Source organism: Trachypithecus francoisi, unplaced genomic scaffold (genome assembly GCF_009764315.1).
Source record: "Trachypithecus francoisi isolate TF-2019V2 unplaced genomic scaffold, Tfra_2.0 Lachesis_group3, whole genome shotgun sequence".
Classification (NCBI taxonomy): Eukaryota; Metazoa; Chordata; class Mammalia; order Primates; family Cercopithecidae; genus Trachypithecus; species Trachypithecus francoisi.
The window spans coordinates 3,741,979-3,958,717 of NW_022681468.1; the positions used below are offsets into that span (position 1 = coordinate 3,741,979).

The 216,739-nt window shown below is 48.6% G+C and overlaps 2 protein-coding genes and 2 non-coding genes across 11 annotated transcripts; 1 reads left to right on the forward strand and 3 right to left on the reverse strand.

Moving 5' to 3' along the window:
* Positions 1-1,374: 1,374 nt before the first annotated feature.
* Positions 1,375-10,401, reverse strand: AMN (amnion associated transmembrane protein). Its single transcript, XM_033191196.1, has 12 exons — positions 10,213-10,401; positions 9,113-9,231; positions 8,963-9,007; positions 3,853-3,940; positions 3,262-3,479; positions 2,969-3,106; positions 2,691-2,799; positions 2,491-2,573; positions 2,142-2,304; positions 1,901-2,063; positions 1,736-1,823; positions 1,375-1,658 (listed from the first exon to the last, which is right to left on the reverse strand). The coding sequence occupies exons 1-12, from the start codon at positions 10,349-10,351 to the stop codon at positions 1,554-1,556; spliced, it is 1,458 nt and encodes a 485-aa protein (XP_033047087.1). The 5' UTR covers positions 10,352-10,401; the 3' UTR covers positions 1,375-1,553.
* Positions 10,402-21,265: 10,864 nt separating this feature from the next.
* Positions 21,266-160,120, reverse strand: TRAF3 (TNF receptor associated factor 3). 8 transcript variants are annotated; one of them, XM_033191198.1, is made up of 14 exons: positions 159,834-160,117; positions 105,781-105,919; positions 88,500-88,621; positions 65,393-65,484; positions 62,991-63,255; positions 61,478-61,529; positions 57,868-57,972; positions 56,469-56,636; positions 46,703-46,783; positions 43,040-43,114; positions 41,263-41,355; positions 34,971-35,111; positions 29,267-29,441; positions 21,266-27,500 (listed from the first exon to the last, which is right to left on the reverse strand). In XM_033191198.1, exons 3-14 carry the CDS (start codon positions 88,508-88,510, stop codon positions 26,929-26,931), a joined length of 1,830 nt encoding a protein of 609 aa, XP_033047089.1. In that variant the 5' UTR covers positions 88,511-88,621; positions 105,781-105,919; positions 159,834-160,117; the 3' UTR covers positions 21,266-26,928. The 8 variants fall into 8 exon arrangements, with proteins under 8 accessions (XP_033047089.1, XP_033047092.1, XP_033047093.1 ...); XM_033191201.1 differs by lacking the exon at positions 43,040-43,114 and having other exon boundaries at positions 159,834-160,118; XM_033191202.1 differs by lacking the exon at positions 65,393-65,484 and having other exon boundaries at positions 159,834-160,115.
* On the reverse strand, positions 68,119-68,224 carry LOC117071637. Its single transcript, XR_004432405.1, has one exon. It is a non-coding gene; the product is annotated as a U6 spliceosomal RNA (small nuclear RNA).
* Positions 148,493-148,593, forward strand: LOC117071927. Its single transcript, XR_004432649.1, has one exon. It is a non-coding gene; the product is annotated as a small nucleolar RNA U13 (small nucleolar RNA).
* Positions 160,121-216,739: the final 56,619 nt, after the last annotated feature.

The following is a 216,739-nucleotide window of genomic DNA, read 5'->3' on the forward strand; positions in this document are numbered from 1 at the left end:
CTAGTTGTCCTTGGTAGGATAAGGGCAGTGCCGGCCCCTGCAGAAGAGTGCGGACTGGGGAGGAGACTGCAAGCCAGGGCAGGCAGCCCAGCACTCAGCGGGGGCACTTGGGACCTTGCAGCTCTGTGCCAGGCAGCATGGCCTGGGCTGCTGCTGCAGCAAGCAGCTCCCCTGGAAGCCCAGAGCATCTCTCTTTCCATAGTCCACACCAGGGGTAGGTCCCTGCCAGCACAGTCGCATCTATGAGTGGGGTGAGCAGCGGGCGGCAGGTGATGTCCGGTCAGCTCAGGCTTGCTCTCCAGTTTGCACCTGACACTAAAGAAAATTGTGGGCCGGGCGCGGTGGCTCAAGCCTGTAATCCCAGCACTTTGGGAGGCCGAGACGGGCGGATCACGAGGTCAGGAGATCAAGACCATCCTGGCTAACACGGTGAAACCCCGTCTCTACTAAAAATACAAAAACTAACCGGGCGAGGTGGCGGGCGCCTGTAGTCCCAGCTACTCGGGAGGCTGAGGCAGGAGAATGGCGTAAACCCGGGAGGCGGAGCTTGCAGTGAGCTGAGATCCGGCCACTGCACTCCAGTCCGGGCGACAGAGCGAGACTCCGCCTCAAAAAAAAAAAAAAAAAATAGAAAATTGTGGCTGAAAAGTGCCTGTGGGAGTGTCGGACACTTTTTTAAATGCAAGATGGTAGCTGTTGGAGCACACGCGTGAACTGTGGTGGTCACTCAGCGGGACACCACACAGCACCCAGAGTGACACTTTCCAACCACAACACAGACTCACCTGGCAGCATGGCGCCCTGATCTGGGTTACAGCACGTGTCCTGGTGGCTAAGCTGGGCCCTTGGGCAGAAGATTCCGAATGGGGACCAGCCCTGACTGGGGATGCCGGTGACATCTCCAGCCCCAGATACTGGTTTCACAGAAGTGGTCACTGCCACAGTTGCAGCTGCACACATAGGGTCAGGCCCTTGTCTGTCAGTGCAGTGGTACACGTTTGCACATGGGTGACCCCATATGATCTGCCTTCGCAGTGTGACGCATCCAGCAACTTGGTGCCAGGAGGGGTGCCCACCCCTTTTCCGTCCGCCCCACCAGGCATAGCCTTTGGCTCCTTCCACCCCTTGCCTCTCTCCCACCCCTCCCTCCAGCTCCTCACCTTCCCTCCACTGGAAGGCGGGGGAAGACCCCCTCCTAGTCCTGGGTTCACCTTCACAGACCCCAGCCTCTGGCCACCCAGGTGGTGACCAGCGCTGCCTCCAGTAGTAGCCAGCTAGACCCTTCCCATGTCCACCGGGTGCGACTGGGGCGCAAGACTGGGTTCCCAGTCCTCATGGGCGGGGCCAGGGGCGGCATGTCCAGGCTGAAGCAGGTGCAGGAAACACCTTTATTGAGTAAGGCCACCCTGTCCTTGGCTTCCGGAGGAGGGGGTAAAGAAGGGGAGGTTTGGGGGCTGGACGAGGGGGTGGCTAGCCCTCAGATCGACTGGGATCGGGGAGGTTCTGGGGCCAGAGGGGGTGGGGAGCCCGAAGTTTGACTGTCAGGCGGCCGTTCAGGCCTCGGCCTCAGCCCCGGCGAACAGCGGGTTGACGAAGTAACTGTGGCTCGTGCTGTCTGCGGCCGCCTTCGGAACCAGGCTGAGCGGCCGCGGCAGGGGCTGCGGGGTGACAGGGTCAGACGGCGTTCAGGGTCCTGGCCCCAAGGAGGCCCCAGTCCACCCTCCAGCCCGCTCACCAGCTCCTCGGAGGCCTTCACATCGAACACCGGGTTGTGGAATCCGAGGGGCGCCCCGGCCGGGGCCGCCGCCTGGCGCCTCCTCCACCTGAGTGCGTATTAGGGACGTAGCGTGAGCCCCTCGGGGCAACCCCCAGCCCCACCCAGCCACCCCGCCCCGGGTACCTCAGCCTCCCCGCGCGGCGCAGCAGCGGCGGCGCCAACAGCAGGACCAGCAGCGCCAGCAGCAGCGCAGCCGCCACGCCTCCCGCCAGCCCAGCCGCGGAACTGTCCCAGACATGTGCGCCCGACTCCCGCATGGTCGCCTCCAGGACGCCGAGGGCCTCGCCTGCGACGGAGGGGTCGGCTCAGTCTTCCCCGCGGCGGGGCGAGGAGCGGCAGGGAGCGACCGGGCGGGCGCGGTTACCGTGCTCGGCGGCGTCCGCCAGGAGGGCCCGGGCCAGCCGCCCGGCGCCGCCCGTCTCGGGCCCGGTCTCCACCAGCACCACCTGGATCTCCGTATTGGCCTCGCGGAGCAGGGGCGAGCGTGGCACCTTGGACACGGCCACCTGCAGCCCGTGGTACTGAGGCTGGGGAGGGGGACGGGGTTGGTTTGACTCAGCCCCCCGCCCTCCCCGAGCCTATGGGGACACTAAGGGCAGAGGCAGATAGTGGGCAGGTGGGCGGCCGCAGGGGCCCTGCTGAAGGGGCGTCCTAGGCGGAGGCGGTAGGGCTGGGATCGGGAATCCCCTCAGCTGCCCGCGCAGCCCCATTACCAGGCCCAGGAAGCTGTCCAGTATCCTCGCCCGGTACCGCTCCAGGTCAAATGCGGGACCGTGGGTCAGCAACACAACAGCTCCTGCGGCGGGAGGGCAGGGGTCAGCGCCGTGGGTCTGGACCCGGCAGGAAACTGAGGCAGGGGTGAACGAGGTCCTCCAGGCCTTCCCAGCAAGCAGGGCCCAGCGGGGGCGCTCACCACAGAGGTCACAGCACTGCCCCTGGGGTCGGAGGGCACCATGGCAGGCGGCCTGGGGGCAGCGGCCGCCCAGGGACTGGAGCAGATCCGCGCAGATCCACGGCTGCGCCTGGTGCGAGGGGCAGTGGTCAGCGCGGAGGGCCAGAGCGGACCGCAGCGAGAAGGGCGATGCGTCGGAGAGGCAAGCCGGCGAGAGACCGTGGGAGCGCGGCTGCCCTGTCCCGGGCACAGTCCCGACCCTCGCGCGGCACCCAAGACTCCACTGCGGCCTTGCTCACCTCCGCGTTGCCGCAGACACAGCCCGACGGGTCCGCGCAGTCCTCGGGGCCCACGCTCAGAGCGCCCGGCCCGTGGAAGCGTAGGCGGCCCGCGCGGGACGCCAGGAAAGCAGCCAGGTCCTCGTCGCGCGTGAACGTCTGCGGGCAGCCGGGTCCCCACCGGAGCCAGCCCCAGGAAGAGACATCACCTGAGTGCTCAGACCCAACGTGTGCAGACCAGCAGGGGCGGGGGCAGGCCGGGGCGGGCCGAGGCGGGGAGAGGGGACCCGAGCCTCCCTCCCCGCAGTGCTCACCCGGCCCAGAGCCGAGATGCTGCGGACACGCACGGGGCTAGCGCCAGGGCGGAGCCCTACGCGGAAGGAGGCACTGGGCGGAAAGAAGACGTCGTCGTGACGGCAGGGCACGCGCTCGACGTCCACGGAGAAGAGACCAGGTGCCTCGTCCCCGGAGCGCCACAGGTGCGGGTCATGCCAGGAGAAGCGGTCAGAGTCGCGGAAGATCGCAGGGTCGCCTGAGCGGGGGCGCATCCCTGAGCTCCACGGAACAAGCTTCGCACCACACCACGCCACGCTTCTGAGCACAACCTCCCAAGCCCCGCTTCCGGACACTTCCGCTATTCCCTAAACCCCGCCCCGGGAGAGACGCCCTCCCTCCAGTCCTCGCCCCCTCGACACGCCTTCCCTCCGGGCCAGCCCCCGGACGCGCCTTCCCCCAGTCCCCGCCCCTAGACACGCCCTCCCTCCAGTCGCCGCCCCCGGACGCACCACTCTCCAGCCCCGCCCCGGACACGCCTTCCCTCCAGTCCCCGCCCTGGGTACGCCCTCTCCCAGTTTCCGCCCCTGAACACGCCCTTCCAGAGCCCCGCCCCTGCCCGACAGCCTCACCCGCGCCACAGTCCGGGTGCGAGCCCACGTCTGAGACGCCGAATCCGGCTCCTGAAGCCAGGACGAGTTCCCCATCCAGCGGCAGGAGCTGCAAGAGAAACTGGCTAAGGCGGTGCCACGCGGGGGTCCAGGCCTGCTCCGCGCCCACCCCGCCCCCAGGCCCCTGGACGAGAAGCGAGCTCCTGTCCACAGAAGTGGCCCAGGCGAGCTCAGGCCCGGGGTCCTCGGCCTGGCTGAGGCTGGCAGAGGAGGAGGATCTGGCCTGGGAAAGATGGGGCCGCGTGTGCAAGTCCCCGAGGCGGGCACAGCCCAGTGTCCTGTACCTGAGCTGGAGGTCTCACAGGCCAGGGGCAGAGCCCCAGCCCGGGAGCGAGACGGAGCCGTGGGGAGTCTAGGGCAGAGGTGACTCTGGCCAGGGCCTGTCGCCTCCGCCATGGCCCCCTGAGAACGTGCACAGGCCCAGGGCTCCCAGTTCAAACGTTGCCCGGCCCCTGGGGAGTCTGGTGTGTGAGGCAGGGAGGGAGGGAGAGGAGGGAGGGAGAGGCTGCATCTGGGGGCCAGGGGTGCAGGAGGAGGCAGGGAGTGTAGCGGGGCAGTAGAGTTGCCCCTGCTTTTTCTTAGGCCTGGTGTGGGCCATGCAGCTCCCTCACCACAGAAGTGGGGCCACAGCCCAGGCTTCGGGTGTCAGCAGAAATATGGGGGTCTGACCGGCCGCCCCTCCCTCCCCATCTCCTCCAAGTGCCAGGACCTCGGCTTCCTGCCTTCTTGCTTCTGCGCTTCTCTTTCAGGGGCTGAGGGTGAGCGCTGGGCCAGGGCAACCCTTGGTGCCAGGTTATGAGGGGCTCAGCACAGCAGGGCATGCCCATCCAGGGCAGGGCCCACTCTTTGGCCCTGCACCTGAGCAAGAGGCCAACACCCCCAGCGGCGTGAGGTCACACTTCAGTTCCGTGCACACCTGAGTGTGCGGCACTGCCAGCAGGGCAAGTCCACCCACAGATGCAGAGGCGGAGCCATAGGCACAGGAATGTGTCACAGCACAAAGCGCCTCAGGAACAGGGAGGGGTTCCCAGGAGGAAGCATACCAAGAACACCTTTTCTTAAAGAACGAAGAGGAAAAATATAAACGTAAAAATGCTAATAGTTGAACAGACAAGCACAGTAGGTAAGGCCAGGAGTTTGAGATCAGCCTGGTGAGGAACATAGTTGCGACTCCGTCTCTACAAAAAATTTAAAAATAAAAAGAGGATATAATTTTTAAATATAGGGCAACATTCATAATAGAAACCAAACTTGGCCGGGCGCGGTGGCTCAAGCCTGTAATCCCAGCACTTTGGGAGGCCGAGACGGGCGGATCACGAGGTCAGGAGATCGAGACCATCCTGGCTAACACGGTGAAACCCCGTCTCTACTAAAAAATACAAAAAACTAGCCGGGCGAGGTGGCGGGCGCCTGTAGTCCCAGCTACTGGGGAGGCTGAGGCAGGAGAATGGCGTAAACCGGGAGGCGGAGCTTGCAGTGAGCTGAGATCCGTCACTGCACTCCAGCCCAGGCGACAGAGCGAGACTCTGTCTCAAAAAAAAAAAAAAAAAAAAAAGAAACCAAACTTAAGGCCAGGAGCTGTGGCTCATGTCTGTAATCCCAACACTTTGGAAGGCCAAAGAGGGCATATCACTTGAGCCCAGGAGTTCAAGACCAGCCTGGCCAACATAGTGAGACCCCCATCTCTACAAAAACTACAAAAATTAGCCGGGCGTGATGGCACAAGCCTGTAGTACCAGCTACTCGGGAGGCTGAGGTGAGAGGATTGTTTGAGCCCAGGGAGGTCAAGGCTGCAGTGAGCCGTGATCGCGCCATTGCACTCCAGCACTCCAGCCTGGGCAACAGAGTGAGACCCTGTCTCAAAAAACCAAACTTGGCCGAGCGCAGTGGCTCACGCCTGTAATCCCAGCACTTTGGGAGGCCGAGGTGGGCAGATCACGAGGTCAGGAGATAGAGACCATCCTGGTTAACTCGGTGAAACCCCGTCTCTACTAAAAATACAAAAAAATCAGCCGGGCGTGGTGGTGGGCGCCTGTAGTCCCAGCTACTCAGGAGGCTGAGGCAGGAGAATGAGGTGAACCCGGGAGGCGGAGCTTGCAGTGAGCGGAGATCGCGCCACTGCACTCCAGCCTGGGTGACAGAGCAAGACTCCGTCTCAAAAAAAAAAAAAAAGCCAAACTTAACAAAGTATTGATGAATTAACCAGTACAATAGAAAACCTCTACAGGGAACACTTTAAGGTGCTAACGAGGACATGGATGACCTGAAATATTTGGAGACGTCATCTGTGTTCTTGAATGGATGGCTTGACAGCATAAGGCTGTTATTTATCCCAATCAAAATTCCTGTAGTCTCAGCTACTTGGGAGGCTGAGGCAGGAGAATCGCTTGAACCCGGGAGGCAGAGGTTGCAGTGAGCAGAGATCACGCTACTGCACTCCAGCCTGGGTGACAGAGCAAGACTCCATCTAAAAAAAAAAAAAAAAAAAAAAAAACAGGGTGTTTTTTGTTTTTTGTTTTTTGTTTTGGTGGTGGTAGTGGTGGTAGTTGGTACCTGGCAAACCTATTCTACAATTTATCTGCAACAATGAGATCCACAAAGAACCTTGGAGCAGGAGTGAAGGGGATGGATATTAAGCCATCCCGCAGAGCCACAGTGTGGATAGTGTAGGGTCGGCAAAGCGGCCTGTGGACTTGAAGACTGTGGCTCAGAGAGACCCACAATGCCCAGGCACACGCTGGATTCCAGCAATGCTGGAAGAAAAGGGCAAGGTGGAGGACGTTGGAAGCTGGGCTCACTCTAAGGAGAGAAACAGAGCAGGACCCCTCGCTGGTGCACATGCCCCATAGGTACGCAGTCGATTACCACTGTGACTGAGGAGCAGATGGGATTCTCAAACGAAACACAAAAAACACAGTTCTAAGGTAAGGGGTTTTGCATTAGGTCGATTAAAATGAGGGTTTCTGTTCAGCACAGGACACTGCAGGCAAGTCCACAGTGAGCAGACTTGCAAAGCCTCCAGCCAAGGCAGGGGGATGGGTGGAAGACAGGAGACTCCCCCAACAAGAAAGCAGGCAAAGGGTAGAAATGGGAGGAAGGGCAAGGAAAAGGAAAATCGCAGGGAGGGATGCTCCCAACCAGAGAATTACAAAGTAAAGCACTCATGTGCACGGCCTGTGACTCGGGCACCATCTAGGCAGATGGACAACACTGGGAGTCAGGGGTGTGGAGGGGATGGGGGTGCTCAGGCGGCTCTGGGTGAATTTGGCCTTTGCAGGCTGGGACCCCAGGGCCACTGTCCCCTGCCCCTGCACTGTTCCCACCAGCCAATGGATGATCAATGAATGAATTATTGAATAGATGAATGAATGAATGGAGTGTTGCCTCCTTTCAAAGCCCAAGTGCTTCCAATGAGATCGTGAAAGTAAGGAGGCCGGCAGGGGAGGGGAGTAGGGGGAAATCCATGCCCTGGAACCCCCACCCCGGCCTGACTCCTCTGCCCACAGATCCCTCATCAGCTCCCAGTGCCCCCCTCAACCAGGCTGCCTGGTTGCCAAGGTTATGCGTGGGCTTTGGGGGCGGGGCCATAAGGGGCAACTGCCTCCCCTCCCTGCCCTCCTCCCATTTCCCGGGCAGGAACGTCATCATCTTGCTGTGGGTGCCCTGCCCAGTGCCTGGCGGCTTTTGGGTTAAGGTAGCTTTGGAAAACCTGAAGGAATGAATCAAGCAGCCCTGGGGTGGAAATGAGGCCCGGGATCCCTGAGGCTGCATGGGGCAGGAGTGGGCCAGGCCGAGGCCATTGAGCCATCCCCCCCACCTGCACACGCAGGGGCCCCCAGGCCTGGACCCCACGTCTGGAGCCGACACCCCGACCCAGCTCACCAGTGACCCTCACCCAGGAGTGACTGAGCTGGCAGAGGTGCAGGTGACAGGATGAGGACACAGCCCAGGAGTGACTGTGAAGGGGCTGGAAGGAAGCTTTTGCCCAGAGACTTGGCCTGTGGGCCCCACAGTCACCCTGGAAGCTGGTGGGCTGCCGCTGCAATGGGACAGTGGCCACTGAGGATACTCAGCCGAGTGGGGGGGCTGTGTGCCAGTGAAGCTGTATTTACTGTTGCTGAGGTGTGAATGTCATATACTTTTCAAGTGCCACAAAAGATTGTTCTTTTTTCCCCACTGATTACAAAGTGTAAAAACCATTCCTTGCTCCAGCCGTAGGGGCTGCATTTGGCCTGTAACTCGCTGAACTCCACCTTAAACAAGGAAATTGGCTTATTTCTCTGGGGGCCTTACCAGAGCCTTTAATACGTGATAAATTTCCAGGCAAGTGCAGGCTGCAGCGTTTCCCAAACTTACCTGCTCATGGAACCTGCTTTCCTCCCAGTTGCCATCATTTTCTTGGAGTGTTGTGTGAAGCAGTTTGAGAAAAAGGTCCCAACCTTTTTGGCACCAGGGACCAGTTTTGTGGAAGACAGTTCTTCCATGAACTGATGGGGGTGGGGAAGGTTTCAGGATTAAGCTGTCTCATCTCAGATGTCAGGCACTTAAGGAGTGCACACCCACCCAGGTCCCTCGCTGGCACAGTGACATAGGGGTCCCTAGGAGAATCTGATCTGAAGGGTGGTAGAGTGAAGGCAGGAGTGGGCTCACTTCTTGCTGGGTGGCTGCTTCCTAACAGGCCAGGGACCCGGATGGTGGGTAGAGGTGGGGTGTTGGGGACCCTAGTGTTCTAAAGGTGGAGCTTTAGGCACCAGGACAGGGCAAGACTTTGGGGGAATGGCGTGGAGCGGGCACTTCCTGGGAAGACCACCCACTGCTGGGTACCAGAAGGGCTGTGGGGACTGGGCGCCTCCCACCCCTCCAAGGACACAGCCTGGCTGAGACCATGAGACCACGCTCCCCTAGGTTCTCCCCCACCCCCTGCCTACTAGATTATTCTCCAGAGGCCAAAGTCCGAATCCCGCAGCGCCTCCGTGCTGGTGGGGGCCACCTTCGAGACACAGCAGTCCCTGAAGGAGCTTGGGAGACTCTGGGAACCCCCAGCCCAGTGGCAGCAGCAGCCCGGCCTTACCATGTCTGAGACGGCATGACCTTCTCGCACCAGGACTGACACCATCTGCAGGAAGAAGCTGCGTCAGCCCAGCCGGGAGCAGCCCCCACCTGGGCCACGCGGTCCCGGGGGTCCAGGCCCATCACCGACCCCGTCGGGGCTCCCAGGCACCTTGTCCGCCGGGAACTCGACGGCGCCGCCGGCGCACGGGGTGCGATTCTGGCTCCAGTTGGCTGCGACCTCGAAGTCCGTGTTGGGGACCCAGAGTTTGGAGGCTGCATGGGTCAGTGCTGGGGAGGAGGCGACTGAGTACCCGCCGTTCCCGCCAGGATGCTCCCTCCTCAGGGAAGGCCACCCATCCATAGAGGGGCAGAAGGTCCGCGCGGGTCACCCGGGACGCATAGGAACCCCATTCCCGGCGCCCAGACCCAGGCCCTGGGCCCTCCAGGCCAGACTGTGGGCGCCCTGCCCGGGCGCTCTCCGACGGACTTATACTGTATCTGCAGAGCCCGCTCAAACGTGCCCTACAGGACGCCTGCCTAGATCGCCTCCCGGCAGTGCCCCCAGCTTGCCTGGCGCTGGAACAGAGGAGAGGGTTGTTAAGGACAGTGACAACCGGGGCATGGAGGAGGACGGGGCAGCGCAGACCTCTTCCTGGGCCTTGGAATCAGGAAGGCTTCCCGGAGAAGTCCTACCTGGGCCGGGAAGGGCTGCGACAGGGCGCACCCCGTATGAGAAGAGGGAACGGGCTGGGGGCGGCGGGACCCGCTCAGGCCCGCCCCGAACGGGGTGGGTGGGGTAGTCGTGAGGGAGCCGCGACGGGTTTAGGGAAGGGGCGCCAGGGACACGCGCCGGCCTGGTGTGAGGGCGGGGGAGGGCTCAGTGCCCCCTTGCGGACCGGGAAACTGAGGCAGTCTGCCAAGCCCCGCAGGCGCACACTCGCTGCCCTCGGCAGGTTCTGGGGACCGCGCCCACTTCGCAGACAGAAAAACCGCGAAGGCAGGAGCCACCGGAGGCCGGGGCTGGCGGAGGCTCCCGAACCCCCGCCTCTCCTTTCCGGCGCCGCCAGACGCACTGGCCGCGCACTCCTGGGCCGCGCACTCGCCCGACCAGGGAGGCCAGCTCGAGTTTCACGCCCCCCCGCCAAAGCCCTGGCTGCCCACTCCTCGGAAGATCTTCACCCTCCAGATCTAGAGCGACCTCGGCCCTGGGTCCTGACAGACCCGCTGCCGTCCTGGGCCCTGGCCCGCACCATTGTGGCCCCGGCTCACCGCAGAGCTGCAGCCACAGCAGGACCCGGCCCAGGGCGCCCATCTCGCCTCTGCTCCTTGCGCCCGACCAGGAGACTTTGCCCCATTGGACCCACGTGACCAGGCAGGTCGGGTGGGGACACCGGGGTCCGTTACACATTTACCTCCAGACCCGCCCAGGGCCGACTCTTCAGGCCCCTGGGAGGCACCTTCTCAGCCTCTCCTTACCCGCCCCTCCAGGGCCTGAACACCTCAGGTTCTCAGGAAGAAGGGCTTGGCGGGACTAACCGACCCCGTAAAATGGGTGTCTTGCCGGGAGGGGGAATAAAAGACCTCTGAATTCACCCCTTTCTCTGTCCTGTGTGCCGCCAGGGCTGAGCCTAGTCCGCTCACCATTGTGACTGGTGTCCACTTCTCCACGCAGTGCCCCCCTCCCATGGGTTGCAGATGGTGGTTGGATGATAGAAGGAAGATACTGGATGGAACATGGTATGTGGATGGTATACGAGGGTGGATTGTGGATGGTGGTGGAGAGTAGTGGATGGTGAGTAGGGGACAGTTCATGGACAGCAGCATTGATGGTGCACGGTGTAGGGCATATGGATGCGTGGCAGGTGAATGGTGAATGGTTGACAAGGGGTGGATGATGAGTGATAGAGGGTGGATGGGTGATGAATGGATGGATGAGGATGGTGAGTGACAAATGAATGAATGGCCAGGTGCGGTGGCTCATGCCTGTAATCCCAGCACTTTGGGAGGCTGAGGGGGCGGATCACGAGGTCAGGAGATGGAGACTATCCTGGCTAACACGGTGAAACCCCATCTCTACTAAAAAAAAAAAAATACAAAAATTTAGCCGGGCGTGGTAGCAGATGCCTATAGTCCCAGCTACTCGGGAGGCTGAGGCAGGAGAATGGTGTGAATCCAGGAAGAGGAGCTTGCAGTGAGCTGAGATTGCGCCACTGCACTCCAGCCTGGGCCACAGAGTGAAACTCCATCTCAAACAAACAAACAAAAAAAAAAAAAGAAAAGAAAAGAAAAGAAAAATTAATGGATGGTAATCAGGGAATGGTGGATGGAGAATGGCATAAGTGGATACATGGCCAGCAGGTAGGTCATAAAGAGTGGGTGTTGGCCGGGTGTGGTGGCTCATGCCTGTAACCCCAACACTTTGGGAGGCCAAGGCGAGCAGATCACCTGAGGTCGGGAGTTCGAGACCAGCCTGACCAACATGGAGAAACCCCATCTCTACTAAAAATACAAAATTAGCTGGGTGTGGTGGCACACGTCTGTAATCCCCACTACTCCGAAGGCTAAGGCAGAAAAATCGCTTGAACCCAGAAGGTGGAGGTTGTGGTGAGCAGAGATCACGCCATTGCACTCAAGCCTGGGCAACAAGAGTGAAACCCCATCTCCAAAAAAAAAAGTGGGTATTAAATTGTGGATGTTTGGTGAGTGATGAATGCTGAATGGATGGATGGTGGATGGTGAATAGGTAGATGGTAGATGGATAGATGGTGGATGATGGTTGCATAAATGGTGAATTGTGGATGGAGATGGATGGATGGATGGTGGATAGTGAATAGATAGTGGATAGTGGATAATGGGTGGATAGCGGATGGTGGACGGGATAGTAAATGGAGGGGTAATGGATGGTAGATAAATAGATAATGGATAAATGGTGGGTGATGGATGGTAGGTGGATGGTGGTTGGTGGGTGGTGGATAGTGAACAAGTTAATGGAGATGGTGAATATTGAGTGGATGGATGGGTGGCAGATGGTAGATAGTGGATGATAGATGGTGGATGGTGGATGGTGGGTGGTGGATGGTGGGTGGATGGAAGGATGCATGGTGAATGAATGAATGGTGGATGGTGAATAGGTGGATGGCGATGGTGGATGTGAATGGTGATGGATGGGTGGTGGATGAATGGATGGATGAATGGCTAATGGTGGATGGCAGATTGTGGGTAAGTGGATGGTGGATGGATGGATGGTGGATGGTGGATAGTGGATGAGAGATGATAGATGAATGGTGGATGGTGGATGAGTGGATGGCGAATGGGTGAATGGACACATGGATGGGAGGGTGGATGGATGGTGGATGGTGGGTGACTGAATGATGGGTGGATGGTGGATGAATGGATGGTGGATGGTGGATGTGCGAATGGATGGGTGGATGGATGAATGAACGATGGATGAGTGAATTGTGGATGATGGATGAATGGATGGTGGATATGTGGATGGGTAGATGGATGGATGAATAGATGGATGGTGGAGAAAAGATGGTGGATGAGTGAATGGTGAATGTGTGGATGGCTGGTGGATGAATGGATGGATGGTAGGTGGTAGATGGGTGGATGGTGAATGTGTGGATGGATAGATGGTGAATGGATGGATAGTGGGAGTGGGTGGTGGATGGATGAATGGTAGATGGATGGTGGACGTATGCATGAATAGATGGTGGGTAAATGAATGGTGAATGAGTGGGTGGTAGATGGATGGGTGGTGAATGAGTGGATGATGGATAGGTGAATCGATGGATGGAGGATGGGTGAATGATGGATGGATAAGTGGGTAGATTGGTGGATAGAAGGATGTTGGATGATGGATGGTAGATAGATGGAAGGTAATGGTGGATGGTGAATGACGGATGGATGGGTGGTGCGTTATGAATGGTGGATGATGGGTGGTGGATTGACAGAGGATAGTATTTTGATAGTATTGACAGAGGACAGAAGGACAGTTGATCAATAGACAGATGATGGATGGTAGATGAAAGTAGATAGTTGGCCGGGCGCAGTGGCTCACTCCTGTAACCCCAGCAGTTTAGGAGGCTGAGGATGGAGGATTATTTGAAGTCAGGAGTTCAAGACCAGCATGGACAACATGGTGAAACCTTGTCTCTACTAAAAATACAAAAATTAGCCGAATGTGATGGTGCACACTTGTAATCCCAACTACTCAGGAGGCTGGGGCCGAATTGCTTCAACCCGGGAGGTGGAGGTTGCAGTGAGCCGAGATTGTGCCACTGCACTCCAGCCTGGGCGACAGAGTGAGACTCTGTCAAAAAAAAAAAAAGATGGTTGATTGTGAATGGTGAGTGGGTAAGTGTATGGATGGTAGCTCACAGACGGTGAATGTTATTGGTGGATAGATGGATAGAAGAGTGATTGTGGAAGAATGGTTGATGGATGGTAGTTGAATAAAGGAGAATGGGGGAAAGGGCAGATGGTGGCAAAATGAATCATGATTGCATAGTGGATGGTTGACGGGTGAAACAGAAATTGTAGCTGTTGAATGGATGTGTACGTATGGATAGTTTGCTGCAATGGATGGTGGGTGAGAGAAAGTTGTGGATTTTGGATGGTGAAAGGTTGTAGATGGGTGTTGGACAAGACCAAATGGAGGGATGGATTGACGGTGGATGAATAATGGGGAATGAATTTTAGATGTCGTGTGAATGGATAGTAGGTAGAGAGACAGTAGGTAGGTGGATGAGAGTACGGGAGTTACTGGATATAAATAAATGGGTGGGTGGACAGAGCATGGTGGATGAATTGTGAATGAATGTGGGCTAGGTGACGGATACATGATTGATAGGGGGTTGGGGGAATGGGTCTGCAGTGGATGCTTGGATCTGCATCATACACGTTGGAATGGCTGGGTGGTGAGTGAATGGAGGATGGATTTGCGGGTGATGGGAGGCAGAGAGGTAGAAAGGTGAACAGCAAATAGATTGTCCATGATGTTCGGATGATTTGATGATGGGGAGATGAGTTTTCGGGAGGGTGGCGAATTGGTCATTAGGGGATTACTGGTGGAGAGATGGATGGTGTGCCTTGTGGACTGGGGAGACACTGGTTGTGGCTGATGGAAGGGGAGAATGGTGGATGGTTACACTGGGTTCCAATGGCAGGATGGTTGATGAGTGACTAGGGGAGGGTGCAGGAAGGGTGGATGGTGGAGGTGGGTGTGTAGGCAGAGGACTGAGGGTGAAAGGGAAACTACTCAGTCTTGGAGACTTCTAGGACCTTCCACCCTCCAGGCCATCCTGCTGTTTCCTGCACCCCCACCCTTCACCTGCAGACCCTGCCATGAGCACCCCTTTGCTTGGCCTGGTATCTGCGTCTTTCATGAGTGATAGGCTCCCTCCGGGGAGGAAGGAGCTGCCACTGGGGGAGCTCTGCTTCTTTTTGTGTCCCACGTGGGCGCCTTGCCTCAACATCTCTAATACCACCACCGTTGCCCCTTACCCTGGAGGGATCGCCTTGAGCAGAGGTCCCTGTGCTCAGTGGCTCTGTGGTGCTGGCCCAGCCTAGGACGAGGAGGGTAGGTTCTCGCGGTCCTGGAGTTTGGCTGGCCCCTTGCTGGCCTCACAGGTCCTCAATCAGGAACAAACAGGATCTTTGGGGTCACATCTGTTTTGCCCCTGTCTTGCTTCTCAGTGGGAAGGAGGCAGTTTGATTGGTTGGGCTGTGTTGGGCTTCACCTCTGAGTGTCTGGCTCTGCCCCCCATCCCCACCTCCACCATAAATGCAGAGAGCCAGGTGAGGCTCAGCCAACTCCACCCCTGGGGCTCAGGGCCACAGTCAAGCCTGAAAGGGCCCAGAGGCTGGGGCTACTTCTCCTCATGGTGGGACCTCAGGGGAGTGCAGAGGGCTGGATGGCCAGGACTTGGAGCAGTAATGGAGCATCTTTGACCAATGCTGCCCCACCTGGGCAGGCCATTCCTAGATTGTGCTGTGTGGAGAGGGTAGTGAGGCCACTTGGCTTCCTAGTCAGGGGAGGCTTCCTGAAGGAGGTGGCATTAAAATGAGACAGAAAGGATGAGATCACAGCTGCAGCCACAGTGAGGAGTTTGAATTGAAGGTGGCAGACCAGAGCGGGCTGGGGCTGGCTGGGTGGGGTACTGGGATCCATCTCTCTTGCCCTGAGTAGCAGCTGGAGGTGGGTCCAGCAGTCAGAGGGTGGCCCAGCGAGTTCACACGAGACAGCAGATAGGCACCAGGGCACTGGGCAGACAAGCGGTACCAGAACAACTCACATGCAAAGATGTGAGTTGAGGAATGCCTGAGACCACACTGCAGGTGCCATGTGTGCACAGAAAGCCCTTGAGCATATGCACAGGTGCCCCTGGTACTCAGGCACACAGGGAGGCACACGCTTGCAAATGGCTCAGAACCTCAGCAGGGAGTCGGAGAAATGCAAAGCCCCAGAGTTTTCTCCAATGAACAGAACCTCTCACGGCCCAACTGCTTCAGCTAAGGCTGCATCTAGAGGCTGTCTCAGTCACTTGGTCCCTGTGTCTGTCTCCGTTATGGCTGGCGGCCCTCCTGAGTGGGTTTCCCTGTGTGCACACCTGGCAAGGAAGGTGTCTTGGGAGAGTGAGACTCACCACCTCCTTGACCAGGCCATGGCAGTAGGGTCCCAGTGAGGTCTGATTGGTTCCTGTCTCCAACTCTGCACCAATTACTGTAGCCCGAGGTTGCTGTGCTCTGATTGGCCACTCTGGCTCACAGCCTCCCCTGAGGTGTGGGGGCAGCAAGAGTGACAACCCTGCCTCCTGCACATGGCAGGGCCAGGGAAAAGGTGGGTGGGTCTGGGACATCAGCAAGCCAGGGGAAGAGCCCACCAAGGCCTTGAGACACGAACATGAGGGAGGCTTTGAGGGAGCCAAGAAGACCCACTGCGGTGGCTGGTGCCTGAGGTCCCGGCGCCCCAGAGGCTGAGGCAGGAGGACTGCTTGAGCCCAGGAAGTTGAAGCTGCAGTGAACTGCGATTACCCCAGCCTGGGCAACAGAACAAGACCTCACGTATTTTTTTTTTTTTTTTTTTTTAAAGGAAGGCGGCTGGGCATAGTGGCTCACACCTGTAATCCCAGCACTTTGGGAGGCCAAGGCAGGCAGATCACCTGAGGTCAGGAGTTTGAGATCAGCCTGGCCAACATGGTGAAACCCTGTCTCTACTAAAAATACAAAAATTAGCTGGGCTTGGTGATGGGCGCCTGTAATCCCAGCTACTCGGGAGGCTGAGGCAGGAGATTTGCTGGAACCCAGGAGGCAGAGGTTGCAGTGAGCCGAGCTTGTGCCACAGCACTCCAGCCTGGGTGACAGAGCGAGATCTGTCTCACAAAAAAGGAAGGCAAGAGGCAGGAGAGAAGGGGAGAGAGAGCAGGTGAGGCCAGGGGGCTTGCTGAGAGCAGCTGGTGCTGGGATGGGTTGGATATAACTCAGAGGGAAGCCCAGGAGGGTGTGGACCGGGGGTCTCCACCTCGCTTGGATGGGGCTGGGCCTGCTGCCTGTCTGCTGGGGAGCAGGACAGGCGGGGCCCCCCTGGTGGCCTCTAGCAGTGGTCACCTGGCAAGGAAGGTGTCTTGGGAGAGTGAGACTCACCACCTCCTTGACTCCTGGGCCCCGTCCAGGACTCCAATGCTGTATGAGGCTGCACAATTCACTTCACCTCCATTCCATTCGTCACCTGCAGAGCAAGGGTGGCAGTGCCCATCTCACAGGGCACAGGGGCCCAGTGCCCCTTCAGGCTGTAGCCCTGGCCTGTGGGGGGGTAGGGGAGCAGGAGCACCAGGAGACGAGAGCTCAACCCCGGAGGCACCGTGGGTCACTTCTCCATCCACGGACAGTGGGAGGAGGAGGACATCAGGGTGTTGGGGAGCTGAGGGTCTCAGGAGTACCAGCTGGGAAGCTGCCCGAGTGACTTGCTTCAACCCCACCCCAGGTGAGGAGGGCTCTGCAAGACCCAGACCAGGGTCCAGCCACTGTGCTGCCTCCACCTCCACTCCTCCTTCTGCACGGAGGGTTCATCTGCCCCTGCGCTGTATGGAGGGGAAGGTTGTCAGGTGTTCGCCGGCCTCTGGGTCAAGAGGAGCCCCCGCTGGCAGTCAAGGTCACTGACTTGGTACTCAAAAACCCTTACTGTCCCTCCTTGGGCAGAGTCCCCGCAAGGTTGGCCGGACCAGGGCATGAGTGGCTGTGACCCCAGCTGGGTGTGTGGAGCCCGAGCGTGGCTGGTGGAGAGCAGTTACCCAGCACGAGGTGACCAGCGAGAGCTGTGCCAAGCAGGCCGCCTGCGATGGAGCTGGGCCCACGGGTGCTGAGGAATGGCTGGGACCACACTGCAGGTGCCGTGTGTGCACAGAAGGCCCTTGACCGTATGCACAGGTGCCCCCGGCCCTCAAGCACACATGGGGACACATGCTTGCAAATGGCTCAGAACCTCAGCAGGGAGTCGGAGAACTGTGGAGCCCCAAGTGCCACAGGGGCCAGGGAGGTGGCGGGGAGCCAAGTGCCGGCGCCGGCAGTCCTCCGAGCTGAAAGGCCGCAGGCTAGGGTGCAGGGCCCAGCCAGGGAGGGCACAGCCACCCTCCCCAAGGTCCAAGGTCCTTCGCAGAGGTGCTTCCTGTGGGCGATGGCCTGTCCATGTGGAGTGCTCACATGTGGCCTCTCGGGTGGACACCAGCATCATCTCCCTTTGACATGACGCAGAGGCGCTGGGTATGCGCTTGTGTGAGCTGCGCCCCTGGCTCCTAGACCCCGCCCAGCAGGTGCCAGCCCTCTTTCTGCCCTGTCCCCAGATCTGGGCCCCTTTGGCTCCCCAGGGTCTGGGCAGGGGGTTCTGAGCTCTGCCCTGCGAGGCTGACCCTGGAGCCTGGGGGTCCCTGGGGACTGAGCCCACTGAAAGCTGTGGTCTGAGTGGAGGAAGTAGGTTGGGACAGCCCCACAGGCGTCTTTCCCCTCCACCTTTTAACTTCTAATCAAGTAACTCCGCACAGGACCAAGTCCCCCGAGCAGCACTGAGGCACTGAAAGGATCCAGATGCCAGGCCTGGTCTCCAGCCTCCAAGTGATCTGTGGCTGCAGGGTCAAGGCAGAGGCTTTAATGATGACCTTGAAAATTAAAAAAATTAAAAAAATTAAAAGCATAGGCAGGCTGGGCGTGGTGGCTCACACCTGTAATCTCAGCACTTTGGGAGGCCAAGGCAGGCATATCATGAGGTCAGGAGATGGAGACCATCCTGGCTAACACGGTGAAACCCCGTCTCTACTGAAAATACAAAAAGTTAGCAGGGCGTGGTGGCGGGCGCCTGTAGTCCCAGCGGCTCGGAGGCTGAGGCAGGAGAATGGCATGCGCCCAGGAGGCGGAGCTTGCAGTGAGCCGAGATAGCGCCACTGCACTCCAGCCTGGGTGACAGAGCGAGACTTTGTCAAATAAATAAATAAATAAATAAATAAATAAATAAAAGCATAGGCAGCGCGGACACCTCTCCTGCACAGCCCTTTGGTTCTTCTGGTCTTTTAACAAGAAATTGCTGATTTTAGGGTTAGATTATACAACTGCTCATTTTCAGAAAACTGAAAACCCCCTGGACTTCAATTCAGAATCAAATTTCTAGGCTTCCACCCATGTGGCTCCACTGGTGTCCTGCAGGGCTTGTGGCCCGGTCCGAGTGCCGCTGTCTCCCAAAGGACTGCAGGGCAGTGTGGGGAAGGTGTGCTGCCTGATCCAGCCCAGCGGCCGAGCCCCGGCCTCCTCCCCAGGCCTTGCTTTCCTTATCAAAACTCCAGATCACCAGCCTCCCACCAAGCACTGTCCACCTTCAGTCCAGACTCTGCCCTGGTTCGGTTGCCTGGTTGGCTCCCGGGTGTGGGGGCTGCTGCAGGGCAGAGCCAGGGCCACCGGGGAGCTGTGGCTGAGGGGTCTGAGTGCCTGCCTCCCTGCTCCACACCGCTCCCATTCCAACATCACTCATCTGGGCCAGAACAGAGCAGCCCCCTGAGCTGAGGGGAGGCAGGCGAGGGCCACAACCCCCTCCTTCCCTAGGCCTAGAGGGTGACACCCCTGGTTCCCAACTCCCTGCAAGATCTGGGCTGCCCCTAGCAGGACGGAGCCACATGATGGCCTGGTGTGCACCCGAGGGCTGGACTCAGTCCCTCCATCCCCCTTGAGGTCTGGACGTCAGGCTGGAGGTACGGAATCCCTGCCCAAGGAGCAGCTCAGAAGCTCCCACTCCTCCCCCCGGTCGTTTCCTGCTGCATGACCCGAGGCCGGCTCTGCAGATGTCCCCGCTAGCGCCCTCAGCCCAGGCCAGTCCAGCAGGTCTTGGGGTTTGCCGTCCATCTACTCTCCTGTAGGACTCCCAGAGGGTGCAAGAATCCAGGCCGGGTGCAGTGGCGCACGCCTGTAATCCCAGCACTTTGGGAGGCCGAGGCGGGGGGACCACCTGAGCTCAGGAGGTCAGGACCAGCCTGGGCAACGTGGCGAAACCCCGTCTCTACTAACATACAAAAGTCGCCCGGCGTGCTGGCGGCGCCTGCGGTCCCACATACTCAGGACACTGAGGTGGGAGGATCACTTGAGCCTGAGAGGTTGAGGCTGCAGTGAGCCGAGATCACACCACTGCACTCTAGCCTGGGTGACAGAGAGAGACCCTGTCTCAAAAAAAAAAAAGGGAGGTCAAGGCAGGCGGTCACCAGAGGTCGCAAGTTTGAGATCAGCCTGACCAACAGGTAGAAACCCCGTCTCTACTAAAAATACAAAAACTTAGCCGGGCGTGGTGGCAGTCGCCTGTAATCCCAGCTATTCGGGAGGCTGAGGCAGGAGAATTGCTTGAAGCCAGGAGGCAGAGGTTGTGGTGAGTCGAGATTGCGCCATTGCACCCCAGCCTGGGCGAGAAGAGCGAAACTCTGTCTCAAAAACAGAAAAAAAAAAAAAAAAAAGGATCCAGTTTCTGTAATCCTCAAGCCAGCCCCCTCCAGCTGACACTCCCCGTTCGTCGGCACGTGGTGCTGGCTGTCCTAGCCGTCCTATCCCTGGCCCAGCTCACACTTGCGGTCAGCGGTGACACCTGCACACTGCCTGGTCTCCATAGGTGTCCTGGTGTCAAGGCTGCAGTAGGACCCTGGGCTTGAGGGCACAGGGAAGATGGATGGAGCGCAGGCCCCCATTGGGTGTGAAGATTTGGGACCCCCAGATGGAAGGACTGGTAAGGCTGTCCTGGGGCAGCTCCCGGGAGCCAAGGTACCACAGGTTCCCCATCGTGTGTGGGGTGGAGGCTGCCGGTCCCAGGATTCCAGCGCCCCACTACTGCCACCAGCCAGGGCACAGCAGGGGTGGTGTGGGCCTGCAGAGAGGGCAGGGCTGGTGCTGGGCGGGCAAGGGACCCTCAGGAGAGGCCCTGAGACCTTGAGGGAGGACCCTGGGGAGCTGCTCCTAGGACTACTCCTTCCTGCTCAGTGGGCCACATGTGGGGGGCCGATGGCATCTGTTCTGGATGTGGCCCCAAGCAGTGCCCTTAAGGATGGGGAGGGACTGAGCAGGGTGCTGTGGTGGCTGCAGCGGACCCTGGGAGAAGCAGGACAGTGGGGGAGGGCTGAGTGGGTCTCCCCATCTGATAATTTTGGGGGAACTCGAGGGAGACGCAGGACTTCCTGCTACCAGGCCTGACCCAAACAACTTCCTGGAGAAATGGAAGGCAGGCCACAGTGGCAGTGGCGCCCAGGAGCCCTTAACTCTGCCACGAGCAGCTGCTGAAGGACACTGGCCAGACCCGGCACATCAGCACTGGTGTCACTCCTTATTAACCATCTTGTTTCACAGTGGAAGGAGGTGCTGTTCTTCCAATGTACAGAGGAGGAAACTGAGGCTCGAAGGCTTCAAAGTCCCACGAAGTGGTGGAGCTGAGGCTGACCCCAGGCCTGTGGGTCCAGCATGCCCTTTCCACCATGCCAGATGGCGGGCACGTGTCCGGGTAGGAGGTCAGAGCTCCGCCTTATATGCTCTGGACCAAGCCACAGACTTGTGAGCCTGGCCCCCAGGATTCCCTTCAGGTCAGAGGCTGCAGGTAAAACTGTAAGCAAAGTGGGCCCCTTGCTGAGAATTACAAAGAATTTCAAGATGGTGACAGAGGGCAGCGACCCAAGCATAGGCCTCTGGCCACACAGGTCTTGGCCGGGTGGCCATCCCGCGCCCAGCCACTGAGAGGACAGCCGCGGGGTCCGGCAGGAGGGAGGGCCACTCACGTGGGGCCCAGCCTGCAAGAGACGGTGTGATCAGAAACTGAGACTCCATAATCAGATTTATTTTCCTCTAATAAGACAGTTTAGCATCTCCGAGTTTTGCATTCTACAGTCTTACAAACTTTAGTTATTAGCATCAGAAACACAAAAACATTGCAAGACCTCAAAACACAAATAAATACCAAATAAAACCACACATAATATACAATAAACAAAAATATAAAACAGTAATGCTATCAGAAAGTCAGGCATGTTGCCAACTCACAGTAACAACATGATTATTGCTGGGCAATCACTGACGGTCTTTTTGTTTTTTTCTTAGAAGAGCGGAAAACAGGACCCGAATCACTGGTCACAGAATCACTTGGACTGTCAAGATGTGTCCTCACAGCAAGCGGCTACTACAGACGCAATTTTTAAAACAGGCAGATTAAAAAGATAGGGTCAAACGAGAGACTGGCCTTCTTTGGTCTTTGTTTTTGGATAACAAAACTGAACACAGAGGCACCGGCAGAGAAGGGGTTGCAAATCTGCAGATGCTGTGCAGCGTCTACACTGCCCTCCACACTTCACACACCTTCTCCTACAGGCATTTCTTAGAGAAATCACCGGACATCATGTCAGCTTGTGTGTTTTCCAATTAAGTCACTGAATTTGCTGTTGGAGGGGGTATCTTACTTGTCTGAGGGGACTAAGTTGTCAAAACCAATCATCACTTAATTACAGGAGTGGTGCAGCGATCCTGGACTTCTAGCATCTTTTCACGGGTGAGAGTTCACAAGACAGACTAGACACAGTGCAGCAGGAGAAATGAAACGCAGGCTCTGCTTGGCCACCAGGGCCTCCTCACCCGCACACCTGCCAGCCCTGAGGCGGCCAAGGCTTCATACGTCTGCCCTGCAACCGCACGTGGGGCACACCTGGGTCAGGTAGAGAACGCCCTTGCAGTGAGCTGCGGGCCTCGCCTCACGCCGCCTGCTGGCCCGGCTCCCTGATGCCACCGTGCCTGTGACCATCAACACCAGCCTGGACGAGGCAGCAATAATGACCAGGGAGCCTGCCCACACTGACCTCACCTGGCCTGGGCCCCGGCGGGCACATTCTACTTTGGAGAAAACAGAGCTACTGAGATTTGCAAACGGAAAACAGAACAATGGTCATGGGCTGAGAAGTAGATTTGGGTGACAGACCCTCATTCATCTCACAGACACAAAAGCAAAGGAGCTCCCAGCACTCTCCCTAGCTCTCCTGCAGTCTACTAAGTAAAGATCTGTGCTACATTTTTAAAACAGTATTTTACAGTTCTGCTGGGGCCCTTTTGACACACAAATTACCCCCAGTACAGGCAGGAGTCTGGGAGGGCTGGGAATTGAGCAAGGGGCCCACAAGGGGAGTCTGCGCCTGCCCAACCATGCCATGGCCCACGGAGACAGTGGCACTGCCACCCTGCTGGGGCTGTGCACAGGGTAACAGTCCTCGTGCCAATCCTCCCTGTGCAGGGCAGAAAGGAGGTGTCAGCCCAGCTGTTGGGATCAGTGTACTCCCCGGCCCTCCCTTGGGTTGACAAGGAATGACCCCGCTAGGGACAGAATGGTTAAGGACCCATCCAGACCACCCTTCCTTTGTCTGACATCACCTCTGGCTGAAGGATGTGGGTCCACCATGGTGACTACCACCGGACACCATCAAGCAAAAGGGGTGCTGGAATGTGACGTTGGCATGGCCGACATCCATGGGACATGTGGCCCCTGGCCCAGGGTGACTGAGGACCCTGGAGCAGGCTGAGGTGGTCTGGGAGGCAGCTGGTTGTCCCAGGGACTGTGCCTGGAACTGCATCCTCACCGAGCTGGGCCACACGGGGTTGTGGGGAAGCCTCCTGCCACAGCCAGTGCAGTGAGAGCCCTGGCAGGCGGTGGGCCTGTGGGGCCCGGGCCAAGGAAGTGACCCAAGGAGCAGGAGCCCCAGTCTGCCACACCACGGCTCCCAGTCTGCCACACCACGGCTCCCAGTCCGCCACACCACGGCTCCCCGGCACCACAGGCCAAGAAGGGCATGGAGGATGGGACAGGAAAGGAGGGAGAGGCAGAAGAAGCTGCCTGAGCAAAGGGCTCCCTGTCCAACTGACTGTGGTGGCATCGAAGGGGCACAGGTGCCGTGCCGCCCCTCGGCAGAGGCTGCTCTGGGGAGGAAGGGGTAACAGAATGGGGCTGCAACCTGGGTCTCGAGGGCCCCCTCTGCCCACCTGCACAGGGAACACACATCTGCAAGTCCACGCCTTCGCCCAGGGCTCTGGTGAGGCTTGTGCTCAGGGGACAGCACCACTTTCATGCTTGACGGCTCCTAGAATTGGCACAAGTACTGACCTGGCCGCCTGTGTGCCACCAGAGCACCGCGAGTTGAAAAGCCCAGCACATGTCAGGGCCTACTCAGGCTCCCTCCAGCCCAGCTGGAGCTGGCACGTCTAGTCCCAAAGCCAGGGCCCCATGGGCCCCACTTCCACACCCTCACTGCGCCACCCAACCCTGTGGGAAAGGCCCTACTCCCAGCCTGGCCCCCATATCATCAAAGACACACCCCAACTTCTAGTTCTGCAGGCTCTGCTGGACAAGCCCTAGAACCAGAGGGTCAGGCTTCCAGGCCTGGCTGCGGCTTGCACGTGGCTCAGCGCAGTCACAAGAGCCAGTGCCCTTCATGTGAGCCGGGCCCAGGCCAGCCGCCCAGCGTGCCCGGCAGCAGGGAGCAGTCCTGGAGAAACTGCTCGAGGCGAGGGAAGAGGGGACGGTGTTTTGTTACGAAGGTGACAGGGAAGGAGACCGGCTTAATTCATGCACAAAGGACTCAGATGGTTTCTGTAGAGTACTGAACAGTTCTGTCCTGCTGGGAGTTTGGTCACTTTTGGTAAATAAGCAGCACCCCCAAGCACACAGTGTGCGCCCCCGTTTCATGCTTGCTGCCAGGGCCCTGTGACACGGGGAGGGCCGACCACTGCCTGAGGGGCCACTGGGCCTCAGCTGCAGGGAGACCATGGCCTCAGGCTGGCTCAGGTGGCGAGCGCCAAGTGAGGGTACCCGGGGGTTGAGGGTGGAGCAGCACAAGGCTTGCCCACTGCTGGGAGAGGGGATGCCGTCCCAGGCTGCTGCCCCCCGTGCTGAGTACATGAGAGGAAGACACACTCAGAACAGAGACCCCAATACAACCAAACACAAGGACAAAGCGTGTGACATGGGCCATCCCATCCTCAAGGACCCCTGTCACTCAGGTGATGTCTGTGGGACCCTTGGGTGGGGTCCCATGGCGTCCCCCCAGGAGCATCTGCCTGGGAAGGGCTACTGGAGACGTCCCAGCGACACGCACTGCGGCTTCCGGGTGCCACACCAGGACTTCAACCCAGAGGGGAGGAAACAGTTCTTACCAGACCAAGATGTTGCATCACCTTAATCTAATATTGTACATTTTGTGAAGGGGAAGTTGCAGGGATGTCCCTGTTGTTAACCCCTGACCTCAGGAAAACTACCTGAGGGCAGGTAGGGGACAGGCCTGAGGTGGGGGACACCTTGAAGGAACAGTGGTTTTCCGCAGCTTCTGCAGGAAGTCCTTGCTTTATGAGCTCCCTCATGGGGCAGAACCAAGGATGCTCATTCCCCCAAAGCAATCCCAGGAAAGCGGGGAAAGGAAAGGCAGATAAGAACAACGGAGCGCTTCGCCCGCGAAGGGCGCGGCAGGCCCCTCATGGGAGCTCGGGGCACAGGGGTGCGACGGAGGGCACTTCCAGCAGGCACTGGGGCGAAGGCACACCCAGGACAGATGGCAGCACCAGAGACAGGTGGGCCACCGGGCACCCACCAAGCTGTCCCCGCGTGGCCACGGGGAGAGCCGAGGCAGGCAGTCTGACGTGCACGGCCCAGCTGGCCAATTGTGGGCGCGGCTTGTGGGCAAGTGGCACAGGTGTGGCGGTTCGCACACATTGGTTTTGCCTAAGAAGCACCCGTCGCGTGTAGCACCCATCAGTGGTAAGAGCACCAGGAAGCGTGGTGCATAGCAAAAGGGGTGCAGGGGCCGGGCTCCAGGCTTCTAATCACAGTTGGACACTGAGAGACAGTAAACAGTGAGTTGAGAAAATGCCGTCCGGGCAGGCGCAGGCTGGGACGACGGGCCCTGTGGCCACCCTTCCCGCCAGGGTGGTGGTCAGGAGTGCCCGTCGGTCAGCCTGGGCAGGCCCCCGAGCAGCGGTCTCTGGAATGCTCAGAGGGTTCTGCTTCGGGCTGTGGGGGTGCCCACGGCCCCGGTGGGGACACGGAGAGGCTTGGCTTCTGTTCCACACCTGCCTCCCTCAGGATGGGACCAGGCCATACTTGGACCAGGCGGCTCACTCGTGGGGCCTAGAGATTTGGAATCTGTGGTAATTAAGCAGCAGAGGCTCCAGAAGCCGACCGTGGAGCCTGGCTTCCCCTCAGCAGGTGTGGAGGTGTCTGAGGGCCCTTGTAGAGACAAAGATCTAGTGGTGGAGAGAAAAGTCTGGTTAAACTAGCACTTTCTAGAATTATGCTCAACGCAAACCCAGGGTGGAGAAGCAGCATGTCACATCTAAGGCACATGTACCGTATGCCACCAGCTCTATGCGCAATGTTGCTTTCAGAGACCGTTGACGGCATGCAGCAAGATGACGGGATGGAGAAACACACCTGCGGGCCTCCCTCAGCAGTCACCCGCCCACCCCTGACATGGAGACCGAAGGCCGGTGCTGTCAGCAACAGAGAGCTCGTCCGAACACAAGGGGCAGAATCCAAACACCTACAGGATTTTGTTTAGAACTCCAAAGTTCAACGGATGCCCTATTTTAGGGTGAAAACAATTATAAATCTGAAAATGATGCACAGCATCCATGAGCGAGGCTCCGTTCAGAATTGTGAAGTCGTGTCATTAACTACGACAGATATTGAAGGTTTACATTTCTAACGAGAAATAACAACAGGTTGAATATTCTCTTTCCTATCACAAGTGATAACCAGTGTTTGATATTTTATATTTTCTTCCAAGAAATATCAGTCTATCAGCGTTTTAAAATAAAATGTTTGCAGTAACAATTATTTGTAGAACTTTAAATTAAAAATGATTCTGAATTTAGAGACTTTCAAAAAAAGACCTAGGTATACTTCAGGGTCTTCTGACAAACAAATTATTAAAACAGAGACCAGATGAGGCCTTAAAAATAGACAATATACTGTATTTGAAACAAAATTGCACTCTTGAATTTTAGAAAGAAGGTATCAGAATTGCATTACTATTTCATAAATTCTCCTTTTACTTAACATGCTGACATGTCCAGCCATCCCCACATGTATGTGTGTGTGTGTTTTTTGGTGTTCAAGTTTAAGGAAGAAAAATCATGTTTCTTTTGTTTAGCATATATGTTTTCCACCTTAATTAACTAGATCTTTAAAAATGAAAATGAAAACCTTCTCTGACAGCAATATTTATCTCGTTGAAGGATAAATAATTCTTCAGAGTGAAGTGTGGCTAGTCTATTATAAAACGTGTCACGTGTGCTCACGCGTGGCTCCTCCCGCCGGCACGCGTCCGCCTTCTGCCGCTTCCTCCGTCCCCACAAGGTCCTTTTCTGAGTGCGAGGACCTCGGTGAAGACAGACCGGTTCAAATCCCCCAGAGGAGTTGCCTTCTGCTAAATCCACCTCCCCAGCTACTCATCAGGGATCGGGCAGATCCGAAGTATCCACTATGACTTTAATAAAAATTGTATCATCTTTAATATATGTCCCATTTTCTAGAACAGTCTGGGCCACAAAGACTGGGCAGCCAGAGGCGATATTCATCTCTCCAGTGGGCTTCTTGAAGCTGCTGCTGTTGGGGTCGGGCTTGAACGCATCTCCCAAATGCCGCCGAGAGGACCCCTGATCCATCAGCATGAGTGTCACTTTCTGCTTAAATGGCCAAGGAAGCAGGGCATCATATTCTCCACGCATGATGACAAAAAACAGCGACAGGTGCGTCCCTTTTCCCATCCCGTCCCCGTTCAGGTAGACCCTGGCACACATCTTATAGCCAAAGTAGCCAGTGTAGAAAGGCTGGCTGTAAAGGGACAGGGTCTTCCCCATGACAGCCTCCTGCTTCCGCCGCTTGTAGTCACGAATCTTCCAGATGAGCACGCCGTTGTAGCTGGCGGTCTCCAGGACCTGGAAGCGGAGGTCCATGTCGGCCAGGCGGATGTCGTGCACACTCAGCATCTGGTCATGCCGGCTCAGCTGGGACTCCAGCAGGCCTGCCACAGGTGAGGAGGGATTTGGTGAATGAGACAGGTGAACGTCAGAAAGGTTAGGAAAGCAAAGCTGCACCAGCACTTTTTATTTTATTTCATTTTTTTGAGACGGAGTCTCACTCTGTTGCCCAGGCTGGAGTGCGGTGGCGTAATCTCGGCTGACTGCAACCTCTGCCTCCCAGGTTCAAGCGATTCTCCTGCCTCAGACTCCTGAGCAGCTGGGATTACAGGCGCCTGCCACGTTTGGCTAATTTTTGTATTTTTAGTAGGGACAGGGTTTCACCATGTTGGCCAGGCTGGTCTCGAACTCCTGACCTCAGGTGATCCACCTGAGGTCTCCCAAAAGTGCTGGGATTACAGGCATGAGCCACTGCATCTGGCCCTTTTTTTTTCTTTTTGAGACGGAGTCTCTGTCGCCCAGGCTGGAGTGCAGTGGCCGGATCTCAGCTCACTGCAAGCTCCACCTCGTGGGTTCACGCCATTCTCCTGCCTCAGCCTCCAGAGTAGCTGGGACTACAGGTGCCCGCCACCACGCCCGGCTAATTTTTTGTATTTTTAGTAGAGACAGGGTTTCACCGTGTTAGCCAGGATGGTCTCGATCTCCTGACCTCGTAATCTGCCCGCCTCGGCCACCCAAAGTGCTGGGATTACAGGCGTAAGCCACCGTGCCCGGCCTCATTTTTTAATTTTTAAAGAGGCAAGGTCTCGCTCTGTTGCTCAGGATGGCATCAAACTCCTGAGCTTAAGTAATCCTCCCGCCTCAGCCTCCCAAAGCACTGGGACTATAGGCCACACCACCATGCCCAGTCACACCAGCATCTGAAACAATATAAAAATGACTGTGGTTTCTGGGGGTAACATCAGCAAAACTGTGTAGACAGATGTCCTGAGGCCACTGCCTCCCAGGGAAGAGCCCAGGTCCCTGCCCCAGTTCTACCACTGCTCTCATGCCCACAGCCCTGTCTGGACACATTACTAGGCACAGCCTGCTGAAAGGGGATGTCCTGGGCAGGTGACCTGCCTGTGTGTCACAGGACACCTCACTGCAGGGTCCAAGACAGAGTGCTCCGACTCCACTGTGGCTTCCTGGGAAGCCTGCTGGTGGGAGCCCCTGGGAGCAGGAGACAGCTGTGCTCTCCCCACCCCTCCCACCGGACTCAGCGCCTGCAGGCGGCCTCTGCTCTCTCGGAGGCGAAGCTGTTCCCTTCTCCTCCAACCTCATCCTCTGCCTGCTTCATCCGGCCCCCCACATGCCATGGTAATCTGTGTTCCTTTCTGCCATTAATCCTCTTCATGTAAATATTCCCAATACTCTTTCAGTCCCCAAAGCCATAGGCCCACATCTGCTTGTGGAATCAGAAACATGCTGGCAGAGCTCAGTGGGACTGCTGCCCCCTGGCCCTTAGGAGTCAGGTCTGGGGCGCCCCAACCAGCAGGGCCTGGCCATGTGCACCTGGGCCTGTCCTGCAGGTCATATTGTGGCCAGTCTCTCCCAGGAAGGCTTTGTAGCTTCCCGTGGCTGCAGCTGCCCCTACTCTCTACACCACACAGGGCCTCACACGGAGGGGACAAGCCTGTGTGGGAAACATTTGTCTTTGCTGGGGGACTTTCAGCAGGAAAGTCATCACACCTCTGCGTGTTACCCATAATTGGAAAGAACTGTTCTAAGGCACATGTACCTAACATAGCCCTCATCCCACGGACCCTGCCCCAGCAGTCCCCTGGGGCCCAGATGCACACTGCTGGCCCGGCCCTGGCCCCTGCCTCACCTGTGTTCCGAGCCACTTGCCCCGCGCTCTTGTCCACGCTCTCCAGCTCGGTCACGCGGTTCTGGAGGGACTCCACGCTGCTCTTCATGCTGTCTGCTTCCTCCCAGTTCTGCCGGAAGGGCCGGATCTCCTTGTCGAGCTCCTTCAGTTTCTCTGCTTGGCTGTCTATCACTCGCTTCCAAACCAAAGGTGTTAAAAACCAAAATATAGTTAGGACTTGGACAATGCTGCACTGCCTCCCATCAAATACAGACGGGCTAGGAGCAGAACAGTCACAGAGGCCTGCCACCCGCGGCTCTGACGCCAGGAGCGGGCTCTGCATCGGCCCTCCTGGGAGCTCCCTGGGAACAAGTGCTTGTGCCGGCAGGGAGCCCTCGAGGTGACGTGAAGCCAGATGGAAGAAAATAATAGGAGACTCCACTGCGCCAGCTTGCTTTGTCGACAGAGCCACCAGGAAAGCGAAGTGACGGCTGGCAGGTGTTCAGAAGACCAGGGAGAGGCCTCCGCTGTCTCTGGGGCAGGCGGCAGCTCATGCTTCTGCTGCCCACAGTCTCTGCCCAGGCTTCCCTGTTTCACAGCAGCAATGGTGCCACCTGCCCGCCCGTTTCTCACACGCCCACACCCTGGCGGCAGTCAACCCACACCAGCAATCTTGTCAGTCACCTAGATCCAACCTCACCCTCACACTCCCACGTGTTCCTCCCAGCTCCTCTCCCAGGCCACAGCACCTGTGCGGGGCCACAAGGCTCCCATGGACATCTCTTCTGCAGCCCTCGTATACCTCGGGAGCCATAGGTATGGAGGGTCCCCGCTTCCCAGAGAAACCTCAGCCCTGTAAGTGCAGGTCCCACAGGGCAGGTGGCCCTGCATGGCTGCCACGGGGTCTCAGGTTTAGGATGCCAGAATTGTGCCTGTGTGCCCTCATCTTCCCTTGGAACATCTAAAGACCGCCTACCCTGCTGCTGGGTCTGGGGCAGAAGCACAGCCCTGTCTCTGCGGCTGCCGGGGGTGCCCCAGAACGACCCCAGGGTCCCAGGAGAAGACTCCCACTCCTCAGACTCCTCCCACCTGGATGGTGGCAGGAGAGGGCCCCAAGGCATGTCCTCAGGCCCTGGGTGAAACCCAGTGGGCTGATGCTGCAGACACAGGGCTCTTCCCCCACTGGCTCCATAGCCAGGCTGCCAGGCCCCAGCGAGGGAGGCAGGAACGCAGAAACCCTGCCCCGAACACATGAGGCTGCCAGCAACCAGGCCTGATTTTATGCTACTTCATTTAACTAATTCAGAAAGCCCTTCCCCAAAACACCCAGGCCGCTCGTATTTGTCACTGCTTGGAGGCGTGGGAGCCGTACTCCGCCCTGGTGGCCCAGTCTGTGTTAAGGGGCTGGAATGCCCACCTGTGAGATGAAGCCAGGGACTTAAAGGGTTTTCACTTCAAAAAAGGATGTGCATTTTCAAGCAGCTTTTGAGGGCTGGAGAGTTTAGTGCTCAGTGCAGCTGTGGAATGACTGAGCCACCTCACAAGCTGCGGCCACACCAGATACTCACGGGGCGGGTCCCAGGGCCCCCTGAATTCACTTCTCCTTTTGGAAGTCTATTTTTAAACATCTAAGTTTCAGCACCTTTGCTGGCTGTTATTAACCACGAAGACACAAACATGACAGGTTCGGGTGGCTTTTTGGGTATAAAAGCAGTGTTATTCTTCCTGTTCTTTCCAAGAAACATGATGTTAGTTAACCTCTAAAAAGTAAGGATAATTTCTCTAACGAACACCTCTTTCCACTGTCATTGTCCCTTTAAACTGACACTGTCACTGCCCCTTTATTTTACACAATCGTACATGCTCAGAAGGATATTTAATTAGCTCACCAAGTCTATTTGCTAGGGGACAATACCATTGACGACACTGAACATCCAAATCACACGGCTCCTCTAGTGAGCACCAGGAGCCTCTGGCATCTCCACCTTCTGATACCGTGCACTGAGCTGGCAGGCGCTCGCGAGTTGCAGGGGAAAGTTAATGAAAACCTGATCAACAGAAGTCTGAGAGATGCCCTTTGTAACTTAGCAAATCCTGAAACGAAGCATGAGTCCCAGGCAGGGTGGCCCAGGACAAGCTGTGCCTCACGCTAAGCCTCAGGCCCCTGAGGTTAAGAGGGGGATGGCGCCCAGCCACCCCTCCCCCATGATGGTGCTACACATCAAGGTGCCTGACCTCGAGCACAGAACGGGAGTCTCCAGCAAGGACTCCCCCGCACAGCAGGGGCCCCCGAGTCAGGAACACCCAACATGCATGCACCGCATGCATAGACCAGCACGACTAAAGAAAAGGCGTCTCCATGAGCAGCAAGGGAACTCGGGCTATTTTTAAAACAGGCCCTTCATCTGTATCAATGGCACCATTTCAAAGCAGAACGCAGAGTCACATAAAATGTTCTCTCAAACACAGCAAACGTGATTTCATCCTTGAAGACAGTCTACACTCAGCCACTGCAGTTTCTATAAAAATAAATCTCAAGTGCAGGTGTGGAATTGTACAGAAAAAAGACTCCGACACAGAGCTGAAGAGACAGACAGCACTCCATATCAACAATCCAAATCAGAAGGTTTGTCTTCAGGGAGCATCAGCCCATGAGCCTCACACACTTGCACGCCAGGGCTGCAACCGCGTCACCTGCTGTGAGGCCCCACTCTCAGGCTGCCGGGACCCTGGCACACAAGCCCGGCACTGTGAGAAGCCCGGTGGGGCCTGCAGCCTGAGTGAGGGCTGCATGGATGGATGTCCCTCCCTTCTGTCCCAGCGCCTGCTGCTCCGCATGTGTCCTGTGGACCCCCGACTACAAGAACCACCAGTTCATCTAGTCCACTGACACCAGAAACCTGGGTCATGCTCGCACCTATGCTATCTTCTTTTCTTTTCTTTTCTTTTTTTTTTTTTGAGACAGAGTCTTATTCTGTCGCCCAGGCCAGAATGCAATGGTACGATTTTTGCTCACTGCAACCTCTGCCTCCCGGGTTCACGCGATTCTCTTGCCTCAGCCTCCTGAGTAGCTGGAATTACAGATGCCTGCCACTGCACCCGGCTAATTTTTCTATTTTTAGTAGAGACGAGGTTTTGCCATCTTGGCCAGACTGGTCTCGAACTCCTGACCTCGTGATCTACCCACATCAGCCTCCCAAAGTGCTGGGAATATGAGCATGAGCCACAGTGCCCAGCCTAGGCTGTCTTCTTAATAAAGAAAAACAGGATATTTAAGAAGTAAAATATTAAGAACTCATTGTTCCCTGGGCATGCAAAATCAAAGACACTCTCGAATTCCACTCCTTGACCCCCTACCTGCACCCCCACTGCCACAGCCAGGACATCGGGCCCTCTGTACTTTGACTTCTGCCATCACCAGGACTTTAGGGTCTACTGGAGAATCAGACAAGGAAGAAAGAAGAAGACCCCAAGTGATGTGTGCCCTCATCACCTAGGTAGTCCACAAACATCGCTGGAGGAGTGCCTGGAGCTGGCCAGGAAGAGAAGCAGGAGAAAAAGACATCTGTGCAGCAGCAGGGAGCCTCTCAAGAAACAACAAGGCGGTCCACTTTAGCGCAGGGAGTGGGGCGAAGCTGGGAAGGTGACGGGTGGCCAGTCACAGAGGTTTTCTGAGCCACAGTAAGATTTTACAATAAACTCTTCCTGGGGCAACCGGAAGGGCACTGAGGATGAACAGTGGGGAACACGGCTGGGCCAGGCTGCCGCTCAAGAGGGTGGGCGGGGCCTGCAGCAGCAGAGGGATGGCCTGGCCCGGTGCAGCTCCCACACGGCCAGCACCTCTGGGCATCAGAAGGCTTTCAATCAGCATTCCCTGAGGATGGACAGTGCAGAATCCTCCTGGCTAAAGACCACCAACCCCACAGTCGTCCCAAAGGTAACACTGAATTTCCCCTTTCAAAAAAACACACAGTTGGAAGGACCTTCTGTTTAGACCACACCTGCTCAAAGGTCACACGGAGAAGAGTTTTCACACGTTTCAGGCGGGGCCATGTCCCTGCACTCAGGGGACTCAGACAGGGCAGCCTGCTCTGAGTCCCTTCTCTAAACACAACCTGCTGTCCGCCACGCCCAGCCTCCTGTGGGGAAGAGGCGGGCGCGTCATCGTCTCCTACTCGTCACAAGTCAAGGGACACTGACCGCTGCCGTCACCACTCCATCCTAACTCCTCCGGCCTTGGCGACTTGGTTTCCCCTTTCTTTCTGACTTATGCTTCATTGGTTCATCCAATCACAAAAGTTTTCAAGTAGAAATCACGTACTGTAGAGTGATTAAACTCGACTAAAAAGTAAAGTAAATGAGAACGCCTGACTGGAAGGGGAGAAACTGAAGAGGAACACAGAGGAAAGCTGAGGTTTGGGATGGGGCGTCGATACAGCACTGCGTATATTCTAACTTTTTGTTGTAAATGAATCCAGTACTTGTGCATTCTTCCTTCTGTTGTGGCTATTTTAAGAGGTGATTTCCCTGGCCTTTCCAGTGCCTCTCTGAGCCCCAGGTCAACCACAGCAATGATCTCGTGAATAGCCAGAGCTGCTTGCCAGGGAGTGCAGGTGCAGGCGGGCCACAGGGTGTGGCCAGGGCCCTGCAGCAGTGGCCTGACCAGTCGCCTTGGCCAATCTGATGACCGGCACATCGCTGGGCCCTTGGCAAAATGCTGGGGGCTTCCAGCGGGAGGCTTGGTGTTTTAAGAAACATTGTACTTTATGTGGCTTGATTTAATGCTAATGACTTGTGCCTTTTTAAATACAATATAATGTTTCATTGTGTTTTCTCCTTTTCTCTCTGGGTAACTACAAAGTGTAATAAAAAAGAAATTAATTTAATAAATCCCTATGCAATTCAAGTCACTATGACTCATCTCCAATGTCAAAAATTGGAGAAAAGGCATTCTCAAAGATGCCATGACTCTGTGCTATTAGAAGTATTTTCTCTTCCAGATAATCTAGGGCCACACTGTAAGTACAGGCCCTTGAGTGACATGAGTGATTCTTCCACAGTGTGTGACACACACACGAGAATTACTATCACAAACGCACACGAGTAAGTGAATGTGCAGAGAGCATCTACAATGTTCATCTATTAACAAGCACCTCACAGACAACTGTGACAACAGAAGACAGGAGGAGCAACATTTCATCAGTCCCCTTCATATCATCGCTTCTATTCAGGGCGGCAAAGGTTCACTGGTTTGTTCTTCTGGAGGTGCCTGTGGATCTCCACAGTGAAACCCGGCGGGTGAGCGCGTGTCACTAGAAGCTCACAACAGAGTAGCTGGGCTGCACAGCACCTCACTGCAGGAAGTGAGACTTTGCACACAGCCACTACTCATCAACAATATGAAATCTTAAACAATAAAAACAACTAATTTAAAAAATACGGGCTTCGCATCTTATTTCTCCAACAGTAGATCAAAGACATGGAAGAGCAGTGGAGGCTTGCTCTCCAGAGAAAAGGCAGTAAGAAAACGCTGACCTGCAGCTTCCCAGGCCAGGCCTGTGCTAGCCCAGCTGCCTTTTCTAAGCCTTCGCTTAGGCCAGAGAAATCAGTTGCCTTTCTGCTTGCAAAGGTCAAGGACTCAGCTCAAGCAGTTTGCTAAGCCCTGAAGGGGAACACAGGCAAGCTCCTCTACCCTTTGATCTGGCCATAGTCCTAAGATTCTTACCTGTAAATGAAGGATTTTGGATTCATTATTTCGAAGCATTTCCTTTTGTCTCTCAATTTCAATTTCAAAGCTACATATCTGATTGTGCAAACTTTGTATGCTCTTGTTTTTTTCTACACTTTCATTCTGCAACAAGGAAACCTAAAAAAGAAATTATTTAATTAATGTAACCAAAAGTGGTTTTCATATTAATTAACAACGATATAAATTAAATTTTCACAAGATAGGCCTTCTGTTAGCTTACTGACAGTTTCAGAAGAAAAGAATCCCTTCACACAGAAAGTGGTAGTCCTGGTACTTTTCTCTCTTTCTTTTTTTCCCTCTAGAGACAGGGTCTTGCTCTGTCCCCAGGCTGGAGTGCAGTGGTGCAATCATAGCTCACTGCAGCCTTGACCTCCTGGGCTCAAGTGATCCTCCCACTTCAGCCTCTTGAGTAGCTAGGCCTACAGGTACATGCCACCACCATGTCTGGTTAGGCTTTAAAAACAATTTTTTTTTTAGAGCTGGGGTCTTGCTATGTTGCCCAGGCTGGTCTCAAACTCCTGGCCTAAAGTGATCCTCCTACCTCAGCCTCTCAAAGGGTTGGGATTAGAGGTGTAAGTCACCACACCCAGCCAGTCCTAATTTAATAGGGAATCCTATAAACAGTGTTTCTCAGAATCTCTTCCAGTAATTAGGGTGAGGCAAAGTGCAGCAGCTGACTGAATTTCAGAATAAATGAGATGCTTTTTCAAGTTTTTGCTAAAAACTAGTATATCTCTTACCTGAGTATTTTTCAACTGTTGACCAGGAAACATAGTAAGAAACAGATGGTTATGTACCACCCCATTTATACCAACCTGTGTGGGTATCCCTGAAAACAGACGTCATAAAGCCGTATTTGCCCTAATAATTTACAATGCACCCTGATATTTTTTCTTTTATTCCATTTCATTTAAGAAAATACTAGTCCCTGAAGAACATTATGCTAAGTGAAATAAGCCAAGCACAGAGAGGCAAAACAGTATGTACTCTCATTTAGACGTGGGATCTAAAAAAGTCAGGCTCACAGAAGCAGGGAATGGTGGTTACTGGGGCTGGTGGAGGTGGGTGGTGGGGTGGGCTTGCGGAGTTGCTGGGCAGAGGGCACACAGCCTCAGGTAGACAGAAGGATGGATATTTTTGAGCCCACTGAACAGCATGGTGACTAATTCATACTAACACATGTTTCAAGACTGCTGGGGGAGCAGATTTTAAATGAAGTGACGTGATGGATATGTTAATTAGCTCGATTTAATTATTCTGCAATGTGTATATATATATATACCAAAACATTACACTGTACCCCATAAATATAAACAATGCTGGTCACAACCTACTAAATTATTTCACATCCACCCAGTGGCCACACCCTGCAGTTTCAACAGCTGTGCCAACATAATGACAGCGTGATGAAAATACAAAAAATTACATGGGTGCTGCACCCTTGGGGCCAGTCTGCTCCCCCTCAACACGGGCAGGCAGAACTGACACCTGAGGATACCCTTCCACAGAAGCACAGAAGAGCCTCTGCAACCCACGTCAGCCGAAGGGAAGGCCTGCTGAGTGAGCATTTCCAACCCCACCTCTGACCTTTCCAAAATCTTTCTGAAAGATAATTAGCTCCCAAAGACAAATTAACATCTGGTCTCAAAGATGAAAGTTCAAGGGTAACTCCTACGAGGCTTTCTTCCTCACAAGATTTTTACAAAGGGCATCTTGACCCCCCATCTACCAACGGGTGTCTCTGTCTATCCATTGGGGTGGTGGTCTCCACCCCAGAAGACCCTAAGCTCTGTGCCAGATCTGATGTGTGCCTCTCCAACGATGTAACTCTAAAACCACCAATGCCTGGGGACCAATGGTCACAAAGGTGACAGCCTGAGGGCATCTCGGCACAAAACCAGCTGTGATAAAGAGTTGACTCCTGATGCTGTCCATCTAAAGGATAACCAGCCTAAAGATGGGTGTCCTTTTCATATTCGGCACAGTTGGCCAAGTCAAGAGACATCTTTTGAAGCAATCACTATCTTATTTTAAAACAAGTATGTCTTTACTAAGGAATACAAAACTTGCAATGTCTCATGGGCAAAATGTAACTTCACTTTCCTAGGATTTTATTCCGCAAAACTCGGCTTTCCTTCCTTCCTTGCCTCATGCATCCACGAACTCCTACAAGTGGTCAACCTGCACGAATGTGGAGCAGGCCATGTGCAGCACCGCGTGGTGGCTGTGTCCCTCTGAAAGTAACCATTCATTTCCATCTGTCAAACACGGGACAGAATTCTCAGACTCTTTATTCTCATATCCCTGCAAAAAGATGACATGTATGCCAACTCTTTCCACAAAAATCTCAGTAATGTCTCCAAAACATTGTCAATAGGCCAGTTGTGATTGCTCACACGTGTAGTCTCAGCACTTTGGAAGGCTGAGGCAGACGGACCACCTGAGCCCAAGGAATTGAAGACCAGCCTGGACAACAACATGGCAAAACCCCATCTCTAAAAAAAAAAAAAAAACAAAAATTAGCCAGGTGTGGTGCAAACGCCTACAGTCCCAGCTACTGGGGAGGGTGCAACCACTTGAGCCCGGGAGGTCAAGGCTGCAGTGAGCCATAACTGCGCCACTGCTCTCCAACAAATCTAGCAGTTGAGTATGAGCAGAAGCAACTTACAGCAATGAACACATGTCATGTCACACTAAACTCAACTTCTTTCACTTTAGGACTTCCCTTATTTAAACTATTTATTTATTTATTCAATCAAAGAATCCAACTCCCAGGTCCTGCAGATCATTGCTTCCACTCGTCTAGCAGGGAGATGCCGTAGGCACAGGAAAGTCCACCTGGCAGGTGTGTTTCCAAGGAGGAGGTCCAAGGTTCTTTGCACTGAGAACATCCTTTACTCCAGCCCACTTTGGTGGGGGTGCTTTACATTTCCCCTCCATTTAAGCTTTCTTAAAATATAAAATGGGTGTTTTCAAGTCCAGATTTTGCAGTTTTTCTTTAGTTTGACTATGAATGTGAGGAATGGTCTGTTTTTTTTTTTTTTTTGGAGACAAGTCTCACTCTGTTGCCCAGGCTGGAGTGCAGTGGCGTGATCTTGGCTCACTGCAACCTCTGCCTCCCGGGTTCACGCCATTCTCCTGCCTCAGCCTCCCAAGTAGCTGGGACTACAGGCGCACACTGCCACGCCCGGCTAATTTTTTGTATTTTAGTAGAGACGGGGTTTCACAGTGTTGCCCAGGCTGGTCTTGAACTCCTGAGCTCAGGCAATCTGCCTGCCTCAGCCTCCCAAAGTGCTACGATTACAGGCGTGAGCCACCGTACCTGGCTGAGGATCGGTCTTTTTGAACCAGCTCAAACATTCTATTTTCTATGACAGATGAACAAAATAACCTAAGAAATTCCAACTGAATAATTCTATAATAAGAAATAAATTCCCACTGTAAGTAAACATAAAATCTCTGCTCTTTGTCCAGCCTTTGCTTTTGGACCTAGTGAACGGCACCATGCACCTTCTCATGAGCACAATGAGAATGTGCAGAGCCGAGGCTTGGCTGGTCTGACAACAGAGCGGGGTTTTGCTCTGATGGGCAGAGTCCAGGAGATATCAGTCCTTTGGCAACGTCCAAGAGGGCAGTGCACAGCTGTGCATCCTGCACTCTCGGGGCTTCCACCGTGACTTGGCTGGAGATAGTTTAAACACATGAGGCATTCACAGAGTGAGAAATGGCTGCGCTGTGTGTGGGAGGGCTGCTCTGGTATGTCCTGGGGTTTCCAATGATGCAAACCATTCACTTTCAGTGGGGAAAAGAGCACAGAATGGAAAGGAAGGAGTCGAATCCTCACAGGGACTCGGCCTTGAAAGGCTGCCAGATGACAGCATAGTCCACAACTATCTTGCTGGATAACCACGTGCTGCAGACCTGTTCAACTACTGTGTATCTAACTCAGTGGTAACATTCTTTTTTTTTTTTTTTTTTTGAGACAGTCTCATTCTGTCGCCCAGGCTGGAGTGCAGTGGCGCAATCTTGGCTCACTGCAAACTCCACTTCTCGGGTTCAAGCAACTCTCCTGCCTCAGCCTCCCAAGTAGCTGGGACTACAGGCACCCGCCACCATGCCCGGCTAATTTCTGAATTTTTTTTGTTGTTAGAGATGGAGTTTCTCCATGTTGGTCAAGCTGGTCTTGAACTCCCAACCTCAGGTGATCCGCCTGCCTCGGCCTCCCAGAGTGCTGAGATTACAGGCATGAACCACCATGCCCAGCCACAAAGCCTATCCTTTTCTTTTTTTTTTGAGACGGAGTCTTGCTCTGTCGCCCAGGCTGGAGTGCAGTGGCCGGATCTCAGCTCACTGCAAGCTCCGCCTCCTGGGTTCATGCCATTCTCCTGCCTCAGCCTCCCGAGTAGCTGGGACTACAGGCGCCCGCCACCTCGCCCGGCTAGTTTTTTGTATTTTTTAGTAGAGACGGGGTTTCACCGTGTTAGCCAGGATGGTCTGGATCTCCTGACCTCGTGATCCACCCACCTTGGCCTCCCCAAGTGCTGGGATTACAGGGGTGAGCCACCACGCCTGGCCCACAAAGCCTATCCTTAAATTGAAACGAAGAACCTTCTAAATGAGAAACATAGCATCTATGAGAGGTAAGAAGCCTTGTGATCTATGCCTACAATTTTAAAAAGACAGAAACAAAATGCCAGCTTCAAAAAGAGGAAAAAAGATTCCTAGGTAAACCACCATTGAACTCAGAGCAAATGCTCTATGCTCACAGGAAGATCTCCAGGATTCTGCAAATATGAGTTCTGCATTGCTGCCTATCAGCATTGTTCTTCTCCATGTGTGTGCACAGGACGCCAATCCTTCCACTGCTTCTCAACCTCAGCTCAAGCATTTAGATGAAAAACTCTCTTAAGGCAGATTAAAGGGAAATCTTTCGATTTAAAATTTTAGACTCCTTGCAGTATATTTACATTTTAAATTGCTGGGATTTAACACTGGAAACAAGACATTGAAATCTTTACGAAACTCAAATGTCAACTCCACTGGCTGTTGTAATTCACCTTAGTGTCCTCCTACTACAAGTTCTCAATAGATGTTTGTTGAATATTGAATTAAGTTTATATTTTTGTAATTAAGCCACAATGGTAGATCCTACAACAACTTCTTCTCTATCAATCCTTAGAGGTTTTCATCTTCTCATGATAAGAAGAAGGCCCTGCTGAGCTGAACATCACAGAACAAACTCTACTGAGAACCAGCATTATTGCAGGAAGGTGCCTGCTCCTGCACCTACAGGCCTGCAATGAAGGTCTCTCAAGAACAGCACAGGGGCTGAGCGCGGTGGCTCACACCTGTAATCCCAGCACTTTGGGAGGCTGAGGTGGGCAGATCACCTGAGGTCGGGAGTTTGAGACCAGCCTGACCGACATGGCAAACTCCGTCTCTACAAAAATACAAAAATTAGCTGGGTATGGTGGTGTGCACCTGTAATACCAGCTACTCGGGAGGCTGAGGCAGGAGAATTGCTTGAACCCGGGAGGCAGAGGTTGCAGTGAACCAAGATCACGCCATTGCACTCCAGCCTGGGCTACAAGAGCAAAACTCCGTCTCAAAAAAAAAAAAGAAAGAAAAAGAAAAACAGCATGGGAGAGTGAGTCTTTTCGGGAAGTGGTCCCATCTATGTGGAGAGCGCACCAAGTTTTGCAAGGTGTCAAATGACAAAATCAATTGTAATCATATCAAATATTTTCTCCTGTTTGTCTCTTGTAAAAGACACAGAAGTGTAACACATTTAGAGGGGTAACCACCCAGGTCAGGGCTGGCAAACTTATTCCATAAAGAGCCAAGTAGTCAATATCTCAAGCTGTACAGTCCCCACAATCTCTTAACTCTGCTGCTTTCGAGCAAAAGAAGCCACAGACAACACAGAGCGAGTAAGGATGGCTGTCTTCCAATAAAATTTTGCTTACAAAAAAAACCAGCAGGGTGGGGACCGGGCATCTGATCATCTCTGTGCTGGATGGATGCTAAAATCATCACAACGTGACTGACTTTAAAAAAGCACTTCACACTTGTTTGGCAATTAAAAAACAAAGAACAAAAATAAAACACCGTCATTTATAAGCTCAAGAACACACAGAGTTTTTTTTGACAATCTCTTGATATGGTTTCTTTTATCCAAAACCCATTAATAACTATAAAAAGGTTCTGTCTTTAAATAATCTGAAGAGATGATATAAATCCCACAGCAGCAGGAAAGTGTGCAGCCCACCTTCTTTTCGAGCGAGTTGCTCCACTCCTTCAGCAGGTTGACGTGCTGCACGGCGGAGCTGGCCTCGTGGGCCTTGATCTGCTGGTTTGTCCCCTGCGAGAGCAAAGATGTGAGGCATTCAGCGAACCTCGCTGCATTTCAAAGGGCAGAAAGGCTAACATACAACCCTAAAAGCAGCACTAAACACAGAGAGGGGAGACCTATTTGCATCAAGTGAACAGGGAATCTCTGCGCCTAAGGAGGGCTGTGCTTAGGGCCACCTGGCTACTGCGTGCAGGTGAGGAGGCCAGCACCCTGCAATGCCACAGTGAGCATCTCAGGGTTATCTCCTCATCCCTCCAGCTCATCTCAAGTGGCTTCTTATCAAGGGTTGACACTTGCAATATCAAGAAATTAAATTTTAAACTCATTCTTGATCCATTATAAACTATTTTTCTCATTAAAATATAGTATAAGTGGAAAATGTTTAGATACCCATAGTTGTGGTGAGATACTGCCACAACTTTACTAGACAACAGTCTAGTAAACATGTAAGCAAAGTAGGATTCAAAAGAATTCACTAAAGTATTAATTTATTAGTTCAAATACACTGTATCCAAAGATGTATTGCTCTTCACCATTCTAGTATTCTTAGAAAAGTTACATACAAAACAAATACAATCTACAGAGTACATAAGATGTAGACCATTTTCGAGTCAGGAATAAGCACATGTAATTGTACTTCATATATTTAAGGAAATAATTTGTCTGAAATATAATTTGTTTTGCTATTAGAAAATTAAGAAGCCACAGAAAGCATTTTAATGATCTCCAAAACATATACTCTGTACATAGAATATTCATATATATATGTTGATATAAGTGTTGCAATATATAAACATATATATACACATACACAGAGAGAATGAATGATACTACGTACGACAGAACAGGGGAGGCTCAGTCTTGTTAGAGACTAAAGCAAAGGAAGGCACAGTCATTCTTACTCTTTGGCTGTTCTCTTCCTCAGAAAATACTAAGATGCCAATCTCTCTGTACTGACTTCATAATAATGTATTGGTGCTACATAAAATATAAAATACTTTAATTGTAACATATACTGCCTCTTGATAGTTTTAAGATACATGTATTTAAATGAAAACTTGGTTCCATTCACTAGCAACCTCAGATGTGTTAAAAAATAAACAACAACAAAACACCAGATGCAGATTTCTCACACTACATGTGTGGCAGCAACAGAGACGCCCTCCCCACACTGTTCTCTGGGAGGTATGCTCTCTATGAGCTGTGCTCCATTTTGCGTCTGTCCCCAGCTGGGGTCAGAGTCAGCACAGACATGTATATCAAATGCATTTATGGATACACACGTGTGTGATCATTATGGCTGTGTACTGACACACACGCTGTTGAAACTATGCTCAGTTTGATATTCGCTTAGATTCAGGTAACAGCTAAAATTTCCGTAACAATCTATCTGAAAACCCCACCAAACGTCAAGCCTATCTGTTGCATCACTAGCTGGTTTTGGATGCAGTACTTCTCGTAATGTATTAACTTCCACCTCAGCACAGTGTCTCCCTGAGGTCTCAAAACACCACCAACTGGAAAGCGAGCATCCCGCCTGCTGCACGTGGCTTTCGTCACCCATGCAACAGGGTGTTTCAGTTTCATGACGAAGAATAAGGAGTCCAGAGCTTGCATGTTAAAATGTTAATATAATAACTTTCTCTCATGGCAGAATGTCAGTGACTGGGAAGGACAAATGTCGGATACTGACCTGAAAAACGCAGCCATAGCGCTTAAAACTACAGGTGCTGGGGGCATTGACACACTCTGACAAGTGTGCACTCAACTGCAACGGGAAAGAGACGTGAGTTGTGGCACAAACGTTTGCATGAAAATGTTCAAACATATTAGGGCACAGATAGCATCTGGGCTGAACTATTAAGAATGGTGTTTATCGCTACAGGTGTGTATATATCATCTCTGCCTAGACTTCTATGCAGTAAATATACGGTCTAGTCACGTGTATACACATATACGCCAATATACAAGAATACATTTACTATAACATTTCTTAAACTTGCAGTTTCTTTAGAACAAATTGTTCAAAATGTGACATGCCATCTGTAGTGCCAGAATTTAAAAAAGAAAGAAAAAACATAAACTGAAATGCACATTTAAAGACCATAAACAAAAATTGCATGAAAACACAAAAAAATAGAAAGCATTCAGAATGCAACTGGGTCACACACCTAATATATGGTACACAAAAATAAATATATTTTCAAAGCAAGCTTACACAATGTACCATTACTCATAATACTTGAGATAAGTGCAGATGAGTTTTTCCTTCAACTGAGAAGACTTTTTCCCTCTGTAAGGGCCAGAAACTCAGGTAGCTTTTCAAAGACCTCTAAGATCAGTCTAGCAATATAATCCGAATACTGTCACCTCTAATTGATGGCAGGAAATTTAGGTGGGGATGGGAGCAGATAACTCATTTTGCAAGAAAAAAGTCCCTTGCTCAGCTCAAATGCTGGTGAGTTATCAAATAAAAAGCACTTATGATGCCCTAACAAGAGAAAAGGGAATGGAAAAGATTACATTTTAAGGAGTTAGGCTAATACAAATGAGGTATAGTTTGGTCTGTTTTTTTTATCATGCCTCAAGACTGAGCAGAAGTTTTGTCTTTTATTGAAGAAATTCCCATCAGGAAACTCTAGGGATAGACCTTCTTCACAGAAAACAGACTCTTCTTGGGAGGATGGGTGTGTGGGTGCAGCAGCTGGGAAGGTGTCTGTGTGCCAGCACGCACGTGTTCCCAAGGCTCACAAAACACGTCCTCCTGGAGGACGCAGCTAAGTTCTACAACTTCTCAGTCTACCAGGACAAAGGTGGTCCTTCCCTCTAGGTGGATATTTACAACAGAGGGGAAAATGGATCCCTGCTGCGAAAGCTAAGGAGGAGGGGCAGGGACTGAGGGGCCCATGCGGCCACTGCTAGGGTTAACCTTCAAGGAAGGTCTCAGAGCCAGGGCAGAGTCAAGGCGGTAGGAACCTGGCAGCCTGACGCCCTTGCAGCTCCTCGGAACCCAGATCGGCTGTCCCTGCAGGAAGCTCCCACAAGACGCATGACAGGTGACTGGCAGGGAAACGCAGTGTGAAGACTGCGCAGAACAAGGTTAATTTAAAAACTTAGAATGTATTCTTCCAGTGTCATTACTGCAATAAGAAACCTGCATGTCAACACTATTACATGTTAAACCAGGGACACACTGGGCTTGATGTATGTTATTTTCAGTGTACTAGAGTAAATTCGGTGTTGGACCTTTTTCTAAATTGGTTTTATTATCAGTATTCTGAGTCAGGAGCTCTGGAATAGGGGCAGGAATAATCTATAGCTCAATAGCATCTTTCATCAGAAACCCAACAGAGATGCAGGTTTAACAATGTTTTAAAAAAATAAATTATTGGCCAGGCGTGGTGGCTCACGCCTGTAATCCCAGCACTTTGGGAGGCCGAGGCGGGTGGATCACGAGGTCAGGAGATCGAGACCATCCTGGCGAACACGGTGAAACCCTGTCTCTACTGAAAATACAAAAAAATTAGCTGGGCGTGGTGGCAGGTGCCTGTAGTCCCAGCTTCTAGGGAGGCTGAGGCAGGAGAATGGCATTAACCTGAGAGGTGGTGGAGCTTGCAGTGAGCAGAGATCATGCCACTGCACTCCAGCCTGGGCAACAGAGCGAGACTCCGTCTCAAAAAAAAAATAAAAATAAAAATAAAAATAAATATAAAAATAAAAATAAAATAAATAAATACATTATTGGCTGGGCGCAGTGGCTCATGCCTGTAATCCCAGCACTTTAGGAGGCTGAGGTGGGCAGATCACGAGGTCAGGAGATCGAGACTATCCTGGCTAACTTGGTGAAACCCCATCTCTACAAAAAATACAAAAAATTAGCCAGGCGTGGCGGCGGACGCCTGTAGTCCCAGCTACTCGGGAGGCTGTGGCAGGAGAATGGCGTAAACCTGGGAGGCGGAGCTTGCAGTGAGCTGAGATCGCACCACTGCACTCCAGCCTGGGTGACAGAGCGAGACTCCGTCTCAAAAAAATTAAAAAATTATTTCAACAGCACGGACTCTTTAAACATTAACAGAGGATTGTCCAGTTGTGGCAATAATTTACATGTATTTTTCCCTAGTTCCTCCCAGGGGCACATTCAGGGCCCAGAGGCCACCGTCATCAGGCGAGACTGTGCCCTGACCCTCAGCTTCAAGGTCCCAGGAGGGCACACTTTGGGGGAGAGTGGCTCTCTGGGCCCTCCTCCACCCCGAGTCCCTGGCCCTAGCCCCACATGGGCCCTCTTGCTCAGTCAGGGGCATGCGAGGCTGGTTCTCCCTCCTGCTACCCTGTATCTATTAATAAAATTTCAGTCTGTTGAAAAATGCTGAGGTGAGCAGGTGAGCCGGCTCCTTAGACCAGGGTACCACACATCCAAGGAGCCCAGGGTAGCCCCAGATGACTCCCAGAATACTAACTAAAGGAGCTCCAGGTAAGGACAGATGCAGAAACATTAAGAATCCTTGAAATTTTCCCAACTGGACATATCTTGATCAAGTGAAGTCAACGCAAAATCTACCTATCTCAAAGAAAGAGTGCCAAGGGCAATGTGAGACGTGCAACCCTTGGGGGAGGCCACACAGGGCCCCTCTGGCGGCCCTAACATGTGGGAGCTGTCCTCCACCCAGCATTGTGAGCAAAATGGTTCTGAAGTGTCTCTAATTCATGTTCTTGAGATAATCTAACAGCAATTACTGTTCTATAGAGTTAAAATTGCTTTAAAAACCCCTTGTCACCTTTGCTTGTACTGTATATAAAATATTCTCATTTTCTTAATGCTTCACAATCTTTGCTCTGAATTTACCACACTGTAGTTTTGTTTTGTTTTGTTTTTGAGATGGAGTTTTGCTCTTGTTGCCCAGGCTGGAGTGCAGTAGTGTGATCTTGGCTCACTGCAACCTCTGCCTCCTGGGTTCAAATGATTCTCCTGCTTCAGACTCCTGAATAGCTGGGATTACAGGTGTGCACCACCACACCTGGCTAGTTTTTGTATTTTTAGTAGAGACAAGATTTCAGCATGTTGGCCAGTCTGGTTTTGAACTCCTGATCTCAGGTGACTCACCCACCGAGGCCTCCAAAAGTGCTGGGATTACAGGTGTGAGCCATTGCGCCCGACCATACACCGTAGCTTTTGACTGCTTGCTTCTGACTTCCAAAAAATGGCGTAAGGCTTTTTGCTGTGGTTTTTGTTTTTCTGGCTATACACATGACTCTCATGAACTGGGAAAACGTGAGGCTTTGGCTATGCAGGGAAGGGGACCCAGGTACGCAGCCCTGAGGACTTCACAGACTCCTGGCCGGGCCCGGCCGCCCCTACCTCGCTCCTCAGGAGAGTCTGGACGCTGCATTTGTGAGGGCAGGATACCACCACGCAGGGACAGTCGGTGTCCTCATGTTTCTACAGAGAGAGAAAGTACTGTCAACTTTAAACATACAATCTGTCTTCCTTCAGTCCCGCTGAGATCCCCATGGGGCCCCCAGGAATGGCTCTGCTCACCATCACTGTCCCCTAAGTTACGGCACTCACATTACGTATGGCTGAGTCATTACTGTCACAGAGTTTGAGTGTCTCAGGACATCACAGGTTATCTCCAAAGATCTGGTCAGATCTGACCAGTGAGGGTGGTTTGCCTCAGAACAGTCTGCTGGTGGGGGCCTCGCCACAAGGGCTTCCCCTTAGCAGGTCTCCTCTGTGCCAGAGCTGCTTCTGGTTCACACAGCCCCTAACGTGCAATGCTCAGGGAGGCATGGCCACTCACACAGCACTCACAGCACAGGTGGACAGCGGAGCTGGGGACACTGTTGGTGTCTGCCTCTGCTGGTTGAGAGACAGAGGGTTTCCCTTGGCCTCTCAGTTTGGAGTCTGGAAATAATGCTTCCCAAGTACGTGAGAGCAGCATGACCTACTGAGTATTTCCATTACTCACCTAGAACCTTAATCTAAATTATCTTTAGTCCATGGAAAACTGGGGTAAGTTTTGGGTTAGGCCTTCTCTAATAGCACACACTTCATGTTTGCTGAGGCTGGATGATGGCGACTGTGAAGCCCAATCCCACGGGCACCTGCTGGGTGCCTGTCCACGAGCAGAGCAAGGGCAAGGACTCCCCACAAGCACATCAACTGCAGGGCCCCTGGGGAGAGACTAAGGAGGCAGAGCCAGAGATGGAGCCTGGCTGAACAGTCCCTGCTGAGCAGGAAGACTGTGGCAGCGGTTTCCCAGTGTCCACGGGATGCCTCAATCCTCCCCCCATCCATCTTTTCAGGTCCTCTTTTGGCCTTCAGTTATGTTGCTGTTCCGCTGAAGGAATTGGGGAGGCATTTGCTGAGAGCCAGAGTCTGACTGGCGGGTCTGCGGGCCGAGGAGGGCAGCAGCCCACCCGAGGGAAGTTCGTCCACAAAACGTAGTTGCTCCTCTCCCCCAGGAGCTTGCTTTCCTCGGCAGGTTTCTAAGGCCCAACTCTGCAGGCACCCATGGTGGTTCTGTGGTAGAATAGGGTTGGGGCTCAGGGCAGGGAGGCTGAGGAAGAAGGGGGCAGAGGGCAGCACTGTGGCCAGGGAAGAGGAGGCCAATCAATATCTGTGTTTAACTTCCAACAAGCCCACACCAATCTACACTCCCAGTATCGTGGGGATGCATGTTTCTACACCCTTGCTAATTCTATCGCACAACCTTTGGCAATCTGATAGGTAAAAAAAATGGGGTAAGTGGGACCTGCAATTCTTTAGTAATGTGTGGTTAAGCACATTATATATATATGTGTGTGTGTGTGTGCTTTTTTTTTTTTTTTTTTTCCCAAGACGGAGTCTCACTCTGTTGCCCAAGTTGAAGTGCAGTGGCGTGATCTCGTCTCACAGCAACCTCCGCCTCTTGGGTTCAAGCAATTCTCCTACCTCAGCCTCCGGAGGAGCTGGGACTACAGGCGCATGTCACCATACCCAGCTAATTTTTTGCATTTTTAGTAAAGCAGGGGTTTCACCATGTTGGCCAGTTGGCCAGGCTGGTCTTGAACTCCTGACCTCAAATGATCCACCCACCTTGGCCTCCCAAAGTGCTGGGATTACAGGTGTGAGCCACTGAGCCCAGTCTTAAGCATATTTTTGATATTAATCATTTCTATTTCTTTTCCTGTGAACTGCCTTTTCACAGCTTTTGACCACTACAGTGAGTTGAATAATGTCCTCCAAAATTCATGTCTATCTGGAACCTCAGAATGTGACTTTATTTGAAAATAAGATTTCTGAAGATGTCGTCAGTTAAGACGAAGACACCCTGGCATTGGGCAGATCCTAACTATAAAGAGTGCCACCCTTAGAAGAGGTGAGCACAGGCACTAGGAACACGGCCACGTGAACATGGGGGCAGAGGTTGGAGTGGTGCAGCCATGAGCCAAGGAAGGCCAAGGACTGCTGGTGGCTCCAGAAACTGAGAGGGGCAGGAAAGCCTTCTTCCCTACAGTTATCAGAGACGGCAGGGCCTTGGTTTTGCATTTCCAGATCCAGAACTATGACAGGATAAATTTGTTTTTGCAAGCTACCAACTTGGGATTACTTTGTTACAGCAGCCAAAGGAAAATAACACATTCATTAAAAAAAAAAAAAAACCTGAATCTTCTGCTTTTTTTCATTTGCCTATAAATGAAATCAGTCCTATCTATGAAGTTAAATGTAATTCTGATACACACAAGCATGTACGTGCACACATGTGAGTTGAAAAGCTTAGGCCGGGTGCGGCAGTCCAGCACTTTGGGAGGCCAAGGCAGGCGGATTACCCGGGGGCAGGAGTTTGAAACCAGCCTGGCCAACATGGTGAAATCCCGTTGCTACTGAAAACACAAAAATGAGCCGGGCGTGGTGGCAGGCACCTGTAATCCCAGCTACCTGTGAGGCTGAGGCAGGAGATTTGCTTGAACCGGGGAGGTTACAGTGAGCCGAGATCATGCCACCGCACTCCAGCCTGGGCAACAGAGTGAGACACTGTCTCAAAAAATAAAAATAAAAAAAAAAAGCATAACTACATAGTGAACACCCATGAAGCCAACACCCAGGTCCAAGAGCATGACTGATAACATCCACCTACCTGCATCTACCTCTCCCATCTCTCACCCTCATCCTCCCACAAGGAGTACCCATTATAACCACAACCCTGAATTTTGTATTTCTGCTTCTAAAAAGGTTTCACTATACATATGTGTGCCAAATGAAACACTGTTTCATTTTGATTATTTTTGAATTTTGTTAACACGGACTTCTATCATAGGAGTCTTCAGGACTTGGCTCAGTATTACACTTCTTAGACTAATCTGCCTACTGCAAATAACTGCAGGCCCCTAACTTTCACTACTGCATGACACATCTCCCTGCCGTATAATAACACTGTAGTACAATTTCCACCTGCTGATGGGCGCTCCAGCTGGTTCCAGATTTCTGCTGCTCTGGTCACACCTGGCCACATTTCCTGGTGTGTGTGTTTCTCCTACACATCCAGGAGAAGAACTGCTGGTTAACTGAGTGCCTAAATGTCCAACCTAGTAGGATACTGACAATTGATTTCCACAGTGGTCAAATCTACAGATTTCCACCACGTACACTCTCCCACAGGGTGAGATCTTTATCACCCTGATCTTCACAAGTTAACAGAACTGTTTCAAGAATGATGGTCCAGAATTTCTAGACTAAATCTAGAAGGTTTGTTTCCCAACACTTTAAATTATGCTAACCTATACATTTAAAAAGTAATCATAAAACTTGAAAATAGCTGGCATACTGTATATACCACAGTTTAAATGTAGAAAAGAAATCCTTCTATGAACTGCAATGGTCCAGGGTTTTGACGCATCCTCAGCACATTTTACCAACATTTGATGTGACACATCACAAAACATAGGGAGTGTAGGAGAATTCGAATGACCTGGGCTTCAGGTCTCCCTACATCAGGTCTGTTCTTCCTAGAAATAAACTCAGTGAAGGCCTGAGGGGATGAGATTAAGGGTGTTCAAATTGAAAAAAAACAAAATATGTGGGAATCCAATCACACCACTGAAAAGAGAGGTGGCCTAGGGCAAGTTACAGAACCAGGCCTGGAGCAAAGGCAGCAAACCAGCAACGGCTCTCCCCTTGTGGGGCTGAGAGGCAAGGGCAGACGCACTGGCAGGACCCCAAACACCCGTGCTTGCTGAAATGACTGCAGGCCCTGAGAGAAGCTGACACACACCTTAAAATGCACTTTACTATCAACACTGCTCAAATGGTGTTCGACTTGTTTCATCTCAAGCATACAGTGCAATTTATAAGGAATATTTATTTGCACAACTCAGGCCCCAAACGTGCTCATTATCATTCTGTGCTTTCCATCTATTCTCTTTCTCCCTTGTCTTTAGTTGACAAATTCAAGGCCCAGATAAAATGAAAGACAACCTCCTCACTAAAGCCTTCCTTGACACTCAGGCTCAGCTACTATAACTGGTCCTTCCTTGTTGGCATGTTATTAATATGACAGTCCCAGTACTTCCCATACTAACATGAATGAAACTGTGCATCTGGCTGTCTCTGTCATCAGAATGCAAACTGAAGGAGAGAGTGCAATTTATTCTCCTGTGTGTCCTCAGCAACCAGGGCAGGGTCTGGCGCCGTTTTGTGAATCTATATGCTTGTACTTAAAACTTGACCTGTTACAGCCTCATCCGGTGTTCAGAGTCAGTTACTTATATGATGTTTAACGGACATACGCTACGATTCCTTCTTAAACAAAAATCAGTTGTTAGATTCTATTCTGCAAATAAAGGTAACTGATTTTGGCAAGAAACAAAGTATAACTTTGATAGCTATATATTTATTTTAAGTTCCAGGGTACATGTACAAGATGTGCGGGTTTGTTACACAGGTAAATGTGTGCCATGGTGGTCTGCTGCACAGATCAACCCATCACCTAGGTATTAAGCCCAGCATCCGTTAGCTGTTCTTCCTGATGCTCTCCCTCTCCTAACCCCACAGGCCCCAGCGTGTGTGGATCCCCCGCATGTGTCTATGTGTTCTCATTGTTCAGATCCTTCTTATAAGTGAGAACATGTGGTGTTTGTTTCTCTGTTCCTGTGTTAGTTTGCTAAGGATAACGTCTTCTAGCTCCATCCACGTCCCTGCAAAGTAGATGATCTCCTTCCTTTTTTGTTGTTGTTGTTGAGACGGAGTCTTGCTCTGTCACCCAGGATGAAGTACAGTGGTGCAATCTCAGCTCACTGCAACCTCCACTTCCTGGGTTCAAGTGATTCTTCTGTCTCAGCCTCCTGAGTAGCTGGGATTATAGGCGTGTGTTACCACGCCCAGCTAATTTTTGTATTTTTAGTAGAGATGGGGTTTTACCATGTTGGCCAGGCTGGTCTTGAACTCCTGACCTCAGGTGATCCACCCGCCTCAGCCTCCCAAAAGTGCTGGGATTACAGGTGTGAGTCACTGTGCCTGGTGGAACTCCTTTTTTGTTTTTTGTTTGTTTTTAGACAGAGTATCGCTCTTGTTGCCAAGCTGGAGTGCATAATCTTGGCTCATTGAAACTTTCGCCTCCTGAGTTCAAACGATTCTCCTGCCTCAGCCTCCCAAGTAGCTGGGATTACAGGCGTCTGCCACCACACCCAGCTCTTTCTTTTTTTTGAGACAGAGTCTCGCTCTGTCGCCCAGGCTGGAGTGCAGTGGTGCGCTCTCAGCTCACTGCAACCTCCGCCTCCTGGGTTCACACCATTCTCCTGCCTCAGCCTCCCGAGTAGCTGGGACTACAGGCACCTGCCACCACGTCCGGCTAATTTTTTGTATTTTGTTTAGTAGAGAAGGGGTTTCACTAAACCAGGATATGTGCCATGGTTAGCCAGGATGGTCTCGATCTCCTGACCTGGTGATCCTCCCGCCTCGGCCTCCCAAAGTGTTGGGATGACAGGCGTGAGCCACTGCGCCCAGCCTCGTTTTGTTTTTTTAATAGAGATAGGATTTCTCCATTTTGGTCAGGCTGGTCTCCAACTTCCAACCTCAGGTGATTCACCCACCTCAGCCTCCCAAAGTGCTTTGATTACAGGCGTGAGCCACCATGCCCAGCCGATCTCCTTCTTTTCATGGATACATAGTATTCCATGATATATATGTACCACATTTTCTTAATCCAGTCTATCACTGATGGGCATTTAGGTTGATTCCATGTCTTTGCTATTGTGAATACTGCTTCAATGAACATACATGTGCATGTATCCTTATAAGAGAATGATTTATATTCCTTTGGGTATAAACCTAGTAATGGGATTGCTGGGTCAAATGGTATTTCTGCCTCTAGATCTTTGAGGAATCGCCACACTGTCTCCTACAATGATTGAACTATTTTACACTCCCACCAACAGTGTAAAAGCGTTCCTTTTTTCTGCAACCTCGCCAGCACCTGTTGTTTTTTGACTTTTTAATAACTGCCATTCTGACTGGCATGAGATAGCAACATATTAACATATGCAAAGCCTGAAGTCTTGTTCATTAGGCATATGTCGCATTCACTGAAATTTAACAACTGGAGGAATTATTATTTTCATTCTAGAGATGGGGTTTCACTTTGTTGCCCAGGCTGGTCTTGAACTCCTGGCCTCAAGCAATCCTCCTGCTTTGGCCTTCCAGAGTCCTGGGATTATAGGCATGAGCCATCATGCACAGCCTGGAGGAATTACTTGACTATGAAAAAACACTATTGCTATTTTCCAAAGGGGAGGGCACAGTTCTTAAAAGTTCTCTTTTTTTGAGATAGGGTCTCACTCTGTCACCCAGGCTGAGTGCAGTGATGCGATTATGGCTCACTACCAGTCTCAACCTCCCTGGCTCAAGTAATCTTCCTACCTCAGCCTCCTGAGTAGCTAGAACTACAGGTATGCTTTAGCACACCCACTAAATTTTTATTTTTTATAGAGGCAGAGTCTTGCTACGTTGCCCATGCTGGTCTCCAATTCCAAAGCTCAAGCGATCCTCCTGCTTCTGTCTCCCAAAGTGCTGGGCACACAGGTGTGAGCTACCACACCCGGCCTCAGGAGTTCTTAAAAACTGGAAATGTCTGAAGTACCACACAAGAAAAAAAGTTCACAATGGAAGAAAGACACAGACACAGGAAAGTTACAGAAAGCAAGGAAAATTCAGTGATTATAAAGTATTTAGTTGGTGCAAAAGTAATTGCCGTTCTTGTCATTACTTTTAATGACGAAAACTGCAATTACTCTTGCACCAACCTAAGAGGACTACATCTCATTTCATAGAGAAAAGCATAGGAAACTCTCCCTAAATTTTGGTCATTAGAGCTCCACGGCTGGGTGCAATGGCTCACGCCTATAATCCCCACACTTTGGGAGGCCGAGATGGGCAGACGGCTTAAGACCAGGAGCTTGAGACCAGCCTGGGCAATGTGGCAAGACCCTGTCTCTACAAAAAATAAAAAAAATAGCCAGGCATGGTAGCACGCACCTGTAGTTCTTGAGATGGGAGGATCACTTGAACCTGGGAGGCAGAGGCTGCAGTGAGCTGAGATTGTGTCACCGCATTCCAGGCCTGGATGACAGAGTGAGACTCTGTCTCAAACAAAACAAAACAAACTATTCCACAATATCCACCAGGAACTGGATGATGGCCCACGCCCTGGCTGAGCTGCTCTGGTGCCCCTCTTCAGTCATTTCGTGGCCAAGCCCACCCCAGCCTCTTGGCAGCCTCTGAGGGAGTCCCAGGCCCCCATGGGCTCCATTCTCGTCTCCACTCACTCCAGCCCCATGACCCTGTGAACCACCAAACTCACCCACACCCGCAGCCTGCACGGCTCCACTCCCCATTCTCTCCCAAGCCCGCCACCCTCTACTCACTGGGCACCCCTCAGCGGGACACCCAGGTTCTCCACACGCACTGGGCATCACCTTTACCTCACACGCCACCTGCTAGCCAATCCTACCACCCCACCCTCAGGCGCACCCCGGTACAACCTTCCCCAACCCCAGCAACACCAGGCCTTGCCCGGGCCCTCTCACCCCCCAACTCTGGGCTGCCCAGTGGCTTTCCTCCCCGTCTGGCTGCCCCACTGTCCTCACACCCGGCCTGTGTTCCACACAGCTCCTCAACCCCACAGCCCTGCCAGTTGCCGCTTAGGGTCCACACGCTCCCTCACTGTCCCTTGACTGCCTCAGAGAAGCCAGTGCTGATCACCTCTTTTCCCCTGATGCCACCTGATTTTGATTCATGGAACTGATCACTACCTGATGTTACATATTTGTTAGTATTTTTTCCCACTAGAGGAGCCTCACCACTGAGTCCCCAGCTCCTGGAATACAGCCCGGCACACAGTAGGTACCCAATAGGTGTTTGTTCAACAAATGGATTGTTTTTGAAGTGTCCTCCACCCCCAACATCTCTGCTTTCCTCTTTAATTCACCCACTCACCCACACAGACACACACCCCCGTTCACACCCCCACACACTCACCAATATTCACACTCACCCACATTCACACACTCACCCACATTCACACACTCACCCACATTCACACACTCTCACCCCCACGGAAACACACAATGCAAAACTGTGCCAAAATAACTGAAGTACGAGAAGCTCCCTCCAAGATAAACAGCTGCATTTCAATGCTGTAGGACAAATTAGCCTGTTATAAGTGATGGTTATGTCACAGAGCTGTAAAATCAGGCAATCCATCAACATTTTGAGGCAATTCCCTAGGACAAGTTAAAAATTTTACCTTTTTTGAATATTCATTTTTTAACACACTAAATGATAGTCAATCAAGGCAATGGAAAATGTTAACTACATAAATCAAAATAGGCAAAACAAAGCTTAATTCTGAAATAAAGTCAGATAAAAAGTGCTATTTATTCCTATCTTTTCTCTTTATTCCTATTAGAATGGTCATTAAGAAGCTGTACAGTGGAAGAAGTATATACGAATTGAGCAGACGGCCTGTGGAACAGATTATCTATGAGTTGAGGGAAGGCCTGTGGAGCGGATTATCTATGAGCTGAGCGGAAGGCCTGTGGAATGGATTATATATGAACTGAGTGGAAGGCCTGTGGAACGGATTATCTATGAGTTGAGGGAAGGCCTGTGGAATAGACTGTCTATGAGTTGAGGGAAGGCCTGTGAAACAGATTGTCTATGAGCTGAACGGAAGACCTGTGGAACGGATTATCTATGAGCTGAGCGGAAGGCCTGTGGAACGGATTATCTATGAGCTGAGCGGAAGGCCTGTGGAATGGATTATCTATGAGCTGAGCGGAAGGCCTGTGGAACGGATTATCTATGAGCTGAGCGGAAGGCCTGTGGAACGGATTATCTATGAGCTGAGCGGAAGGCCTGTGGAACGGATTATCTATGAGCTGAGCGGAAGGCCTGTGGAATGGATTATCTATGAGCTGAGCAGAAGGCCTGTGGAATGGATTATCTATGAGTTGAGGGAAGGCCTGTGGAACGGAATATCTATGAGTTGAAGAAAGGCCTGTGGAATGGATTATCTATGAGCTGAGAAGACCTGTGGAACGGATTATCTATGAGCTGAGTGGAAGGCCTGTGGAATGGATTATCTAAGAGCTGAGCGGAAGGCCTGTGGAACGGATTATCTAAGAGCTGAGCAGAAGGCCTGTGGAACGGATTATCTATGAGCTGAGCGGAAGGCCTGTGGAATGGATTATCTATGAACTGAGCAGAAGGCCTGTGGAATGGATTATCTATGAGTTGAGGGAAGGCCTGTGGAACGGAATATCTATGAGTTGAAGAAAGGCCTGTGGAATGGATTATCTATGAGCTGAGAAGGCCTGTGGAACAGATTATCTATGAGCTGAGTGGAAGGCCTGTGGAATGGATTATCTAAGAGCTGAGCGGAAGGCCTGTGGAACGGATTATCTATGAGCCGAGTGGAAGGCCTGTGGAACGGCTTATCTAGGAACTGAGCGGTAGGCCTGTGGAATGGATTATCGATGAGTTGAGCGGAAGGCCTGTGGAGCAGATTATATATGAGCTGAGTGGAAGGCCTGTGGAACGTATCACATAGGAACTGAGCAAAAGGCCTGTGGAATGGGAGGACCCGCACCTGCAGCGCGATCATCGGAACCTGACTCTTGCAGTGGCTGCACGTGGCTTCACGGTATTTACACGCCTTTTCCACATGGTCTCGCAGGTCTTTCCTCAAGACCTTTTCTTTGCAGTCAGCACGTACACATGGAAGTTCTTCAAAATGGCAATCATTTTTTAAATGCACCTGTAAGACAGACCATTCAATGTTCTTAATTTGGAAAAAATCCTAAATCTGAAATACCAAATTCTAATCTCTATGCAATGAAACCATAAAGAAATGTTCTAATCTCCTGTTAGACCAGTTTTTCACAGCAAAGAGTAACAAATATGCCAGCCGGGAGCGGTGGCTCAAGCCTGTAATCCCAGCACTTTGGGAGGCCGAGACGGGCGGATCACGAGGTCAGGAAATCGAGACCATCCTGGCTAACACAGTGAAACCCCGTCTCTACTAAAAAATACAAAAAACTAGCCGGGCGAGGTGGCGGGCGCCTGTAGTCCCAGCTACTTGGGAGGCTGAGGCAGGAGAATGGTGTGAACCTGGGAGGCGGAGCTTGCAGTGAGCTGAGATCGCGCCACTGCACTCCAGCCTGGGCGACAGAGCGAGACTCCGTCTCAAAAAAAAAAAAAAAAAAAGGCCGGGCATGGTGGCTCACGCCTGTAATCCCAGCACTTTGGGAGGCCAAGACGGGCGGATCACGAGGTCAGGAGATCGAGACCATCCTGGCTAACACGGTGAAACCCCGTCTCTACTAAAAACATACAAAAAAACTAGCCGGGCACGGTGGCAGGCGCCTGTAGTCCCAGCTACTCGGGAGGCTGAGGCAGGAGAATGGCGTGAACCTGGGAGGCGGAGCTTGCAGTGAGCGGAGATGGCGCCACTGCACTCCAGCCTGGGCGACAGAGCGAGACTCCATCTCAAAAAAAAAAAAAAAACAAATATGCCAAGAGACGCTGAATTTCATATTCTACTTCATGATTACTCAAACTATATTGCTGTTGAAGAATTAGGTCAACTCTGCTTCCAGGAAAAATGAGTATCTGCTAAGAACTTTGTTTTATTCCAGTTCAAATAATTTTCTAAGCTAAAATATGGTACTAATTAAAAAAATAAGGAGTTATGTAGAATTTCATGGTGAAAAAAGGTTTTAATGGGCTTTCCAAAATTAAAATCCAATTCAGATTTTCTCTATTCTAAGTAGGGTGGGAGTGTTTAAAAACCAGTTGACAATTCTGCCAATGATGTCATAAAAATAACAACTTAAGTGGTTCTGACTGCTTTCCTATTTGGCTGTGTTTTGAAAAACTAATGTCAACATGGTCTTAAAGTGCCACATCCTACTGACCACTTAATCAGCTGGACGTAAGGGACTCGAATTCCTTCATGTAAAAGCTTCCAGTGTCCCTTTGCTACTCACCAGCAGATGTCCCAGCGTTAACTGCTCTGCACAACCTCTGCTTTCATTCCGACAATAGATCTGAAGAGCCAGAATTTCTCTCTTGCAGCAATTATCCTTAAACACCTGAAAATGAAAGGTCATTATTTTGGAGGATTAATATTTCTTAATCTCCACATGCTGCTACTCTGGACAAGGCAAAACCACTTAAAAAAAAAAAAAAAAAAAAAACAAGAGAGCAACTCTTAAGTGAACTTCAGAAAGCATTAAGGACCATCTTGATTTCTAGAAGTAGACTGAAGAAGCTGCCCCCACTAAGAGATACAATTTAAATAACATTAACTGTTACCTTTTATTAGTTAAGCCAAAAGAAAATGAATTAGACTTAATAATTAAAGATCACTCTGCAGCATCTAAACATCTTCTATTAACTTTGACATAAGCTCAGGATGAGGGCAGAGGAGGACCAGGGTCACATTCAGACTCTGGGGGCTTCCAGGAGCCAGCACTGAGCAGGTGGCCATTACGGTGTGGCTGCCACTAGAGGACAAGAGCAGAACCGGACACAACTGAATCCACTGTATAGATGGCTTGCTGGAGAAACAGAGAGACCACATAAGAGATCATATCTGGGGAATGATTTGTAAAACTGTTCGTTCTTTCTAAAGGTCATGCTGTTAAAACTCATTTTTCACCAAAAAACCAGCATTAGCTTGTGGTTGAAAAACACTCTCTTAAAACATATATTGCAGTCTGAAGTTAGTCTAATAATGAAAACATTTCCCTTTGAAAATGAAAACGATGCTGGTCATGGTGGCTCAAGCCTGGAATCCCAGCACTCTGGGAAACTGAGGCAGGAGGATCACTTGAGCCCAGGAGTTTGAGACCAGCCTGGGCAACACAATGAGACCCTATCTCTACAAAAATTTTTTAAAAATTATCTGGGTAGGGCAGCATGTGCCTGTAGTCTCAGCTACTCAGGAGGCTGAGGCAGGAGGACTGCTTTAGCCTGTGAGGTCGAGGATGCAGTGAGCCGTGATTGCATCACTGCACTCCAGAATGGGGGACAGTGTGAGACCCCCATCTCTTTAACAAAAATAAAAAAGAAGAAAAGAAAGAATCTTTCAACTTTTAATTTTATTTTTCCCTTAGAAAACACAAGTATTCTTATTCTTTTTTTTTTTTTTTAAGAGACAGGGTTGACTGGGCACAGTGGCTCACCCCTGTAATGCCAGTACTTTGGGAGGCCGAGGCGGGTGGATCATCTGAGGTCAGGAGTTCGAGACCAGCCTGGCCAACATGGTGAAACCCCATGTTGGGATCTCAGCAGTGAGATGAGATCATGCCACTGTACTCCAGCCTGGGCAACAGACTGAGACTCCATCTCAAAAAGAGACAGGGTTTCACTCTGTCACTCAGGCTGGAGTGCACTGGGGCAATCATGGCTCACTACATCCTTAAACTCCCAGGCTCAAGCGATCCTCTCACCTCAGCCTCCTGAGCGGCTTGAACTACAGGTGCATGCCACCAAGCCCAGGTAACTTCTCAATTTTCATTTTTGTAAAGATGGGGTCTCCATATGCTGCCCAGTCTGGTCTCAAACTCCTGAGTCCAAATGATCCACCTGCCTCAGCTCCCAAAGTCCTGGGATCACAGGCATAAGGCACCATGCTCAGCTCTCTCTCACTCTAACAACACAATCTACAACGTCTTAGTCTAAAGGTATTTCTAAGAAACTCCTGTCTGTTGATCTATGAAAGTAGAATAACAGGAGCTTAATATGCCTTTTTGGACTGCTAAGAGAAACAGAATCAATAGCTGTTAAGAGTTAAAACTAAACTAATTTGGACCCAAAGCTTATCTTTCATAAACATGACTTAAAAAAAAAAAGAAGGTCATGACTTAAGATACTAAAGTCAACAGAACTTTGAAATGGAAAGGATCTGAGACTATTTACTCCAAATGTCTGTTTACAGATGAAGACCAGGGGCCCACCCACCCCCGAATGACCTGCTGACGGGTGGGGGTCTGGGTCACCCAGGGCCCAGACAGCTCCATTCTTTCCATGAGGGTCTACAACTTGAGTGCATCTCATTCATGATTCTTTGATAAAACTAGCCATTTTTCTTCAGCTACTAATGTCATTTAAAAATAGGGATAATGATTCTGCATAACAAAACAGAAATACTAAAAAAAATCTCAGCCATCGTTGCGAGCTTCTCTCTCACTCACACGATAGGCACATGTTAAGCAGGCAGCCGGGTACCATGCTAGGACAAGGCACAGAGCGGAGGGGAGGGCTGTTTTCCCTCCCAGGAACTAACCAAGTCTTCAGCAGTAGCAGGTAAATGCGGAGAAAGAAACGGTACAGGGGGCCAGGTGGCCAATTCCATCTCTCCCCTTCCAGAGTGGCTATATTGCATGCCCTTGTGCCTGGCAGCCCAGGGACGCTGACTGCCAGCAATCCTCAAATCACTGCACTCACCTGGGCTGCTCTGACCCACAAACTCAATCTGCAAGGTGCTTTAGACAGGAAAACCCCAGAGCAAGAATTTTATTGTACAACTTAGTGACCTGCATTTAAAAAATGGTTAGGTTCATTACTCAAAGTAGGGAAACACATATTTTTATTGATATTTTAAGCACTTTAAAAATGAATTGCTGGGTGTGGTGGTTCACGCCTGTAATCCCAGCACTTTGGGAGGCTGAAGCAGGTGTATCACCTGAGGTCAGGAGTTCGAGATTGGCCTAACCAACATGGTGAAACCCTGTGTCTACTAAAAATACAAAAATTAGCTGGGCGTGGTGGCTTGTGTCTGTAATCCCAGCTACTCGGGAGGCTGTGGCATGAGAACTGCTTGAACCCGGGAGGCGGAGAGTGCAATGAGCCAAGATCGTGCCATTGCACTCCAGCCTGTGCGACAACAGCGAAACTCGTGTCTCAAACAACAAAAAAGAATGAATTGTTTCAAACTCCAAGTGTGCCTGGCAGGGTATAGCAGCACATGGATGACTGTCGGTCTCCATGAGAAGGACCAGGCCCCAGGAGAGAAGCTGGTAGCAGGTTGGGCAGCCCCATCCTCTGAATGTGCAGAGACGCCCACGGCTCTAGCTGAGGACAGCCACAGGGGGCGAGAAGGGGCTAATCTCATTCATATCTAATGACTTCAAGATATCATAGGGGGATGGGGGTCAGGGAGCACAAACTCAAATACCCTCAGCCTAGCAAGTCTGAAGGTAAAACCTAGTGTAAGAGTTGAGTAAAAGCTGTCTGGGATAAAGACCCACAATGACGAAAGTGACCCAACCACAGACAGCCCTGCCACGGACAGGCATCTCAGCACATTGCTCACACCACCTCTCTGCAGTCTTGGCAGGAGATGTGATTATTATTACAGGTGAGGGGGTGAAGTAGCTCTCGGAGCTCACACAGTAAGGAAGTGGCCAAGTGGATCTGAACCCACTGCCTCCCCAGGTAATCACATGGCACAGTGCCCCGCCTGGGAGCCTGCCGCATCAGCTGCCCAAACTGAGAGAATGTGTTGTGCCAGAGTGCCGAATGCAAACTATGTGAAAAGTACTATCCAGCTGAAAACATGTGACAAAATGATTAAAAAAAAAAACAGAATACCTTATCTTTAACGATGCTCTCTTGACACGCTGTACATTTTGGACTTGAAGAGCTGCAGGGAAACACATGTGACTGCATTAGAGTGGAAGTCCCTTTCTTGAGGGGACTCAGGAGATTCCGGGAGCATTCGCTTTATGCTCAGGTCTGCGCAGTGGCTCACAGCAACGTCCTGCATCAGGACGCCCTGGTGATTCACTTTACAAAGGAAGCCATGGGAGAAAAGGGCTACGTTTTTTTAAATGCTGATTTTTCAAAAGGAAGTTACCAAGTAGAACAGTTGAGTTCAGCCCCACTTGGAAAGCCTCTTCCACTTAATGTAAAAGTGAAATTTTATTTCAGAAACCAAAGCTAGCTGTCTGCAGAGCAGCCCTTCGGTGTGAGTACCATTTACCTGGAGAGCCTTGCTCCTGCGTTGTAAAAGCAGCCAGCCCTTCTCCACAGGCGATTTTGCTTCACTGTCTATTGGAAGGCCAATGGCACTTGCACAGGGTGACCAGCCTCCCTCCCCTGTGGCCCACCATATATGGGGGCTCCAGCCCCTCCTCCACCGGGAAGCTTCTCCCGGGCCCAGAGGTGTAGTCCAGGCTCTTGTGTTAGGAGACACAGTGTTCTGTGTCTCCTGTGCTGCCACTAAGTTCAAGTGTCATTTTGCCCCCAAGTGGGCAAAGATGAGTTGACTGGGATAAGTGGGTAAGACCACAGAGGGAAGCATGGAGAAGGGAGAGGATGAAGGCAAGTGACAGGGCAGGGGGCTGGCTGCTGTGCCCAGGCTGGGGCTCGGGGGCAGCCCAGGCTTGAGTGCTGTGGGAGGAGGAGCTGGCAACCTTCCCAGTCTGACGTGCCCTGACAGCACTGGCCAAGACCAGGGCATCCTGCAGCAACCCCACCACCCGGCACAATGCCAGAAAACATAAACACGAGGCCTGCAGGGTGAATCAAGGTACTCTCCTGGTCGATGGTATCCTGCAGTAAAGCTCCAGCCTGCCTTCATGATCCGCCAGTGGCACCAGCACCGGCCCTCAGCAGCAAAGGGCTGCCAAGAGCTCGGTGCAGGTAACCCATGTGCCTGCTGAGTAAGCATGCGGCCTAGGTTTCTGCTCGCCTAGGGACCTGCCCAGTCCTTTAAGCTGACCCCACCCTCCCTCCTCTCTGTAGCACCCTTGCACACCAGTACATGTGCCCTTAAATGACCGGCTTGTCATTTCCTGGTGTGTCTCCTCCATGGAACTGTGAGCTTCCTCAATAAAATACAGCAACACATATGAGAGGCACCAAGGCTCTACAGACAGAGTGGGAAGACACGGGCGGGGCAGGTCAGAGACAGGCAGAGGCCTCAGTCAATTCAGATGTAGGATCCCCCTGCACCTCCCTAAAGGATTCACGAGCTGGGCCCGGAGGCTTTTATGACTTCTTTAGGGCTTTAAACCTCTAGAGGTTTATCTTTAGAGAAATGAATGAAGGAGAGGGTGAAGCCGAGGGCTGAGAAGGGGCAGGGTGACGGATGAGGGGCTACCTCAGCAGGGCGGCCATGCAGCTCTCGCAGAAGCGGTGCCCACATTCGGTCTGCTTCGGGCTGCACAGCACCAGGCGGCACTTCTCACACTTGTACTTGTCCTCCACGGTCTTCACAAACTTTTCCTTGTAACCTCCTTGTTCAGGGGCAAAAATCGGCGTCCCAGCACTGCGGTCAGTGTGCAGCTTTAGCGGCGGGTTAGTCTGCAGCGGGCCAGGGGAGTCCATCTTTTTACTTGACTCCATTTTAGGAAAGAGGAGGAGTTCTGTTGGGAAAAAACAGTAAAGAGAGCGCCATCATATCCTCTCATGCAAGGAAACAAACGCAGCTTTGGGAAAGCAGAAGTGCCTGAGACCTGCTGTCTTTCAGTTTTAGGTAACGCAAGAATCCTTCCCAACTTTAATATGTGTTGGGAACAAAATATGATCAAATATGCTTCCTTCCTATTTTACCCAAACACATAGTAACTATTGATATTATTATTCAAAAAACTTCCTAAAAAGTATACTTAATAAATTGGGCTAGGTGTGGTGGTGCACACCTGTGGTCCCAGCTCCTTGGGAGGCTAAGGTGGGAAGACTGCTGAGCCTAGGAGTTCAAGGTTGCACCAAGCTATGATGGCACCACTGCACTCCAGCCTGAGCAACAGAGCGAGGCCCTGTCTCCAAAAAAAATTTTTTTTTTTTTTTTTTTTTTTTTCTTGAGACGGAGTCTCGCTCTATCGCCCAGGCTGGAGTGCAGTGGCCGGATCTCAGCTCACTGCAAGCTCCGCCTCCCGGGTTTACGCCATTCTCCTGCCTTAGCCTCCCGAGTAGCTGGGACTACAGGTGACCGCCACCTCGCCCGGCTAGTTTTTTGTATTTTTTAGTAGAGATGGGGTTTCACGGTGTTAGCCAGGATGGTCTCGATCTCCTAACCTCGTGATCCGCCTGTCTCGGCCTCCCAAAGTGCTGGGATTACAGGCTTGAGCCACCACGCCCGGCCCAAAAAAAATTTTTTGTTCTTTTTTTTTGAGATGGAGTCTCACTCTGTCACCCAGGCTGGAGTGGCAGTGGCGCAATCTCGGCTCACTGCAAGCTCCACCTCCTGGGTTCACGCCATTCTCCTGCCTCAGCCTCCCAAGTAGCTGGGACTGCAGGCGCCCGCCACCACACCCAGCTAATTTTTTGTATTTTTAGTAGAGATGGGATTTCACCATGTTAGCCAGGATAGTCTCGATCTCCTGACCTCGTGATCCACCCGCCTCGGCCGCCCAAAGTACTGGGATTACAGGCGTGAGCCACCGTGCCCAGCCAAAAATTTTTTAAAGTTCATAATAACAGAGTATTTTTGAGGTTTAAAAAAATACACATAGTCGAGCACGGTGGCTCAAGCCTGTAATCCCAGCACTTTGGGAGGCCGAGATGGGTGGATCACGAGATCAGGAGATCGAGACCATCCTGGCTAACACGGTGAAACCCCGTCTCTACTAAAAAATTCAAAAAACTAGCCGGGCAAGGTGGCGGCGCCTGTAGTTCCAGCTACTCGGGAGGCTGAGGCAGAAGAATGGCGGGAACCCGGGAGGTGGAGCTTGCAGTGAGCTGAGATCCGGCCACTGCACTCCAGCCCGGGCAACAGAGCGAGACTCCGTCTCAAAAAAAAAAAAAAATACACATACTATTTTGCTGTGTTGTAACTTTGAATTCAATGCATCATTCTGAGATTTTAGCTGAAACAACAGCTGTTCTAGTCAGTTTTCCTTCCTCATTGACTTCTGCTAGATGAGTCTCGATGCCATGACTCAGACTGGCCTGGTCAACCTGCTTCTGGAGCCCAGTTGTTCCTTCCCGGGTAAACCTGTGGCAGTGTGCCCGCAGTACCCAAAGTGCTCAGTTTTGACATCCACCCTCTTCTTATTCATCTAGCACCACCCTGACCCAACACGCTGTGCACGGAGCTGTGGGGTGGGCCCAATGTGGACCCACAGAGCTCGCCACACCCTGTCACACCAGTGAGGAGCGTGTGAGGGAGGTGCTGCTCCCTGTGTGCACGAGGGGGCTCAGGTTCAGGTAGGTGCCAATGTGCCCAAAGGGCTGGGCTGGCAGAGGGGACACCACAAAGGGCAGGTCTGTCTGTGCGGGCTCTCTTCCACACCTGCTGACAAGGTACTCTTTAAGACTGGCTGCCTCCCACCTGCAAGTTCCCATCAACAGTAAACAGCTCCTCAAAATGAGCCACAAAGGTCCCAGCCTGCACAGCTCTGCCACATGAGACCTCAAGATCAAGTAAATGAAAATAACCAGGAATGTAAAGGAGTTGAATCGCGTTCCTGAAGAAATGTGAGCTTTAATAAAAATTACACTGTGCACTCATAAACATACTCATAATTTGATCAATCATCCTAAATATTTGCTAACACTTACCTAAAGCACAAATTAAATGTTTCCAGATGGTGGTATAAAATCTGGCTTCTCTGGTCTTTGCTTTCTGGATACTATGCAATAGCCATGCACTTCTATAATGAAAAAAAAACCCTGGGAATGCCAGCCAGTGTTTAGGTCAGTGTGTGCACCATGAACTTTCTTGGAAAAGTTTTTGCCCAGTGCCTTATGATCTTTACGAGGCTTCTGCAGGGCAGTTCCAGTACGGATTCTCTTCCTGTCTTTAAGGCTCAGCCTGCACCACTCCCCTCCTGTCAACAGCACCTGGCCAGCCCTGCACCCCCATGTATCGTGGTAAGGAAGCGAGTGGCTGTGAAGGGAGGTGAGGGACCCACTGAGAACCAGACTCAGGAGCCTCAGGGAACACTGCTGCCTAGACCAGCCACCTCACATCAGAAGCCTCTGCACCACTGGATTTTTCTTGTGTAGTTTCCCACCTCCACGCCTCCTCCATCCTTTCTCACGATATGGTAATGCCTCAGGTGAAAAGGGGAAGTTCCTTTCAAAACTCACCAGCTCCCTCAAAAACACACTGCGTTCCTGTACCCAATTCATCTATTTTTGCTACTTAGAAAAATAAGAGCCAAATTCCTTCCACTCCTGAGGTCCTGGGCATCCTGGGGAGGTAGTTGCTGGTAGTCCTGGGTGGGCGGAGCCCCTCCTTCCAAGCTCCGTTCTTGCTGTCTGCATGAAGCGGACAGGCACATGAGCTGACAGACTCCAACCTGACTTCACAGCTAGGAGCAAATAGGAATGAATGCCGGCAGCAGAGAACTTGAGAGACTGATGAACTGGTTAGTAACCCAAGTGTGTTAGCTTCATAGAACATTACTGTGGCACAGTGTGGGAAATTACTTATTTGTGAAAACAAAGTTTTCAAAACATTAATGTTAAAGTATATGTATTATAGATGTCATTTGCTTACAAACTTGCCGGTTCATCATGATGCTCACTAATCTTTCCAAGCTAAGCAGCAAGGGCACCTGGTGCTAGCCTTGCCTGCCAGGTAAAAGGGTTGACCAGCCTCGACCTGCAGCCCCCGGCCCCTGCCACTGTGCTCTCCACACTGGCCCATCGTGCCTCAGAGGCTCTAGGTTCCCCTAGGCCCGCCCAGCCAGGCCATGGCGGAGCCTACCCAGAGACATGCAGGCCAGCCCCCGACCTTCTCCAGGAGGCTACCTTCCCACCCTCTCTCTCAACTCCCCCATACTGCTCTGCGCTTTTCCCCGGGCCTCCTGCCACTAAGACTGCATGTAACTAAGTTTACCCAGGATGCATCCCCTAGATCAGAGAATCAGGAATTGGCAAACTACAGTCTGCGATTCAAATCTAGCCAGCAGCCTATTTTTGTAAGGTCTTTGAACTAAGAATGCTTTTCAGATTTTTTAAGTGTTATAAAAACAAAGACTAAGAGTGTATGTGGTCCACAACGCCTAGGATATTTACTCTCTTGCCCCTAACAGAAAGAGTTTGCCAGTCCTCGCTCTGGACTCTGCATCTAGAGAGCAGAGAGGAGTTGCTGGTGTAGGTTGTATGAAAGGCCAATTTTGTAAATGAGTGCCAAACTGCTCCCCAAAGCAGAGGTTAACAACAAATACTTCCACCAGCAGCATGAGAATTTCTATGAAACCACACTCTCACCAACACTTACAGTTATCAGTCATCTTAATTTCTACCAATCAAGGACAATGGTCTTTTTGCGCCTTATCCTGATTAGAAAGGTTTGGCATCTTAATATGCCGAGAGGCCACTTGTTTTCTCTCCTATGAAATGCCAAATTGTATCTCCTTGTCATTGTTTTCTGTGTGTGTGTGTGTGTGTGTGTGTGTTTTCAAGAGACGGAGTCTCGTTCTGTTGCCCAGGCTGGAGTACAGTGGTGCCATCATGGCTCACTGCAGCCTCGAACCTCTGGGCTCAAGCAATCCTCCCCCCTCAGCCTCCAGAGTAGCTAGGATTATAGGCACATGCCACCATGCCCAGCTAATTCTTTAATTTTTTTCAGGAGCTGGGGGTCTTGCCTGCTCTCAAGCTCCTGGCCTCAAGTGATCCTTCTACCTCAGCCTCCCAAAGCGCTGGGATTACAGGCATGAACCACTGTGCCTGGTGGTGTCATTTTTTTAATTGGGTTATTGTCTCTTGTAATATTGATTTGGAGAGATTCCCCATCTATTTAATATGTTAACAGCTAATCCTTTGTTAGTTTTATGTATTACAGATGTCTTTTCCCAATTTATGGCTTGACTTTTTTTTTCTTTTTTAATTATTATAAGTTCTGGGATACGTGTGCAGAACGTGCAGGTTTGTTACATAGGTATACATGTGCCATAGTGGTTTGCTGCACCCATCAACCCATCATCTGCATTAGGTATTTCTACTAATGCCATCCCCACCTTCCGACAGGCCCCAGTGTGTGATGTTCCCCTCCCTGTGTCCATGTGTTCTCATTGTTCAACTTCAACTTATAAGTGAGAACATGTGGTGTTTGGTTTTCTGTTCCTCTGTTGGTTTGCTAAGAATGATGGTTTCCAGCTTCATCCATGTCCCTGCAAAGGTCATGAACTCATTCTTTTTTATGGCTGCATAGCATTCCATGGTGTACATGTGCTACATTTTCTTTATCCAGTCTATCATTGATGGGCATTTGGGTTGGTTCCAAGTCTTTGCTATTGTAAATAGTGCTGCAATAAACATACTTGTGTATGTGTTTTAAAAATATGGAACTGCTTCACGAATTTGCGTGTCATCCTTGCGCAGGGGCCATGCTCATCTTCTCTGTATTGTTCCAATTTTAGTATATGTGCTGCCAAAGTGAGCTTGACTTTAACTTTATGGTGTCTTTTAATGAAGAGAAATCTTAATTTTATTAGGCCGGACGCAGTAACTCATGCCTGTAATCCCAGCACTTTGGGAGGCTGAGGCGGGTGGATCACTTGAGGTCAGGAGTTCGAGACTAGCCTGGCCAACATGGTGAAATCCTGTCTCTACTAAAATACAAAAATCAGTTGGGCATGGTGGCACATGCCTGTAGTCCCAGCTACTCGGGAAGCTGAGGCAGGAGAACTGCTTAAACCTGGAAGGCGGAGGTTTCAGTGACCCGAGATTGTGCCACTGTACTCCAGCCTGGGCGACAGAGTGAGACTCCATCTCAAAAAAAAAAAAAAAATTTCAGATTAACTTGTGAGTGATGCTGATGAAAAAGGGACAATCCAATATATAAAAACAGAAGCAATGTCAAAAGGAGGTGTTCTCAAATCAGACTAGTAAATGAGCCACTATGTCAAATTGACAGACATTGCTCAAGGAAAACATGCTTTCTCAACAAAAGCTGAAGAAATAAATGACACAAACCCTGAGCAGAGTCCAGCTGGCAGCCCTGTGACCTTCTATATCAATGAGGTGGCCACAGGACCGAACTGGTTCCTGGGAAAGCAGGGGACAGACACCTCAGCAGGCACCAGAACCAGTGGATGGACAAGTCTCAGGTTTACTGATGACCCTTGACTCTCCCAGTGATCAAGAGCCACCAAGAGCAGTCACTTCTGATCTGAAGTGTGAGAATCCCCTGATCACCTCCTGAAGCAACTAGGACAATGGAGACGATGTCTTAGATACAAACACCTACCTATACTGTCCTGAGCAGAGGAGAGTTTTGGATTTAGGAAAACCAATACTGGAGACACATTTCTCACAATCAACTCAGAGGCAGACAGTAACAACCACCCCTACTGCTGGGCACTAACCTGGCGTATCTCCCTCAGCCCAACGCGGTAATGCAGGAGAAGCCACCGAGGCGAATCTGCCCCAGGTTCCCCACCACTGACATAACAGAGAGGGGGCAAGAACCTCAAGGCTGCCAAGGAAACATTTCTGTCTCTAGGATCAAGTTCTCAACAGCAGGGAGGGCAGTTTTTACTAACATGCCCTTAACCCAACAAATACGGACAACAATAATTTATTGCATCCCTTATGCAATTTATCCTTGTAAGCCATCTTAAATCTCTTGTGTAATCGAGTAAGGTGTACACAAATTTGGCAACCTCGAAACTGATCATAATTTAAAAATTTAGATTATGTCCTAAAATATTAAATTTAAATTATGACTAGTAAGTCATGTCCACAAAAATGGCTGAGTAAGGAACTCAAAGTCTATCCTTCAATATACGCATTTTAAAAACGGGCAAAAACTGCCAGAATCTACTATTTTAAAACTTTGGAAACTAACTAAAAACTTGCAGCAATCAGAAGAACGCTTAATCAAGAAAAACCAGCTGAATCTCAGCAAGAACAGTGAGTTCCACAGCATTTTAACCTTCTCTGGTCCCATCCTGGCTGCAGCAGTGGCCTAGAAGACAACAGGCTGCCACTCTGGTGCATGCACCGGTCCAAGAGGGAGCATTGGAATGGGCCTCATCTGCAAAGAACCGCAGTTGTTTGTTTTGACCTGTCTATTGACTCCCTGGAAGATTGGCTCAAAGGGTTTGACTTAACCTCCCAGTGCTGAGGCATCTACTAGGGAAACAGAGGAAAAGGTTCCTGGAAATATTTACAGACAATTATTTGCTGCTGCTTGAACCACTGGATAACAGTTGAGGCAAACAATAGATTTAACCAAAAACTTGTGAAGAAAAGCTGAGGAGTAAGATGTTTTGGAAAATAAGGGTTTGAAAAGCTCTGACACATTCTTGGAAATCTAGAAGGTTCCACAAATGCCCAGGGCTGTGTACATGTTCAGGAAAGACCTGAAAAGGCCCTAGGCTTCCACTCTGACTGACCTTCAGGTTCTGTGCAAGCCGGCAGTGAATGCTAAGGGGTCACCGTCAAATGCCTGGCTGAGTGTTGAAGCTGTGCTCCAACATACACACAGACCTCATTTCAAAAGACTGGGAGATATTTTTTGTTCTAGGTGCTTAAATCTCTGTCTAATCATAAGCTGACCACTATATTAATGGAACAGAGAACTCAGTGGCCACACATGATAAAGAATATATACTGTACAAAATTAGCTCAGAAAAGTAACTATACAAACAACGACTGTAACAAGCAGCCAACAAACCCTGGGGGAGAAGGAAGAATCTCATTCCCAAAGTTATCACAGTATAAATTCAAAACTTCCAGTTTTCAACAAAATATTACAAAGCATGCAAAGAAACAGGAAAGTTTGGTTTACATGCAGAAAAAAGGTAAGTAACAGAAATTGTTCAAGAGGAAGCCTAGACATCAGACTTATGGATGAAGGCTTTAAATATGCTATTTTAAATATGTTCAAAGAACTAAAGAAAACCATGTTCAAAAATCTAAAAGATCCATCAGAACAATGTCTCGCTGAATACAGAATATTGATAAAGAAAAAAATATTTTTAAAAAAGAACCAAACAGAAATTCTGCAGTTGAAAAGCACAAGAACTGAAATGAAAAATTCACCACAGGGGCCCAACAGCATAAATAAAGAGAAAGCAGTAAGAATCTGAGAGCTGAAAGACAGGACAACTGAGATTATACAGTGGTGTCAGGAACAGAAGAAAAAATAATGAAGAAAATAAACAGCCTCAGAGACTTGTGGGACATCATCAATTGCACCAACATACACATTATAGCGCCTCAGAAAGACAGAGAGAAAAAGAAACAAAAAAAAAAGTTTGAAGAAATCATGGTAGAAAAGTCCTGTAATTAATGAGAAACATTAATCTGCATAATGCATAACCAGGAAGCTCGACAAACTCCAAATAGGATAAATTCAATTCAAAGAGCCACACCCAGACACACTGTAGTCAAACTGTAGAAAGCAGCAAGAGAGAAGTGACTCTTCAAGTACAAGGATTTCTCGGTAAGATTAACAACTGATTTCTCATCATCTAAAGCCATGGAGGCCAAAAGGTGACAAATTAAAGGGCTCAGAGAAAAAAATCTGTCAACCAAGAATTCTTTTTTTTTTTGTTTTTTTTTTTTTTTGGAGAAGGGATCTTACTCTGTCACCCAGGCTGGAGCGCAGTGGTGCAATCATAGCTCACTGCAGCCTCCAACTCCTGGGCTCAAGCAATCCACCTGCCTCAGTCTCTCTGGGAGCTGGGACTACAGGCCAGTGCCATCATGTCTGGCTATTTTTCAACCAAGAATTCTATATCCAGTAAAACTATCTTTCAAAAATGAATGAGATCCCAAAAAAATATATTCGAAAACTCCAAGTGAGATTCATCCCAGGAATGCAAGGTTGGTTCCACACACAAAAACCAATCTGTGTAATAATACTAATAGGACAAGGGGGAAAAAACCCACACAATTAGTTTGATTAATGTAGAAAAAGTATTTCACAAAATCCAACAACCTTTCATGATAAAAACACTCAGAATACTAGGAACAGAAAGGAAGTTACTAAGCATGATAAAGGGTATCTGTGAAAAACCCACATACACTGGTGAAAAACTGAAAGCTTTCCTCCTAAGAACAGGGTAAAACAAAGATACCTATTTTCATCACTATGAATCAATACTGTCCTGGAAGTTCCAGCCAGAGCAATTAGGCAGAAAAAAGAAATAAAAACCATCCAAATTGGGAAAGAAAGAGTAAATCTATTCACAGACAACATTATCCATCAGAGTTGCAGGGTACAAGATCAACACACAAACATCATCTGTGTTTCTATACACCAGCAATAAATAAGCAAAAAAAAAAAGGAATTAAGAATGCAATTATATTTACATTATATTTACAATAGCATCCAAAATAATAAACTACTCAGAAATAAATTTAACCAAGGAGGCAAAAGAATTTTTCAATAAAAACTACAAACACTGATGAAATAAATTAAGATAAAAATAAACGGCAAGACATCCCATGTAAATGGATTAGAAAACCTAATATTTTGGTAAATACTAACTATGGTATTACCAATAATTTATAATGTTTACACCATTATTTTATGGTATTAAAATAATGGTAAAACATTATTCTAGGTGTGTTTCTGTGAGGATATTATAGATGGGATTAACATTTAAACTGGTAGACTGAGTAAAGCAGACTGCCATCCCCAATACGAGTGGCTCTCATCTAATTAGTTCAAGGCTTGAGTAAAACAAAAAGGCTGACCCTCTCCCTGCAGCAAGGCAGGTTCTTCCTGCCTATCTTCGAGCTGAGACATCAGCTTTTTTCCTGCCTTTGGACTCAAACTGAAACGATGGCTCTTCCTGGGTCTTTGGCCTGCAAGCTTTCAGACAGGAACGACACCACTAGCTTCACCAGTTCTCAGGCCTTCAGTCTTGGGCTAGGGCTAGAAGTAAACCATTTGCTCTCTTGGGTCTCTAGCTTGCCAACTCCTCCTGCAGATCTTGGGATATGCCTACCTCCGTAATTGTGTGAGTTAATTCCTTTTAATAAATCTCTAAGACGAAGACACACACACACACACACGCACAATTGGCTCTGTTTTTCTGGGGTACCCTAAGATACTACTCAAAGTGATTCACAGATTCAATGCAACCCCTATCAAATTTCCAACGGCCCTTTTTTGCAGAAATAAAAAAACTGAGGCCAGGAACCGTAGCTTACGCTTATAATCCTAGCAGTTTGGGATGCCGAGGCAGGAGGATCACTTGAGGCCAGGAGTTCAAGACCAGCATGGGCAATATAGTGAGACACTATTTCTACAACAGAAAAAATAAAAATAAAAATCTGATCCTCAAATTCATAAGGAACTGCAAGAGACCTCAAATAGCCAAAACAATATTGAAGAAGAAGACCAATGTTTTAAGACTCATCCTTCCCTCTTTTAAAACTTACTGCAAAGCTTTAGTAATCAAAACTATATGGCACTGGCAGAAGAACAGACATATAGACCAACGGAATAAAATCGAAAGTACAAAAGTAAACACACACACACACACACACACACACACACACACACACATATATATATATATATATATATATATATATATATAACCAAGTGACTTTTTTTTTTGAGACAGTCTGGTTCTGTTGCCCAGGCTGGAGTGCAGTGGTGCAATTTCAGCTCATCGCAACCTCTGCCTCCCAGGTTCAAGCGATTCTCATGTCTCAGCATCCCGAGTAGCTGGGATTACAGGTGTGTGCCACCACACCTGGCTATTTTTTTATTTTTTTAGTAGAGATGGGGTTTTGCCATGTAGGCCAGGCTGGTCTTGAACTCCTAACCTCAAGTGATCTGCCTAACTTGACCTCCCTAAGTGTTGAAATTACAGGCATGAGCTACTGCACCTGGCCTCAAGTGACTTTTGACAGGGGTGCCAAATGAGACCATTCAGTAGGAAAAGAATAGTTTAATAAATGGTTCTAGGGCAGCTGGAGTAACACTTGCAAAACAAACTTGGACCTCTACCTCACTCCACATACATAAACTAACTCAAAATGGATCAACAACCAAAATATAATAGCTAAAACTATAAAACTCTTAGAAGAAAACACAGGAGGTAAATCTTTAATGACCTTGAATTTGGCAATGGATTATTAGATACAACAACAAAAGTATAAGCAACAAAATAAAAAACTAGGTAAACTGAACTTCACCAAAATGAAAAACTTTCGTGCACCAAAGGAGGTAATCAATAAAGTGAAAAGACAATTAACAGAATGGGAGGAAACACTTGCAAATCACATATCTAATAAGGGTCTAGCATCCAGAATACACATAAAGCACTCTTACAACTCAACCACGAAAGACAACCCACTTTTAAAATGAGCAAAGGATCTGTATAAACGTTTCTACAAGGAAGATACAGAAATATCCAACAAGCACATACAAAGACGTTCAATATCAGTATCATTAAGAAAATACAAATTGGTTGCTCTGCCTATGGAGTAGCCACTCTTTTACTTCTTTACTTCTATAATAAACTTGCTTTCACTTTATAGACTCACCCTGAATTCTTTCTTGCATGAGATTCAATAAACCTCTCTTGGGGTCTGGATTGGGACCCCTTTCCGGTAATATGTTCCTGGCAAGCCCCAAAGGGATGATACTGAGGAGACTCCCAACCCAAAGGAAATAGACTGCAGCACTGATTGGCCAACTTTGGGTAAGCGGGATGCATTTACCTGGGTAAAGGATGGGACTGGGTTAGGCCCCACTTAGGGGAGTTAGAGTCTCTCCTAAGAGAGGGATAAAGGCGCCTCTTAATAAAAGGCAACTACACTTGACTGAACTTGGGTTTGAGGCCCAACTTAGGAAGGTTAGTCCTTAATAAAATGTAGGGGGTTGGAGGCCCCTCTCAGTGGAGTCCCTCTCGACTAAGAACCGGTTTGGCACTATGGGATGTTAACTGCTATTCTCTTTGGATTAATCTGCCTTGTACTCTTTGCTGACAGCTGTGGGTGACAGAATTAGACATGTCCAAGATTATGGGACACGGGGAGCTTTTTCCTCCCCAAAAGGGGAAACTAGAGCTGACGGGAATGCTGGGAAAGATCCCTACGCTCCCAACGAGCAGCTACCTGAACTTCTGAGTGTCAGCTGCAATGGGTGGGTCTTTCTCTGGTCCCCCTGAGCTTCTCGCATTCCCCACTCTGCTGCAGGTAATGCTTTTCTCCCTTTCTTTCCTTTCCCTTTCCTATCTTTTCTGTTATTCAGGGCCACCATCTTGCCCAAAGACCACATGTTGAGGAATGTCCTTGACAGCTTAATCTTGTAATCACGTGGCAGTACTTCCTCTGTCTCTGCCTGCCAGGGAACAGGGATTTTGGGGTAGTAGTTAGCTCTACAAATTATCTTGAGCAGTTAAAAGCCTTTGCAAGCTCAAAATTTACTGCTCTGGGCTCCTGGGAAGACCAATGGAAACTGCCCAATGCTGTAGCTCAGCAGTTAAGGCTTTGTTTTTTCACAATGGTGGCCTGAGTTCAGGTTCAATTTTTAGCCTAGAAAACGAACACCTTCTGGTTGGTATTTGGGTGACCTTTGCCATTTGTTGATTCTCCTCCCCTTCACGAACTGTCTTAAATTTTCCTTTCTCTGAGCACCTGGGCGGTTACGTTTGGCAAAGTTCAAAAGCCAGGAATATTGGCGGTTTGGAGTGGCTAAAGCTGGGTAATAAGAGATTTAAAAGGACTTTATTTAAAGAGTGCTATGGTTAAAAGCCACTTAATTAAAAGTGGATATTCAAGCTCTAACAGCCTGGGACTTTCTTAGGAGAAACAGAGAAAGCACCACACACCCTGTTTTGGGAAAACCTCTCTTTTCCTCATGGAACCCCAAGGATTATTAAACGTGGATAGATTGTCCCAAAAGCTAAGGCTCCGTTCTGCTTTGCACGGCGTTATCTGTTTTTACTTTAGGGGTATCAGAAATTACTTCACATTATCAGACAGCTTCGATGTGTAATAACTAGGTAGGAAATACATTTAATACTTTTGGGGAGAGCTAAATGGCATGGTGGGGATACACGGATCTTTGTGTGTCTGGATCAAAAGCATGCTCTTGACCACCTGGAAGGTATGGAGATGTCCTCACCCTTCCCCACTGAGAGATAAGACTCCCGTGGGGGATGGGCTGATCACAGAAAGGGCTGATGGGCTCTTGGCAACGAAATACGTGGTAAAATCATTGCACTGTCTTGTTCCGTAGCATTTCTCTATTGGGGATCCAGGATCCAATATAAAAATGGGATCCTCAAGTTTTGGGGCTCTGTCTTGCCTTCCAATTGTGCTTGCTTATTAGGCCGTAGAAACTGCATGCTTTCCTCACCCTGTTCCTCCAGGGCTCCACCATAAAGCCACCAATTCAATTAAGAAACTGGCAAGTGAAAAACCTTACAACTACTACATTTTCTTCTGTCTGTGTATTTATATGTGTTGTGTGTGTGATATAAAAGGCTTTGATTAACTGGCTTAAAAATAAGTGCTTAAATATTTTGTCAGAAAAGTAAAAAGTGTAATGCCTTTTAATTAATGTGACTTAAGCTGTGGGAAGTAAAGAAAATTTTTAAGATTATTGGTAAAATAAAGACATTTGGTCTAAATCAGGTAGGTCAAATTTTAGGTTTGCTAAATGCTTTAAGTTTATAAACTGCCTCTTTGACTTTTGAAAATTGTTCAACTTACCTAGACCCACAGATTCTAGGTAAGGCCTGGGGACATGTAGGGTTAGCCATGCCTCCTAGCTATGCTAGAAAGATTCAGATCTTATCTGCACTTCTGCCTGGTGTCTTAGGCTCCGTACCTAGTACAGAATTAAAACTGCATACCAAGTTTTTCACCAAAAATAAACACTGTTAAGAGTTAATAGTATAACATGTACTTGAGACTACTGGAAAAACAGTTTTACATGCAAGGTGTGTAGGGAAAGTGAAATGTGTTTTGGTAAAAGATAAGAAGACATGTGAATGTGGATTCTTTTTTTTTTTTTTTTGGCCTAGATTACAGGGTTAAGGGATTGTTTTAAGTTAGGATAAAGCTGAAGGTTTGCAAAAGTTGTGGAAAGTTTGTGAAAAATTAATCTTGTAAAAGAAATTCTGTGTGTGAACATACTGGCTAAAGTTAAAGTGCAATGATTTAGTTCTATAAATTGAACACTGGAATAAAAGCACAACAGGGTTTTCTTAGAGCACTGATCCACTCTTTGACAAAAATTTGTAAAGGATTGTAAAAGGTATATAAGAATCTCACCTTCTGGTCCAACATTAAAATTGGGTAGATTTGTCTATAATGTTTTATTAACAATTGGGTTTAACATTAATATTACACTAATGCAATGGTGAAATTTGGCTTATTTGGTATAAAAATCATACAGGAAGCATTGTCAAATATGAAATGGTGTTTGGCTTTCTTTGACCTGTATTTATATAAATATGTTATTGGTATGTGTTCCAAAGTAATGGAAAACTCCTAGAAATCCAATATGACTTAGTGTATGTTATTAATGATTGTAATTATTATGTAAAATCGTATGCCACAAAAGTAATCAAAATTCCTAGTCAATTGTGCCTTTAATAGTGGTTGCCTTACGACTTTTTGTCATCCACAGACAACTGCTGTGTTGATCCTCTTCAAAAGGTAGTTTATAGTCAGCTATAGGACTTCAGCAGGTGCCCTTGGATGCAGGTTTCTAGTAACTTTGGAGATTGTGACATTAGAATAGAGGTTCTTAGGCTGGGTGCCGTGGCTCATGCCTGTAATCCCAGCACTTTGGGAGGCCCAGGTGGGTGGATCACCTGAGGTTGGGAGTTTGAGACCAGCGTGACCAACGTGGTGAAACCCCATCTCTGCTAAAAAATACAAAAATTAGCCAGGCATGGTGGCACGCACCTGTAATCCCAGCTACTCAGGAGGCTGAGGCAGGAGAATTGCTCAAACTTGGGAGGTGGAGGTTGTAGTGAGCCAAGATCACGCCATTGCATGCTAGCCTGGGCGACACAGCAAGACTCTGTCTCAAAAAAAAAAAAAAAAAAAGAATAGAGGTTCTTTCAGGACTCTCATGGAGAGCTGAAACGATTATGAATATCAAGTGGAACTGCATGGACTGAACAAAAGACTGAAGTAATTTTTGACTTTTTGCTTAAAACGTTGCTGATCATTTTTGTTTTTCAGAGCCAAGAAAACTTTTGAGCTACTTACAGCTTTTGACAACTGAGTAAAATATATTCCTGTGAACAAAACTTGGAGCATATTTGTTTTTCTCTACCTGCTTTCTCCAGAATTTGGAAACTATTTGTGAGTATTAACTTATGGCAATATAGTTATTTGAACAAGTGCAATAAGAATCTGTTTTCTTTTGCAACAGGACACAATTAGAGAAACTGGTTATTTTACCAAGGCTTTGATGGGAATGGTGTGCTTTCTTTTAAGGACTCAAACTTGACTTTATAGAGCCAATAAAAGCCCCTTGGGAAAACTGGCCTCATACCTTGTCTACACAGTTCCTGTGCAGGGTTCCTGACCTGTGAAATAAAGAATGTCACTTTCTGACAGGCCCAGGAGCCCCATGTCATCTTGGGACCTCAAGAGGAGAGGCATTTCCCAACTCACAGGTTATTTGAGGGTACAAACCCATGGCTGGGCTTGACTTTAAAAAAAGTCTTATCTGAGGTTCCTTTTATGGAACGAAGTTCCATCAAAGTCAAATTTTAAAACCCTATGTGAAAAATAATTGTTCTTACTGCACTTTATACAAATAATCAGGCCAAGTATAATAAAACAAATCAGTCATACCACGATTTGTCTTCAGTAAAAATGGGAGACCGGAGAGAGAAAATAAATTATGTTTCAGGAACTATAGTACACCTGTTACTAGATTCTAGCCTCATCAGTTGTTTTTAAGTTTTTTTCTGCAACTTAGGCTAACCCTGCTTACTCCTGTGAACCAACCAGTGATCTCTGGCCGCTGCTCCCAAGAAACAAGAGAGGTGGGTAATGTAAAAATCTGGATCAATATTCTAATTCTGGGCACATACTGGAATCAGCTGGCGACCCATATCAGCTCGGTTTCAACTGCCCAGTTCATGGAAAGCCTTCTTATTTAGTTTACTCAGGATAATTTTAGTTATTCTACTTTACTGTTGTGGAATATATTGCTGTTGTACTCTTTGTGTAGGAATGCAGGATAAGTTTACTGAATGTTTTCTTAAACTGAACACTCATTAATCTTCCAGATACCACCTTTTGTTGGAACTCAGAGTTATGAATGGCCCTCACCATATTGATGCTTTCTGACTGAGCTCTTCTCTACCCTGAATACAAGAGACCCTCATAGTTAGGCAGGAATATCTTTGCCACTATTCAGCCTGAAGAAGTTACAGAAGATGGATCTTTGTCCCTCTACAACTCTTAGGATTAAGGGTTCCCCTGTAAAAGGGAGGGGGAAACATGTCAGAGGCGTCTGAACCAGAGAAACTCCATCTTGAATAGGGGGTGAGTAAAATAAGGCTGAGACCTACTGGGCTACATACACAGGAGGTTAGGCATTCTAAGTCACAGGATGAGACAGGAGGTCGGCACAAGATACAGGTTATAAAGACCCTGATGATAAAACAGGCTGCAGTAAAGAAGCTGACCAAAACCAAGATGGCGATGAAAGTGACCTCTCGTTGTCCTTACTGTTCATTATACCCTAATTATAATGCATCAGCATGCTCAAAGACACTTCCACCAGCACCATGACAGTTTCCAGATACCATGGCAACATCAGGAAGTTGCCCTGTATGGTCTACAAAGGCAAGAAACCCTCAGTTCCAGATATTGCCCACCCCTTTCCCATAAAACTCATGGATAATCCACCCCTTGTCTAGCATACAATCAAGAAGTAACAGTTAAGTATAAGCAGCTGAGCGGCATGGGCTCTGCCTATGGAATAGCCATTCTTTATTCCTTTGCTTTCTTAATAAACTTGCTTTCACTTAAAAAAAAAAAGAAAGAAAGAAAGAAAGAAAATACAAATCAAAACCACAATGAGTTCCCACTTCACACCCACTAGGATGGCTGTAATTTTTTTTTTTTTTTTTTGAGACAGGGTTTTATTCTGTCGCCCAGGCTGGATGGAGTGCAGTGGTGTGAACATGGCTCGCTGCAGCCTTGAACTCCTGGGCTCAGGCAATCCTCCCGACTCAGCCTCCAGAATACTTGGGAATACACGTGTGCACAACCATGCCCAGCTAATTATTTTATTTTCTGTAGAGACAGGGTGTCACTATATTGCCCAGGTTGGTCTCAAACTCCTGGACTCAAGTGATCCTCCCACCTTGGGCTCCCAAAGTGTTGGAATTACAGGCATGAACCAACATACCTGGCCCTTTTTTTTTTTTTTTTTTTAGATAAAGTCTCATTCTGTAGCCCAAGTTGGAGTGCGGTGGCATGATCTCGGCTCACTGCAACTTCTGCCTCTCGGGCTCAAGTGATTTTCGTGCCTCAGCCTCCCCAATAGCTGGAAGTACAGGCTCGTGCCACCATGCCGGCTAATTTTTTGTATTTTAGTAGAGACGGGGTTTCACCATGTTGCCCAGGGTGGTCTCAAACTCCTGAGCTCAGGTGATCTGCCTGCCTTGGTCTCCCAAAGTGCTGGGATTACAGGTGTAAGCCACTGAGCCTGGCCTATAATTTTTTAGAAAAGGAAAATAACAAGTGTTAGTGAGGATGTGGAAAAACTGAAACCCTCATACACTGCTGGTGGAAACATAAAATGGTTCAGCCACTAAGGAAAAGAGGATGGCAGTTTCTCAAAAAGTTAAAACATTACCATATGACCCAGCAATTCCACTCGTAGGTATATGCTCAAAAGAACTGAAAAAAGGTACTCAAAGAAACACATGTATACGTATGTTCACAGCAGTACCATTCACAATAACCAAAAAGGTAGAAACCACCAAAATGTTCATCAATACATGAATAAACAAAATGTAATCTATCCAGACAGTGAATATCATTCAGCCTTAAAAAGAAATGAAGTTCTGATTCATGCTACAACATGGATGAACCCTGAAAACATGCTAAGTGAATAAGTCAGACGCAAAGGGCACAGACTACATGATTTCATTTACATGAAGCATACAGAATAGGGAAATCCACAAAGACAGAAAGCAGATTGGTAGTTACCAGTGGCTGAAAGTTACCAGGTAACTACCCTGGTAGTTACCAGGGGACTCACTGTTTGTGGGTATGGGGTTTCCTTTTGGGAATGAAAAAAAATATGTTGGAACCAGATAGAGATCACGGTGCACAACACTGTGAATGTACAAAACGCCACTCAATCATTCACTTTTTAATGACTAATGTTATGTGTATCTCACCACAATTTAAAACACTGTTTAAAAACAAAAACAAAAACGAAACAGCCAGGTGCGGCGGCTCACAGCTATAATCCCAGCATTTAGGAAGGCTGAGGTGGGTAGATCACTTGAGGCCAGTAGTTCAAGACATGCCTGGGCAACAGAATAAAAAACCCATCTCTATAAAAAAATACAAAAATTAGCTGGGTGTGGTGGTGCACACCTGTAGTCCCAGCTATTTGGGGGGCTGAGGTGGGAATCACTTGAGCCCAGGAGGTTGAGGCTGCAGTGAGCCAAGTTTGCACTACTGCACTGCAGCCTGGGTGACATAAAAGTAAGACTCTCTGAAAACCAAAACTAAAACCTACTATAACCACTTAGCCACTTGGACGGCTAAAATTTTAAAAACAGAAAATCACAAGTGTTGACAAGGATATGGAGAAATGGGAATCTTCACATATTGTTGACAGGAATGTAAAATGGTGCAGCCCGTGTGGAAACAATCTGGCAGTTCCTCCAAAAGTTACACACAGAATTACCGTATGACCCAACAATTCCATTTCTATGTATATACAAGAGAACCAGTATGTTCACACAAAAACTTGTTCACAAACGTTCACAGCAGCAGTATTCATAACAGTGAAAAAAAAAGCAGAAACAGCCTAAATGGTCAGCTGGTAAATGGATAAACAAAATGTGGTCTATCCATACAATGAACTCTTACTCAGGCATAAAAAAAAATGAGGTACTACATATGCTACAACATGGATGGAACCTGAAAACATTACGTAAGTTATAGTAGTCAGAAACAAAAGGCCACATATTGTATGATTTCTATTACATGAAATGTCCAGAATAGGCAAATTCATAGATACAGAAAGCAGATTAGTGGTTGCCAGACGCTGGGGCAAGGGAAGAATGGAGAGTGCCTGCTTAGTGGTATGGGGTTTCTTTTTGGGGTGATGAAATATTCTGAAATTAGATAATAGTGATGGTTGCATAACATTCATTTTTTGCCACCATGCCTGGCTAATTTTTTTGCATTTTTAGTAGAGACAGGGTTTCACCATGTTGGGAAGGCTGGTCTCGAACTCTTGACCTCAGGTGATCCACCCAACTCGGCCTCCTAAAGTGCTGGGATTATAGGCGTGAGCCACCACGCCTAGCCATGACATTCTGAATATACACAAAACCACTGGATTGTATACTTTAAGTGGTTTAAATGGTGAATTTTATGTTTTGTAAATTTTATCTCAATTAGAAAGTGTTTAAAATTTTTTTTGTGGGGTAAAAAACGGTGGTGGGGGGAACATCCAGATTCCTGAATCCCGCACAGCCTGGTAGCCACTCCTTACCACCACCACCACCAAAAAAAAAATGGCTAGCAGGCAGGACACCGTAGCTCACACCTGTAATCCCAACACTTTGGAGGTCAAGGCAAGAGGACTGCTTGAAGCACCAGGAGTTTGAGATCAGCCTTGGCAACATAGCAAGACTCAGTCTCTAAAAAAAAGAAAGGCCAGGTGCAATGGCTCACGCTTGTAATCCCAGCACTTTGGGAGGTGAGGCAGGAGGATCGTCTGAGGTCAGGAGTTCAAGACCAGCCTGGCCACCATGGCAAAACCCTGTCTCTACTAAAAATACAAAGATTAGCCGGATATGGTGGTGTGCACCTGTAGTCCCAGCTACTCAGGAGGCTGAGGCAGGAGAATATGAGAATCGTTCGAACCCGGGAGGTGGAGGTTGCAGTAAGCCGAGATTGCGCCGCTACACTCCAGCCTGGGCGACAGTGTGAGACTCTGTCTCAAAAAAATAATAATAAAAATAAAAAATAAAATAAAAATTAGCCAGGCATGGTGACACATGCCTGTGAGTCCTAGCTACTCAAGAGGCTGAGGCGGGAGAACTGCTTCAGCCCAGGAGTTCAAGGTTACAGTGAGCTGCGATCATGCCACTGCACTCCAGCCTGGGTGACAGGGCAAGATTCTGTCTCTAAAAAAAAAAAAAAAAAATTGCTTTCAAATTTTTTTAAACAGCTAGCATATTGAATCTTTTTTTTTTTTTTTTTTTTTTTTTTTTTGTGAGACGGAGTCTGGCTCTGTCGCCCAGGCTGGAGTGCGGTGGCCAGATCTCAGCTCACTGCAAGCTCCATCTCCCAGGTTCACGCCATTCTCCTGCCTCAGCCTCCCAAGTAGCTGGGACTACAGGCGCCTGCCTCGTCGCCCGGCTAGTTTTTTGTATTCTTTAGTAGAGACGGGGTTTCACCGTGTTAGCCAGGATGGTCTCGATCTCCTGACCTCGTGATCCGCCCGTCTCGGCCTCCCAAAGTGCTGGGATTACAGGCTTGAGCCCCCGCGCCTGGCCAGCATATTGAATCTTATATGACACAATTCTGTTTATCCACATGTAGGTCCAAAGAATTTCATAAAAGCCTAAGTATCTTAATAGGAAAATTAAACAAGTATCTTAACAGGAAAATTAAAAGTAAAGAGGAGTAAAGATATTAGAAGTCAATGAAAAACTAAGTTTTAAATTACATGCAGAGAATTAAAGAGAAATAAGCAGCCAAGAGGACAACTGCAACCTCCCACACAGATCGCACTGACTGATGGTGAGGACAGAAAGCAGGCAGCACTGGAGTTGGTCATGTCTTGTTCGCAGGCCGGAACAACACCTACAGGTACAGCTCCGAAAGCAACATCCAAGTTCAAAGGCCCCAAACTAAATATCACTGTAAAAGAAAGCTCCTAAAACTAAAAGGCTAATTTTTTCTAAATTATCTGTGGTGGTTGCCAGGCATGGCGGCATGTGCCTGTAGTGCCTGCTCAGAAGGCTGAGGCGGGAGGATCACTTGAACCCAGGAGGTTGAGTCTAGCCTGAGCAACAGAGAGACCTTGTCTCTAAAAAAATAAAAATAAAAATAAAATATCTGTAAGGGTAATTTATTTTCTTTTTTTTTTCTTTTGAGGTAATTTCTTTTTTTTATTTTCTTCCTTTTCTTGCTGTCACCTAGGCTGGAGTGCAGTGGTATGAACACGGCTCACTGCAGCCTTGAACTTCCAGGCTGAAGTGATTCTCCTGCCTCAGCCTCCCAACTAGCTGGGACTACAGGCATGCACCACCACACCCGGCTAACTTTTCTATTTTTTGTAGAGAAAGGGTCTCGCCATGTTACCCAGGTAGGTCTCACCAGTGTGGCCCAGGCTGGTCTCGAATTCCTGGGCTCAAGCAATCCTCCTGCCTCAGTCTGTTCAAGTTCTAGGATTATGGGCATGAACCACCTGCGAGGCCTGTGATGGTAATTTCTTTTTTTTTTTTTTTTTTTTTTTTGAGACGGAGTCTGGCTCTGCCGCCCAGGCTGGAGTGCAGTGGCCAGCTCTCAGCTCACTGCAAGCTCCGCCTCCCAGGTTCACGCCATTCTCCTGTCTCAGCCTCCCGAGTAGCTGGGACTACAGGCGCCCGCCTCGTCACCCGGCTAGTTTTTTTTGTATTTTTTAGTAGAGACGGGGTTTCACCGTATTAGCCAGGATGGTCTCGATCTCCTGACCTCGTGATCCGCCCGTCTCGGCCTCCCAAAGTGCTGGGATGTGATGGTAATTTCTAATCTGTGACCATATCTGGTCCGTTCACACTGAGCTGTGGACAGGCAGGAATCCCCTGTGTGTTCCACACACAGGCCTATCACCAGAAGTGGCAAGAAATAAGTGAGACTGCGTATTTGGAAGGATTGCGAAAACCTTTGATTACAGAGTTCTTGATTTAAACATAAATACCTTTACTTCACTTGCTTATATATGGGCACAAAAATAGTTAAATTCTATTTTTATCCTAAAATTTAGATATGACAATTATAAGTTAATGGCAATTCTACAATATTTATAATAATTATGTGCTGATAAAGAAAAATTATGTAAATTCAGTTAAATGCATTAAAGATAATATTTGAGGCAACTTTTAGTAACTTGCCAATTAACGTTTGGCATCCAGATTTGGGGGAGCAACTTGCAGGTTCCAATGCTCAGATGCTGGACACACGCGCCTCTGGTTAGCACAGCGGTCATACACATGCTGGGAATCCGAGGCCACTGCCTATTTAATAGCCCACTCCCTAACTTCACTGAGCATCAGGTTTGAGAAGATGTTTGCTTCCACACAGAGAGAAATGTACTGCTGAATGGCAACAACAGATCCACTAAGCAAAGACAGTGCTAAGAAAATTACAATGAAGGGAATTGTGTGATTAAAAAGTGGCACCTATGCCAGTGCACTTTGAGGAGCTAAGGGCAAGATCAGAAACTACCAGGAGTGCAGAATCTGGCACTCTGAGCTCTGTAACTTTCTTTTTTTTTAGACAGTCTCACTCTTATCGCCCAGGCTGAAGTGCAGTGGTGCGACCTTGGTTCAATGCAACCTACGCTTCCCGGGTTCAAGCGATTCTCCTGCCTCAGCCTCCTGAGTAGCTGGGATTACAGGCGCGTGCCACCACACCCAGCTATTTGTATTTTTAGTAAAGACAGGGGTTTCACCATGTTGGCCAGGCTGGTATCGAACTCCTGACCTCAAGTGATTCGCCCATCTCGGCCTCCCAAAGTGCTAGAATTACAGGTGTGAGCCACCACACTCGGCCTGAAACTTTTATTTTGCAGTCTTCTTTAAGCAGAATTTTTACTCTATTACTTTACTTACTGTTTGCTACAGTTTTAGACAAAAATATACTGCATTTTGAGGTCTTGTTATTAACTAAATGAAAGGCATCTCTGATTATTTAAGAAAATTCTTTCATAAAAGTTTAGTTTCTAGTCAGCTACTCAGGAAGGCCCTCACTCACAGCTGAGGCATATCGATACCTAGTACAGCAAAGAGGTGGACTGGATTCCTTTCACTTTCTTCTAGGCCTCCATTACTCTAATGATTTGTTTTATGTTCCCTAGTTCCATGATTTTAGTTGAGCTACACTGTAATTAGAATTTAAAAACTGGAAACAAAAGGACATCTGCTGACAAAAGGGTGCTCCAAGAGCTGGAAAGCCCGGGGAAAACCACAAAAGGGAAGCATCAGATACACAAAGCAAAAGGCTCTTGCCACAAGAAAGCACTAAACATGACACACATGGAGAAAAGCAGTTCAACATCAAGCCCAGCAGGGCAATTAAAGATATCGTCCAAGTGATGCCAATAAAGGGAGAAGGGCAAAGATCATGAACAGACAGGTGTGCCCTGCTGATAAGAAAGCTTTCTGAAAATCCACATTCATGCGAACATGTTAGCATACTGACTCTGTTCCTGATACCTGATGCCAAATGCTCCACCGTGGGAGAGGGCCCACAGTCAGCACCCTGGGCAAGTTAACAGGAGGCTGGATTCTCACCAGACAGACAGGCAGATCACAGGCACACATGAAAAGCCCCCTTAGGGCAGGAAGGGAGAGACACACAGACCAAGTGACTCAGGCAGACTCCTAGGAAAGAACCTGATTAAACCACAGTATAAGACATGGTCTTAAAGCCTTCGAGAAAACAACAGTCATTTGGGGCCCAGCACTGTCAGTATCCCTTGGTTCAGAAGAGTTAGGAGTTTTAAAAGGTATTCATTCAACGCTTACTATATGCAAAGACACTGTGCCTCTTTTGGCCCAGGACCAGAGTCCTGCCATCTGGACAGGAAGCAGGGAGAGGAGCCAAGGGCTCAGTCCACTCGACACGCGACCAAGTGCAGGCAGCACTTCTCCAGATGGAGGCTTCCCCTAGGCCACAACTGCCACAGGGGGCTGGAGCCCTGGGGCTGTATAAGGGGTAGAAGTTGCAAGTGTGATAAGGTTCATCTTCCTGGAGTGTCAACTGTATTTGAAGAAGTGAAAAGCATAAAACATGGCCATACTGAGAAGCAGATTATGTTTCAATCAATTGTTAGAATAAAACATGAGATTTCAAAAAACACTGGATCTGCCAGGCGCTGTGGCTCAAGCTTGCAGCATACTCTGGGAGGCGGAGGTGGGAGGATTGCTTGAGGCCAGGAGTTCAAAACCAGCCTGGGCAACACAGCAAGACCCCGTGTCTTTTAAATAAAAAAGACAAAAAGAAAAAAAGAATCAACAACACTGGATCTCACATCTGTGCAGATGTGTGCCTCCTGGTGAGGGCACCACGCAACTCTGAAGTACCTGTGCTGAAAGGCTGAGCCAGAAAGTGATCAAGCCTCTATATCCACCCAGAGGCAGAAGAACATGTCCAGTGGAAACAGCAAAGGCTAGAATGGGGGAATTTCTGACTACTGAACAATCAGCCTGGATTTTCCAACAAATAAAATGCAAGGAAAAAAGGGATGGGGAAAAGTATTCTATTAATTAAGAGACTTAACAGACATATCAGCTAACTGCAATTATTTGGACTCTGCTTCAAACAAACTAAAAATACCACAGACTACTGGAGAAAATTGAATGGTACTATGATGACATCATGATTATAAATGAAATTTAAACAGCAATTTTCTTGACACTTTTCAACTTATCAAAATAGTTATGTATTAAATCTCACTTTGGATGCAAACTTTCCAACTTATACTTATTTTTAACATTCTAACATATGAAAGATTTATTATTATTATTATTTAAAGGACAGGGTCTTGGTCTATGGCCAGCCTGGATGGCAGTGGCATGATCCTAGCTCGCTGCAGCCTGGAACTCCTAGGCTCAAGTGATCTGCCTGCCTCAGCCTCCCATGTAGCTGGGACTACAGGCACACACCACCACACCCAGTTATTTATTTTATTTTTTTAGACAGGGTGTCACTGTGTTGCCCAGACTGGTATCAAACTCTTGGGCTCAAGAGATTCTCCCACCTCAGCCACTCAATCACAAGTTAGAGACTGAAACACAGAGTATTTTATTTTATTTCAAACTCCTAGAGAAAGATGGTTAAGGAGCAAATAGTTCTTGAATCAAAAAACGCAATACTCCATGAGGCAGGTCACACCCCGAGGCTGCCTGTGCCTTCCTTGCAGTGGGGCATCTTCTAGGGAAGGGTAGGGCTGAGAGATTTCAGAAAGCAGGCCTTGGACAAAGAAGTGCAGGCCACTATTCTTGGATTTCTAACTTATTCACTCATTCCTGGACCATGAGGTACAATGTCTATTATTTTCAGTTTAATACTGGTTTGAAAAAAAATGAAAAATAAAAATAAGGTCAGACACAAACCAAAACAAAGTGCCATGTATGTAGAAAGTCATATACATCTGCTGAAGAATGAAACTGCTAAGCCAAAAATGAATATGTTCAGGATGTTTTACAATTTAATCACTTGATTTTTATGCAAGATGAAAAAGTAACAGCTGAAGAAAGAAATCTACACAAATTAAAACTTTTTAGTGGCATACCTGTGTGTCATATGCTTTAAGGAGATATATGGAAGCTTGATCAGGAAGAGGACTTCAATAAAAAAAGGAGCAAAGCAACACCAGCCTTATCCTTCTTTAATTACTGTAGCGGAGTCCCTTACCTAGAAAATAATAATAGTTGGTCAATTCTCATCTGGAAAAATTTACAACTTTTAAAAATGAAATTTCAAGGCCAGGCACAGTGGCTCATGTTGTAATCCCAGCACTTTGGGAGGTGGAGGAGGGTAGATCGCCCGAGGTCAGGAGTTTGAGACCAGACCGGCCAATATGGTAAAACCCCATCTCTACCAAAACACAAAAATTAGCCGGGCGTGGTGGCACACACCTATAATCCCAGCTACTTGGGAGGCTGAGGCAGGAGAATAGTCTGAACCTGGGAGGCAGAGGTTGCAGTGAGCCAAGATCATGCATGCCACTGCACCCCAACCTAGGCGACAGAGTGAGACTCCATCTCAAATAAATAAAAATAAAATTTCAAAAGGTAAATTTCTGTAATACGAAGAAATTTAAGAATAAAACATGATTAACTACTGTATATGCATGTGCTTTGGGGATTTTCCACATTTTTTGAATGGAATGTGCATTATAAAATCTGATTTTTTTAAATTGCTTTTACCATGAGGTATTACTTACTTATAGAAAAGTACAGGAAACACATGTATACCGTTTCATGAAGCTATTACATAAATACCAGTCCAACTACCACCAAGGAATGGAGCATTGCTAGAACTCCAGAAAGGCTGGGTGCCTCTATCTGAGCCCAAACCCCTTCCACTACATACGTAAGTAAGTACTAACTTAACAAAATGACTTCGTTTGATTTGTTGAGGCAGGATCTTGCTCTGCCACCCAGGTTGGAGTGCAGTTGTGCAATCACAACTCACAGCAGCCTTGACCTCCCGGACTCAAGCAATTCTCCCATCTTAGCCTCCCAAGTAGCTGGGACCACAGGAGGATGCCATCATGCCCGGATAATTTTTTTTTTTTTTTAGAGGCTGGATCTCCCTATGTTGCCTAGACTGGTCTGGAATTCCTGGGCGCAAGTGATCCTCCCACCTCAGCCTCCCAAAGTGCTGGAATTACAGGCATGAGCTACTGTGCCCTAACTTTTATGATTTATCATTTCCTAACTTTTCTTTCTTTCTTTCGTTTTTTTTTTTTTTTTGAGACAGAGTCTTGCTCAGTCGCCCAGGCTGGGAGTGCAGTGGCGCGATCTCGGCTCACTGCAAGCTCCGCCTCCCAGGTTCCCGCCATTCTCCTGCCTCAGCCTCCCAAGTAGCTGGGACTACAGGCGACCGCCGCCACGCCCGGCTAGTTTTTTGCATTTTTTTAGTAGAGACGGGGTTTCACCGTGTTAGCCAGGATGGTCTCCATCTCCTGACCTCGTGATCCGCCCACCTCGGCCTCCCAAAGTGCTGGGATTACAGGCGTGAGCCACCGCGCACGGCCTAACTTTTCTTTAGAGATTTATCATCTAGGTGTGCAACCCTACCAAACATAATTTACATAAATACCAGAAGCAGATGAAAAAAACAAAATCATACCACATATATTCTTGTCTTGCTTTTTTCTTTGCCTTTTTTGTTGTTGCTGTGTCTGTAGTTTATTTTCATTGCTGTGTAATATTCTACTCAGTAAATATGCCATAATTTAGTTATCCATTCTCATCCCCTAGGGTGGTCTCTACTTTGGAGCAAATACAAACACTACTAAGATTTTTCTGGTACAGCTATCTCAAGCACTTTAGGCATGCATTTCTCTGGTGTACGTACCTAGAAGTATGATTGCTAGCTTATACACTAAGGCCAAACTATTTCCCAAGGCAGCTGTAATGTGCACTGCCATCAGAAGGGTATGAGAGAGTTTCTGTTGCTTAACTTTTTCAACAACAATTACCAGACTTTTTAATTCCTGCTAACTGAACAGCGGTATAATAGTATTCTAAGATCTTTTTTTTTTTTTTTTTTTTTGAGACAGGGTCTACCTCTGTCACCCAGGCTAGAGTGCACGATTATGGCTCACTACAGCCTTGAAACTCTTGGGCTCAAGAGATCCTCCCACCTCAGCCTCCCAAGTAGCTGGGATTACAAGCATGTGCCACCACACCCAGCAAATTCAAAATATTTTGTGGCCAGGCGCGGTGGCTCACACCTGTAATCCCAGCACTTTGGGAAGCCAAGGTGGGTGGATCACCAGGTCAGGAGATCGAGACCATCCTGGCTAACACGGTGAATCCCTGTCTCTACTAAAAATACAAAAAAATTAGCCGGGCTCAGTTTCACTGGAGCTTTGTCAATTTTATCATTTTTTTTTTTCCTTTTAGAACACAAGGTCTCACTCCGTCACCCAGGCTGGAGTACAGTGGTGTGATCATAGCTCACTGTAGTCTCAAATTCCCGAGCTCAAGCGACCTGCCCTCTCCTCCTACCCAAAGTGCTGGGATTACAGGTGGGAGACACCATGCCTGGCCCATGATGGAAACTGACTATTTAAGCCTGAGTGCAGTGGCATGCCTGTAATCCCAGCACTTTGGGAGGCTGAGGTGGGTGGATTGCTTGAAATAGGAGTTTGAGACCAGCCTGGGGAACATAGTGAGACTCTGTTCCTACAAAAAATAAAAAATTAGCCGGGCATGGTGGCACGTGCTTGTAGTCCTAGCTACTCAGGAGGCTGAGGCAGGAGGACTGCTTGAGCCCAGGAGACAGAGGCTGCAGTGAGCCGAGATCACACCCACTGCACTCCAGCCTGGGCACTAGAGTGAGACCCTGTCTCCAAAATATATATAAATAAAAATTTTCTCATCAAATATTATTTTCTTTCTATCCGAATTTCCTTTAATATTCCTTTAGTGCCATTCTGCTGGCGATAAATTCTGATGTCTATTGGCCTAAAAATGTATTTTTGTTTTTGGGGTTTTTTTTGAGATGGAGTCTCACTCTGTCGCCTAGGCTGGAGTGCAGTGGCATGATCTCAGCTCACTGCAACCTCTGCCTCCCGGGTTCAAGTGATTCTCCTGCCTCAGCCTCCGAAGTAGCTGGGACTACAGGCACCTGCCACCACACCCAGCTAATTTTTGTATTTTTAGTAGAGACGAGGTTTCACCATGTTGGCCAAGCTGGTCTCAAACTCCCGACCTCAAGTGATTCGCCCACCTCGGCCTCCCAAAGTGCTGGGATTACAGGTGTGAGCCACCATGCCTGGCCTAGAAATTTCTTTACTTTTGAAATAAATAAAAATTTATCCTTCATTTCTGAAAGACATTTTTGCTGGATACAGAACTGTAAGCTAACAGGTTTTTTTCTTTCAGTACTTTGAAAATGTCGCTCTGTTGTCTTCCAGTTCACACAAGATGTGACCAGGAATCACTGTTATTAGTAACTTTGTTCCTTTGTAATGTGTCTTTTCTTCTGGCTGCTTTGAAAGCTTTTGATCTTGATCACTGGTTTTTTTGCAATCTGATTATGAGGTACCTTGGATTTCCTTGTATCTGCTCTGTTTGGAGTTTTTGAGCTTCAGAGTTTGCAGTTTTCATCAAATTTGGAAGATTTCCAGCCATTATTTCTGCAAATATTTTTTCCATTCCCTCCTCTTCTCCTTCTGGAACTAAGTTACACATATCTTAAATCAGCTGACTTTGTCCCACAGGCTGCTGATGCTCTGTGATCTCGTGTAGTCTTGATACTCTGTGCTGTGCTTTGGAAAGCTTCTACTGCTACGTCTTCAGGCTCACGAACTCTTTTCTTCTGTACTAATAACCTGTTGTGATCCCTCCACTGCATTATATATGTGTATATATATCATTTTACTATATGTAAATTTATTTTATTATCTATTTTATTACATAAATATTTTTATTCATTTATTTATTTAGAGACGGAGTCTCGCTCTGTCGCCAGGCTGGAGTGCAGTGGTGTGATCTTGGCTCACTGTAACCTCCACCTTCTGGGTTCAAGTGATCCTCCTGCCTCAGTCTCCTGAGTAACTGGGATTACAGGTGCCCGCTATCATGCCCAGCTAATTTTTGTATTTTCAGTAGAGATGAGGTTTCGCTATGTCAGCCAGGCTACTCTTCAACTCCAGACCTCAAATGATCTGCCCACCTCAGCCTCCCAAAGAATTAGGATTATAGGCATCAGTTACTGTGCCCGGCATTTTATATATTTTATATATTATATTTTCATCTCTGGAAGTTTTATTTCAGTCTTTTCTGAATCTTTCATTTCACTCATTATGCTTATGTTTTTCTCTACATTCTTGAGTGTGCAATATATTTATAAGTTATTTTAATGTCTGTCATCCCTTGTCATTCTGGGGTCTGTTTCTCTTGATTTTCTTCCTGGTTAATATCACATTTCCTTGCTTCTCTGCATACCTGGTAATTATTTATTAGATGCTAGACACAATTTCTTTTTATATTTTTGGGTGCTAGTTTTATTACATCCTTTTTAAATACAGTCAGGCTTTGTTCTGAGAATATAATCAAGTTATCTGTAATCAGTCAGGGCAAGTCAGGAGGAGCAGCCTATTGGTCTATGGATAATTCAGCCCCACTGCTGAGGAATCATCCTGACTCCACAGATGAAAAAGCTGCTCTGAACCCACTCTAACAAAGATGAAAAGGCAACCCTTCAAAGGATCTACCTGATACCCTACCACCTAGGTAGTGGGAACACAAACTATTTCCAGTCCTGTGCAACTGATGTCCAAGAAGTGCTTGGCCTTCCCCTTTTTGGCAGTTCTGCTCCCAGCCTTGAGGTGCTTCCTCTCAGGCACGTGCAGACCAGGACGCAGCCAACGCCTCCAGGCGGTACTTCTGCAGATCTCTGGCGCTCTCTCTCTAACCTGCTCCCTCCTCTCCTATGTTTTCTTCCACAAATTCTCACTGTCTTGTCCTCCCCAATTTCTGCTGTTTCATCACTTTAGTGAAGCCAGTGGGTTCTGTCTGACTTCTTTCTTCCTGCCCTGAAACATGGAAACTGCCTCACGAGACAAACTAAGGCTATTTGTGTCAGTAAAGTTTTACTGGAATACGTCCACATCCATTCACTTACATACTTCGGATGAAAGCAGGCACAGAGCATAGCAGAGCAGTTGTGACATTAACAGCATCTGGCCCACAAAACCTAAAATGGCTACTATACAGCCCTTTATAGAAAAAAAGTACAGTCTCGTGCTATGGGGTATGAGCTGGAATACACTGAGTCTCGTGCTGTGGGGTATGAGCTGGAATACACTGAGTCTCGTGCTATGGGGTATGAGCTGGAATATACTGAGTCTCGTGCTGTGGGGTATGAGCTGGAATACACTGAGTCTCGTGCTGTGGGGTATGAGCTGGAATACACTGAGTCTCGTGCTGTGGGGTATGAGCTGGAATACACTGAGTCTCGTGCTGTGGGGTATGAGCTGGAATATACTGAGTCTCGTGCTGTGGGGTATGAGCTAGAATACTCCAGGGCTTGTTTCATTTGTTCCCCTTATTTCAAGGAACACAGTCCTAACCAGACTTCTGTCAAATGCATGAAAACTATTACTTCATATATTTTGTTTGGTTTTCAAGTTGTTTAAGACAGAAGTCAATTTGGGACTAGGGTGAGGCAAGTGTGATACTTACTTGCCTTAGGCACAAATTTTAATTGAGTGCCAAAAAAACTCAGTAATAGAGATAAAATCAAAATTAATGAAAAAATCCAGGAGGTACAAAATACCACAATTTTATATACAATATCAATAATGGTGTGATAAAATCAAAATTAATGAAAAAATCCAGGAGGTACAAAATACCACAATTTTATATACAATATCAATAATGGTGTGATAAAATCAAAATTAATGAAAAAATCCAGGAGGTACAAAATACCACAATTTTATATACAATATCAATAATGGTGTCATGCCAAGCCATATTGGAGCTTGAGACAAAAAGAAAAATCATTAATACTGATCCTGTCTTTAAAATTTAGGTTTTGGGCCAGGCGGGGTGGCTGACTCCAAAAATCTCAGCACTTTGGGACGCTAAGACGGGAGGACTGCTTGAGCCCAGAGTTTGAGATCAATCTGGGCAACATAGTGAGACACCACTCTACAAAAAAATTCTACAAAAAACTAAAAAATTATCCAGACGTGGTGGCATGTGCCTGTAGTCTCAGCTACTTAGGAGGCTGAGGTGGGAGGATCACTTGAGCCCTCCTAGCTGTACTACCATAGTTGTAGTGAGCTATGATTGCTCCATTGCACTCCAGCCTGGGCAACAGAGCAAGACCCTGTCTTAAAAAATAAAAAATAATTTTGTTTTTCATCACGGATTTTTTTGTATCAAATTTGATTTTTTTAAAGTACTGCATTAAACTATTAATAATCTTGATTACTGAGATTTTGGGTGTCCCTTTAAATTCTGCATGGAGGCAAATGCCTCACTTGCCTTACCGTAGTCCTGGGGGGGCGTAAATCACCTCTAATTCCATCATGGTGGAAATGGAAGTCCCCAGGAATAACTCGCTTACTAAGTAGGATTAGACTAACACCTTATCACTATAAGAGTTTATCACAACTGCCAAACTTAATGCTTTCATTCTCAGAGACGCCTTTGAAAAAGAGATGACTTCAATGTGAAACATTATGCTCTAATTACTTCTCACTATTAGGAACTAACAGTAAGGAATGTGCATGTTCCCACATATACTCATCAGAGGCAATCATTAGATGTGTATCAAATGGATATAAATTAGTAAACAAAAGCACTATGTAGACATGAAGATACTATGAGAACATAAAAACTTTCTTCTCATTACTAAATAAATACAGACACACAAAGATGTTGTGACTGCAAAATAACTGAGTAATTATATAGTATCTGGGCGACACACTGACAGTATGAAGTAGACCAAAAACAGCCACCTGCAGCAACTGCTGCCAAGTCAATTTCTTGACTGGTGAAAGTAAGTGCTCAGTCTCCAAACACACAAGTTCAACTAAAAGCAAATAATGGCTGGGCATGGTGGCTCCTGCCTAATTCCAGCACTTTGGGAGGCCAAGATGGGTGGATCACTTGAGATCAGGAGTTTGAGACCAGTCAGGCCCACATGGCGAAACCCTGTCTCTACTAAAAATACAAAAAATTAGCCAGAAGTGGTAGTGTGCGCCTGTAGTCCCAGCTACTCGGGAGGCTGAGGCAAGAGAATCGCTTGAGCTCAGGAGGCGGAGGTTGCAGTGAGCAGAGATCCCACCACTGCACTCCAGCCTGGGCGACAGAGTGAGACTGTTTCAAAAAAAAAAAAAAAAAAAAAAAAAAAAAGGCTAACCAACCAATAAGCTTCTCTCTTGGTTTTGCAAGATTAGCATCCTTTCGAAATTAGCCTGCTCATTTTGTAGGCGTTCCTAACTCCCAATCCTACCTCATCAATATGCCAGGAGTGCACTGGGCAAGCAAAAGGACTCATCCGTATGACAGTGAAAGCTTCAACCATGAGCCAATTTCCACAGATTCTCTACAGTGTTCATTTCATAGAAGGCGCTCGTGCAGGAAAATGTTTTCAAACGTACTGACAAAAAAGGTGTTTTTAAAATAAAAAATGTTATGGTATTAAATTTAGCGGGGGAATGAAGATTATGAAATTTAAAGGGGTAATTATCATGAAGAAATTGTCTAGAACTCAAGGAATTCAATGTTAACGATCAGACGCCATCAAATTCACAACATACCCGCTCCAATACACACTTCCCTTGGCATCTGCTGCTTCTGAGACAGCCTCTGGGTGTGAGTCAACCCTACCCTGCTGGCTCAGCATCCCCTTCCTCACCAGGAGTGGACTTGCAAACTCTGCTCCAGCCGCAACGACTGTCTCCTGGGTTTTTGTTCTTCCACTGTCTGTCAAACACTTCACCTGCAAGACTCCATTCAAGTATCTTGACAACTACTATTTATCACTAGACTTACGGTTTTCCACTAAACTTTAAGCTCCTTTATAGCAGGGATCATGCTAAATTTATCCAGTTGTCTCAATGCCTAGCAGGATAGCAGGCACACCCAGCAGGTACCACTTGTTTGTTGAATTAAACTCCTGCAAGCATCTTTTCTCTAACTCTCCCTTACCAGGGAAACTGACCTTACCTCCTGAAATCCTGGTCCTATAAGGACACCCAGCACAACACTTACAAGCCTGTACTTGCCTTGCTTCCTTCTCTTTCTCCTATCTGACTGTAAGCTTTCTGAAGACAGCAATGTGTCTTGTTCAGGATTGTATCCTCAGCACTTACAATGGTGCTGGTCACACAGTATGTATTTGACACATATTAGTCTTAGTTATTAATTTACCTCCTTTTTTTTTTTTGAGACGGAGTCTTGCTCTGTCACCCAGGCTGGAGTGCAGTGGCCGGATCTCAGCTCACTGCAAGCTCCGCCTTCCGGGTTCACGCCATTCTCCTGCCTCAGCCTCCGGAGTAGCTGGGACTACAGGCGCCCGCCACCTCGCCCGGCTAGTTTTTTGTATTTTTAGTAGAGACGGGGTTTCACCGGGTTAGCCAGGATGGTCTTGATCTCCTGACCTCGTGATCCGCCCGTCTTGGCCTCCCAAAGTGCTGGGATTACAGGCTTGAGCCACTGCGCCCGGCCTAATTTACTTCTTGTAGTTATTAATTTATTCCTCACAACTACAAATTTGCCTGTTACAGAGATGAGGAAACTAGAATATGAAGATTCAGCAGCTTCACAACATGCTACGTTACTAAGCAGCAGAGGGGTCTACCTCGAGTCAGTGTTCTTAACTTCTATGTCTGTTATCACACTGCGACTGCCTCAACAAAGGCAGGCTCACTGACTTGTGCCCTAAGAATCAACAGTCACGCTGTTAAATCAGATTTGCCATTTGCACGCTCAAATTATTTTAGAAAGATCATTCAATGCTCCAACTCTGCTGGCCAGGGTCTGGATTGTTGAGTAACTAGAACAATTACATCGATCAATTTGCCCAAAGTCAGAGCTAACAGGACTAAAACCCAGGTCTCAAAGACCCAGCAATCTGACCACAGTATTTTTGCTGGCTTTGACACCTGTCAATTCAAACCCTGCACCGTTATCTAATTCCTTAGCAAGAGGCAAAATACGCATCTCAAAATTTCCAAAATATCAATAAAGCCCAATAGATGCATCCACCCCATTTTAAAACCAAGTATATTTTTTTATTTTGAATTTCAGCACTGACATAGCCAGAGTTTGTATACTCCTTTAGGACTAATATATGACATTCATAAACTGATGCACCAGGCAGCACCACGGAGCTGAACCAAATAAGGCTAGTTCCTGACTTCAAAGAAGATTTTAAGATCTCGGCTAAGCTAAAATAAACTTTATCACATCATTTAAATTATTGTTTGGAGGCCAGGCACGGTGGCTCACACCTTAATACCAGCACTTTGGGAGGTCAAGGTGGAAGGATCACTTGAGGCCAGGAGTTCAAGAGCAGCCTGGGCAACATAGTGAGACCCCATGTCTATAAAAAATGTGAACATTAGCCAGGTGTGGTGGCATGCACCTGTGGTCCCAGCTACTCGGGAGGCTGAGGCAGGAGGATGTCTGAAGTCCAGGAGGTTGAGGCTGCAGCGAGCTATCATTGTACCACTGCAGTCCAGCCTGGGCAACAGAACAAGACCTTCATTCAAAAAAAAAAAAAAACAAAAAAACCACAAACATTAGTTAATTTCTAGCTGCTCTAATATGAAAATTGAGTAGAATTATTTAGCTTACTTTTGAACAGGATCATCCAAATGCATCTGGCTGAGGAGGAGGAAACAGCAAGGGGAGAATGGAATGACTATGCTGTGCTACTCAGTCAGTTAAAGCTATTCCTGGGGAAAAGAAGCCATTTGTAGCAATATACTTCAGTGAGTTTTTTTTTCATTTTTGCTTATGGAACTGTGACAGGTTTCCCTAACGTCTTACTCACCTGAAATCATGATCATTCATTACCACTGCATACTTACTTTATTCCTAAAACACAAAATGTCAAACATATTTTTACAGCTAGATAAGAGTCATGTTAAAAGTTTAAGATATGTAGTGTAACACTTCTTTGATTTTAATATTCTCCATGCTACATAAACTCTCTAGAATAAATTTACTTCATAATCAAATGTGGCCACCTACCCCACCTTGCTACAAATGCTAGACACACTAGTACAAACTTTTCCTGAGTAGCATCCAATGATCACATATACAAAAGTGTAAAACATTTCCAGATCACCCTGGAATTTTCATCTAAGCGATCTTTCAAATAAACTATATTCTGCAATGTTGGCTTTTGCCTAATACAGTAATGATTCACTGCAGTTTACACTATGAATTTAAATAGAGATCTGTTATGTAACATCAAATCTCTTAGGTTTCTCCAAAAATTAATCAATATCTTGAACATAAAAAAAATTATATTCTCAACAATCATTATACAAATAAAATGGCTACACTAATAAAATTTTCTGCCAGAAAATTATGAAAAAAAAATCTTTAAATATAGGTTAGAGCAGTGGCAGTGCTGCTAAACAACTTCAGAAAAGACTCAGCGAGTCAGGGGCATCCACAAGCCAGGCACAGAGGGAGCAGGTGCACAGGCCCTGGCCAGCCCCAGCCTCCGGTGCTGTGTGCAGGCAGTACACCTTATACATGGCACTGGCTCTGCCCCAGATGGTCAGTCAGTTGGAACCAAAGCGCCCACCAAATGTATATATCATGTAGATATATATTTTAGAGACAGGGTCTTGTTCTGTCACCCATGATGGAGTGCAGTGGCACGATCACAGCTCAGTGTAACCTCAAACTCCTGGCCTCAAGCGATCCTCTGCGCAACATGCTAGTGTTCCAGGCATGAGTCTTCGTGCCCAAATTATTTTTTTTAACTTTTATTTTAGGTTCAGAAGTACATGTGCAGGTTTGTTATACAGGTAAACCCATTACCAGGGTTTGATGTACAGATTATTTTGTAACCCAGGTACGAAGCCTAGAACCCAGTGGTTATTTTTTCTGCTCCTCTCCCTCCTCGCACCCTCCACCCTCAAGTAGGCCCCACTGTCTGCTGTTCCCTTCTTTGTGTCCATGTGTTCTCATCACTTAGCTCCCTCTTATAAGTGAGAACATTCAGTACTTGGTTTTCTGTTCCCGCATTAGTTTGCTGATGATAATGGCCTCCAGCTCCCAATCATGTTCTTGCAAAAGACAGAAGGATCTCATTCTTTCTTACGGTTACATCGTACTCTGTGATATAAATGTACCAAATTTTATTTCTCCAATTTGCCACTGATAGGCATTTCGGTGGATTCCATGTCTTTGCTATTGTGAATAGTGCTGCAATGAACATACATGTGTGCATATCTTTATGGTAGAACAATTTATATTCCTTTGAATAATATAACTGAAAGAGATCAAATGAAAAAACTAAAAGGCAGAAATGAAGTCCACAGGCAAACAGCCCGGGCGGCGCCCTGAGCCTAGTTAAAGATTGACCCCGGACCTAACCGATTAGCTTATCTATAGACTCCAGACATTGTAAGGACAAACGTTGTGAAAGTCTCTGTCCTGCTCTGTTCTGTTCTAATTACCGGTGTCTGCCATATATCTTAGTCCTGGGCCCAGTACAAACACATTCCTCTATTTTGTCCCAACTTCCTGAGCCCAACACAAACACCCCCCCCCACACACACCTCAGAAACACCACCTAGAGAGCCCCTGATAAGGTCACAACTGTTTGTAGTTTTACTAAATGCGCGGGAACAAATAGAAAACTGTTAACTGTATAACTTAAAATATTAACCAATTACCAGTTGTGATGCTGCAACCAAAAGAATTCCTTTGTACCTCTGTAACCTTACATATCCTGTATGCATCGGGCTATAAAAAGCGGGCACATGCATCATTCGAGGCCCTCTTGTATGTTGTAGAACGGAGGGACCAAGTTCGAACTTGCATTAAAGATCCTTGCCGCTTGGCTTTGACTCTGGACTCTGGTGGTCTTCTTCGGGGAATAAACGGTCTGGGCATAACATAACCAGTAATGGGATTGCTGGGTTGAATGGTAGTTCTATTTTTAGCTCTCTGAGGAGTCACCATATTGCTTTCCGCAGTGGTTGAACTAGTTTACACTCCACCAACGTATATTAGCATTCCCTTTTCTCCACAACCTCCCTAGCATCTTATTTTTGACTTTTTAATAATAGTTATTCTGACTGGTATGAGATGCTATCTCACTGTGGTTTTGATTTGTATTTCTCTAATGGTCAGTGATTTGGGCTGTTTTTCATATGCTCGTTGGCTGTATGTGCGTCTTCTTTTGAAAAGCGTCTGTGTGTGTCCTTTGCCCACTTTTTAATGGGTTTTTTTTTTTTCTTGTAGTTCTTAAGTTTCTTAAGTTCCTTATAGATGCTGGATATGAGACCTCTGTTAGATGCATAATTTACAAATATTTTCTCCTATGCTGTAGGATGTATGTTTACTCTGTTGATAGTTTCTTTTGCTGTATAGAAGCTCTTAAGTTTAATGAGATCCCATTTGTCAATTTTTGCTTTTGTTGCAATTGCTTTTGGTGTTTTCTTCATGAAATCTTTGTCAGTTCCTATGTCCAGAATGGTATTGCCTAAGTTGTCTTCCAGGGTTTTTATAGTTTTGGGTTTTACATTTCAGTCTTTCATCCATCTTAAGTTGATTTTTGTACATGGTGTAGGGAAGCGGTCCAGTTTCAATCTTTTGCGTGTGGCTAGCCAGTCGTCCCAGCACCACTGATTGAATAGGGAGTCCTTTCCCCATTGCTTTTGTCAGCTTTGTCGAAGATGAGATGGTTGTAGGTGTGCGGCCTTATTTCTGGGCTCTCTCTTTTGTTCCATTGGTGTCTGCTTTTGTACCAGTACCATGCTATTAGGTTGCTGTAGCCGTGTAGTATAGTCTGAAGTTGCATAACAGAATGCCTCCAGTTTTGTTCTTTTGCTTATGACTGCCTTGGTTATCTGGGCTCTTTTTTGGTTCCATATGAGTTTTAAAGCAGTGTTTTCCTAGTTCTGTGAAGAAGGTGCTCGGTAATCTGCTAGGAATAGCACTGAGTCTGTAAATCGCTTTTGGCAGTATGCACGCCCAAATATTCTTTTTTTCACCCCTGAGACAGAGTCTAGCTTTGTTGCCCAGGCTGGAGTGCAGTGGCGCAATCTTGGCTCAATGCAACCTCCGCCTCCTGGGTTCAAGACATTCTCCTGCCTCAGCCTCCTGAGTAGCTGGGATTACAGGTGCCACTATGCCCAGCTAATTTTTATATTTTTAGTAGAGATGGGGTTTCACAGTGTTGGCCAGGCTAGTCGCGAACTCCTGACCTCATGATCCACCCGCCTCGGCCTCCCAGAGTGCTGGGATTACAAACGTGAGCTACTGCACCCGGCCACATGCCCAAATATTTTTAAATGGCAGCACCCTTTCCACAGTCTGGCATTTATCTTGAGAAAAATGAAACGTGAAAGAATTGCGTATAAATTAAAATATCAAAAGCACTGAGGCAGGTTTTTCTAGTTTTTCCAAACTACCTCATTCTCCTCAGTCATCTCTATACTCGAATGCAAAGGACTCATTTAAATTTGCTACCCCTCACAATATGGGTGTTCACTTGCATGAGAAAGAACTCGAGAGAAGAGCAAAGGAAGGAAGGATCCATTCAGAACATGAGACATCATCTGTTCTTAGTTGTTTCCTACTCCTTAAAGGCAGAAGAAAATAGAAGTATTCAATAATTTGGAAGAGTAGTAACTTAGTGATAGAAAAAAGATTTCTTGAATTTGAAAACATCTGAAAAAGTACTATAAGGAAAGGTTACATCATCCAACCACCGTCAAGGAAAGCGTCTGTGTCCAGTATTCATTCATTCACCCAACATGTACTGAGTGCCACAGAAGGGAGAGGGACAAGAAAGACAGAAACCTCCCCTTCACAGAGCTGACAGTCCACAGGCAAGAAGACACAACACCAGCAATAAGAGGGTATGTGTCTGTGCAGGGTGTACATGTATGTGAGACGAAAAGTACCAAAGGGAAGTGCACAGTGCACATGGAGGTCACACCCATTTATGTGAATATGGGGACCTCCCCCACGCCAGGAGAAGACATTTAATCTAGAATCTGAAAGATAAGTAGAAATTACCTATTTTCTATAATTCTCAGATTTTTTTTTTTTTTTTTTTTTTTTTTTGAGACGGAGTCTCGCTCTGCCGCCCAGGCTGGAGTGCAGTGGCCGGATCTCAGCTCACTGCAAGCTCCGCCTCCTGGGTTTACGCCATTCTCCTGCCTCAGCCTCCCCAGTAGCTGGGACTACAGGCGCCCGCCACCTCGCCCGGCTAGTTTTTTTTGTATTTTTTAGTAGAGACAGGGTTTCACCGTGTTAGGCAGGATGGTCTTGATCTCCTGACCTTGTGATCCACCCGTCTTGGCCTCCCAAAGTGCTTAATTCTCAGATTTTAAAATTAGAAACATAATACAGTAAGAAAAATCAAATGCTTAAGAAGTAGCTTAGTATTAAACATCAATTCAATATCTCATTTTGTAGATTATATAGGAAAAAAGCCCCATTCTAATTCTGGGGTACCAAACTTCTTGCTGTATTCATGCTTAATATATATTACTGCTATGTCTATTAGTGTGTGTGTGTGTGTGTGTGTGTGTGTGTGTGAGAGAGAGAGAGAGAGAGAGTGGGTGTATGCGTAGGTAGTGCTTGATAAATATATGTTTTTTTGGTGGGGGGAAGGAGTTTCACTCTTGTTGCCCAGGCTGAAATGCAATGGCACAATCTTGGCTCACTGCAACCTCCACCTCCCGGGTTCAAGCAATTCTGCTGCCTGGGACTCCCCAGTAGCTGGGATTACAGGGGCTTGCCACCATGCTCGGCTCATATTTGTATTTTCAGTAGAGACGGGGTTTCGCCATGTTGACCAGGCTGGTCTCAAACTCCTAACCTCAGGTGATCCACCAGCCTCGGCTTCCCGAAGTGCTGGGATTATAGGTGGGAGCCACTGTGCCTGGTCAGTGCTTGATAAATATTAACTGAATGGAGTGGGTTGCAGACCAGCAGGGCTTAGAAAATGTATTTGTTAAAAAGATACTTTTCTTCTTGAAAAATGCTGAGAAAGTAGATGTCTTTGCTGAAAGATTTTATGTTTAAAAAAAGAAAATCGAGCCGGGTGTGGTGGCTCACGCTTGTAATCCCAGCACTTTGGGAGGCTGAGACGTGCGGATCACGAGGTCAGGAGATCAAGACCATCCTGGCTAACACGGTGAAACCCTCTCTCTACTAAAAATATATTTAAAAAAAATTAGCCGGGTGCGGTGGCGGGCACCTGTAGTCCCAGCTACACAGGAGGCTGAGGCAGGAGAATGGTGTGAACTCGGGAAGCGGAGCTTGCAGTGAGTGGAGATCCGGCCACCGCACTCCAGCCTGGGCAACAGAGCGAGACTCCGTCTCAAAAAAACAACAAAAAAAGAAAATCGATATAAAGTATTCTCACCACAAAAAAGGATAACTGTGAGTTTATCTTTACACTTGCTAATTTGCTAGACTTAACCATTCCATAATATATATACTTGAAAATATCATGTTTTACATGATAAATATATATACAATTTTGTATGTCAACTAAGAAAAATAAATTTAAGGAAAAAAGGACACTTTTCTTCTCACACTTCTTTTCCAAGTACAAAATTAAATCTCAGTACCAATTGGCTTCCGGGCATTAAATTACACTTCAAAATTATTCTTATTAAAGGTGATACAGGAGATGCTTTTCTTCAACTCATGTATTAGAAGCTTTGTGCTAAGTTACTATTAGGAACAAAACTTTTAGATAAGCAAATCTGAAAGCAAGAAATGAATTTAAGATATGAAGCTGCAAGTTGTAATAAAACAAACTACCCATGATGATGAATGATAAAACTGCCCAGCACTGTTAGATATTCTCAAAATCCCAGGCCAAAAAAAAAAAAAGAAAACAAACCCTCTAAGAACTGAGGGTTTTGAATTAAAGTTCTAAGCCAAGAAAGGCTCTTGCATTCTGGGCAATGGGACCCATGGCTGGGGCTGGGAGACAGAAGGTTACCCCATGTAAGGGCAGCAGGCAGCACTGGGCAGAGAGCAGGGCAGGCTAGAAGCACTCGGGAGAGCTGGACAGTGAGGTCGCAGGACCTGGCCTGACCGAAATCCCAGCACTCCACGCTCTATCAGCAACAGTTTGGAAGAGCCAGAGGCCTCTCTTCACCATGTGGTAAACCAGGAGCCTATCTTATCCTTTTCTTTGAAAAATGTTTTACCTCTGCCTGCTGAGCTTGGGGACACAGTTTCACCACTGTGGTGGAAGTTACTCAGAAAACAGAAGTCATCTTGTTATGTCAATGCCCTGCTCACTATGTGGTCCTCCTGTGTGGGCGAGATGGGTTTCCTCACCATAGGGATGGCAAACAAGTACCCCAAAAAGAACATCCAGGCAAAAACTGCACCCTTTTAAGGACGTAACTCAGAAGTCATATAGCACCATTGTCCATACTGCTGGGTGAGGGAGGCCACACACCCAGTCCAGGCGCACCTCTCTGTCAAAGTCCCATGTGAGAAGAATAGGGAGAATGGGAGAAATCACTGAGAACACTCAGGAGAACACAATGTCACCCTGAGTGAGTTATACAGTAAAATCTCAGTCTTCTTTCAAGATTGGAAAATTAAAAACCAGGGTTCAATGGAATCTGGCTAAAAAAATCAATCTGTATTTCAACCCTTGTAAGCCAAACCTCTTATTACTTGTAATAAGTTGCAACTTGTAAGTTGAGCCTAAATTACGATGTTGTCCTGCCTTAGTAAATACAGTATCATGACCTTGATTTAATAGGTGGTGATTCAGATTCACCCCTGGGTAACTGCTGGGCACTGCAGCTTCTCTGTGAGAACACAGAATACCACTGACTAGCAGAAATGTAGGTGTCAAGCCAGAATTCATCTCAGCATTCCAGTTTGCAGGCTCGGCTATGCACCCATCTCTCATCACAGCACACAGCACTAAGGGCAGAGGTCGTGCCCTTTGCCCCTCCTGTGGGTGACTCCAGCACATTAAGCAGAAATTCTATAAATAGCCAGAGGAAGGGAAGACGAGAATTTTTAAAATTCTAAAATTACAGAGTCTACATTAGATGTCCGTTGTTATTACAGGCCCCTTTCTGACAAAAGGAAAGCAAAAGAACGAACAACAACAACAGTTAACTGAGAGCAAACCTCTTCTGTCAGGACAGCGATCCTTAGAAAAGTAGAGAGCCAGGAGCCAGGAGCCAGGTTTCTGATCCTAGATCTGAGTCTGACCTGCACTGGGACCTTAACCAAGTGGCATCACTTCTTTGGGCCTCATTTTCCTCATCTGTAAAATAAAGGGACTGGATTAGACAAAGCTTCTTAACTGAGGCCTACAGGTGAGCCACAGCAACATGCCCACTGTGTGCCTGAAGGCCAGTCTATCCTCAAGTTCATCATTTAAATTCTATAATCTCAATGTTTATTAACAAATAGAATGAATTCTACAGAGCATGAAAACATTCTCCCAGTGTCTGGCCAGGCCCTCTAGAAGCTGCCGCCTCGGCAGCAACCACCAGGCTCCGACCTTCCGACCTCAGGCCCCTGAAATCACACAGAGACATTTCAGTCCCTGGCAATCATTTAAAACAATGTCAACATTGTTTTAAATGCACAAGGGAAACTAGTTTTCTTCATCTATTTATTTATTTTATTTTATCTTTCTGCAGAGATGAGGTCTCGCTATTTTGCCCAGGCTGGTCTTAGATTCCTGGGCTCAAGCGATCCTCCTGCCTTCGCCTCCCAAAGTGCTGGGATTACAGGCGCGAGCCACCATCCCTGGCCTATGCTACATATATTCCTAACAAACAGCAAACAGACCTTCGGCAATGAAGACAATAGGCCTTCATTTATTATTTTCACAAGCTTGACATTTAAAACATGGGTCTTGGCCGGGCGCGGTGGCTCAAGCCTGTAATCCCAGCACTTTGGGAGGCCGAGACGGGCGGATCACGAGGTCAGGAGATCGAGACCATCCTGGCTAACACGGTGAAACCCCGTCTCTACTAAAAATACAAAATCTAGCCGGGCGAGGTGGCAGGCGCCTGTAGTCCCAGCTACTCGGGAGGCTGAGGCAGGAGAATGGTGTGAACCCGGGAGGCGGAGCTTGCAGTGAGCTGAGATCCGGCCACTGCACTCCAGTCCCGGTGACAGAGCGAGACTCCGCCTCAAAAAAAAAAAAAAAAAAAAAAAACATGGGTCTTTCTAACTTGGGCCTCCCTCCCCAAAACCAATCCCCATGATATCCTGGAAACAGGCAGGGCTGCCTCCCAGGAAGAGTCCTAGCAAATGTTACTGGAAACAAGCCCTTCAGATGGACAGAAAGCTGTGCCAGGGGCCCACCAGCACATGCGGCTGCAACTGTGCTTTTGGAGACATCATGCATTGCCAGCTCTCAGGAGGCACGGATGAGCCAGCCCCATTCTACAGAGCCCACGGACTGAGGTAGTAGGCCATCTCACACACACACACACACACAGGCTAGTTCCTCAGCCTGAAGTTGAAAACTATGTCTCAGCCATAGTCTGTTGCCAGGAACCAAGAGACCAAGGCAGATGTCACCAGAGAAAGAACTGAGCTCAATGGACTACTCTGGTAAGCGAAGAGAAAGGATGTGCTTCATATGGAAAGCTGAATTTATTTACACTAATCACGAATGCAGGCTCTCAGCTGGAAAAGCTCACTTCCAACGCCAGAAGGTTCAGAACCCATTCACGAGCTTCTCAGAATGCAAGCAGTTGCCATGGTAACCCCAACATTATATTTCTTGGCATTGGACATATAAATTACCACCCATAATGCATTTAATACCGTTTGGGGCCACTAATTCATTGCAAAATAAATCTCAGCTCTGACTCTTGGCCTCCCTCTAAGATAAACGAAGAGCAGCAGCTGGAGGTAGCACCCAGCTCACCCCACGGATAAGCACAGAGCTCCACACATCTGAAAATGCTCTTCTAAAGGCAAAATAAGAACTAAGGAGATTAGAATTCATCATCTATAGCCAGTGGTTGAGATTTTTTAAGATGAAAAGTTCCATCCAGATTAATGTAACTGTCATTGCTTAAGTTAAAGAAACAAATATATTCCATCCATATCTACATCTCTGAAATTCAAATATGTTTAGCAAATCGAAGAAAAAGCAGATCTCTTCAAAGAACATCTTCAATAATTCACTTATAGGGCATCTGTCAAGACTAAGATAACTCTTCAAATGTCAAAACTGTCATTAACAAGAAATAAAGTTTTATTTCTTAGGTTCAAAAGAGGTCTATTCAATCATAATTCTTTACCTTGACTAGGGATATTCATAAACATTTAAAATACACATATGCATGATTTGTAAAGTCCCTTACCTTCTTATAATCCACCATCTGAACACAGAGATGAAAATAAAATTATCGTGCACAAACTGCAAAGACATCTTCAGCTTCACGTTCCCAGGAAGCCCACTGCATCAGTAACTTGACAGAGCTGCTGCAGGACATGCCTGTGCCAGCCACAGCATTCACAGAATCGCGTCCGTTCTAATCACTAAACTGCCAGGTCCGGAGGAGTATTACCTTCATTATCTCCTCCTTCCGACTGCAGGCAACAGTCAGCAGTTATGAAGGGGAGCAAAAGGCTTCACCACGGGTTGTTTCCATATTAACAAGGACTTTGGTAACCGCTGCATTGCAGTCTTTCTGAAAGCTACCAACCTCAGAAGCAAAAGCGCTGGAGAGAGACTCTCTGGCACAGGAAGCAGTCTTTCCAATCACAAAGATTTTTAAAGAATCTTTAAACAATGCTGTGAACACCTGAGGCTTTTTCTAGATTTCCTACCTGTTTCCTAGAGGTTGACTGGTTTGTGGTTTTTACTGGAGGATGGCTGTGACAACTGGCTGTGCGGGGTAGGAATGCGGAAATGAGTGCGCTGTGCGCTACGACGCCCCCTCTCGGGGCTCAGGTACGCCCTGCGGGAATCTGCACATCTGCTGCTTAGCACCAGACTCAAAGCCCCCGCTGAGGGGCTCCTGGGAATAAGCCATGATTTCCATTCCAGAAAACGCAAGTACAGCAAGCACTTCCAGGTCCTCTGGGGGCAGCAATCACTGAACACCCAGCTACCTTCACAGTGTGGTAATAACCATTACGTGGTCAGAGCACTTGAAACATTAAACCATTGACCATATAATCAAATTCGGAAAAAGAGGTTTCTGAAACAGTAGCACGCTACTAGTAAACTGACCTTTGGTTTTCATTCATTCATGCAATACATTTAGTGAGCATTGACCATGTGCTGTATATAAAAGGATATGCAAGTGGAGCATCCCTAATCCAAAAATCCAAACTGCTCCAAAATCTGAAACTTTTACCACCACAAGAGGAAAATTCCCCAATGGACCTCACGTGACAGGTCACAGTCAACACTCTGTTTCATGCACAAAACATTTAAAATATTGCATAAAATTACCTTCAGGCTAGGTGTATAAGGTGTATATGAAAAGAACTTTGTGTTTCCACTTAAGTCTCATCCCCAAGATATCTAATTATGCATATTCAAACATTCCAAAATCCAAAAAGATCAGAATCTGAAACACTTCTAGTCCCAAGCATTTCAGATAAGGGATACTCAATCTGACCATGGGGAACCACCGTCAGGGTGGGTGCGGGTGCTCTGGGAGGAAGAATAACGGAAAACACACCATCATGCATGGTGGAGGACGGCTGGAACTGCACAGGAGGCAGAACTAGAGCCCGACTGCAGCTCCAGGTCAAGGTTCTGTAAGAAAGGAAGAGTTAAAAAGAGGTGAAGGATGTGGACTCAGCTGGACTACAGGGAGGGCCAAGGGAGAACACCCTCCAGATGGCTGTACACAATCCTCAGCAGGTGCGGGAGGTCCTCTGCAAGGGCATATGTCTGTGGCCGGAGCCCGTCCCTCCCTCACAGCAGCCTGGAGCAGGTACAGCCACCACCACTGACAGAAGCCTGTGTCTGGGACTTGAGGTGTACATTTGCCCAAGGCACATGGTGACCGCGGGGAGGCGCCAGGGCATGGACACAGCGGGGCAGCTCTGTATTGTGCCACCTCACCACACCGCCACCCATAGGTAACAGCTGTCCTCTGGCAGCCCTGGCACCCGACGGAGGTGACAGTCCAAGCGGCCTCTGTTCAGATGGTTTCCTTCCACCCTATGTCCAGAGACCCACCGGACCCTGAACAGGTGTGAGGTGAAGGAATGAACGAAAGAACAAACAAATTAAAGAATCTACTGGTCACTCCTCAATTCTAGTAACAGGAAATGACATGTCAGACCTCTGCCAGTGTTATGCTGTTCTCTGATGAAAATGGCCCTTCTTTGCCTTGTCTCCAGCTACCTAACTCTATTTCACATCTCAGGCTCTGGAATCTTCTCCTCCAGGACGTCTTCACTGACTCCTTTCCCACCCCTGGCAGCAAGGCCCTTTCCCTGAGCTCCCCCCACCTCCAGCAGCTCCCATGCTGTCCTGAAGTGGTGGCTCTGCAGCTGCCCCCGCACAGAAGTCCTGCAGTGGTGGTCAGGGTTGTAGCTGCGGTGCTCAACATGTTCCTTCTGCTGCCGCATTCCTGGAGGACTTGCCACATGTCAGCCACCTGCTCCACATGCACAACTCACTTGTTCCTCTCTGAGGCGGCTCCACCGAACAGACGAGGACGCTGAGGCACAGTCAGTTCAAGCGCAAAAGCCAGGATTTACACCCAGGAACCAGCATCCTCCAGCCACATCCTAACCTCCCCTTCTGCTTTTGTAGGTACCCAAAACAGAGTTCACTGACACCAACTGGAAAAGATGGTGTTACCGCATGGGGGTGGGAGGCATTCGAGTTACAGAAAAACTTTTAAGGAAATACGGCAGTCTTCCTCCCCCATCCCTCCCTCTTACTGTGAGAGATGAATGAATGAACACATTCGGCCACAGCAGACACGCCTCCGCATAAATCCTGACAGGGAACACCTACGGCCCACGGGAGAGGAGGACAGAAGGCACAAAGAGGCAGCGTGAGGTGGTTTCCTTCTGCCATCACCGTGCTTCAGAGAGACTCACTCGAGCAGTTTAAAAGCCTCAGAGGAACTTTCATCAAGCGCTTGTAACGTATTTAGGTGCCACTCTGGGCACTCCTCGCACAAGTTCCAGAAGAACTCTGCCTTTCAAGTCAGGGATCAAGGCTTGTTCTCTATGGCAGCACCACTCTCACCAGCCTCCAGTGGCAGCAGCACTGCAGGAGGGCTCTTCCCCCACTGATCTGTCCGTCCTGTGACGCTGACCCATGTGGCCGGAAGCCCGTGCGTAGCCTGAGCGGGCTCTCCCTGGGGGATCTCGAGCAGTGGGCAGGTCCCACACCAACACTCTTGTGCCTCCTGGAACAGCCAGCACCTGCAGAGGAGGGCCCCACAGCTGGCCCAGGGCTGAAGGGAGCGTGCACTGATGAGGAGAGATGGGTAGGGGCTCAAGCTGCCTCCAGGGGGTGGCAGAAGGTCCCAGAAGGAGCACACCACAGGACCCTTCCAACGGCTTCCCAATGCGGCCATCTGACCAAGGGCAGCAGGGTTCAGTGCCCAGGTGCCAGGTCCCCGCAGGCCTGTTGAGATGGCTTCCTACTGTCTCCAATTTACAGCTGAGGTGGCAGCGAGGCTTTAACAGGATAAATCACTTTCCAAGTACACCAGTGGGTGCTCCAGCAAAGCTGCTTGGCTCTGAGCGGCCTGACGCTTCGGACTTGGCATGACCTCCTCCTAGCGAAGGCACGGCCCAGTGTTCTCACAGCGTGGGCAGAGCAGAAAGGGCACGCTGCCTCCCTCTGGCACTGACTCCTCCTAACCAACCGCTCACTCCTTCTGGATCCCAGATTCCTTGTCTAAGAAAGGAGTAAGACCTATCCTGCAAACGACATAATGTTGATTTTCAACTGACTGAATGCATTCCCTTACTGCCGGAAGAGAATCATGTCTACTCACAATTCACAATGAGTCTCCTGGTGTGTAAAAGTATAAGCTGTCTCAAAATGTAAGGCATGACTGTTACCAAATAGAGCCACAAGGCACTCAGTAATATTTCCAAGCTTAATTCAGCTTAGATATATGATGAGAGACCTACAGGGCTCTTACCATTAACTAGAATGACCATGGCAAATCCTGCCCCTTTATTAAATAGTAGTAATGAAATCAATAATTTAGCTCAGGCAGACTAGCTAATATCATTAAGGCGCATTTACATGAATTTGATGCAAATTATGGAAACATCCCAATAGGTCTCATTTGGACACTTAAAATGCTAAAGAGCAACCCTACTATCCGAAGGTATTTATCACTTCAAAAACAGGCAACTCAGCCACCAAAATTAACAAGAAAAAATCCAAGTAAGCAGCATTCCGCCTGAAGGGAAAACATAGACAAATCATTCATATTCACTCTAGGTGCCACTGGGGCCACAGAACAAAGGATGTACCCAAGAGGAAGCAGAGAGAAGAAAAATAATATAAAATACACACAAAACTTATTTGGCTTAGATACATACTTATTTACCAAAAATCTAACAGGTACTTATTTGATAAGACCATTTCATGACCACCAGATGTGATCTGGTCTTAGGAAGGAAAGAGACGGCAATTCTGCCTGTTTCTCTAGGCAACAGAGGGTCTCAAGGGCTTTCAACATGACACAAGAAGTCACTAGGTCAGCAACAAAGGTCAAACAAGCCCCAGTTACAAGTAGCAAAGTGTCTGTACAAACATAAATGGGAATCTGAACTGTAGGTAAAAGAAACAACAAAAGTGGATACGAAGGCCTAGGTATATTCCCAGGAGAAATGACATGTCCACACAAAAACCTGTACACGAACCTTCACAGCAGCATTATCACACAACAGTCAAAAAGTAGAAACAACCCCAATGCCTATTAATGGACTCACGAATACATAAAATGTGGACCATCCACACGATGGAATAATATTCGACATTAACAAGGAACAACCAATGCATACATGCACAACATGAATGAAACATGGTGCTGAATGACAGAGGCTGCACACAGAAAACACATACTGTCAACTGCATTTCTGTAGAACGTCCAAAGCAGGCAAAGGCTGCACAACTCTGTGAATATACCAAACACCACGGACATGGACACTTTAAATAGGTAATTGTATGGAATCTGACGATTTCCATAAAGTTATTTTTTAAAAGCTGACACAATCAAGTCAAAGGCCAAACATCCAACAGAGATGCAGCTCACCCACTCAATTAAAAAACAACAAGAAGCCGGGCGCGGTGGCTCAAGCCTGTAATCCCAGCACTTTGGGAGGCTGAGACGGGCGGATCACGAGGTCAGGAGATCGAGACCATCCTGGCTAAAACGATGGAACCCCGTCTCTACTAAAAAATACAAAAAACTAGCCGGGCGAGGTGGCAGGTGCCTGTAATCCCAGCTACTCGGGAGGCTGAGGCAGGAGAATGGTGTGAACCCGGGAGGTGGAGCTTGCAGTGAGCTGAGATCTGGCCACTGCACTCCAGCCTGGGCGACAGAGCGAGACTCTGTCTCAAAAAAAAAAAAAAAAAACAAGAAAACATTATTGCAAGTTTCCACTATGCCAAAAGATGCATTACTTTTGGGGTACTCCTTCCAAAAATGTTAAATAAGCTTCTCACTAGTCAAAACAATTCATAATTCCTATAGGAACTCCCCCTCTCCCAAATCTAAAAGTTCAACAATTTCTCAAGAAAAAAGTTGATCTTAATGTTAATGTAAAATATAAATCACATATTTGTGCAAAGGTAGCACTTTTAATCATGAGGGAGAGGTGCTGCTATGAAACTTATCAACACTCTCCCCCAAGAAAGTATTCATTTACTTCATTCTGTCTACTATGAAATAAATCATACCTGAATCTTTAAGACCTAGAAATATTTCAGAAGGTTTAAGGTCAAAGAAAACACATTAACTCAACATAATGCTCACAAGAACAAAAATAAGCCTATGCATAAAATAAACAACTAAATGATGGTGGAAAGACTACATTCTCTAAACCTAACAAAAGCTCCCAACTCATTCCCACCCACTGCCATCTGTCTACCTCAAACTCTTCAACAACCCAACTCACAGAAAGGACCTACAGTCAATGTGGTAACATAAGCACAATCCTGTAATTGGCTCAAATTGTCATTACAATAACATGTGTTTCTTTTAGTTTTTATTTATTTATTCATTTTTCTGAGATAGAGCTTCACTCTTGTTACCCAGGCTGGAGTGCAATGGTGTGATCTCGGCTCACTGCAACCTCTGCCTCCCAGGTTCAAGCAATTCTCCTGCCTCAGCCTCCTGAGGAGCTAGGATTACAGGCACGCGCCACCACGCCCGGCTAATTTTGTATTTTTATTAAAGACAGGGTTTCTCCATGTTGGTCAGGCTGGTCTCAAACTCCTGACCTCAGGTGATCCGCCCACCTTCGCCTCCCAAAGTGCTGGGATTACAGGCATGAGCCACCGCGCCTGGCCAGCATGTGTTTCTATTTTCCGCAGGAAGAGAATCATGTCGACTCACAATTCACAATGAGTCAACCGGTGTGTAAAATATTTTACATAATGGGAAAATTTATTGTGACCCAAAAGTTCAGTGTGTTCTCATTAACTTACCAGAAATTACAGATGTGAAGATACTTCTGTTAACTTAACCAAAATCAAGAAAAGAAACTACTTTAGATACGCACACATTTTCAGTTTGGTAGATCTGATTCTTTTTATGATACTGCATTTCAAGTTACTCAGATTGGTAAATTCATAGTTAAAATACTAAATAGAAAAAATCTGCATATTGACATAGGTAATTTAAGACTGCTTTTAGCACTGCGTCACTTACTACCTATTTAGCTAAGCTCTGTCAAAACCTGACAGGGACAGCTTCAGTTTTTGTAAATACTCACATGGTGAAATGGTTTTTCCAAAGTTATGATACCATCTAAAGAGCTAATGGAGTCTTCCCATTGTGCTTCACTGTGAATAACATATTTCTGTGGAAAATCTTATGGTGTTGCAGCCATTTAACATTTTCCCAGATTACATTCAGGTCTTTTTTAATCCGAAAGAAAACATTTAAACAATTAAAACACATAAAATGTTTCTATTATGACCTTTTAAAAAGCCCTCAGTATTTTTATTTTATTTTATCTTATTTTGAGATGGAGTCTCGCTCTGTCTCCCAGGCTGGAGTGCAGTAGTGGCACAATCTCAGCTCACTGCAACCTCCGCCTCCCGAGTTCAAGCGATTCTTCTGCCTCAGCCTCCCGAATAGCTAGAATTACAGGCACATGCCACCACACCCGGCTAATTTTTATACTTTTAGTAGAGACAGGGTTTCATCATATTGGCCAGGCTGGTCTCGAACTCCCGACCTCATGATCTGCCTGCCTCAGCCTCCCAAAGTGCTGGGATCACAGGCATGAGCCACCGCGCCCAGCCACAAAACCCTCAGTGTTTTAAAGGCCACACTTGGAAACAGACATGTTTATACATGCAATACAGATGCAAACATTTTTAAACAACATAATCCATTGATACACACACACACTAAGAAATCAAACATTTCCAATTCCATAAACATAATACATCTGAAGCAAAGATAATACCACCAGATATTTTTTACTTGTAAGTTGGTCCCCAGAAAAGGGTAATTATGAAAGACACCAGGGAGCCTCTTTTCAACCTTGTTAAATAAACGTCTTGCAAATATTAACCACAAAACTGTGGGTGAAGCCACTCTGTCCTGTCATGATTACTCGCTCATAAAGGCCCAAAATGTGTCTTGAAGGGAGTTTTTGCAATACAAATCCTAATCTTAACTATATAAACTCTATTCTTAACTATCTTAAAATACATTACAAAAGACGATTCTCAATTTTCTGAAAACTGTAATCTTTTATAAAATCTGAAAGATTGAGACGGTGTTACTAATAGTGTCGTGGCTCATTAAACCTTGACTCATTAAGTCAAGTACCTTGGACAAATCACTTTAAATTAAAAGAACAATCTTTAATATACATTTTCAGGTGAGACTTAATACATTCTACACAACTTACCAAAGGCCACAGAAAAACTTTGGAAATAACGGAACGAACACACAGTGATACTTGCTTCAGGAACAGACTATTTGACCCTACATCCTTTCAAAGTGCTTGAGATATGCATATTTAGTAGGCTTATTTCAGAATTAGCTCTTCATTTTCTAATAAAAAAGGGCAGACTTCCCTGCAGGCTTGGCAATGAAACATTTTCAAAATGCAGGTACCAGGAGGGTGTGGTGGTTCATGCCTGTAATCTCAGCACTTTGGGAGGCTGAGCCAGGAGGATCTGCTTGAACCCAGGAGTTCAAGACCAGCCTAGTCAACATAGTGAGACCCCATCTCTACAAAAAAATTTTTTAAAACTTAGCCAAGTGTGGTAGTGGGTGCCTATAACCCCAGCTACTCAAGAGGCTGAAGTAGCGGGATCACTTGAGCCCAGGAGATTGAGGCTGCAGTGCACTGTGATTGCACCACTGTACTCTGGCCTGGGTGACAGAGCAAGAAGACCCTGTCAAAAAAATATATATATACATATATGTATGTATGTATGTATGTATATGTGCTGGTCCCATTTCAGAAAGCAAATAAATGTTTAAAATGTAAAGGTACCTACCTACATCAAAATGCATCTGAAAAACATTAAAATAAAACTATACTCACTGTATTTAAAAAGTCAAAGAAACGTTATGTTGAATGTAGTTAATCTTTAAAGCTCTAGGCCCAGCTAAGAAGGCAGAGTGTGTGACTGCAGACAGGGGGCCCCGGCGCCCAACTGCAGAAGGTTAGGAAGTGAAGGCAGCGCTCCTGGTCTGCAGCATCATCTGGAGTCGGCCCTTTCCTCCTTGGACCCAGGCAGCCAGACCCGAGGGCAGGATCCAGGTGATCCAGAACCGTCACCTCTACACTCTGACAGGAACACACTTGACCCTGCATCACAATGCAGTGCCCCTTCTGCCAGCCCCCCATGTGGCTCACCTGAAACCGCACCTGTAGAGCACGTTCTCAAAGGAAAGGGAGAGATGACAGGGAGAACACCAGGACCTGCCGGGAGTGCCCTCCCAGCATGGGCTCATCACCCGCATGTGGTGACCACGCACCCCCTACACGGGAGGGCAGGCGTGATGTTTTCCTCCTTTGTATTTCAGCACGCTGCATAATGCGTGACAAGCAGATGCTAAGACAGGTCCATAATCCCTTCTCTGCAATTCGAAAATCCAAAAAGCTCTCTGAAAACTGAAAGCATGTTCATAACTCACTTGGCAGTATGCCTGATCTGATGTGAAGCTATTCATAGTCTCACTGTCCCACTTAGTGTGAATATTCATATACTTTGCTGCAAAACTCTTAATGTGCTTGATTATATGGTGCTGCCTAGGATATTCTATAATATATGGTACTTTCACTATTTCTGTTCTAAAAATCTCAAAAATTCCATATTCCCAAACCCCTCTGGCCCTGAGAGTCACAAAGGTGTGGTCCCATGACTTAGATGACAAGGCAGGCAGGCACTGGACAGAGATGGTAATACCTGAGATGTAAATGGGCAGCAGGAAGAAGCACCTTTAATGGCCAGGAGAGAACAATAATCTGCATTCAAAGTTTAGTTTATACATGTGCTCATTTTACAAACATGCTGAGCGTATGTGCACACACCTCACCCACAGCTGGGGAGACGGTATGAAAGCAAGAATGAAAGCAAGACTGCAGTCCCTGCCCTCACGGAGGGGAAGACCGTGAGGTGACAAACAAGTGCTCCGGCTCACACGGCAAACACAAGCTGTGGCTGGTGGGTGAAGGCAGGAAAGGTGCTGATGCAACACTCAGGAGGGGCCCAAGCAGAGGGTGGCCAGGGAAGCCCCTGAGGAGTAACGGGGAAGCTACCCAAGGAACAGCGACAGCCACAGGCACAGCAAGAGTGGCAAGACAGGGACACACTGCTCTAGGAATCAGAGCACAGTGGCAGGGGAGGGGTCTTGGGGAAAGGGAGAAGGATGCAGGGCTTGGGTGATGGAAGAGTTGGGATTTTTTTAAATTAATTAATTGTTAAATTTACTTTTTTTTTTTTTTTTTAAGAGACAGAGTCTTGCTCCATCACCCAGGCTGGAGTGCAGTGCCATGATCACAGCTCACTGTAACCTCACCTCAGCCTCTTGTAATTTTTAAAAATTTTAATTGACAAAAATAATTGTATATATTTATAAGATACAATGGGATGTTTTGATCTATGTATACATTGTGAAATGATTAACTCAAACTAGTTAATCTATCCATCACCTCACCAAGTTACTTTTCTTGTGATGAAAACATTTAAGATCTACTCTTTAGCAATTTTGAAATATACATGATTATCATCCATGGCCACAGATGAGCCTGGAGGGCATTACGTTAAGTGAAATAGGTGACAAATACCACATGGTCTTATTTATATGTGGAATCTAAGAAAGTAGAAGGTGAAGAAGTGAAGAGTAGAACAGTGGTTATGGAGGCTGGGGGCGGGGGAGCGGGGAAAGGAGAGATACTGGTCAAAGGGTACAAAGTTTCAGTTAGAGAGTGAGGATTTGATTAAGTGTGAAGGGAAGCAAGTGGCTACTTGACCTAGTCAGGCATAAGAACTACTCATCTCAAATCAAGCTCCCTCTAGGCCTCAGCCACCTGATCTGTCTACAAGAAGAAAGGCAAGATCTGATTTCTCCAACGCTTCCGCTCCATGAAGTAACTTTCGTGGGGGAATCAAGCTTCACAGAGCTTTCTATTAAGAAGGCTGAAGAACTTCAATGCGGGTGGGAGGGTGAATCATACTAAAATTGTACAAAAAGAAAAAGCAGGCTATGTGATCGATGGGAAAGAAGCCAAACAGCTTTTCATCTCTACTGATTGTTAAATATTGTGAAAGGTTGGCTAACAGCACTACCCCCAGCTCACGCAAACCACTCTGCCAGAATTAAAGACAAATGGTGTATCTGTAAAGGTGTTCTGAGAACACAGGGGAAAAGGTCACTAAAATGTCCCTGGCGAGTGCTGCTTCAGAAGCCTAGTAGGCCCTGCCTGCCTCCACCACCTCATCTCTGAAAGGGTGGGAATCTTGAGCTCTCCATACTACCTCCAGACACCCCACAGCTCCCCACCCCTCCCCAGCCTTCCCAGTGCAGAATGAGGTGATCGCCAAACAACTATTAAGATGCACGCATGGAGGGGTATTTGGAGCAGCTGCAAAAGCTCTATTATAGATAACAAAATGGGTAAGTGAATCTGAAACACTTTAAGGTTAAATACTCACTTGGGTGAGATTTAACAACATAACAATAGACTACAATAATGAAGTGGCTTCTCAAACTTTTGCACCAAAGTACCCCCAAAGGCACAGGATCTCGAGAGAACCCTGAGGATAAGCACTCTGAAGCAACTCAATGGATATGAAGTATTACATTTTGTATTCGAACTTCACGCAAACTTCACATTTAGCTCCATAACATACCTACAATACCCTGTCCCCCTTGTCACCCTCACTCTCAGCTTTTGGAAAGGAGCAAGCTGGTATTTTCTCCTCCTTCCACTGCTGAAAGGAAGGCCTGCCTGTCTACTCTGCCCTCCCTCCAGATCCCACGAGCAAGGTCCACCCTCTACTCTGGCACTGGCTCCTAGTCCTTCCTCTGTCAACCTCCCTCCTGGACACCCTCCCTTCCAGAGCACAGGTAAGTGCTAATGTGCCCTCAGCACCCCCACTCCCCCATCATTCTACTTCAAAGAAAACTCTTTCAAGAAGCTGTGAACACACACACCCCACACCCCGTGAAAGCTTCCGCCTGTCATAAACGCCTCCTGACACCACTCCTGTCCAAGTCCCCAAAGACCTTCAAGTTGCAAAATCCAGTGGTCAAATCTCACCCATCCTGCTTGATGCCCAAACAGCTTTTCCTAACTCTCAAATATATCTCCAGCACCCCTTCCCCTGTAATTCCCCCAGACCTGTATATCCAATAACCAACTCAACATCTCCACTTGAGCATCAAAAAGGCATCTCAAACCTAACAGGTCCAACACTGGGCCCTTGGTACCCCTTCCTCTCTGATCTGCCTCTGGCAATCCCTGGCTTAGTAAATGGCACCATCCAATTCCTTAGATCATAAAGGACCCCCTTCCTCACATGCCACACATCCAATCCATCAGCAAAGATGGTCAGCTCCGTCTTCAAGATACATTCCAAATCCAACCACTTCTCACCAAAGCTCTACCCACAAGGTCCTCCCTGCTGTTCCTCAGATATGCCAAGCATATTCCCACTTCAAGGCCTTTGTACACCCTGATCCTCCCGCCTAAAACGCCCTTCTCCCAGATCTTAACACAGCTCCCTCCCTCTTGATTATTTCAGTCCCTACTCAAATGCTACCTGCTCAAAAAGGCCTTCCCTGAGACTCTCCTAGGATAGTTCTCTCATCAGATGACTCTAGCCACAGTCTGTCTGGTTTTCCTTCCTAACACAACTATTTAGCATTAACTGACATATGTATTGGTTTGTTGACTATCCCTCTCCCCCAAGTTATCCCTCCCTGGACCTTCAAAAGGGCCCAAATTTGAACTCATTCACCACTGTGTTCCCACACCTTGAAACTACCTGACTCATTGTGAGGGGCTCAATCAATATTTGTTTACAGCCTTATTTTAAAACCTTATTGTTGGTTAAAATGAAAGTATTCAGCCACACATGGTGGCTCACACCAATAATCCCAGCATTTTGGGAGGCTGAGGCGGGAGAATGGCTTGGGCCCAGGAGTTTGAGACCAGTCTGGACAACACAAGGAGACCCTGTCTCTACACAAAATTAAAATATTAGCCAAGTATGGTGTGTGCCTGTGGGCCCAGCTACTCAGAAGTCTGAAGTGGGGGGACTGCTTGAGCCCAGGAGGTTGAGACTGTAGCGAGCCGTGATCTTACTACTGCATCCCAACCTGTACAACAGAGAGAGACTCTGTCTCAAAAAATAAATAAATAAAGTATTCATTAACTCATTCAACAACTAACACAAAAGTCTGCATGCACTAGATTCAGAAGTGCAGCAAATGCTTCCCAGGTCCTCCTTATGAGCTCCGTCCCGACAGCGGGCACAAGAGTGCATGACCACGCATCCACAGTGTCACTCATCACAGCACTGTAGAAAACAGAGAAGACTGGAAACAACCTAAGAGTCCAACAACAGAGAACCGAATCAAGAAACTGACCCAATCATATGATCATTATATAATCAACCATATAACAGAATGTCATGCTATTAAAAAATACCTCTGGTCCAACAGAAATATGAGAATCACAAAAATAATTTTAAATCTCCTAGCAGCCTCACTTAAAGAGTAAAAAGAAGTCAGTAAAATTTACTGTGTATTATTTAATGTAATATTAAACTTTATCATTTCAACATGTAATATTATAAAAAATTATTAACAGGATATTTTGCATTTTTTTTCACCACACTTCATCTTCAAAATCTGGTGTGTGGGGCTAGACTATGGCCTGTATAATCAGTGTATGGTGGCTAAATGCTTGTAATCCTAGCACTTTGGGAGGCTGAAAAGGGTGGACTGCTTGAGCTCAGGAGTTTGAGACCAGCCTGGCCAAAATGGTGAAACCCCATCTCTACAAAAAACACAAAAATTAGCCAAGGGTGGTGGCATGTGCCCGTAGTCCCAGCTACTTGGGGAGCTAAGGTGAGAGGATCGCCTGAGCCCAGGAGGCGAAGGTTGCAGTCAACTGAGATGGCATCACTGCACGCTTGCCTGGGAAACAAAGTGAGACCCTGCCTCTTAAAAAAAAAGAATAGAATTTAGAGTCCAAAAATAAGCCCTTATATTTATGGTCAAGAGGTGTTTTTTTATGGTCAACACATTTTTGATAAGGGCACCAAGACTATGCAATGGAGAAAGGATAGTAACACAGTTTGGCTCTGTGTCCAACCAAATCTCATCTCGAATTGTAATCCCCATGTGTCAAGGGAGGGAAGTGACTGGATTATAGGGGTGGCTTCCCCATGCTGTTCTCATGATAGTGAGTGAATTATGACGAGATCTAATGGTTTTATAAATGGTAGTTTTTCCTGTACTCACACACACTCTTTCTTGCCTGCTGCCATGTAAGACGTGCCTGCCTCCCCATCTGCCTTGATTGTAAGTTTCCTGAGGCCTCCCCAGACATGTAGAACTGTGAATCAATTAAACCTCTTTCCTTTAAAAACTACCCAGTCTGGGATATTTCTTTATAGCCGTATGAGAATAGAGTAATACAAATAGTCCCTTCAACAAATGAACTACAAAATGTAAATATACACATGTAAAAGAATGAAACTGGACCCCTATCTCACACCATAAAAATTAACTCAAGGCCAGGCACAGTGGCTCACGCCTGTAATCCCAGTACTTTGGGAGGCAGAGGCGGGCGGATCATGAGGTCAGGAGATCGAGACCATCTTGGCTAACATGGTGAAACCCCATCTCTACTAAAAATACAAAAAATTAGCCGGGCGTGGTGGCAGGCACCTGTAGTCCCAGCTACTCGGGAGGCTGAGGCAGGAGAATCGTGTGAACCCGGAAGGTGGAGCTTGCAGTGAGCCGAGATCGTGCCACTGTACTCCAGCCTGGGCAACAGCAACACTCCGTGCCAAAAAAAAAAAAAAAATTAACTCAAACTAGATCACACGATAAGCCAGGCACAGTGGTATACACTGTAGTCCTAACTACCCGGCAAGCTAAAGAAGAAAGAACACTTGAGCCCAAGTGTTCAAGGCTGCAGTACACTATGATCATGCCTGTGGATAACCACTGCACTCCAGCCTGGCAATATAGCAAGACCCAGTCTCTTAAAAAAATAAAAATAAAAAACCAATACATACACACATGATCACAGCAGAAAATAACTAAAACTATATAATTCTTAGAAGAAAGATGTAAATCTTCATGACCCTGGATTAGGCAATGGTTTCTTAGAAATGACTTCAAGCCAGGAATAGTAGCTCACATCTGTAATCCCAAAACTTCAGGAGGCTGAAGCAGGAGAACTGCTTGAGCTCAGGAGTTTGAGACCAGCTTGGGCAACAGAGTAAAACTCTGTCTCTACAAAAAATAATTCAAAAAATTAACCAAGCATAATGGTATTGCCTGTAGCCCTAGCGTAGCAGGAGGCTAAGGCAGTAGGATCACTTGAGCTCTAGAGGTCAAGGTTACAGTGAGCCACAATCACGTCACTGCACTACAGCCTGGCCAACAGAAAGAAAGAAAGAAAAGAAAGAAATGAAAGAAAAGAAAGAAAGAAAAAAGAAAAGAAAGAAAAAAAAAAAAGAAAAGAAAGAAGAAGGAAAGAAGGAAAGAAAGGAGGAAGGAAGGAAGGAAGGAAAGAAAAGAAAGAAGAAGAAGAAAGAAAGAAGAAAGAAAGAAGGAAAGAAAAGAAAGAAAGAGAAGAAAAGAAAGAAAGAAAAGAAAGAAAGAAAGAAAGAAAAGAAAAAGAAAAAAGAAAGAAGGAAAGAAAAGAAGAGAAAGAAAGAAAGAAAAAAGAAAAGAAAGAAAGAAAAAGGAAAGAAAAGAAAGAAAGGGAGAGAGGAAGGAAGGAAGGAAGGAGGGAGGGAGGGAGGGAGGGAGGGAGGGAGGAAGGAAGGAAGGAAGGGAGGGAGGGAGGGAGAGAGGGAGGGAGGAAGGAAGGAAGGAAGGAAAGAAGAGAGAGACAGAAAGGTGGGAGGGAGGGAGGGAACAAACGAACGAACAAATGGAAAAGAAAAAAGACAAGACACCAAAAGCACAATAAGCCAAAGAAAAAGTAGATAAACTGGACTTCATTTAAAGTTAAAAACTTTTGTACATCAAAGAACACCATCAAGAAATCGAAAAGAGGCCAGGCGCAGTGGCGTATGCCTATAATCCCAGCACTCTGGGAGGCTGAGGCGGGTGGACCGCTTGAGCTCAGGAGTTTGAGACCAGCCTGGGTAACATGGCAAAACTCCATCTCTACCAAAAAAAAAAAGTACAAAAAATTAGCCAGATGTGGTGGCATGTGCCTATAGTCCCAGCTACCTGGGAGGCTGAGGTGGGACGATCACCTAAGTCCAGGAGGTTGAGGCTGCCTTGAGCTGTGATCACGCCACTGCACTTTAGCCTGGGTAATGAAATGAGACCCTGCCTTGGGCAAAAAAAAAAAAAGAAATCAAGATAATTAAAAGAGCAATCTCTATCAAAATACCAATGACATTCTTCACAGAAATAGAAAAAATATCCTCAAATTTGTATGAAACCGCAAAAGACCCCAAATAGCCAAAGCAATGCTGAGCATAAAGAAGAGAGCTGGAGGTATCACACTACCAAAACTCAAAATATACTACAAAGCTGTAGTAAGCAAAACGACATGGTACTGGTCTATAAAACAACTGGTATGTGTCTATAAAAATAGACACACAGACCAATGGAACAGAATAGAAAACCCAGGAATTAACCTGCATATCTACAGCCAACTGATTTTTGGCAAAGGTGCCAAGAACATTCATTGGATTTCAAGGACAGTCCCTTCAACAAATGGTGCTGTGAAAATTAAATATCCATATGCAGAAGAATGAAAACAGAAACTAGACCCCCACCTGTCATCCTATACAAAAATGAACTAAAAATGACTCAAAGACCTAAATATAAGACCCAAATGATAAAACTACTAGAAAACATATGGGAAATGCTTCATGACATTGGTCTGGGAAAAGATTTTATGAGTAAGAACTGAAAAGCACAGACAACAAAAGCAAACATAAATGGATGGGATTATATCAAGCTGAAAAGCTTCAGCAAAACAAAGGAAACAACAGAATGAAAAGACAACCTACAGAATGGGAGAAAGTATTTGCACACTATTTATCCAACAGGGGCTGATATACAAGGAACTCACACATCTCAATAGCAAAAAAAAAAAAAATCCAATTAAAAAATTGGCAAATTGGCCAGGTGGGTGGCTCACGCCTGTAATCCTGGCACTTTGGGAGGCCAAGACGGGTGCATCAACTGAGATCAGGAGTTCAAGACCAGCCTGGCCAACATGGCAAACTCCTATCTCTATTAAAAATACAAAAATTAGCCGGGCATGGTGGCACGCGCCTGTAGTCCCAGCTACTCGGGAGGCTGAGGCAGGAGAATCACTTGAACCTCAGAGGCGGAGGTTGCAGTGAGCCAAGATCACACCACTGCACTCCAGCCTAGGTGAGAGAGTAAGACTCGATCTCGGGAAAAAAAAAAAAAAAAGCTGGGGCGTGGGGGATTATCTGAACAGACATTTCTAAAAAGAAGACATACAAATGGCCAAATATACAAAAAATGCTCAGTATCACTACCACCAAGGAAATGCAAAACAAAACCACAATGAGGTATCATCTCACCCCAGTTAGAATGGCTATTATCAGAAATACATGTCGGGCACAGTGCTTCATGCCTGTAATCCCAGCACTTTGGGAGGCCAAGGCAGGCAGATTACCTGAGGTCAGGAGTTCGAGACCAGTCTGATCAACATGGAAAAACCCTGTATCTAGTAAAAATACAAAATTAGCCAGGCAAGGTGGCACATGCCTGTAATCCCAGCTACTCGGAAGGCTGAGGCAGGAGAATCGCTTGAACCTGGGAGGCAGAGGTTGTAGTAAGCTGAGACACTGTTTGTACAAACACACACACAACACACACAACTAAAACAAGTTGGTCTCACAGAAGTAAAAAGTAAACACAAGATACTAGAGGTTAGGAAGGGAAGGAGGATGGGAAAAATGGGTAGAGAGCTAGATAGGAACATACTCTTGTGTTCTATAGCACTGTAGCATGACTACAGTTAACAATAATATATAGTTATAGGCCTTTCAGGCCAGGTGCTGTGGCTCACTCCTGTAATACCAGTGTTTTGGAAGGCTGAAGCAGGAAGACCACTTGAGGCCAGGAGTTTGAGACCAGCCTAGCAACACAGCAAGACCCTGTCTGTACAAAAAAAAAAAAAAAAGCCAAGCACGGTGGCACAGGCCTACAGTCCTAGCTACCCAGGAGGCTAAGGTAGGAGGATCACTTGAGCCCAGGAGTTCAAGGTTACAGTGAGTTATGATTGCACCACTGCACTCCAGCCTGGGCGGCAGAGTGAGACACTGTTTGTACAAACACACACACACAACACACACAACTGCTGTAGCAGTATCCTCCTCACAATGTCAGCCCATCTTAGCAACTTCAGATCAAACTGAGAGTCAAATTGAGATACTGTAATGAAGGCCTTCATCACCTTTGCATTAAGAGATCTGACCTCTGCACATACACACAAAAAAAACAGCCCACAGTGCAAACAGCTCCTTGTAGGTGTGGCTTGTGGGAACGGTCAAGAGCCAGGCATGGCGGCAGAGGTCTATTGTCCTAGTTACTCAGAAGGCTGAGGCGGAGACTGCTTGAGCCCAGGAGTTCATGGCTGCAGTGTACTATAATCCAGGGCAGTATGACAGCACCTGTGAACAGCCACTGCACTCCAGCCTGAGGCAACATAGCAAGACTCTGTCTCTCTTAAGAAAACAACAAAAAAAAAGGTGCCCATTGTTTGCTCAGAAACGCGCTAATACAGACAGCAGCAACAAGGCTCATTAGGAGAATCAAAGCAGTAAAAATCATGGGGATGCAGCAATTCCACATCCCCTTAAGATCAGGCTGTCCTCCACTCCACAGTGAGATACAAAGTGTATAATGCATGGGCCTGGAGTCCTACGAGATGATCTAAGTGCATACATACTGTAAAAAGATGCAAAGACTATACACCAAGATGCTAATGGTGTGGGGATAATGAGGAAAATTCTTTTATTGTTATCTTTATGTGTTTTCTCTGGGTATACATACAAAGTTAAGATACCTTTACTCAGCTTTCTCCTAGAAGAATTCCTTCTGGATATAAGTGACTGTAAAGGTTCTACCCTCAGAGATGTCTTATTTCTGGGAATCCAGAATGTCTAATGGACTCGGGGTACCTTTTCTACATTTCATCTCCCAAAGAATACATTCACACCCAGGTAGGCTGATGCTGACACAGCAGACAACACTGACTTTCTCCGTGCAGAAGTTTAACGGCTGAAATACAGTTACTGACATCAGCAAGAATCCTTGTCTTTCTCTTGATTCTCTCAGATTCCTCAATTTATAGGATCACTGAGACTTCACAGTTGTCTTGCTACTGATCAAAACAATCATGATAAGCCCACATCATGATAAGCTAAAGATAAATCTTTAGCCTTAAGTCAGGAATCCTGGGCCCATCTGCATGTCAAAGACCACAGAGCCAGCGTCTTGTGAACAGTGCAATCACTTCTGAAGAACTACTTTAAAAGTTCAGGAGAGCACATCTCAGAAAACAATGGAATACTTATTTCAGTTTCTCACAATTAACTCTAATTTATGACAATGATATTCTCCTACTTAAAAGCTTCTGATGGTCCACCACTCCAGAACTGAGCTTCAACTTGTAAGAGGGGCCATGATCACTGTCCTCACCACACACTGAGGCCACCCGACATTCCCGCCAGAGCCGATTGCACTGGTGTGATGAACAGTATCTATCCTCTCCCTCCCACTGCACCGCCCCATCCTCACCCAATGCCCTCAAGATCAAAATTCTTTATCTTGTAAAACTCCTGCTTAAACATTACAGTTTTTTGGGGTTTTGTTTGTTTGTTTGTTTGTTTTTTGGTAAAGCATTCTTGACCCTTTAAGCCAAGAGTTGGCACTTTTTTCCCACAAAGAACCAGACAGTAAATATTTTATGTTTCATGGGTCACATATTCTTCTTTGCTTATTTTTACAATCCTTTAAACACATAAAAACTATTATTAGACCTATAGTTTGTTGATCTGTTTTAGACATCACTACTCCCATGCCATGCTCAAACGTCCCATCCTCCCATTCTATGTTTCTGCCTCTATTACTATCACGATTACTAATTACTGTACTACGTCTTATCTACAGTTCACACTGTCTGCAAGTCTGCCCTTCCCACTCTGGAGACTACATGTTCTTTAAAGGTGAGAAATCTTTTTCTGTCTTCCATATCACCTGTAAATAATAATAATATAAAAAAATGCTTCATCTGTGAATCTTTTCAATTGATATCTTTTAAGTAGCATATGTTGAATTTCAAATCGCTTACTTAAGCATTTTCCATAAGAAGTGTTTCTTAAGTAGCTGAAGAACTTGTTTTTGGTAATGCATGGATGGAGTTAAGTTTCATCAGTTTAATTTCAATCAGATGAACTTTCAAAAGCCAAACTGAGGTTTCCCTTTAAAGATCTGTTCTTGCCCACACATGGTCTTTAAAAGTCTATGCTGTGAAAGATTTTATTATAAAGCTTAAAAATAATCCTCAATTGGGATACATTCCATTTCCAGGAGACACAGAGCTTTAGAAAAGTCAATCCAGGCCAGGCACGGTGGCTCACGCCTGTAATCTCAGCACTTTGGGAGGCAGATCACCTGAGGTCAGGAGTGCGGGACCAGCCTGGCCAACTGGTGAAACCCCGTCTCTACTAAAAATACAAAAATTAGCCGGGTGTGGCCAGGCGCGGTGGCTCATGCCTGTAATCCCAGCAATTTCAGAGGCCACGGCAGCCAGATCACGAGGTCAGGAGATTGAAACCATCCTGGCTAACACGGCGAAACCCAGTCTCTACTAAAAATACAAAAAATTAGCCGGACATGGTGGCACGCACCTGTAGTCTCAGCTACTTAGGAGGCTGAGGCAGGAGAATCGCTTGAACCTGGGAGGCAGAGGCTGCAGTAAGACAAGATCGCGCCACTGCACCCAGGCTCGGGAGTGAGATTTCATCTCAAAATAAGTAAGTAAGTAAGTAAGTTAAGTAAGTAAGTAAATAAATAAATAAATGCCAGATGTGGTGGCACGCACCTGTAATCCCAGCTACTCAGGAAGCTGAGGCAGGAGAATCGCTTGAACCCAGCAGGTGGAGGTTGCAGTGAGCCAAGATCATGCCACTGCACTACAGCCTGAGCAACAGCATGAGACTCTGTCTCAAAAAAAAAAAAAATCTATCACCAAACTCAAGACAATCAAAACTACAACTAAAATTTTTCTAGAAACAGCCATCGGTCATTTGACTCAGAGGATATATTTTCCCCAAATACTGAAAATGTGCCTTTAATATTTACATTATGTCTTGTAAAATGGGTCTATAGCTAGGGTCCACCTTCTAGACCAATCTGGAAGTTTTTCTGTTACCAACAAATCCTCTTAAATAACTTCTCAGACATTTCCTTCCCTCAGAGGCTGCCTGGGAAGCCCTCTAGCACCTGACTAGTATGGTTCTTTTCTTTTTTTGAGATGGAGTCTTGCTCTGCTGCCCAGGCTGGAGTGCAGTGGCACAATCTCGGCTCACTGCAACCTCTGCCTCCCAGGTTCAAGCAATTCTCCTGCCTCAGCCTCCCGAGTAGCTAGGATTACAGGCATGTGCCACCACGCCCGGCTAATTTTTGTATTTGTAGTAAAGGTGGGGTTTCACCATGTTGGCCAGGTTGGTCTCAAACTCCTGACCTCACGTGATTTGCCTGCCTCAGTCTCCCAAAGTGCTGGGATTACAGGCGTGAACCACCGCGCCTGGCCTCGTGTGTTCTTCTTTCACATCCATCTTCCACTGGGAAACTTAGGAATGCTCTAGTATTAGCCTGTGGCAAACCAGGGACGTGGCCAAAGCGACTCTCTGTGCCCTCCCCTCCCACTTCCTGTCCATCCAAAACAACCGCCAAATAAATGTACAGTTATAAACACCTGGACCATGCATTCCATCCATGCATTCCTTCGCCTCTAACCAAATAAGATTTCCTTTCTTTCAGATGTGTCTTAAGGACTAGTGGAGCATAGACACATGCTGCCTCAACTTCCTTCCAGTGCTGATTTGCATGTTGGAGTAATTATGCCAAGACCATGGTGCTAGTTTTCCATTTCCTTTTTCGTAAAAAAGCCAACTAACTCACCATGCTGTACTTCAAAAGCTTACTTAACAACATCACTATGTGCCTACCTTTCTGTGCGCCATGAAAACAGGGTGGAACACTTGCCAGCTGTAGGGATGAGAGAGCTCCGCTGGAGCTGTGGTGGCCACTGCCCTCATGCCTCACCACTAATGGCTTAGTTCTTTTAATACTCCTCTGAAAGGTGAGGAAAAAATAACTGACAGAAAAATCCCCTACATAAAAACCCCAACTCTGCGGGAAGGAGGGCAGGTCCCTGTGAATCATCCACCCATCCTCCACGTGAAAGGCAGCACAGGTGAGCGATTTCTCATCTAAAGATGGCCAAAGCAGGAGGGCTGCTTGAGGCCAGGAGATTAAGACTGGCCTGGGCAGCATAGCAAGGCCCCATCTCCACAAGAAAATAAGAAAATAAAGATGGCTACTAGAAAGGGGCACAGCCCTGTGGGGATGGCTGAGGAGGAAACTGTAGGACACAGGCAACAGGACTCCAGGTGCAGACACGGGGAGACTGAGGCCCCCGGCCCCTGGAGAAAGGAGGATAAGGCAGCAAGCAGGACAGGCAGTAGCCAGGGGGTATGATCACGGCCTCCTGGGCGGGCAGGCTCCTGGGGCTGGAACTTGGGCAGGAGTGAGACGCAAGGCCTTGTCAGGAGGAATGCAGGGTGCACTGAATGCAGTCAGAGGCCGTAAACGGTTTCCACGGAAAGGCAGGAGGCCACCTATGTTTAGAAGCTCTGACAGTGGCGTGGAGGAGGGCCTGGAGAGAACTGGGGTGAAGCGGACAGACAAGCTGGGGCCTCTGGCATCAGCAGAGGGCTTGCCTGGGCTGGGGAGCAGGCACGTGGGAAAAGAGGGTGCAGAAGTGAGCACCAATGACAGATTGTGAGAGAAGAAGAGGGACCAAGAAATGCTCCCCAGTCTTCTAGCATCTGGATGGGGGTAGGGAGGAATCAAGAGCTCCACTAGAGACAGGTTATGTGTCATTCAAGCAATAACACCTGGTGGCCCCAGTCATGCTCCATTCACTCACTCTCAAGGTTTGTGGACAAAATGCCTCCCTGTCCTGCAGGTCCAGGACAACGAGCCCCCCTGAGACTAGCTATGTGAAGTACTCCACTCTTGACCTCCCCCCAGCCCTGCCAGGACCCCTCTATTCTTCTGGAATCAGCACATGGACTTCCCTGTCTTCAAGGCCTGCCTCAGAACATAGGCCTCATGACTACGGGGAGCTGCCCATATCATTTCCTGCCATGCCCTGGAACACAGGAGGGTGCCCAGCACATACCAAGGACTCAATAGTTGTTAAATAAATATGCAGGTCTTAAGCTGAAGCTCAAGGGGCAGCTTGGACTAAGGACATAAGTTTGGGGAACTTGGGAACCACAACTGGAAAATTATTTTATTTTTCTAATGGTATCTACTCAAAAATTCCCATTCTGCTAACCAAAGTTTTGATGTAAATTATGGCATCTTGGGAAGGGTTTATCCAAACTGGCTTGATGGACTTCTGGGCACTCTAGCCTCCAAGTGCCCTCTGCTGTTTAATGACTAAAGACTGAATTTCTGTAGAAAGTACCTCACCTTATGAAAACAATATCTTAACAGTCATACATTCACTAGAAATCAAGAAAAGAGGCCGGGCATGGTTGCTCACGCCTGTAATCCCAGCACTTTGGGAGGCCGAGGCGGGCAGATCACGAGGTCAGGAGATCGAGACCATCCTGGCTAAAACGGTGAAACCCCCGTTTCTACTAAAAATACAAAAAATTAGCCAGGCGTGGTAGCAGGCACCTGTAGTCCCAGCTACTCGAGAAGCTGAGGCAGGAGAATGGCATGAACCTGGGAGGTGGAGCTTGCAGTGAGCTGAGATCGCCTACTGCACTCCAGCCTGGGCAACAGAGCGAGACTCCGTCTCAAAAAAAAAAAAAAAAGAAATCAAGAAAAGAGTATTGTGAATGAACAACTTCCAAGTCAGGGTGCCTCAACCTTGGCACGACTAACATTTTGAACCCAAAAACTCTTTGTTGTAGGTACATGCTGAGTGCTGCAGTGTTCACAGCATCCCTGGCTCTACATTACCAATGCCAGTGGCATCCCCCACCCAACTTCTGAAGGTTTCCAGACATTGCAAAACGCCCCCTAGGGGACAAAACTGCACCTCCCCCTCCATCCCACCAACTCCATCTCTGGATGTGAACCACTGTCCCAGACCCAGTGGTCTTTCATTGTAACTATAATCAAGGAAACCGGAATCAAATTAAGTTTGAAATGCTCACTTAAAAACAACTAGCCCAAATGACATCCTCTAGTGAAACTAAAAGTAAAACAGGTATGTACACACACAAACCATCCCAGTGAGGTTTTGAACTATGACATCAAAACATGGTAACATTTCCTTTGAAGAGTCTGGGTCTAAACTGGACAGTCTTTGGAAGGACTGCCTCACGCTCTAGCTGAGGGAATGCATGACTCACGCTCTAGCTGAGGGAATGCATGACTAACCTCTTCATTTCAACAGGACACAGGAAAACATGGCCAGGTAGAGCATTCTTTCCTCATGTAAAACTGAGTGGAGTCGCCAAGGTGGCTGCAGGCAGGGGCTCCCTGGTGCCTCCCTGCTCACCAGCAGGGAGAAGAACCCAACAGTAGTCTTGGGCAGCGATGACTAAGCCACAGCAGAAGCCACGGAGGGCTTGGAGTCCAGCGGTGAGTCTCTACACAAGGGGGCTCCCAGCATCCTGCAATCCACGCACCGAGGGCAGCGAGGGTCTCATCTGGATATTCTCTTCCATCTGTCACTGTTTTTACGCACATCGCTCTCCACAGAAAAGTGAGTAATTCTTACACACTTTAAATCACTTGAGACATTTTTAGTATCAGATTCCCACATCAGTTTACCACAGAGTTTTTGAGGTTTTAACTTTTTCCTCCCTATTTAAGAAGAGCATACACCAGAAAAGAAGCATCCAGTGAATCTCCTGGCCTCCAAACTCCCCCATGATGGGACTGGTGATGGGGTGTCCAGAGTAAAATGTCTGATAATGAGACCAAAACTAGTTGCCAATTATCTAAATTATCTAAACCAAAGGGCAGCAAATATGCATGTAGAACAAATACTCCCTTAAGGGCCAAAAGGAAAGAAAATTGAAGACAAGTAATTAAGGCATTAAAGATGTGTGAACCACAATATAAATTCTTCTACGTCCAGGGAAGGTCAAAATCTTTCCTTGTGTTCCTCAAAATATGGTGGTATAGACAGGACCCACTGGCATTTTTTTCTGTCCTGGAGGATCAATTTTGATGCACAGAAAGATTTTTAGAGGTTTGTAATATTAAAACATATACTATATATTATATATTACATATCATACAGCAGAACTCAAGATTCATATGAATTTTAGATTAAAAGGACCACAAAACCAGGTATCAAGAACAGGATTGGGTGTGAGGTTTCATGCCTGTGGTCCCAGCACTTTGGGATGCTGGGGCAAGATGATTACTTGAGGCCAGGAGTTCAAGACCAGCCTGGGCAATACAGCAAAACCCTGTCTCTACAAAAAATACAAAAATCATCCAGTGTGGTGGCTTGCACCTGTAGTTCCAGCTACTCGGGAGGCTGAGGTGGGAGGAGCACTTGAGCTCGGGAAGTTGATGTTCCTGTGAGCTGAGATCATGCCATGACACTCCAGCTTGGGCAACAGAGTGAGACCCTGTCTCAAAGAAAAAAAAGAAAGAAAGAAAGAAAGAAAAGGCTGCTTTAGGATATTGCATTCTTGACCCTCTGAAAGGGTAAAAGTCACACATCCACTGTCCTCTGTTGCTACGGCAGCTTCACAGTGGAAAGCTAGGGACATACTGATAATTTTCATCTGCTGTGCACCAAACGGCCCAATTATTTTCCTAGCTAAGGTCAGTTGGGGAGCAAGGGAATCTGAAGAACACCCCAGAGAACTGAAGATTCTGTCTCCACAGAGAAAAGGGAGTCTACATAGACACACACAAGTCAAACATACGACTTCTCTGAACTTTTTTTTTTTAAACAGTCTCACTCTGTCACCAAAGCTAGAATGCAGTGACCCAATCATGGCTCACTGCAGTAGGGACCTCCTGGGCTCAAAGAACCCTCATGTCTCAGCCTGGAAGGATCCCTCTCACCCTGCCTCCTGAGTAGCTGGGACCACAGGTGCACACCAACATGCCCAGCTAATTCTCTCTCAGACAGGGTCTCAAACTCCTGGGCTCAAAAGATCCTCCACCTGAGCCTCTCAAAGTGCTGGGATTACAGGCGCCAACCACTATATCTGGCCCAACTTTTTTTTAGTCAATTTCATAGGGTCACCTCCTTAAAACCCAGAATTCTATCTTTGCATGTTTTTATGGTGCATGCAGCAGTCATCAGATGCTTGCAAGGGAAGGACAGAGGCTGAGAGAAATCAGAAGCGAGCGGAGCCAGACACCAGCTCCAGCTCTGAGCCCAGCCCCAACGAGATGTTCCACTTCTGGCTGGGTGCAGGGTGCACACCTATAGTCCCAGCTACTCAGGAGCCTGAAACAGGAGGATCACTTGAGCTCAGGAGCTTGAGTCCAGCCAAAGCAACAGAGTGAGACCCTGTCTCTTTAAAAAATAAAAAATAAATAAATAAATAAAGAATATTCTACTTCTGGCCCACTTAACATCCATTATGGTCCTAAATAACTAAAACTGCTAAATTGTATTGAGCTTACCTATGTTAAACGCTTTCCCTCTCACACCTCCAGTGGGTAGGTACCATTATCCCTATTTCTAGGTAAAAGAACTGAGACACACGGAAGGCAACTGCCCAAGACCCACAGCCACTCAGACCAGGCAGCCTGCCACCAGCACTCACGCCCTTAGCCACCACCCCACCGCATGCTGCCTCCTTCTGTGCCCCATCTGGGTGAAAAGAAAAACAAGAAGCTGAGGGCTGACATTCCAAGATTGTAATTCTAAGGAACACAGGTTCTTCATGCCCAAAAAGGATCCCACTCTCTCTATAAAAAGCCTGCCAGGAGGCCAAGCCAGGAGCGTAAGCCACTGATACCGCTGTGTCTACCCAAATCTCATCTTGAATTGTAGTTCCCATAATCCCCATGTGTCACAGGAGGGGCCTGGGGGGAGGTCATTGAATCATGGGGGCAGTTTCCCCCATCCTGTTCTTGTGATAGTGAGTTCTCACAAGATCTGATGGTTTTATAAGGGGCTTTTCCCCCTTTGCTCAGCACTTCTCCTTGCTGCCACCATGTGAAGAAGGATGTGTTTGCTTCCCCTTCCGCCATGGTTGTTAAGTTTCCTGAGGCCTCCCCAGCCATGCTGAACTGAGTCAATTATACCTCTTTATATTAATAAATTACCCAGTCTCCGGTATTTCTTTCTTTTTTTTTTTTTTTGAGAGTCTTGCTCTGTCGCCCAGTGCAGTGGCGCAATCTTGGCTCACTGAAACTTCCACCTCCCAAGTTCAAGCGATTCTTCTGCCTCAGCCTCCTGAGTAGCTGGGATTACAGGCGCCTGCCATGGCACCCAGCTTTTTTTTTTTTTTTTTGTATTTTTAGTAGAGACGGGGTTTCACCACCTTGGCCACACTGGTCTCAAACTCCTGACCTCATGATCCACCCACCTCGGCCTCCCAAAGTGCTGGGATTACAGGCGTGAGCCACCATGCCAAGCCTCGGGTATTTTTTCTTTTTTTTTTTTTTCTTGAGACGGAGTCTCGCTCTGTTGCCAGGCTGGAGTGCAGTGGCATGATGTCAGCTCACCGCAACTTCCGCCTCCCGGGTTCAAGCAATTCTCCTGCCTCAGTCTCCTGAGTAGCTGGGATTACAGGTGCATGTCACCATGTCCAGCTAATTTCTGTATTTTCAGTAGAGACGGGGTTTCACCGTGTTTGCCAGGATGGTCTCGATCTCTTGACCTCCTGATCTGCCCACCTTGGCCTCCCAAAGTGCTAGGATTACAGGCGTGAGCCACTGTGCCTGGCCAGCCTCAGGAATTTTTTCATAGCAGCATGAGAATGGACTAACACAGCCACCTTCTAACACAACTTCTGCTCTTAGCTTGAAATGTATTTAAAGTTTCTTTAAAAAAAAAAAAAAAAGTGAGTCCAGGTACAATGGTTCATGCCTGCAATTCCAGCACTTTGGGAGACCAAGGTGGGAGGACCGCTAGGAGTTGAAGACCAGAATGGGCAATACAGTGAGACTCCATCTCAAAAAAATCTTTTTTTTTTTTTTAGACAGAGTCTCCCTCCGTCGCCCAGGCTGGAGTGCAGTGGCACGATCTTGGCTCACTGTAAGCTCCGCCTCCCAGGTTCACGCCATTCTCCTGCCTCAGCCTCCCGAATAGCTGGGACTACAGGCGCCCGCCACCACACCCAGCTAATTTTTTGTATTTTTAGTGGACGGGGTTTCACCGTGTTAGCCAGGATGGTCTGGATCTCCTGACCTTGTGAGCCACCCACCTCGGCCTCCCAAAGTGCTGGGATTACAGGCGTGAGCCACTGCACCAGGCCAAAAAAAATTTTTTAATTAACCAGGTGTGGTGGCACATACTCGTGGTCCCAGCTAGTCGGGAAGCTGACATGGGAGGATCACTTGAACTCAGGAAATCAAGGCTGCAGTGAGCTGTGATTGTACTACTGCACCTCTGCCTGGGTAACAGAGTGAGAGACTGTCTCAAAACAAACAAACAAAAATAGCTGTATTTGTTGGGTGCCTGCTAACTGCCAAGAGTTTTCCACACATACCGACATACTAACATGGCATATACTGACCCACCTATAAGCTGGGTATCTACAGCACCATAATCCTTACCCAAAACCGAGGCCAGATGTGTTTCAGAGTTCAGAATTTTTTGAATTTTAGAAAGGAAATATTGTATGTATATTTTATATATTATATATTATATAATACTCCCAAGGAATTCTGAGGCAGTACCCATGAGAAAACACATTAACTTACTGGGTATGCTGGCTCATGTGTGTAATCCCAACACTTTGGGAGGCCGAGGTGGGAGGATCACTTGAGTCTAGAAGTCTGAGACTAGCCTCGGGAACAAAGTGAGAAGAACCCTTTCTTTACAAAAAATTAATTTAAAAAATCAGCCGCATCTGGTGACACAAGATTGTAGTCCTTACTACTTGAGAGGCTGAGGTGGGAAGATCACTTGAGATCAGAAGTGTTCAAGGCTGCAGAGAGCTTTGATCATGCCCCTGATTCTAGCCTGGGCAACAGAGCAAGACTCTTCTCAAAAAAAAAAAAGGGAAAAGAAAATGTTAATTAACAATCTGTGGTAAAATAATGAAATATTCGTATTAAGTGGAATAGAGATTCCAAATAGTCTCAATAAGTTCAGGCCAAGTGGCACCAAATCTATGAAAAACATTCCATTTTCAGAGGCTCTGGGGTTTCAGGATTGTGGCTGAGAAACTGGGGCCTGCACCATCGTACTCACTTTATGTGCTGCTGTCCTGGTTCAGAAAGACCAAGTAACTTGGTAAAGTTCATGCAGCTGGGACAGAAGAAAGAGAGGCAAGGTATGAACCCCGACTGTCTCACCCAAAGCCTGCACAGTGCTTCTCACACTTAAGTGAACGTGACAATCACCTAAAAGCCTCTCTGAGAGCTGACTGTGAGTCAGCAGGTCTGAGGCAGGGCCTGGGAACCTGCGTTCCTAAAGCAATGGGGCCCCTGGAGGGGAGGGGCCCAGTCCAGCAGGGCATCAGCACTCCCAGGAGCTCTTTAAAAATTCCCTCTACATCTGAATTTCCAGGGTCTTAACTGATAGAAATGGTATGGGTGGGGGCCTCAGTTTTTGTAGTCATTTCTAGTAGCCCATTAAGAGAAATAAGTCACTAATAAAGTAGGGCTCTGAGAAGGCAGCCTAGAAGCCCAGTCAGGAGTTCCCCTCACAGTCCCTACTTTCCATCAAAGGAGTCTGGGAAGATTTCAGCAATGACCACAAAATGTTATTAAATTCCTCAGAGACAAAATACCCCAGCCATCCTAGGTTCTGGGGATCACAGCATTTTTTTACCCTCCCTTGGAATCAACAAAATCCTACACATACCACACTAAAGGCCAAGTTCTGGAGGACAACCACAAATAAATGTGAAAACTATTGCTGCCCGGCAGCTGACAGAAGCAAATACTTAGCAGAAGACTATGAGAAAAGAAGTGCTCAGCCAGGCACAGTGGCTCAGCCTGTAATCCCAGCACTCTGGGATGCCAAGGCACACGGGTCCCTTGAGGTCAGGTGTTCGAGACCAGCCTGACCAACATGGCGAAACCCCATCTCTACTAAAAATACAAAACTTAGCCAGGCATGGTGGCATGTGCCTGTAGCCCCAGCTACATGGGAGGCTGGGGCAGGAGAACTGCTTGATCCGGGAGGCGGAGCTTGCAGTGAGCCAAGATCGCTCCATTGCACTCCAGCCTGGGTGACAGAGTGAGACTTCTTCTCAAAAAAACAAACAAATGAACAACAACAACAAAGAAAAAAAAAAACAAGAAGTGCTAACACTTGGGCTGGGCTACATTATGGGAATGAATTCACGAACTGAGTGCAATCTGCACATACTTAGCCAAACTGTGCGTTTTGAATTATGCTCACGAGATGCTAAGATGGAAAGGAACATGAGTGGTGGTGCAGCTGGTTCCTCCCTCTGTGTAAACTCTCTGTAGCTCCTCTGATGTCTGCTAAGCTCCTCCTAAATGTACCCGTCATGAGAAAAACTCTGAGCAGGCCTTCCACAGCACTAATCTCCCCCCAATGGCACCAGACTCTTAATTCTGCTTTCAGTAGTCCACATCTGCCACTGCTTCTCAAACCCAGTCTCAGGCCACTTCTGATATGACAGGTATGTATCCCAGCCTGGTCACCACCCTAATGCTGGTTCTCTGCAGAAGCTCATTTGGTTAAATTCCTCCTGTAAACCGAACAAGAGTCTATTCTAACCTGAGTATTAGCTTTTGTTAATTACTAATCCTGTAATTTGCCCTTTTTTTGTTCTATTGCCTCCTTCATAAAGTGTCATGTTCCAAATGATTGAAATCAGCAGTCTGAATTTCTTGAGAACACAGAATGTCTCATGGAGTATTTTTATGCATTTACCTAGCACTATAACAGGAGGACTGGCATCCATGAAGTGCCTTCCAAAGGTCTGCTGAGGCCGGTCACAGTGGTCATGCCTATAATCCCAGTCCTTTGGGAGGCCGAGGCAGGAGGATCACCCGAACCCAGGAATTTGAGACCAGCCTGGGCAACATAGAGAGGATCCACCTCTACAAAACAAAATTTTGTGTTTTTGAGACAGGGTCTCGCTATCGCCCAGACTGGAGTGCAGTGGTGCGATCTCAGCTCACCACAACCTCTGCCTCCCAGGGTCAAGCTGTCTTCCTACCTCAGCCTCCTGAGCAGCTGGAACTAAAGGCGCATGCCACCACACCTGGCTAGTTTTTGTATTTGTTTTATAGAGACGAGGTCTCCACAAAGCCCAGGCTGGTCTCAAACTCCTGAACTCAAGCAATCTGCTCGCCTCTGCCTCCCAAAGTGCTGGGATTACAGGTGTGAGCTACCATACCTGGCCCAAAAAATGTTGTAAACTTAGAAAGGTGTGAGGATCACGTGAGACTGGGAGGTTGAGGCTGCAGTGAGCTGTGATTGTACCACTGCACTCCAACCTGGGCAGCAGAGCAAGACTCAGTCTCAAAAAAAAAAAAAAAGGTTTTCTGAACTAAGCTGGATTTGGTCAGTGCTCACTCAAATGTTGTTTTTCTTTACATGAAAATACACTGAGTACCTAAGCTTAGTCAGGCACACAGTAGTTAAATACATGCTGAACTGGTGAATGTGTGGTGGACATATCCCGTCCTCTCTTTCCCAACAAAGAAATACAAGTGCCTTTAACCTTAAATACCATTTTTCATTTTTATGGTGAGATAAATTTTAAAAGCTGATCATTTTATTTTCACAACAACTATCATCCCCATATGCCATGCAAGAAGACAAGGCTTTCAAAGAGATTCAATGACTTGCCTAAGGTCACAAAGACAGATGGGGACTAGACCACTGGTCTCTAACTCCTCCTGGAATCTTGTCCTTCCATTGCAGGGTTTCTGCAGGAGGGATGCCACTATCTCCTCCCCCTCCTCCCCCTCCCCCTCCCCTCCTCCTTCCCCTCCTTCTCCTCCTTCCCCCCTCCTCCTCCTCCTTTCCCTCCTCCTTCTCCTCCTCCCCCTCCCCTCCACCAACAGATAATCTCCATGCTTCCCACCATTCTATACAATCCAGAAACATTTACATTACTAGTGTTACACATAAAAGAGCAGAATGTCAAAGCCTGATAAGACCTTATCATATACAGAATTGGGGACTCTATGAAGACGTCTCTCAGACTACTTTTTTCAGGTTGAACTATACCTTACATGTTTCACTCCAAGCCTAAGTGACTAAAATATAAAGCAGTTCCTAAGAAGCTTAAGACAATATAGAAAGGGGTAACTATATTGATTCATCTTAACACAAGGCAGTATCTATTTTGTAAGATGCAGAACACAGAGAGGAGACAGGCCAAGGGCACGTTTTCAACTGTGTGAATGACGCTGACCCCTGGCCCTTGCCCTCCCGCCTTGCCTACTACCCTCCTCAGGCCTCAAGTCTCATTACCCTTCTTTGACCCCTATGCTGGTCACCCCTGGCCCACAGCCACTACATTCTGGCAGAAAGAATCCTGAAGGTGATGGCGAATGATAAAGTCCGCAGTGCCCAAGGAAGCACGCCCAGAGGCTCATGGGAGCCATGATTCTGTCCCTTACGCTATGTCACAGGCCAGCACACTTTTGGAATTCAAAAGAACAGAATGAGGAACAAGTGCCCTTATTCAAAATATATACATAACATTTTGCCTTCGTAAGAGACCTCAGACCATGCAGACCAGAGGTCCTGGCCTCAGGAATCACGGGAGAGGCAGAGGCACTCAGGCCTCTGCAATTCCATGCAGCAGCCAGTCATTCCGGGGCATTGACCAGGGGCTGTTGGGGGAAAAACTCTCTCAATCTGTGTTTTTCCCCTGCTCTCACACCCTGACAACCATCGCCAACGCAGAAGAATTCTGTGAACACAGCTGTTGGGGGTTCAGTCGCCAAGGCTGTTCACCCCCAATCCCGACTTCAGACACCAGTCGCAAGTCTAGGCCTCTGGAACTTCTGACCCACCAGCTTCAAGTTGGGGTTCCCACAAGCCCTCTTTGGATTCCGACTAATCTGCCAGAGTGGCTTACAGGACTCAGGGAAATATGTACTTACACTGACCGGTATATCGTAGAGGATACTGCAAAAGACACAGATGAAGGGACGCAAAAGGCAAGGTATGAGGCTGGGCGGGAGCCTCCATGCCCTCCCTCGGGGCATCCTCCAGAAACCTCCACGTGTTCCACTGTGTGGAAGCTCTCAAACGCTGTCCTTGAGTTTTTGTTTGTTTGTTTTTGAGACAGTCTCGCTCTGACGCCCAGGCGGGAATGCAATGGTGCAATCTCGGCTCACTGCAACCTCCACCTCCTGGGTTTAAGCGATTCTCCTGCCTTAGCCTCCCGAGTAGCTGGGATTACAGGCGCCCGACACAACGCCTGGCTGATTTTTGTATTTTGATTAGAGATGGGGTTTCACCATGTTGACCAGGCTGGTCTCGAACTCCTGACCTCAGGTGATCCACCCGCTTCAGTCTCCCAAAGTGCTGGGATTACAGGCGTGAACCACCACGCCCAGCCTGTCCTTGAGTTTTTATGGAGGCTTCATAACACAGGCCTGACTTACAATCATGTAGAGATGTTTTTGGACATGATCTAAACCCAGCAAGGACTGTCTGTTCAGACTTTTCTTGGCCTCTCTGTGCAGCATTCCTTCCTCCAGGGAATGGGGCAGTGCCCTCTCTGGAATAAGGGTCTTCTGACTCACAATCAGATTAGAGTCCTGCCTTGGGCAGCTGAAAGAGGCAAGACACCCAATATTACAACAAAAGACTAGAACAAGGGCTACAGGACTTATGAGTCAGAAACAATGGATGAAAACCTACACACACACATCTATATACATATATACACACACACATATATATACGTGTGCATGTGTGTGTGTGTATACACACACATATATATATATACATAAAACACCACAGTAGCTCACTCTCCTCATTCATGCCTATGTTGCACAGAAGGTCAGATGTTCAGGAAAGACTCCTTGAGAACAAAGAGAGGTTATGCTTGGGAAACACAGGATTAAGTGGCTTCCCAGCCAGGGATGTTGGGGCTCTCCATACAGGTATAAGCAAGGGGTACTCATGGAACACAGGCAGACACAGCTCTTTCCTCATTAATCCCAATACACTGGGGCTCCACTGGAGTCAAAGACACAGATTTCTTGTTTCATTATTTAAATCCACTCCCTCACTTCTCTGTGACCTCATCATGTTTGCGCGGCTCAGTGTTGCTACAATCAGCTGAGACAGGCTGGGAAGGCAGGGTTTCTATGTGAAAGCACATCCATACACACCTCTGCACACTGTTATCCCACACTTTTATACATAAACAGCCAGAACTTTATTCTAATAAATCTCTGGGGATGTACCAGAATGATGTAGGGTAAACGAAAGGAAAGTTAGGATATATAGGCTTACTAGTATTTTCTCAATGAAGCTTTTTTTAAGAACACAGAGAAATATTAAAAACCTCACAATATTCTTTAAAATAAAAGGGAAGGTTTCAACTAATTTTTAAAATGAACTAGTAATAGGAAGAAAAAAAAATGTATGGACCCAAAGTTGTACTTGAAAAACTTGACAAACGCATGATCAAGGATGGCTGCTGCTAAGACATACATTTTATAGAAGTAGTTATTTTATGAATAGGTATACTCCAAAAGTTTTTTTAAATCATTGATTTAGAACACATAATGTACTTTCTCACTGAAAATGAGTAACGCACAACAGGTGGCATTTCCATTTTAATCCACAACAGTTTTCAAATGGGTATCTAATATACATTACTGAGAGCACTATGGAATCTACCCACCACGCATATCCTGGTTTAAAGACAGTCACAAATTCTTTGACCCTCCTTTCATTAAGAATTAGGGTCCATGTCCCCTCTCCTCAAATATAAGAGGGCTCTATGTCTCTTTAGAACATGGCAGGAATAGGCCGGGCGCGGTGGCTCAAGCCTGTAATCCCAGCACTTTGGGAGGCCGAGACGGGCGGATCACGAGGTCAGGAGATCGAGACCATCCTGGCTAACATGGTGAAACCCCGTCTCTACTAAAAATACAAAAAAAACTAGCCGGGCGAGGTGGCGGGCGCCTGTAGTCCCAGCTACTCGGGAGGCTGAGGCAGGAGAATGGCGTGAACCCGGGAGGCGGAGCTTGCAGTGAGCCGAGATTGCGCCACTGCACTCCAGTCTGGGCGACAGAGCGGACTCTGCCTCAAAAAAAAAAAAAAAAAAAAGAACATGGCAGGAATAATGCTACACTGATATCCAAGCCCAGGCTTAAGACATTGGCAGCTCCAGACTGGGTGCAGTAGCTCACAGCTGCAATCCCAACACTTTGGGAGGCCAAGGTGGGAGGATCGTTTGAACCCAAGAGTTCAAGACCAGCCTGGGCAACATAGTTAAGACCTTGTCTCTACAAAAAATTAAAAACTAAGAAATTAGCTATGCATGGTGGCATGTACCTCTAGTCCCAGTTACTTGGGAGGCTGGACTGGGAGGACCACTTCTGCCCAGGTGTTTGAGGCTGCAGTGAGCTATGATGGTACCACTGTACTCAGCCTGGGCAACAGAGTGAGACTCTATCTCAAAAGAATAAAAAAAGAAAGAGGGAGAGAGACAGACTGGCAGCTTCCACTTCCTCTCCTAGAACACTCACTCTAAGAGTTCTGAGTTGTCATGTAAGAAGCACAACCACCTCCGTTAGGAGAAAGGCCATCTGGAGAGGACCTCAGAGCACAAGGAGGGAAAGGATCCCCTGAGCCTGGCCTTCCAACCATCCAAGCATGTGCGTAAGGCCATCTTGGACCCTCACGACTGGACCAGCCAACAGATGAATACCAATAAATTACCTCCATCAAGGCCACATGGAGCAGAAGAATCACCCATCTGAGCCCTGCTTGATCAGGCCACAGAACCATGAGATGCAAAGGTAGATTACTGTTTTAAATCACTGATGTTTAGGGTGGTTTCTTATTCAGCAACCATTATCCAGAACAATCTGTGGTTTTTTCAGGAAATGAAAGAAGCACATCTCTTTCCTGTTGTGGCATCAGGAATAGAGTTCCCTTCCCTGATGCTGCACTGGTGGTGTGCTGTCAGCCATGATATTCCTCCAGCTGCAAGCCGCTAAGTGCACCTCCTATGCTTAGAGCTGGCACTACAACATGAATGTGTCTGTGTTGAGAAGAGGGAAAGTACATGGTATGATCATTATCATCCCAGCCAGAGATGTTAGGGTTGTCTGCTTGGAAACCCTCCTAGAATTTTCACACTTAGGAGAGGGCAGGTTTCAAAATTCTGTAGAAACATGATGCACAGTCAAAATACAACTGGGCGAGGAGCAGTGGCTCACACCTATAATCCCAACACTTTGGGAGGCTGAGGCAAGAGGATGCTTGAGGCCTAGAGTTGAAGACCAGCCTGGGCAACAAAGTGAGACCTCGTCTGTATAAAAAAAATGAACAAAACTTGCTGGGTGTGGTGGCATGTGCCTGTAGTCCCAGCTACTCAGGCAGCTGGGTGGGAGGATCACTTGAGCGCAGGAGGCCAAGGCTGCAGTGAGCCAAGATCATGCCACTACACTCCAACCTGGGCAATAGAGTAAGACCTTGTCTCAAAAAAAGATTGGTTCCCAGATACCAAAGTCAAAAATACCACAAGGAAAAAAAACTACAGGCCGGGTGCAGTGGCTCATGCCTGTAAGTCCCAGCATTTGGGGAGGCCAAGGCAGGTGGATCATATGAGACCAGGTGTTCGAGACTGGCCTGGCCAACATGGCAAAACTCTGTCGCTACTAAAAATACAAAAATTAGCTGGGCATGATGGTGCATGCCTGTAATCCCAGCTACTGGGGAGGCTGAGGTTGCAGTGAGGCGAGATCACGCCACTACACTCCAGCCTGGATGACAAAGGAAGACTCTGCTCAAAAATGACGAGAAAAGAAAACTACAGACTAATATTCCTAATGAACATAGACGCAAAAATCTTCAACAAAATAGTAGCAAACTCAATCTAACAATACATTAAAAGGATTACATACCACGACAAATTGAGATTTATCCCAGGAATGCAAGGGTGATTCAACATACAAAACAAAATCAATATAATACATTACATTAATAGAACAATGAAAAAAAATATGATCATCTCAGAAGATGCACAAAAAGCATTTGACAAAACTCAACAACCTTCCATTAAAAAAAAAAAGTCAGTGGCCAGGCACAGTGGTTCACACTTGTAATCCCAGCATTTTGGGAGTCTGAGGCAGGAGGACTGCTTGAGGCCAGGAGTTTGAGATCAGCCTGGGCAATATAGCAAGACCCATCTCTAAAAAAAAAAAAAAAAAAAAAAATTCAACTAACTGGGCATATTGGTGCCCACCCGTAATCCCAGCTACCTGGGAGGCTAAGGCAGGAGAACCACTCAAGATGAGGCATTTGAGACCAACCTAGGCAACACAGCAAGACCCTGTCTCCACAAAAATTAAAAAATTAGCAAGGTGTGGTGGCTTGCACCTATAGTAGTCTCAGCTACCAGGGAGACTAAAGAAGGAGCATTGCTTGATCCTGGGAGATCAAGACTGCAGTCAGCTATGATCATATCACTGTACTCCGGCCTGGGCAAAAGAATGAGACCCGGTCTGGGGAAAAAAAAAAACGCCAGGCACAGTGGCTCAAACGTGTAATCCCACCACTCTGGGAGGCCAAGGTGGGCTGACTGCTCAGGAGTTTGAGACTAGCCTGGACAACATGGCGAAACCCATCTCCACCAAAAATGCAAAAAAAAAAAAAAAAAAAAAATAGCAAGGCATTGTGGCATGTGCCTTTGGTCCCAGCTACTCAGGAGGCTGAGGTGAGAGGATCACTTGAGCCTGGGAGGCAGACGTTGCAGTGAGCCATGATTGCACTACTGCACTACAGCTTGGGTGACAGCGCAAGACCCTGTGTCAAAACAAAAAAGAAAGAAAGAAAGAAAGAAAAAGAAAAAAAGAAAAGAAAGAAAACACAGCTAACTTCATAATCAATGGTGAAAAGCTTCCCCTGAGATTAGGAACAGTATGAGGATGCTCACTTTCATCACTGCTATTCAAAATTGTACTAAATGTCTTAGCCAGAGTAATTAGGCAAGAAAAATAAATAAAAGGCATTCAAATTAGAAAGAAGAGGTAAATTATATATGCAGGTGACATGATTCTGTATAAAGAAATCCCACAGAATCCACAAAATAACTACTAGAGGTAATAAATTCAACAAGGTTGTAGGGCATAAGACCAACATACAAAAATCAGTTGTTTCTATATATCAGCAATGAGCAATACAAAAAGAAAGTTCAGAAAATAATTTCATTTACAACAGAACCCACAAGAATAAAGCACCAAGAAATAAATTTATACAAAGAGATGAATGATTTATACACTAACACTACAAACTATTGCTTATTAAAAGAGACATAATTGAATGAAAAGACATCCCAAGTTCAGCCGGGTGCTGTGGCTCACGCCTGTAATCCCAGCACTTTGGGAGGGGGAGGCAAGCTGATCACGAGCTCAGGAGATTGAGACCATCCTGGCTAACACAGTGAAACCCCATCTGTACTAAAAATACAAACAATAGCCAGGTGCTGTGGCACGTGCCTGTAGTGCCAGCAACTCAGGAGGTTGAGGCAGGAGAATGGCGTGAACCCGGGAGATGAAGCTTGCAGTGAGCCGAGACTGCACCACTGCACTCTAGCCTGGGGAATATAGCGAGACTCCCTCTCAAAAAAAAGAAAAAGAAAAAAAAAAGACATCCCACGTTCATGGATTGGAAGACAATACTGTTAAGATTGCAACCCCCCAAAGCAATCAACAGAATCAATCCCCTCCCTATTAAAATCCCAATGACCTTTTTTGCAGAAATGAAAAAGGTGACATTCAAATTCATATAAAATTGCAACTGGCCCCAAATAGTCAGAACAACAGGCCGGGCGCGGTGGCTCAAGCCTGTAATCCCAGCACTTTGGGAGGCCGAGACGGGCGGATCACGAGGTCAGGAGACCGAGAACATCCTGGCTAACACGGTGAAACCCCGTCTCTACTAAAAAAATACAAAAAATTAGCCGGGCGAGATGGCGGGCGCCTGTAGTCCCAGCTACTCGGGAGGCTGAGGCGAGAGAATGGCGTAAACCCGGGAGGCGGAGCTTGCAGTGAGCTGAGATCCGGCCACTGCACTCCAGCCTGGGCGACAGAGCAAGACTCCGTCTCAAAAAAAAAAAAAAAACAGTCAAAACAATATAGAAAATGAAAAAGTTGGAAGACTCATGCTTCCCAAACTTACTACTTCAAAACTTACTACAAAGCTTCAGTAATCAAAACTGTGTGTGATATGGTTTGGCTGTGTCTCCACCCAAATCTCATATTGAATTGTAGCTCATACAATCCCTGTGTAATGGGAAGGGACCCAGGGGGAGGTAACTGAAGTATGGGGGCAGGTTTTTCCCACGCTGTTCTCGTGATACTAGGTCTCACAAGATATGGTTTTATAAAGCACAGTTTCCCTGCACAGACTCTCTTGCCTGATGTCATGTAATATATACCTTTGCTCGTCCTTTGCCTTCCACCATGATTGTGAGGCCTCCCCAGCCATGTGAAACAATGAGTTCATTAAACCTCTTTTTCTTTATAAATTACCCTGTCTCGGGTATGTCTTTATTAGCAGCATGAGAACAGACTAATAAAGTGTGGTACTGATGTAACAGACTTACAGAGCAACAGAATAGAACTGAGAGTCCAGAAATAAATGCAAACATCTATGGCCAATTTATTTTTAATAAGGGTGCCAAGACCATTCAATAGGGAAAGAAGTGTTTTCAATAAATGGTGCTGAGAAAACTAAATAAGAACATACAAAAGAATGAATTGGGACTCCTGTCTCATTCCATATACAAAAATTAACTGAAATGGATCAAAGACCTAAAGGTAAGAACTAAAACAATAAAACTCAGAAGAGGCTGAGTGCAGAGGCTCACGCCTATAATCCCAACACTTTGGGAGGCTGAGGTAAGTGGATCACTTGAGGTCAGGAGTTCTAGACCAGCCTGGGCAACATGGCAAAACCCCATCTCTACTAAAAATACAAAAATTAGCCAGGCTAATTAGTGGTGTGTGCCTATAGTCCTAGTTACTCAGGGGACTGAGGCATGAGAATTGCTGGAACCCAGGAGGCGGAGGTTGCAGTGAGCCAAGATCATGCCACTGCACTCCAGCCTGGGCAACAGAAGGAGACTCGTCCTCAAAAAAAAAAAAAAAAAAAAAAAGTTTAACATTCAGAATATATAAAGAACTCAACAGACATCGTCCCCCCCAAAAAATGTACAAATGGCCAAGAGTCACATGAAAAGACATTCAATATTTTTGTCCATCAAGAAAATAGAAACCCAACCACAATGAGATACCACTTTACACTAACTAGAATAGCTTTAATCAAAAATACACACATGCATATACACATACAACACACACACACACGTATGTACATCCTTTTGTAGTTCATAAGTGTGATTGGGTATTCAAATGCAGGTGTGAGAGGTGCCTCTCTTAAACCTTGTTATGACATCGGCACATTACCCATGCGACATAAAAAAGAAAACAAAATAAATTTAGCAAAGATGTCCTGAAATTGGAACACTACTGGTGGGAATAAGTTACACAAATAAAACATAAAAAGAAAAACAAAAAAAAAAATTAAAAAAAAAAAAAAAAATAAATAAATAAGTTACACACAGTATTACCATATGACCAGCAATTCCACTCCTAGGTATATACCCAAGTGAAATAAAAACATACCTACACAAAAACTTGTACACAAATGTTTACAGCAGTATTACTCTTAATAGTCAATGAAAATAATCCAAATGCCCATGAACAAATGAATAGACACATCGTGGCGTATATGTACGTACAATGGATTATGATTCAGCAATAAAAAGGAACAAGATACTGACACATGCTACAACTTGGATGTACCTCAAAAACATCATGCTAAGTGAAAGTAGCCAGACACAAAAAACAAGTTATATGATTCCTAGATGCTATATCTGAAATAGGCAAACCCACAGAAACCAAAAGCAGATTAGAGATTATCAAGGGACGGGAGGATTGGAGAATGGGAGTGATTACTTAACGGGTAAAGGGGGATGAAAAGTTGTTTTATCTTCTTTAAGAGACAGGTTCTCCATCTGTCCTCCAGGCTGGAGTGCAGTGGTGCGATCATAGCTCACTGCAGCCTCGAATTCCTGGGCTCAAGCAATCCTCCTGCCTCAGCCTCTGGAGTAGGTGAGACTACATACAGGCTCAAGTCACCGTCCCCAACCTTTTTTTTTTTTTTGAGACAGAGTCTTGCTCTGTTGCTCAGGCTGGAGTGCAGTGGCGTGATCTCGGCTCACTGCAACTTTTGCCTCCCGGGTTCAAGTGATTCTCCTGCCTCAGCCTCCCAAGTAGCTGGGACTACAGGCATGTGCCACCATGACCAGCTAATTTTTGTATTTTTAGTAGAGACGGGGTTTCACCATGTTGGCCAGGATGGTCTCGATCTCTTGACCTCGTGATCCACCTACCTCAGCCTCCCAAAGTGCTGGGATTACAGGCATGAGTCACCGTGCCCAGCCCCAGCCTCTACTAAAAAAATACAAAAATTAGCCAGGTGTGGTGGCACGTACCTGTAACCCCAGCTACTCGAGAGGATGAAGCAGGAGAATCGCTTGAACCTGTGATGCAGAGGTTGCAGTGAGCCAAGATCACACCACTGCACTCCAGCCTGGGTGACAGAACGAGACTCCATCTCAAAAAGAAAAAGGAAAGGAAAAATATTTTCTGCTATGGAAAAAAAAAAGCAAGGTAAGTGACCAGAGCAACAGCATCGGCTGTTTAATTAGGGTGTTCAGGGAAGACCCCTTTGAAGAGGGAAAATGTGAACAGAGACCTGAATAAATCGAAGTGTTGTTGTTGTTGTTGGAAACAGTCTCACTGTCTCCCAGGCTGGAGTGTGCAGTAGCGCCATCTCAGCTCACTGCAACCTCCACCTCCCGAATTCAAGCGATTCTCCTGCCTCATTTGCTGGGACTACAGGCACGTGCCACCACATCCAGCTAATTTCCTTTTTTTGGTTTAGTAGAGACGGGGTTTTACCATGTTGGCCAGGCTGGTCTCAAACTCCTGACCTCAAGTGATTTGCCCCCTTCAGCCACCCAAAGTGTTGGGATTACAGGCATGAGCCACCACACCCAGCTCAAATTGAAGAATACTATTATTGCTAAATAACAGAAAAAAATAAAGTGCTAAAATATGAATTTAAATACACAAAAATTTGTATGCTAAAACTGCTTTTAAAAAGGGGAGATATCGGCCGGGCGCGGTGGCTCAAGCCTGTAATCCCAGCACTTTGGGAGGCCGAGACGGGCGGATCACGAGGTCAGGAGATCGAGAACATCCTGGCTAACGTGGTGAAACCCCGTCTCTACTAAAAAATACAAAAAAAACTAGCCGGGCGAGGTGGCGGGCGCCTGTAGTCCCAGCTACTCCGGAGGCTGAGGCAGGAGAATAGCGTGAACCCGGGAGGCGGAGCTTGCAGTGAGCTGAGATCCGGCCACTGCACTCCAGCCCGGGAGACAGAGCGAGACTCCGTCTCAAAAAAAAAAGGGGGGGGGGAGATATCTATAGATGTTCCTTTTGTGCAAATACACTGTGATTTCACTTTCTAGACATTTTTCCCTTTTTATAAATAATTTATTTGCAGTCCAATAATGTCCTTCTACTCCCACCGGTACTTCTTCCAGGGACAGGCCATACTTCCAAGACAGCCTGTCATCCATCTTGCTAATAAGTCATTCCCTTTATGAAATCACTCAGGAAAGGAAAGGGGAAGAGAAATGATCACTTCTGAAATACTAGGTTCTTATATTCTCTCACATGCTCAGATTTTTGTTGTTTTTGTTTTGAGACAAGATCTCACTGAGTCACCCAGGCTAAAGTGCAGTGACACAATAACACCTCACTGCAGCCTTGACTTCATGGTCTCAAGCAATCCTCCCGCATCAGCCTCCTGAGTAGTTAGATGGGACTACAGGAGCATGCCACCATGACTAGCTAATTTTTAAATTTTTTGTAGAGACAAGGTCTTATGTTGCCCAGGTTGGTTTAGAACTCCTGGATTCAAGCGATCCCCCTGCCTCATCCTCTCAAAGTGCTGGGACTGCAGGTATGAGCCACTGCACCTGGCACAGGGTTTTTTTTTAGACGCAGCTTTACTCTTGTTGCCCAGGCTGGAGTGCAATGGCACAATCCTGGGCTCACTGCAACCTCTGCTTCCCGGGTTTAAGCAATTCTCCTGCCTCAGCATCCCAAGTAGCTGGAATTACAGGCATGCGCCACCACACCCGGCTAATTTTGTATTTTTAGGTGAGATGGGGTTTCACTATGTTGGTCAGGCTGGTCTCGAACTCATGACCTCAGGTGATCCACCTACCTCGGCCTCCGAATGTGCTGGGATTACAGGCACGAACCTCCGCACCAAGCCCAGGCTCACTTTTAAGTCTCAATTACTTTTTTTATTATGGTAAAATACACATAACAAAATTTACCATCGTAATCATTTTAAGTGTATAGTCCAGTGGTATTAAATACATTCATAATGTTGTGTGACCATCACCACCATCCATCTCCAAATGGAGAGTTTAGGTTTCAGAGGCTTTTCTGTGTGACTGTGAACTCCATAGTTACCTTTGCACAGATGAGACAGCTGAGGCTTAGAAAGGAAGAGGAATTTAACAGCACAGTTAGCGGAAGGACAGACCAGAATTCAAAGCAGGGCTGATTCCTTCCATACATAAACTGGTCTCATTTTTACTGCGTCCATCTTAGGCCAGACTGTGGCAATACAAAGAACGAAGTGACCCAACCCTTGAGAAGCTTGTCGTCTCAACCCTAGAGACCTATCCCAGATGCACGGAAACATCCCTCAATCTGGAGAAGGCAGGGAAGGCTCTCATGCCACTGCCTCCACCCTACAAGGGCCCACTTACGTCTAAGAACAAAGAAATCTACCCTCTGTCATCCCAAGGGCCTGACCTAGTGGCCTCAGTGTCTGGCTGCATTCTCTTATTCACAGTCCTTCCTGGAGCAGGTACAGATGGCCATGAAACAAGCCCCTACGTCTCTGCTCAGCCACCACTGACCCCTCCTGGTTACAAGTTCAAAATCTTGACAGTGGTTCTCCCAGAAGAGCCACCTTAAGTATTCTCCAAAATAGCCAAACATCACTTCCCTGCTAACAGTGGTGACAGCTTCCATGCCTTTAACTCATATTTCCACAGGCAATCTGTAGTTACAATTAAATTCAAGATGAATAGGTGCTAGGCTATAACCATTATGCTCTCTACAGAGTGACCAGGACTTGGGGACTTGTTCATCACTAACAAGTTAATGTTTGTAAAACCCTGTAAAGACATAATGACTAAATGCTATCATTATTACTAGACTACCAGTTTAAATGTAAATTAAGAGAGAAAGGGGAAAGAAAACACATTAGCAAATCAGGTTAGGGACTGCTACTCAGCAAGCTGTAAGAAGCATCTGAGCCACTGCCAAAAGAACCTCCCAACCAAATGTGTCAAAGGAGAGTAAATACGAGGGGGCTGCTGTAAGAAAGGAACTCATGGCAGAGATGGAATGGAGTGCGGCCTAGAATAATCAGCCATATAGGCAAAACAGATGTTGCATGAAAAGGAAAGGCTGTATGAAAAATACACCATTTTAAAAAAAAGCACTCTAGCAGCAAAACTAAAGTCTACTCTGAAAGCAAAACTAAGAAGTTTAGAACCTGAAGAAAATCTAAAACTGCACTGTAATTCAGCTGTGGTGAAACCATGAACTCTGGGGTCCAACAGGCCTGTTGCTCTTCCTTTTCCTCATCTGTAAAATGGGGAGAATTCCTACTTCAGAAGTTAGGCTGTCACAAAGGCAGCACCCAGAAGTGGCCCGGTCCCTTTTCCTGTACTCGCTCCCCTGAAGGACAGCCACAGCACAACCCCTTCCGACTCATGGGCCCTCTGCCAGGTGACTCCCTGCTAGCCCAGAATTCCCCACTCCTGCTGCTAGCTTCCCTAAGAGTTACCTCCTAGAGAAATGCCTCCTCCTAACCCAGGTCAAAACTGCATAGCGCCTCCACAACGCACCAGAACCTCTGCTCCACTGTCGTGGCACCTACCACATGATCAGACGGCATCCCATCTGACTTTTTAGCTTTAGCAACAAGCATAGCCCCTAGCACTTAGAAAGTTCTCAAAAAAAGTGTGGGTGATTCCATAATCCTCAATTAACCCTCGTTGGAATTAGGTAGGGAAAAACCTACCCTGAGTGAATAGCTCTCGCTTTGTCATTATTTGCCTTGTGAGAGTTGCTGACCCAAACACTCAGAGCCTCAGCTGCCTCCCACATGAAATAAGAGACCTCAACTAGAAAACTTCTGTGGTCCCTAACTAACAAGACCTGATATTTACATTCTAAGATCTTAACATTCTTACTCTATTACACCTCAATCCTCTAATACTATGAAAATTAACATCTCCACAATGCTTTCCCATCCACCTAACTCATAAAAAGCAAGTGATGTCCCTGGTGCTAGTAGCCCCATTGTATAGATAGGGAAATCAATTCAGCGGGGCCACGTAGCCTGCCCAAGGTCATTCTACCACTAAATACAGAGGGCAGACTGGAATTCAGATCCTCAAAGTTGGTACCCTCCACTATGCCACACTTCTCCAGCTGTGAGGTGGACAGCTCCAGGAATCCACAGTGAGATTCCAGAAACACAATACATCTTTTGGAGAATCAAGAGTTTTAAAAGATTTAGGGAACAAGGTAAGTTTATATTAAAACAATCAACCATATTACAGAGGACAATGTACAATTCACATTAAATTTTAAGAGAATACTTAATAGGCTTACCAAACCCCCTCCCACTAAGGGGAAAGTCACACAGAAAAGCCTCTGAAACCTAAACTGTTAATTTACCCTATAATAATGTTTCAAGCAGCAGGTTTAATTTGCAGCATAAAGTTATAATTTCTGAGTATTACTGGACATGAAAGAGCTCAAGAGAACTAGTTTTCCTGTTCTTCCAGCTTTTAAGTCATTAAAAGCATCCAAGAAAATTACATGGTGAAATGAAACTTTCCACCAAACAAACCCCCAATGCAACTAATCCTGGAGCTAAATATTATCAGAACAGGAGGATGGAAGCCTGACCTCCAGGAACACACAGTTAAGGGAGGCCGCTACAAGGCACTCCCAACTGCCGACACACATTCCAAACACATGGAACTACTGTGGGAATCTGTCACATCCCTCCTGTCTTCCCGGCTTGCAGAATCTGGACACAAACACTGACCAAGAGCTTACCATTTGCCTGGCCCTTGGGGGAAGGAGGGAAGGCCTAACAAGCACCTCACTACTTTGTGGATGCAGGCCTCCTAATTGGCAGTAACCTTCCAGGACACAAAATTAATCTTGGAAAACCTTCATTACAATTTTCATGACTCCTAGAGATTCACATTTCACCACTTTGATGCTACTGTTGCCTTACAGATTTGTATTACCCTACTTGGTTAATCAATTTAGCTTTTCTCTCCACTTAAAGAAATCAAGTTTCCAATAAATACGCTTTTGGGTTCTGCCATAGAATAAGTGTTTCAACTGGAAAGGAAATCAGAAAGTCAAAGAAGCAGATCCTCATATCTTTCTTGATAGAACTGCCCCATTAAAAGTTACTACCAAATAGCCTCCATTTATTTTTTTTTTTTTAATTCTCGAAATCAGCATGGAACAATCCTAGAAAAAAAGGAAATTGTGAAATGAAATGTAGGGCCCCAATTTTTCAGTTCTTGAGAATTAAGGAGACTGAGGTGATTTAAGCATGGATGACAGAGGAGTAGGTTGGAGGAAGGACTTTTTTTAAATATTAGAGCCAGGGCAGGGTGTGGTGGCTCATGCCTGTAATCCCAGCACTTTGCAAGGCTGAGATGGGTGGATCACTTGAGGTCAGGAGTTCGAGACCAGACTGGCCAACATGGTGAAACCCACTCTCTACTAAAAATACAAAATTAGCCGGGCATGGGGGCAGGCACCTGCAGCCCCAGCTACTCAGGAGGTTAAGGCAGGAAAATCACTTGAGCCCAGGAGGGAGAGGCTGCAGTGAGCCAAGACTGCACCACTGCACTCCAGCCTGGGCAACAGAAGAAGACTCCATTTCAAAAAAATAAACAGGCCGAGAGTGGTGGCCCACGCCTATAGTCCCAGCACTTTGAGAGGCTGAGGTGGGTGGATCACCTGAGGTCAGGAGTTCAAGACTAGTCTGGCGAACATGGCAAAACCCTGTCTCTACTAAAAAATACAAAAATTAGCTGGGAAGGCTAGGCACAGCGGCTCATGCCTGTAATCCCAGCACTTTGGGAGGCCAAGGCAGGTGGATCACTTGACGTCTGGAGTTTGAGACCAGCCTGGCCAAGATGGTGAAACCCCATCTCTACTAAAAATACAAAAATTAGCTAGTTATGGTGGCACGCACCTGTATTCCCCAGCTACTCAGCAGGCTGAGGCAGGAGAATCGCCTGAATCCCGGAGGTGGAGGTTGCAGTGAGCTGAGATCACGCCACTGCACTTCAGTCTGGGTGACAGAGTGAGACTCTGTCTCCAAAAAAAAAAAAAAAAAATTGCCAGACGTGGTGATGGGCGCCTGTAATCCCAGCTACTAGGGAGGCTGAGGTAGGAGACTCATTTGAACCCAGGAGGTGGAGGTTGCAGTGAGCCAAGATCGGGCCACTGTACTCCAGCCTGGGCAACAGAGTGAGACCATTTCAAATAAAAATAAATAAATAAATAAATAAATAAATTTATTTTAAGAGCCAGGAGTCTCACTGTGTTACCCAGACTAGAGTGATCCTCCCACTTCATTCTCTGGGGTAGCTAGGACGATAGGTGAGCATGTCAGGCTAGGAAGGGGCTTTTTAACATTTACACCCCTCCCCTGCCACTTTTGAGACTTCCTACATGCAATGAAAAATGGTAGGGACAGCAAAGTGGTGTCACCCAGGTTAGGGCCCGCTGCTCTGTTCCCCTCCACAGACCATGCCCTTCACAGTACAGTATTCCTGAACCACATGAGCTTCCAGTCACAAGAGCCAAAGGCCAGCACATGCAGCTTCCCAACTAGAAACCCAATGAGCAGCAGCATGGCCAGCACTGCATCTACTGGCAAGGAGTGACAGGATGGCAAGCTGTCAGATCCCATCTTACTAAAACAACGTGGGAGGGGGCCCTGTAAGGGGGCCCAGATGGCCCCACTATACCAGAGTTTTCCTGACACTGGGCCTCAACGCCGCTTCCCAGAAGACTTACCCAACTAGCTCAGCCAACCAAGAGCTTTCTCTTTCCCTTATGGTGGATTCCCACCACACTTCTAGAATTCTACACAATCCACTAATTCATCTCATCCTACATTTTGACTTGCTGGTTTCTTCCTGGTGGGAGAAAGTATTCTCTGCCAAATGGTTAGCACCTGAGGGCAGGATGCTGGATTTTTCCTTATGCTTCCTGCCATAAGCTCCTGTCCTGGTCTGTCTCAGTCAAGTATCTGTTGGTTTCTGGCATGTCCCCTCACCGTGCACAGGGGCGAAGATGGCCTATATCCCTGCAGATCACACCCCAGCAGATGGGTGCTGCATCTCACTCTTCCCAGCACGGTAACCAGAACATTATGAGAACTCAGGGCACATTAACTGAACGTTAATTCAATGAGAAAAAGACTTCCAAGTCCCAATTAATGATCCACTTGTCTCGAGGAATACAGAATGCAGCATCAATTCCCACCTGATTCCTAAAGTTGATAGAAACCAACAGGCATCAGCATTTATGACATCCCACTACCTGCCAGCCTACTCCAAGTCATCTGCACAGGCCAACAATAAGCTTCACCAAAACAAACAAACAAGAAAGGTATTGTGCTTAACAGTAAAAAACTCCGCTTCTTCTCCCTAGGGTGGTCCGTCTCCCATCCCCTTTCCTGGAATAGTGTTGTGCAGAACTTAGTCAATAAAGGCTTTCTCAAATGAGAAAGGCATTTCGTATTTTAATTATGAATCATAAATTTTACACAAGCACACATAACATTTTCTTAGTTTTTTTTTTTTTTCTATTCTGTTTAAAACTGCATTTTCTTCTATTTCCATTCGCATCTTTGGGACCCAAAGCCTGCTGCACTGGTGCAGACCGCATGGCACCTATCCCTTGTACCTTTCTCGGGAGTCTAGGCCTCCCTCATTCTGGCGTCATCCCTCCTGCTCAAAGCAAGTCTAAGCATCATCTCCACACTCAGGTCTCGGCTGCCTCTCTCTGGTAGCCTTCCAAATCCTCTGGCCTCACCTCCCTCTTTCTCACTCTTCCCACTTTCTCTGTATCTGAGGTTAGTTATTATGACTCCTCCACACAAAAAAGAACACCAAGTAATTTTTCTTCCTCCACGAACACTCGCAAAGCAGCAGCAAGGGGTCCCTGATTCCATGGAATGGACCCTGAGGGCCTTGGCCACGAAACGTCGCCTCTGCTAAGTTAACAGTTCTTTAAACTGACCACTGCAAGGAAATTCAGCTATTGCATAATACTTGATAGGTTAGATCACTTGCTGTTTGGAGAGTCTTGCTATATGAAGAGAAAATAGAGTTGGGCAAATTTAACGCAATTTCCTTTGTTTGCCTGAGCTAGCTCAGACTTGCAACGCCACAGTAGCAGTTTTATCTTTCTTAAAGTACACCTTTAACATCATAAAAAAGGATTTTAAGGGAGTGATCAATCATTCTCATCTAACCTGACAGTATCATTAGCATGCATATCCTGATAATACCCTAGAAAGGTCCCTCCTGAGTGGCACGGTGAAAAATTAAAGGGATTCTTGCAGGAGTATTTAGAGAACTCGCAACGCAGGCTCAGACGTCTCAGTTAATGAAGGACTTTCTTCAAGGCACAAACAAAAGTAGGGATATTTTGATAGTATTAACAGAAACAACTGGAGACTGTTACTGCCTGTTTCCAGTGAAATCTCTTTACAGCCTCTCACTGAGTGAAGCCATCTTATTAATTCCAAAAGAAGGGATAGCATCCGAGGAAAATAATTGGTCTTCTTTCCCCTCGCAGAGAAATTCACAAGAATGTCTCAAAAAAAAAAAAAAAAAAAAAAGCTGAAATTCTCCCTGGCCATCTCTCTCTCCTTTCCTGGCTTCTGCATTGACAGCCGGAACAGATGGCGTCTGGGTGAGACACCTTACATCTTAACCCTTATCCATGATAAGGTCTGATTTTCACTAGCGATGCTGGAATCCAAGGTCTGTCAGGGTTTCCGTCACGAGCACCCACTCACAGGATTTCCAGTTCCATGTGATATTTTCCAGTTTTCATACCGATAAGGCTTATCCTGCTTTGGCCAAAGAATTTTCATCTTTAGACTAATTCTTAACATTTACATTGTCACAACGCGGTGAAAAGGTACACATTTCCTCTCATTTGAGAAAAGAACGCTGTACACTATTTTGCCAGACATCCTACATATGATGCAGTCTTTTCACAGGCCATTTTCAAAGACGTGAGAGACATGAGAAGATCTCAGGACGAACTGATGGTCCACTTGGTCATTCCCTACAGTAAGAATTTTATAGACACATACAGGGTAACAGCAAACCACATTTCCAAACGCTCCGGCAGTGTGTAGTCGCAGCAAATGCTAGAAAAAAAATAAATAATGGCTCCTCTTCAGTTGTATGCTGTGAATGTAAATTAAGAAGCCGCTACAACGCTCGACATAACCTTTCTGACGCCACAAAAATGAATGAATTATATCCATACACACACAGGCACACACACACCACGCATCACGCATCACACCTCATTCTGAAAACTGATTCTGAGCTTAATTCGAAAAATGTGAAATACAACTGGTCCCGGCAACGGCTCGTAATCTGAAGGCTTCTTGGATTTCCAAGCACGTCCACAACACCTCATCCGTTTCCAGTTTGTTACTGTTTCAAATCGAAGGGAGAGAATTTTCCACACAGAATTCTCTCCTCGGGTTCAAATACTAGACCGAAGTCCCCACACGGCGCTGGCTGGCGGCGTGGAACCTGCCAGCCCGCCGAGAGCCGCCTGGCGCCCGCGGGGAAGACGCAGAGCCCGCGGCCCGGAGCCGCCCGGTGCCCCGGGAGTCGCCGGCCCTCGGCGGCCGCGGGAGGGGGATTCGCGCCCTGAGCCCAACCCGGACCCCGCGCGCCGCCCCCCAAGCGGTCGGAGGCGCCTCTGCGGCGGCATGACTCAGGACCAACTTTCCAATAACGCCCGGGCCCCCCCGGCCGGCCCGGGCAGCGCGCTCGGCCACGCAGCTCCTGAGCCGCCGTCCCTCCGCGTGAAACCCGCGGCCCCGCGGGGTGCCGGGTCCTCAACGCCCGCGGGGGTCACGGCCGTGGCGAGGCCTGCGCGCCCCGTTTCCTGAAAAGCTGCGGGCGCCCCGGCCCCCTCGGGCCCCGAGCCCGGCCTCCGGGACAAAGTTTGCCGAAGTTGAGGCGTCCGGGGGCGGGAGGCAGCCGGGCTGGGGCGCGGGGCCAGGCTAAAGCCGCGCCCCGCACTCGCCGCCGGGACGGGCCGGGCCTGCGCCGCGCCGGGCCCGCGCCGGGCAGCCCTGAGGCCCCCGGGCCCCGCCGCCGAGGGCGCGGGATGGAGGCGACTGGGATGGAGGCGCCCGGCCGCGCGCCGGAGGCCCGCCCGCCCGCCGCGGCCCCTTACCTCGCGGTCCGCCGCCGCTCGGCCGGCTCAGGGGCGCCAGGCGCGTCCTCCGCCGCGGTCCGCAGCGTCCTGCTCCCCGGGCTGCCCCATGGCGGGGGGCGGGGAAGAGCCGGCGGCCGCCGCGGCTGCCGCCGGCTGGAAAGTCCCGGCTGGGCTGCAACCCCGGCTCGCGCACGCGGCGGCCGCGCCGCGCTCCCTCGCTCCCTCGCTCCCTCACGCAGTCCCGCGCAGGCACTTCCTCTCGCGCGCTGGAAATCCCCGGCGCGCCCGCCGCCCCGCCCCCGCCGCCCGCGCGCGTGGGAGCGGCAGGAGCCCGCGAGCGCCGCCGGCCCCACGCGCCCGCCGGTCCCCGCGCGCGCCCGCGACCCGTTGCTAAGAGCCCTCGCGCCCGCCGCCCGCCCGCCCGGCCTTAGCAACGGCGGGGCCGCGGCGCGGGGCGGGGACGGCCCCGGGCGCCCCCCACCTCCCTCCAGTCTCCGCTGCGCGCCCCGCGGGCCTCCACGCTCTGCGCCGCCCCCGCCGCGCCCCCGCCGCCGCGCGTCCCCGTGTCCCCGCCTTTCCGGGTCAAGAAGCCACGCAGGCCGCGTGGGGGCCGAGAGGTGCCGGCGCCGCTCCTCCCCGCGGCCACCTGGCCCGCGCCCCCACGCCGGCATACGCAGCCCCCGCGCGTGCACGTCCGTGTGCCCATGGCCACACGCGACCCCTACGTACATGTACGGGCCCTACATGCGGCCCCCCGCAATGTAGCGGACGCATACACGACGCTCACACGCCCCTCACGCGGACACGCGCACACACGCTCAGTAACACCGTTGGCACTAGTACCAGGCCACGCACCCTCGCGCACACGCAGGTGGGGCTGAGGATGACTCAGGCCGTGGGGCCCCTTTCGCGTGCAGAGGGCAGGGCTCCACATTAGTTTAGTGGCACTTTCCTTTCTCCCTCCTGGGGACCCTCCCACACCCACGAGTGGTGTCTTGCTCACGGGTGGACGGGGTGGCCAGTTTGCCACATGCCCCCAGCGTCCTGGGCGGTCCTGACTGCCCCTGCACACCAGGCCGCTGGGGGCCTGCGCGTTTCTCCCGAGGGCTTGGCCTTCTGCCCCAAAGGCATCAGTGATGACATCAGTGATTCACCTAGGGCCACCAAGACAGCAGCCAGCCTGGCTGGGCCTGGCGAGATGGGGAGCGAAAGGAGGGCTTCTGGGCGACTCTGGGCCAACTGAGGGGTAAGGCCTTCGCTGGAGTTTGCAAGTCAGTGGTGAGGAGACAGAGGACTTTGCATTTTTCACTTCTGGAGAAGGCTTATAAAGAGCCCTACCCCAGAGCTGAGACGAGTGTGAGTAGCCAAGGCCAGTCTGCCTTCTTGTACTGCTCCAGTGACTCATGTGAGTGGAGGCAAGAAGTCCAGCATCTCCCCCTGAAGCTTCACCCATGGAATGTTCCAGAACCTCAGATAGTCCGACCTGGCTCCATTAGCCCAACAGGTGCTTGTTCTACAGTCACACTCACCAGGCCACAGTGGCACCTCTGTCTGCGCCACAGGCACAGCTCTTTTAGAGGTGACAGGCCAGCCTTGGCCTTCCCTCACAGGGACCGCTGGAGTCCAGCGGTCTCCCCCGCCCCCATGGTAGACTGCTCTTGGGAGCCTCAGGTGCCCTTTCTTGCCTGTGAGGAGTTGGGATGTTACTGATCTCAGGCTCAGGGTCCCAACCACTTCCCTTAGCCCAGGCACCGAGGCCTCCCATGTCCCCAGCCCTGCTAAGCCCACAGTCCTGGCACCCTGTCGACTAGGGCCCACTCCCAACACCTGCCTTATGCTGTGTGTTACTTAGGATCTGGTTTAACTTTGCCAAAATCAGGATAGACTCCGTTCCCTAGGCTGGACTATTTTTGGTTGTTTTAAAAGAAGCAGGACATGACCGGGCACCGTGGCTTACGCCTGTAATCGCAGCACTTTGGGAGGCCGCGGGCAGGCAAGTCACCCGAGGTCAGGAGTTCGAGACCAGCCCGGCCAACGTGGTGAAACCATGTCTCTACTAAAAATATAAAAATCAGCCGGGGTGTGGTGGAGGGCGCCTGTAATCCCAGCTACCCAGGAGGCTGAGGCAAGAGAATCACTTGAACCTAGGAGGCAGAGTTTGCAGTGAGCCAAGAATATGCCATTGCACTCCAGCCTGGGCGACAGAGCGAGACTCTGTCTGGGAAAAAAAAAAAAAAAAAGGATGGTGGCTCATGCCTGTGGTCCCAGCACTTTGGGAGGCTGAGGCGGAAGGATTGCTTGAGCCCATGAGGTTGAAGCTGCAGTGAGCCATGATGGCACCACTGGACTCCAGTCTGGGCAATGGAGTGAGACCCTGTCTCAAAAAAGGAAAAATAAATAAATAAACAAATAATTTAAAAAGAAAAAGAAGAAGAAGCAAGGCAGAAGGTCCAAAGACCCATGAGAGGGTTTTCTGCGGCTGCTTTCATGCTCCAGCCTAGCATTAGAAAGCAACATTCAGAATAAAGTCAGGCACAACCAGGCTGAGCCCTCTGCTGGTGAGACCGATTCCCTCCCTTTCTCTCCCTCCCCTCCTCGTCCTCCTTTTTCTTCTCCAATTGAGCAGTTCTGAAGATCCTCTGCTGTGGGGAATTGAAGGGGCACAGGACAAAGAAGTTTGCCCCAAGCAGGGCAACTGCTTTGGGGGTTGAGGGCCGGTGTTCTCGCCCCTGCAATTAGAGCCACTGGGCAGCAGTGATGGGCAGGAAGGAGAGCTCTCTCCTTGCTGTACTTCAAAGGCAGATCTCTGTTCCCTATGGCAACGTCCAACAACAAACTGACAGCATCTTTGGACACATTTCTCACAGGAGTTGATGTAGCATTACATGTTCTGCTTGCTGCATTTTTGGGAGAGGTGCATGCAGATACTCAAGTGACTCACAGACATGCAACAGCTCAGAAGGCCATCCTGTTTGTTTTTCAGTAAGAAGGAAAAGGTATTCACAGCAGAGTGCCAGGGGCTTCAGGGCTAGGAAAGGGGTTTTCTTACACCTCTCCCTGAATGTGATGGTCTGTGCCTCAGGTGACGCCTTCCCACACAAAAACCATTGGCCCCTGTGGGTCAACTTGGGCTGAAGGGTGCTGGCAACTTCTCGCACTCAAAGATGCTACACGTGGCCTGGGGGTGGGGGGTGGAGACCTTGGTTTTGATTTGTTTTGTTTTCTTTTGAGACGGAGTTTCACTCTTGTTGTCCAAGCTGGCGTGCAATGGCGTGATCTCGGCTTACTGCAACCTACACCTCCCGGGTTCAAGTCATTCTCCTGCCTCAGCCTCCTGAGTAGCTGGGATTACAGGCACGCACCACCACGCCTGGCTAATTTTTTGTATTTTCTTTTTTTTTTTTTTTTTTTTTTTTTTTTTTTTTGAGGCGGAGTCTCGCTCTGTCGCCCGGACTGGAGTGCAGTGGCCAGATCTCAGCTCACTGCAAGCTCCGCCTCCCGGGTTTACGCCATTCTCCTGCCTCAGCCTCCCGAGTAGCTGGGACTACAGGCGCCCGCCACCTCGCCCGGCTAGTTTTTGTATTTTCAGTAGAAACGGGGTTTCGCCATGTTAGCCAGGCTAGTCTTGAACTCCTGACCTCAGGTGATCCGCCCGCTTCGACCTCCCAAAGTGCTGCAATTGCAGGCGTGAGCCACTGCGCCCAGCCTTGGGGGGCAGATCCTGATGCATGGCAGAATCACGGTTTTACTAATTATTCCAACAAGTGGCTTCTGAACCCTTGAATACATTTTACATGGTAACCCAATTGTTCATAACCTGTGTCTGTACACACATGTAACAACAGATCATCTCAAACCTGCGACGCACTCCGATATTTTCCATTCTGTTTATTTTTTTTATTTTTATTTTTTTTTTTTTTTGAGACGGAGTCTCGCTCTGTCGCCCAGGCTGGAGTGCAGTGGCCAGATCTCAGCTCACTGCAAGCTCCTCCTCCCAGGTTCACGCCATTCTCCTGCCTCAGCCTCCCGAGTAGCTGGGACTACAGGCGCCCGCCACCTCGCCCAGCTAATTTTTTGTATTTTTAGTAGAGACGGGGTTTCACCATGTTAGCCAGGATGGTCTCGATCTCCTGACCTCGTGATCCGCCCATCTCGGCCTCCCAAAGTGCTGGGATTACAGGCTTGAGCCACCGCGCCCGGCCCATTCTGTTTATTTTTTAATGCTGGCCATGACCCTCTAAACTTACTTTTGATTCATGACCTGAAGTTTGAAAGCACCATTTTAGACTGAAAGAGCTACTAAAGATGTCGAAGGGGATTCAGGGAGCTAGAGTGGTCGTGGCGCCAAAGCACCCTGCTCTATCGTGAGTGCACACTGAGGCAGCTGGGCTGGCAAGCCCATCTTGTCCTTGAAGTAGACCCTGGCTGACAGCAGAGGTCGCCAGCAAGGAAGCAAGCTGCTGGTGCCCTTCTCTGGCCAGGGATGCTCGTAAACAAATGCATAGGAAATGGGGGTGGGGAGGCAAAGCAAGCCAGCCGTGGTGGCGGGCACCTGTAATCCCAGCTACTCAAGAGGCTGAAGCAGGAGAATTGCCTGAACCTGGGAGGCTGAGGTTGCAGTGAGGTGAGATCACGCCATTGCACTCCAGCCTGGGCAACAGAGCAAGATTCCGTCTCAAAAATAAAGGAAAGAAAGAAAGGAGGGAAGGAAAGAAGGAAGGAAGGAAGGTCGAGATGGGCGTGGGTGTGCAAATCCCTCACGTGGTATATTCAAGAGGGGAGGAGAGGGCAGTGATGACAGGGAAGGTGAGAGGCTGGGGTCCCTGGCCACAGAAAAACAGTTCTAGTGAGCTGGCTCACACCTGTAATCCCAGCACTTTGGGAGGCTGACGCAGGAGGATTGCTTGAGGACAGGAGTTTGAGACCAGCCTGGGCAACACGGTGAGACCTCGTCTCAACAAAAAAATTAAAATAAAAATACTTAGAGGCTGGGCACGGTAGCTCACACCTGTAATCCTAGCACTTTGGGAGGCCGAGGCAAGCAGATCACTTGAGGTCAGCAGTTCGAAACCAGCCTGGCCAACATGGTGAAACCTCGTCTGTACTAAAAATACAAAAAATTAGCTGGGCATGGTGGTGGGCGCCTGTAATCCCAGCAACTTGGGAGGCTGAGGCAGGAGAATTGCTTGAACATGGGAGGTGGAGGTTGCAGTGGGCCAAGATTGTGCCACTGCACTCCAGTCTGGGTGACAGAACCAGACTCTGTCTCAAAAATAGTAATAATAACAATCAATTAGAAGAAAACCAGTTCTGATTTTCTCCATGGACTGCTCAGGGAGATGAAAATATCTTTTTTTTTTTGAACAGGGTCTCACTCTGTCACCCAAGCTAGAGAGCCATGGTGCAATCATAGCTCACTGTAGCCTTTACCTCCCAGGCTCAGGCAGTCCTCTCTCTTTACCCTCCTGAATAGCTGAAAACACAGGTGTGTGTCACCATGCCCAACTACTTTTTTTTTTTTTTTTTTTTTTGGAGGGACAGGGTCCCACTACATTGCCCAGGATGGTCTGGAATTCCTGGGCTCAAAAGATCCTCCTTTCTCAACCTCCCAAAGTGCTGGGATTATAGGCGTGAGCCACTGCCCCCAGCCATCCTCATTTTAGGGAACCCATTCTGGGATTTGTATGCACACATGTGCACACATGCACACTCACACGCGCACACACATCTCTGGCATTTTCCTGAAATCTTTTGGGAGAACATGAATCTTGGACGTGGCTGGCATCCTACAGGCAGCTTTGCCTGGAGCCCCACGCCCATCTTGACCGACCTTCCTTCCTTCTTTCCTTCCTTCCTTCCTTCCTTCCTTCTTTCCTTCCCTCCTTTCTTTCTTTCCTTTATTTTTGAGACATAGTCTCGCTCTGTTGCCCAGGCTGGAGTGCAATGGTGTGATGTTGGCTCACTGCAACCTCAGTATCCCAGGTTCAGGCAATTCTCCTGCCTCAGCCTCTTGAGTAGCTGGGATTACAGGTGCCCCGCCACCACGCTTGGCTAATTTTTGGGGTTTTTTTAGTAGAGACAGGGATTCACCATGTTGGTCAGGCTGTTCTTGAACTCCTGACCTCAGGTGACCCACTCACCTCAGCCTGCCAAATTGCTGAGATTATAGGCGTGAGCCACCTCACCTGGCCCACCTCGACCTTTAATGCCTTCTGAAAATAGATCCATCTCCATCATGCTCCTAAGAAAAAGCATCTTCTGCTGAAGGCATCATGGGAGACTGGGAAGAGGATTGGGATGAAGCAAAACTCATTAAGCTCACTGTGAACACCTCATGCCTTCCTTAAAATCCCATTCAGAGGCGGCACCACTCTGCCTCATCACTGTCCTCAACCTGCAGGCTCAGAATAGCCCCTCTGTGGCCCCCAACCCCAACCTCATCCTAAGCAACTCAGCCCCAGCCCTCAGCAACCCACTCCACTCAGCCAGGAAAACCAGTGATTGGCGGGCCCTTGGAGGGCCCAACTCATCTCACCTGGCAACAGCCAAGGAAGTGAGCCCTGGTCCTCCCTGCACATTGGAAATTAGGAGGGGGGAAATTATTGGGTCCAAATTAAGTCTTGGATTAATGAAACGAAATGTTCGAAAAGTACAGAAATTATCTAATTTGTCAACATTGCACTATGCCTCCCACCATGAACAGAGGCACATGCAGTGCCCTCCCTCATCCCCCGAGGCTGAGGACAAGTCTGTAGGGTCACAGGCTGCGGGACAGAAGCGACCCCTTCCTCCTTCCCCGTGTTCATTCAGTCCAGAGCTGCTGAGTGGGGACGCCCCACCCCCCAGCGCTCCACCAGCACAAAACCAACTGCATGCCTGGCCTTTCGGAGCTTACTTTCTTGTGGGTGGAGACAGAGAACAGATCACCACAAGTGAATCTATGAGAGCTACAGAGAAAGCAATGCAGGGGAGGGAGAGGGGAGGCCTAGAGGGAGACGCCAGGGAGGGCAGCAGAGGAGGTGCCCTGTGAATGTTAGACCTGAGAGAAGGAGGCAGACCCGCGGGACCAGTGGGGAGAGCGCCCAGGCAGAGGGAATAGCCTGGCCAGAGGCCCCATAGTCGGTGAGCACTCCACGAGGTCAATGTGCCTGCAGCCAATGCACAGGGAGAGAGGCGCGGAGGATAGACAACAGGGTGGGGTAGGGGCATGGGGAGCTGGACATCCATGGCCTTTTGGGTCCTGACAGGACTTTAGTCTGAGATGGGGCACCCACTGTAAAGTTTGATTGACAACTTGTATTCTATCAAAACTAACCTCATATTTGATCTTCACTTTCTTCCAGCCAATAAACATCTGTTGAGCATCAGATAAATTTGAACCACCATGGGACATTATCTTGTGTCATGAACAGACCACAGTTGACTCTCAGTTCCAGCAAGTGGGAGCTGGGGGAGTGAAAATCGGCACGCAGCTGTGGACAGCAACTGATAACACAAGCGTCCTGAGTGCTGAAAACAGAGGCCAATCCCTCTCAACCCAGTGATCCCACATCTGGGACTTTTCCAGAGGAATAACACCCAACACTGGAAACCATCAGGTGCCTCCATCTTTGAGACAGAGCAAGCAGGGGATGGGGCATTGCCTTTCATCTGGTGGCTGCCACAGAAGTGATGGTGGGCGCCCAACAGGCAGGCCCTATTGATCTGGTTTGTTTATTTGAGACAGGGTCTCACTCTGTTGCCCAGGCTGGAGTGCAGTGGCACGATCTTGGCTCACTGCAACCTCCGCCTCCCATGTGCGCCACCACACCTTGCTAATTTATTTATTTATGTATTTATTTATTTATTTATTTATTTATTAAATTTTAGTAGAGATGGGGGTTTTGCCATGGTGGTCGGGGTGATCTCGAACTCCTGGCTTCAAGTGATCCCCCTGCCTCTGCCTCCCAAAGTGCTAGAATTACAGGTGTGAGCCACTGTGCCTGGCTTGATGTTATTGTTGTTTAGACGGAGTCTCCCTCTGTCGCCCAGTCTGGAGTGCAGTGGCTTGGTCTTGGCTCACTGCAGCCTCCACCTCCCGGGTTCAAGTGATTCTGCTGCCTTAGCCTCCCAAGTAGCTGGGATTACAGATGCCTGCCACCACGCCCAGCTAATTTTTGTATTTTTAGTAGAGACAGGGTTTCCCCATGCTGACCAGGCTGGTCTCGAACTCCTGACCCCAGTGATCCACCTGCGTCGGCCTCTCAAAGTGCTGATCTAGTTTTTAAATGAATACATATTAGGTTTGTTTAGTGTCAACTCCAAATGCCATAGAAACATGTCTAGTCCTTTTTTAAAAACTCCACTTCAGAACCAATGGAGAGAAAATGGCACGTGGCATCCACAGGGCATGGTCTGTGTGCCAAGGTGGCTCTGGCCACATCACTGCTGTTCCCAAAGGGCAGCTTTTGCTGAGCTGCTCGCAGTGGCCAACGTGCCTGCAGCCCGTGCACAGGGAGACAGGCACGGAGGATAGACATGAGGGTGGGGTAGGGGCATGGGGAGTCAGACATCCATGGCCTTTTGGGTCCTGGCAGGACTTTGGTTTTACTCTGAGATGGGGCGACCACTGTAAAGTTTAACTGACAGCTTGTATTCTATCAAAACTAACCTTCTATTTAATCTTCACTTTCTTCCAGCCGATAAACATCTGTTGAACTTCAGGCAAATTCATGATAAACCCATGATATCCACCCGCAAATGGGCCCCTGGCCTGGCACAGTGGCTTTGTGCCTGGAGCATGAAGGACACCACAGGACAAGCCCCCAGCTCTTCTTGCCAAGAAGTCCCCCCAAAAATAAAGGTGGTGAGCTCCCTAGGAAAAAGGAACCCATGAGGAATCACTAGAGCTGGAGAATTCTCCACCAGAAATCGAAAAAGCAGAACTCAACTCATGACTAACCGTATGCTCTTAGGAAGACACTTCTGTGCCTCCTGGCCCTGGGTTTCCCCTTTTGTAGAGCGGAAATTAGTTGGCCTGCCCTACCCCAAGGGAGCTTCAAGAAGGCAGCCAGGGCTGGTGAGGACCATGAGGCCAATGTGTCCGGGGGGGGTGCCACGATAATCCAGAAGAAAGGCACAGGTCTTTTGGAAGCTGTCACTGTACTACTGTGGAAGGATCAGCCTGTCTTTCCTCTGTATGTGAAAGGTGTTTTAACTCTCGGCTCCACAATCAATTGCTGTGGCTAAAAATGATATCTGCCCCCACATGATTAAAACAACACTAGGAGCTGGGTGCAGTGGCTCACGCCTGTAATCCTGGCACTTTGGGAGGGCAAGGTGGGCGGATCACTTGAGGTCAGGAGTTTGAGACCAGCCTGGCCAACATGGTGAAACCCCATCTCTACTAAAAATATGAACATTAGCCAGGCATGTTGGCGCACGCCTGTAGTCCCAGCTACTTGGGAGGCTGAGGCAGGAAAATCGCTTGGACCCGGGAGGCAGAGGTTGCAGTGAGCCAAGATCGCACCACTGCACTCCAGCCTGGGCAACAGAGTGAGACTCTGTCTAAATAAATAAATAAATAAGTAAGATCATGGGTCAACCAACTTGTGCTCCTGAACTATGCTGAGCAGAGAACGCCAGGCCTCCTCTTGCCACCCAGTTCTCTGCCAGAGGCTTTGGTCCTTCTGGCTGGTTCCCTCTCCCCAGGGATGCCCGTGGCCTGCAGAGGGTGGAGACCATGCTCACTCTCCATGGTAGGAAGACCTGGGCAGCCCTCAGAACATTCAACTTAGTTGAATGAATGAATGAGTGAATGAGTGAGTGGGCCGTCCACCCCAAGTCTCATCTGTCCTGTCCATACGCCTCCAGTTTCACTGTGTCATGCTTCATAATAAGTAACTGCCCGCACAGGACCGTGGCCCAGAGCTGGGCTCAGAGCTGAGACTGGCTCTGGCATGTCGAGACCGGCTCTGGCATGTCCACACTGGAGAAGCTTAGAGTAGGGCCATCTGTCTGGACGAGTCAGAGGAACCTGTCTTGAATTCTCGTATTTAATGTGTGAATTTGAAGTGCATTTGCGAGGCTGAAGATTGGAGTCTGGCCGAGGGCCGTGACTCACGCCTGTAATCCCAGCACTGTGGGAGGCGGGAGGGGCACTCGAGTCCAAGAGTCCGAGATTAGTCTGGACAACATAATGAGACTCTGTCTTTACAAAATATCAAAAATAAATAAATAGCTGGACATGGTGGTGTCTGCCTGTAGTCCCAGCTACTTGGGAAGCTGAGGTGGGAGGATCATTTGAGTCCAGATGGTCAAGGCTGCAGTGAGCTAAGGCTGCTCCACTGCACTCCAGCCTGGGTGACAGAGGGAGACCCTGTCTCAAAAAATAAAAAAAAAAGAAAAGAAAAAGAAAAAGACTGAGGGTCTTTGGCCACCCCCTGGCCTCACCAAGTGTGAACATGAAAGAAACTCATGGCCAGACCTCCACCCAGTCCAGGCCAATCAAGAACCTGGCTCAAAAAATATATATATATACACACACACGTATATATATACGTGTATATATACGTATATATAGATATATGTGTTGTGTGTATATATATAATGTGTGTGTGTGTGTAGGAATGGTGGCTCTTGCCTGTAACGCCAGCTATTTGGGAGGCCAAAACAGGAGGGTCACTTAGGCCCGAGAGTTTGAGACCAGCTTGGACAACAAAGTGAGACCCCGTCTCTACAAAAAATTTAAAAATTAGCCAGGCATGGTGGCATGTGCCTGTGATCTCATCTACTCAGGAGGCCAAGGTGGGAGGATCGCTTGAGCCTGGGAGATTGAAGCTGTAGTGAGCCATGATTGCACCACTGCATTCCAGCCTGGGTGACAGAACAAGACCCTGTCCTCTGCCCCACCCCAAAAAAGAATCCACTCTCAACCCCTGCCGTTGTTTGTCTCTGGGAGTAGTTTCAATGACCAGCTCTGACTTTGTTCTTCTCACCCAGGTTATGTGTGGGACAGCCTAATTGCATTTGTGTCTTTTTTTTTTTGATGGGGCCTCACTGTCACTCAGACTGGAGTATAGTGGCACAATCATGGCCCACTGCAGGCTTGACCTCCTAAGCTCAGCCAATCCTCCCATCTCAGCCTCTAGAGTAGCTGAGACTATAGGTATGTGCCACCACGCCTGGCTAATTTTTGTATTTTTTTGTAGAGATGGGGTTTTACCATGTTGCCCAGGCTGGTCTCGAACTCCTGGGCTCGAGCAATCTGCCCACCTTGGCCTCCCAGAGTGCTAGAACTACAGGCGTGAGCCACTGCACCCAGCTTCCTCTACTATTTTCTAAAGGTACCCAAATCAACTCATGTCACAGGGGCATTTACCATTGAAATGATAGTCTAAGAGCTACCTTTTTTTTTTTTGAGACAGAGTCTTGCTCTGTCACCCAAGCTGGAGTGCAGTGGTGCTATCTCGGCTCACTGCAAGCTCTGCCTCCCGGGTTCACGCCATTCTCCTGCCTCAGCCTCCTGAGTAGTTGGGACTACCGGCGCCTGCCACCATGGCCCGCTAATTTTTTAATTTTTTTGTATTTTTAGTAGAGACAGGGTTTCACTGTGTTAGCCAGGATGGTCTCAATCTCCTGACCTCATCATGTTGGTAAGACTGGTCTCAAACTCCTGATTTCAAGTGATCCGTCCTCCTCAGCCTTCCAAAGTGCTGGGATTACAGGCGTGAGCCACTTTGCCCCGCCTCTCACAGGCGTGATCCACCCGCCTCAGGCTCCCAAAGTGCTGGGATTACAGGCGTGAGCCACCACGCCCGGCCTAAGAGCTTCTTTAAGTGAATAGTCTCTTTGGAATTAGCAAGCTATGGAAATAACTCTGCTTCATCAGTTTGACAAGAATTTGCTGAACACCAGCAATCCTTCCGAAAGCTAAGATCTCCTTTCAAAAGTGTAGGGAGCCTTAGGCCATGATTAAAGGGACCAAAAACTGGAGTGAGCATCCATCCGGGCTCTCTGCCGACCCTGTGGCCCCTGGGCCAGGTGTCTTGGGCTCGTTCCTATACCTCTGGGGTGATGCACATCTCCTCTTTTGGGGTATAATGTAGGCACCAGTCTGTTTAAGAGTCAGTCACCAGGCTCATGTGAGGCCACCCCATGAAGCCGCTGGAGGAGGGTAAGTTCCTGCCAGGTTGGGCCCTCGAGCACTCAGGATGCAGCCTGGAGTGGCTGTCCCCGACGGCTTGGTCACGGGAAATGGCCTTTCCTCCCTTGCTGTTTCTTTTTGAGTATGTGGCAAACTAAAAAATTTCCCTGCAGATGGTTAAGGAACCAAAATCGGATGCTCTAACTTTGGTTTGGGGATTTTGCTCTTCTAGTGGGGCACCTCATTCTGCAACTACAGATGCCGGAACTGTGCAGCCGGCACCCCAGAACAGAAGTTCTCTGAGCAGCCACTTCCAGGTCACCCCCAGAAAGGATGCCATTTCTCCCTGGGCCCCCCCTGCCGTGGTCCTCCCTGGGGAAATGATTTGAGTAGGCGTGGGCTGTCTCAAGTTCCCAGGGTAATCAGGAAGTGGAACTTGGATGCCTCTTCCTAGTGTTCACTTGGGTAGATGTGACATCTCCTGATTCCCAAAAGAAAACAAAAGTTAGAATAGGATTAAAGAGGCGGGGCAAAGTGGCTCACGCCTGTAATCCCAGCACTTTGGAAGGCTGAGGAGGACGGATCACTTGAAATCAGGAGTTTGAGACCAGCCTTACCAACATGATGAAACCCCTTGTGTACAAAAATTAGCCAGGCATGGTGGCAGGCACCTGTAGTCCCAGCTACTTGGGAGGTTGAGGCAGGAGAATCACCTGAACCCGGGAGGTGGAGGTTGCAGTGAGCTGAGATCATGCCACTGCACTCCAGCCTGGGCGACAGAGTGAGCCTTTGTCTCCAAAAAAAAAAAAAAAAAGGATAGGATTAAAGAAAAAATACCCCAGCGATTAAAGAAAAATTCTCCAGTTTGTCCAGAACCTGCATTCTTTTTTATTTTTCTCCATTCTTTTTTTTTTTTGAGACGGTGTCCCGCTCTGTCGCCCAGGCTGGAGTGCAGTGGCCGGATCTCAGCTCACTGCAAGCTCCGCCTCCTGGGTTCATGCCATTCTCCTGTCTCAGCCTCCTGAGCAGCTGGGACCACAGGCGCCCGCCACCTCGCCCGGCTAGTTTTTGTATTTTTTAATAGAGACGGGGTTTCACCGTGTTAGCCAGGATGGTCTCGATCTCCTGACCTCGTGATCCGCCCATCTCGGCCTCCCAAAGTGCTGGGATTACATCTCCATTCTTAAAGATGAATAAGAACCGAGCTTGCTCCGGTCCCATCAAGAGTAACATCTGCTGTGTGTCTTCGAAATATTCATTCGTGGCCGGGTGCGGTGGCTCAAGCCTGTGATCCCAGCACTTTGGGAGGCCGAGACGGGCGGATCACGAGGTCAGGAGATCGAGACCATCCTGGCTAACACGGTGAAACCCCGTCTCCACTAAAAAATACGAAAAACTAGCCAGGCGAGGAGGCGGGCGCCTGTAGTCCCAGCTACTCGGGAGGCTGAGGCAGGAGAATGGCGTGAACCCAGGAGGCGGAGCTTGCTTGCAGTGAGCCTAGATCGCGCCACTGCACTCCAGCCTGGGCGACAGAGCGAGGCTCCGTCTCAAAAAATAAAAGAAATATTCATTTGTTCACTCCGTCCACTGGACAGTTGAAGAATGGGGTCTTTTCTGAGCCTGTTAAACTGTAAACCCTGTAAAGCTGCCCAGCCAGGCTGGGGGTCTTTCATTGCCCTCCCCTCCTGTGAGCCCCACAAAGGTGAGCCAGTAGCCACCCTTCCTCCCTGCCTCTTTAACTTCGCTCCACCTGGGCTTCATAACCCTGTGTGGACTCTGAAGTGGGGCAGCCACCAACTCGCTGACACTGTTTTCAGAACTGTGAGTTGTGGGGCTTTTTGTCCTTGCATGAGGGTCCAGCTGCCAGTGGGTAGTCAAAGGACCTGAAACTAAAAATGCAATAGAATCTCTGACATGTGGTCAAGAATAAAAAAAAAAATCAGCCTAAACATACAACTGTTTTTGTTTTTTTGTTTGTTTATTGTTTGTTTGTTTGTTTTTTTGAGATGGAGTCTTGCTCCGTCACCCAGGCTGGACTGCGGTGGCGCGATCTCCGATCACTGCGAGCTCCGCCTCCCGGGTTCACGCCATTCTCCTGCCTCAGCCTCCCAAGTAGCGGGGACTACAGGCACCTGTCACCACACCTGGCTAATTTTTGTATTTTTAGTGGAGACGAGGTTTCACCGTGTTAGCCAGGATGGTCTCGATCTCCTGACCTTGTGATCCCCCCGCCTCAGCCTCCCAAAGTGTTGGGATTACCACCCAGGCGTGAGCCACTGCGGCCGGCCTAAACACACAACTTCTAGTGCTTTTCATAACGAGGCAAAATCCAGTAGCATCATTTAGACGCATTGAAGCTGGGAAAATTTCAAAAGTGCTGGAATTTCCTCCAAGCCCTTCCCTGATACCCATTCTACCCGCCTCTCCCATCCCTTATACCTGCCACCATTTCCCCCCACCAGCATTTCCCCCATCCCTCCTCATCGTCCTATTCTCCCCCCACTTCCCCAACTAGTTCCCCCACCATTCTCCCTTATTCTCCCCACAACCCCCTTGCAATTCCCCCCATGACTGCCACTCCCTACCACTCATTATTCCTTCCCTACCAGTCCCTGACCCTGCTCATGCTCCCCTCTTCCTCCCCCAACCTGTTCACCATCCTCAGCCTCCCTGCAAAGACTGAAGAGTGGGCAGCCCCTGAGGGCTGGGTATAAACACCAGCATCTCTACAGGGAATCCCAACTCCTGAGAGCTCTGACCTCAGGGCCACGTGTTTCCTGGCCCCTCCCCATTCTCCTAGTCCTTGACACTCTAGCTCCTCTTTCAGAGACACACGCCCCAGGGCGCGGGCCTGCTCCAGCAGGTTGGAGATGCAGAAGTCTGAGAGGAGACCCAGAGCCACCTCTGTCCCTCTGGAAATGGGCAGGCTTCCAGGGTTTCCAACAGAGAAAAAAGATCATTCAGCCAGGAGTGGTGGCTGATGCGCGTAATCCCAGCACTTTGGGAGGCTGAGGCAGGCAGATCACATGAGGGCGGGAGTTTGAGATGAGCCTGACCAACATGGAGAAACCCCATCTCTACTAAAAATACGAAATTAGCCAGACACAGTGGCGCGTGACTGTAATCCTAGCTACTCGGGAGGCTGAGGCAGGAGAATCACTTGAACCAGGGAGGTAGAGGTTGCAGTGAACCAAGATCGTGCCATTGCACTCCAGGCCGGGGGCAACAAGAGTGAAACTCTGTCTCAAACAAACAAACAAACAAAAAACCTAGTGGCTTAAACAACAACGATCTTTTTTTTCATCTCTCCAGATTTCTGGGGTTCAGGAACTCGGGCAAGGTTTAGCTGGAGTCTGTCCTGCAGTTGCCATCGGACAATGGCTGGAGTTGACTAGTGTGGGGCTGGCCAGGCGTCTGCCCACAGGGGTGCCCCAGGCCCTCCTCACAGCCGGCAGGCAGTCTGGCAGCTGTGAGAGCTGGTGTTCCTGTGCCACACTGACGACCACCATCAGACGTCACATAGTGTCACTTCTGCCATACCCTACTGGCTACAAGCAAGTCACCGGCCTGCCCAGACTCAAGGGGAGGGGACACAGACCTCCCCCATCTCAGAAGGAGTGTCAGGCCACAGTGTCGAAAAGCATGCTGGCAGGAAACTCCATGGACCATCCTCGGAAAGCACCGTCGTGGCCCTGGAGGTCCCGGTAAGTGGAGCCAGAGCAGGGATTCGGGATATGTGGCTTATTGAGGGAAGGCTGTTCAATAAACACCTGGGACGGAGTGAAGACAGCGGCACAGGGAAGGGGAAAGAGCCGAGCAAGGGTGTGGGCTCAAGTCAGGTGCTCTCTGGACCACAGCCCACACCGCGGTGTTGCCCCGCCTTGAAGAAAGGGGGCCCAGCCAGCCATTGGCAGTGAGTCCCAGGCAGTGAGAAAGAGCACAGCCAGGGTGTGTGGCTCCTGTTGGCCAAGGCTGTGCTCTGGAAAGGAGGTGGGTGTGCTGTCAGCAGCCCGCACTCACCACGACCAGGGAACGGGTGCAGCAGCCCGTGAACGTGGTGCTGGCAGGGCTCAGTGCGGACTGCAGGGTGGCTGCACCGTCCTCCTATCTCTGCGCCCATGCCCGTTGGCATCTGACTTTGTTCCTTCTATGGAGAGGATCTGCTCCCCACTCCTTCCGTTTGGGCCGGCCATGTAACTTGCTTCAGCCAACAGCACCTGAGCAGGTGTGACACATACGCTGAGAGGCTCTGAGCTCCTGAGGATTCTGGAGGCACACGGGAAGCAGCCGTTGGCGAGTTCCCCCCACCCCGAGAACCCCCAACCATGGTTCATGCTTTAGCCCTTGGGGCTCTGACTTCTCTGGAGCCTTAGACTTTCAGTTGGTAAAAGCCAGGGTCACGGGTTCATCTTCCAGTTGCCACAGCTCCAAATTAGAGCCAGAGAGCACTCCCAGCACGTCTGGGAAATGCTGAGCTCCCCCTGCAAGGCATTTTGTGGCGGGGTCTCCTGGATAAAGATTTCAATATTAAACGTTAAGATTTTGCTATGATTAAATCCTCACTGGGCCTGAGGAAAGAGCTGTAACTACATTTCGATGTAGCGTTTGAAAGGTTTTAGTGATTTTCCATTAATTTCTTTCAAATGTCAAGGGTATATATCTTTCTTTGAGGACTCAGCCTATGGCAAATTTCAGATTTAAAAAGACCTATCGATGGACTTACGAGACCAAGAAGGGGAGCCAAAAATCTACAATTCAGAAATTATGAAACAGCTAAGTTTTCAGTTAATTCAAAAACCGTCTCAGTGGAAAATGTTGTAAGCTTTCCATGCATAATCAAATAGATCTGGTTTGGAAATGCAACGGAAATGAATTGCTTGTAAGAAAGCTTTCCTTCTGAATAAAATGATCCAGCTCAGATCAAAGTCATGGCAAGTGATGGGTTCCCATTGCGGAAAACACTGGAGGGAGGACCACAGTTTAGCTCTAACAAGGAGACAAGTCTGATCCTTCCTCTCTCCTTCCCAGACTGTCTCCCCCTCTTCCCCAGCCTGGCCTCACAGTTGAAAAAGCATGCAGAAAGTACCGTCTTCAATTTTACGGAGCAATGAGATTTGTAGTAAATATTTATTAGCTTCTTAGTAAATACAATTAAATTTCTGGCTGAGCTTTGCATAGCTTTCATTAGAATGAGCTAAGGTTTACTTTCAAGTCTAAGGAGACACAATAGAGTAAAATTTGCACATTAAAGTGCAAATGAAAATTGGTGGCGATTACAGCAGGAAGATGCTGTCTTCCTGGCTCTGAGCAGCAGAAGGCTCTGTCCAGGAGCCAGGGCTCAGGCCCACGTCCTGTTCCTTCTCTGCCCTCTAGGTGGGTATCATCATCTCTCCCAGCACAGGTGTCAGAAAAACCTTGGCTCCTTCCCCAGGGGCTGGGGGATGCAAGTACCCACTAAGGGCTGGCCCCGTCCACTCCTGCCCCCTTGTCATCATGACCAACCCAGAGAAGGCCTTTGACCAAGGTCCTATAGTCAACACACAGTACAGCCCAGACCAGAGTCCCAACTCCCAACTCCCTCTCCAGCACTCAGGACACCCTGATGGCATCCACTAACCTCTTAAATAAGGGTGCACTTTCATTTTGTCAAAATGACGTCCACCCAGAGATCCCACTCTCAGGTACCTGCCCTAGAAGAATGCAAACACCTATCCACACAAAAACATGTACACACGGTCAGGCGCAGTGGCTCACGCCTGTAATCCCAGCACTTTGGGAGGCTGAGGCAGGCAGATCACGAGGTCAGGAGATGGAGACCATCCTGCCCAACATGGTGAAACTCCGTCTCTACTAAAAATACAAAAATTAGCTGGGTGTGGTGGCGAGCACTTGTAGTCCCAGCTACTTGGGAGGCTGAGGCAGGAGAATCATTTGAACCCAGGAGGCAAAGGTTGCAGTGAGCTGAGATCACACCACTGTACTCCAGCCTGGGCAATGGAGCGAGACTCCGTCTCAAAACAAAACAAAACAAAACATGCACACACATATTTACAGCAGGATTACTCACAAGAGCCAGGGCGTAGAAGCAATCCAAATGTCCATCCACTGATGACCAAATAAACACGATGTGGACTTCTCACACAGTGGGATGTTATTTGACAATAAAAAGAAGAAAGTGCTAACACAGGCCACGGCAAGGATGAAACACTATGTGAAGTGAAGGAAGATTTTCCACGCACCCAGGACCAAATGCCATATAATCACATCATGTGAAATGTCCAGAGTAGGCAAGTCCTTGGAGACAGAAAGTAGATTCGTGGTTTACAGGGACTGGTTGCGGAGGAAGGGGTGACTGCTAAGAAGTGATGGTTTCCTTTGGGGATGATGAACTTGTTCTAAAATTGATTATGGTGGTGGTTGTACAACCTTGTAAATAACCACTAAATTGTACACTTAAAAATAGTGAGTATCATGGCATGTGAATTATATGTAATTTTTAAAACAAACTTTCACCTGGACGGGTGTGGGCGACAGTGTGAGCCCTGGGTTAGAATCCCAGCTCCCCCACGTTCCAGCTGTGGGACTCTGAGTGACTTCCTTCAACCTCTGTCCTGCCCTTTCCCCAGCTCTCGATGGCAGCAACGCCTGGGGCTGGTGTGAGGATGAAGTGAGCTCGTTTGTGAGCCGCGCTTGGTGAAGAGTTCAGGCCAGGCCCCGATGGCACCCAAGGCAGGCACTGCTGGTGCCCGTCTGGCCGATGTGTGCACTGGGGAGGTGGTGGCTGAGCTCACGGCTGGACTGAGGGCCACAGCAGGAAGAGAGGCCCGACTCCTGATGAGTCCACACTCACCAGGCCACCTCCTAGACACAGGATGGCAAGGGACGGCCCGAGCTACACTAAATGGACTGTCTGGGAAGAGATGTCTTCTTCCAGGCCCTCCAGACTTCTACAAAGTGGCCTTCTCCTCCTACCAGAACCTCACGTTGCCCAGACCCTGGAGGGCACAGGGACATCTGAGGGTCCCACCATGACAGGCTAGAGGTGGCTCTTTTATGAAAACCTCTGTCAGAACAAGTGAGGGGACATGGGTGACAGCCTCGCAGGCTGCCCAACAGCCACCCCCCTTCCTTGCTGACAGATCCCAATTTTGTCCTGTGGTTTAGGCACTGCCCTGTGTGCCTCAGGCATAGGCTCTGATTGGCTAAGCCAATGATTCTCCTAGACAATGATTGGCTTAGCCTGGGGCATGTGACCCAATCCTGGCCAATGAGATGTGAGGGTGGCTATTGAGGAATGCTGGGAAAGGTTTCTTGGCTGGTAAGAAGAAAGGGGCAAGGCCACTGGGATTACAAGGCTCCCGCCTGTAATCCCAGCACTTTGGGAGGCTGAGGCGGGCGGATCATGAGGTCAGGAGATCAAGACCATCCTGGCTAACACGGTGAATCCCCGTCTGTACTAGAAATACAAAAAATTAGCCAGGCGTGGTGGCAGGCACCTATAGTCCCAGCTACTTGGGAGGCTGAAGCAGAAGAATGGCGTGAACCCGGGGGCGTGGAGCTTGCAGTGAGCCGAGATCGCGCCACTGCACTCCAGCCTGGGCAACAGAGAGAGACTCCACGGAAAGAAAGAGAGAGAGACAGCGAGAGAGAGGGGGAGAAAGGAAGGAGGGAAGGAAGAGAGGAATGGAGAGAGGGAGGGAGGGAAGGGAGAAGGAGGAGGAGGAGAAGGAGGGAAGGAAGGAAGGAAGGAAGGAAAGAAGAAGGAAGGAGGGAGGGAAGGAAGGAAGAGGAGGGAGGGAGGGAGGGAGGGAGGAAGGAAGGAAGGAAGGAAAGGGAGGGGAGGAAGGAAGGAAGGAAGGAGAGGGAGGGAGGGAAGGAAGGAAGGAAGGAAGGAGAGGGAGGGAGGGAGGGAGGGAAGGAAGGAAGGAAGAAAGGAAGGAAGGAGGAAGGAAGGGGAGGGAGGGAAGGAAGGAAGGAAAGGGAGGGAGGGAAGGAAGGAAGGAAGGAAGGAAGGAAAGGAAAGGAAAGGAAAGGAAAGGAAAGGAAAGGAAAGGAAAGGAAGGAAGGAGGGAAGGAAGGAGAGAGAAGGATTCCACCAAGGGGCCAAACGGGTGAGTCTCGAGCCAAGAGTCCTTCCTTGGAAAAGGCCACTGCTTTCCTTATCACACAAGCCACTTGTGTCAGGTTTCATACTTGTAGCTGAAATGGTCTTAGCCGACACAGTGGGCGAGATGCAGGAAACCCGGGCCCCAGTGCCTAGCAGGGTTTTGCTGAGGTGGAGTGTCTAAGCAGCATAGGGATACAGGTAGGCATACTTTCCGAGTAGGATTCCAACTAAGCCGTTTGGTTGTTTATTCTTGAGAACCCAATTTTAGTGCCTTGGACTCTTCTCAAAGGTTCCCCAAGAACCCTCGAGAGTCCTGAGTTAGTGTCCCATCCTTCTGTCTGGAGGGTCCCTCGGGGAGGAGTTTCCAGGGGGAGGACCTACAGAGGCATTTGTTCCAGCCGTGGGGAGCCCAGGGTCCGGGTTTGCAGGTTGGGAGTCCCCTCTGGAAGACTGTGGTCTCATAGACTCTGGCCTGTCCTGGAAGTCAGGAGGCCAGGGACTGGCTCCACCTCTGCCTCAGTTTCCCTGTAATCAATGAAGAGGAGCAGAGGATTGCTACGTCCCGCCATCTCAGATGTGCTCTGATTCCGTGATGATGGTATACAGAAGGAACAGAACCCCTGCTCCCTCTTTTGGAGAAGAATTCATTCATTTATTCCATAACATCCATCAAGTTGCTAAGGCTCTGAAAGGAGGCAATGCGCTCGTCGCCTCTCAAGATTACCCAGGGCCCTCCATGCTCAGGAGGAGAGAACTGGTTTTCAGGCAGCAGACCCAAAATGGGCTATGGCAGAGAGATACCAGGGTGCCGTGTGCTCAGGACACAGAGGGCCAGTAGGGAGGTCAGGGGCAGGTCTGAATCCTGTCCTGTGGGGTCCAGGCAAAGGTGGCTGAGATGTGTGATGGGATCTTTGGATCCTTTTCAGGAAGGGAACTCATGCTAGTGTGGACCAAGGCAACCGCAGGCAGAGTGGGTGGCCACTGTGGTCACCAGTCAGACCGGAGGACAGTGATGTCAAGGGTCTGAGTAGAGGCCAGGCCTCCAACTGGCAAGTGGGACATCAGGGTTGGTCTGAGGTGGGCTTAGGATCTGTCATTGACAGGATTTGATGATCAGCTGGCTGTTGGGGGATGCTGAGGCTGCAAGGGGTCTGGCTGGCCCAGACACCCGGGGCAGGGGGCCTAAGGAGAGTGGGTCTGGGAGAAAGGCCTGTGAGGAGCTGGGCCGTGTGCAGTGTGGGGCTCCAGTGGCACATCCTGGGAAGACCCCAGAGAGATGCAGGGGTGCCGGGGGAGCTCAAGGGTGAGGGCCTTTCGGGTGAGGGCAGGGGACCTGAACAGAGATTAAAAGTCCACCATTTGACCCTCATGGGGCATTCCTTTCCAGCAGGATGCAGCGTCCTGGCCAGGGCCTGGTGGGTCCTCAGCGCCCTGAGCTTCCCTCAGCTTCCATGAGCCCAAGCACCTTGGAGGAGGGAAGAGTGAATCAGGGGAACAGAAATCAAGCCCCGTGGCATGCACAGCCAGTGACCATGCAGCATTTAATTTGGGGTTGCAAAATAACTCAGCCTCTCCCCTGAGGTGCTGGAATTCCCCAGTCTTCGAGTGGGGTTAACTTTAGTAAGAGTGAAATTCAGCCAGGTTGGCGGAGGACAGTTTCCAAGTCTCCTCAGGCTGGTTCTCGGAGTCTGGTGACTGTGTCCAGCCTGCCTCCGTTCTCCTCATTGTCAATTGTCATTGTTGGAATTGTTCCTTCCCGTGACTTCACCTGGGAAGTGGCCTCACCCTGGAACTCAGGGCCCCAGACATGGAAATGAAGCCTCCAGCACAGTACAGCCATCACTTTCTGCTCATTCACGCTGCACGCTCACAGTCCTCCAGGCCCAGCCACTGCTCTGCACCTCCAGCGGAGACTTATAAAGATTTCATGACCGAGGACTGTAATGAGCCCCAGATTATTAAGATCCCATTTCTCTTTGAAAATATCTCATGAAGTATTCTCTTAAATAATTAAAACTAAATTCCACCTATCCAAATAAATGAAAAAGGATGTTTGGCTCTGTTGTGTCCTTGAGTGACTCTTTGGGACCACCAGCTCCTTTCCGTGCTCCCCGTTACCAGATGGACTTCCAAGTGCTGGGCTTTCCAAATGCATTTTCTTCCTTTCTCAGGCCAGTGTTTATGGTGACACAGGCCAGCTTACGACCTTCCCGGTGTATCATATCACCTCCTGCTGATACACAGGTCAAAAAAAATCACACAGACATCAGACGCTGACACCAATAGGCCCATCCCAAAATAAGGGCTTATATATATTCCAAGAATGCAACTTAATCTATACTTAGGATGAGGAACTTGGCCCTGCTGGATGACAGTGAGCTCATCACCTCCAAAAGCTGGAGTCTGGAGCAGGACTCAGCCAGTATGTCTGGGGAGTGTCCTGCCAAGGTCCTCCAAGTGGGTCCCTTTGTGGCCATTGCTGTCTTGTGGTGAGAGTGGAAATGTCCTGTGGGGTGAGGCTGTTGTGATGGACAGCAGAGGGAAGGGAAGAAAGTCTGGGCTGGCGGAAGCAATTCAGAGTTCTCTTTCCCGCACATTCTGAGGCATCCGTAGATAACGTGTCTTCCACTCACCCTGGTGGGGTTGGTTCCAAACATCTCTCTTTTTTTTTTTTTTTTTTGAGACGGAGTCTCGCTCTGTCGCCCGGGCTGGAGTGCAGTGGCGCGATCTCAGCTCACTGCAAGCTCCGCCTCCCGGGTTCCCGCCATTCTCCTGCCTCAGCCTCCCGAGTAGCTGGGACTACAGGCGCCCGCCATCTCGCCCAGCTAGTTTTTTGTATTTTTTAGTAGAGACGGGGTTTCACCGTGTTAGCCAGGATGGTCTCGATCTCCTGACCTTGTGATCCGCCTGTCTCGGCCTCCCAAAGTGCTGGGATTACAGGCTTGAGCCACCGCGCCCGGCCAACATCTCTTAACAAGAGTCTTATTCGAGTGCTGGGCGCAGTGACTCACACCTGCAATCCCAGCACTTTTGGAGGCTGAAGCAAGTGAATCACTTGAGTCCAGGAGTTCAAGACCAGCCTGGGCAACATGGCAAAACCCCGTCTCTACAAATAATACAAAAATTAGCCAGGTGTGGTGGCATGTGCCTAGTTTCAGCTACTCGGGAGGCTGAGGCAGGAGGATCTCTTGAGACTAGGACATCAAGGTTGCAGTGATGGCACCACTGCACTCCAGCCTGGGTGAGAGCAAGACCTTGTCTCAAAAAAGAAAAAAAAAAAAAAAAAAAAAGAGTCTCATTTACATCTGAATGTCGCTCGTTCCACAATTATTGGTGTACTACTTGGTGCCAGGAAGGGCACTGGATGGGCACAGCATAGGGATCTTTGTACATCTCAGTAACAAACATGCACTGATACAATCCAAACTGCACTATTAATGAGCAACTGCATTTGATGCTTATGAGGAAGAGCAGGAGGAGGACTGCAAAGGGCAGCCTTGTAAGGTTACACAGGTGGGGCACTGCACAAGGGGCAGCCTTGTGAGGTTACACAGGTGGGGCACTGCACAGGGCAGACATCTTAGCCTGTGTGCAGTACAGACCTGTGTTCTAACTAATCAGTATGTCACGGCTGCCTTCCGTCACATGGAGCAAAGCATCTTGAGGACAGGAGAGCCCCATTTTAATTCTCTCCTCGGGGCCATGGGGGCCGATAGGGCCTGAGCTGCATTTGTTGAATGGGAGGTTCCAGGTGACCTCAGACAAAGTCATTCCCCTGGCCAGAGTCCTCACGCAGCAGGTGGACTGTTCCTAGGAAGTGAGGGGTGAGGCTCTCAGCAGGTGTCTGGGAAAGGCTGGGGGGAAGGGAAGGGGTGCCCTGAAGTGGAGCAGGTGGGGCCCAGGGAGGACCCAGGGCAGGGCAGGGGCCTTGGGCGGGGGCAGGGAGGGTCCCCACGGACTGAACCCAGTATGATTCCCCGTGGTGCTGAGGCCATGGCCTCAACCCTGGTCGAATTAGGGAGGAAAAGACACTGCCAGGAGCCCGAGGTTTTGGGGAGGAATCAGGGCCTCCCACTCTAGCGGGCCTCCCAGGCTGCCTCGGCGTCTAGCCCGCACAGGCCGAGCAGCCCGCAGCCACGTTGCAGCCCTGGCCCAGAACGGTTCAGGGCCCACCAAATGCTCAGTCACACCCCAGGAGAACTGTGACCCAGCAGCCCGTCCTGAGAAATAAGCTCAGAAATAAGGAAATCAGTACTGCAAGGACAGAAGTTTTGTCTGTGGGTCTCAATAAAGTTATTTTCATTTTGAATTGGGGGTAAAAAACATGCACGTTCACTGTGTTGGCCCTAGATTAAGAGTGATTGCGGCCGGGCGCGGTGGCTCAAGCCTGTAATCCCAGCACTTTGGGAGGCCGAGACGGGCGGATCACGAGGTCAGGAGATCGAGACCATCCTGGCTAACACGGTGAAACCCCGTCTCTACTAAAAATACAAAAACTAGCCGGGTGAGGTGGCGGGCGCCTGTAGTCCCAGCTACTCGGGAGGCTGAGGCAGGAGAATGGCGTAAACCCGGGAGGCGGAGCTTGCAGTGAGCTGAGATCCGGCCACTGCACTCCAGTCCGGCGACAGAGCGAGACTCCGCCTCAAAAAAAAAAAAAAAAAAAAAAAAAGAGTGATTGCTCCCCCTGCCCTGGGTGTGTGCTCACCCCGTCTCCCACCCGCTGGCCCCTTAAGGGCACCCCAGCTCCCTCGCACCCCAGTTCCCACCTCTGGATAAGGAGGGCCTAGGCCTGCCCCGGCAGTGCTTCCCAGGATTCAGACTCTGGCAGGGAAGGGGGAAGGGGATGTGGAAGGACACGGGAGCCCTGCGAGAGTCCTAAGGGAAGCGCAGCGGTGCGGTGCCTTATGATAATGGCTGTTATTGGCATTCCTGGACAGGCTGCCCCCACCCCATGCTCACTCCTGCCTGTGGGGTACACACCCCATAGTGATTTTGCTGAATCCTCACTACAGCCCCCCCAGAGCAGGGCCTATCATCTCTGTTTTAGAGATGGGATCCCTGAGGCCCAGCGAGGAGAAATAACTTGCCCAGAGCCACACAGCTATGGGCCGGTGCTGGGATCTGAGCCAGCCTAAGGGGCCTCCAGCAACCACAGGCAAAACTGTGCCCTCCGGATCACCTGGGGTCAGGAGTTCAAGACCAGCCTGGACAACATGGCGAAATGCCGTTTCTACTAAAAAATACAAAAATTAGCCAGGCATGGTGACTGGGTGCCTGTAATCCCAGCTATGTGGGAGACTGAGGCAGGAGAATTGCTTGAGCCCGGGAGGCAGAGGTTGCAGTGAGCCGAGACTGTGCCACTGCACTCCAGCCTGGGTGACAGAGCAAGACTCCGTCTCAAAAAACAAACAAACAAAAGTGCACCCTCCACCTCCCGCCTCCTGCAGCACCAGGGCGCAGTTCCAGGACCTGAGCTCGCCCTAGCAAGCACTCACAGAGCAGAGTGCAAACTTTCTTGGCTTCCCGGTAACTTGCTCCAGGCGCCTCAGGTCCCACCCCCTGACCATCCCCAGCACGAATTTCTCTTCCCCCGTCCAGAGGGGGCCCTGTCCGCATCATGCAGGCTTTGCCGGTGGGTGCCGCATTCTGCACAGGCCACACAGGAGGCTCTCTGTAGGCCCTGCCGCACTGTTCTGGGTGCTGAAAAGGTTGCGTCTGCAGTCTCTGCCATGCCGCTCCGGGTGCTGGAAGGGTTGTGCTGCCTTTACTCTCTGGGCCACACTGGCCGCTGAGGCCTGATCCCTGTTGCCTTCTTTTCCGGATGCCATGGGGTTTGAAGAACTCGCGGGGCTGGCCCTGAGCCCGGGTCTGACTGCTCTCCGCCTCCCTGTCCTGCACCCCAGTTTCTGCGCAGCCATGACGGACAGTGCCAGACAGGGCCAGGTCCTGTGTCAGGCCCACACCAGCCCAGGGGTGGAACTGAACCCCAAGATCCCTGGTTTCTCTGTAGCCAGGAAGGACCTTTTGCAGTGGAAAGTGCTGGAGTGTTGTCACCCCCAAGGCAACCCTCAACCCTGGGTCAAGAGTTCCTGGATAAACACCCAGTCCCCCACCATCTGCCGGCTGTCCTGAGGCACATGACACATGATTTCATATGGTCCCCAGGGAGGACCGAGCCCTGGGTTCCCACAGAGGTGACCAGCTCTATCCCCCAACCTGCAGTGGCTCCAGCCAGCCCATCTGGAGAACCCCAGGAACATCTCCCAAAAAACCGCCTGTGCCCAGCTCCTGGCCCTGACTCCACTCTTTAGGACATAGGATGGGCCCTGTGGCTTCTGTGAGCTTCCCATATGGACAAGGGTGTAAGAAGAGACTGCACATCAGCTCGGGAGTCTTTAGAATCCACCTCTGTCATGGCCTGGGCCCCAGCACCCTGCACCAGGCTCGGCACACAGGAAGGACTCCGCATGCACCAAGGAAGGGACATCAGTGAGCTGAGAAATGTCGCCATGCTGAGCTGTGCTCATAACCAGTAGATTCCTGGTGTATTATTATTTGTTGATTGTTGATATAATTTTTCTTGATTTGCTGATTATTATTTGTTGATTCTGGGTTTGCACAGCCACAAATATTCAGATATCTCAAACCCCGCTCCCTGCTGCTTCCTGCTAATTCAAGCAAAACCAGAAAGTTGAGCCTGTGTGCACACGGTGCCTCCCTGGCGCCATGGGAGCCGATAATGGATGGAAGAGGCCCTGCCCCCACCTGCTCTGGGAAAACAAACAGAACGATTAGCCGGAAAGAGTTCGCCAGGCGGGGGTCAGCAGCGGCAGCCATGCCCGTTCTGACTACCTCCCAGAACATTCCAAAGCCGAGGCACCACGATTAGGGGGCCCCCTCCACGCAGGCGCCACTGAGGCTACAGGGACCAAGGCCGCAGTGACAGGCACTGATGGCAGCCCTAGGCCACTGCCCTTGCCCCTCCGCAGGGACTCAGGCCCTGGGATTAGCACCCAAGATGCTGCCTGGGTTGTCTCAGTAAACAGTGAAAAGCTAACGCAAAACAGGAACACCAAAAGCTGTCCCCGCACAGGCTTGGGTCTGCTCAAAGCTGGCCAGGCTGCTGTCATGCAGGGCAGTGTGGGATGCCTGGCAGTGGCCCGCTGCTCCCCGAGGATGGCAGTGGTGGCCCTGTGGGGACACATATAGCTTGTGTGCAGAACCTTGCTTCTCAGCACACCGATTCCTGCAGGTAGGACTTGCCTCGATTGTCACCCCCAAGCATGGCCTGGTCCACACTGTAAGGCTGGACCCAAGCACCCGGCTCAGGGCAGAAGCGGCTGAAGGGCTGGGAACGCAGCGCCGATCTCTGCTGCAGGAGAGGGCGGGTGCTGCAGGAAGTTTCGGGGACCCTCCAGGCCTTGCAGGGGTGTGTGACAGCCGCACTTCTGGCTGGGCTGGGGAGGAGAGGCTGGGAGAGGTGTTTACAGGAGCCGAAAGTGCTAAAAATAGCGGGGCCCTTGCCCCTGAAGCCACTCCACCTGACCACCCGGCAGGTGCCAGGACAGGAATAGGCAACCAGACCCCGGAGGGACAGGCATAGGGTAAGCCCCTCTCATGTGGGGCCTGCCTGTTGGGAGCAGAGGATGAGCTGAGCAGAGGGCCCGGGCCCCTGGAGCTCTGGAGCTGAGCTGCAGGAGGAGTGAGGACAGGAGCCCCTGGTTCTGCTGGCAGCTGGGAAGCAGGCCCCAAACAACCAAGGGTCAAGCCACACGGGCTCAAGGGCCCACCAAGGTCCCAGAGTCCCAATGGACTTCAGAGTCAGAACCAGTGGTCCCCAGGCCACACACAGGCTGCATGTCACATTCACTCCCGCACCTCTCAGGCGCAGCCTGCTCTCTTACACCATGGGTGCCATGCAGTCCTCGCAGGGTGACAGGAAGGTGTGTGCTGCAGACAGCTGGACCTGCAGCCTGGCTCAGGGGGTCAACAGAGGACTAGCCCCTGTGGCCAATGTTTCTGGGGCAGGGACAGCAGTGTGCAGGGAGTTGAAAGGTGGATAAGGCCAGGCACAGCGGCTTGAACCTGTCATCCCACCTCTTTGGGAGGCTGAGACAGGCAGACCACTTGAGCAGGCTGGGCAACATAGCAAGACCCTCTCTCTACAAAAGATAAAAAAATTAGTCCTTGTGGGCTGGGCGCGGTGGCTCACACCTGTAATCCCAGCACTTTGGGAGGCTGAGGCGGGTGGATCACGAGGTCAGGAGATCAAGACCATCCTGGCTAACACGGTGAAACCCCGTCTCTACTTAAAAAAAAAAAAAACACAAAAAATTAGCCGGGCGTGGTGGTGGGCACCTGTAGTCCCAGCTACTCAGGAGGCTGAGGCAGGAGAATGGTGTGAACCCGGGAGGTGGAGCTTGCAGTGTGAGCTGAGATTGCACTACTGCACTCCAGCCTGGGTGGCAGAGTGAGACTCCGTCTCAAAAAAAGAAAAGAAAAGAAAAAATTAGTCCTTGTGCCGGGAGCGGTGGCTCACGCCTGTAATCCCAGGACTTTGGGAGGTTGAGGCAGGCGGATCACAAGGTCAGGAGTTCAAGACCAACCTGGCCAACATTGTGAAACCCTGTCTCTACTAAAAATACAAAAGTTAGCCTGGCGTGGTGGCACGCACCTGTAGTCCCAGCTACTCAGGAGGCTGAGGCAGGAGAATCGCTTGAACCCAGGAGGTGGAGGTTGCAGTGAGCTGAGATTGTACACTGTACTCCAGCCTGGGAGACGGAGTGAGACTCCTTCTCAAAAAAAAAAAAAAAATTTAGTCCTAGTGGCACATGCCTGAGGTCCCAGCTACTCAGGAGGCTAAGGTGGGAGGATCACTTGAGCCCGGGAGGTTGAGGCTGCAGTGATTTTACCACTGCACTCCAGCCTGGGCAACCGATTGAGACCTTGTCTCAAAAACAGAAAAAAAAAAAAAAAAAATGAGGGGTGGACAAGAGCTGGGCCATGTGAATGGGTGAGGCTGGTCATGAGTGTGTCAGTCCTAGGTCTCAGAGAGGACAGAATCTGGAACCCCTAACCAGGTCCCCCAGGCGCAGCCGGTATCCCTAGACAGCTGATAAGAATAGGCCTCCGCATGCTGGGTTTTCAGTCCAAAACATCTTGGAAGTGACATGCTCTGCGGGCTAAAAAGTCTCAGTCACCAAAATACAGCAGCCAGGGCGCCAGACAGCCGGGGTAGCGGGCTGGGCCACACTCTTGGACGTAGAGCTCATGTTTTCAAAATACCACACCTTATGACCATTCCTAGCATGGCCAGAAGAGCAGGGGTGGGGGTGGGGATTGGCCTTCCACTGTCTTCGCAAGCATGAGCAGCGGCCCCAGGTCTGCAGTCAGAGTCCCGCAACACCCGGCACCTGGGAACCGGGCACAGGCAGATGATCTGGGGCTAGGACTGCGCCATGCACATCACCAGAAGGTGCAGGTTTGGGAGCAGGAGAACCCCACATGCCCCCTCAAGAAGCTGACCCACAGGCTAATTTGCTGTCCCCAACAAGCCATTCTCTCTCCAGGACATCAGGCATCCATTGAGTGCACACTGTGGCGTCACACGCGTCAGCATTCATGCGCAGGGGGCCGCTGCAGGTGAGAAACTCCTTTTGCTGGCAAAGCTGTCATGCGCGGAAGCACAGGTCCCACCCTTCAGCCAGCAAGCGCGGGACTCCCTGCACACCAGCTCCTGGCTAGGCATGGAGGAGGCAGACAAGATGGAGGGGAGGGGAGGGACGGGACATATACGGACAGGAGCCCTCTTTGAAGTTCCGGTCCCCTCACTTGTGACTCCCTGGCATCCTGGCAGGGCTGGGGCCTAGAGCCAGTGTACCCTGGTCCTGGGCAGTGTGTTCCCCCCACATCCTCACATCCCCTGTCCAGGCAGACACTGGCCAGGCAGAGAGTCCTCCCGGGCGTTCCCCACTGGTGTCACTGCCTGCTGAGGACCAGGACACGGATTCGCCCCCAGCCTTCTCCTCGGCCAAGCTGGAAGCCACAGGGATCCCCTCCTCCCCTACCCTGGGAGGTTCTGCAGAACCCCTTCCTGAGGACTTTGTACCCTAATCTTGTCAGGGGGTCCAGGGAACAGTAATGGTCCAAATGCCCCTAGGGTCTCCTCCCTACACACCTCACACACACACACACACACACGTACATATGCACACACATACATATATACACACACATACACACATGTACATATACACACATACACATGCACACATACACATACATATACACACATATACACACACACACATCTATACACACACACATATACACACACACACACATACACATAGACACACACACACACACGTACATATGCACACACATACATATATACACACATACACACATGTACATATACACACATACACATGCACACATACACATACATATACACACAAACACACATACCCACATCTATACACACACACACATCTATACACATACACATAGACACACACACACACACACGTCCACAGTCACTCCCATAGCTTGTGCACCCAAGGAATCTCCATGTACACACCCAGCAGGCAGCTGCCTGGGGCCTGTGTTCGCTGTGTAGGCCTCATGTCACCCGGCTGTAGAGACCACCCCCAGAGTCAGCCCAGGAAATCGTGGGAGGACAAGTATCTCCCACTGACATCAGGCTCAGAGGCAGAATCCCGACCTGCCCCACCTGAGCCTGGTCCTCCAGAGCAGACCTCCTCCCCCAGCCCAGAAGCAGGCTCCCTGGACCATGAGTCCCTGCCCAGCTCTCCCCGTAGGGGACTCGGAGTGGCCCAGGTGGCCCTGGCCATGCGGAGATGGGCACTGGGACCACCCCTGCTCCTCCCCTCCAAGCCCTGGCTCAGCCTCTTTCCCCTGCTTCCCGGACACCGTCACCTCCACCCTGCCTGGTCTGAACATCTTGACCTTTTAATGGGAGGGTTTGTTTCATCCACATGGAATTTTGGCTGGAGCTAAGGCAGAGTGGGGTCTGCCATGTGACTACTGATTTTGTCTCATCTCTTTTGGTTTGTCTATTGCTCCTTTCCTGCCTTCTCTTGTGTTAACACAGTATTTTTTAGTATTCTACCATTTTCCTATTGCATTTCCAGCAATATGTGTTTGTATTATTGGGTTTTTTTTTGTTTTTTGTTTTTTGTTTTGAGACAGAGTCTCGCTCTGTCGCCCAGGCTGGAGTAGAGTGGCTGGATCTCGGCTCACTGCAAGCTCCGCCTCCCGGGTTCCCGCCATTCTCCTGCCTCAGCCTCCTGAGTAGCTGGGACTACAGGTGCCCACCACCTCGCCCGGCTAGTTTTTTGTATTTTTTTTAGTAGAGACGGGGTTTCACCGTGTTAGCCAGGATGGTCTCGATCTCCTGACCTCGTGATCCACCCGTCTCGGCCTCCCAAAGTGCTGGGATTACAGGCTTGAGCCACCGCGCCCGGCCTGCATTATTGTTTTTTAGTGATGGCACTGGAGATGGAGATGTGCATTTTAACTAACCCCAGTCTTCTCAGAATTAGAATTGGATTACTTCAAGTAACTTAGAGCAGAATATTTCCACCCGCCCCATCGCCAGTGCTGCTGCAGTCAAATACCACATCTACTTATTATACATACAGAATAAAGCACTCTTATTTTCGCTTTCAATAGTAAAGTCAGGGCTGGGCACAGCAGCTCACGCCTATAATGCCAGCTCTTTGGGAGGCTGAGGTGGGAGGATTGCTTGAGTCCAGGAATTTGAGACCAGCAACAGGTCTCAAATTCCAACAGGTGAGACCCTGTCTCTACTAAAAATAAAATAATTGGCCGGGCACGGTGGCTCACGCCTGTAATCACAGCACTTTGAGAGGCTGAGGCAGGCAGATCACGAGGTCAGGAGATCGAGACCATCCTGGCTAACATGGTGAAACCCCGTCTCTTCTAAAAATACAAAAAATTATCTGGGCGTGGTGGCACATGCCTGTAGTCCCAGCTACTCCAGAGGCTGAGGCAGAAGAATCAACATTGGAACCCAGGAGGTAGAGATTGTGGTGAGCTGAGATCGCGCCACTGCACTCCAGCCTGGGCAACAGATTGAGACTCTGTCTCAAAATAATAATAATAATAATAATGATGACTGGCCAACATGGTAAAACCCCATCTCTACTATTTCTTTATTTTTAAGACAGAGTCTCTCTCTGTCGACTAGGCTGGAGTGCAGTGGTGCAATCACAGCTCACTGCAACCTCCAAGTTCAAGCGATTCTCATGCCTCAGCCTTCCAAGTAGCTGGGACTACAGGTGCGCACCACCACACCCAGCTAATTTTTGTATTATTAGTAGAGACGGGGTTTCACCATGTTGGCCAGGCTGGTCACAAACTCCTGACCTCAAGTGATGTGCCTACCTCGGCCTCCCACAGTGCTGGGATGACAGGCGTGAGCCCCCATGCCCGACCTATTTCTTTTTTGAGACAGCATCACTCTATTGCCCAGGCTGGAGTGCAGTGGTATAATCTTAGCTCACTGCAACCTCCACCTCCTGGGTTCAAGCAATTTTCCTGCCTCAGCCTCCTGAGTAGCTGGGATTACAGGCACACACCACCATGCTCAGCTAATTTTTTTTGTGTTTTTAGTAGAGACGGGGTTTTACCATGTTGGCCAGGCTGGCCTTGAACTGCTGACCTCAAGTAATCCACCTGCCTTGGCCTCCCAAAGTGATGGGATTACAGGTGTTAGCCACCACACCCAGGCTCATTTCTACTAAAAATACAAAAATTAGCCAGACATGGTGGCGGGCACCTGTAGTCCCAGCTACTCGGGAGGCTGAGGCAGGAGAATGGCATGAACCCGGGAGGCGGAGCTTGCAGTGAGCTGAGATGGCGCCACTGCACTCCAGCCTGGGAGACAGTGAGACTCCGTCGCAAAAAAAAAACAAACAAACAAAGAATTAGCTAGGCATTGTGGCAGGCACCTATAGCCCTAGCTACTCAGGGGGCTAAGGCAGGATGATTGCTTGAGCCCAGGAATTTGAGGTTGCAGTGAGCTATGATTGCGTCACTGCACTCCAGCCTGGGCAACAGACTGAAACACTATTTCTTAAAGAAAATAATGACAACAAGGCCGGGCGTGGTGGCTCACGCCTGTAATCCCAACACTTTGGGAGGCTGAGGCGGGCAGATCACAAGGCCAGGAGTTTGAGACCAGCCTGCCCAATATAGTGAAGCCCCATCTCTACTAATAATACAAAAATTAGCCAGACGTAGTGACGGGCACCTGTAATCCCAACTACTGGGGAGGCTGAGGCAGGAGAATCGCTTGAAACTGGGAAATGGAGGTTGCAGTGTGCTGAGACCAAGTCACTGCACTCCAGCCTGAGCAACAAGAGTGAAACTCTGTCTTGAAAAAAATAAAAATTTAAAAAATTAAGAAAAAGGCCATTCGCCGGGCGCGGTGGCTCAAGCCTGTAATCCCAGCACTTTGGGAGGCCGAGACGGGTGGATCACGAGGTCAGGAGATCGAGACCATCCTGGCTAATACGGTGAAACCCCGTCTCTACTAAAAAAAATACAAAAACTAGCCGGGCGAGGAGGCGGGCGCCTGTAGTCCCAGCTCCTCGGGAGGCTGAGGCAGGAGAATGGCGTAAACCCGGGAGGCGGAGCTTGCAGTGAGCTGAGATCCGGCCACTGCACTCCAGCCTGGGCCACAGAGCGAGACTCCGCCTCAAAAAAAAAAAAAAGAAAGAAAAAGGCCATTCTACTACTGCAATATAAAACATCTGAAATTGAGAACTGATTGCCTGGGTTTGATAGCAGCCAGGACACAGAGATGGGAGAATTAGGGAACTCAAAGACAGGTCAGTATAAGACATCCAATCGGAAACACAGAGGGAAAAACAGTGGGGAAAAGCGAAACTGAGCGTCAGAGACGTGTGTGAAATGTTTACCTGCAGCTCCTGAAGGTGATGAAAGACAGAAAGGGGCACAGCAGTGCTTCAAGCAACAATGACCAAGTATTTCTGAAGCCTGATTAAATATATCAACTTGCCAGGCACGGTGACTCACGCCTGTAATCCCTGCACTTTGGGAGGCTGAGGTGGGTGGATCACCTGAGGTCAGGAGTTCAAGACCAGCCTGACCAACATGGTGAAAACCGTGTCTACAAAAAAAAAAAAAAAAAAATTAGCCAGGCATGCTGGCAGGTGCCTGTAATCCCAGGTACTCAGGAGGCTGAGGCAGGAGAATTGCTCGAACCTGGCGGGTGGAGGTTGCCGTGAGCCAAGATCATGCCATTGTACTCCAGCCTGGGGAACAGAGTGAGATTCCATCTCAAAATAAGTAAATATATCAACTCAGCTGGATGCAGCGACTCATGCCTGTAATCCCAGAACTTTGGGAGGTCAAGGCAGGTTGATCTCTTGAGCCCAGGAGTTCAACACCAGCCTGAGCAACATGGTGAAACACTGTCTACAAAACATTTAAAAATTAGCTGAGCATGGTGGCACATGCCTCTAGTCCCAACTATTTGGGAGGCTGAGATGAGAGGATCACATGAGCCCAGGAGATTGAGGCTGCCATGACCCCTGATTGTGCCACTATGCTCCAGCCTGGGTGATGAAGCAAGACTCTATCTCTCTAAAAAATAATAATAATAAATGAAAGGCACCAACTCGCAGAGTTGAGCAGCTCAGTGAACCCCCCAGGAGCATAATGAAGCAGAACAAGTGCAAAGCCACATCCAGGCAATCATCACGAACTAGATAAAAGCCCGAGACAAAGAAAAAAAATTAAAACAGCCAGAGAAAAAAGGAATGTTATTTACACAGAAGTAAAATGGTTGTAAGAGTGTTGACTTTTGCTTAAACTACGGAAGCCAGAAGACAATGGAATTACATCCTTAATGTGCTAGAAGACAAAAATAAAACCCTAATATTTTAGAAACAGAAAAAACATCCATCAAATATAAACGCAAAATAATGATGACTTTAGATGTTTTTATTTTTTGAGATGGAGTCTTGCTCTGTTGCCTAGGCTGGAGTACAATGGTGCTATCTCCGCTCACTGCAAGCTCCACCTCCTGGGTTCATACCATTCTCCTGCCTCAGCCTCCCGAGTAGCTGGGACTACAGGCGCCCACCACCATGCCCAGCTAATTTTTGTATTTTTAGTAGAGACAGGGTTTCACCATGTTGGCCAGGCTGGTCTAGAACTCCTGACCTCAGGTGATCCACCTGCCTCGGCCTCCCAAAGTGCTGGGATTACAGATGTGAGCCACCGCACACAGCCAGATTTTTTTTTAAAAGGAAAGAATTTACCAACAGCAGACAGGCACTGAAAAAAGTACTTGGGCCAGGCACAGTGGCTCACACCTGTACTGCCAGCACTTTGGGAGGCCAAGGTGGGAGGACTACTTGAGGCCAGAAGTTTGAGACTAGCCCTGGCAACATAGCAAGATCCTGTCTCTACAAAAAAAAGTTTAAAAATTATCTTGGCTGGCCAGGTGCGGTGGCTCATGCCTGTAATCCCAGCACTTTGGGAGGCCGAGGTGGGCAGATCAGCTGAGGTCAGGAGTTTGAGACCAGCCTGACCGACATGGAGAAACCCCGTCTCTACTAAAAATACAAAATTAACTGGGCATGGTGGCACATGCCTGTAATCCCAGCTACTCGGGAGGCTGAGGCAGGAGAATCGCTTGAACCTGGGAGGTGGAGGTTGCAGTGAGCCAAGATTACACCATTGCACTCCAGCCTGGGCAACAAGTGCAAAACTCCGTCTCAAAAAAAAAAAAAAGAAGTGTATATATATATATATATATTAGCTGGGCTGGATGGCATGCACCTGTGGTCCCAGCTATTAGGGAGGTTGAGGCAGGAGGATCACATGAGCCCAGGAATTTGAGGCTGTGAGGAACTATGATCCTGCCACTGCACTCCAACCTGGGCAACAGATTGAGACTCTGTCTCAAAAACAAATGAACAAACAAAAAAGCAAGTTCCTCAGCCTTCAGGAAAATGATGGAAGCATCATACTGCAGGAAGGAATAAAGAGCTCCAGAAAGGGGACATGCAGGGGAAAGGAGAAATAAATATTGATTTTTAAGTCACTACAATCATGTCTTACATGGGATTTATAACATATATAAAAGGAAAACATATGACAATATTAGCACAAAGAGCTGGCAGGAGGGACATGGAGTTTAACAAACAGTTGTACAGTTCTTGAGGGGTTTGACAAGTGTTCAAAGTACTAATTTCTTTGAGATGGAGTTTCGCTCTTGTTGCCCAGGCTGGAGTGCAATGGCGCAATCTTGGCTCACTGCAACAACCTCAGCCTCCTGGGTTCAAGCAATTCTCCTGCCTCAGCCTCCCAAGTAGCTGGAATTATAGGTATGCGCCACCACACCCAGCTAATTTTGTATTTTTAGTAGATAATTTTGTATTTTTAGTAGAGATGGGGTTTCTCCATGTTGATCAGGCTGGTCTTGAACTCCTGACCTCAGGTGCTGGGATTACAGGTGTGAGCCACCGTGTCCGGCCCAGTTTTTTTTTTTTTTGAGATGTTGTCTCACTCTGTTGCCCAGGCTGGAGTGCAGTGGTGCAATCTTGGCTCACTGCAACCTCCACCTCCCAGGTGGTTCAAGCAATTCTCCTGCCTCAACATCCTGAGTAGCTGGGATTACAGGTGCACACCACCATGCCTGGCTAATTTTTGTATTTTCTAGTAGAGACAGGGTTTCACCATGTTGGCCAGGCTGGTCTGGAAGTCCTGACCTCAGGTGATCCACTTGCCTCAGCCTCCCAAAGTGCTGGAATTACAAGCGTGAGCCACCGCGCCCCACCCAAAGTACTAATTTAACATACACTGTAATAAATCAAAAATGCATATTGTGAAAAAAAGAAAAACAGATGTGAGGAGAGATGCCACTGCCTCCTGCCTCTGAGTATGTGCCTGTGTGGGGAGGTGCTGCCTGGCTCTGCAGCAGGCATCCGAAGGGAAAAGGTGGGAGGAAGAGAGCATGTCTGAGCTCCTTTCATCAGCCTTGAGCTGACGCACACGTCAGTCCTGGAAGCCCCTGCCTCTGAGTTACCTGCTGGGAAACAGAACTGTCCCTTTTCTGTTCCTTGTGCTGAAGGCTTTTTAACGACCCCAGTGTGCCGTGGTGACTGCTGACCACCTCTGGCGTGGGAGACACAGGTTCAAACCCCAGCTCTCCCACTTGTTGGCAGGGTGGTCTTGGGTAAATTGCCTCACCACTCTGAGACTGCAGAGGATTTTGTGAGAACCAAATAACGTGGCTGTGAGAGAAGGTTCAGGCTTAGCGGGGCTCACGGGGCCCAGGAAGTGGAAGCTAAAAGGCAAATAGAACCCATATACCACTTACAGCTGTGTGGTGCTTTTCACCTCCTCAACAGCCAGGCCCAGAACACGAGGGCCAGGAGCCCAGGGCCTGCTGGTTCCTGGAGGTGCTCAAAGGGAGGACTCCTCATTTATAAAATAAGGGTGAGAATCCCCGACGGGAGGTTGTGAGGATCACAGAACAGCAGCCACGAGACAGGGCAGCCGGACAAGAACAGATCCGGTGTGTGAGGCCTGAAACATACACAGTTCCGGGAGCTGTACGTAAGAAAGACAATACAAAATGGTGACTAAAATATTAGGTGTGAGTTAATGTTTATTTGGAATGAAAAACTCACAACAAATCGCAAATGTGCTAATATCACAAACATCACAAATACAAAAAATAATAATGCTTTTACTAAAGGAGCTGCCTCCATTTTTTCCCCTTTTTGTTCCCATTGCCTCTTGTTGAGACAAGTGTTTCATGCCATTTCATTAACTTTTTGGATTCCCTTAGGATCCTTCCTTCCCATCAATAATTCTGAAAATGACACAATAAACCTGCTATTAAAACATACACAAGAGCAATTCAAATGCTTTTTATTTTATTTATTTATTTTTCTTGAGACAGAGTCTCACTCTATCACCCAGGCTGGAGTGCAGTGGCTTGGTCTTGGCTCACTGCAACCTCCGCCTCCCAGGTTCAAGCAATTCTCCTGCCTCAGCCTCTGGAGTAGGTGGGATTACAGGCACCTGCCACCATGCCTGCCTAATTTTTGCATTTTTAGTAGAGATGGCGTTTCACCATGTTGGCCAGGCTGGTCTCAAACTCCTGACCTCAAGTGATCCATCCACCTTGGCCTCCCAAAGTGTTGGGATTACAGGTGTGAGCCACCACGCCCAGCCTCAGATGCGTTTTAAAAATTGCTGTTATATGTCCAGGCACAGTGGCTCATGCCTATAATCCCAGTACTTTGGCAGGTTGAGGCAGGAGGATTACTTGAGACCAGGAGTTCATGACCAGCCTGGGCCACATAGCGAGACCCCCAACTCTATTACATTTTTAAATAAATGCTGTTATGATACATCAAGCTACAGAAAAACACTTGTTTTGCAGATTGTTTTGCTGTGTAGGTGGCAACTGTGGGTCCTCTTTACTCGGACACATTGGTATGCATAAACCATGTGCCTTTACACACACATGCACTTGCTGAGTATAGATCTGCTACAGCATTGTGTCCACAAACACAATACAGTTTCTGATAAACTATATTGTATGCAATTCTCATTTAAAAATACTGTGGTGCATTGAAAATTATATACACTAGGGGCCGGGCGCGGTGGCTCATGCCTGTAATCCCAGCACTTTGGGAGGCTGAGGTGGGTGGATTGCTTGAGTCTAGGAGTTCGAGAGCAGCCTGGGCAACTGGACAAAACCTTTCCTCTACAAAAAAATACAAAAAATGAGCCAGGCATGGTGGTGGCACACTCCTGTAGTCCCAGCTACCGGGGAGGCCAAGGTGGAAGGCTCACCTGGGCCCAGGAGGTGAAGGCTGCAGTGAACTGTGATTGTGCCGTTGCATTCCAGCCTAGGTAACAGAGTAAGAACCTATCTCAAAAAAAAAAAAAAAAAAATTATGTATACTACATTACTGAGTATTTCTGACAGGTAGAACTGTTTTAATTGGGTATCAATAAACATTGAATATTGTACTAACAATTTTACATCTCTAAAGATGGAGGCCGGGCGCGGTGGCTCAAGCCTGTAATCCCAGCACTTTGGGAGGCCGAGACGGGTGGATCACGAGGTCAGGAGATCGAGACCATCCTGGCTAACACAGTGAAACCCCATCTCAACTAAAAAAAAAATACAAAAAACTAGCCGGGCGAGGTGGCGGGCACCTGTAGTCCCAGCTCCTCGGGAGGTTGAGGCAGGAGAATGGCGTAAACCCCGGAGGCGGAGCTTGCAGTGAGCTGAGATCCGGCCACTGCACTCCAGCCTGGGCGACAGAGTGAGACTCTGTCTCAATAAATAAATAAATAAATAATAAATAAATAAATAAATAAAGATGGAAATAATTTCCCACCACCAAGCTTCTCACTGTACATTTCAAACTTTTTCTTCATGACTGGCATACTTCTGGTGTTGGGTGCCAGAGAATGCATTCTCAGTGTGATCCAGCTTCTGGCCCCGAAACTTTGAGAGACTACATGGACCCTGTCTCTGTCAGCGTAGGCTGCTGTAACAAACTTTCATTGACTTGAGGCTCAAAGAACAGACATTTCATTCTCACAGTTCTGGAGGCTGGGAAGTCCAAGACCAAGCTGCCAAAGCCTGGGAGTCTGGTGAGGCCCTGTTCCTGGTCTGCAGGTGGCAGACAAGTCTCCTCATACCCTCACATGGCAGACAGAAGGGAGAAGGGGGAGAGAGAAAGAGTGTGTGTGTGTGTGTTTGCATGTGTATTTGTGTGTTTGTGTGTGCCCATGTTTTTGTGTGTTTGTGTATCTGTGTGTGCATGTGTCTGTGTTTGTGTGTGTCTGTGTGTTTGCATTTGTGTCTGTGTGTTTCTGTTTTCATGTGTTTGTGTCTGTGTTTGTGTGTGTACGCACATGATTTTGTGTGCCTGTGTCTGTGTTTGTGTGTGTCTGTGTGTTTCTGTTTTTGTGTGTTTGTCTATGTGTTTGTGTGTATGCCCACGATTTTGTGTGTGTGTGTCTGTATTTGTGTATCTGTGTGTGCATGTGTCTATGTGCGTTTGCATTTGTGTGTGTCTGTGTGTTTGTTTTTGTGTGTGTGTCTGTGTATGTGTCTGTGTTGGTGTGTGTGCATATGTGTCTCTGTGTGTTTGTGTATGTGTGTGTGCAAGCTCCCCATGCCTTTTTTTTTTCTTGAGACCGTCCTGCTCTGTTGCCCAGGATGAAATGCAATGGCATGATCTTGGCTTACTGCAACCTCCGCCTCCTGGGCTCCATTGATTCTCCCATCTCAGCCTCCCAAGTAGCTGGAACCACAGGCATGTGCCTCCACACCCAGCTAATTTTTGCATTTTTCGTAGAGATGGGGTTTTGCCATATTGCCCAGGCTGATTTCAAACTCCTTATCCACCCACCCCAGACTTCCAAAGTGCTGGGATTACAGGCATGAGCCACTGCACCTGGCCCTGTGCCTCTTTTTCTGAGGGCACCAATCCCATCCTTGAGGCCTCTATCCTCATGAAAGCCCCACCTCCTAATACCATCACATTGGGGATTAAGGTTTCAACAAATGAATTTGGGGGACACACACTCAGTTTGTGACCAACCTGGAGTGAGGCAGCAGAGTGGATGGTGGACGTGCACCTGGGGCCCATTCCTACACAGGGACAGCTAACTACAGAGAGGAGACCACACAGATATTCCAGCAATGAGTCCCAAACTCAGCTTCTCTTTAGCTAGTCCAAAAAATATCCACGGCCACCCAAAACGCTACTTGACACAAAGGAAATATGATGGAGGGGAGGTTGGAATGGAAGAGACAGCTGACTTAATCTTTCACAATTATAATATTATACTTTCTTTTTTTTTTCTTTTTTGAGGCGGAGTCTCGCTCTGTCGCCCAGGCTGGAGTGCAGTGGCCGGATCTCAGCTCACTGCAAGCTCCGCCTCCCGAGTTTACACCATTCTCCTGCCTCAGCCTCCCGAGTAGCTGGGACTACAGGCGCCCGCCACCTCGCTCGGCTAGTTTTTTGTGTTTTTTAGTAGAGACGGGGTTTCACCATGTTAGCCAGGATGGTCTTGATCTCCTGACCTCGTGATCCACCCGTCTCGGCCTCCCAAAGTGCTGGGATTATAGGCTTGAGCCACTGCGCCTGACCTTATAATATTATACTTTCACAAATGTTATAAAAACATACCTCCTAGGGCCTTGGATGGGGCCAAGCGAGTGAAGGCCCAGTAGGGCTCTACTCACTTCATGGTTCATCTGGAGGCCTCTGTCACCATGCCTTGTCCAGACACCAGTCAGGGAGAACTGGAACCCTCTGGCTTGGGCTGCTATGACACAGCCTAGCTCTGCTACCCAGGAACTCTAGGGATTATGAACAAAGAGTAGCGAGAGGATTGTAAGTGATGGTAGCCTCCTCACAGGTGCTGCCAAAGCCAGTGGAGAGACAGGGAGCTGCAGCAACTGACTCATTCCAGCTCCCAGGCAGCAGCATCTAGGGTGCTCTGGAAAACAATGTATATTTTGCTGCATGTTAGAAATACACTAATATAGCCAGGTGAGGTGGTGCGCTTCTATAATTCCAGCTACTTGGAAGGCTGAGGTAGGGGGATTGTTTGAAGTCAGGAATTCGAGATGAGCCTGGGCAACATAGCAAAACCCCATCTTCACAAAAAATTAAAAAAAAAATTTAGCTGGGTGCAGTAGCACATAGCAGTAGTCCCAGCTACTCAGAAGGCTGAGGTGGGAGGATTGCTTGAGCCCAGGGGTTTGAGTAGAGCTGTGATTGCACTACTGCACTCCAGGCGGGGCAACAGAGTGAGATCCCATCTCAAAAAAACCCAAAAACATATATATATATATAGTATACATGCATATATACCTATATAAATACATATACACACACATATATGGTATATATATATGGTGTATATATACATGTATGTATGTATACACACATGAATATATGCTATGCTTGTGTGTGTATATACATGTCTCTGTGTGTGTGTGTGTGTGTGTGTATGAGGGGGTGGTTAGGGCAGGACATGGCATGGCCATTTTCCCAATAGGAAGGCAGGACCAAGGAACCAAGCAGAGACTCGGCAGGATGGATCATCTCCTCCCATCTTCTCCTTGTCTGCCAGGGCACTCATACCTGCCCTCTGAACTTGCAGGGCACCTATACCACCTGTGAGGAAACAGAGATTCCCGATTGACTTCCTCTGGTCCCGCCGCCCTTCACAGTGAAGGCTCACTGCCATTCAGACATTCTAGCAGCTGCTCTACCCACCATAGCTGTTGGCGCCAGATCCAAGCTATCTGGAGAACCCCCCCTCCCCACATCTGGCATTGGAATGAGGACAGAGAGAGGCCATCAATGGACAGCCATGTTCTCTGCCACAGGAGCTGTGGAAACCAGCAGCAGGCCAAGAGATTCAGCCAGGAGCCCAGGGAGGCCGGCAATGGGGACAAAGAGAGCCCAGAGAGCCCTCCAGGCCCATAGCCTGGCCAGTGCTGAGTCCATACTCACCCTCATAAACACACCTTTTTTGCTTAAACTGGCCACCAAAGAAGCCACTTAAGACAGCTGCTGGCCAGGCACAGTGGTTCACATCTGTAATCTCAGCATTTTGGGAGGCCAAGGTGGACAGATTGCTATAGCTCAAGAGTTCAAGACCAAGCTGGACAACATAGGGAAATCTCATCACTACTAAAAATAAATTTTTTAAAAAAAGAGAGAGATCATCAGGCTCCATCACGGCTCCCATTACAGGAGGGGGTAAAGCACAGACGAGCTTGAAAACACCAGACCTGACTGGGCCTAGTAGCTCACACCTGTAATCCCAGCATTTTAGGGGCTGAGGTAGGAGGATTGCTTGAGTTCGGGAGTTCGAGATCAGCCTGGGCAACACAGTGAGACCTCGCCTCTACCAAAAACCAAACAAATTATCTGGACGTGGTGCTGCAGGCTTGCAGTCCCAGTTACTCAGGAGGCTGAGTTGGGAGGATCACTTGAGCCTGCAAGGTGGAGGTTGCAGTGAGCTGAGATCGTACCACAGCACTCCAGTCTGGGTGTGAGAGTGAGACCATGCCTCAAAAAAAAAAAAAAAGAAGAAGAAGAAAGAAAACACCAGACCCACTGCACGCAGGGCCACCACCCGCCAGCATCACCCCAGCAGCAGACAGCCCTGCTGGCTCCCACCAGCCCATGTCCAGCCTCCCTCTACAAAGTGGTCATGCACGCCAGCCTGGCGAGTGCCAGGTTGTCCACCTGCATGGGTTGACAACCTGGATGTCGCCACCTCCAAACCCAGGCTGGCCTGGCCTGAACAGGGACCCCTGCATCACCTGGACTGCTGGGCAGAGAGAGGGTGGACTCCTGACACAGCCGGGAGGGCTCAGGGTGCGTTGACAGAGGAACAAATGGTCAGTCTCGGAAGTAGACAGATGCCAAAACAGGAGCAGGGAGGCTGGGGTGCCAGCCAAGACCAAGTCCTGCACCCTCCACAGACCTCCACAGCCCTCCCGGCGCCTCTACTTGAAAAACAGCCCCAGCTCCTTCCAAATTTAATTACGTAGCTTTACTGGCACCAGAATACAGAAGACTCAGTCAAGGTCCCTGCCTTCAGACATTGCAGATGAAAATCTTGGCCATTCCAGGTGCTAAGGAAGGAGCAGCAGAGAAAGTGTCAGAAGGCCCCCAGGAGATGGTGGGGGGCACGGCAGGACTGGGCAGAGTGGAAGCTGCAGAGCCCTCTTACCACCTGCCAGGCCAGGAGAAGCCCCACAGACAGCCAGAAGCACCCTGTGCCCAGGGCCAGACCCTTGGGACTTGCCAAGGAGGCAGGCCCTCTGTGTCCTGCTGGCTCCTGCCACTATGAGAGTCCCTTAGCTGTCTAAGGCAGTTAGGGTCAATCAAGGTTTCACATTGCTTGTGGCTGAATCAAACCAAGGGATGAAGCCGGAGGCGGGTACAGCAGGAGCGAAGGCCAGGAGGCTGGACCCTTGTGTGGTGGGAAACATCTTTGTTATAATAATTCAAATAAACACAAAAGTAAAGAAAGTTGTATCATAAGCCCAGATTCAAAAAAAGCAGCACTTTCCCACAGAAATGGAAAGCAGATTGGTACCTGCCAGGAGCCGGGGCAAGCAGGGAGTGCAGAGCTTATCCTTACCAGCTGCAGGGCTGTCCTCTGGGCTGAGGACAATGCTTTGAATGAGGGGGTAGTTGCATGACATTTTGAATACACTAAACACCACTGAATTGCTCACATTAAAACGATTACTTTGATGTTTCACCTTAAATTTTTTTTTTTTTTGTATTTTTTGAGATGGAGTCTCGCGCTGTCACCCAGGCTGGACTGCAGTGGCGCTATCTCGGCTCACTGCAACCTCTGACTCTCAGGTTCAAGCCATTCTCCTGCCTCAGCCTCCCAAGTAGCTGGGACTACAGGTGCCCGCCACCATGTCCGGCTAATTTTTGTAATTTTAGTAGAGACAGGGTTTCACTGTGTTGGCCAGGATGGTCTTGATCTCCTGACCTCATGATCCGCCCACTTCGGCCTCCCAAAGTGCTGGGATTACAGGCGCAAGCCACCAGGCCGGGCCCACCTTAATTTTTAAGAATGCAACATTTTAAAATCTACAGTTATCTCAAACAAACAGGGCAACATTGGCCACTTTTCCACCCTCATCTTCCCTACTGGGATATTTTACAGTAAATCCTAGACACCATGGTCTTTCTCCCACAAATACTATTGATTGCATAATTAACCCGATTTGGGATTTTAAAAAATATAATCATCTTGCCAATACACCACCAACAAAATGAACCTCTTCTTGAAACTATTTCCCAGTCATCTTCAGATTGTATCCTTCCGGCCCAAAGACCTTTGTAACAGCTGGTTTGTTAAGATCAGGACGGACATAAAGTCTATACATTGCATTTGGCTGTTGGGTCCTTGAGTCTCTCTAAGTCCTAACCTCCCCTCTCCCCCACCGTTTTTTTTTTTTTTTTTTTTTTTGAGGCGGAGTCTCGCTCTGTCGCCCAGGCTGGAGTGCAGTGGCCAGATCTCAGCTCACTGCAAGCTCCGCCTCCCGGGTTTACGCCATTCTCCTGCCTCAGCCTCCCGAGTAGCTGGGACTACAGGCGCCCGCCACGTCGCCCGGCTAGTTTTTGTATTTTTAGTAGAGACGGGGTTTCACCGTGTTCGCCAGGATGGTCTCGATCTCCTGACCTCGTGATCCGCCCGTCTCGGCCTCCCAAAGTGCTGGGATTACAGGCTTGAGCCACCGCGCCCGGCCTCCCCCACCTTTTTTTATGCCGTTAACTTATTGGAGAAACCAAATCCTCTGTTCTGTGCAGTTGCACACATTCTAAGTTGGGCTAATTGTTTCCTCGAGGTGTTATTTACATTATTCCTCTTTATAAAGTGATATTTACTAGAGGCTCAATTACATTTAGCTTCAAATTACCAATTTTTTTTTTTTTTTTTGAGACGGAGTCTTGCTCTGTCACCCAGGCTGGAGTGCAGTGGCACGATCCCCGCTCACTGCAATCTCTGCCTCCCGAGTTCACACCATTCTCCTGCCTCAGCCTCCCAAGTAACTAGGACTACAGGCGCCTGCCACCACGCCTGGCTAATTTTTTGTATTTTTAGTAGAGACGGAGTTTCACTATGTTAGCCAGGATGGTCTCGATCCCCTGACCTCGTGATCTGCCTGCCTTGGCCTTGCAAAGTGCTGGGATTACAAGCGTGAGCCATGGCACCTGGCCCAATTTTTTCTTTAATGCTATGTTTTCTATACTATTAGAAATCTTATCAAATGTACTATAAAATTTTAAAACATAAAAATTAAAAATTAAACAAATTTTAAGAAGATATCTTTGTTTCTTCCAAAGTTACAAAGATTTTCTCCTATGCTTTCTTCTAGAAGTTTTCTAGTTTTAGCTTTTCCCTTATGGCTATGATCCATCTTAAATTAACTTTTGTACACGGTGTAACAGTGTCATATAAGATCAAAGTTCATTTTCCCTTGACGTGAAGGGGTCTAGCATCTTTTCTCGAAAGACTATCCTTTGTCAAAAGTCAATTGACCATGTAGGTGTAGACGGATTTTTGGAATCTGTTTCATAGATTACAATGTCTAAATGTGCCAACACCACACTGTGTTGATTTACTGTAGTTTTATAGTAAGTCATCATACAGTTGAATCAGTTTGTAGTTGTAAATGTCTAAAATTTTGAAAAAAGACTGACAATGCCAAGTGTTGGTGAGGATGTGGGCAGCTAGACTTCCACACACTGCTGGTGGAAATGCAAAACATTAGAACCACTTTGGAGAATGGTTTGGCAGTTTCTTAAAGATAAAGATAGGGGCCGTGCACGGTGGCTCACACCTGTAATCCCAGCACTTTGGGAGGCCGAGGCGGGGGGATCACGAGGTCAGGAGATTGAGACCATCCTGGCTAACACGGTGAAACCCCGTCTCTACTAAAAAAATACAAAAAAATATCTGGGCGAGGTGGCAGACACCTGTAGTCCCAGCTACACGGGAGGCTGAGGCAGGAGAATGGCGTGAACCCAGGAGGTGGAGCTTGCAGTGAGTCTAGATCGCGCTACTGCACTCCAGCCTGGGCGACAGAGCAAAAAAAACAAAAAAAGGAGTTAAAGATACACCTACCCAGCAGTTCCACCTATAGATAACGTATCCAATGGAAATGAAATCTTTTGTGGAGGAGGCAGGGCAACATGGCAGAATAGAACCCTCCAGTGATCGTTCCCCAACAGGAACACCAAATTGAATAACTATTCATGCAAGAAAGCTCCTTCATAAGAACCAAAAGTCAGATGACTGATCAGAGCACCTGGCTTTAGCATTATTCAAGTAATGAGGCACCGAAGAGGGGAGGAAAGACAGCCTTGCATTGCCTACAGCATCTCTGCCCCATCCCCCAGGAGCACATGCAGAGAGAAGCTGTGTGCTTGGGGTAGAGAAAGCTTAGTGATTTGGAGATTTTGCATTGGAAATTAGTACTGCCCTGCCACAGTGGGACACAACACAGGGCAGAATTCTGCCAACTCTCAGGAAGGAACATTTAGCGTAGCCCTTGCTCGAGGGGAATCCTCTGTCCCAGCAGTAGGAACTTGAGTTTCAGCTAGCCCAGCCACTGGCTGACTAAAATGCCTTGGGGTCCTGAATAAATCCGAAAGGCAGTTAGGCCATAAGGACTGCAGGCCTTAGGCAAATCCTGGTGCTGCATTGGGCTCAGAGCCAGTAGACGTGGGGTGCACCCAATCCAGTAAGACACCAGCTGTGGCAGCCCAGGGAGTGCTTACACCACCTGCCCCCAAATGCCAGACAGTGCAATTTAGGGAGAGACTCCTTCCTTCTGCTTGTAGAAAGGTGAGGGAAGAGTAAAGAGAACTTTGCCTTGCCCTTGGGCACCACCTCAGCCACAGTAAAACAAAGCACCAAGCAGATTCCCGAAGCCCCTGATTACAAGCGCTAGCTTCTGGGTGGCATTTGTAGACCCAGCCTGGGCCAGCAGTCAGCCTGCTTCCCTGAAGGACTGGGGAAAGGATTCACCACCTGCTGACTAATGAGCTCTTAGGCCTGGAGGAAACATTCGTGGTAGCCAGGCAGTAGTTGCCATGGGCCTCAGGCAAGATCCAGTACTGTGCTGGCTTCAGGTATGAGCCAGCACAGTCCCTGCCGTGGTGGCCACAAAAGGCTGGCACCATCCTTCCCCCAACTCTTGGCAATCCGACACGGAAGGAGAGACTCCTTCTGTGTGGGTGCAAGTGAAGGAAGAGAACTAGAGACTTTGCCTGATAATCCAGGGAATCCTCCTGGGTCTTACCGAAGACCACCAAGGCAGCACAAGGCAGCAAGAGTTGCGGCGTTATTGGACTTGTGGCACCCACTAGGGCAGATATGGCTACAGACACCAAAGAATGAAGATCAAAACACTCAATTCCCTTTGATTACCCAGAAAGCCTTCTCAAGAGGGATGGGCACAAATGTTACTGGGCTTGGGCTACCCCTTATGCAGTTGTGGCTGCAGTGACCAAAAACTTAGATCACAACATCCAAGTGCCTTCAAATACTTGGGAAGCCTTCCCAAGAAGGACAGGTACAAACAAGCCCATACTGTGACAACTACAATAAATACCTAACTCTTCAAACATCCACAAACCAACAAACAACATCCACAAACCAACAAAAAACATCCACAAACCAACAAAAAACATCCACAAACCAACAAACATCCACAAACCAACAAACATCCACAAACCAACAAACAACGTCCACAAACCAACAAACAACATCCACAAACCAACAAACATCCAACATGTCCTTACCAAACAAACTAAATAAGGCACCAGAGACCAATCCCAGACAGATATGTGACCTTTCAGAGAGATAATTCAAAATAGCTGTTTTGAGGAAACATAAAGAAAGTCAAGGTAACAGAGAGAGGGAATTCAGAATCCTACCAGAGAAATTTCACAAAAAGATTGAAATAACTAAAAAGAATCAGGCAGAAATTCTAGAGTTGAAAAATGCAATTGACATACTGAAGAAAGCATTAGTCTCTCTTTTTTTTTTTTTTTTTTTTTTTTTATTATTATTTTTATTTATTATTTATTTATTTTTGAGACGGAGTCTGGCTCTGTCGCCCGGGCTGGAGTGCAGTGGCCGGATCTCAGCTCACTGCAAGCTCCGCCTCCCGGGTTCCCGCCATTCTCCTGCCTCAGCCTCCCGAGTAGCTGGGACTACAGGCGCCCGCCTCGTCGCCCGGCTAGTTTTTTGTATTCTTTAGTAGAGACGGGGTTTCACCGTATTAGCCAGGGTGGTCTCGATCTCCTGACCTTGTGATCCGCCCGTCTCGGCCTCCCAAAGTGCTGGGATTACAGGCTTGAGCCACCGCGCCCGGCCAGTTTTTTATTTTTTTTTGAATCGGAGTCAAGCTCTGTCACCCAGGCTGGAGTGCAATGGCACGATCTCAGCTCACTGCAACCTTCACTCCCCCTGAGTTAAAGCGATTCCCCTGCCTCAGCTTCCCCAGCACAAGCAGATGTGCATCACCACATCCTGCTAATTTTTGTATTTTTTGGTAGTGATGGGGTTTCACCATGTTGGCCAGGCTGCTCTGGAATTCCTGAGCTGAAGTGATCCACCCGTCTTGGCCTCCCAAAGTTCTGGGATTGCAGGCATGAGCCACCATGCCTGGCTCTATATTGTTTTTCTATTATTTATTTCATTTACTAGTGCTCTAATCTTTTATTTCTTTGTTATTTATTTATTATTATTTTTTTGAGACGGAGTGTCACTCTGTCTCCCAGGCTGGAGTGCAGTGGTATGATCTTGGCTCACTGAAACTTCTGCCCCCCGGGTTCAAGCGATTCTCCTGCCTCAGCCTCCCAAGTAACTGGAATTGTGGGCATGGACCACCATGCCCAGCTAATTTTTGTATTTTTAGTAGTCACGAGGTTTCGCCAAGTTGGCCAGGCTGGTGTTGAATTCCTGACCTCAGGTAATCCACCTACCTCAGCCTCCCAAGGTGCTGGGATTACAGGCATGAGCTACCGCGCCCTGTAAAGAAGCTTGGGACAGCCTGCTGGAGACAGGTGTCCCCCATCGCAGTTCAACCGATGTGGGAGGCAGCTGTGGATCTACCTGCCATTTAGTTGGGGAGGCAGCTGACTGGCCACCTCCTCACCAGGGCCTCCAAAGGGACAGGGCACATATCCCGCTCCTGCCGGCCCCACACAAATGGAGAAACAGAACACCAGGGACTGGAGGGGCTTGCCTCATGGCACAGTGATTTAGGGACAGAATCCAAGCCCCTGATTCCTAGCCAGGCAAGATTCAGCTTCACAGAGCTGGAAGGTGCTGCAGCTCAGTGTAGGCTGGGGCAGGAAGGTCAGAAGAATGTGGCCAGAGGAATGAGGGGTGAGGAGCGGGGAACACATTTCATTTCTGAACCTCCTCCATGAACGAGGCATTCAACCAAGAGGCCCAAGGCTTAGCAGCCTGGAGGGCCGTGGAGAGGACAGCTGCCAAGAGAGGCCTGGCAGCCACGTCACCCCTCACTAAATGTGTCCAATCCACTCCGTGCAGGGGTCCTGACGACTGGCTCAGGATCTCAGAGGTGAGGTTCCAAGGAGCTGCCAGGTTCTCTGCAGGAAGGTGTTGCACCGGGGGCCCTGTACCTTCAGCCCCAGAGAGCCAGAGGAGGTGGCATCCCAGCCTCCAGGGTAGGAGCTCACACCCATGTGCTCACCAGGCAGGCTCTAGCATCCTCCACGAAGGCCTCTGTGTGGCCTGCTGCTGAGGGCTGTGCCTGCACACACCCAAGGACTCTGAAGCCTGGGTGCCCAGCCCTTTCTACAGCCTGAAATTTGCCACAAATTCCCTGAGTCCCACTCCTCTCCAACCATCTGTTATCTGTTGCTGTGGCAAATTGCTCCAGAACTTGGTGGCTGAAAACAGGCCATTTCACTTGCTCACATCTCGTGGGTGAGCAATTGGAACTGGGCTTGGCTGGACGGTTCTTGTGCTAGTCTTGCCTGAGTCACTCGTGAGGTCTCCTGGGTGCTCAACCAGGGCCTCCTGGCTTTAGATGGCTTCACATACAGGTTTGGTGGTTTCTGGTGGCTGTCAGCCTGACCACCTGTCTCCAGCAGGCTGTCCCAAGCTTCTTTTTTTTTTTTTTTTTTGAGACGGAGTCTTGCTCTGTCACCCAGGCTGGAGTGCAGTGGCCGGATCTCAGCTCACTGCAAGCTCCGCCTCCCGGGTTCACGCCATTCTGCCACCTCAGCCTCCGGAGTAGCTGGGACTACAGGCGCCCGCCACCTCGCCCGGCTAGTTTTTTGTATTTTTAGTAGAGACGGGGTTTCACCGTGTTAGCCAGGATGGTCTCGATCTCCTGACCTCGTGATCCACCCGTCTCGGCCTCCCAAAGTGCTGGGATTACAGGCTTGAGCCACCGTGCCCGGCCTGTCCCAAGCTTCTTTACAGGGTAACAGAGTTTTCAGAAACAAGAGCAGACAGGCCCTAAAGCTCATGCCAAGCCTGTGAAGGTTCCATTGATCAAAACAAGTCTATGACTCAGCCCAGAGTTGGTGGGTGAGGGACGACACAAGGCAAGGACACTCAGAGGCATGATTCCTGGGGACCAGGACTGTCAGTCTTTCTGAGAAAGGTGATCAGGGTGAAGCGGTCATTAGAGCCACCCTGCAATCAGGGCCAGGCAAGGGCAGAATCCTGCCGTGGAGGCTGTGCAGTGGCACACAGAACTGCTGCAGGCCCTGGCCTCACGGTGTTGATGGGCACCACTCCGTGGGCACCCACAAGGTCTTCAACTCGGTGCTGCAGGCCCTGGCCTCATGGCACTGATGGCCAATACTCCATGGGCACCCATGAGGTCTTTGACTCAGTGGCCCAGGGCTGCAGAGGAGCCTGGACTCACACTCCAGGAAGGAAGAGGCTGGTGGGTCCATCTCCATGGCTAGACAGCGTGTCAACAAGGGCTTGAAAAAGCTCACGGTGGGGACGTGCCAACAGGTCCACTTGGGACAGCCTGGGGCTGTGGGGGAAGGTGGAGGAAACGGAGGGGCAGTGAGCAGGGCACAGCTGCAGAGGGCTGGCTGCCAGTTTGGGTCACCCAGGATTTGGGAAAGGTGCTCTGCTAGAAGCAGGAAAGCTGAAGCACACCTCCTGTACCCCAGCGATGAGAGGAAACCTAGGTTTGTAAAGGATGTTCCCCTGTGGGACACCCCACAGCCAGTCCCATTGAGAGGTCATCCCTGCAGTGGTCCTCAGGGTCTGTGACCCAAGACCCAAGGGGCTGTACTCGCTGTAGCTGGCCGTGGGGAAGTTCAGGACAGGCTCAGCTATGGGCTGTAGCCCAGGTGAAGGGGTCCATCTCCCCTTCACTTACCAGCGGCCCTTGGCAGCCAAGCTCGGTGGAGGAGTTCTGTCTCAAAGTCAGCCCACCTGGCTCCCTCCTCCGTGTAGGAGCTGAGTGACCCTGGGCAACTCACTTGATTGACTCTCTGACCTCAGTTCCCTCCTCTGAGAAGTGGGAGCCTGACAGCACAGAGCAGTCCCAGCCTCAGGATAGCAATGGCCTGGGCCTAGACTTGTGGGTGCAGGAAGAAAACGGCGTGTTAGTGTGATTGATGTTGAACAAACCGGTTATGAACAGTGCCTGTAAGTTATAAATGAATACACACAGGAAGGGCGTGGTGGCTCACGCCTGTAATTCCAGCACTTTGGGAGGCCGAGGCAGACGGATTGTGAGGTCAAGATATCGAGATCATCCTGGCCAACATGGTGAAACGCTGTCTCTACTAAAAATACACAAAGTAGCCGGGCGTGGTAGCCGGTGCCTGTAATCCCAGCTACTCACTTGGGAGGCTGAGGCAGGAGAATCGCTTGAACTCTGGAGGCAGAGGGAGCAGTGAGCTGAGATCGCGCCACTGCACTGCAGCCTGGCGACAGAGTGAGACTCTGTCTCCAAATAAATAAATAAATAAAATATATGAATACACACACTAACAGTGCAGTATGGGCTAAGAGTATGCCACTTCCATCCTGGCTAACACGGTGAAACCCCATCTCTACTAAAAAGACAAAAAATTAGCCAGGTGTGGTGGCGGACGCCTGTAGTCCCAGCTACTTGGGAGGCTGAGCTTGCAGTGAGCCGAGATCACGCGACTGCACGCCAGCCTGGGCGACAGGGAGAGACTCCGTCTCAAACTAAAAAAAGGGTATGCCACTAAAGACACCTGTGGCTCACTCACTGTCTCGGGGGTGAGATGGGAGGTGCAAGTTTTAGAAGAGAAAGCAAGGGTTTTTCTTGAAGGCCAGTGAGCTGTGGAAAGCTCAGGTCTTACCCTCCGCACGGAGGTGCTAGCAACACACCCCAAACACCTGTCTTCAGAATGAGTGGATTGACCGTTTATCCAGCTTCTATTCCATGCCAGGCAACTGGGACAGACTGAAGCCTTTGTGCACACTGCTTGGTTTAAGCTCACTAGCCTTTAAAATGTTCATTATCAGGCAGGCACAGTAGCTCATGCTGGTAATGCCAGCACTTTCGGAGGCCGAGATAGGCGGATCACTTGAGGTCAGGAGTTCCAGACCAGCCTGGCCCACATGGTGAAACCATATCTCTACTAAAAATACAAAAAAATTAGCCAGGCGTGGTAACAAGTGCCTGTAATCTCAGCTACTTGGGAGGCTGAGGCAGGAGAATCACTTGAACACAGGAGGTGGAGGTTGCAGTGAGCTGAGATGCTCCAGCCTGGGCGACAGAGTGAGACTGTCTCAAAAAACTAAAAAAAAAAATCAAATAAATAAAATAAAATAAAATAAATTGCTATCTCTAGAGGCAGAAATAATGAAAAAGAAAAAAGAAATGCCCATTATCCTTGCTCTGTATGTCAGGAGACAGGCCTAGAGAAGTTAAGGGCATGAACGAGATCAAAAAAGATTTCAGAGTGGAGCGAGGACTTGAGTCAGCATCCGAGAGAGTGACAGAGGCTGTAAGGGGAGGTGCAGTTTCGGGTGCTTCTGGCCCACCTCTGGCACTTGCCAGTTGCATGATGTGGGCAAGACATGTTTCTCTGTCTTGGCTTCCTCTTCTATGGAACAGAGATAATGACAGTCCCTACTTGTGAGGCTGTCATAAAGATTAAATAATGGAATGCATGTTTGGTCCTTAGGGGCAAAGCAATCACCAATAAATCAAGTAATTATTACTAAAAAACATACAAATGATTTGCTATATAGCAAAAGACACACTCTATTTATATACTAAATATTTAGTTTTTTGAGACAGGGTCCTGCTCTGTCGCCCAGGCTGGAGTGCAACTTCTGCCTTTTAGGTTCAAGCATTTTTTGTGCCTCAGCCTCCCAAGTAGCTGGGATTACAGGCACCTGCCACCAAGCCCGGCTAATTTTTGCATTTTTAGTCGAGACAGGGTTTCACTATGCTGACCAGGCTGGTCTCAAACTCCTGGCCTCAAGTGAACCACCCACCTCAGCCTCTCAAATGCTTGGATTATAAGGGTGAGCCACCGTGCCCAGGGCCTATATATTTATTTTTTGAGACAGGGTCTCACTGTGTTGCCCAGGCTGAAGAGCAGTGGTATGATCATAGCTCACTGCAGCCTTCACCTCCTGGACTCAAGCAATCCTCCTACCTGAGACTCCAGAGTAGCTGAGAGTACTATCGCGCCCTGCCAGTATAAGACCCACTTGTTGCTAAATGTATTCAATGAAGTGCCATGAGCCATACTCCAAATAATTGTTATGCAAAGTCTCGGCAGGAGGGACAGGAGGCCTCTCCTTGGGGCTGAGTGCTGGCAAACAGTGGTTAGGGGACACGAGCTGCTCTTGGACAACAGAAATGTCCAGTCTGCCCAGAGCTGAGGAAAAGGAATTTCAAAGGTAAACTGAAGTTGTTAGCACAAGTCAGAAAGCTCAGCCTGCATCCTGTCATCTGTTGCTTGGCCAAATCTCTCCCAAACTGGCCAACAGGGACGGCCTGGGGAAGTCCTGGGGGCAGAAAGTGCTGCGGGCCCTCAAAGCATCCCTGCCTCAATCTCCGGGGCCTGCGGTGGAATTCGGCCAAGTCTTTCCTGCAGCCACAAAAACTCACTAGGTACCTGCCATAAGCAGGGCACCAGGCTGATGCACAAATCACCAGAGAACCATACAAAATTTCTTTTTTTTTTTTTTTTGAGACAAGAGTTTTGCTCTGTGGCCCAGGCTGGAGTGCAATGGCGCAATCTCGGCTCACTGCAAGCTCCGCCTCCCTGGTTCACGCCATTCTCTTGCCTCAGCCTCCTGAGTAGTTGGAACCACAGGTGCCCGCCACCGCACCGGCTAATTTTTTGTATTTTTAGTAGAGACGGGGTTTCACCGTGTTAGCCAGGATGGTCTGGATCTCCCGACCTTGTGATCTGCCCTCCCTGGCCTCCCAAAGTGCTGGGATTACAGGCGTGAGCCACCGCGCCCGGCCTGAACCACATTAAAATTCTAATACCCTCCATTGACAACAAAGAAACAGCCAACTTGACTGCAAGGGGCCGGCTCCTGTGCTGCCACTCACCCTTGCTCGGTTGAGCTGCTGTCCTTATTCAACTGTCCCTTCCTCCCGGACACCTTCTGCATGACTGCGCAGGCGGGACCATCCCTTCCTGCTTCTAGTGTAGTTGTGAGAAGCACTCCCTGCCCCACCTTGGCAGGAAGGTGTCTTCAGCTTGTCCAGGCCAGAACTCGGTCAATTTCCTCCCATGTATCAGCCAGCCAACTCCCCATTAAGGAGGGTGGACGGTAAGAAGGGCACCAAAGAATGCAGGGAGATGGAGGACCTAGAATTTGAAATTCAACCTCATTTAAAATCTATAGTCAGGTGCAGTGGCTCATGCCTGTAATCCCAACACTTTGGAAGGCTGAGGTGGGCAGATCACTTGAGGTCAGGAGTTCAAGACCAGGTTGGGCAACATGGTGAAACCCCGTCTCTACTAAAAATACAAAATTAGCCAGGTGTGGTGGCACGTGCCTGTAATCCCAGCTACTCGGGAGGCTGAGGCATGAGGATCACTTGAACCTGAGAGGTGGGGGTTGCAGTGAGCCAGGATTATGCCACTGCACTCCAGCCTGGACGACAGAGCAAGACCCTATCTCAAAACAAACAAACAAAAATCTATAATCACCAGGCCTTCAGATTTGAATGTTTCTTCCCCTAGTCCTTTGGCAATAAATATCTAAGTAGCAGATAGCTCAATAAACAAGACAAGGGCCCAGAAAACCCCAAGCCTCAGCTAATTCCTCTCTGGACATGCAGGAATTGGCAGCTGGGAACCCTACTCTCTGGGAGTCACTCACAAGCCATAGCGGGGCCTTTGATCCCTAAGCGCGGGGCCAGCAGGCGTTTAATTTTCCTCCGCAATGCACCCGATTTCTCTATTTCATGACTACACATCTGTGTGCCTATTATTCCCAGCTGTGGGGAACTAGATGAGCACAACAGTGCTGACCTCAAGGAACTCAATCTAGTGAGCCCAACAGCTTATCAAACACCTCAGATCAAAATGTGCAATGATCACAGCGTGAGGAAGGGCGTGGGGCAACAAGTGGCCTTGCTCACGCAGACGGAAGGAGAAACTGATACAACTGCTCTGGAAGGCCAGTGAGCAGTACATATCAAAAGGAAAAATGAACCCGATTTTTTCATCCAGAGATTCTATTTATCCTGCAGCTACACTGGCACATAGGCGAAGTGACATGTGATTTCCATTCTGCTGTTTTACAAAGGATACTTCAGTGCCTGTCAATTGACCATGGTTTCCATAAATAATTGCCACCATAAATGGAATACCATGAAGCCAATACAAAGGAACGAAGCAGTTTTATTTTTTATTTTTATTTTTTGAGGCACAGTCTCACTCTGTCGCCGAGGCTGCAGTGCAGTGGCACAATTTCGGCTCACTGCAACCTCCACCTCCTGGGTTTAAGTGATTCTCCTGCCTCAGCCTCTCAAGTGGCTGGGATGACAGGCGCGCACTGTGACCACACCCAGCGGTTTGTGTGTGTGTGTGTGTGTGTTTA

Coding starts and splice junctions, on each gene's coding strand:
- TRAF3 (XM_033191198.1), bottom strand. Junction 63,256..65,392: donor ACATTTAATTTGTGCTTTAG/GTAAGTGTTAGC, acceptor TTTTCCCAACAG/AACTCCTCCTCTTTCCTAAA. Junction 57,973..61,477: donor AGAGCATCGTTAAAGATAAG/GTATTCTGTTTT, acceptor TTTCATTTTCAG/GTGTTTAAGGATAATTGCTG.
- AMN (XM_033191196.1), bottom strand. CDS start 10,351: ATGTGTAACGGACCCCGGTGTCCCCACCCGACCTGCCTGGTCACGTGG. Junction 3,941..8,962: donor GTCATGCCGTCTCAGACATG/GTAAGGCCGGGC, acceptor TTTCTCTTGCAG/CTCCTGCCGCTGGATGGGGA. Junction 1,659..1,735: donor TGAAGGCCTCCGAGGAGCTG/GTGAGCGGGCTG, acceptor GTCACCCCGCAG/CCCCTGCCGCGGCCGCTCAG.